Source organism: Rhinolophus ferrumequinum, chromosome 12, assembly GCF_004115265.2.
Source record: "Rhinolophus ferrumequinum isolate MPI-CBG mRhiFer1 chromosome 12, mRhiFer1_v1.p, whole genome shotgun sequence".
NCBI lineage: Eukaryota > Metazoa > Chordata > Mammalia > Chiroptera > Rhinolophidae > Rhinolophus > Rhinolophus ferrumequinum.
The window spans coordinates 41968382-42218043 of NC_046295.1; the positions used below are offsets into that span (position 1 = coordinate 41968382).

Sequence of the window (249662 nt, forward strand, 5' to 3'; positions counted from 1 at the left end):
ATTGCATATCTACAACATGCCAGATGTTGTTCAGTGAAGAAAACTATGCCTAATACAGCTTACAGTTCATATAAACAAATAAATACAGAACACGTCAGGTAGGGATAAATAGTATCAAGAGAAAAAAAGATAAAACAAAGTAAGAAGAAAGGGAAAGCAGATACAGGAGTTTATTTTGTAAGGAAGGTTGGGAGTGATGGTGATCGGGGGCAGAGAAGACCTACAGGAAACGAGAACAGCTACATGGATCTATAGTTAAAGAGATAACCAGGCAGAGAGAAAGAGGAATCAAGGAATCAAGAAGAACTCCAAGAGTTTTGCCCTGAGCAACTTCAAGAATCAGGTTGCCATTTTAATTAGGACCTTATGTGAGCAAAAAGAACCAAGTATTAAAATATTCTGGGCATCATTCTTCTAAATTGAATGTTAAATTCAATTTTAAGCTAATGGGGACAAGAGGAAAATAAAATGGGCTTGTTGTATACAAAAATCTGATAATAAGCAGTCCTCTTTAAAATATATGCCAATTATTTCTTTTTAGAACTAGAGAATAAGGTTTCCTATAAACTATTTTTTACATAACTGATAATTCTTTTAAATACGCAGACTTCTTTTTTAAAAGTTTATCTAATTTTTATACACATATTTCTATAATGTATTACACACATTTTAAAATATTACTATGTATTTATTATACAAGATTTGTTAATGAGTGATAATACTACAACAGGTCAAAATGAAATATATCTATAGATATCAAAAAGTCAAAAAGAAACATCATATCTATGGATTTAGAAAAAGCTTCTTATACAGAGTTAACATACTTTTCCCTATTTCTCCCACGAAGTACAACTAAAAACCCTGGACATTATATATTGAACAAATGTAAGAAGACTTTGAAAGATAGAGAGAAGAAGGCAGATTGTCTAGGGATCTTGGGAACCATGGAATGACATAACGGTGAATTTCCCTTTTTGTCTGTTTTTGTTGTTGTTGTTCGTTTGTTTACCTCATCATCCCAGACTTAGAGCTGAGCATAGTAAACCAGAAACACCAATGGACACAGATGGAAAAAAAAGTGTCATCAAAACTTGCTCTTTCAACCCAAAAGACCAGGAAAGGAGTAGTCTTGAAAGACAAAAACTTTTGGTCAATAACCACCCTACTCCAACCAAGTACCACAGAGAAGACTGTGACCTATCCCTTGCCCCACCAGCAAAGACTTGAGCGGGAAGCATAGATTTCCACACTTGTGAGGCTGTAACAGGCACCCCAGTGCCCTGCCATGGTGGTATCAGAGAAGGCCAAATAGGGAGCTAGGACTTTCATCCCCACTGCTGGTAACAAGGCTTTCCGCACCCCTCTGCTATGTTGGTAGAGACCAAGTGGGGAGCCTGGACTTCTACCCCCCACATGGCAGTAATGAGGAGTTTCTTCTTCCCCAATGCAATGATGTCAGAGGACACTAGTAAAAAGTAGGGACTTTCACCATTGCCAGCAGTAATGAGGCCACCTCCACAGTGATTGCAGTGGAGATCTCATCCCCTCCCAGCAATAAAAGGCATCTTTCCAACTCAGGTATCAGCTGAAGCTAAATGGAACTGGACTGCTACTTTTACCTGGCAATAATGAGACAGTGCATCTCTTGACTCTGACGGAGTACTGTCATGGAAAGCCAGCTAAAAGAGAAAACATAAATGAGGTCAAGAGTCTTATAACATAATATGAAAATGTCCAGGTTTCAATTAAATGTCACTCATAATACCAAGAACCAGGACGACCTCAAACTGTATGAAATGATAATAGATGCCAACAGAGATAAAATTACTTGACAAATATTTTAAATCAGCTGTGATAAAAATGCTTCAACAAGCAATTACAAGTATGCTTTAAACAAATGAAAAAGAGAAAGCTTCAGCAAAGAAATAGAAGATATAAAGAAGAAATAAGTGGAAATTTTAAAAATGAAAATACAATAACTGAAATATAAAGCTCAGTGGATGGGCTCAGTAGCAGAATGGAGGGCTGACAAAGTACCTGAAGAAATAATAGCTGAAAACTTCACAAATTTGGCAAGGGACATAAACCTTCAGATTCAAGAATTTAAGTGAAGGCCAAACAGAATAAATGCAAACTAACCCACACAAAGACACATCATAATTAAACTCTTGAAAACTAAAGACACACACACACACACACACACACACACACACACACACACACACACCTTAAAAGCAACATGAAAAAAATAATACCATTCCTACAGGGAAAAAACAATTAGAATTATAGCATATTTCTCATCAGAAACCATGGAAGCCAGAAGAGCTATAATATTTTTCAGGGTGGAAAGAAAAGAACTATCAATCTAGAAATCTATACTCAAAAAAAAAAAAATTCTGTAAACGAAGGAGAAAAAAAAAGATCAAAGAAGAAACTTTGGAACATCAGTAAGGAAAAAATAAAAATACAGCCTTAGAGTAAAGAAGCAACTTGTGAGGAGTGAAGCCACGTTTTGAACCCAGGCAGGTTGACCCCAGAGAATCTGTTTTTAACCATTTTTTTAACAGTATTTAGTTATTATAAAAGGATTCTGAAACAGCCAGAAGAAAAAAGGAATGTATAAGAGATTTGTTAATTGATATGGATTTTTCCAGATACATTAATTCCCAGATATTCTAAGTGAATGAAAACAAGGAGTTCAAAAATATATTTATTTTACTACATTTTGTGTAAAACTGAAAAGGCAATATATTTTCCTAGTTTTACAAAAAGAAAGAAAAAATATAAAACAGAAACTTACAGGTAATATATGGGACTGGAGCAGAATAAATAGGGATAGGAGAAAGAGTTCTTGTGTATTGCCTTTTTTTACTTTTGACTCATGTAAATAGTTTATGTATTATTTTTAAATCAAATTAAATTGAAAAAGATGAAAAAAAGTGAAGTTACTGACATTGAAAACAGAGCTTGACTGTAAATAAAATTGATAACTAAACAGAAGAAAGAATTAATTCAAGCAACTTTTATACATGGAACTCTGTCTGAAATCTTTAGTGAAATATGTTCTTAGGGCAAAAATAATTACAAAGAAATCTTGCACTTGATTCAGTTGATGTTAGCTGAATTGGTAGGACAATTCTGAAACTTTGTGCATGTATAAGATAGAGAAAATGAGCAAATATTTTGGGAAACCAGGTTTCTTGCTGTGGGAGAGATACAGATACGGAATACGGGAGTATGAGGTACCCTGTGATGCTGGATATGAATTGACGATATCAGTATAAATTGAGGTCTAGTAGCAATAAGAACACCTAGAGCCCACAACTTGGCTTCTAAATAACTTCCTCACAAAAAGTAACCAGAGCTTCTCGGGGAAATGGTCAATTACCGAGCTAGGTAAGTCTGGAACATCTTAAACCAAAAAGGGAGAAAGTACACCAAGATTTAAGGGGATAAGCAAAGAGAATACCAGAGCCTACTGATCAAATTTAGGATGATTTGAGCATCAAAACCAATAATTTTAAAAAGAATCTTTCATATGACCCAGCAATACCCATTTTGGATTTATAAAGCTTTTGGGCATATATCTAAAGGAATCTAAAGGAAACAAAATTATTATCTTGAAGAGGTATATATATGCACTCCCATGTTCACTGCGGCATTATTCACAATAGCCAAGGTGTGGAAACAACCTAAGTGTCCATCAATGAATGATTGGAGAAAAAAAAATGTAGCATATATATACATGATGGAATATTATTCTGACTTAAAAAAGAAAAAACTCCTGTCATTTGCAACAAGATGAATAAAATTGGAGGGCACTATCTAAGTGAAATAAGTCAGATAGAGAAAGACAAATACTGCAGTTATCACTGATATGTGAAATCTAAAAAATTAAAAAATTTAAAAGTCAAACTCATAGAAACAGAGAGTAGAAAAGTGGTGGCCAGGGGTTGGGGGGTGGGGAAAATAGAAAGAGGTTAGTAAAAGAGAACACACTTTCAGTTTTAAGATGAACAAATTCTGAGGATCTAAAGTATAGCTTGATGACTATAACTGATAACACAATTATATAATTTGCTAAATGAATGGAACTTCAATGTTCACACACACACAAAACCCAAAAGGTAAATATGTGAGGTGATGAATATTTTAATTAAATCAATGTGTGGAATCTTTTCACAATGTATATGTATTTTAAAGCATTACATTGTAACTTTAAATATCTTACAATTTTATTTGTTAATTATACCTCAAAAAAGCTAGAAAGAAAAAAAGAAACAAATCTTATAGCCTATTGTTATGAACAAGAAGGAGAGGCAGGAGGCAAAGAACTTTAGAGAAGAATGCCAACTAGCACATGTAGAAAGAAATACAGAACTAGCAAACTACCATTATGGAACCACTTACATAACAATTGAGTCAAGCAAAGTTCATGAATGTATGCTAAAAACAATTTGATGAAACGTTGTTAGTGAACAAGATATCCACACAGTCTCAAAGTATCGCCCTACAAAGTCCTTTTTAATTATAAAGGGAAATATAAAATAATATAATATAATACAATATATAATATAATATAGTACATCACTTTAATTAAACAATCAAACTTGACATTATCATTGATGGGACAAACTGGCATTATGTACCTCCTTTTATGATTTAATAGAAAGTGCCTATCACCCCGTGTTGTACTCTTAACAAAAACGTTTAACCCTTAGATACTTAGTGACTTGCAGCTTCTGATAACATCCATCTACTCTGCACCTACAGGCTTGTTCTGGGGACCAGCTCATTGTCACTCTGGTGTTTTGCCTCTATAGCTTCATCTTAGAAGCTATATCCACATCCAAATTGTCCATCATTTAAAAATTCTCTGAAGCACGTTAAATATCATCATTAATTAAGCCCACCTTTCTCAAGGCAAATGGTTTTAAAGTAGAGAGCTAATTTGAACTTGCAAAATTGAAGGTAGATACCAAATAAGTTACAGAAATTTAAAAAGTGACAATTTTTAACTTACTGCCTTTTTTTGGTGGCAATTTTTTGTTGTTGTTCTGAAGCAGTCTTATTCCAAAAAAACAGAATCTTTTTTTTTTCACTGTAAGAGTTTTTGTTGCTCCCTACACATAATATCAAATAATCAGGTGATCAATTAGTTCATCCTTGATGAGGTTTCTTATGACCTCTTCAGAGATCAGTAAGCCAGTTTTGGGAAGGGCTTGGCTGGATGCTCTATGTGGTATCACCTGGAGTCACTAAATGGAGACTAAATTTCTGTTTTACTCAATGTTCATTCTCAATGTATTTCAAAATTAGAGAAGGACATTCTGCTTGTCTCAGACTTTGAAAATCTGATTTTATGGCAGGCCAACATTTTAACATCTTTTCTGTGGCTACAATGATAGCTATCTTGTAGGCATTTGTATCAGGAGGCTGGCTCTTTCCATTTCTATAAAGTCAAAAATCTTATGAAGTGAGGAAAGTGAAAAGTTACCAAATGCTTTCATTATGAAAACTTTGCTATCACAAGTAAGCAAATCACACTTCTTTTTAGCAGGGTGTCAAGGTGTGCGGGACATTTAGCAAGTAAGAGCTGTTTATTTTCTTTGATAAGTTTATAGATTGAATGAAATTTGCCAAAATATACATTTGCACTGACTGCCAAATATGCAGACAAATGAATGAAGTCTAGCTTCTATTAAGACAAGATATAAGCAATCTTTTACTTAACATTCTCTGTAGTTTTATTAAAATCTTCATAGAAATAAAGAAAGACAATTTGAAACTTTTTAAAATCAAAGTACCTTAAAGCTAGGAGGAATGTATTTTTGTTGTGATTTCACATGTTCATCTAGAATTTATAATGATATTAGAAATTAGACAAGGATTTTGAGTTTTCTTAAATTTCCATTTGCCTGGCCAATTGTCTCAATACTATTTGTTGACTAATACATATTTTACCAAATGTGGTGGCTGTGTACTGTCAACTTAGCCAAGCTAAAACTGTGATTTGTTGCTTACCATTAACTTCTTCCTCAACAAAAGTTACCTTTTCAAGGCTCTCAGTTATTAAACTTTTTAAGATCTAGACTACACAGTATTAAATCAGATTTTTTATAATACCAGAAGTTCATGAAGCATATAAGACTTTGTCATGTTTCCTTACCTTTGATGCTTTAGCCAGTTCAGTACTTGTTAGCTCTTATTACAAAGGACTTGTAGAAGAAATATAGGCATACCTCATTTTTTTACAAATTGAGGCAAGAAATTTCACGCACAAAAAAGATTATGACTCACTGAAGGCTCAGATATGATTAGCATTTTTTAGCAATAAAATATTTTTAATTAAGGTATGTACATTGCATTTTGAGACATAATGCATTGCACACTTAATAGACTATAGTCCAGTGTAAACACAACTTTTATATGCACTGGGAAACCACAAAATTTGTGTGACTTGTTTTATTGCGATATTCACTTTATTGAAGTGGTCTGGAACCAAACCTATAATATCGCCAAGATATAGCTGTAAAAGGATTTGAAAAAAGCAGATCAGTTGTAGCACAGTCTGCCATATAATAGAGGCCCCTTATTTACTAGTTCTGTTCACTTACTTGAATTTAGAGGAAAGATTTGATGCTTAAAAAAGTTGAAAATGATAATGAATGAGAAATTCTGATTTATCTCTGGCTTTGATTTTCTATTTCCACTTTGTTTTGCCTGATTATGGACACACCTAAGTTTGATCTGGCTTGTTCACAAATGACAATCGAAAACCTGAGATTAAACATTAAATTTATTTCTAAAGCAACTAGTTTATTGTCAGTAAAAAGACATAGCTGTTGATGTGTTGGCTCAAGTGATGTAATTGTCACACTCATCAAAGGAACTGCCTCTCATTAGATGTAGCCTCTCATTCTCGAATAAGACATCATCATAAATATGATATAGGATTTACTTCAAAAGATCAGACCTATTAAATCAGTACTGGAGACTGCTAGAAGATATAATTTTTAAGTACATTAATCACTCTTAAACACATGACCCTCCTTCCCCCAGATACCTCTGAGAAAATGTAATTAAAATGTAGTCTGTGTTGTGGTATTTTTTAAGGGAAAACTCATCAGATCTTTACAGCATTAGAATATTGCATACCATGAGTGTTTGACTTTATTCCACCGGATTCAACAGTAAGTGCGGAGTACTCATCTCTGCTTATAATGGAGAACCTGAAATGTGTGAAGACATGCTTCAAATGATGAAGAAAATGTAAATGCATCGAGTTTAAGGGGAAATAGACTATCTGCTAATTGCTTCAAGCATTGAGTGATTTGGAAGACCTCAGGAGAGGGTTCATTTCCCTGATTTGCATACACTTCGCTTATGCTACCTGGCTTACTACAAAAGCTTTGATGATGATGTGTGTGGAGTGGCCCTCATCAACACCAGAGACTAAGGAGGATCCAGTGGCTCTGGGGACCACAGAGCTCTTCCTGCTAAAGAAGCTGCCCCTCAGTGATATCCAGTCCTTCGGAGAGCAGACTTCGTGTTTGATAAATGATCTGTTTTTTTGGGTTTTTTTATAATCCACTGTTACTATTATTATTATTTTTGCCCAAAATTAATTGGCTTAATTTTCGTAGTGAGTCTAGTGAGCTTATTAGTTAACATAACACTTTATATTCTCATAGAGACTCTCTCTTAGTCTAATAAAAAGGGTAGAAAAAGAAGTAATATTATTATTTTTATTTCCTTCCAGAGCTTTTAACACCTGGTAGTGTAAATAATTGAGGACTCTTAAAACCACAAAAATCTAATGCAAAGACAGCCTGCCTTCTATGCAGATGAAGAGTACGAACTTCCTTGAGAGAGATGATTGAGATTAGAAACGGAAGGGTGAGAGAGAAATAGGACAAAGGGGAAATGGGAATGATGAGAAGAATGTATCTGTAGAGAATGGAGATAAAGAACTGTGGAAAAGAAAAGAAAATGCAGATGGAGAAAAAATAAAAGAAGAGGGAATAAAACGGGGACAGAAATTGGGTAAAACAGAAGAAAAGAGAGAAAAATGAGTAGAAGAGAGGAAAGGATATAAAGGAAGAAAAGAATGAACTAAAAAAGAAGAGATATGTTACATAATATATAATATGGGTTGTGCGTTCTATTATACCACTGGGGGGGGGGAACCAACAACAAAAACCTCCAGGTTTGCCACAATTTATATATAGACTACAATGAAAGATCTGACCTTGCATTCTAATACATGATTTTTTTGAACTTCATAAACCTGTGTCTTCTATGTTGTGAACAGTAGCAATACTTGAGAGAATTAAAATAGCTCTTTCCAAAGCAGACAAAAAAAAAAAAAAAGTTGAAAAGATGCCTCAAAGTAGCAGCTTCTAGATATATACAAGGATAATCAAAATGTTAGGATTTTTCATTTATCTTGAGTACACAACCATGATTTGAAACAGTATAAAGGGTTGAAAAGCATGTCAAGGATAAAATGCACTTTAAAAATTAAAAGATTTATAAGGTTAACTTTCAGAGAAATCTGTTAAATATGAATGTAAAAATGAATAAAATATAAGGTCATAGGCAAATGATCCTGTTTTCATGAACCTTGATCATGTAATAGAAGTTACATTTATTACTGAAATGCGAATGAAGGTGGAATTCAAGATAAGATATTAATCATAATTAGAATGGCTATGACAGGTCTGTGGTGACAAATACTTAACAAGTAGTAAGAATGCTTATTCATAACAAACCTCTTAAATCATTAAATTCTTCATTAAAAGGGCAACCTCTTAATAAGTTCAACATAAAGTTGGTATAACATGCTATTTGCATTTTCTCTCTTTTTATTTCTATTTTAGGGGTGTATTGTTAACAAATTGAGATAAATCATTTAAAACATATAATTACTTGGATATAGTCACATAGTAATTCCCTAAGCGACTGCATGGTTATAAGTTGTCAGTGTGCATATTAATGTATCATACCCACCAGCCTCATCTTCATTGATTTGCTACTAGCTGTTAGAAAAACAGATTAAGAAGCACATGCTGCCCTTCTCTGAAAGTTTCATTGAGGCACAAGTAGGGCAAACACTGCTTTCCAATTAGAATCCTGCTGTTTGCCAAGACTTGACAATGACTAATTACAGTCCTAAATGACTTAATATGTTTGAATGCATGATTATTTATAAATACATTTTAAGATCTGCAAAAAATAATCATTTCTGGTTTAAATATGAAAGGCTATTCTTTGTGCAAAGGGCAAAGACCTGTTGAACACCTGAGATCAAAGGAAAAAAGTGTTTTAATGTTAAGATTAGAGTTTGCTTAGGCAACCACTACCTTACAAAGGAAAGAAAACAAAAAGAGTGAGTTGTTTGTGATATTAAAGTTGTAAGAGAATAACTGTTAGGCTTAAATCTCAGCTCTACTGACTATAAAACTTATCACCATAGGATTTATGGAGGGGTTCACCATCCTTAAAATATATAATTACCTTCTTAGTGTTGTGAGAATTAAACAGTAGTTAAAATGTGCACAGCACTTTGACCACTGCCTTGGATAAAATAAGCACTCAATAAATTTTAGTTTTTATTATTATTCTGTACCTGAGTGACAGTAGCAATCATTAACTATATGGCAGGTCCTAACAGCATAGAGCTGGAGTAGACTTTGTGGATATATAATGATTTTTGGATATCTTTTTAACATTTTAAGAAGTTTATGAACATCAGTCACTCACTGATCAGCTTCTATGAGTCAGGCATTGTGCTAAGCACGGGAAATAAGATGAACAGCATGCACAACCATTGAATAGGGTTCCATTGCACTGCCAGTCAAATAGATGATGAAAATAGAGCAAAGTGGGGTTATGAGTTGTTTTGTCAATAAACTACTTTTAAACTTTAAAACATTTGAAATATGTATGAGTAGAGAAACCAGTACGTTAAAAACTGTTTTTAACCAAGGACTAGCAAATGTTAAGTTTTCCTATATTTTTCATACACTTCTGTAGCAGAAAGACATAAGGTGGTCCCCACTGATTTCCAACCTCCTGGTGTCCATGCCTTTGTGTAATCCCCTCCTCTTGGGTGTGGGTAGGACCTGTGACTTGCTTCTAACAAATAGGATGGCAATAGTGGTAGACTATCACTTTTATGATTACACTACATTATATAAGACGCCATCTTGACTGAAGTGAGCGATTTTTCTTCCAGGCTTGATGAAGTAAGCAGTTATATTGAGGAAGGCCACGTGGCAAGGAACTTTAGTCAGCCTCTAGGATCTGAGAGGGACCTCCAGCCAACAGCTAGAAAAATGCTGGCGCCCTCAGTCATACAGCCATAAGAAATAGATTCTGGTAACTCCTGAATGAGCATAGAAACAGCTTCTTCCGCACATGAGCTCCAAATAAGAACACAACCCATCTGACGTCTTGATTGCAATTTTGTGAGACCCTGAACAGAAGACGCAACTAAACTACACTCATATTCCTGACCTGTGGAAATTGTGACTTTAGAAATATGTTCTCTTAAGTCACTAACTTTGTGGTCAATTTGTTATATAACAATAGAAAATGAATACAACTTCTAATGATATTACAAATGCCTCAAAAAGCAATGTGTCTTTTAATGTAGCTACACATTGAATAAAAATTAAAACTGCAAAAGAATCATTTGATACTTTTTAACTTTAAAAGGGGATAGCTTAAAATAAACCTCAGAAAAATTTATCAATATCATGAGAAAAGGCCCAACACCTTCCCAAGGAATCATTCAAGTGTTTAATGTGTTTGCTGGTTTTGATTTTCATGCTACCTAATCTATAAAATTAAAACCTGTTACATTATATTCCAGGATTTTTCAAAAAGCCATTTAAATAGCAATTTTCTAGTCTAGAAATTTCATATTCTGGAATTACTATCAATCATTTTGTCCTCTAAGATGGAGAATTTTGACTATTTTAACATTTTATGATTTTTTTCTTCATGATTTTCCCCATTCTTCTCTGGAACTTTGTGTGCTGGGTATCTTCTCTTTGCTCTTTCAGATGTACTCTTCATCCTTCTCCTTCTCCATTCTACTACTCTGGGTCCCAGGAATTGACTTGTATGGACTCTAGCAGTTGGTGTCCTTTCCCAATGGTAACCATTTTAATTTCTCTAACTCTTTCTTCTAACATTTCAGTCTTTAGTTATTATCTATCGACATCCTATAAATTTTAATTTTCTTATACACCACTGTCACACACACATATATACTTTTATCCCCCATCCAAATTATATGTAACCTTATTTTTATTAGACAAATATTCAGTGTTTACATGATCATTACTATATAAATATTATTCACAATGAAGTACATCAAATATTTCAATTACCTTTCTTGCATGCTTTTCCCCCTAGACTTAATGATTGCATTATTTCTGTCCATATTTTGTTCATTTCTAAGAATCAATCATCACTTTATCCCCAAACTCTCCAAAGGAAGAGTAAAATTTTTTGATGTGTTCAAATATATCAAAGACATATAGTTTATCTTTTTTTTTTTCTTTCCCCCTGGGGATATTTCTCCTCTGGAGGTCACTTTCCTCCTGCTCCATTCTGGACTGCTTTCTAGGCCTGCTGCAGTTGTCATCTTGGGAATCTCACCATCATGCTGGGGATTTCCTTTTATCCTTCTGTGTTTTATATCCTCCATTTTTTGAAACCCATACTTTTTATTTCTTAGTTTGCTTTCTGGTTTTAGTAGAATACATCCTCTAAGCTTTATGAGAAAGGGCATGTGAGAATAAATTTGGGGGACATTAAATATCTGCAACCCTTTTATTTGATGGATAGTTTTTCTGGGTATAGAAATCTAAATTGAAAATCATTTTTCCTCAGAATTTTGAAGATATTCTTCCATTGTCTTCTAGTTTCCAATGTTGCAGTTGTGAAATTCAATGCCATCCTAATTATTGATTTTTATGAGGTTTTTTGGTTTGGTTACCTTCAAAAGCTTTCAGAATCTTCTCTTTCTCCAATGTACTGAAATGTCACAGTCATGTCCTTAAAGTAGAATAGGAGAGTCTTTTATCATTTTGCTGCAGTGGAGCTTCAATAGACTTTTCAATCTGGACTTATGTTTTTCAGTTCTAGGAATTTAGAAAATGTATGTCTTTGATGATTTTATCTCATTTCTTTTCTCTGTTCTTTCAAGAAGTTCTTGAAAATTATTCAAATATTGTATCTGGACTGATGCTCTTTTTTATCCCATTTTTTCTCTTTGTTCTACTATCTAAATTATTTTCTTGGTTTTACCTTCAAACTCTTTTTTGAAATTTTAATCTCTTCTATTGTTTTAATTTAATATTCTCGTTGACAGAATCTTTTCCTTTTATAGCCTCCTGTTCTTATTTTATGGAAGAAATCTCTTTTCTTATTTCTTTGAGGAAAATAACTATGTGTTTATTTGAATGTTCTTTTGATCAAGGCATTTTTTGTACCCTCTAAAATTATTTTATTTTATTTAAATTTTTATTTTGGTCTCTGGTTTTCATATTTGAGACTTTTCTCAAATGTCTGAGGATCCCTTACTGTCCAGAATGAGGCTTTAAACTGTTAACTGCATCACCCAGCTACCTCTAAGGACGACATACCCAAAGGACAGGCTGGGCAGGCAGTAGAGCCCTCTAAAGTGAATCTTGCCCTATAGGGTCAGCCCCTGCATAACAGCTCCTCCTCTATAGTCACCACCAGCCAGTCCTCACAACCAATCAGCTCAAGGGTCAATCCCTCCCATTGACATGCAAACAGCAATCAAGGCTCAACTACAATAGGAGGGCACACAACCCATATAAGAACACTCCTAGAGTCCCCAGTTCAGGTGACCAGGGAGACTGTGCCACTAGGCCCCACAGCACACCTACTACATAAGGCCACTCTACTAAGAGTGGGAGGCATAGCAGTCCTACCTAATACACGGAAACAAACACAGGGAGGCAGCCAACATGGGGAGACAAAGAAACATGTCCCAAATAAAAAAATTGAACAAAGCTCCAAAAAAAGAACTAAACAAAATGGAGACAAGCAATCTACCAGTTGCAGAGTTCCAAACACCAATTATAAGGATGCTCAATGATCTTAGGGAGAATTTCAATAGAGAGATAGGAAACATAAAAATGGAGATTAAAAAAAAAAAAAACACCATAAAAAAAGAACCAGTCAGAAATAAAAATTGCAATAACTGAAATGAAGAATACATTAGAGGGAATCAACAGTAGATCAGATGAAGCAGAGGATCAAATCAATGATCTAGAAAGTAAGGTAGCAGAAAACACCTAATCAGAACAGCAAATATTGCTGGGCCATGGAAAGGAATGGGTTCTTGCCATCTACGGTGGCCTGGATGGATGGATGGACCTGGAGGGCATTGTGCTTGCTGAGTGAAGTGTGTCAGACAGAGGAAAAACAGATGCAATGTGATTTTGCTTATATGTGGAATCTAAAGAACAAAATAAATAAACAGACAAAACAGAAACACACTCATAGATACAGAGAACATTTTGATGGTAGCCAGATGGAAGGTGGGATGGGTGAAAAAGGGGAAGGGATGATGAAGTACAAATTGTTTGTTACACAATAGTCATGGATATGTAGGGTATAACATAAGGAACACAGTCAATAATATTGTGATATTATTGATAGCATTGTACAGTGTCAGATGGTTGCTGGACTTATCATGGTGATCACTTCTTTAGGTATATAAATATTGAATAACTATGGTGTACACATGAAACTAATATAATATTGTGTTAGCTGTCTTTTAATAAAAATCTTTTTTTAAAAAAAGAATGTTCATTTTAAAACAATGGTGCTTTATAATCCCCACAATACTATATATCCCAAAATTTTGTCTTTGTTAGAAAATGGCCCATATTTGGCTGGACATAGATTATACTTCTAAAGTATTACATGATTAAATTTAATTACTTAGGGTTTAAACTTTACTGTCAATTTCTAGCAAATAAGAAAGCCTTCTGTTTAGTATGCTTTCCTTTAGTCTAGGGAGCTATATTTGTGCTATAGTTAACAAATAGACTACATTCTTGGTCCTTTTTTCTTTACACAATTGGTTACATCTCAGTTTCTTTGAAAAAGGGAGTTTTGGGTTTTGTAACTTTGCTATGTGACTTGAAGAAGCTGAGAAAGAAATGATAAGCAAGTTTGGTTTTGGTTGAAGGGGAAGATACCAGAGTTTATAAATGTCTCAGGTATTTCCAATAAATTGGAGGTCACCAGAAAAGATGTTAGGATAATAAATCTAGCTTCTAAGTATATACTCCCTTTACCCAGCAGGGAGCCTCCTGGGATCATTTGTCTGCTGTTCATTATCTTGTCTGCATTATTCAACAGCTCTGTTCTTGCTCAATGGGCTTCAGAGAGCTTTTAACAGCTGCAGCAACCTCCAATTTTTACTTAAGTTCTCTTTCTTTTTGTAATAGCAAGAAAAAGAAGACAAAAGAAAGAAAGTAAAGAAAAGAAACAGAAAAAAAAAAACCAAAACTCTTAAGAAAAGGAAAAGAAGGGAAACCTGTCTTTGATGCCCCACACCTACTTACATGATTGAGCCCATTGCAAAACTGAGGTTGTTTATTTATTTCACACTAACTATATCAGTGTTATAAAGTAATATTTGGGATGCCAAAGAGAAAGTTTACATTTAAATACTAAGAATACAAGGATTTAAAAAAAATCCCAAACCATCTAAATGATATATTGGAAAGGCAAAAGAACGCTAAATTTCTTAGAGATATTAAGTTTAATCTTTATTTTAAGAAAAATTCTGTGTGATAAACCAAGAAAGCTTTTTAAAATCACCAAAAATTCTGTGTGATAAACCAAGAAAGCTTTTTAAAACCACCAAAAAATCTATTACAACACTGAAAGAGACAATAAGCCTTGAAGAAAGGGAGGAGCCAGTTTATTAACTTACCCAGGTAAAAACCTCTACATTTGATTTGTTTCAATTAGGACATACTTAGCTGCTCTCAGGTTAAGTTGGTTTTCAGGAAGGTTGACATTATTCATGATCATGATGTGACTTAATAGAACTCTCTTAAATCTAACTAACCTTAAGCTATTGAAGTAAAATCCAGTATGGTATAGTGTTTATTAACCAGATGATGGATAAATTAAAATACAAGAGTTTTTCCAATGACCAGAAGCAGGAGTCCTACTTGAAAATAAAAATAACCTGATGGCAAGGACTACTAAAAATGGCTAAGGAATGGGCAGAACAAGCATTTAACAAAGAAGTTAATGGTACTTATCAAATGCTGAGTATTTAATCAGTTATGTGAGATTCAGAGGATTCATGAATATTTTGTCATCAAGACTATGAAGACCCACTATGATCAATTTGTATTGATCCCAACATCTAAAGGTAAAGAATATAAAAAGGCTGAGATGAATGGCAAGCTTATAAACAAAGTAGCATTTAAAAATAAATCCACCTCATGTCATTCATAAGGAATTATTTACTTATCCAATGATAATGTGATTTGTAATTAAAACTACATGAATAATCCATTTTACTATGTGGGCTATATGTTAGACTAAAATGTGTTCAGGATGGGAGCGTGAGGAAGGAATATTTATGGACAAAATAAAGAAATTTAAACTTGCTCCCATGGCCCTGAGATTCTCTGATCTTCAACAAGAGAATAAGGTCTGCAGAGGTGACAGTCCATATCCAGAATGGAATGTCTTGATCTATGTATGATAACAAGGGACTGCAATTTCCTAGCATTAGATCATCATATTAAAAACCAAGGGAGCTTTTCAGCACCACCATTTGATCAGATTAAGATCCTTAGTGTACAAAACACAGCTCCTTAGCCACCCAAAGTCTGAAAGCATCTCTAAAGTGGTATAGAAATGCTAAGTAGTCTCAGACACGTGGACAATGCCTGCATCCAAGTAAAAACCAAAGACCTTCTCAATTATCAGGATATTTTTTACTGGGAAAAATCTAGATAGTAAGCTGACTCTGTGATTGGGAAATACACAAATAAATGCCTGAAACTTTTATCCAGATCCATGGTGTAGTTTTATCCAGACCTCCCAAACACATTACATATTATGAAAGCAAATGACTTTTGTTACTTGCTTTCTAAGATGTATGAATAGCAGCACAATAAAACTGTAAAAGCTATATACTGCCTTTCAAAATTATTTTCTGAATTATTAAACATCTCAGATCTAAAGCTGCTTCCTTCAACTATTAAAATTTGGTATGTAAAAGTAGCTCCTAAATATCAGATCCAATTAGGCATTTGCCTTATGTATTAATTCCCTTTCTTAGACAAACTAGACAGTCAATCTTGAGATTCAGTGAATCTGATTCTCATCATTTCCACCCATTGTTATGCAGTCAACACAAAATGAAAGGTTTAAAATGGGACACCATTAAAGCAGCTCCAGTGTCACAAAGTAGGCATGGAGATTGACTTTGTGAAAATAACTCCAATGTTTTGTGTTTGTTTCTGTTTTTAATTTCACCACTGCTAGAGTTAAGTCTCAGGTTTCTACTCTCAGGGAAAAGATAATTAGTCAATATATTTTTTTTATCTGATTTCCATATTGTCTGCCAACCAAGACAATCTAAATAATAAGAAGAAAAAAATAGACTCTCCCAAATGTATCATTTATACCCCAAATGTCTTTTAAAAAGCTTCCAATGTAAGAAAAGCTCTGCGAATCAATTATATATAATTAGAAAGAAAAAAAGGCAATAGGTAAGCTCAACATTTAAGTATAAACAAACCATATGATGTTCAACTAAGTTTTCGGTTTTGCAGATTTACAAAATGCTCTCCAGTCTTCACCATTCACTCTTTTTAAGAGGGTATCCTGGCCTCGGGTAACTGGAAACATCTTTATTTAGTTACCATATTCTTTATATCATAGTGGTTTCTGCTTCACTCTAACTTCAGATCAGTCCAAGAGAACCAAAGAGTTTTTTTGGAAGGGTAGGGAATATGTCCTTGTGACAGTTGTGGGGAATATGTCCTTCCCTTTATCTATTAACTTTGCCCAGATAGTTTTCTGTGTGTGGAGAAATTGTTAATTAAAACAGACATCACTACGGAAAGAACAAAACCCAGAGACTGTGGCATGAAGTGCTGGCTAAAGACCCTGCTAAGTGTAGTTCAATTCCTGTCCATATAGGTGGCTCATACATGAGACATAACTATGGGTTTTTAAGGAACTCAGACACAGATATGGAACATTTACCACATACTACCTGGGATCAGCAAAGTACGGCCTGTGGGCTGAATCTAGCACGCCACCTGTTGTACATCATACGAGCTAAGAATGATTTTTACATTTTTAAATAGTTAAAAAGAATCAATAAAAAAAGAATCAAAAGAAAAATAATATTCATGATACATAAAATTATGTAAAATTCTAATTTTAGTGTGCATAAATAAAGTTTTATTGGGACACATCCATTGTCACTCATTTACATATTGCCTATGTCTGCTTTTGTACAATGCCACAGTTGAATACTTGCTACAGAATATCTGGCTGGCAAATCCTAAAATATTTATTATCTTGCTTTTTATGGAAAGAGGGGCTAGAATCTGGGCTAGGAGTAATGTGTGTATTATTCCATTTAAACAACTATAATTCCAAAACATTTTAGGAATTGGATTCATTCCTCATCATTGTTTAGTCATTTGTATACTTTCATTTTATTTAAGGAAGTTTCTTCCTCTCAAAGAAATATATTGCCAATGTCAAATTTTTTTTTAAATTTGTGATTGCTAGAATAGTAGCACAAAGATAAGTGCCTTTTTTCCCTGTATTTTTTTGTCTTATAAGAATTTCTTTTTTCTTTCTATCTTTTTATAAATTTTATAAAATTGACCTCTATAAAAATAAGAGTTGGAAAATTCCACATCCTTTAGAAATAAAAAACAAAACAAAACAAAAACAAAAACCCTAGCTTCTTCTCAGGCCAAGAGTCTGTAAGTCGGTAATATATATACTTTCCCAAACAAGGCTGGCAAACTTGGCCACTGAAGCAGCTGTAAAAATGGAAATGCAATCACAAAAGGAGTTATCAGCCTTATGAATTGAGGCGTCTTGACACTACTTGACATTCATTCTCAATTACCAAGTTCAGGTTTCTTACCTTCATTGAGGAGCACTACAGAACACCTCACATAAATGAGTGGATTCTGGGCAGCCATGATGGTGTAAGTAGCATGCTTCACTTCTTCAAGGGATGTGGGTCAGCCAACAAAGCACTAAGCATTAAATTATTTCTGACAGCAGCCACAGGCTATTAGAATGTAACCCGCCTTTCTGTTTCAGATGTTTATCTTTGAAGAAACCACTCACATCTTTATTGCAGTCATAAAGTCTGTTGTAATGATAAAAATAAAAAAGACATTTAACGTGTACCTACACACTGGAGCAGAACTCTCAACATATTAATTGCCTTCTCTCACACTTTCTTAACTTTTAAGTTATAAGGTAAGACTTGTGGAGAGTTCAAAATGGAGAAGGGTTGCTGTGGAGTCAACAGGACAGGAGTCTGGGATTTATCAGATAACTTGTCTCCCAAAGAATAGGGATGGAAATGCATAAGGAAAGTTGAGTTTTGTCTAGACATGTATGCTTTTGTTGTAAAGTGTTTATAGTAACCTCAAGAATTATAAGATACAGAAATATCTATAGCATCTTTGGAATGTGACATTTCATAAAATTGTACAATATTAGAACTCAAAGGAATTTATATTTTATATTTCATCTCTTTTATTGAAGTATAATTGACATTTAAAATTGTATTAGTTTCAGGTGTACAAACTAACGATTTGATATTTATATATATTGCAAAATGAGCACCACAATAAGTCTAGTTAACATCTATCACCATACATAGTTACAAAATACTTTTCTTGTAATGAGAAATTTTAAGATCTGCTCTCATATCAGCTTTCAAACAGGCAACATAGTATTATTAACTATAGTTGCTATGCTGTATATTATGTCCCCATTACTTACTTATTTTATAACTGGAAGTTTGTACATTTTTTTTGACTCCCTTCACCAATTTTTCCCACCCCACTGCCCTATATATTCATCTCTTTATTGAGTGTCTAGCATGTTTCTGACACTGTGTTAAACAAATACATATACGAGGTTGGACAATTAAGTTCATGAACTTGTTGCAATGATATTGCTAACCTGTTTTTGATATCAGAGGGATTATTCATTATGAATTTGTTCCAACTGGACAAACAGTTAACAAAGTTTACTATTTGGAAGTGCTGAAAAGGCTGCGTGAAAAAGTTAGACAACCTGAACTTTTCGCCAGCAATTCATGGCTCTTGCATCACAACAATGCACCAGCTCACAGGTCACTGTCTGTGAGGGACATTTTAGCTAGGAAACAAATAACTGTATTGGAACACCCTCCCTACTCACCTGATCTGGCCCCAATGACTTCTTTCTTTACCCGAAGATAAAGGAAATATTGAAAGGAAAACATTTTGATGACATTCAGGACACCAAGGGTAATACGATGACAGCTCTGATGGCCATTCCAGAAAAAGAGTTCCAAAATTGCTTTGAAGGGTAGAGTAGGTCCTGGCTTCAGTGCATAGCCTCCCAGGGAGAGTACTTCGAAAGTGATCGTAGTGATATTCAGCAATAAAATGTGTAGCACTTTTTCTAGGATGAATTCGCGAACTTAATTGTCAGAACTTGTAGGACTGTACAATCATGTTCAATGCTACTAAGGAAAGGAAAAGAGTACTGTGAGAACCTAATGAGAACGATCTACATCAGGTTAGGGGATGAGTAAGTGTTAGGTAAGTTTTCTCTGAGGAAAGGACATTTAAACTGGGATGTGAAGGAAGAGAAGACACTAGGCAGGAAAAATGTTCCATGACCAAATGGCCTATGATGGGAAGAAGTGTGGTCCTTTCAAGTGAGTAAACAGGTCACTAAGGTTTAGAGACATTTTGCACAAATTTTGAGCCCATCACTAAGGTTTAGACATATATTGCACAAATTTTGATCCCATCAACAAGAATAGACAAGATGATTACACTTCCCTGGCATATTTATTGATTGAAATTGAGATTTTAATTTTTAGAAAAGAGATGTGATATGAGCTAAGTTATTTAGTTTGCAATTTTGTACTCACTTTACAAAATCATGTGATTAGTAGAAAAATTAAAGTTTGGGAAAGTGCTTACATGGAATATGTAAATGTGTTCAATATCTGAATTTTCTCAGCTTTTTTTGGTGTTATCCTAGTTGTACCAAGAGATTTTAAGGAATGGGGACAGAAATTTGTTTCCTATGTTCGTGTGCATTACCATGACTAAGATGTTTTGGTTTTAGAAACCATTTGCCCAGGAATGTGCTCAAGAATACCCAAGAGTTTCAGGGCAATGTTGCAACCTTGTCTCCTATAAAACCACACATGACAAGAGATTCATCCCTTTCTTATATATGGTGTTTCCCCGAAAATAAGACCTAGCCAGACAATTAGCTCTAATGCATCGTTTGGAGCAAAAATTAATATAAGGCCTGGCTTTATATTATATTATGTTAGATAAGACCCGGTCTTATATTATAGCAAAATAAGACCAGGTCCTATATTAATTTTTGTTCCAAAAGACGCATTAGAGCTGATTGTCCAGCTAGGTCTTATTTTTGGGGAAACAGGGTATAGAGCTCTGGTAAATAAAACACTAAGGAAAAGGCCAATAATCTAATAGGAAAAAGTGGATAAAGGGTTTAAACAGGCAGTTTACAAGAAATACAAACAGCCTTGAACATGAAAAGATGTTCAACCCCCACTCTCAATGAAAGAAATTCAAGTTAAAACTACATTGAGATATCATTTTCAACAACTTATTAACAAAGATGAAAACATTGATAATGTAGAATCATGGGAAGAGTGTGGGGGATTTTCACATACAGTCTTGATGGGAATGTAAATGGGTACTTTGTTTGTGGAATAATTAGCAATATCTATCCAAATGAAAATTTCCATACCTCTTGACTAAGCACTCAGTCTTCATTCTAAAAATTTATCTATCTCTTGTAAAAGAAAACATAATTATGAATATATTATAGTAGCATTGTTTGTAAAAGAAATTAAAAGTGGAGTAGCCAAATTCTTCAACAATTGGGGTCTGGATAAATAGCATACATACCCTCTCCAGACAATGAAATACTACACAGCCATTAAAAGAATGAGGTAGATGTATCCTGGTTTGCTGATATGAAAAGAACACCAACATATAGTAAATGAAAAAAGCCACAGACAGAGTGCATAGTAAGATTCATTAGTATTTTTCTAAAGGTACACATGTATTGTGGGCTGAATTATATCCCCCCAAATTTGTAAGTTGAAGCCCTAACCTCCAATACATCAGAATGTGACTATATTTGGAGATTGGCCCTTTAAAGGGAAATTAAGTTAAAATGAGGCCATTAGGATGTATCCTAATCTCATCTAACTGGGGTCTTTATAAGAAGAGATTAGGACACACAGAGAGAGACCAGGGATGTACAGGGAAAGACCATGTGAAGACACAGAGAGAAGCTGACCATCCGCAAGCCAAGGAGAGAGGACTCAGGAGAAACCAAACCTGCTAGATTTCCAGTCTCCAGAACTGTGAGAAAATAAATTTCTGTTGTCTAAGCCACCCAGTCTATGGTATGTTGTTACATCAGCTCTAGCAACCTAATTTAACATGTGTATGTATATGTGTACATGGGACGTTTCTGGATGTATACCCAAGAAACAGTAGTATTTATCTTTGGAGAGGGTGATTAGAGGTCTGAGGTGAAAAGGAGCCTTTTAATTTTTACCGTATAAATACATCTGTGTCTAGTTTGAAGATTTCGGGTCTGATCAAGAAAAAGCCAGGTCCACAAGATGGCAGTATTGTGGCCAACAATACAACAAGCTTCATCTGGCAGAGTTGGGACAGACTTGCATATGACAGGAAGTAAATCCCTCACAGCAGGAACCTCTCAGAGACAGTGGTGTCACAACCATAAGAGGAGGAAAGTCAGGATATCCTGGGGAAGAGGGTGCCTAGGCAATGTCGTTCAGCTGCAAGGTGGGGAGTCTCTGGGTCAGAGATCTTTGCAGTGCTTTGAAGCTACAGGGTTTGTCTCCCCTATGGCTAATAGATGTTGGGCACGGGTTCGTGGGGTATGCAAAACAAACAGATTGTAAATGGCTAAAATCTGCTTATTTGGGCTGTAGTTAAAGCAATTAGATATGTAAAAATTTGAGTTTGGCATCAGTAGGCTTTGAGCTAACAGTCCATGCCTGCTATGTAGAAGTAAAACAATAGCGACAAATATACAGGGGCCATCTTTAACGAATTTATGTATCCTCCTCCTCCTCATCATCATCATCATTATCTTCATCAAATATGTAGTAGGGAAAAGAGATTTGTCCGTGTAGAAGTTTCACTCTAAAGAGTAAGATAACAGGCGTTTTCACCGCTACTCTCCTCCATTGGGAGACCTCAGACCCAAGATGCCTGCCACCCGTCCATAAACATACTATCCCCTCCCTGAATCCTCTATACCATGTCCTTCACCTAAAGCTGACAAGCTGGTGTGTTATGAACATCATGGTTTTCATCTCTCCTGGGAACTCATTTTATATTTTCTCAAAATGAGTTGATACACATTCACTGGCAGTATCCTAGAGCCAATAGGTGCAGAGAAGGAAATGATATCTGAGATACTTGGGTTATTCCACAAACAGAATGTCTGTTTTCCCAAGCAGCAGAATTATCCCAAATAAGGCTTGGTGGGACACATGGGAGAGTGGAATCTTGCAAAGTGTAATTTGACTAAATAACCGCTAAAGTTACTTTGTTTTTAAGTTATTCTATAATCTACTGCCAGCTGTGATGCAAGTGGGAACTACAAGAGTCCCAAACGAGAAAAACCAGTGATAGCTTATATAATAAGGATAGGGAATTTTCATAGAATTGTTAGGACTTGAGTTGAGCTTAGAGGGATGACATCATTCGTATAACAAGCAGGAAAATGTGTATGCAAGAGAAACATGGAATCATAATGCCAAGTACCCACTTCTGGAGAGGTGAAGTTAGCAAGGGCATCAGTCCCAAGTGCTTCTGCCAAAAGTGCAAGGTCCAAGACCAGATGAGTGGCCAAGACTAAGTTCTTACCCATAGAAGCCACAGCAAAGGATTAGGCGGGTGAATGATCACTTGGAGGGAGATCAGGAGCAGATAAATGTTTCTGGACTAAGAGCTGAGGCAAAGCCGTAAATAAAATAACTTTGCTAGAACTCAAAGGAATTAGCAAAGAAGTTTGGGAAATGGAATGCAAGTCAGTTCAGGATAAAAAGTTCAAACGGAAGTCATGAAAATCTGAGGGTATAGTAAGTGTTCATTTTTAAGTTGTGCTCCAGGACAGTCTTCCAAGGTAAAGGGGCAATATGAGAGAAAACAGCATTTCACAGTCGGATGAGTCTTTTAGCAAGTGTTTTACAGAAGAAAAGCTGATACCGAGATTTTGGGCTTGCCCACTATCACGTAATTATAGTTAATACATTTGCAGAGCAAAAATAAACAAAACGGAACAATTGGTTTTTGTTTTGTTTTGTTTGTTTTGATCATTAAGGAGGTTGGTTTAGCTACAACCAAGAGGAAATTAAGAGAAAGTAAAGTGGTTCCTGATTTGGGGACCATGAAAGATGGCAGAGAGCGAAGATTTGATGTTATAAGAAATTATCAATTACCTCAAGCCTAGAAGATGAAAGTATCCATTAAAACAGAGAGGAAGATGCAGATATAATGTTGTGTTGTGTGTGTATGTTTATGTGTACATAATTATTTTTGCTGTAGGCAGTGCTGATATATTCACTGCCAGAGTTACACCCCCGAAGAGGGAAGGTATGGAAGGTAGAAACTCACCCCACTTTGTTTATGTAAACATTTCAATCATTTTCATGCAAAGTGTAATCATTTCAGATTATATGTATGATTAAAATTGTTTTATTATGGTATATGTGGATGTGTAGGATGAGTTGGTACTTTTTAAAGAACACGTGAAAATATGAGCTATATGTGTATTTATATTAAGATGGGTGACGTAACTGTATTCTATCTGTAATGTCATATTGCTTCGATGCTAGAAAAATGAAATAATTCTTACGAGAAGAGCCCCTTGAGGATATAAAACTTGTATTTGCCCTAATAAATGAGACTTGTAATTGACAGAAATAATCCTTAAGTTGTGAATTTTCTTAGGACAATATTGTTTTCTTGGTGATAAAATGCTAAGGGCAAGATTTGATTTAATGATTTGGGACAAAAAAACATTGTCTGGGTCATCAGTCTCTATAGGATATTCTAAATTGTCTTTATTACTACCATTACTACTCTGTCCTCAGTAGTATTACTAGAAATATCCAGAGGGTGCCAAAAAAATGTATACACATTTTAAGAAAATAAAAACTGTATTAAAATTGTAATACTCAATTTTTACCAATTACAGAAGATAAATACAAGTCACATTTGACTTCTGCAGTTACAAGAGGTGCTCAGAGTGGTTACCATCAGTGTCCAGACACTTCTGATTACAGCGAATTACTGCTTTAGCATAGATAACATCTGTTAAAATGTTTTTTGGCACCCCGGTATATATGTGTATCGTATAATTTTATCATATAATTTTATCACTCCAGCCAGAGATGACTATCAACTTGTATTTTTAAAATGTAGACACTGATAGTGGCCTATATAGTGAGGTGAGAATTGTATGAGTTTTTGAGCATTTGCTTAAACAAGTTTTCTAAAATTAAGCTCAGAATTTTTATAACATGCAAAGCTTAATAGAGTGGAAAAAATATTTATGAAGACTTTACCTGATCTTGTAACCATTTACATAAACAATATATTTATGGTGATTTTAAAACATTTGTAAAGTAAATCAAAAGTTTAAAAGTTTTTGAAGTATGAACTACTTTATCTGTATATAAAAACCCAGAGAATCTATAATTTACCTGATAATGAAATGTCATAGGTGAGGTCAAACAGACTAGGAGAACCAACCGAAACTCTACTATGACATAGTAGGGCGGAGAACATTGAAGAAAAATGAGTTGGAAATGAGAAAAAAATAGCAAAACTCAATAGGATTAATAAAATATCAACATTATTTTTAAATGTTGAAGAAATTATAATCAACCCTGGAAGAGTTTAATGTAGGAATTATGTGTGTTAACTCTGAGGCTTATGACCGTATGTGGCACATACTTCTCATGTCACTAAACACAAATTTGGCTTTTATAACTAAAAGAGACAACTTCCTATACATTTGGCAGTTTTAATCATTCATAATTCCACAGGGACATATTTTTTATTGAATCAGTGTATATCATCTGAAATCTGCATTACTTAGTCAAAGTTCAGTTACTGGACTCATTAAGCAATATAAGAAGAATGAGATTGCCAGTTATGTCTACAATATACAGGAAAATACATAAAATATGGTAGTATTTCATTAACAACTGTTAAGATCTCTTGGATTTTGTTTAGCTCTAGAATTTGGTGTTTACCCAAATTTATTATCTCATCCTTTCAATAGTATATTTTCACTGATATAAAAAATAAGACTCACAGGGGTTATCTAGCAAAGTTGGATCTATAACCTATGCCTTCTCTCTGTTATTCATCAAACTTTGCTGATGTCCAGAAAAACAGTTCTCCAGGCTTTTTCTAGAAGCACATTGTCACTTCTATGTAATGTGGATATGCAGCCCCTATATGTAAGTATGGCTGTGTCTGTTCTACTTGTTGATTGTCTGTTCTGACTGAATGATTTTTTTAACATTTTAAATATCACCCTTTTTCTATCCAAACCTATTCAGGACTAAGTTTCTAAGATTATTAAGAGTATAGGGAATAAATACATTCTGAAGATTAATTGCACAATGTAAATCTTCGTCAAATTATTGTTACTGATTTTTGTTTAATGAAAAATATAACTGTTGAATTACTGAATAAACATTGGAACTTCACTACCATTTGTATTTATTACACAGGAGTTTTTTTTTTATTGAGAAGATAATATAATAGTAGGATGAAGAAAACTTAATCCCCAAAATAGAAGTAGCTATTTTTATTAGATTCTATATGTAGGCCTGCAATCATATTTTAATATTATGCTTCATTCACTTGACATGGTTATAAATACGTTCTTGCCCCTACATAGTTTTATTAGTCACATTTGAATGACTGCATACCATGTTAATACATATAGTTTAGATATTAACTATGACATTATCACTTTAAGATTAAATATAGTGGTAATAATGTTTTGGCAAACCTCATATATTTGAATTTATATGATACAAGCCACTAAACATATATGCTTTTTATTTCGTTGTTATTTTAATGATTTAGGCTCTTGAAAGCATTTTAATCCTTAAGATGTAAATTAGCTTAATTCAACTTGGAAAATGAATATGTACCTTGAAGGTATAAATTATTTTCACAATAAATACCAAATGATTTTGATTAATTTAACAAAAAAATTAAATCAATATGTTACATTCTTGTGTACAGGATATTTCTATACAGTATTTTTACAGAAGTTGAGAAAAAGATATCAACTTTGGTAAAATTAGAATACAGTCAATTTGAATAAAAAGAATGGAGCCCTATTCAGGACCATTATGTTATCGTAATATGCTATAAGAGTAACATATTTAAAAATGTCATTTGGATATTCATGCTATCCTGGTTGTTTAATGCTTTGATTGCCACTCCTGCTTTAGTTCATACAACAGTGTGATTTCATTTGAGGTCAAATTCCATGCAAGCACAACTTACTGAAGTAAATTTTCATCTCACCAAAGTGTAACATTCTACCAAGCCTGTTCATTCTGCCAAACCAAAGCAGATCACTTAGGGTATAATTGGCTGCTATGGGCACTCGCACAAGCTGTGACATTTCAGTCAGCAACAGGTAGTATCTGGAAAGCCAAAGAAACAATTACATGCTGCAGAAGATAATTTGATTTGGGAAAGAAGAAAATATAAAATAAGCCAACTCATTTCCACTTTAGATAGGTAGTGAGGAAGGTACAATACTGGTCATCCACCCTCTTCTACAAAATGTGAGATGTTGGAGAAAGACGAAACACTGACTTGACTAATACTGATGAAATCATTGGGAGTCTTCTGTTTAGAGAAGCCAAATAAAATAAAAGGGCCTGGAGACCATCTAATATTAAGGGAGGACAGAAAAGGACATTAATTTATAAAATATCTTTCAAATTAAATCTTATTGATTCAAATTAAATCTTATTGATTTCTTACTGATAAATCAATAAGAGAGAGAGAGAGAAAATCAAGAGGTGAATGGAAGAGAAAGAAATGAAAGGAATAAGGTAAGGAAGGGGAAAACACCCGTAAAAAAAGACATAGACCAAGGGAATATGGGAACATAAAAGGCCATCTAAAAAGTTGTGACATAGATTATTTTAAATCTTATTTTCTCTAATAATGAAATAAATGTAAAATAATATAGCAATGATACATCAGTTTTGCCTATCCCATTAGCAAAAATTCAAAAGAATATTAACATCCAATTTGGGCAAGTATGTAGGAAAAATCTCCTACACTATTGGTTGATTTATTGTTCTATTTATTTATAAATATATAAGCTGTGTGAAGCTAATGGGCAAAACTTTATTGAAATACTCAAACTCATTGATTCAGCAATTCCTTTTATTAGAAAGAGACTTATACAAGTATGAAAATATATATGTACAAGGATATTCCCTACAGGATTATTTATGATCTTAAAAAATTTGGGGGGAACTAAATGTGTGTCAGTAGGGCATTGGTTAAGTAAATATTGTATATTCACGTAGTGAAGTAGTATATGTAAATATAAAAGAATTAAGAAAATCTTTTATTAATACAATGTTCAATATATATTAGGTGAAAATGCCTATAGTACTGTGTTTCCCCGAAAATAAGACCTAGCCGGACAATCAGCTCTAACACGTCTTTTGGAGCAAAAATTAATATAAGACCTCACGTTATACTATATTATATTATATTATACCAGCATTGTATTATACCAGTATTATATTATTATTATATTATATTATATTATACCCGGTATTAATTATATTATATTATACCCAGTCTTATAGTAAAATAAGACTGGGTCTTATATTAATTTTTTCTCCAAAAGACACATTAAAGCTGATTGTCCCACTAGGTTTTATTTTTGGGGAAACACGATATTAGCAGCTTTAGTAGTGGCAGTACTAGTAATAATAGTATTATTTAATATTTATCGAGAACTTACTTTGCATGTTGTACTAAGCCCTTTATAAGCATTACCTCATAATTCTTACGAGAACCTTATGATGTAGGTAGTATTTTTAACCAAATTTAATGGATAAGAAAACCTGAGACTCAAAGAGATTAAATAATTTGCCTAAGGATGCGGATGAGGGCCAGAGCTGGGTTCCAAATTTAGGTAAGCCTGGCTCCCAAGTGTAGACTCTTAACCTAGATTCCTAGAAAATAGTATGATCAAATTATTTTTCAGGAAGAACAATTTAGTAAATGCATAGAAAAAAATACAGAATATTCACTATTCACATCCTTTATCTACTGAGGAGGAAGTTATGAGGGTGCTTTACATTCCTTCTTATTTCTACAATGTTTGTAACTTTTTATAACATTTCCTGTTTATAAGAAGAGAAATTGTCAGATTAATAAATTGCTTGTTTTGTGAAAGTTAATTGCAAAATAGCACTCTAAAATCACTGGAAATGTCTTTACACAGTGTTCTCAGAACTTCCTAATCAAGACTTTCCAAATCAAATGCCAGTCTATGAACTGAACACATCACAATCACCTAAGGAATATTTTATTGCACGTACCTATTCCTTGGCCCCAAATGCCCCTTTCTACCCAGTTCAGTACATCTGGGACGGGGCTCTGGAATTTACATTTTCAAAAAGCTCCCCGGGTGATTCTGATACCCAGCCAGGCCTGGGAGTCGCTGTCTAAGAGACTGTGATTTATGTAGATCAGAAGAGAAAAGAGAGAAAGTATACCATATGGTATATTAACTCTAATTTCATTTTGGAGATGGCTTCACAGAGAAAGGGTTGCTAAATGATCAGTATATATATTTCAGCACATACCTATATTACTAAAAATATGCCGACAACTTTGTCCATCTGAAATATGCCAATAATTCATATTTACCTTGGAATAGAAGGAGGGAAGATGTTTGGAAGATTTAATAACTGAGTAATTAAAACGGTGTGGCATTAGTGCAGAGATAGACATCTAAACCAACAGAGCATAACAAGGGCACAGAAACACATGCAAGCGTAGGTGGGGCCTGGGCTTATTGTAGGGTTGTCATAGGTCAATAGACAAGGATGGTTTTGAGCAATGTGCTATCTATATAGGGAAACATAAGATTCACAATTAGCAAAATATCTGGGGCTTGTTGGGCATTCAAGACATTTTTTTTAAAGAGTGATAGCTTTTTTATTTTTAATCCTCTGAGTTCTTCTGCTTCCCTAACTTCCTACTGTCAATTGTCTCCAATAGCTGTTCATCCATTTCCTTCCCCAGCTACTTTTAAATGCTAGTGTTTCCTTGAGTTCTTTCCTTGGTTGCCTTCCGTTTTCTTCACATCCTCCCTGTACTCCTCCTGGGCTATTTCATCCATTCTCATGACTTAGATGACCAAGGACAAAAAGAAATTCCAAATCTCTTATTTGCAGTGGAGGCTTCTATCCCAAATTCCAGACCAGTATTTCCAATGCTTAAGGGATCTGAAAGGCACCTTGTATTTAACATACCAATTCATTATCTTCTCTCGCTATTTCTTCTTTTATAATTACAATGTAAGTTATTGAAATCACCATCCAACCAGTCTCCTAAGGTAGAAATTTGTGAGTCATAATTAACGTTGTCTTCTTCCTGTCAACTGATCACCAAGTCCTATAATTTATACCTCAAAAATATCCCTTGACAACCCTCCGTTCCTATGACCCCTGCCTCAGTTCAAGTCCTCACTATTCTCACCTCTAAATTGCAAGTTTCCTATCTCCTTCGTCTAGTTTATTCATCGTATTCCCATGTAGAGTGGTTTGCCTTAAAATAAAAGTGGTTTAAAAAAATCATGTCTGCTACTCCCCTTCTTAAAGGACTGGTAGCTTTATAGAAGTCTACACAATTAAGTCCATATTTCTTATTTGGCAAATGACAACAATAACTGTAATATCATATATTGAGTGCCTATTTTATATATGAGTAAAATGAGGCTCCAAGGGGTTAGTATCTTTCCTAAGGTTACAGAACTCAAAAGAGGCAAAGCTGGGATCTCTTTGTTTTTTTAATTAATGTTTATTGGGGTGACAATTGTTGGTAAAGTTACATACTTTTCAGGTGTACAATTCTGTATTACATCATCTATAAATCCCATTGTGTGTTCACCACTCAGAGTCAGTTCTCCTTCCATCACCATATATTTGATCGCATTTACCCTCATCTACCACCCCCCTCCCCCCTTACCCTCTAGTAACCACTAAACTATTGTCTGTGTCTATGAGTTTTTCTTTCTTCATTTGTTTGTTTTGTTCCTTTGTTGCTTTCAGTTTTATATCCCACATATCAGTGAAATCATATGGTTCTCGACTTTTTCTGTCTGACTTATTTCGCTTAGCATAATAATCTCAAGATCCATCTATGTTGTCGCAAATGGCATATTTCATCTTTTCTTATGGCAGAGTAGTATTCTATTGGGCATGTACCACATCTTCTTTATCCAATCATCTATCGAAGGACACTTTGGTTGTTTCCATGTCTTGGCCACCGTAAATAAAGCTGCAATGAACATTGGAGCACACGTGTCTTTATGGATAAATGTTTTCAGATTTCTTTGGTATGTACCCAGGAGAGGGATTGCTGAGTTTGGGGTTTCAATCTAGACAGAATTCAACCCTGCAGCACATGCTCATTTCGAATGTTACTTCATCTGTTTATAGATCCATCTCATCACATAAACGGTGAACTTCCCAAGGACAGTAACGGTGTCATAAGCATCTTTGTGTCCTTAGTGTCTAACACTGTGTCTGGCACAGAATAGGTGCTTAACATATGCTTGTTTTAAAAAAAGTGGATGAAAGGACAGAGAGAGGAAGAGGGGATGGAAAGACAGAATTGAAGAAACTGGTGAGGTTATTTTAAGAAGAACATGATGCCATTTTAAAATGTTTAAAGAACTATCATGTGAAAAGGCTTTATCCTCCTAACAGTAGGGATGATTTAACCTGAACTCTATGAATGAGTTTAGGGAATGCATTTTTCTAGGATGAGGGTCCATAACTTTCATAAATCTCACAAAGCTGCCTGTGATCCAGAATAATAATGTTTAGAACTATTTCTCCAGAGGAAAATGAATGAGCAGATGTTACAGGGAGACCAGTTTCAGATGTCTGTAAAGAGGAAATCTATCACAAGGAGAGCTGTTTGAAAATAAAATCTTTACAGCAAAATATCAAAAGCTTGGGATCAGTGGAAACAATCCAGCAGAGGCCAGATAAACATGTCCAAAGACACAGAAAAAGGAATCCATAGGATTTTGGCAGGCTGAAGACTACAATAGAAAAATTTCCACGCTCTTTCAACCTCTGTGACTCTGTAATTCTAAGATGAAATCCATAACAAATTTGTCTTTTCTGTCCTATCTTTTTTTTTTACTTCACAGATTTTGATTCTTTTAGAACTATCATGGCATCTTTCTCTGTTTTCTTTCCATGCACTTACCTTTAACCATCATCTTTAGGTTTCTTTGCATTTCTTAATAAACCCAAATAATTTATATGTAAATTGTGTTGAAATCAGCAAGCATCGATACTTTCTACTTCTCATGTTGGATCTCCTTCTAACTTGTATAGCCTAATTGCTCATTTGTCATAGTTTTGCTTTCTAGGTTATTGAGATATTAGTTTACATTGTACAAAACTTTGAAGCATGAATTGTGGAAATAATAGTTCTCTAGACCTAATCCCCTCTAATACCTGAACTACTTTATTAAGTATGGCTTTCTTTTCTTCTCAAAGACATATATTTACTCCATAATCACTGTTGACAGAACAAAAACTCTCAAAAATATTTACATTGCTGTTGTTCAAAAGGTGATATAATAAGAGTTTAATTTAATGACATGTAGGAGATTTTCCAATTATGTTTCCTAATATATATCTCATTACTTGCATCTCTGGGTGATTAAAAGGATTTAAAACATTTAGAAAGGGATGGATCTGAGCGAATGTGGGAGTTATTCGTAAAATAATAATAGTAAATGTTTAGCATTTGTTCATGTGCTGAAGTCATTGAATTCTATTTAGAAACATAAAAAACACTCGTAGTCTTTTATTAAGAGCAGCCCTCAGAGCTAAAATTAAATAATTAGTCCTTGTTTGGTGATATAAAGTAATGGGTGAGGGCAAATGTCAATGACTTTCATTCTTTTTGTTAACACAACTCAAAGGCATAAAAAAGAACCAAGTCTGCAGGTGTAAATTAGTGCCCAAATCCAGTCAATGTTTGCTGCCATCTTCTGGTCAAAAGAGAAAACTGCAAGAAACGGACAAATGTATAGAGAAAATTTGATCAGGTTTGTGCCAAGGCATTTATGTAGGGCAAAGTGGGGTTAGTTACCCAGAATGGTGCTTATAAAAATACTGTACACCCTGGCTTCAGAGCAAGTCCATTCTGAGTGGCAGGGGGAAGATGAGGTCAGGGTGGCTTATGGGCTGCCTGCTCAGAGGGTGTAGGTATTTGTCCTTTGCGTGCATCTGGTCACCTACACCTTAATTTCAAGCTCCTCCTCCCTCAACTTTGATTGCAAAGCAATAAAGTCCATTTCTTATTGCGTGGCACAAGATTTCCTAAAATGTTGCCCCCAAGGAAAACTGGGTCTTCTTGATCAGAGATTGCAAACAGGAAATTAGATATGGATGACATAATTTAGACACAGAATTTTATAAAAATGTGGGTGTCAATTTTAAAATAGAAAGTTCACATGCAAATCTAGATTTCTGGCTTCTCTTGGAAAATTTGGAACATCAGACCACACTGGACTCTATTGCCACGTGGCTGGGGTGGGCTCTGGCTGTGCCTATTTAAGGTGACCTCTCCTGCTCATCACAGTTCCCACCACTTCCTATGTCCCACCATGAAGCCCAAAGGTCAAATGACATTTATCATTCTTGCTCTATATTTGTTTTTTTGTTTGTATAAGAAGAGACTTTTAACCTATGTGAGGCAGAGACTACTAGCTGCTTACTCTTGCATTCTCCCCCTTTTGTTTGTTAGTAACTGATATCTATATTATCAGGGATGGCATGGACCCAACTAAAAATTATTACCCTTCTCCCATTCTGAAAATAGTCACCAATGAGATATATGTGGAAGTTTATGGGCAGTTACTTCTGGGAATATTTTTTTTAGAACAGCTGACTTGACTACTACAAGGAAAACAGGTGTTTTCTGCCCTTCCATCCGTCCTTTTTCTGCATGCAGACATGATGGCAGGAGCTTTAGCAGCTATCTTGGATCCTGAGCTGGCATAAGGATGGAGGTCTCAGGCTGAACATGGGGAAGAACAAAGATATAACAAACTTAAATCTCTGATAACCATGGAGCTACCATCCCATCTCTGGACTGTCTTCAGTAGACTTCTTTTCCTTGAAAGAAAAATCAGACTTTATCTTGTATAAGCCACTTATTTGGATTTTCTGTTAAAAGCAGTTAAACTTGACATACCATTCCTTTCGCAAAACAGGGACAATAAGGGGTAGGCTGAGAAGGTTGTGTGTTTCAATAAAAACAGGAGATTGTTATCAAATCTGTGGTACTTGGTATCCCAGTTTTCTGATCAGTAGGGTTTACTATACTGTTAACAGAGGAGTATGAAAATCAGCTCAATAAAATTCTCCTCATTGAATGCCTTTTGCTCCCTTTGAAATGGTGTGGTCTTGGGTCATTTCTCCTGGAAAACAGAGTTTGAAGTGGAGATTTGCATGCAGAAAATTCACAGAGAGGCTCTTGGGAACAATCCCTGTAAGGGAGCCGAGCAAACAGAATTGGGCAGAGAGAAGCTAAGCAGCAGAGAAGTTGCAGCAGAGATCTCAGCTGATCCTGTAGAAATGTCTGGAGTTGAGATGGCCTTTCAGAAAACATCCTAAACCAAAACAAGGGGGCTGAGTCTTTGTACTTCTGCGTGAACCAGTCAGTCACTCCTGCCCAGAGCAATGCTGAGGGAGGTTACTCAGCTGTGAACCATCAGCAGTTATCAGAAGTTGAGGGCATGAGTCATCGTTCTCAACAGAACCAGGAAGTTGCTTCCTCTAGCTACCCGATCTGCCAGTTAAGTTCGCGAACTTGTTGCAACGAGACGTTGCTAACCTTTTTTTGATATCAGAGGGATTATTCATTATGAATTTGTACCAACTGGACAGTTAACCAAGTTTACTATTTAGAAGTGCTGAAAAGGCTGCGTGAAAAAGTTAGACGACCTTAACTTTTCGCCAACAATTCATGGCTCTTACATCATGACAATGCACCAGTCCCCATGGCACTGTCTGTGAGGGAGTTTTTAGCCAGGAAACAAAAAGCTGTATTGGAACGCTCTCCCTACTTACCTGATCTGGCTTCCAATGACTTCTTTCTTTACCTGAAGATAAAGGAAATATTGAAAGGAAAACATTTTGATGACACCCAGGACATCAAGAGTAATGCGACAACAGCTCTGATGGCCATTCCAGAAAGAGTTCCAAAATTGCTTTGAAGGGTGGACTAGGCGCTGATGTCGGTGCATAGCTTCCCAAGGGGAGTGCTTCAAAGTTGACTGTAGTGATATTCAGCAATGAGGTATGTGGCACTTTTTCTAGGATGAGTTCACGAACTTAATTATCAGACCTGGTATGTACACATCAGAGTGTAATTCACATATTTTAACTTTTATATAACACTCTTATAATGATTTTCATTTATCAATGAATCAAAACTAAAAATATTCCCGGCCCTTTGTTATGTGCTTTTGGATCGAAGAGCAAGTTTACACCATTACTAAGATTAGCAGCTGTGAACAGCCAAGCTGAGTGATAAGTTCAATGTCTTCTGTTCTTTGAAGTGAAGAGAATGATGACTATCGGAGCGAATAAACAAAGAGCATTCTAGGAACTCTATTTAGAGGGGCAAATGTTCTGGGCAAACAGACCCCAGTAATATGAAACAACCAGAGACAAAGGGGCAGATCTTTCCTCCAGGTAGTTGCCTCCCTGCAGTTTCCGAAAGACCTTCCTAATCCTTGACACCTTCCTTACCTCCTGTCCATGATGACTGGCATGGCGCCCCTTTGGCTTTTCTCGTAATGCTTTCAGCTTCTCTGCCATCCTGCTGCTCTAATGATTCTGGTATCAAGATAAAAATCGCTATTCACTTTCATCGGTTTTGAGGTCAGAGCTAACAGAAGTAGCTTGTGTTTTAATCAAGGTGAGCTTGCCCACCATATGGGTGTTAATCACAGATCCATGTTAATTCACTGGTTTAAAACAAAGGAAATTGAATATATCTATGCTTTCTGCTGATCCCACACAATGCTTTCTTAATTGCTTGCATAAACTCGTTCAATGGCTTCCGTAATGGTGAAAATAAACCTTTAAAGTAGGTCGTCTGGGAAAATAGAAATGTAAAGATTGAGGAGGAAATTGTGGTTGAGTTGATAACGATTACGTACCCAGTTTCTTAAATCATATTGAAAAGGAAATTTTCAAAATTGTTCTTTTTTTATACACATAATTTAATCCCTTACTAAGACTGGGCTCTAGGAAGAGTGGAAAAACTCAGTGTTCCTTACGTCAATCAGGTGCAAACACTTTCTCAGATTCACATGGTATTGAATGAAATTCTTAAAGGAAATATCCAAATTGGTTAAGATGTATTAAAATCATCATAATTCTGACAGTATGTTTTATCTTTATTGGTTTCTTCTGGGTATTGTTAAAATCATATAAAAATGTACAAAAGGTAAATGTACAAGAATTATTGGTTTTATAATCTGTTAGCTGTATGTCTCCTCTAAGTGAAATCAAGATAATACACCTTACAGAATTGAATGAAAATTGTCCTTGAGCAGGGACTTTAATTTGTATACTCATCACCCAGAACAGTTTCTGGCACATCACTATAGATAGCACTAAATATTTGTTGAATGAATAATGGATGGATGGTGAAACCAGCTGCATGGGGACCAAAACACTTTGAAATATCTCATAGGACTTAGCTCATAGGAGTCGCTGTGATAGCTGAAAACAGAATGGCTAATGAGATGGCCAATTAAAAGGCAAAGTACAAGGAACTGAAATGAGCACCAGTTACTTGTGTAAATCTATTAGAAAAATCAGAAACTTCCTCTTTGCTTTTATTTTATTTTGCGGTCTTCTGAAATATTTCAAAATTTTGAAAACTAAATCACGACTATAAAGACTTTATTAAAGAATCTACAATAAAGATATGATGATCATATCTGAAAATGCAGTACTTTATTTTTAAAAGATAAGACTTAGGAAGATGGAAGCATAGCACACTCTCCTGGTTCATGTGTGTATCAAAACAATATGAATATGCTTCACTCGTTTCTTAACGTACAAGATATTCCCACCCAAGTCTCTCTCTCTTTTAGTTTTTTTTTCTGATTACAAAGTAAATACTTGCCCATTGAAACAAATTCAGTCATTTAAAAAAAAAAAAAAAAGACTCAAAAATTATCCCCTAATTCTACCACTTGGAGACAACTACTGTTATATTCTAGTGTAAATCTTTCAAGACTGTTTCTTATGCAAATGCTTACAGAATTGTACAAATGTCTGTGAAGTGCTTAGCACACAGCAAATGTTCAAAAAAGAGGTCAGTTATTATTATGAACAGTTTTTCTACCAATCTTTTAAATTTAACAATATAGTCTAAACACATTTTCTTTAAAAATTTTGTGTGTATTCGAATAAATGCAATTTACATAGTAATTCCCCTATTAATGGATAATGAATGCTATTTCCTACTTTTCCGTATTGTAAACTTTTCTGTAAACATCCTATTCTTGCAGATGTACATATATATATGCCCATTTTTTCCTAAAAATCTTAGTCTCATATGTAAAGTCCTATTCCAGTTGTTTGATCTCTGCATTGTCACTAAAATTTTCTGTGCATTAGTTTCCTCATTTGTAAAAGTTGGTAACATCTGCTTACAAAGTTGTAAGGATTAAATACTTATGTTTATAAAATATCTACTACAGTGCCTGGCTCAGAGATAGAATTCAATAAATGGTATATTTTATTTAGAATAATTTATCAAAAGTGGACTATATATCAGCCCAAATCTAAGTACCAGTTAAAGCCTTTTGATATATATTGTCAACTGGCTATTCAGAAAGATTATACAAATTTCTACTGCCATCACTGGTGTCTGAGATTACCCATTCATCATTTTCTTCAGAACTCAGGATACTATCAATATTTTTTTTTAATCTGTCAATTTTTTAAGTGAGCAATGTTTTCTTATTTTGTTTTTGTTTTTCAATTTGTATTTATTTTGTTTCCTGGAAACTTGAAAATCTCATATATTATAATTAGGCATCCGTATCTCTCCTTTCATGAATTGTGTATTTAAATCACGTGTGCACTTTTCTGTCGGAGAGTTCCTTTAAATTTATAAGAGTATATTGTATTTTAACAACACCCTGACTTGAAAATCTTTTCCTCACTTTAACATTTGCTTTTAAATTTTCTTGAAATATTTGGCTTTAGTGTCATGCTTAGAAAATCCTCCAAAATACCAAGATCATGTTATTCACCTACATGTACAAGTATGTTTGTGTATATACATGGGTTAATCAGTTTCCTCAGTTATGATATAGATCTTCTGAATCTTTATTTCTGAGAGAAGTGTGTAAAAGATTCTTGCCCTACTTGTGGAAATGTCAACTTCTCTTCCATGTCAAATAGTTCATGTGTTATGATACTGTAGGGTTTGGTGCATACAGGTATATAAATTTTCCAACTTTTTTGTAGATTGTAGTTTTTATCAATATAAAATATTTCTCTTTGTCCTATTCATTTTTTTTACTTAAACGCTAGTTTATTCTACATTAATATTAGTATCCTGAATTTCTCTTGCTGAATTTTCTTATTTTAACTTTGCCTGTTCTTTAGTAAAAAAATATTTTGTGGTTTTTTTTTATTTTGGAAGCATATCTTACCTTACTATATATCTATTTTGTTCTTTGACTCGATCTGAATTCAATAAGAGAGGAAATAACCCACTCACATTTATATAATGACTGATATGTTATTTTTCGTTTTGTTATTTTATATTTTGGCTTAGTATGCTTTATTGTTTAAAAAAATCCTCATTTCCTTTAATATATAGGTCATTTGATTTTCCCCTTTTACTTTTCTATGGTGTAATTAATAGATATATTTTTTCCTTATGTATTCGACTATTGGATAGTTTAAGCTTTTTTGAATTGTATTTGGCTCTCTGCTTCTTCATATCCCGTAGCTACTATTCCAACAGAAACTAAAAAATATATTTTATATTCAATGCAATGTTTCTGATATTAAGGGGAAAAACAGAATTCATTTCTTTTCCTTAAAAGCAATATTATAAATAGCAGTTTACTGTAATGATAATAATAACAGCTGTTTTCATCAAGTTTTCTAGGTGTTATGCATTCTGCCAAGTCCTTTATATATTAAGTCATTTAGACCTGAAAAAAACCTTGTGAGACAGGTACCATTATTATCCCCATTTTACAGTTAAGGAGAGAGAGGCATAAACAGTTGGAATTAAAACCATATGTATATGTATCCAGGTACATTATGAGACTAACATGTAAATGTGGCTACTATTTAGATCATTTCCCTTTTGACACTGACATTTTACTGATTTTTTTGCATGCTTGGTAATTGTTGATTGGATTCTGGACATTATGATGTCATATTATTGCATTTTAGGTTTCGTTGTATTCTTTTAAGGAGAATTAGACAAAGAACCCAGAAATAGCAAATCTTTTGACAAAAGTGCAAAAGCAATTCAATGGAGGAAAGATAGACTTTTCAATAAATGGGGTTGGAGCAATTGGATAGCCATTCTGGAAAAGTGTTTGACAGTTTCTTAAAAATACTAAACATGAGACTACCATATCACTGAGCAATTGCATTCCTGGGCATTTACCTCAGAGAAATGAAAATTTATGTTCACACAAAAACTTGTTTATAGCAACTTTATTCATAACAGCCCAAAATGGAAAACAACTGACATACCCTTCAATGTATGCATGGTTAAACAAACTGTCGTGGATCCATATGATGGAATACTACTCACTCAGTAATAAAGAAAAACAAAGTACTCATACACACAACAATTCTAAAGAACTGTGCTGAGTGAGAAAGAAGCCAGCCTCAAAGGGTTACATTCCATTTATACTGACATAGCATACTTAAAATGACAAAAGTAGAGAAATGGAAGACAAATTAGTATTTGATAGTGTTTAAGAAAGTTGTGAAGGAGGGAAAGTAGGTGTGGCTATAAAAGGGCAACATGAATGATCCTTGTGGTGACGGAAATGCTCTGGATCTTGACTGTATCAATGTCAATATCCTGGATGTGATATTGTACTATAGTTTTACAAGACATTACCTTTGGGGGAATTATCTGTGTTATCTCAGGATTTTCTGTGTTATTTTTCTAACTGTATGTAAACTATAATTACCTCAAACTAAAAAGAGTTCAAAAAAATCATTTAAAAAGGAAACATCACTTATGGTAATTATTCCACCAACAATCATTAGCTTAGAAAAATGATTCTCAAATGGGGGTGATTTTGTTCCTCATGAGACATTTAGCAATGTCTTGTGTCATTGGCCAGGGATGCTGCTAAACATTCTGCAATGCACAGGAAATCCCCTATTACTAAGAAGTATCCAGCCTAAAATCTCAATATTAATATTAGGTAAAACCCTGGCTTAGAGTTAATAATTTTGTCACATAAGGCTATACATTTTATTTAACTTGGATTAGGGGGTAACAATTCTTAAAATTGGACATTTAATGGGTATTTTACTATTTTTAAAAACAGCTTGGGTGGCAGTTTGTTAATAACTCTTAATATTTCAGGCTAAAAATATTATAGCCATCCTCTTGGCACAGAACTTTGGTATCTTGCTTACACATTCATCTTTGTTTTAACGTTAGCTCAAAACGATCCCTTAGTCAGAAGGTACACCCAGAGCCCACTTCTATGTGGAGGTGGGAAGGCTTTCTTACATTTCTTTGTTAGGTTGTTCAATGATCATAAAAGGAAGCCAATCGCAACACCATTTCATTAGAGTTGGTTAGTATAGAATTTTACTCTGAACTTGAAATAGTTAAACTGAAAATACTTGGTAAGATATATAATCTTGAACTCATTGTTCCTTAATACTTATCAAAAGCTTGATTGAGAGAAACAATAATTTTGAGAACTGCCTGTTGCATAAGTAACCTACCTAATTCTTTCCATGTTATTGAATCTATCTCTATATAAAACAAAGATAGGCCATCAGAAAGTTATTTCTTAAGCTGTAATATATGGCCTACCTATCCCCACCCCATTAATTTATTCAACAAATAATTTACATGCTAGGTACAGTGCCAGATGCTAGGGATGTGGCAATAAACAAATCATGTAACTTTTCTGCACTAGGGAGTTTGCGTTCTAAGGGACAGTGCACCAATTGTTTACTGCTGTATAATGAACCACCCATACAAGCAATGTCTTAAAAAACATTATTATTACAGTTTTCAAAACACAAGGCTGAGAGGTAGCTTAACTCGGCCAATTGTGGCCACTGAGGCAACTTGGTACTGCTGCATGTATTGCTCATCCTTTAGTAGCCTAGTCCAGGTGTTTTCTCATTTCAATGGCCACGAGGTAGACAGCAAGCCCAATTGTGCAAGTGCTATTCAAGCTCTCCATCTGCTAATACCTCATTGGCCTAGGCAAGTTACACAACTTAACCCATGAGTCAAAGTTTTGGGCTGGTTGCCCCACCCATAATGAGAGAGCCCTACAAAGTTCAGTGACAAGCTACAGAGCCAATATTAAATAATGGATCCAATGTTAAAATTATTGCAGAAGGAGAAAAAATAATATTATGAGAAATAATTGCAAGTACTGTAAGAAAAAAATGAAGAAAGCAGGGTATGAAAATAATGACAAGGGGTGGAGGGATGGTTGGTGCTATTTTCGATAAGATGGTCAAGGAAAGCCTCCTTGATTCAGACATGTTTGAATAGAGAACTCATGTGAGGATGGATCATTTAGGGAATTTGAGTAATAGAGGCTAACAGGAACAAAACAGAAAGATAATGAAATAAGGGAATAAACAAACTAAAGTGAAAACTCAGCTGGAAGCTATAAACTTGTATTCCCATTAGCCCATATGGTTGGTTGCATGGCCACTTTTATGCATTTATTTAATGTGTTTCCAGGACTGAAAAGATACATGAGCTTCATTTGCTGCTCCCATTATTCACAGGACCTCTAGTCTGATGATGAAATCAGTATTTCAAACTGAGGCAGTCATCATGTCTGTCTTTTCATACCAAATGTAATGATGAATTTTATGCAATTAAGGAAAAAGTTAAATAGTTGGTACTGGGCATTGCCACTAAAAGATACATTGCAGTTCTATGTTTAAATCTTTTGAACCTCCTCAAAGACCAGCTCAAATACTTGACATGGCCAGTAAGTAGAGTTAAATCTTTGTTTAGGAACTGATTCATTAACAATAAATGGTGGGGGAAAAAACAAAGCCAAATTTATAGTCAATAACATGAAATTTCAATCCATTAGATCTTTTAAAAAAAACATATGACTCTACATGAAAATAAGAAAATCCTTAGTATAAGACAATCCTTAGTATATATAGCTAATACTCAAATGGGAGAAAAACCAATTCAGTGGTTAAAATATGTGGTTAAAAATGTCATAAATGAATTATTGATTTTGATTTTCTAATCTGAAGTTTAGTTGAAAATATGGTTAGGATGTATTTTAGAAGATATATAAGAATTCATTTATAATCACTATCATTTAAAAATAAAATTTATTTAAAAATTGATTACTTCCATTTAAAGACTAATTTGGAAGGATTTTATGTCAAAAATTCCAGTAGCTGGTGCTCTTATAACTCTTCTGGAAAACTGAAGAAGTTTGAATCAGTAGCTGATGTCTGACTCAGCTAATTTAATGTTAACAAAACCAAATCAGTGCATCTGACTCAGGATTTCCTCAGCTATAATAAGCACAGTGTATAATCTAAGAACACTGAAAATGTGATAACTACTTGATGGAGACTACTTTCATTAGCAGTGAAAAAAATACCATGATTACTTACAAGGAAGAGATTCTGGGAATATCATGTTGTGCTCTTTGTGAAATAAGATCTCATGAAATGTGGACAGTGGAAAATTTTAGACATTACCAGGTTTTACTTAATAAGTTGTTGTTGAATTAAACTAAATATTTTAAATAAAAACACTATTGGTATACATTAGTCTCAAATGTGCCAATAACCTTTTTTTGTTATTAAAAATCTAGACTTCATCTGTAATAGTACATGTGAATTTTATAAATATACTCCTATACATATAATATATCTGAATTATATATACATATAAACTACATAAGCTATACATGACATGGACAAAATGATTAGAATTTTGGAGCATATTACAACTTCTATAGCACATCTGGGTGTGTCTGTGTATATAGATTGGGGAACAGGGGATTTGTTTTCTCATAACCACACATACGTGCTTATGGAGTTAGTAATGGTACATCTTGATAAAATTTATGGAAGTACATAAACTTAGAAAACAGTTTTATATATGGTTTATTAAATAGCTATTTATAGATTAGCATATTTCCAGATAAGTAGTTGTTAAATAAAGAATGCAGAGCGTATATTAGAACAAGAAAAGTTTAAATACTGCAAAAGTACAAAAAAACAATGTGGACATTTATAAACCTAATGAACCCTCATTGACAATGAGTCTCTATTTTAATATCAAAGAAACTGTGTGTATGTAAGTACTTGTTAAGTGTCAACATGAATTTAATTTTCTAAAAAAAAAAAAGCATACTACTGGTAAACATAAGGTTTACCTTTGAAATTAAAATCTGTTTTTTAAGGGGTGGCCGGTTAGCTCAGTTGGTTAGAGTGCGGTGCTAATAACACTCAAGGTTGCCAGTTTGATCCCTGTATGGGCCACTGTGAGCTGTGCCCTCCTTAAAAAAAATAATAATAAAATCTGCTTTTTAAAATGACTTTGGTTAGAAATCTCTTAGTAGGTGAATCAAAAGACTTTGCAAGTACTCGCTAATAGCTAAATTTGGCTGAGTTTTCTAAAAGTTTTTATCTTTCTTGACGTCACTACAGTTTTGATGTTGTTGACTACCCTTTCCTCTTATAAATGCTTTTTGGATCTCGGTGCCATCCCACTCCAAGTACACTGACTCCTGTCCTAGGCCTACTCTCTCATGTCCATTTGGCGCTCCCCTAAATGAGAATGTTTCTTCACTGTTCAATTCTTGTGTTTTTCTTTCTCTACATTCCTTTACTCCTAAGTGTCATCCACACATTGAGTGTAGATAGATAATTGCTCCTGTGTAGGGAGCTCTCAAGTGTCCCTCTCTTGTTCTAGATTCTCACTGGGACCTCAATCTTTAATTTCTAACTATCACTAGACAAATTACATTGGGTCCTGGATATTTTCCCCTAGATTTCATATCTCATGGAACCAACCAAAATCTGGACTACTCTTCATCTCCTATAAAACCAATGCCTTGTTTTCACATTCCAGTTACTATGAATGACACAATCTTGAAATTATTTTATTTACCTAATCAGTTTCCAAGGCTCATAAATTCTATTTTTGTGATGTTCATTTCACGTATGCCTTTCTATTCATTTAAATTGCCATGACCTAGTTGAGATCTATAATTACCTCCTGCCTAAATCTCAACGATGGCCTCCTGGCTGCTCTCTATCTCTGAACTTTTCCACCCCATGCCATCCTGGTGTTTACCTAAAATTTAAAAAGTGAAATGAGTGGCAATAAGCATTTATATAGGATCAAAGAATTGCAACTATGGAAGCACAGATTCAGGCAGAAACCCAAATAGTGTCCCAAGGGTGAAGGTGAGAGTGTTTTATGAGAAAGGGAAAGAAATGATTACATGAATAGAAGAAAGAAATTCCTATTGGTGATAACAAGCTGAGTTACTCTTTAGCTACACGTGGTTGTTTACTGATTCTATCTTCAGATAGAGTCCATAATCATCAGTCCTTGCGGACAGGATGTCTGCTTTCCTGTTGGCTTTACAAACAATTGTTATAAGACAATGTTGGTTTGGACAAGTCCAAAGGTCTGGCCCAGTTCAAACAATCCAAATATTCAAGGAGCAACACATGCAAGACAGTTCCTCTGAAATGGCATCTGGCTCCCATTTAAAATGGTTCCATTTATGGCAACTGTCCCTCTGGTCAGTGTCTCCTATCTGTATGTTTCAGGTTACTTATATTAACAGGTTGGGTAGGGTAGGCAGGCATAGTGACAGGGGCTGGCCTTAGAAGTACATATTGAGGTGGCCCAGGCTCTGGGGAAAGACTTCATAAAAGCAGCCTCATGTTCAGAGTCACACGGCCTCCAGCTCAGTCAATGGTTCACAGAGGGAGGAAAGAGAATAGAAGCAGGAAATTGCGATAGGGGGGTCAATATACGAAAGTTCAGATAGGCAGAGAGCTCATATCTGGGAGGTCTTTCAAACTCTGTCTAAATCAAGATTGGCTCAGAAATGGGAGCTGGACTGAACAAACAAGGTGATCTGCATCAGTGTATTCAGCTTGTAGTGAGCCACCTTACCCCACCGACCCTGTGCTATAGGACAATTAAGCACAGACCCGGAGCACTTCATATGGGTAAGTTATCGCCTGCATCCTTCATCCTGACCCACCTCACACTTCACTGCCTAGCTTGTTCTTCATTATCTCAGCCCTTGATCCTTGGACTCATTACCTATTTATAGACTGCAATTGTTGCCAGTCCTGACACTTAATCTGATCTCTGGCCCTGAGTCTGGCTTCCTGCCTCACCCACAATTTGCATTGACTCTCTGATGCTGTTGCTTCCCTCTCTCAGCCCACCATCACCCCTTGCACATACTCAACTGCAGGGCCTGACTCTGCTCCACATAGCAAGAGATAAACAGAACTGTTAACAAGATATAAAATTGCTAAGTAGTGAAAGAGTAAAGGAGAGAGCTCTCAGGTATCACTCAGGTAATTATTGCAGGGAGAGGATATAACCCCCAGGATTGAATGAACAAAGGGACAGAATTGGAAACTCAGACCTCTAAGGAGAGGGCTGCTTGGCTGGGCATCTCTATAGAAGGGGAGATGATGAGTTGCTTCTGCTGTCTCTGAGATGGTGAGATGATACTAAATCTGCAAGTTGAGGAACATGCAAGTCAGATTCCAGTGCTGCTGAGGAACTGCTGCTGTCTGGGAGAAGGGTTTCTGGGCTGGTGCTCACAAGAAAAGGAAGTAGACAGGAAGCCCCACAGGGAAACCGGAAAGGAGCAAATCCCTTCTTTCTCCTCCAGCCTCTCTGCGGCACCCTCTTGGCAGAGCCAGGTGTGGAAGTTGAATGTGGTTTGCAGTGTGCCCCAGCATCATGGAGCAGGATATAGAAAGGTAGTTTGGGGGCAGATTGGCAATAATTCAATACCTGGCAGGTATACTTTTCCTGCTTTTTACAAATATGTGAGTGCTTACCCTGTTGTAGGGACGAAGAATAGAACCATGAGCAAAACAAGAGTACTAATTTCTCCTTGAGTAGCTTACATTACAGGGGAGAGAGAGATGGACAAAAAATAAATAAGTAAAAATTGTAGTACATTAGGAGGTAAGTACCCTGAGGAAAGATAAAGCAGGGAAAGTGATAGGAGCGCTGAGGGGTGGGGAGAGGGCAGGTATCAATTTTAACCAGCGTGTTCAGGGAAGGGCTGAGAAAACGACTTGAAAACAAAGACAGAGGGAGTGAGTCATGCAAATATTTGAGGAAAGAGCATTCTAGATAAGGGTAGGGTAGAGGGGAAGGCAGATTAGGTACGGCCTTATCTGCCATTGTGAGGGCTGTGGCTGTTACCATGGTGATGTGGGCAGCACATTAACAGCTTTGAAGCACAGAAGTAACATTTGACTTTTATTTCTGAAGGATCTTCATGGGTGCTCTTTAGAAATTAGATTGGCATTCCTGGATTCACCTCAGCCCTGCCAACAGGACCTTAATTCGGGATCTAGAGTCTTTGCCTTCCACATGCATCATTTTTTTCTCTCTCTCTGTACCTGCCTCTTATAGCACTGCAGTGATGGGCCCTAACCAAGGTTGTAATGCCTCTGCTCCCGTGGTTGCAACTTCACTCCCAATCACAACCTGTTTTGTGATACCCTTTGCATAGTCTTTCCCTGAGTTGGTATATTAATCTACTTCTCTGGCATTATGTTCAGTTGTGTGAGAGCTGGGGGTGGCTTTATATCCACAATTGTTCATTCTTTCAACAAATATGTATCGAAAACCTGTTGTGTGTCAAGTGCTCATGTAGGTACTAGGGATATGATAGTGAACTAGACACATTAACTCCCTGTTTTAGAAGTGGCAGTGGTGGGGGAGACAGAAATTTTAAAAACCTATAAGGAAGATGATTTCAGAGAGTGATAAATGACATGAAGATTACAATGACATGGCTACTTGAGACTGAGAGTTCAGGAAAGACCTCTCTGATAAGGTGGTATTTGGATAGAAAACTGACAAGGGATCTGCCATGTGAAAATCTGAAATCAAGAAACACTGAAGGATTATGAAGGGTGAAATGTCTAACTAGTACATTGTTTTGTATACCTGAACCTAATAAAAAAATACAAAGAATGAAAATAAAAGTTCATTCTTTGTAAAGGTCAATAAAATTCATGTTTAGCAAGACTAGCTAAGGTGGGGGGGGGGACCCAGAAGGCCCAAATTACAAAAAAGTAAATAAATAAAATAAAAAGCAAACAAAAAAAAAAAAAAACCACTGATGGATACCAGCATTTGGAACTCCTCTTTGTCAGGGAAGTGGCCAGTCATTTTCAATATTTAGAGCCAGAGGCAGGTGCTTGAAAATCCCTTATTATACATCTCTCTCTCTCTCTCTCTCTCTCTCTCTCGCTAGTATTTTACCAGGGACCACAGAGTAATTGATATTTTAATAGGTTCTGATAAGGTACCAATTTCAGATACTTTTGCTTCTTGAATATTTCACCAGAACCATATGAGCAGCGATAAAGCATCACGTAGAATCTCTTAACTCTCAGGCTCATCTCATGCTCAGTGGACCCCCTATTATACCCTAAATTAACAGAGCCTTTAAAAATTATTTCAAAATAATCATAGATTCATAGAAAATGGCAAAAAAAATAATTTACAGGGAGGTCCCATATACCTTTAACCCAGTTTCCCCCAATGGTAACATCTTGCATAAATATAGTGCAATATCAAAACCAGGAAATAAAGACATGGTTATCATCCATGGAGCTTATTCAGATTTCACCAGTTTTATATACACTCATTTGTTTATGTGTACAGTTTTATGCAATTTTATATAACCAATACCATCATCAAAGTGCAGAAGTGTTCAGTAAACACAAGACTCCTTCCTGCTATCCATTTGTAGCCACACTCATCCCTCCTTTCACACCTAACCTTTGGCAACTGGTGATTTGTTTTCTATTTCTATAAATTTATTTTAAGAATGTTTTATAGATAGAATCACACAGTTTTCCTTCAGCAAAATGCCCTGAGATCCATCCGACTTGTTGTATGTATTGATAGTTCATTCCTTTGTATTGCCGAGTAGTATTCCATGGTATGGCTGTACTATGTAGAGTTTGCTTCACCATTCAATCATCTGTTGAAAAACATTTAGATTGTTTCCAGTTTTTATCTATTGTGAGTAAAACTGCTATGAACGTTCATGTATAAGTTTTGTGTGAATACAGGTTTTCATTTTTCTGGAATTATGACCAGGAATACAATTGCTGGTTCATATGGTAGATGCATGTTTAGGATTTTTTGTTTGTTTTTTAAGAAACTGTTTTTCATAGTGGCTGTATTATTTCACATTCCCCCCACTAATGGATGAATGATCCACTTTCTCTGCATCTTCCCCAGTATTTGGTGGTGTCACTTTTTCTTTTTTCAGCCATTTTTATAGATATGTAGGGATATCTCATTTGTGGTTTTAAGTTTCATTTCCTCAATGGGTGATAATATTGAATATATTTTTGTGTGCTTATATATCGTGTATACTCTTCAGGAAATTCTATTCACGTCTTTTGGCAAACTTTTAAAAGTTCACATGTATCTCTATATCAGATCTCCACTAAATTTGGGACCTTGCTTACAAACTTCAGTTAGCTTTAATTCTAGGGTGGGCAATTTGTCCATCTTCACATATAGTTTTCCCAGAGAGTTATAAAATAATGTACAATATAATAACATTTCTGATATATCCCTTTTCACCAGTTTAGAGGAATAAATCAACTTTACATTGTCTTTTTTAACGCCCCAAGTGTACAGCATATAGTTGAATATAACGAAACTGAATTTTCATGGCTTAAAATCTCCAAAGCTGATTGCTTCAGACTAAAAGCATTTCAATCAGTATAAATGAGATGCTTTATTTTACTTGGTTCATAGTAATCTTGCTTAAATTGCTTGTTTGGGGAAATAGGTACATGTTCACTGTATAAAAACAAACAAAAACCTTGACAGAACAGAGAAAATACACATTACCAAAAGTTATCATCTAGAAATAATTATTAACATACGGTGAGCATAGATCTAGATTTTTGTGTATATATTCTCTCCACACTTAAAACATGTCCGTAAGTTATATAATTAGTATAATACTATTCTGTATCTTGTTTCTCACAAGTGTATATTATTGACTTCCTCCTATATTAGTACAGATCTTCATTATTATTTTTAAAGCCTGCATAGTAACCCATTGTATGTATGTGTTAACCAACTTCTTTATTAATGGATATTTATTTCCAATTTTTTGCATTTATAAACAATGCTTTAATGGATGTTCTTGTGGGGATAGCATTTAAAGTTTTATACTTTTCTTAAAGCACATATTTAGAAGTGGGATTGCTAAGTCAAAAGCCTAATATACAGTGTGTGTGTGTACATATATATATATATATACACATATAGTATATATGATACACATATAGTATATATATATATAATACATATATTAGAAGTTCCGGGTTCTGGCTCTGTTTCTGCAGAACATTAGTTGTGTGACCTTGAACAAATCCCTAACATCTTAGCTTTATTATCTTCATGACCAAGAAGTTGAATTGGTGACCTAATAAAAGTCCTTTAAATATGAAGTTATATGAACATAATTTATATAAACTCATGTAAAATAAGATTTTACATTGTTTTGCTAGGCAATTCTATTTGCAAAAGCAAACCTTAAAGAATTTGGGTGCCTATGCAAAAAAAAAATACTAAAACGATACAGCAATTTACAGTCATCAGACATTATTTTCTGTGCAAAGAGAAAAAGTTCAAAGTACACCCCTACATCTTAAATTCTTAAGAGGGCGATGGTGATTATAGTTCTTCAAACTTCACATCCAATGCGTCTCTGACCTCAGGTCTTTGGCCCTATTTCTGCTTAAGACTAAACTTTGGGTGGGAGCGGGGCTCAAAGGGCTCTAATTTTTATTTATTTGTCAGTCATCTGTGAAGGCTCAAGGGTTGAGTCTAAGTCCCACAGTATTTCTTGGAAGGCGCTCAGCAGTTTTCCTGACTGGCTGACTCCGAAGGAATTCTCTATGGGATGAAAGGCGGGTCCGCGTTTTTGTGTGTGTGTGTTTTTTTTTTTTTTTTGACCAAAAGTAGAGTGCCATTTCAGATGCAGGGAAAGGGGCGTGGAATTCCAACCCTGAGTTTATTCTTCACTCTCGCCCCCCGCCACGATATGCAGCAGAGAAACTTAAGTGACCCACCGCGCATCCTTGCCACGCGCTCACAGAACTGGGGAGGCAATTAACAGGCTTCAGACTTTCAGGCTGGCGGAACCCAGGAAGCCAGCAACGCCGGGGAACCTGCCTCCGAACCTGTAATAATAGGGGAGGGGAGACGTGCTTCCTGGGACACCCCCAGTGACGAATCCAGCCTAAGAGCGAAGGAGCTGGTACCCACCTACACCTTACTTAAGCGCAGGACTCGTGGGCCCCCGTATTTGAGGGTGGAGTGGGGCTGGGGGGTTGTCTCTACGATAAGGGGAGGGCCTTCCCTTGCGGGGCGTAACCGTCACGTCTCGACCCGCCCTAGGCACCGACCTTTACACCAGTCTCCAGGTGGGGGCAGGGTCGGAAAAAATCTGGCAACTCCCGACACTGGCCTGGTTGCCAGTCGATGGGGGAGGACACCAGGCCCACGAGAAAAAAGAACAGAGCTCAGCCCCGAAGGGGAGCGCGTCAGAGAAGCGGCTGCGCAGCCGCCCTAGCTCCCTTTCGGGCCAGCACGCAGGTCAGCGCTGCGCTCCGGGCCCGCCCTCCAGCCCGAGCTGCGCACGCGTTGCGCGAGGGGCTGCCTCCGCCCCTCGCCTGGCTGGAGGCGGGGCTGCGCGTCCCGTACGGGTTGCGTTATAGTCAGAGCTCCCCAGCAGCGGGTGAGCCGGGCGGCCGCGAGGGAGGGGCGCGGGAGGGCAGGCGCAAGAAGAAGGCGCGCTGGGGTCACCCTCCGTATCCACTGCGGCTGAAGAAAATGGTGTTCGAGTCCGTGGTTGTAGATGTGTTGAACCGGTTCTTGGGGGACTATGTGGTGAACCTGGACACGTCCCAGCTCTCTCTGGGCATCTGGGGAGGTAACGAGACCGCCGCCACCCCTCAATCTCGCCTCCCTCTCGGCCCCTCTTTGCTGGAGGAGGGCCCTGCCTTGGGGCCTCGGGCCCTTCGCTTGCTCGTAGTCGCCACCTGTCGCCTCCCTCCTCTGGGTCAAATTACGTAAAGCAGGCATGCAGTTCTGGGGCCTGTCCCGGGGAGATTTTATTTTTTTTGGCAGGAGAGGATGGAGTCGTGGGTGCTGGGTGAAAAGGCCCCCTTTTTCCAAGCCGATCGGCTGAGGGGACCCATAGTAGACTCAAAGGGTCTGGAGTTCAAATTCCGCTAAGGCGTCCTTTATTTGCCCCTTGCGGTCCAGCTTCAGCTGTGCTGGGCGAAAGAAGGCAACGAGACGCACCAGGGCTTGGCCTTATCCCTGTCATTTCCCCCTCTTGGGTTATGACGAAGGCCGCCGGGAGCCCACGGATGTCGCACGTTGCCTAGCACGTGAAGGCAAGACGCTCGGACGGAAGACGCCCTCTTTTTATCCCCAGCCTGGGTCTTGTCTAAACCGTGGTGTTTTCTCGGCTCACACTACCTGGACCCCGGGTTGCTCGCCTGGATTCCGCTGATAACAAAAAGCGAAACTCCTGTGCATAACTCCAACGGTTGGTTGTGTGTATTCAATTCACAACCTGACCCAGGAATGTGTTACATTTGTAAGGCCTCGGGGTTTTGTGGGCCGGAGTGAATTACTGAATTTTTTAAGAAACTAAGTGCAGCCGTGTTAACATCTCAGACCCGCAAAAGACAGGGATGAACGTGCACTTAACGTTGCTTAAATAGTCAAGCTTTATATCCGTTCTCTCTGGTGCTCTACCTTATTTGGAGCCTCATGTTTAGTGCTCCCATCTGTTTTGTGCTATATACCCTTTTTAAAAATTTAAACACCCATTAGAAATTAGATTCCTTTTCTTTATGAAATCCGAAGTTAGGGTTAATTTTTTGTGTGACTAGTCTATTGTTTGCTTTTTAAAATAATTTTACTATTCTTGAATATGCACACACTTTCAGGCTTTTCCTAAAATACTTGTTTATCTTGATTTTTCTCCTTTATGAGATAGTGTAAATAGGTAATCTAGTTTGATAAAGAAGTCTTCTTGTTGCTACTCTTGGTGCCTGGTACCATGATAGGGAACAAGAACTAGGAACAAAAGTGCTAGCTCAGAATCTCTGGTTAGTAGCAGAAACTTGCATATTATTTTGTCTGTGCTGCTTCTCTTTTGCAATGTAGGACTAATGAAACTTGTCTCCACCTACCTCAGAAGGAAGCCTTGAGAACGTTTTGTGGTGTGCTTTGATCTACCCTGTTTCCTGGAAAATAAGACCTAACTAGACAATCGGGTCTACCGCGTCGTTTGGAGCAAAAATTAATCTAAGGCCCAGTATTATATTATATGGTTATATTTATATTATATCCAGTCTTATAGTAAAATAAAGTCTTATAGTAAAATAAGTCTTATAGTAAAATAAGTCTTATAGTAAAATAAGTCTTATAGTAAAATAAGTCTTATAGTAAAATAAGTCTTATAGTAAAATAAGTCTTATAGTAAAATAAGACGGGTCTTATATTAATTTTTGCTCTAAAAGATGCACTAGAGCTGATTGTCCGTCTCGGTCTTATTTTTGGGGAAACTATAGTGGAAAGTTGCTTCTATGTACAAGGTGGAGATTTGTGTGTAGTGTGGTTTATCTAAGGATTTATTTAATATTCACATACAGTAAAATTCACTCTTGTGATGTACAATTCTCTCTTGATGAATGCAAAGAGGCGTGGTATCCATCATCACAGTCATGATCCAGAAAGTTCCAAGCCCTCCAAATTCCCTCTTTTGCAATTTACTCCACCAAACCTTCACCCCTCCTCCTGGGAACCACTGATCTGTTTCCATCCCTACAGTTTTGCTTTTTCTGGAGTGCCATATAAATGGAATTACATGGTATGTAGCTTTTGGGGTTTGGCTTTTTTTTTAATTCACTCCTTTCACTTCTTATATAAAATGTATTTAAGAGTCACCCATGTGTTGCATTTTTATATTTTTTTAGTAGCATTTCATTATAGGGATGTACTATAGAAGTTGATCTGTTCATGGGTTGAAGGACATTTCAGTTTCGGATGATTATGAAGAGCTTCTATAAATATTTATGTTCTGGTTTTGTGTGAACATAAATTTTTTTTCTCTTGGGTAAATACCTAAGAGTGAGATATCAAGGTCATATGGTAAGTGAATATTTAATTTATGTGAAAACTATGGAACTGCTTTTCAAAGTGGTTGTACCATTTTGCGGTCTTACTAGCATTAGCATTGTATGAGTGCTTAATTGCTCTGCACCCTGACTAGCACTAGTATTGTCACTGAAAAAACATTTTATAAGCCCTTCTGATAGGTACAGTGGTACCTCGGTTTTCGAACGTAATCTGTTCCGGAAGACCTTTCGAGTTCTGAAACGTTGGAAAACAGCCAACAGCTAGGCCTCAGGAGCTTGCACTCAGCGGCAGCCAATGTTCGACTTCTGAGGTGTGGTTGAAAACTGAAGCATTTACTTCCGGTTTACAGCGTTCATAAACTGAAATGTTCGTCAACGGAGACATTCGAAAACCCGAGGTACTACTGTATATAGTTATAGAGCATTGTGGTTTTAATTTATATTTCTTAGTGATTAAGGATATTGAGCTTCTTGTTGTTTACTGTTTGTATATTTTCATTGGTGAAGTGTCTGTTCAAATCTTTTGCACATTTAAAATTTTTTTTTCTTTTCCTGTTGAGATTTAATTCATATCATTAAATCCACCCCTTTAAAATGTACAATTCAGTATCTTTTAGTATAATCACAAAATTGTGCAACTATCATCACTACCTAATTCCAGAACATTTTCAACACCCCTCCAAATAAACCTCGTACCTATTAACAGTTACTCCAGATTCTCTCAATAACCCTTCATCCCACCTCTGACAACCACTTTTTGTCCCTCTAGATTCTGTAGTTATGGACATTTCATTTAAATACAATCATACAATATACGTGGCTTTTCGTTCTTGGCTTCTTTCACTTCGCATTATATTTTCAAGGTTCATCCATGTTGTAGCATGTATCAATATTCATTCCTTTTTATGACGAGATAATATTCCACTGTGGATACATCACATTTTGTTTATCCTTTCATCTGTTGATGGGCATTTTAATTCCTACTTTTTGACTTTTATTAGTAATGCTGCTATGAACATTCATGTATAAGTTTTTTGTGGGCATATGTTTTAAATTCTTTTGGGTATATAACTAGAAGTGGAATTGCCTAGTCTTATGGTAACTGACCTTTTAAGGAACTGCCAAACTCTTCCAAAGGGTTCGTTTTATTGTCCAGTATTGAGAATTCTTTAAATATTATGGGTACAAGTCTTTTGTCAGATACGTGATTTGAATATATTTCCTCCCAGTCTTTTTCAAGTTTGTCTTTGCAAAGCAAAAGTTTTAAATTTTGATCAAGTCCAGTTTATCAAAAATTCTTTTTGAGTCATGCTTTTGGTGTTGTAGCTATGAAATCTTAGCCTAATCCGAAGTCACAAAGATCTTTCTCCTACATTTTCTTCTACAAGTCTTATAATTTCATATTTTAGATTTAGATTTCTGATCTAATATGTAGAAGATGTGTTATAAGTTGACGGTTGAAGTTCATTTGTTTGCATGTGGATGCAAATGTCTAATTGTTCTAGCACTATTTACTGAAGAGAATATGCTTTCTCCATTCACTAGCTTAGCACTTTTGTAAAAAATCGGTAAACTTCATATTGTGTGGGTTTATTTTTGGATTGCAATCTGTTTCAGTGATCTGTGCGTCCATCTTTTCACCAGTATCACACTTGTCTTGATAACTAGCTTTAGAGTAAGTCTTGAAACAGTGTATGATTGCCTCTAACTTGGGTGTTTATCACATTTAAAAAATAGCATGTTTTAATGTATAAAAGTTGGTTATATTTTGATAAATGAACCTTTAATAGCTGGAAAATTTTTTTAAAATCCTTTGAGAATTTAAAAAAGTAATTTTTGAAAATTTAAGAGGATTTCAAAAAATTCTTTGAAAATGTCAATAATAGAAACTAGATGCTGCATAGGAAAAATGTTGATTATAGACTTAATATTTTATAGTCTAATATCAGAAGGACCTATTAGTTTTAAATATATGCTTTTGCTAGACTTCTGTGTAATCAGCTAATTTCACTATTAGCATATTGATAGTATTAATTAGTTTCAGGAGTTACATGGATGGTTTCAAACCTATTAATGAATGGGTAGTGCTCTGAAAATTTGTTTCTGAGATGTTTCTTTGGAAATTAGAATCCATGTTTCCTTAGAAATGTTGTCATATATGAAGAGTCTCCAAAAAGCTATTATAATTTAGCAGAACAATGCTACTGTACCGGGTCCTATACAGTAAGTAAATTGAAGTGTGGAAGCATCTATTTTGTGGGAGAGGAAAGAGGAGTTGAGTTTTCTTTCAATTCTTGGAAATTTTGATGTTGGTAAAGTGTACTTTTTATACACTGCCATTTACAAATCTCCACCTTTCCTATATATCAACTACTTAGGGAGGTGGTCGTGCTTCATAGGCTCATCGAAATTCGTCTCCCAACTTTCCAAAGCAATTTAGCATCTCACATTTCCTTCCAGAGCTAGGCCGTACGTACTTGTTATAAACACAGATTTTTGAACCACTTCTCTTCCCAGATTATAATTCATTTATCTGGAGTAGGATACGAAAATAAAGATTAGAAAAAAACAAAACGAAAACAAATGACGTGGGATTGTGATGCACAGCTTTAGGTGCATTTTAAGAGCACTTTAGGGCAAAAGTATTAGAAATTCACTGGCAGGAACAATAGTAAGTGTGGCTTGTGTTATAGAATTATCATTTGTAACACAGGGAGTACCTGTACTTTATAGCCTCTTCATATTACAGTAGTCTCCCCTTAATCTGTGGGGTTTACATTCCAAGACCCCCAGCGGATGCCTGAAACTGAGGATAGTACTGAATCTTATACACACACACAATATAGTTTTTCCTATAGATACACACATACCTCTTCATTTAAAAGAAGCACTTACGGCTTTTCTTTGGCATTCTGAACTGCCAGCAGCGCTACTCTTGTGCTTTGGTGCTGTTATTAAGTAAAATAAGGGTTATTTACACACAACCCCTGAAATCCCAAGATGGTTAAGGGGCTAACGGGTGGATAACATATACAGCGCAGCGGGGATACGCTGGACAAAGGGATGTTGACAGAGCTGGACAGCATGAGATTTCATAATGTTACTCAGAATGATGCACAATTTAAATCCTATGAATGACTTCTGAAATTTTCCAATTAATGGTTTCCAACTGTGGTTGAATGCTGCTAACTGGGACCACAGGTAACTGAGACCAAGGAAAGTGAAACCTGGGATAAGGGGGGACTACTGTATGGTCTTCCTCGTTCTCCCTCTTTCTCTTGTTTTCTCCAAAATTAAAATACTTGGGCAAATTTGCACTATTTTTTTAAAATGCCTGTCGTCTTGATGTAACATTAGAAGCTCAGATTTATTTTTTAACTAACTTCATACTCTGTTTTTTAAATGTTAATTTTTCAGTTTTCTCTTTATAATAGAATCTTATGTTCAGTAGCCACTTACTACATACCCGTAGTATACCAGTGGCTCTGTAGGAAGATGAAGATTCAGTTCCTGATTTTAAGGAGTCATTCTATGATGGGAATGTACTGGGGAACCACACAAATGGTTGTTATATTCTAGTGTTATATTCTAATTACCAATTCTAATTTCTTAAAATATCATTTTTATCTTTATGTTCCAAGATACTTTCATAGAACTTTAGAGTTGAAAGGGAACATTTTATTATGAAGTGTTCAAACATAACATCAATTTTATAAGATTTTACAGCCCATGATTATATACCCACAATCTAGAGACCCTACCATCACAAATAGCTTTATTGACTTAAAATTGACATGTAGTAAATGTACATAAAGTCTACAATTTGATAAATCTTGGCATCACAAATAGCTTTATTGACTTAAAATTGACATGTAGTAAATGTACATAAAGTCTACAATTTGATAAATCTTGAATGCACCTGGGAAATCGTCATCATGATCAAGGTGTGAACACATCCGTCACACCCAAAAGTTTCCTTGCCCTCATCTCCAGAGGCATCCAGTATTCTGATTTTTTTTTTTTACCTACAATACATAACTCTACTCCTGGTTTGTTGTGTTTTTCCTTTTTTTTTTTCCTTTTTAAGATTGATTTTTCTGCATCTGTTGATATGATCATACAATTTTTCTTTTTCAGTCATTGATGTAAAGGATTGCATGAAGTAAGTTTTTCAATGTTGAACGAGCCTTTCTTACCTGGAATAATCCCCCTTGCTCGTTCTCTATCATTATTTTTATATAATGCTAGATTCAATTTGCTGATGTTTTGTCGCGGATTTTGGCATCTGTGTTCATATGAAAGATTGGTCTATTTTTTCCTTTTTTGTAATGTCTTTGTCTGGTTTTGGTATAAAGGCAGTGCTGATCTCATACATGAGGTAGGAAGTGTTCCTTACTTCTCTTTTCTCCAAGAAGTTGTAAGGGATTAGTATCAGGCTTTTTTCCCCTAAGTGTTTGGTAGAACATTATTGAAACCATCTGGGATTTTATCTGGGCATTATGCTTTCAGTTTTTAAAGATTGTTAATTATTGATTCAATTTCATTAATAGATATGGACCTATTTAGATTATCTGTAGTTTTTTTCTTGTGTTAGTTTTGGTAAAATGTATCTTTCAAGGAATTTATACGTTTCATCTAAGTTACAACGTTTGTGGGCATGTTTATATATTCCTTTATTATTCTTGTAATGTCCATGGGACCAATAGTGATGGCCCTTCCTTTCATTTATGATATTAGCAAATTGTATCTTTTTTTTCTTTCTTCCTTGACCTGGTTAGTGACTTACCAGTTTTATTGATCTTTTCAAAGAACCAGCTTTGGGTTTCAAAATTGATTTTTCTCTATTAATTTTATATATTGATGTGATTTCTGCTCTAATTTTTATTATTTCTTTTGTTCTGCTTACTGAGGATTTAATTTTCTTTTTCTCCTAGTATTCTAAGGTGGAGGCTTTGATTATGGATTTTAGATTATCTTTTCTAATATACACACTCAATGATATAAATTTCCCTCTAAGCCCTGCTTTTGCTACATATCACAAATTTTGATAAGTTGTGTTTTTATTTGATTCAAAATATTTTAAATTACTTTTGAGATGTCTTCTTTGACCTATGTGTTATTTAAAACTAGTGTTTATTTAATCTTAAGGTATTTTGGGATTTTGCAGCTTTCTTTCTATAACCGATATCTAGTTTAATTCTGTTGTGATCTAAAAGCAAACTTTGTATCACTTCTATTTCCTTAAATTTGTTAAGGTATGTTTTATGGTGCAGAGTGTGGTCTGTCTTGGTAAAGGTACCATGTGAGCTTGAGAAGAATATGTTTTCTGCCACTGTGGGATGAAATGCTCTATAAGTTTCAGTTAGATCCCTTTATTTTTAATTTGTGTGTTTATATTTAAAATAGGTTTCTTGTAGACACCTTATAGCTGTGTTTTTTTATCCACTTTGTCAAGTCTCTGTCTCTTAATTGGCACATTCAGACTATTAACTCTTAAAGTGATTATTGATGTAGTTGGTTTAATGGATATGTAGCTATTCAAATCTGTAACTCTTTTCTATTTGTTGCATGTCTTTCTTTGCTTTTTAAAATCTTCTTCCCCTCTTTTTCTGCCTTCTCTGGTTTTGAGCATTTTGTATTACTGAATTTTTTTCCTCTCTTAGCATATCAATTATACTTATTTAAAAATTTTTAATGGTTGCTTTAGAATTGCAGTATTCATTTAATCTAAGTCTACTTTCAAATACCACTATACTGCTTCATGTATAGTGGAGGTACTTTATATAACAGAGTATTCCATTACTTCTCTTCTGCCCCTTGTAATGTTGCTATCATTCATTTCACTTATCCATAAACTGTACTCACTGTACTGTTGATATTATTATTTTGAAGTTTTCCACTAGATCATTTACAATAAGGAAAATAAAAGGCTTAATTTTACCTTAATTTATTCCTTCTCTAATGCTTTTGCAGATCTGAGTTTCTGACCTTTATCATTTTCCTTATCTCTGAAAACTTTTAACATTTCTTGTAAGGGAGGTCTATTGGCAACAAATTCATCAGTTTTGGTTTGTCTGAGAAAGTCTTTATTTCTCCTTCACTATCATCTCTCCATTTAAAAAAATTGTGGTAAAATACATAAAACATAAAATTTATCATCTTATTTAACCATTTTAAGTGGTCTTAAGTTCAATTTTAAGTTCAATGGCAGTAAGTATATTGTACAACCATCACCAGCATCTATCTTTAGAACTCTTTTTATTTTGCAAATTGAAATGCTATACCCATTAAGCAATAACTACCCATTTCCTTTCCCCTCAGCCCCTGGCAACCACCATTCTATTTTCTGTCTCTATGAATTTGTCTAGTCTAGGTACCTCATATAAGTAGTATCATACAATATTTGTCTTTTGTGTCTACCTTATTTCACTTAGCATAATGTCTCACAGGTTCATCTGTATTGTAGCATACGTTAGAATTTCATTTTTAAGGCTGAATAATATTTAATTGTATGTATATACCGTATTTCGTTTCTCCATAAGTGGACACGTGGGTCTCTTCCATCTTTTGACTATTATGAATGATGCTGCTATACGTGTGAGTGTACACATATCTCCCTGAGTCCATGCTTTCAGATATTTTGGGAGTATACCTACAAGTGGAAGTGCTGGGTCATATTGTAATTCTGTTTTTATTTTTATTGATAGTAGCCATCTTAGCCTTCCTAATGGGTGTGAGGTTTGTATCTCATCATTTTGATTTGCATTTTCCTAATGATTAGTGATGTCGAACATCTTTTCGTGTGCTTATTGGCCACCTGTATATCTTATTTGGAAAAAAAAAATGTCTATTCAAGACCTTTGGACAGGCTTTAATTTTTTTGTTGTTGTTTTGTTGTAGGAGTTCTTTCTATAGTCTGGATATATGACTTGCAACTATTTCCCCCATTCTATGTGTTGTCTCTTTACTGTTGGTAGTGTCTTATAATGCAGAAAAGCTTTTAGTTTAATAAAATCCAAATCACTCCTTTTGTTGTTGTTTCCTATGCTTTTAGTGTCATATCCAAGAAATCATTGCCAAATCCAGTGCCGTGGACCTTTTCACCTGTGCTTTCTTCTATGAGTTACACAGTTTAAAGGTCTGACATTTAAATCTTTGATCCATTTTGAGTTAATTTTTCAATATGGTGTAAGGTATGGATCCAACTTTGTGTTGCATGTGAATACCCCGTTTTCCAACAACACCTTTTGTTGAAAAGACTGTGCTTTCCAAATTGCATGATCTTGGCAGCCTTTTTGAAAATCATTTGACTGGATATGTGAGGGTTTATTTCTAGGCTCTCTATTCTATTCCAATTGTCTAAGTGTCTGTGCCAGTACCACACTGTTTTGATTACTGTACTTTTGTAGTTGTTTTTAAATCAGGAAATGTGAAACTTCCACCTTTCTTTTTCTTTTTTTCAAGGTGGTTTTGACTATTTTGGAATCCACTGGGATTCTGTATGAGTTTAAGGTGAATTTTTCTTTTTCTGCAAAAAAAATTGGGATTTTAATATGGATTACATTGAATTTGTAGGTTGCCTTAGGTAATATTGGCATCTTAACAGTATTAAGTGTTCCAATCCATGACCATAGAATGGTTTTATTTATTTATTTATTTTCAATGTTTGTCTTCAATTTCTTTCAGCAATGTTTTATATTTCAGGGTACAAGACATTTCACCACCTTGGTTAAGGTTTTTCCTAAGTTTTTTTTTTTTTGGATGCTATTGTAAGTGAGATTGTATTCTTAATTTCCATTTCAGATCGTTCATTGTTATTGTATGGAACTAACTAATTTTGTATCCAGCAACATTCCTCATTTATTTCAAGAGTTCATTTATTCTAACAGGTTTTTTTGGGTGGAATATTTGAGGTTTTCTTCATATAAGATCATGTTGTCTATGACTAGAGATGATTATATAAGGTTACGTTGTCTGTGACCAGAGATAATTTTACTTCTTCCTTTCCAATGTGGATGCCTTTTCTTTTTCTTGCCTAATTGCTTTGGCTAAGACTTTCACTACTGTGTTAAATAAAATTGGCAAAAGTGAGCATCCTTATTTTATTCCTGATATTACTGAAAAAGGTTTGTCTTTAACCATTGAGTACGATGATCATTGTGGACTTTTCATATATGGCCTTTACTATGTTGAGGTAGTTTCCTCTTATTCCTCTTTTGTTGAGTGTTTTTATCATGAAAGGGTGTTGAAATATTTTTAATGCTTTTTCTTCATCAGTTGAGAAGACCATCTGGTTTTCTCTTTCATTATGTTAATGTATTACATTGATTGATTTTTATATAACGAGCAATCCTTGCATTGCAGGAATAGTATTGAGTCATGGTGTCTAATCCTTTTAATGTGCTGTTGAATTTTGTTTGCTAGTATTTGTTGAGGATTTTTGCATCAGTATTCATTGAGGATATTGATCTGTAGTTTTCTTGTGGTGTTTTTGTCTGGCTTTGGTATAAGATTACCATGTTTGCCCAAAAATAAGACCTAGCAGGACAATCAGCTCTGATGTGTCTTTTGGAGCAAAAATTAATATAAGACCTGGTCTTACATTATATTATGTTAGATAAGACCCGGTCTCATTTCACTATAAGTTCACCACGGTGCAGTGGTTGGTGGTAATGAACTAAAGTGGCCTGAAATGGACCGTGTACCATCAGGCAACTGCAAAGTGCTCTACTCTAGAAACGACAAACTCAGAAGAAATGGAGTAGCTTCACTACTGAGGCAAGATGTAGTGCAGGTAGTTAGGGGCTACAATGCAAGGTCTGACCAAATAATCCTGACCAGCTTCATGTCTATGCTCCCAACTACAGAGGCTGAAGAAGATGAAGTTGAAAGCTCTTATGCATGTATCTGAGAAGAAATTGATCACACACACCCAAACAAGACATGCTGATTAATTATAGGTGATTGGAATGCAAAAATAGGAAATTAGGGGTCAGGAGTGAAGCAGGAGATTAGCTCATGGATTTCTGTGACAGCAGCTTGTCCATTGCAGACACATGCTTCAAATAGCCGAACAGATGACTGTATACATGGACATCACCAGAAGGCCAATACAGAAGTCAAATAGACTGTAATTGGGAGAAAGAGATGGAGGAACTGTGTATTCTCTGTGCCAAACAAGAACAGGAGCAAATTGTGGCACTGACCACAAACTATTAATATTAAACATTAGAATAAAGTTGAAGAAGAGCACTAAAAGAATTGTAGTGCCAAAATACAATGTAAATAACATTTCAGATGGATTTGAAGTCCACAAAAAAAAACAGACCATTAAACTTGATTGACTGAAAGCCAGAAGAACTGTGGATTGAAACTAGAAATATTATTAGGGAAGCGTGAGAAAAGACAAAAAGCTGTAAAAAGGAAGGAAAAATTGAGATGGATGACGGAAGAAACACTAAAAATTGTTAAAAAGTCAGGCAAGAGGCAAAAGTAAAAGGTGACAAAAGTGAGGTTAAAATCCTGAACTCAAGTTTTAAATGACTATCATGTAGGCATAAAGAGAACTATTATATTAATATAAGGAGATATAAGAGAGCAACAAAAAAGGAAAAAAGGAAGATCTCTACCAGAAGACTCAAAAACAAAAGGGAAATTCAAACCTAGACTAGGGATGCTGAATGACCAAAAAGGAAGCACATTATCTGACAAGGAGAAAATAAAGGAATGGTGGAAACAGTATACTGAAAGTCTATACAGAAGAGACAAAAGGATCACAGAAACCTTTGAAGAAGATTCCTAGAAGGAAGAACCTATAATTCTAGAAAGTGAAGTGAAAACTGCTGTGAAGTTACTGGGAAGAAGTAAATCCCCAGGGGTAGATAGGATAGTGATAGAACTATTTCTAGCCACAAAAACTGAATCTGTCAAAATCCTAACAAGAGTATGTCAACAAATATGAAAAACAACAATGGCTTACAAACTGGAAATGGTCAATATGCATTCCAATTTTTAAGAAAAGAGAGGCCAAGGCTTGCAGTAACTATAGAACCATTGCTCTGATTTCCCACACAAATAAAGTGATGCTCAAGGTGACACAACAGAGCCTTCTACCTTATATGAAACAAGAAATGCCAGATGTTCAGGCTGGATTCAGAAAAGGAAGAGGTACTTGAAGTATAATTGTGAACATTCATTGGATACTGGAGTGCTCCAAAGAGTTTCAGAAGATTAGTCTTATGTTTTATAGACTACAGTAAAATCTTTTATTGCGTGGATCATGAAAAGCTGTGAGTTTCTCTGAAAGAAATGTGTGTGCCTCAGCACTTGATAGTTCTGATGCATAACCTGTATTGTGGGCAGGAAGCCACTGTGAGGACAGAATATAGAGAGACAGAATGGTTTTCTATAGGTAAAAGTATCAGACAGGTGTCCCTATTTGTTTAATCTGTATGTAGAACATGAAAAACTGGACTAGACTCAGAGGAAGGAGTGAAAATTGTTGGAAGAAATATCAATAATTTAAGATACGCAGATGATATCTTACTTGCTGAAAGTAGCTATGGATTAAATTACTTCTGATAAAGGTGAAAGAAAAACGTGACAAAGTGACTGCATTTGGACATCAAGAAGACGAAAACAACTACAGAAGAAATACACAACTTTAACATAGACTATGAAGATATCAAAAATGTTACAGATTTTGCTTACCTTGGTTCACTCATCAATTCAAATGGAGACGGCAGCCAAGAAATCAAAGGAATGCGGAGACTTGGAAGGTCAGCAATGGAAGAATTAGGAAAAATCACCAAGAGCAAAGATGTGTCATTAGAGATCAGGGCTAAGATCATCCACATCCTCACTTTTAAACTAACTGTGTGGATGCGAAAGCTGGAGAATGTAGAAGGCTGTTAGGGAAAAAAAAATTCATTTGAAATATAGTGTTGGAGGAGAGCTCTATGGATACCCGGAACTGCCAGAAAGATGAACAAGTGGGTCCTAGAGCAAATTAAACCTGAAATATGGTTGGAGGCAAAAATGACAAAACAGAAGCTGTCCTACTTTGGAGACATCATGAAAAGATAGGGTTCTTTGGAAAAGATAATAATGCTGTGAAAAATATAAGGCAACAGAAGAGGAAGACCAGATATGAGATGAATTGACTCCTTAAAAGAAGCCATAGGTGTGAGTCTTCAGGAGCTGAGCCGGGGTGCTGAGGGCAGGACATTGTAGACATCACTCATTTATGGTATCTCCAGGAATTGGAGCTGACTCAATGGAACATAACGCACACACATCTGCCTTCTTATTTGCATGGGAAATCTTTTTCCATCCTTTTTCTTTCAACCTATGTGTGTCCTTTAGAGCTGAAGTGAGTCTCTTGTAGACACCATATAGGGGGATCCTGTTACATTTTATTTTTTAAAATCCATTCTGCCCACCTAGGTCTTTTGATTGGGGAGTTTAAACTATTTCCATTAAAGTAATTACTGATAGGGAGGGACTTTGTATTGTCATTTTGTTAATTTCTCTTTGTCTTTTAACTTTTTGTCTCATTTTTTCCCCTTATTCCCTTTGTGTCTAGTCAATTATTTTGTAGTGACAAGTTTTGATTCCCTTATTTCCTTTTGTATATTTGGGAGATATTTTCTTTGTGGTTCCGCAGGGATGATATACAATATTTTAATGTTATAACTATTTTAAGCTGATAGGAACTTAACTTTAATTTCATACAATAACTCTAGTCCTTTATAGTTCGCCTCCCTAACTTTGTTATTGATGTGACATTTTAATATATTATGTACCTATTATGTACCTATTAACATGACTTATAATTTAAAAACATCTTTTGCCTTTTAAATCCTATAAAAGAATAAACAATGGAATTACAAAGTAAAAGTATAATACTGTTTCTTATATTTTCCCATGTTTTTACGTTTACTCTAGAACTTTATATTTTCAATGGCTTCAAGATACTACCTAGTATTTTTTCAACTTGAAGGACTCCCTTTAAAATTTCTCCTAAGGCAGAGCTGCTGGTAATGAGCTCCCTCAGCTTTTGTTTGTCTGAGAGTATCTTAAATGTTTCCTTATTTTTGAAGTAGATATGTTTTGCTTGATATAATGTTCTCAGTTGACAGATTTTTTTATCTTAGCACTTTAAATATAATATCCCTGTTTTCTGGTTTGCAGATATCCACTGTTTCTGCTGAGAAATCCACTGATAATCTTATTGAGGAACCTGTGTATATGTCAAGTCACTTTTTCCTTACTGCCTTTAATCTTTCTTTGTCTTTGATTGTCATGTTTTTTTTGGTTGAGATTCTTGGATTCATATATCCATGTCTTTCCTCAAATTTGGGAGTTTTTGGCCATTATTTCTCCAAATAAGTTCCCTGACCCTTTCTTTATTTCTCCTCCTTTTGGAATTCTGTAATGCATATACTTGATAATGTCCCATGGGTCTCTTAGACTATGTTCACTTTTCTTCAATTTAAAATTTTTGCTCTTTTTTATTTTCAAATAATTTGTCTTTAAGTTTGCTGATTCATTCTTTGGCCTGCTCAAGTCTGCTTTTGACTTTCTCTAGTGAATTTTTCAATTCAGTTATTTCTTGTACCTCTATTGAGGGTGTGTGTGTGTGTGTGTGTGCGCGCGCGCTCCCATGTGTGTACATGTGTGTGGTGTGTGTGTGTATCCCATCCTTATCCTTCATCTGTTGATGTACACTTAGGTTGTTTCCATATTTTGAGTGTTATGAATAATACAGCAATAAACATAGAAGTGCAGATATATTTCGATACCCTGTTTTCCTTTAGTTGTGTATCCTGAAGTGGGATTTCTAGATCATATTCAAGATTTTCCTTAATCTTTGATTTTCTTTAGTTTATGATATGCCTACATGTTTGCTTGTTGTTTTCTGAGCTTCCTAGATCTGTGATTTGGTGTCTTTACTATTAATTTTGGAAATTTCTCAGCCATTATTACTTTAGTTTCTTGCTTCTCTTTTTTTTTTTTTGGTCTGGTATTCTCATTATGCATATGTTATAGCTTTTACAGTTTTCCTACAGCTCTTGGACATTCTCTTGCATTATTTGTTTCTTTTATTTTTCTGTTTGCATTTCAGTTTGGGAAGTTTATATGTCTTTGAGCTTGCTGATTTTGCATTTAAAAAATTGCTCATATATTATGCTACCTTGCTAGATTCATATTATTTGTATAATTCTGATTAAAATGCATAAACATTGAGCTACAATTGCAAAGGTTGTAACTTACCAATACATAATGTTTTGGTGAAACATACAATCTTAGACTAAGCTGAAGAATGAAGATTATAGTTGCATTCTGTTTTCTGTCTTGTACATGATTTGTAAGTATCCTTCCTTAAGGTGACATTTTAGGAATGAAATTTACCTAACTTTTTAAAATGAAAAATATTTGAATATTTCAGTTTTATTGTTTTTAATAATCTTTTTTAGGAGCTGTGGCCCTCAAGAATCTTGAAATTAAAGAAAATGCCCTGGTAGGTTTGACTATAAGAAATTTGTTAATGCATTTATCTATATGGACTTTTTCCTGATTTACTTTGTCACCATAAATCATTTGAGAACTTTTTTTGAAAATAAATTTTGTAAAATTTGAATTCTGCGAAATGGACTTAAAAGCACAAAGTGACATTATACTTTTCCCCATTTAAAAATATTTCTAGTATATCGTCCTATATGGTGGTATAATTTTTTCAAATTTACTTATTAAAGTATAGTTGACAATGCAGTATTATATTAGTTTCTGTATGGTTTTATTTTAAATGGTTAACTTATTTCCCTAATCATCTTCAAGTTTTTTGTACCATTTTAGCCATTTTTTTTACTATAGAGTTGAGTGGCATTAGTTACATTTACAATGCTGTGCAACCATCACTAGTATTTCCAAAACTTTTTCATTATGCCAAAGGGAACCCCGTAACCATAAAAAATAACTTCTCATTCCCTATTCCTGTAGACCCTGCTAACCTCTAATCTATTTTCTGTCTCTATGAATTTGCGTGTTCCAGGTACCTCATATAAATGAAATCATGCTATTTTGTCATTTTCTGTTTGTCTTGTTCATCGATGTTGTTTAGCCTGTATCAGAACATCTTTCCTTTTTATGGCTGAATAATATTCTCTAGTATATGCCACATTTTGTTTATCTGTTCATCTGTTGATGGACATTTGAATCATTTCTACCTTTTGACTCTTAACAATCAATATTGCTGCTGTGAGCATTGGCATGCACATATCTGTGTAAGTCTCTGCTTTCAATTTATGTGGGTATACCTAGTTTAGTTGCTGGATTTTATGTTTAGCCTTTTCAGGAAGCACCGCACTGTTTTCCATAGCATTTGAACTATTTTATATTCCCACTAGCAGTGCATGAGGGTTTTAGTTTCACCACATCCTTGACAACATTTATTTTGTTTTTTTATAATAGCCTTCCTAATGGGTGTAAAGTTGTATCTCATTTTGGTTTTTATTAGCATTTCTTTAATGACTAGTAAGGTTGAGCATCTTTTCATGTGTTTTTTTTGTTCTTTGGAGGAATGACTATGAAAACCGTTGTTGATATTTCAATTTTTTTTTTTTTGGTCAAGTTGTATAGTTCTTTGTCTATACTGGATATTTTCCCTTATCAGATACATGATTTGCAGTTGTGTTCCCCCATCCCATGGGTTGCTTTATGCCTCTGTTGAGTGTGTTTTGATGCACAAAAGTTTTTAATTTTGATGAGATTGAATTTATCTTTTTTATTTTTTATTTATTTTTTTCATTTGTTGCCTGTGCTTCTGGTGTGATATCCAAGGAGTCATTGCCAAATTTTACCTTATGTTTTTTTCTACGGATTTTATAGTTTCAGTTTTTGTGTTTATATCTTTGGTCCATTTTGAGTTAATTTTTGCATATCTCATAAGGGTCCAACTTCTTTCTTTTGCAGTGGGTATCCAATTTTCCCAGCACCATTTATTAAAAAGGTTACCCCTTCCCCATTGAATAAGGGACATTTTTTTGATGATAGTTTTTGCAAAGTGGAGTTTTAATCTCCCTACAAGCACAAGGTGACAGTGGAATTTCCCACTTTTTTTTTTTAAATGTAAAAGAAGTAGTGATTCTGTTATGGGTAACATATGTGGTCAGTATTACTGTAGAACCTTTCCACTATTTATTTTAAAAAGATCAGTCTCCCTGAATTTTACGTATTTGAGAACAATAATCCAATTATATGTATATTTATAAATTTAAATAAGTATTGAAGGTAAACACAAGGTATAACTTGTACCTTTGAATTCTAGGAAGAAAAAAAGCAGTCATCTATTTTGTTGAACTGTAAATATACTAATATTTTACATTTATATATTTTTTGCAGAGTCAACTGGATGTACCATTTAAAATTAAAGTTGGTCATATAGGTAAGCTATGTTTATTATTTGAATGTTCTCCTTGCTGGACTTGCAACCAGAATAATACTCCTAGTATCTCTGTAATGTGGTATTTTTAATGTTTCTGAGCATTAATTGAAAATGTGTTTTTATCTAGGTAGAGCTTAATTGTGTGACTTAAATATACCATGTGGTCCATATACCCCTTGCCCAATACCTGTGAAATCATACATGTTATTAGGTGTTAAAAACGAATTGAGAGACAGAGTGTTAAATCTAATAGCATAAGCTGCTCCGTTCTTAGGTTTCTGACTAGTTAGTATTGGTGAATTCTGATTGGGCCTGGATATGTGGTATAAGGAAGAGGATCTGGATTATCCAGACGTTTTGGCTCAGGACCTATCTGAAGCCGAATTTTTCCTCTGGAAGTTGTCTAGGCTTCCGGGAAATACTGTACTAGTTGTTGTTCTGTATTATTTTCCCAGTGTTCCTAGTTTACATTTTAAGTGTATTGGTTGAGCAAAAACTGATTGGAATATGACATTTTAACATGTTTAATAGAAACATGTATGTTTGATTTCTTAAATTATGTTGGCTTACTGTTTTAACTTCATTGTTTGAATTACTGTTTAAATTTTATTGCTTTAAATATTGTGCAAAATGATAGTGTTGTTATTTGATACTTGGAAGTATATAGATATATTTTGTTATATAGTTTGTATAGTATGATTTATATAATGTTATTTCAACGTATTGGTGTCACTAAGGGAACAAGATATTCTGAAACTTATATAAGGTACATGATGTCTCCATAATTTTGTGCACTTACCATTGTTATTAGACCATTTGCTTGACAAAGTTTTCATCATCTTATATTGCTACAATTCAAATTCTCTCTTCCCCCCTCTATTTAAAGACAGTTTAGTATAAATAATGGAAAACATATCACCCAATACTTTTCTACCTAACATTTATTTTTGCATATTTCTATATGATGTTTTACATGTGTACATTTTAACTACTTGTAATCCTGGTATATGTATGATTTCATATTTCATATTCTATTTTTTTCAGTTAACATTTAATAAAGATTTCTCGTAATCCATGTTGATTTGACCTCATTTAATTATTGTGGTAGTATAATCCAATGAATACACATTTGGACATTGTAGAGTAATCCTGTGTTTCCATAGGTACAACAATATTACAGTAATATTTTTATGTAGCTTTTAAAATTTTTCTAAACGTTATTGAATTTTATAATTATGGTTATTTTATTTCAGTGTTCATAAATTTAACAATAATTCAAGAAAATTAAATAAATGTAGGAGAGGAGATAGATCTGATTTCATTTCAAGTCTGCTTTCTTCCTTTTTTCTTGCCTAACCATGTTTAAAAATGATAAGGTAATATTCATTGTTAATACAAGATAGTGGAACATACACTGCACTAAATACCTAATATACAAGATAATTTTGAGACTCATTTAAGGTATTGTTGCAACCTGTTAATTCTTTAATATACTTATTTTTATTTCTTCTATATATATGTTTCTAGAGAAGAAGTGGATTTAATCTTTGTTTTATTCACACACTTTGCACAATACCTACAATGTATAGTAGGAACATAATTTGTTGAATAAAAAGAAGTACGTGTTTCCAAATGACTGATACAGTAATAAAACCAGTTTTATAAGAATGTAGTGTCCCCTTGCTATTATTGAGTATTGTTAATATTACTGATCTTTAAAAGTTTTCCTCATTTAGAATGAAGAATTATACATATATATCAAATATAAATACTCATGTGTATTTTAAAAGTAGTTGTCTTTAGGTCGAAGATTCTTGGAATTACCTTCATTTATATTTATCTGAATTTTCCAAATTTTCTGTGAGAAGCCTACATATAATGAGATAAAAAAAGTTTAGTTAAAAACAGATTTAGGGATGAAAATGCTACATTATTAATTTTATAAGTTTCTTTTGATTACTTAAAGCTATTTGGTCACTGTTCTCTGTACTTTTGTTCATTTTTTTTGATTATTAATATATATGTGTATATGTATGCAGTCTGCTTGATAGTATTTATAAGTAAATTATGTCAAACTTGTCACAGTTATTTTTCCATTTCATTCCATTTTGGTTACATTTGGACTGTGCAGAAATTTGAAATGGTCACTATCTTCTCCGATTCCAAAACTTAGAAAGTTATCCCTCTTTTATAAATCAGATTGTTTTTCTCTGGATTGTGTGATGAAATCTTTTTCTCAGTTGGGGTTTTTTAATACATGGATTATGGAATGAGATAGGTCTAAGTAGAGTTTTTCCATTTCCAAATTACTAACCAGTTAATATGGTAATAGTGTATTTAATAATCTTTCCCTTCTCCAATTATAGCATCTATTTTTAAATCGAGACTCATAATTTCTAAAAATTTTTTAAATAGTTTAAAACTATTATGCAAATTTTCTAAATATATAAAACTAGAATCAGTAGTATTATCAGCCCTGTACATAGTAGTATTTTTTCATTCAAGAATTCGCTAATGTTTTTAAAAATACTTTGCTAGTAGATTGTGGTAAAATAGTCTCGTTAGTTTGAATAATTTTCAAATATTGCCCATGATCCTTGACTATTACCAGAAAAATTTGTGTGTACATACACTTATGATGATTATCACACACATGCATATTACCATACATACAGTCATGAGCTGTATAATGACATTTTTGTCAACCTCAGATCACATACACGATGGTAGTTCTGTAACATTATAATGGAGCTGAAAAATTCGTACTGCCTAGTGATGTCATAGCTGTTGTAACTCACGTATTACTCATGTGGTTGTGGTGATGCTGGTGAAAACAAACCTGCTGCCAGTTGTAATAAAAGTATGGTACATAAAATTATGTACAGTACATAATACTTGCTAAAGGTAATAAATGACTATGTTACTGGTTTATTTATTTACAAGACTTTGCCCTCTACTTTTTCTTGTTATTTTGGAGTGTACTCTTTCTACTTACAAAAAATTTTTTTTGCCTTAAATCAGTATGCCAGGTTACACCAGCAGCAGCCTCGTACATCTGCTTCCTATGTCTTTTGATTGCATCATTTTCCCTTGTGCTTGATTTAATTTTGTGTTGTTTTTTTACAGTAATATGCTCTACAAGTTTGTAGCCTAAGAGCAATAGGCTATACCGTACAGCCTAGGTGCATAGTAGGCTATCCCATCTAAGTTTGTATAAGTGTACTCTGTGATTGCACAAGGATGAAATTGTGTAGTGAATTTCTCAGAACATGTCCTCGTCGTTAAGCTGCACATGACTGTATATATTAATATAACCTCTGTATATGAAAAATACACACACATGAAGTATGTAATCTACCTATTTTAAAGTGTAAGGAAAATACTTATAAAGATTTAGAGTAAGAATGGGGAAAGGAAATTCAAAGTTACAATATCAAGGATTGTTGATTAATGGTAGAAGAATAATAGTATGTTTGTGATACAGATTGCCATAAATAGAAACTTGTAAATATTTAGGATATCATTCACTAGATTTTCCAACAGTACTAATACAAAAATTTCAAATTTTCACAACAAAGCTTGTTGTTTTCAGTTGTAAAATAGCTTTCTGTGAAGTGACTGAGCTTGTAATGTTAAAGGCCACTTTATCCCTTTTAATGCCTGACTGAAAATAGGCTGACAGTAAATGTAGGTTAAATGAATAATATTTTTTGTCTTTTTTAAAATGTAGGTAATCTTAATCTTACAATTCCATGGAAACACCTTTATACTCAACCAGTTGTAGCTGTATTAGAAGACATTTATTTACTCATAGTGCCTTCTTCTAGTAAGTCAAATTTTAAACATTGTAATTTAAGTTGCTTTTTTGTGCATGGGAATTCTTTATATTTTATAATTACATTTGTTCAAAATACTTGGATTTTTGGAGAGGTTTTTATATTTAAATTTATATTAGGTAATTCATATTAAATTGGTGTTTAAATTTTTGCAAACTTGGAATTAGTGATTATTTTCAAGAATATTCTTTGGAACTAGTATATTTAAATTTAAGGTAATTAAGAGTCTTCTTTTTTATGATTCCTGTAGTAATAAAATATGATCCTTTAAAAGAAGAGAAGCAACTCTTGGAAGCAAAGCAACAGGAGCTAAAAAGAATAGAAGAAGCAAAACAAAAAGTAGCTGATCAAGGTAAACAAAACAATACATAAGAATGGTAATAAGAAATGGGAAAAAGACCTAAGTATTGATCACATTTGAATATTATTTTTCTCTGGAAGCACTGAGATTACTTGACAAATATGAGAGAATCTTATTACACGGGGCATTTTAATGTAGTATGTGTTTTATCATGTTTTCAGAAATTTTACCTTACAGAAATTTATGTTAGGGCAAATAATACACCTAGCTTATAATGGTAAGGTTTGGTTTTAACTATAGTAATTAATTTAATCACGTATGTTTTCTTAACTTTCTAGCTTTTTTATTTTCCTTATATCAGTTCTTCACCTTTTGGATATACTTAGTCATTTGGTATATTTATATTTTCCCAAATCTGTTTACTTACCCTCTGGCTTCACATCCTTTCCTATTCAACCTAGGCCAAGGTCCATTACTTCAACCCCTTCTTTTGTCTGGTAGAAATGTCCTGCAGAAATTCCTTTTCCCTTTGTGCTGTGTGTAGTGCCACCAGCTACTTTTTGTACTCAGACTCTAACTTCTCCCTCTAGTGAATCTTTCTTCTTAGCATGTAAATATACTGTAGTCTCTCTTATCTTCAAACATAAAATCATTTTCCTAAACTAGTCATGTTTATTTTTTCTCTGTTCTTCATTTAATAGTTAAGCATCTTTAAAACAAAACTAGATGTATACTGATTTCACTATCCTTGCCATGCATTGTTATTTGAAAAATAAAAAATACAACCCAATAACAAATGTTTTACCTGTTGACAAACAGGTAAAAAACATCAAAGGAGGTTAACAAAATTCCTGGCAAAATATCTTGTAATTATGCTTTCTTCTGTCATAGTTCTTTCATATCCTGTGTAGTCATTCATCCCTACCCTCAATCCTTTTTTTCAGTTGACTCTGGGTGGTGAACACACAATTGCAATATATAGATGATGTATTATAGAAATGTATACTTGAAGCCTATATAATTTTACTAATCGTCACCCCAATAAATTTAATAAAAAAAAGAAAAAATATATTTTTTATTGTGGCAAGCACATAACATAAAATTTGTCATATTAACCAATTTTACTTGTACAATACAGTTTTATTAAATATAATATTGTGCATCCATCACCACCATCCATCTGTATTGTCTCTTTCCATCTTATAAAATTGAAACTTTATACCCCTTAAACAATCCTCATTTGCCACCCCCAACACCCCCAGCCCCTGGCAACCACGATTCTACTTTCTGTCTTTATGATTTTTGACTCCTTTAAGTACTTCATGTAAGTGGTATCATACTGTATGTCTTTTTGTGTTTGGCTTAATTGACTTAGCATCATGTTTTCAAGGTTCATTCATGTTGTAGTATACAAGGGCTGACAATTAAGTTCGCGAACTTGTTGCAATGATGTTGCTAATCTTTTTTGATATCAGAGGGATTATTCATTATGAATTTGCATCAACTGGACAAACAGTTACCAAGTTTACTATTTGGAAATGCTGAAAAGGCTGTGTGAAAAAGACGACCTGAACGTTTTGCCAACAATTCATGGCTCTTGCATCACTACAGGGCAACAGCTCACACATCACTGTCTATGAGGGAGTTTTTAGCCAGTAAACAAATAACTGTATTGGAAGACCCTTCCTACTCACCTGATCTGGCTCTTAATGACTTTTTTCTTTACCTGAAGATAAAGTAAATATTGAAAGGAAGACATTTTTATGACATTCAGGACATCAAGGGTAATACGATGACAACTCTGATGGCCATTCCAGAAAAAGAGTTCCAAAATTGCTTTGAAGGGTGGCCTAGGCGCTGGTGTCGGTGCATAGCTTCCCAAGGGGAGTACTTTGAAGGTGGCTCTAGTAATATTCAACAATGAGGTAGGTGGCACTTTTTCTAGGATGAGTTCCTGAACTTAATTGTCAGACCTTTGTATGTCAGAATTTCTTTTTTAAGGTTGAATAATAATCCATTTTATGTATATACCACATTTTCCTTATCCATTTATCCATCAGTGGACACTGGGATTGCTTCTGTGCTTTAGTTATTGTGAATAATGCTGCTTTGAACATGGTGTATAAATATCCATTTGAGACACTGCTTTCAATTCTTTTGCATATATACCCAGAAATGGAATTCATGGATAGTATGTAATTCTATCTTACATTTTTTGTGGAGTCGCTATTCTGTTTTCCACAGGGACTGGTACTGTTTTGCATTCCCACCAACAGTGTACAAGGGTTCCAATTTTTTCACATTCTTGCCAGCATTTATTATTTTCTGGGTGTTTTTGATAGTAGCATCTTAAAGCGGATGAAGTGATACCTCATGTAGTTTTGATTTTCATTTTCCTAAAGATTAGATTTGAGCATCTTTTTATGTGCTTATTGGTCATTACTATATTTTCTTTGGAGACATGTCTAAGTCTTTTGCCCATCTATTAATCGTTTGTGGGTTTTTTGGCAGGGGCGGGGTGAGGAGAGGTACGTCAGAAGTCTTTATGTATTCTGGATGTTAATTTCTTATTAGATACATGATTTGAAAAATTTCTCCTATTCTGTTGGTAGCATCTTTACTCTGTTGATAGTATTCTAGGATCCTAAAATTTTCATGAAGTTCAGTTTGCCTGCTTTTCTTTTGTTGCCTGTGCCTTTGGTGTCATACATGAAAAAAATCATTGCCAAATCCAGTGTCATGCAGCTTTTGCCCTATGTTTTCTTATAGGAGTTTTATAGTTTTAGGTCTTAATTTAAATCTTTGATCCATTTTGATCCATTGTGAGTTAATTTTTATCTTTGTTGTTAGATAAGGGCCCAACTTCATTCTCTTACATGCGACTATCTGGATATTCAGTTTTCCTAGCATCGTTTGTTAAAAATACTGTTCTTTCACATTGAATAGTCCAAGCACCCTTCTTAAAAATCATTTGACTTTATATGTGAGGATTTATTTCTGGGCCCTCTCGTCTTCATTCATCTATGTGTTTGTCTTTAGTTCCGCACCGTTTTGATTACAACTTTGTCCTAAGTTTTGCAGTCAGGAAGTGTGATTTTTCCAGCTTTGTTTTTCTTTTCAAGATTGTTTTGGGATAAATAAATGTTTAACCACTATGCTGTACACCTGAAACTAATATAAAATAATATTGAATGTCAACTGTAACTGAAAAAAATAATTTTTAAAAAGATTGTTTTATTTGGGAGTTCCTTGAGATTCCATATGAATTTTAGGATGAATTTTTCATTTATTTTTGCAAAAAAATATCATTGGTATTTTGATAGGGATTGGTTTGAATCTATAGATTGCTTTGGGCAGTATTGACAGGTTAACTATTAAATCTTCTAATCTATGGACAGGATGTGTTTCCATTTGTCTTTTTAAATTTCAGTAGGGTTTTGCGCTTCTCATTATGTAAGTCTTTTATCTCCTTGTTTATGTTATTTCTTAAGGATTTTATTCTTTTTGATGTAATGGGACTTCTTTTTGTAATTTCCTTTCAGATTTTCCATTGTTTGGAAATAGACACGCCACTAATATTTTGTGTTGACTTTGTATCCTGCTACTTTGCTGAATTAGCTTATTAGTTCTAACAGGTGTTTTGTTTTTGGAATATATAGAGTTTTATTTACATAAGATCATGTTGTTTATGAAGAGGGATAATTTTATTGTTTCCTTCGCAATTTGGATGCCTCTTATTTATTATTTCTTGCCTAATTATTCTGGCTAGAACTTTAGTACTACTATGTTGAGTAAAAGTGACAAAAGTGGACATCCTTATCTTCTTCCTGATCTTAGAGGTAAAGCTTTCAGACTTTCACCATTGAGTATGATGTTTTCTGTGAGTTTATTACATGTGACCTTTATTATTTTAAGGTAGTTTCCTTCTGATTTATTGAGTGTTTTTATTATGACAGGGTATTGAATTCTTTCAAATGCTTTTTCTCCATCAGTTGAGATGATCATGTGTTTTTTCCCCTTTATTATGTTAATGTGGTGTGTTTGATTGATTTTCATATATTGAGCCAATCTTCCCATCTAGGAATAAATTGTATTGAGTCAGTGTGTAATCATTCTAATGGGCTTTTAACCTTTGTTTAACATATTGCTGAGGATTTGCATCAATATTCATTAGAGATATTGATCTGTAGTTTTTCTGTGGTATCTTTGTCTTGCTTTTGTATCAGTTTGGAAATATTCCCTTCTCTTCAATTTTTCTTTTTTTTAATACATTTTATTGGGGTATATTGGGGAACAGTGTGTTGCTCCACGGTCCATCAGCTCCAAGTCGTTGTCCTTCAGTCTAGTTGTGGAGGGCGCAGCTCAGCTGCAAGTCCAGTTACTGTTTTCAATCTTTAGTTGCAGGGGGTGCAGCCCACCATCCCATGCGGGAATTGAACCAGCAACCTTGTTGTTGAGAGCTTGCATTCTAACCAGCTGAGTTATCCGGCTGCCCCTCCAGAAGCTCAGCGACATCTGGTTGTCTTCAATCTAGTTGTGGAGGGGGCAGCTCACTGGCCCAAGTGGGAATCGAACCAGCAATTCTGTTGTTCAGAGCTCGCACTCTAACCAGCTGAACCACCTGGCTGCCCTCCCTTCTCTTCAATTTGTTGGAAGAGTTTGAAGAGGATTGTTGTTCTCTTTTAAGTGTTTTGTAGAATTCACAGTGAAGCCATTAGGTCCATGGCTTCCTTTTGTTGAGAGGTTTTTTATTACTGATTTGATTCTCTTACTACCGTGTTTACCCCAAAATAAGCCTGGGTCTTATATTAAATTTTGCTCCAAAAGACGCATTAGAAGCTTATGTTCAAGGGAGTCCTCTAAAAATCATGCTAGGGCTTATTTTCCGATGACTGGCAACCGACTGCCTCAGCTGGGGGGAGCCCAAGACTCATAACATCAGCATGGGCCAGGGAGCTGTGTTCTACACAACTAGACTGAGAAACAACAGCTTGAACCAGAGTGGGGGGAGGGAGGTAGTAGAAGCAGGGGGAAGATTTTCTCTTTCACTTTTGAACATTTGATTACAATGTGAATTAATGTGGGACTCTTGAGTGCTGCTTACATGGAGTTCTTTGAGCTTCTTGGATGTATATTATGTCTTTTTTCAAATTTGGGAAGTTTTCAGCCATTATTTACTCAAATATCCTTTTTCGCCCCTTTCTCTTTTCACCAACTAGGCCCACAATGCATGTATTAGTTCACTTGTTGGTGTCCCTCAGGTCCTTTAGGCTTTGTTCCCTTTTCAATATTTTTTTCTTTCTGTTCCTCGGCTTGATAATTTGCATTATTTTATCTTCAAGTTCATTGATTCTTCTGCCTGTTGAAGTCTGCCTTTGAATCCCTCTGGTGAATTTTTTTCTTTTTGTTAGAGTAATTTTCTGCTTCAGAATTTGTTTGGTTTCTTTTTAAGTTTTCCGTCTCTTTATAGATACCTGCATTTTATTCATGCATTGTTTTCTTGACTTTCTCCACATCTTCCTTTAGTTTCTTGAGCATTTATATGATATTTGTTTTAAAGTCTGTCTAGTAGTTCTGTTAGCAGGTCTTTTTCTGGAATAGTTTTTGTTGATTTTTTTTCCCCTTTGAATGAGGGTGTTCTGGGAATAAAAAGAATGTATCAGATCCTACTGAGATATCAGGTAAATTAGGATTAGGAAATAATCGCTCATGACATGAAGGTCATTCATTGGTCACCTTAAAAATAGCTATTTTGATTGAGTGATGATTGCAGAGAAGGAGCTTGTATTTCTTCCAAAGTTGGAGGCAGTGTCATTTGCTAATAGTAAAGAGCAGTGGAAGGGTTGCTGGAACTTTGACGAGAATCAGAAAAGTTTGAAATAGTTGTTCTAGAGAGTGTGAATAAATTGACTGAAGAAATGTAGTAAGGTTGCTGGTTGGTGGAAGTTGGTGATGACTAATTTATAGTAATTCTAATCTGTCCTGTTGTGATTTTTCTCCTCCAGTATTCACCTGGCAAGACATAGGCATGTTTATGTAAAAATAAGATAGCTGGTTTTACTCAGGGTTGGAGAAATATTGACGGAAGAAAATGAGAAAAAGGAGCAAAGAGTTTAAAGTGTTGTTGAAATGATATTTTAATGGAATTGGAGTTGGATAAGGAAATCAGGAGGAAACCAATGGATAGTGAAAGAAATATTTAGCATTTAATTGAATGTACAAATTTATAGAGCAAAGGATTTTTTTAGGTAGTGGTGAGATTCAAAGATTTAAAATTTCTGTCTTCAAAGAGCTTATATATACAGTCTCTTATTAATTCTAAAGTCTTTATATATTCAGATATATTTACTTATCTCTCATTCACTTACACTTGACGTTGATGTACATACCTATGATATCTTTATCTACTTTCCTTAACCTACGACTTCCTGGACTAGCTGAATTAGGGAGTAATAAATAGGTAATTAGAGGAAAATCATGTGTATGTGCAGGGGGAACAGGACTAGAAGGAGGAAAGTAGGTATCTCTCATTGGCATTTTCAAGTCACAGTGGGGAAAGGCACAGTAACTAATGGTTATCAAAGGCATATTAAAAAAGAAATTAGGAACCACAATTCTTTATTTTTTCTGGTCCCCTGAAAAATATTGAAACTGGAGGTAGTAAATATAGTTTTCAGAAAAAGAAATGGTGGACTTCCTTGAGCCTTGATTGAAAGGAGAGAGGGAAAGGATATTATATCTTCCTATTTTGTATTCATCTGAGGGAGGGTCATATTCAACTATTTATGCACCTAACCACAGACAACTTACAATGATATCACTGATTTTAAGGGAGATTCCTTTGCTGCTCTGTTTTTTCTCATTTAAGCCTATTAAAATTCTTACCTAATAATCTTCATTGTTTTCTATATCTTTATGTACTTAGCTATAGTTAAAACAGAAAGAAGTTATAAAATTTAATGCCAATAAATTCTACAGTGTTGGCTTTAGTTTCACTGAACAAGAAATTAGTTTTCGAAAACTATTTAGTTCCCTTTGAAAATGTTTTGGTATGGAAGACTTTTGGAAAGCAAATCTACAAATACAGACTTTTTTCTTTAACAAGGTAACATTTATGTTACCTCAATATGTGGGTATTTATAGAGTATATTTTTCATTCAAACTATAAAAGGAATATTTGCAATTGTAGAAAAACAACTGGTGGAGAAACAGGACACTTTTACAGAAAAATTGATTACTCAGATCATAAAAAATCTTCAAGTGAAAATTTCCAGCATCCATATTCGTTATGAAGATAATGTAAGTATTTTATTAGATGGCACTTGTTTTTATATTTATTTATATTTCACTGTTTATTGACACCTGCTTTGTAGTAGCCAACGTGTTAGATGCTGGCGAGTATAGCATACAGAGTTGAAGATGACATGATCTTTCTTTTTTATAATTATAGCTATAATTTCTGGTCCTCACTATCTTGATTACACTTTTCCTAAAATGTTCAAACATCAGATAACGAAGGAAAATGTCTTACTTAAAATCACCTTTGATAAGTGAGAGTTATGAATTTAGCTATGTGTTTTTAAAATACTTTAAATGATACTATATTTATCTCCTGGAGAGAGCACTGGTCTAGGAATCAGTAGAGCTAGACTTAACTAATTAATCTCAAATAAATCATGGATTCTCTCTAAAACACATAATAACTACCTTCTCATAGTACTATTGTGAGGGTCAATCATTTTAAGCTTTTTTTTTTGTAAACTGAAAAATATTATGCAGATGTATTGTACAACACTAATACATTCATACTTAATAGTTTACTTAGTACTGTATTAGGAAAAATATAGGAATAAAAATTCTGCAAAGTATTAAAATGTTTTTGAATGCTTGAAATTATATACTTCCCAAAAAGTGAACTTTTTTATAATGGGAATTTTGTCCAACTACTAAAAATCTGAGTAAAATTTACTGTCTTTCCTCTTTAGATCACAAATCGAGAAAACCCACTGTCATTTGGTATTTCCCTTCAAAATCTCAGCATGCAGGTACTGTGTTTAAAAAGAAATTTAACCATATTTAATTATGCAGAATAGTTCATCAGACTACTAATTACTATTCATTTATGCCAGCATCAGAAATAGGTGTCAATATAGACTGAATTGGAACTGCGGGTAGGTAGTTTCACATTTTCACATTTCCAAAAATGATTGATAATCAATTCCGTTTAAAATATTATTTGCTAATTGTGAGATTTGATACTTTTTAAATTTAAATAATCTATTTCTGAGTTTTAAATGAGTAAATACAAAATAAAAGTAATAAATGTTCATTGCAGAAACTTTGATAAGTTGTAAAAAATGTAAAGAAACAAATCACCATGTCCTCACCAACATTATTAATATTGTGGCACAGTTTCTCCTGTTTAATTTTTTAAATTAAATAATTTTACAAGTATAGGAGCACAGAGAGGATTATGCAGCATTTGCTTTCATCCAGAATGAACCATTGTTAAATTTGTCATTTGGTTTAAGTTTTAAATACTTTTAAAAAATAAGATTGTTATGAATAAAGTTTAAATCCCTTTGTTCTCTACTCTTGTTCTTCCCACAGAGATAAACATCCTAAGTTTTTAAACTTTTATATAATATAGCCATTGAAATTGTATAGTATTTGGTAGGATTTAAAAAGTTCACAGAAATATTTTATTGATTCTTCTATAAGTTTCCTTTTTATCTTCGCAATGTTTTTTGACATTTGTATTGCCACATATAATTCATTCAGTTTAACTGCTGTATAACATTTCACTACATGCTTTTATTTGTTATATCCATTGGGGTTTTGTGTATGACTTCTTTTTAAAACATGGATCCATTACCAGGAAAAGAAAAGAAAAATGAAAAGTTAGTCAATAAAATTGAGTAGGGTAAACGTCAAATGCTGTTAGTTTGAAAAATACGGATGAAGAATTAGCCATTAGATTTGTCATTGTGAAGGTCATTGGTGACTGTGACAGCAGTGGTTTTGACCATCACCTTTGAAAATTCTTGGAAACTTGTCCCCCATCTTAGTCCTATTCAATTAGAATCTTATATTGGGGCCCAGCAATCCATGTTTAAAAAGCCCTCTATGTGAACCTGTTTCATACTAAAGTTTGAGAACCACTGTTCTAATCCATTCAGTTCTCTACAAAAAAATGAAAACCATCTCTTTAAAATGAGCATCTGATCACTTTATTCCCCTAAATGGCTTTTCATTGCCCTTAGAATAAAGTCCATAGTTTTGTCTTCAAATAGTTTATAATCCTTTTGTAATCTGACCCCAGGTAACAAATGTGGTTTCACCTCTTTTCTTTGTTTTGCATTATATTCTCTGGCTGTTCTGTTCTACTTCAGTTTCCTGAATGTGTTGTATATTTGCATATATTCCTAGTCTGAATCATATTCCCTACTGCCTTTAGAATCAATTTCTATTCATATAGCATGTATTAGTTTAGTAATCATTTTTTCTATCACACTGCTGAGTTTGAGGCTCCTACCATGTCCTCCCAGAGTACTGTATATTTAACCTTTATAGTGGCACTTCCCTGTTTGTAATTGCTTGTTTACTTTTTCAACCAAATAGTTAGCTCCTTGGAAGCAGAGACTTTCCTATGGTCAGTTAATATTCTTTGAATGTTATGTTTTCAAAAACATTTTCATAGGAAATTGGTCTAGGGCATGATAGATATGATTTGTCACTCTGCCATTTCACATGTGAATGACAGTTTTACTGCCTTTTTTTTTCTTTTCAGACAACTGATCAAAACTGGGTTCCGTGTTTACATGATGAAACTGAGAAACTATTTCGTAAGGTAAAATAAATATTATATTTTGTTAATCCATAGACTTGACAAGACTTGTAGAAAGGCAAATGGTAATATATTATATGGATTTGTGTGAATTGTGTTTACTTGCTTAACTCTGTTATATGACTCAATTATTTGAGATTCTGAAAATAGCATACTAAAGATCCTTCAGAGAAAAATGAGGCATGTAATAAATCTTATTTATTTTCAGTTAATCCGATTGGATAACCTTTTTGCCTATTGGAATGTGAAGTCTCAGATGTTTTATGTTAATAATTATGATGAATCATTGGTAAGTAAATTTTTAATGTGTATATACACGTTTTTTGGTATCATATTTTGCATAAAGTTTTATTCATTGTCATTTATCTAATATACTGTAGTCAGTGATTTTTTTTAAGGAAAACTCCGTTAGCAGAATTTACAGAAATATATGAATATATGTGACTGTAATACAAACATGTATAAACACATGTACCTTTTTTTTTTATAATTCACATACAACATTATATTAGTTTCAGGTGTACAACATAATGTTTGACATTTGTATATATTGCAAAATGATCATCACAATAATTCTAGTTAACATCTGTCACCGTACATAGTTACAAAATATTTTCCTGAGATGAGAACTTTTAAGATTTATTCCCTTAGCAACTTTCAAATATGCAGTACAGTATTATTAACTGTAGTCACCATACTGTATGTTAAATCCCTGTGACTTACTTATTTTATAACTAGAAGAGCATACATTTTGACTGTGATCACTTGTTTTGCCACCACCGACCATGTGCTTCTGGCAACCACCAACCACTTCTCTGTATTTATGAGGCTGGGGTTTTGTTTTTTGTTTTTTTGTTGTTAGATTCAACATATAAGGGAGAGTAAACAATATTTGTCTTTCTCTGACTTATTTCATTTAATGTACTGCCCTCAGATTCCATCCATGTTGTCTCACATGGCAAGATTTCCTTCTTTTTTATGGCTGAATGATACTCTGTTGCACATATATATCACTTTTTTTTTATCCATTCATCTGTTGATGGACGTTTAGCTTGTTTCCATATCTTGACTATTGTACATAATGATGCAGTGAACATGGGGGTGCATATATCTCTTCGAGTTAGTGTTTTTGTCTTATTTGGGTAAATAACCAAATGTGGAATTGCTGGATCACATGGTAGTTCTATTTGTGAGTTTTTGAAGAATTTTTGTACTGCTTTCCATTGTAGTAGCACAAATTTAAATTCCCTCCGACATTGCACAAGTGTTCCCTTTTCTCTATGTTCTCTCCAAAACTTATTTCTTATCTTTTTGATAATATTCTAACAGTATGAGGTGATATGTTATTGTGGTTTTGATTTGCATTTCCTTGATGATTGGTGATACTGAGCATTTTCATGTATCTGTTGGCCATCTGTATGTCACCTTTAGAAAAATGTTTATTCAGATCCTCTGCCCATTTTTTAAATCAAAGTGAATTTTTGCTATTGATTTATGAGTTCTTTATGTATTTTGGATATTAACCTCTTATCAGATACATGAATAGTATCTGATATTTTCTCCCATTCAGTAGGTTGCCTTTTTTGTTGTTGGTGATGATTTCCTTCGCTGTGCAGAGGCTTTTAAGTTTGATGTGGTCTCATTTTTTTTTTTTTCTTTTGTTGCCTTTACTTTTGGCGCCAGATCCAAAAAATCATCACCAAGACCAATGTCATAGAGCTTACTGCATATGTTTTCTGCTAGGAGTTTTATGGTTTCACTTCTTACAATCAAATCTTTAACCTATTTTGAGTTAATTTTTGTTTATGGTGTAAGATAGTGGTACAGTTTCATTCTTTTGCATGTGTCTGTCCAGTTTTCCCTGAACCATTTATTAAAGAGACTGTCCTTTCCCCATTGCATATTCTTGGTTCCTTTGTCATAAATTGATTGATCATAATTTCATGGGCTTATTTCTGGCGTCTCTTTTCTGTTCCACTGATTGATCTACGTGTCTGTTTTTTTTTGTTTTTTGTTTTTTGTTTTATAGTACCATACTATTTTAATTACCACAGCTTTATAATAGAGTTTGAAATTACGGAGTCTGATGCCTTTTGCTTTGTTCTTCTTGCTCAAGATAACTTTGGTTATTGGGGTCGTTAGTGATTCCATACAAGTTTTAGGATTGTTTGTTCTCTTTATGTGAAAAATATCATTGGAAATTTGATAGGGATTGTATTAAATCTGTAGATTGCTTTGGGTAGTGTGGGTATTTTAATAATATTCTTTCACTTCATGAGTATAGAATTATCATCCCATTTATTTGTGTCTTCAGTTTCTTTCATCAGTGTCTTATAGTTTTAAGTTATAGTTTTAATAAATTTAAAATTTATTCCTAGGAATTTTATTCTTTTTGATGCAGTTATAAATAGGATTGTTTTATTAATTTCTCTTTCTAATAGTTCGTGATTAGTGTACAGAAAATGCAGCAGATTTCTGTATATTGACTTTGTATCCTGCAACTTTACTGAATTTGTTTATTCTGTGTTTGTTTGTTTTTTAATTTGGTGGAGTTGATACTATAATATCATGTCACCTGTAAATAGTGACAGTTTTACTTCTTCCTTTCCAATTTGGATGGCTTTTATTTCTTTTTCTAGCCTAATTTTCTAGGTGGGACTTCCAGTATTATGTTGAATAAAAGTAGTGAGATGAGCATCCTTGTCTTATTCCTGATCTTAGAGGAAAAGCTTTCTACTTTTCTCTGTTGAGTATGATGTTAGCTATGGGTTTGTCATATATGGCTATTACTATATTGAGGCACATTCCCTTTATACTCATTTTGATATAGTTTTAATCATAAATGGATATTGAATTTTGTCAAATTTTATATATGTGCCTGTATATAAACATGTTTAAATACACACATATGTATCTTAATGTTGCCTAAAGTATTCTTTTATAATAGTAGTTTAATGAGACATTGTCTAACCACTTTAATATTTTTTGTATGTAAGACCTCCTAAATTTAAATTATTTTTTAAATTGCTTCTAAACTATTTTCTTTTGAATATAATTGGATTTTGTCCGATACAGGTATATTGGAATTAATATAAATAAAAGCAATTTGTCTTTTAATAGTACAGATTGAAGAGTGGCGTTGTCTTTGAAAATATTGTTCCAGAAGGTTATGATTTTGGTAAGTACATATCAAATGCACTTACCGTGTTTCCCTGAAAATAAGACCAGGTCTTATATTAATTTTTGCTCAAAAAGACGCATTAGGGCTTATGTTCAGGGGATGTCATCCTGAAAAATCATGCTAGGGCTCATTTTCTGATTAGGTCTTATTTTCGGGGAAACATGGTATATATATACACATATTATATATACATATATACTGCTATACATATATATTGCTATATTTCAAAGCTAGGAAAGAAAAATGTCCAATAAGAGAGGTTGTTACTCAATAAATTGTGAAGTCACTAATGACTATTCAATAACAGTTATGATAACTGGAAAGAAAAGTGTCCAAAAGAGACGTTGTTACTAAATTGTGAAGTCACTAATAACTATTCAATAGCAATCATGATAATTTTAAAAGATATTTTGACATGGCAAATACAATTTAATAAGGCTAGCTGCTACAATGTAGTATGATCTTACTATTTTAAAAATGTATATTTAAAATTTTTCTTTATACTTTTTCCTGGTTTCCAATTATCTGAAATTAACACTTAGTACTTTAATAATCAGAAATGCATTACTAAAATATACAGAGAAAAAGAATGGATTTGACTTTCCCTTGGTCTAAAGGAGTGTTGTGTGATTGCTCAGCAATATTAAAGACCTACTTGAGATTTATGACATCAACGTGAGACCATTCTGTGGTTGTATGTTTTTTCCCCCAACATGTTCAGCGGCTCAGGTACAGATGTGGAATAAGTGAAGAGTAGCTTTATCCAGAATTAGGGTTTTGCCTAGTAAGTACCATCAAAATGCTAGGGCGAAGAGTGAATGCAAGGGAATGACTGAAATAACTGATCATGGAATTTCAACAGGATAGGGAGGGAACTGAGAATATGAAGAAGACGTGAAGGACAGAGAAAAGGTAGAAATAGGATCAATGAATGGTAGGTCCCACAGGACTTGAAGTTTTGGTATACTGAATACTACAGAGAGAGGTCGTGGTGGTAGGAGATTTGGATGCTTGAGACCAAGTTTATGGAAGGTCAAGGATATTGGTGTGGTAAGGTCTAGTAGCTGAGGTAAGGGTGGAGGAGTCCAAAGAACTGAGTCCATAGCATGGTTTTGGAAAGATCATTTGTATATTGAAATCACTTAGAAATTAGAGTTGCCAGGAGCTAAGTAAGAGAGATAGGAGAGCATATAGTAGCCCATGGATGGATGGTTGATCGCAACTAAGGAGAATACTGGATAGTGTAGTCTTTTTATGTAACGTAAGAATTAAAGCTGGGGAGAGGGATAATTTTATTTTTCAAATACGGATAGCATTGCTTTATATATGTACTTTTTAAAACTCAGCATATCCTTCCATTTATGTACATATAAATTTTTCTTGTTTATAACTATAGTATTCTATTGTATAAATATATCATAATGAATATGTCATCGATCGCCTATTGATGATTCTTTTCTTGTTCTATTGAAATTAAAAGTATTTTTGGATGCTTAATGTGTAAAAAATTAAGTACTAGGCCTCGGGGATGATTAAAACGAGGGATTTATGTATTTGTGTGTAAATTAGTTTATAATTTAATAGTTAATTTCTATCTAGATTCTGCTATTACTGGTCTCTGTCCACATTATTTTTATTCTTTTTGTCATTGAATACAAATTGTTGAGAGAAATGTCTTAGATTATGAGTTGTGCCAAAAAGGTTATCCTGAGCAAACTCACTCCTCTCTCCTTTTACAAGTTTAAAGGGAGAACCAATGGTCACAGAGAAACTCATCAGAAATTCAGAAATTATAATCAAATAATGGAAGTCAGTGGTTAAATATAATCTCTTTCCCCCTTAGCATTTCTAATGTACAATCACTCCTTAAAGTTATGTACTGTTATTAAAACTATTTTATTGGACTATTTTGCCTTGCAGCGAGTATTCCTGCTCTTAAGGGTTATATTGGTGTCTTGAATAAGGAGTTCAGTTAGCCTTTATTATACTTTCCAAAGACAATATGAATTATAGGTAGGAAAAAGACCAAAGAACCTGCTCCACCAATTAGGTGACAGTTCATCTGATCAAATCATAGCAGTGTGGAAATCTGGGAACTGTAGAAAGGATATATAAGAAATGAAAATCAGTATTTTCAACTTGATCCCCTTAGTAATTCGAGACTCTTGAAATGTAACTCAGTTCAATTTTTATTTAAATTTGTCTTTTCCAGTATTCCGCCCTATATCTGCTAATGCCAAACTTCAGATGAATCGTCGATCTGATTTTGACTTTTCTGCCCCCAAGATAAACCTGGATGTTGAGTTACATGACATAGCAATTGAATTTAATAAACCACAGGTGATTTTTTAAAATGGTATTTTAAGTTGAGGTATAGTTTGATAAAAACAAATTAAAATTTTAAATGTTTTTCAAAAATTTATGTTACATGGTAACATTTCCTTTAAAAAGTCAATAATTTAACTCCAACATTTAGAAAAAAATCTGAAACATTTAAGAGCCTTAATTTTTTCATTCTTCAGTATTTCAGTGTTATGGAGCTTCTTGAATCAGTTGATATGATGACGCAAAATCTGCCATATAGGAAATTCAAACCTGACGTACCTCTTCACTCCCATGCCAGAGAATGGTAAAATGTCTTAAAAATTTTAAATTGACGTATAATTGAAATACAACATGGTATTAGTTTCAGGTGTACAGCATAAATACTCAATATTTGTGTATATTGCAAAATGATCACCACAATTAAGTCTAGTGAACATCCACCACCCATACATAGCTACAAAAATTTCTTGTGATAGGAACTTTTAAGGTCTATTTTAGCAACTTTCAAGTATGCAATTCAGTATCGTTAACTATAGTCACAGTGCTATACATTACATCCGTAAGGCTTTCATATTTTATAACTGAAAGTTTGTACCTTTTGACCCCTTCACCTATTTTGCACCCCCACCCCCACCTCTGGTAACCACCTATCTGTTCTCTTGTATCTAAGAGATCAGTTGTGTTTTTTTTTTAAGATTCCATATATAAGTGAGCTCATACAGTATTTGTCTTTCTCGTCTGACTGACTTCACTTAGCATAATGCCCTCAAGTTCTGTTCATGTTGTTACAAATAGCAAGAATTCATTTTTTTCTAATGGCTGAATAATATTCCATTGTATATATATTACCACATTTACTTTTTTCATTCTTCTGTTGATGAACACTTAGGTTGTTTACCGGTCTTGGCTATTGGTAGATAACATGGCAGTGAACATGGGGGTGCATATATGTTTTTGATTTAGTGTTTTCATTTTCTTCAGATAAATACCCAGAGGTGGGATTACTTGATCTAATTTTTTTTTAAGATTTAAAAAAATGTAGCACAGAAGTGAATTTCTTGACTTTTAAGAAATTTTTAGATACTCTAAGTGCTAATACAAACTATAGTTTGATAAGTGATTAGAAATTTATATAGCTCCTTTTGCTTATTATGCTAATAAACTTGACTTACAGGATTCTTTATAATGGAATTTACAACTGAAGATACTAGAATACCATTCACTTCCTGTATTTTTGAAATCAAACTTCATCCCAGTCTGTTGTCTAGCAATGCTGTTGTTAAAAAATTTTAAATTTCTGTATCAGACACATTAAACCTATATTATTAAACCTGAAAAGGTTCTGGGAGTCTATAAAGACCCCTTTTTGAAATTCAAAAATCTTGTTAATTCAGTTATTAAACTCTTGCCTAGTTTATAGAAGTTATAATTACTCTTTCAATTGACTAATTACTCTTCAGAAGAGTGAAGTGCTGTTTGCCAACTAATACTTTAATAGTTTTTCTGTAGAGCTAATTTTCACTTAAGAAAGAAGTAATATTACAAAAATAAATATGGTTGGGAAAAAGCAAGTTGTCTGATAATATAGTATACCATTTCCATTGTCTCTGTATTATAGTAATGCATGTTGTTAAGAGTAGAAACAATATATCAATTATATTTCATACTGTTGACTTGAGAATGTTAAGTGCAGGGTTTCTGTTTTTGTTTAACTAGGTGGGCTTATGCTATACATGGTGTTCTTGAAGTAAATGTTTGTCCCCACTTACGGATGTGGTCGTGGAAGCATATTAACGAACACAGACAAAAAATGAAGCAATACAAAGAACTATATAAAAAAAAGCTAATAAATAAGAAGCCAGCTGATGAACTTCTCAACTCTTTGGAGGTTAGCATTTTTAAAAACATTTGAATATTTGTATTACATAACTTCTCAGTCTTTAGTGACTAACGCTTCCTAATTATTTGTTCTAATTTTGACTGACCATTTCCTGTCTCTTTTACTTAGATATTTTTATACTCTTGTTCTTAACCTCAGTTCGGTGATATACGAGTATGCTCTGGTGTTATTCTGCTGGGAACTTCTGGAATTTGAGATTATTCTCAATCTGGGGAGATTTGGGTTCATACACCTAATTTGAAGCTGCACATTATTAAGACATTTTTAACCTCAAAAGCCTAAAAAGCGTTTGCTACATTGATTCTAATCTTCTCTGCATTGGTTTCAAATCCTTATATTATGTCACCACTGCATTTCCCCTATGTTACCGTCTAACTGCATTTATTAAAAAAATTTCCTGTCTATATGTATTACACTTATAGTCAAATCTGTGCTCGTGTAGTCCTCTGCCTTTCCTCATCTCTCTGCCTTGCCTATCCGACTTTTACGTATCCTTCAAATTCTGTTTACGACCCATCTCTTGTATGGACTTTCCTGACTTTTCTGCCCAAATAGAGAATTCTTTTTCTCTTAATTCCTGTGGTATTTCTAGTCTTTACCAGTAACTTTACATTCAGTTATCTACCTTGAGAGTTCTCTAAATATTAGTCATCTTATCTTTTAATGTTATAATGGTATACTCTAGAAGGAACTATTTTACAGATCAACGAAGTATAGCTTAGGGTGACTAAGGGAAGTTAGCTTCTTGAAATTAATGTAACCATTCTGAATCCAGGACAGTTTCCAATTAGAAACTCCCTAAAGATTTTTATTTTTAAGGTAGGAGGCTTTCTGAAACCCTAGACTATTGAAATGATTAAGTTTTTAGAGGCCATTTGCGTGGTTGCAGATTTCCATACGAAGTTTTGGATCTTAACTTGAATCCTCCAAGTCTGATGGACAGTAGAACCCTGAGTTTAGTTGTTTTCTATATAATACTAGGTCATGGTTGCTTCTCTTTGGGGAAAAAAAGCTGTTGCAGCCTGAAATTCTCAAAAGTAATCATGGGCATAATGTGTAGAGATGTGATGAAAGGTTTAGCTTATCTCAGTTTCTTTTTTTTTAAAAAATTAAAGTTTATTGGGGTGACAACTGTTAGTAAAGTTACATAGGTTTCAGGTGTACAATTCTGTAATACATCATCTGTATATCACATTGTGTGTTCACCACCCAGAGTCAGTTCTCCTTCCATCACCATGTATTTGATCCCTTTTACCCTCATCTACCACCCCTCGCCCCCCCACCCGCTGGTAACCACTAAGTTATGGCCTGTGTCTGAGTTTTTGTTTCTTCATTTGCTTGTCTTGTTCCTTTGTTGTTTTCAGTTTTATATACCACATGCCAGTGAAAGCATATGGTTCTCGACTTTTTCTGTCTGACTTATTTCGCTTAGCATTATAATCTCAAGATCCATCCATGTTGTTGCAAAAGGCACTATTTCATCTTATGGCAGAACAGTATTCCATTGTGTATATATACCACATCTTCTTTATCCAATCCTCTATCAAAGGATATTTTGGTTGTTTCCATGTCTTGGCCATTGTAAATAAAGCTGCAGTGAACACTGGAGCACACATGTCTTTATGGATAAATGTTTTCAGATTTTTTGGGTAGATACCCAGGAGAGGGATTGCTGGGTTATATGGTAATTCTGTTTTTAATTTTTTGAGGAATCTCCACACAGCTTTCCATAGCAGCAGCACCAAACTGCATTCCCACCAAGAGTGTATGAGCGTTCTTTTGTCTCAGTTTATTTCAATAACCATAACTTTGAAAAGTTTAAAATTTAAAAAAAAGTTTTAAGGGTATTAGGACCTACTTGTAATATTTTAATGATGACATACGGACTGTACACATAATCAGAAAGATTTATGATTTTATTTTCAGTTGAAGGTGACACTAATGAATTTACCCTTCACTGTTGTTAAAACCCAAATAAAATTCATTTTAAACAATGCATGTATGGTGTCTTTTAGTATGTGTCTGTAAATCTTGTAGAGTTGTAACTTTTACATGCATGACATGTGTGATTTCTTTGTTCAAAAAGTTACTTCATCCAAGCTGACATATATGCAAGCATTGCTTCTCAGAATTTAGTAGGAATATTATGTTGGTGAATGATCTGTTTTCTGCTTCCTGTTATATCTTTAGTGCATCAATTTTATGTATTCTAAGGTTTTTTATATGTAGTTATTTATGTAAACACATTTTCCTTTATATTTTTAGGAGTTGGAAAAAACTCTGGATGTATTTAATATAATTATAGTGAGACAACAGGCGGAAGTTGAGGTAATTCAAGATTATCTTTCAATTAGTAAAAATAAACCTAGAATCCATATAGATTTAACAGGTGCTATGATGTTACCAGTATTGTACTGTAATAAACTATTTCCTAAAAGGGGTTCAAGTTTGATTCTTTGTGGTGTAAGAATATTTGGTTTAATGTTTTGCCAATTTAAATCAGACAGGTTCTATGGGAAATACATTCTTTCTACATAATTGGGCTTATCAAGTACGCAGAGTTCATGTGAAGCCGAAAAGCCAGTTTTTGGGGAGCTAGCTACTGATAATCCTAAGTTCTTGTGTTTGGTTAATGTTACAGTTACTGTATTTTTTTTTTCAGTTTGCACATTGATTACATTGATTCACTCAAGTAGATAAATTTTGGAAATATCAGTATTCTGTTTCTTTAGATTGTTACATAAATAAAGGATAATTTATCATTTATTTGAAATTTATTTTAGGTAAAGAAAGCTGGATGCAAGATTTACAGAGAAGGATCAAAAGATTCAGAGGATAATAAAGGATGGTTTAGCTGGTTGTGGACTTGGTCAGAACCAGATGCTAAAGAACAGCAGGCAGATGTGAAACCTGCAAGTATGTCCATTTTATTTTGTAGTAGTGCAGTTAATCATCAGGTCATGGTAGTGTAGCTACTCATCAGGTATGAAAATTAAGTTTTGCAGATAATTCTTTCTCATTAAATAGACATCGTAATTATATATGCATATGATGCACAATTTATCAATAAAATTACTATTAAAACGTTGTACGTACGTCAAGTAAAAATTAAATAAAATAGTTTTTTAAATTTTACCAGTATTTGCAAAAAGAGCTTTATACCCATAGGGTTTAGTAAATACATATAGCACAATAACAGATAAATAAAAATTCTAAAAGGGTATAAACCATTGTAAATTATTGTTGGAATTATTTCTTGGAAAGATTTTTGTTTCCTAACTAAATGTTTAAGATTATAGCTTTAGAATCTTAGGGGCTTAAGTTTATTTTACATCCTGGTTCTATCACTTATTAGCACTGTGACCCTGATAAGTTATTTAGTTCTTTGAGCCTCAATTTTCACATTTGTAAAATGGGGGGAAATTACAATTAATATGACATACTTTGTGTGCTAAGTATGTTGCCTAGTATAGTGTCGTTAAGTACCTAATACAGTTAGCCATTTTGTAAGCTCTTGTTTAACACAAATATTTAGAAATTTATGTTGCTAAGTTTGCATATTTAGCAATTTATATATTTTGAGAATAATCCTTCTAAAACTGCCTATGCCATTCTAACATTCTATAATGATAATTTCTTAAAAATATTATAAAAGTAAAATTTGCATTGAATTTATCAAACACAGCTAAATTATGGGTTAATTTTATCTTGTAACTAGTTAAAAACGCAAAACGCTTCTTGATGATTTGTAGGTCTTGAAGAAATGTTGACACTTGAAGAAAAAACTTTACTGTATGAAGCAATTGGCTATAGTGAAACAGCAGTTGATCCAACCTTGCCAAAAACAGTAAGAGTTTTTCCTGTCTTATACCTCAGAGTTTAATGATAGACATGCCTATTTCTAATCCTTTCATAATTATGTTACTGACTTGTTCTCTGATCTTTTTCTGGGTCTGTAAGTATTCCACTTACTTTAATTTTCAAGATAGGGATAAATATTGTCCTCTACATTTTTAGTGTTATGTGGCAATTCTTTGATATAGAAAAGGTTGCTTTTAAAGTATTTTCTGGTTTTTGGAAAGAATAAACTATATAAATAGGATATGAATAAGAGTATTTATTGTATTTGTATGTGTGTATTTTTTTTTAATTTTATTCTTCTGAATATACTCTAGTTTGAAGCCATGAAGTTTTATGTTCACTTGAAAAGTATGTCTATTGTTTTAAGAGAAAAACAACGAAAACCTCAGCTGTTAGATATTGTAATAGAAGAATTTAGTACTTGGATTGTGCAAAGACCAGGAGCACAAGCAATTAAGTAAGTATTCATTTGTTTTATCTGTAAGAATAAATTTCACTGTAAAATTGGAAGTTAGATTACAATCTTACAGCATTTTCTAAGAGATACTATGATTTAATGTATTCTTTTGTATTTTTAGGAACTTAGATTTTTTTCCAGTAATATATATACTTTGTAAATATTAAAATAATACATGTTCAATAGAAAACTGTATGCTGAGGAGACATAAAAAGACATTATAGGATAATACACAAATCTCAGTAATCACACCATATGAAAAGAAATGGCATTAACAATTTGGTTGTTTATCTGGGAATGTCTTTATTTTACCTTTGTTTTTAAAAATAGCTTTATTGAAGTATAAATTCATATGTTATACACTCATCCATTTAAAGTGTACAATTCATTTGTGACACTGTATTGTATACCAAATTACATTGGTATATTTGTCAAGTTGTACAACAATTAGCACTAATTCTAGACATATATCCTTACATTTATGGTAAACTCATTTTGACAAGGGTGATTTGGTGGGGAAATCATTTGGTGGGAAAAGAAGAGTTTTTGTCAACAAATGGTGCTAGGACAACTGAATAATCTCATGCCAAACAATGAAGCTGGACCCCTATCTCACGCCATACACAAGCATTAACTCAAATGGATCAGAAACCTAAATATAGGAGGTAAAAGTATAAAATTCTAACAAGACTATATAGGGACATATTTTTGTATCCTTGAGTTAGGCAAAGACTTAAGTGTTTAATGCAACAAAATAAAAAATAAATAAATTGGACTTCATCAAAATTAAAAACATTTGTACTTCAAAGGATGCCAGCTGAAAACATCTCATAAGAGACTTGTATCAGTAATATCTAAAAAACTCTTACAACACAATAATGATTAAGACAACTCAATCTAAAAATGTGCAAAAGAACTTAATAGACATTTCTCCATAAAAAACATACAGACACAGCCAATTAGCATGTGAAAAGATGTTCAACAGCATTAGCATTTAGGGAAATACAAATCAAAACCATGGTGAAATACCAGTTTACACCCATTAGGGTGGCTCTAATCAAAAGGACAGATGAGTGTTGCTAAGGATACAGATAAATTGGAAACCTCATACACTACTTGTAGAAATAAAATGGTATAGCTGCTTTGGAAAAATCTTGCAATTCCTGAAAATTTTAAACAGAGTTACCATATGAGTCAACAATTCTGCCCTTAGGTATATACCCAAATAATTTAAAACTTATTGTCCACACAAAATATTGTCTATGAATATTCATAGCAGTATTGTTCATAATAGCCCCAAAGTGAAAACAAACCAATGTCCATCATCTGCTGAACGGCAGACAAAATGCGGTATATATCCATACAGTGGAATATCATCGGGCAATGAAAATGAAGGACACACTAATTCATGCTATTCCATGGATGAACCTTGAAAATATCATGCCAAGTTAAAGAAGCCAGATAGAAATGGCCATACATTAATATGAAATGGTTCCAGGCATATGAAATGCCCGAAACAGGCAACTTCTTAGAAATATAAAGTAAATTAGTTGTTGCCAGACACTGGGGAGAGGGAGGGAATGAGGAGTGACTGATAATGGGTATAGGGTTTCTTTTTTAGAGTGTAAAAATGTTCTAGAATTAGTGCTAATTGTTGCACAACCTGACAAATATACCAGTTCTACCCCCATTGGTCTATATGATTAAACTGCCAACACACACTGTCTTTATTGCTATACTTTTGTGTTAAAATTTGAAATCAGAAAGTGTGACTTTTCCAGTTTTGTTTTTCTGCTTCCAGATTGTTTTAGCTATTCAGAGTCAGTTGAATTTCTGTGTAAATTATAGGAGTGTCTTGTCCATTTCTACAAAAAACTCATCATGGATTTGATAAGGATTGTGTTGAATCTGTGGATCATGCTTTTTAGGTACTGACATCTAAACAATATTAAGTCTTCCAATCCATTAACATTACATCTTTCCATTTATTTAGAGCTTCATTAATTCAACAGTGTTTTATAGTTTTCAGAGTGTAAGTTTTACACCTTTTTTGTTAAATTTTTTTCCCATTTAATTTATTGTTTTTTATGCTATAGGGGAGGAAAAGGTTTCCTAGACCCCCTTAGGGTCCCTGCTTGGGTCTGAAAATTAACTGACAAAGTCACGAGAGAAAAGCATGCAGATTTATTTAAGATAAACTTTATACGAGTATTGACATGGGAGCCTTCAAGAGGAAATGAAGACCCAAAGATTCCTTTTGTGTTTGATTTATTTTTTATTCCTTCCTAATTTCATTTTCTCTCTATATATATTTTAGTCACTTTCTTAGTGGATACCATTGAGATTACAATTAACATTCTAAATTTAAGACAATGTAGTTTAAATTGATATCAACTTAGCTTCAGTAACCTACAAAAACTTAGCTCCCATGAGGGTACATTTGTCCCCTTTATGTTATTTTCACTAATTACATCTTACACATTGCATGCGTGTTACCTGAGATTTATGATCATTTTTGTGCATTTGTCTTTAAACCTAGAGGAAATAGGAAGAGGAATTAGAAATCAAAGATAAAATAATGTTGGTTTATGTATATGTATATACCTTACTAGAGTTATTTCTTCATATAGCTTTCAGTTACTGTCTGTAAGTTGCTGTATCCCTTCATTTTAGTCTGACGTGTTCTCTTTAGCATTTCTTGTAGGGAAAATCTACTGGTGACAAATTCCCTCAGTGTTTGTTCATCTGTAAATGTTAATTTCCCTTTCATTTAAGAGTTTTGCCAAATAAAAAATTCTTGGTTGACATTTTTTTTCTTTTAGCACTTTGAGAGTATCATCTTACTGCCTTTTAACCTCCATGATTTCTGATGAAAAACTAGCTGTTAATCTATTAGTATCCTTTGTGTGTGATAAGTTGATTCTCTTTTCCTGCTTTCAAGATTTTCTCTTGGCTTTTGACAGTTTGATTATGTGTTCTGTATTGGTCTTTTTTGACCTAATCCTAATTAAAGTTTGTTTGGCTTCCTGGATGTTTAGATTAATAGGCCCTTATTTCTTCAAATATTCTTTTTGTCCCTCTCTTTTTATCTTCTTCTGGAACTCCCAGAATACATGTGTTGGTGTGCTTAATGGTCTCCCACTTTAGGTGCTATTCATTGCTCTTTATTCGTTTTTTTTCTGTTCCTCAGACTCGAAGTACTTTTACTTGTCCTATATTCATGTTCACTGGTTCTTTCTTTTGGCTATTCAAATCTGCTGTTGACCAGCTCTAGTTGGTTTTCATTTCAGCTGCTGTACTTTTTACCTTTCTATTTTTTTTAACACTTTATATCTCCTTATTTATATTCTCTTTGTACATTGTTTTCCTGGACTTTCTTAGTTTTTTGTCCAAGATTTTCTTTAGCTCTTTGAGCATATTTAAGACAGCTTGTTTAACATCTTGGTCTAGTGTCAATGAATTTTGTCCAAGAACTATAAGAAATACAAGAGCTTTATTTGGTGGTCTTATAGGAATTGCAATTCAGAAACATAGATTTGCGATGGAAACCTCATATGTGTTCTGAGGGGAAAGAAAAGGGCAGAGTTTATAAAGATAGAAAAAGGGGGCTTTCAAAGGGGTTAAACAAATTGCTTTGAAAAAACTGGTTGTTGCTGGCAAGTAGACTTAAGAGGAGTTTGGAAGTCATAGCTCTGTACTAACAAGTTCTGCTTGCTGGAGGCCTCCTGGCTCTATTTTAAATTGTTCACTTGAGAATATCAACTCAGTTTTGCTGTTTTTCTTTCACACTAGTAAATACAATATCTGGGCTTTCTCTTTTTGCGTATGCTTTGTAATTTTTTTATTTAAAACTTGGAATTTTTTTTTTTTAAAGATTTTATTGGGGAAGGGGAACAGGACTTTATTGGGGAACAGTGTGTACTTCCAGGACTTTTATTTTCCAAGTCAAGTTGTCCTTTCAGTCTTAGTTGTGGAGGGCGCAGCTCAGCTCCAGGTCCAGTTGCCATTGCTAGTTGCAGGGGGCGCTGCCCACCATCCCTTGCGGGACTCGAGGAATCGAACTGGCAACCTTGTGGTAGAGAGGAAGCATTCCAACCAACTGAGCCATTCAGGAGCTCAGCGGCAGCTCAGCTCAAGGTACTGTGTTCAATCTTAGTTGTAGGGGGCGGAGCCCACCATCCCTTGTGGGACTCGAGGAATTGAACTGGCAACCTTGTAGTTGTTTGAGAGCCCACTGGCCCATGTGGGAATCGAACCTGCAGCCTTCTGAGTTAGGAGCATGGAGCTCTAACCGTCTGAGCCACTGGGCTGGCCCAAAACTTGGAATTTTGAATTGCATAATGTAACTATACAAATTAGATTTTTTCTTTCCTCGTCTGGGTGTGTTGCTGTTGATTGTGGAGGACTGTAGTCTGTTATTTGTTCACTGACTGTAGTGGGATAGAATTGTTTCCTCCAAAAAGATATGTCAAGTTTTAATTCCCAGTACTTGTGAACGTCACCTCATTTTGAATAGGGTGTTTCCAATGTAATAGAGTTAATATGAGTTCATACTGGATTAGAGTGGGCCCTAATCCAACGACTGTGTCATTATAAAAAGAAGGAAATTTGAACACAGACACAGAAGAAACAGGGAGACTGGAGAACACAATTTGTAGACACATCTAAAAGAATGCCATAAAAGAACAGGTAGAGTTTGGCATGATATGCATATACTCGTATGTACAAGCCAACTCATATTGAGCATTGCTATCAACCACCAGAATCTTGGAGAAAAGCATGGAACATCTTGTCACTCAAGCCTTCAGAAGAAATCAGTTCTGCTGACACCTTGATTTTAGAATTCTTGCTTCCAGATCTGTGAGAGAATAAATTCTTGCTTTAAGCCACCCAGTTTGTGATTTTTTGTTATGATAGACCTAGCAAACTAACACAGTGAATTTTCAAACTGTTTTTGAAAAGAGTATTTTTTGTCCTGTGTGGGCACTGAAGTCTTTATTCCATTATTTTACTGGTTACCTGGTGTACTGACAGAGATTCTCGTAAATTCCTGGAGCCAAAACAAAGCAAAGAGAATCATACAGTATGTCGCCTTCTCAGTGGCTTCTTTAACTTAGTAACATGCATTTAAGCTTCCTGTGTCTTGTCATGGCTTGATAGCTCATTTGGTTTTAGCACTTACAACATTACATTGTCTGGATGTACCAGTTATTTTACCATTCACCTACTGAAGGACATCTTGTTTGCTTCCAAGTTTTGGCAATTATGATTAAAGCTGCTATAAACATCAGTATGCACGTTTTTGTGTAGACATGTTTTCATCTCCTTGGGGTAAATACCAAGGAGCATGATTGCTGCTGGATCATGTGGTAAAAATATATTTAGTTTTGTTAGAAACCACCATACTGTCTTCCAAAGTAATGATGCTATTTTGCATACCACCAGCAATATATGAGAGTTTCTGTTGCTCCACATTCTTGCTATTATTTAGTGTTGGTCAGTATTCCAGATTTTGGCCATTTTAATTGGTATGCAGTGGTATCTCATTGCTTTAATTTGTATTTGTCTGATGATATATGATGTAAATGTATATGCTTACTTGCCACATTGATATCTTCTTTGGTAAGATATATTAAGGTCTTTGGCCCATTTTAAAATTCTGTTGTTTGTTTTCCTCTTACTGAATTTTAAGAGATTTTGTGTGTGTGTGTGTGTGGAAATTTAGATAACTGTCAGATGTGTCTTTTGCAAATTTTTTCTCCCAGCCTTTGGCTTATCTTCTTTCTCGACTAACATTAAAATCTACCATAATTCTTACTGTTTTTTATTTGATGCCCTTGTTTATAGTTTGTATTTTTGTCTTTCATGCCTTTTTTGCTTTTTGTCATTTTAATTGAGCATTTTATATGATTTCATTTTCTCTCCCTTTAGGCATATCAGTTATAGGGTTTTATTTTTAAATTATTTTATAGTGGTTATCTTAGTGTTTTCAGTATACATTTACTATAACTGATCCAAGTCTACTTTCAAATAACACCATACCACTTCACAGGTATAGTATGAGACCTTATAATAAGAAAAATACCCAATTTGTTCCTCTAGTTCTTCATTGCTATTCATTTCACTTACATATAAGCATACATAAACATATATATATATATGTATATATTAAACTTACACAGAAGCATACATAATAAAAGAAGTAATAATGTTGTTACTATTATTTTAAACCCACTAATCTGTTAGATCAATGAAGAATAAGAAAAATAAGTTTCCATTTTTACTGTCACTTTTTTTCCTTCTTCAGTGGTTTTCTTATTGTAGATCTGAGTTTCTGTCATACATTATTTCATTCTCTCTAAAGAACTTTTAAAAATATGTTTTGAAAGCCAAGTCTAGTGGCAACAATTTACCCAATATTTATTTTCTGAGAAAATATTTCTCCTTCACTTTTGATGGAAAATTTCATAGGGTACAGAATTCTAGGTTGGTGTGCTTTTTTTTTTTTTAATCTTACACTTCAAATTTTTCATTATATTCTACTCTTGCTTATTGGTTTCTGAAAAGACGGATGTAATTCTTATCTTTGCTCCTCTGTAGGTAAGGTGTTTTTCCTCTGGCTTATTTCAGGATTTTTTTTCTTTATATTTGATTTTCTGTAGTTTAAAATTGGCCTAGGTTTATAGTGTTTGTTTGTTTTGCGTTTTTTTCTGCTTTTCTATGAGTTTCCTGGATCTGTGGTTAAATGTCTGACATTAATTTGGGGAAATTCTTAGTCAATATTGTTTAAAGTATTTTATCTTTTCCTTCCTTTCTTCTCTTGTTGGTATTTTCATTACTCATAGATGTACCTCTTTTAGTTATCCTCCTAGTGCTTGTAAATTTTGTCTGTTTTTTTAGTTTTTATTCTCCACTTTCTGTATTTTCTGATTCTACTGATATATTCTCTAGTTCGGAGAGTAATTTTCTTAGCTGTGTTTAGTCTTCTACTAAACCCATTAAAGACGTTCTTGTTATAGTGTTTTTTGTCTTTAGCATTAATTTTTGGCTCGCTCTTAGGATTCCCATCTCTCCACTTATATTGTTCACCTATTTTTGCATGCTGTCTACATTGTCCATTAGAGCCCTTACCATGTTAATTGTAGTTGTTTTAAATTCCTGTTCATTTAATTCCAGCACTCTACCATTTCTAGTTCTGATGTTTGCTCTGTCACTTAAAATTGTGTTTTGTTTTGTTTTTGCCTTTTGGTATGCCTTGTTCTTTTTTCTTGATAGCCAAATGTGATGTATTGGGTAAAAGAAACTGATGTAAATACTTCTTTAGTAATTTGGTTGTAAGATGTGGGGAAAGGGAAAAGTTCTGTAGTGCTACGATTAACTCATTCTTTTAATGAGCCTATGTCTGCACTGTGACCTTCTTAAGAGTTTCTCAGTTTTTTCCTACCCCCTGAGGTGGGTCAGGATGGCTAGAGAGGGCTGGATTAGGTACTTTTCTTCTCCTGTATGGATTGGTAGACCTGATTGGAGCTGCGTTTTTTTCCCTTCTGTAGGTCATTTTGGCTCTGATAATACTCCCATCATGTTAACCTTTGGTTAACTTGGTTCTCTAGAAGGCAGGCCTTGTTAACAAGAACAGAGTACTATGGCATAGTTTTAAGTGGTTTCTTTCTCCCCCCCTTACCTGAAGCTCAATGGGATTTTTCTCCAATATTTACTCTGGGAACCTGGTCAGATTCCTGGAAGTATATCTCAGAATATTGTGGAAGCTTCCCTATTACTGGGTGCCCCTAGAGTTTTTGACTCTCTGAGTTGTCCACACTAGTCTTCAGCAGTTCATGAACTACAGTTCAGGTTTTCCAATCTTGGCACTAGTGTCTGTGGTGGTTCCTTTTTGTGAGTTTCTCCTGGTAAACTGTGACTCCCTGTATTCACCTGTCTGTCTCTCCAGTCTTGGGGGCAGTAGTTTGCCCTGTGTCCTGCTCTCTATTACATATCCAAAAAGAGTTTTTGATTTTTGTTCAGCTTTTCACTTGTTAGTACAGAGTGGTGACTTCCAAGCTCCTTTCATGGGAACTGGAGACCCCCAACCCTTCATAGCTTTTTTATACACCGTATAGAAATTAACACGTGAATTGGGATCTTTGTGAATTAGTCTATTTCAAGTCAGGTGGAATAGTAGTATACTTTCTTTGACATGAGTGGAATGGAGTGGCAGGAAATACAAAGTGAAATTGTTTTCATTAATTTTTATTATTTTCAATTTTAAGATTGTATTGATGGCTAATTTTTGTCCTATCTTTTTTCATGCAGATTTGAAACCAAAATTGATTCATTTCATGTTACTGGTTTACCAGACAATTCAATAAAACCCCGCCTCCTGTCTTCATTGGATGGTGCTACATCACTTTTCCAAATTACTTTTGAGACAAATCCATTAGATGAAACTGTTGCTCAAAGGTGTATCATAGAAGCTGAACCTTTAGAAATGATATATGATGCCGTAAGCATTTTTTAAATTTCTGTTTTCATATATTTCAATTCGGTTTGATTTTGTGCCTAATTTTAATGATACTTACTTTTAACAGAGAACAGTGAATAGTATAGTGGAATTCTTCAGACCTCCAAAAGAGGTAAATCTAGCACAGCTCACTTCAGCGACTTTGACTAAACTTGAAGAATTTCGTGACAAGACAGCAACAGGTAAAAATGCCAGTATTAATTTTGGTGAATTAAATACTGAATCCGATACTAAAGTTTTAGTCACTTTAAACTGGTTTTAGTATTTTAAATTTATATTTCTAGACTAGATACAGTTAAGTGAATAATTTGGTACTTTTATATTTAAATGCAGATATAACAAATATCATTTCGTACACTCTGGTTAAACCTAGAAGTTAATTAAAAATTTTTGTTTGGATTTTTGGAATTCTGTTCATGATAGAAAATAGCCTGTCATTTTTTTTTATAAAATCATACAGCCTCTTGCAATGGCCTTTTTGCTTTAATCACTGCCCTTACCATTCAACTGTCTTGTGACCTTTCCTAACCTATACCTATTCTGAACAAAATGCTCGGTTGAACCTCACGTGCTCTTGACTGCAGTATGAGATTGTACACATTAAGTAAACTACACCACTTAATGTTTTTCAATTTAAGCTATTCAAAATTATACATAACAGGTTATTTTTAGTTTCTCACAATTCATGGTTAAAAAATTTGGTCCTCATGATATAATTCTTGTGTAGGTTTTTTGTTGTTTCCTTTTGTAAACTAAGGTACCTTTCTGTTTGAATATCAGATTCTGTAAACTTTATAAATCAGCATTGTATATTCATTCAAACTGATTCAGTGGTTACTTAGAATTTTGTCTTTAAGGAGTAATTCCCATCTCATAGGGTCATAATAATTTTTTAAAAGCTTTTCTTTATTTTAAGTGTGTTTTTCCAGGACCCATCAACTCCAAGTCAAATAGTTGTTTCCATCTAGTTGTGGAGGGTGCAGCTCACAGTGGCCCATGTGGGGATCAAACCGGCAACCTTGTTAAGAGCACTGTGCTGTAACCAACTGAACTAACCGGCTGCTCCTGTAATAATTTGATAATTGATTTAGATTTGAAAACCAATGCTGGACTTCAGAACATAAAATAGATTAAGTTGGTATACAAATCATATGCAAGTGAATGTATTAAATTTATTACAATAAAACACCTCAAGTGAATGAAATACTTAAGGAATGGGAACTCTGGTTTGTTGCCTTTTTTGGTTTACATATGGTTTTATTGAAGATGATTTAATAATCAGGATTTTTTTCGTTTCTTAATAATATCATAAAGAACAAGTATCATTGTTCAGTATGGCAGGTGTAGCTGTATTAAGTTCACCAATTGGAAAGAATTATATAGATTCTAATATAGCAGTTATGAATAAATGTTTCATACAACTTAACTTTTTCAGATATGTGTAAATAGCCCCTTGCTGCTACAATATGTCATCTCCCGAGTTTTACCCAAACTGAGTTTATGGGTTAAAATCATTTATATGAGGAATTATTCTAATTTTTTACTCAGTTATATTTAATTAGGAATGTATACATTGACTAACAAATATTTTTACTTTATATTGAAAATAATTAAATCAAAGGCATTTTAAAATTAATACTAGTTTCACATTAAGACTGTGCTACCAATTAATATATTTAATAATTCTCTATTTCTTGGGTAATTTGAGAAAAATATTCACTGTGAAGATTTAAATTTTCTGCAGGTCTACTATATATTATTGAAACACAGAAAGTGCTTGATCTCAAAATTAATTTGAAAGCTTCATATGTTATTATCCCACAAGATGGAATTTTTAGCCCTACATCAAATCTGCTTCTTTTGGATCTTGGTCATTTAAAGGTATATACTAATAATACTTGTTTTAGAATATGGCATTTAGGGTATTTTCTTGTTTAAAATATATTTTGTTTTTTTAAACAGTTTGATTGGTGTATTGGTTTTTAGATTTATGGTAAATACTAGGATTTGAGAAAATCGTTTCTGGTGAATACAGTCAAGTTTCATTTAATTTTGGGTAGTTTTCCTATATTTCTAAAACTGAAATGAACACTTGAACTCTGCAGGTCAGAGGTGAACCTAAGAATTATATTTATATATAGAATTTGAGAATAATGCTTGAGTTTATTCCCTTTTAAATTTAAGTTTATTATTTGATTTATTAAAATATATAGAGAGGGAGGAAGTTCTGGAGGTAATCAAATATGTCTTCATCCTTCTGAAATTTTTTGTGTATATAACTTTAGATATTGACATTTTATACTTCTATTAAATAATCCTAAATTGAGAAATGAGCATCTCGCATTTACCTAAGTCATTTCCCTTTCTATCTAATTACGTATATTTTTCTTCCTTAGTTTTGAGTAGAGAATAATGTTTTTGTGTTTTCAGATGTTCAGTGTTCAATATAGTACCCACTGGTCACATGTGGTTGATTAAGTTGATTAAAATTAAATAAGATAAAAATTCAGTTTCTTAGTCACATTAGCCACAGTCTTCAGGTGTTTACTAGTCACAAGTGGTGAGTGGGTACTGTATTAGCACAGATGGAGAACAATTCCATTATTGTAGAAAGTTCGGTTGGACAGCACTGCTCTACATCATTAAATGTAGAGAAATAAATATAATAATTTAAAGACTCAAGAGAGATGGATAATGTTAGAATGTTCTTTCTGGCTAGTTCACAGATACGTTCCTTTCCTTGATAGTGACATTCTCCTTTGTTCTGTATTTTTACTCTTCAGTTGTTAATTATGCACACACCTGCTGGATATACAGTTACAACAGTACTTATACATCTAATTATTCATATTTTAATTGGGCTGTGGAACAGGTTGAAGGCGGTATGGTATGGTGGAAAGAGCATACGGTTAGGAGTAAGGGTGTCGATCTAGTTTTGTGATCTTAGGAAATTTGCTTAACCTTTTGTTTAAAATTTATTATCTTTCAAAGAGAGAATCAATTTTGATTGTGTACACACGAGCTATGTAAAATAGAGGGAAAATGTTAAAAATATATGTACATATACATACATATATACATACATACGTACATATATGTATAAATAGGAACTTTATATCCATAGCGGTATATAAAGTAATATACGTACACATATATATGTATGTATATAACTAATATACATATATATGTGTATGTATATAACTAAGAACTTTATATACTGTTGTAGAGCCGTAGAGTAATCTCTAGGATGTTTATGTGAAAAAAGTAGTGTGCATAGTTCTCTAATAAAGGGGAAGTACAAATATAGCTTGCTTAGAGTTGCATGAATGGCAGAGGTGGGACAAAAATTCAGCTATCCTAATATTTAACCCTGGGCTCTTAGTTTTTATTATAAAGCTATCTAACTAGTTGTCATCATGCCATATAAATGTTTTATAAGCTATATTTGTTTCTTGTTTTTAATAAAAAGGCTTATGAGATTTTAAAATATTAGATGTATTACTCTGCAGACTGTCTTGATTCCCCTGTTTTAATATAAATAATTGGGAAATATAACTTAATAGGTAAAAATTCACTTTATACCTAATCTTCTCATTATATGTGCCATGGGTAATTACATTTCTAATAGCCTTATAATAAATGTCATCTTGTGAGTTTACCCTCTCCTATTAACTTTTTATATTCTGGAAGATAAAAACTTTATCTTTTTGTTTTGATGTAGTTTGCATAGTCTAAACTATTAAAATTAACTTCAAGGTAACAAGTAAAAGTCGTTCGGATTTACCAGATATGAAACAAGGTGTGGCCAAACTTGAAGAAATAATGCAAAGAGCTTATGACTCCTTTGATATTCAGCTTACAAGCATACAGCTGCTTTACAGCAGAGTTGGTAAGTGTACAGGGAATTACTTTTCATTTTGATGAAGTATTATTTAGTTTTTTAGACAGTTTCTCTGAAGACCTTCATCCTAAATATGTTAGAGCTTTTATATTTTTAAATTAGAAGTAGATAGTAGTAGGAGCAATATCTCAACTAGGAGCGGTTTCACCTTGCAAGAGCCATTGTCTGTGTCTGGAGACATTTTTGGTTGTCACAAGTGGACAGTGGGGGCACTGCTAGTATTTAGTGGGTGGAGGTCCGGGATGCTATTAAACATCATACAATGTAGAGGAACGTGATCCCACAAGACTTATTTAGCCCAAATGTCAGTAGTGCTGAGATTGAAAAATCCTGATCTATACCATTATTTTCCAACCTTTGGACAAGGTTGGACAAAGTTTGAAAACATTGGCACATTTTTAAAATATTTGTATTACAGAGTGCGATAACCAGAAGAGACTGTTGAAGGGATGAGTCAACTAGAATAGGGGCTCTGACCACCCCTGCTGTAAATGACCAGTCAAAGACTGAGAAGGGTTACTGTCTTAAGCATACTTTAACCCCATTCACTTTGGTATACTGATCAAGAGGCTGTGATACAGATGAAGTTTTTTAGATGAAGTCAACAGAGCCAGAAATTCACTTGTCAGAAGCCACTAAAGGATAGTGAGAGATCCCTGACTAATTGAGCCTTCTTTCCGCTATGTTATATTGCTTCTGAATCCCTGGAGCGTTAGTGATCATTCAGATAATTCAACAACGGTGGATTGGTGGCTGTTTTAGAGCTCTATATGCATGTGTATGGTCAAATTTTAATTTTCTGAGCTAACTAACGAGAGGAGAAGCAATAGAAAACACAAAGTAATGGTTATTTAAAATGTTAGTTTATATAGGAGTAGAACATTTTTATTTTATTTCTTTAACTATAATTACTTGAGGATAATGAAATTGGTTTATGTTTTTATCATATTCCAGTTGGTGTAGAAGGAACCCAGAAATATAGCGGGTGGGAAATTTATAGAAAATTCATGAACTTTTTCTCAGGGAATACATTATTATATTTTGGTATGTTTGATACATTTTGGTCACTAGTTTTTGAAGTCCATTAACTATACTTAACATTTAAGATAGATGCTTTGTGAAAAATTTTTTTAAACGTATCATTATTGTCTGAAAATTATTAGAATTTCTTGGAATGTTTTTGATAAGCATTAACTATTCTTAATTAAATGTTTTGAGCAAGGTTTTTTGACCTTGGGTTACTTTATGTACTTGTCATAGATTCTCTTGATAAATACTCAAACATAGGCTTCTAAATATCTTATTTTTTTTAACCTGTAAATTGAGAAAGGAAGGAAATATTACCATAATGCTGTTGGAATTTAAAAACTGTACAAAAGTCCATTTTACTACCTATCTCTGAAAGTCTAATCTTTCATTGGCTTGGTTTTCCTTGTCTGAGGATTTTATGACTCATGGGATTATTAGATTCAAATGAGGTAATATATATAATGTATTTCAGTGTCTATCCTCTTGTTGCTTTTTTCAACATATGTGCCTAGAGTATATGGGATATGCTTGTATGGTGTTTATGAATACTTGTAAATGCATTTTTTACATGACTTACATAGTTTTATATCCTGATTTTTTCCTTTCATTTACCAGTAATATTTTGGGCACTTGAATTCATGATTTTTATTGGTTATCTAATGTTCTAAGGCTATGCTGTCAGTTATTTAGCCATTTTCCTTATTAAACATGTAACCCTCACAGGGTTACAAGAGGGTCACATTTGTTGTAAATTTCAGCCTTACTACTCACTAGCCTTAGCAAGTTCTAAATTCTTTTGAGTCTCATTTTCTATAAATGGGATGATTATACATCATTGTGAAAATTAAATACAAGTCTAAACATTGCCTAGAATAGTGCATTTATAAATCTTGAATAAATGGTAGTTTTTATTAGTTAATACTGAAGAACTGCATTCTTCCCTACCTTGCCCATTATTGCCTTAGAGCCATGTTGTTTTTTAGGTAAGATATCTGGTTGGTATAGTGATTATCAGTGGATGCACAGTAGATTTGATTAAAATGTTTTTCAATAAGCATTTTTGTTATTAAAACATAGTCTTGTGAAGCTTCAGAAGGAAAAAGAGAGGGTAAAGTGTTTACCTGTTGATTGTGTGTTCCTGAGAAGGTGATAGTATTATTTAGATGTGGGACGAGTCCCCTGTATCATGCAGTGTGTGACTATGAAGTATTAATAGTAATTTTAGGTTTAGTGTGTTTTTCAAATTATACGTGTGCTAAATATGTACTGTTTTCTTTAATTAGGTGATAATTGGAAAGAAGCACGAAAACTCAATGTATCCGAACAGCATATTTTGGTACCTCTGCACTTCAACTTGGAACTCTCTAAGGCCTTGGTTTTCATGGACATAAGGATGCCCAAGTATGTATTGTCTGTTTTATGTGATTATAGATTTTCTTGGTAATTTTATAACTAAGGAAATACCATATTTGATTGATTCTTTGTGTGTGTGTGTGTGTGTGTGTGTGTGTGTGCGTGTGTGTGTGTGTGGTAAAATATACATAACACTACATTCACATTGTTGTGCAACCATCACCACAACTTTTTCATCTTCCCAAACTGAAACTCTGTACCCATTATAAATATTAATGTTCCCTGTTACCCCAGCTTATGACAGTCACCATTCTATGTTATGTCTCTATGAATTTGACTACTGTAGATACAGTTCATCCTTGAACCCCAGGCATTTGAACTGTTCAGATCTCCTTATATTCAGATTTTTAAAAATAAGTATACAGTTGTTCCTCTGTATCCTCAGGTTTTGCATCTGCGGGTTCAACCACCCATGGATCAAAAACATTATTTTCGTTCTGTGTTAGGAATCCATGGATGTGGAGAGCCGAGTTAAGTTATATGAGGATTTTTGACTGCAAGGGAGGTCAGCACCCCTAGTCCCCTGTGTTGTTCAAGGGTCAGTTGTACTTCATATGAGTGGAATCTTATAATATTTGTCCTTCTCTGTCTGGGTTATTTCACATAACATAATGTCTTCAGGGTTGATTCCCGTTGTAGCATATGTCAGAATTTCATTTGTTTTTAAGGCTGAAAAATAGTCATTGTATGTGTGAGTATATATCACATTTGGTTTATTCATCTGTTGATGGATATTTGGGTTCTTGTAATGTTTGGCTGTTGAAATAGTGCTGCTATGAATATTGGTATGCAAAAATCTGTTTGAATCCCTGCTTTAATTTTTTTTGTTTTTTTTTGTATATACCAGAAAAGGAATTGCTGGATAATATGATGTAATTCTTTTTCTAATTTTATGAAAAACTGCCCTACTGTTCTCCATAGCAGCTACACCATTTTATATTCCTATCAGCAATGCACAAGGGTTCCATTTCTCCCATTTCTTTACCAACATTATGTTATTTTCTGCATTTTTAAAATAATGGCCATCCTAATAAGTGTGAAGTTGTATCTAATTACAGTTTTGAATTGCCGTAATGATTAGTGATGTTAAGTATTTTTTCATGTACTTGTTGACCATTTATATATTTCTTTGGAGAAATGTCTTTTCAAATACTTTGCCCATCTTTTAATTGGATTTTTTTGTTGTTGTAGGAGTTTTTGTTTTGTTTTTTAATATATCCTGTATATTAACTCCTTATCACATATATAATTTGAAACTATTTACTTTTATTTTGTGGATTGCCTTATTTATCACTCTTTTGACAGTGTTCTTTGATACACAAAAGTTTTAAATTTGATGAAGTCTAATCTTTGTTGCCTGGGTGTTTGGTGTCAAATTCAAGAAATTATTATCAAATACTGTGTCCTAAAGCTTTTTCTATATTTTTTTCAAAGAGTTTTATACTTTTAGCTCGTATGTTCATGTTTTCTATCTATTTTGAGTTAAATTGCATATGATGTAAAGATCAAGCTTCATTCCATTGGATTTGGATATCAAGTTTTCCCAGCACCATTTATTGAATAGACCGTCTTGGTACCTTTGTCGAAAATCATTTAACCATATATGTAAGGGTTTACTTCTGGGCTTTCTGTTCTATTCCCTTAGTCTCTGTGTTTGTTTTATGCCGGTACCACCGTCTTTTTATTACTGAAACTTTCTATTAAGTTTTGAAATCAGGAAGTGTAATTCATCCAACTTCATTATTTTTCTAGATTGTTTTGGCTATTTGGGGTCCTTGAGATTCCATATCAATTTTAGGATGGATTTTTCTATTTTCACAAAGTATGTTTTTTTGAGATTTTGCTATGAATTGTATTGAATCTGTAAATGCTTTGAGTTGTGACATCTTAATATTAAGTCTTTAAATCCATGAATACAATATGTCTTTTTGTTTATTTGTTCTTTATTTCTTTCAGCAGCATTTCAATATATGTCTTTTACTTCCTTGTTTAAGTTTATTCTTTTTGATGCTATTGTAAATGGAATTGTATCCTTAATTTCCATTTTGGATTGTTCATGATTAGTGTATAAAACTCATCTGATTTTTCTGGGTTGAGTTTGTATCCTACAACTTTGCTAAATTTATTTATTATAACATTTTTGTGGAATTGTTAGGGTTTCATGCATATAAGATCACTTCATCCTTTAACAGATGTAATCCAAATATGAACAGTCAATTTTACTTCTTCCGTATTGATTTGGATGGCTTTTATATCTTTTTCTTCCCTAATTAGCCTTTCTAGAATTTCTAATACTCTGTTGAATAGAAGGTGATTCAAACCATCATCCTTTATCCTGAGGATAGAGGAAAAGCTTTTAATTTTTCACTATTATGTTAGCTGTGGGTTTTTCATATATGACTTTTGTTATGTTTAGGTGGTTTCCTTCTAATATTAATTCGTTGAGTGTTTTTATCATAGAAGTATGTTGAATTTTTCAAATGCTTTTTCTTCATGAAGTGAGATGATCATGTGTTTTATTTTTCTTTGTTCTACTAAGGTGGTGTATTATATTTACCTATTTTCATACGTTGAGCCATCCTTGCATCCCAGGAATAAGTCTGACTGGGTTTTGTTGTATAATCTTTTTAATGTGGTGTTGAATTTTGTTTGCAGGTACTTTATTGAAGATTTTGCATCAATTTTCATAAGAAACATTGCTCTATAGTTATTTTGTAGTGTTTTTGTCTGGCTTTAGTGTCAAAATGATGCTGATTTCAGAATGAATTAGGAAGTATTCCTTTTTCTTAAATTTTCTGGAAGAGTTTGAGAAGGATTTGTGTTATACTTTTTAAAATGTTTGGTAGAATTCACCAGTGAAGCTATCTGATCGTGGATTTTCTTGGTTGTTGGGAGATTTTTGATTACTGATTCAATCACCATGCTAGTTATAGGTCTCTCCAGATTTTCTGTGTCTTTTTGGTGGTTTTTTTTTTTTTCACAATTTAGTTTTGATAGGTTTGTGTTTCTGGGAATTTCTCTACTTCTAAATTGTTCAATTTGTTGGTGTAAAACTGTCCATAGTACTTTCTTATAGTCTTTCTTATTTCTATAGAATTGGTAGTAATGTCCCCACTTTCATTTCTGATTTCAATTTTTTTTCCTCAGTCTAGAGATAAAGTGCCTTCAATTATGTTGATGTTTTTTGAAGAACCACCTTTGATTTTGTTGATTTTCTCTATTATTTTTTAATCTACTTTGTTTCTTTCTGCTCTAATCTTTATTCCCTTTCATTGACTTTTGAATTGGTTTGCTCTTCTTCTAGTTCCTTAAGGTATAAAGATAAGTTGTTGATTTGCGATATTTCTTCTTGATTAATGTAAGTGTTTACAGCTATAAATTTCCCTCAGCATGGCTTTTGCTGCATCCTGTATATTTTGGTACATTATGTTTTTATTTTCACTTGTCTCAAGATATTTTCTCATTTCTCTGTGATTTCTTCTTTGACCCATTGTTTAACAGTGAGTGTGTTGTTTGATTTGTGAATTTAACATTTTTCTTCTGGTATTGATTTTCTGGTTCCATTCCTTGTTATTGGAAAGGATGCTTTCTATGATTTCAATCTTTTAAAATATTTTGACACTTATTTGTGACCTAACATAATGGCTGATCGTGGAGAATATTCTATGTGCACTTAGGAAAAATGTGTATTCTGGTGTTGGGGTATAGGAGAGTGTCTACATATGTCTCTTTGGTTCAACTTGTCGATAGTGTTGTTCTAGTTCTCTGTTTATTGATGTTTTTTTGGTTGGTCTATCAGTTATTGAAAGTGAAGTATTAAAGTCTCATGTTATTGTAGATACATTTTTCTCAATTCTGTGTTTGACTCACATTTTTCAGCTCTGATATTTGTTGCATGTATGTTTGTAATTGTTATATCTACTTGAAGTGACATTTTTGTCATTGTAAAATGTCCTTTTTTGTCTCTTGTAACAGGTTTTGACTTACGGTCTATTTTGACTGATAATTATTATAGCCATTTTTGCTTTCTTTTGTTTATGTGCATGGAATATCTTCCAGACTATTGTAATAACTTTCAAACTATTTGTGTACTGAGGTCTCAAGTGAGTCTCTTGCTTGTACAGGAACTTTTTTTTTAATCCATTCTGTCAATTTATATTTTTGATTCGGAAGTTTAAACCATTTACACTTAAAGGAACTAGGGAAGGACTTTTGTCATTTTGTTATTTACTTTCTGTATGTCTTAAAGCTTTTTTGTCCTTTATTTCTTCCTTACAGCCTTTGTGTTTAGTTCATTTTTTTGTTGTTCCATAGTTTGGTATCCTTTTCTTTTTCATATGTGCATATTCTATAGAAATTTTCTTATTATTTATCAGGGAAATTGCATACAACATTGTAAAATTATAACAGTATTTAAAATTGATACCAATTTTAATTGCACAGAAAACTCTACCTTTTTACTACTCCATTCCCTTCATTTTATGGTACTGATGTCACAAATTATATATTTATATATTGTGTACCTATTAACAAAGATTTATATTTTTATGCATTTGATTTTAAATTCTACAGAAAATCAAAAGTGGAGTTACAGTCTAAAACTACAATACTTGATTTTATATTTATCATGTATTTATCTTTACCTAGATCTTTTATTGATAGCGGAAGCTTTCAGCCCAGGATCCTAAGTAGAGAAGTCTGTTGAACTGTTTAGATGATTTAGTCCTAAATAGTTTTAGACTGTAGAGAGGCCTTTCACCTCTTTCCACCACTAGTTTTTCTCCCCCTTGCAAACATTCAAACTTCTGTCAGAACTATTTTAAAATTATGCTATGCGAAATAAGTCAGACAGAAAAAGTCAAGAACCATATGACTTCACTCACATGTGGGATATAAAACTGAAAGCAACAAAGGAACAAGACAAAGAAACAAAAACTCAGGCACAGACAGCAGTTTAGTGGTTACCAGAGAGTAAGGGGGAAGGAGAGATTATAGAAGAGTGTAAAGGGGGTCAAATATCGGGTGATGGAAGGAGAACTGACTCTGGGTGGCAATCACAATGTGATATATAGATGATGTATTATAGAAATGTACATTTGAAACCTATGTAGTTTTACTAACCATTGTCACCCCAATACATTTAATTTAAAAAAATGTAACCAAAGACACATCTAACATCTAACAATCAATTTCAAAGAAATTGTTGGTAGAGATGCAACAAAAGAATACTCACATAATAGTAGTGCTGAAAGGTTTGTGCCTCCATTATAGAAAGAAGGATAGAGGTAAGTAGTTACATTCTGGCCTTCCTACATGCTGTGGAATACACCAGGTTCCGACTACTTACTGTTCTTGCCACGTGAAAGGGAGAGACCTAAGAGAAACTTACACCTTACTTTGTGGCCTTTTAAATTATAATGACTCTTTCCACAAGCAAACATTATGCAGCATATTAAGTCTTGTTCTCCTAGACTTTCTTCTTCTAGAAAATCTAACTGCATTAAGGCAGAGGAATGTCAGCAATCTCATTGAGGTAGAAGGAAAGAAAGCCATTCTACACATTTTGTTGTTGTTTTATAATCTAGCATAAGGTATAGTTTGATTTTAAGTGCAAGTCTTAGGTTCTTTGGTTCCTCCTCAAATTTCCTCCTGCCAATTAGCTGTTGTCTGATATTTCTTGTAAAGTTTGTCAGTATGTGATAAGGCCAAAGATGTATGTGATTTTCTGGGGTAAATGTATATGTATGAATTGATTTATTTTTCAGTATTTTTTATTACTTTTTATTTGGTATCTATACTAGAATCTAGGAAATTATGGGATGCCAGACAAAAAGTGATATTACTGAGGGAAGAAAAGGTTAACTTACCTTGCTTTCAATTCTTCTTTTTAGTATATGATTAGGGAGAATTTACGTCCTGTAATGAAGGGAATGTGTGTACTTGTATCAGTAATTAAAATAGCTGATTAAAATGTCTAAATAGATAGATAGATAGAGGAATGCAAGGTCACGTGAAATTAATTCAGTGTAATAGTCAGCAAACTTTTTTTGTAAAGGGCCAGATAATACATACTGTAAGCTTCAAGTCCATCCTGTTTCTGTCACAACTACTCAACTCTGCTGTTTAGCATGAAAGCAGCCATAAACAATACATAATGAATGGCATGGCTGTGTTCCAGTAATACTTTATTTACAAAAATAACCAGCAGACTGGATTAGCTAACCCATGACCATAGTTTGCCAGCTTCTGGTCCAGTCCGTTATAGCCAAACATGACCACTGAAAGGGAAAAGACACCAGGGAAGCCATTTAAACTAGTATTCTATTGATACTAAAATGGCTATAGCTTGGGACCAGAGAAGTGTACCAAAAATAATCACAGGCAGAAACTATAATGATTTAGAAAGATGAAATTTGACTAGTGTTTGATCGCAATTTTGTAAGTTATAAACAGTATAAATATTATATAAAATCTTGGAACTCTATAAATATCAGCCAGTTTTGTGTATTTTTTTGTTTTCTTGTTTTTGTTTGTTTGTTTTTAAATTTGAGCTTAGAAAGTTTAAGGCAAATAAAAGGAAGCACTCTATTTGGGAGGTAGCATTTTGGTGCCTATCATTTTTAGGTTGTACGGGCATATTTAAAGAAATTGAAAAGAAGTTTAGATACATTTATGAGACTAATCCATAATAGGTTCCTAAGTTAAACTAGTATGTATGAGACTAATTACAAATATTTAGGCTGTTGGAAATAAAAGAAAGCTTACAGTTTTTTTCTAGGAATTCAGATATATTTTTAGAATGATAAGCGTAGTATAGTAGCCAGTGTGCATGAATTGAAAAGGTAAGTTTTAGGAAAAGTATAGGGATAAAAATGATGAATGAAAATTTACTCTCTTTTTGATGTGAATCTCTTATTACTTTTTAAAGACTTTATTTATTTTAGAGAAGTTTTAGGGTCACAGAAAACGGATAGGAAGATACAGCGATTTCCCATATACACCCTGCATCTACCCAGGCACAGCCTGCCGCATTAACATGCCCCACCAAAGCGGTGCGTTTGTTACAATTGATGAACTTACAGTAACACATCATCATCACCCAAAATCCATAGTTCACATTGCAATTCATTCTTGGTGTGGTACATTCTGTGGGTTTGGACAAATGTGTAATGACACGTATCCATCTTTATGGTGTCGTATTGAGTATATCACATAAAGTATTTTCAGTGCCCTAAAAATCTTTTGTTATCCACCTATTCATTCCTCTACCACCCTCTGGCAAACACCTTTTTACTGTGTCCATAGTTTTTCCTTTTCAGAATATCATATAGTTGGAATCACACAATATGTAGCCTTTTCTGATTGGTATCTTCCACATAATAATATGCATTTAAGGTTCTTCCATGTCTTTTCATGACTTCATAGCTCATTTCTTCTTCGTGCTGAATAATAATATTCCATTGTCTACCACAGTTTGTTTATTCATTCACCTACTGACAGACATCTTGGTTGCTTCCAGATTTTGGTAATGAAGTTAGAATATAAAGTTTATGTGGATAAGTTTTATTCATATAAAATTATGAGTAAAGATGCTATAAACATTTGTGTGCAGGTTTTTTAGGGGACATAAGTTTCACCTTTTTTGGGTAAAGACCAAAGAGTGCAATTCCTGGATCATATGGTAAGACTATGTTTATTTCGGTGAGAAAGTACTAGACTTCCTCCAGAATGGCTGTACCCTTTTGCATTAACAACAACAATGAATGAGAGTTGTTGCTGTTTGTTCCACATCATTGCCATTATTTGATTTTATCAGCAGTCTCGATTTTGGTCATTCTAATAGGTATGGCGTGGTGTCTCATTGTTGTTTTAATTTGTATTTTCCTGATGATATATGATGTGGAACATTTTCATCTGTATGTCTTCTTTGATGAAGTATCTGTCAAGATCTTTGTTCCATTTTTCAATTGATTGTTTATATTACTGAGTTCTAAGAATTCTTTGTATATTTTTAGATAACATCCTTTATGAGATGTGTGTTTTGCAAATGCTTTCATTCCATTTGTGGCTTGTCTTTTGATTCTCTTGACGTTGTAGAGCAGAAGTTTTAATTTTAATGAAGTCCAACTTAATCAGTTTTTTTTTCGTGACTTGTGCCTTTGCATCTAAAAATCATGGCCATACCTAAGGTCATCTAGGTTTTCTTGAATTTATCTTTTTGGAGTGTTTGTAGTTTCGCATTTTACATTTAGGTCTGTGATCCATTTTGAATTCTTATGAAGGGTATAAGGTCTGTTGTCTAGATTCATTTTTCTTGCCTGTGGATTCCCGTTATTACTGCAGTACCATTTGTTGAAGAGAATGTCTTTGCTTCATTGTATTGCTTTTTCTCCTTTGTCCCACATCAGTTGATTAAGTTTATGGAGTCTATTCCTGGGCTCTCTATTCTGGTCCATTCATCTTTTTGTTTATTCTTTCACCAATATTAGTGTCTTACTTACTGTAGCTGTACAGTTTAAGTCTTGAAGTCAGGGAGTGCCAATCCTCCAATCTTGTTCGTCTCTTTAATGTTATGTTGGTATTCTGGGTCTTTTGCCTCTGCATATAAATTTTAGAATTATTTTGTTAAATCCATTAAATAATTTTCTGGGATTTTGTTTGTGATTGCATTGAATTTGTAGATCAGTTTGAGAAGAACTGACATCTTGTCAATATCGAGTCTTCCTTTTCATGAATATGGAATATCTCTTCGTTTATGTAGTTTGATTTCGTTCATCAGAGTTTCGCAGTTTTCCACATGTAGCTCTTGTATGTATTTTGTTAGATTTATACCTAAGTATTTCTTTTTGGTTGCTAATATAAATAGTATTATGTTTTTAATTGGAAATTCCAGTTCCATTGTTGGTATATTGAAAAGGGATTGACTATTTTGTATTAACTTTGTATCTGTCAGCCTTATAATAATGGCTTAATAGTCCCAGGAGGTTTTTGTTTGTTTTTTTTATTCATTGGGTTTTCTATATAGGTGATCATCAGCAAACAAAGACAGTTTTGTGTTTTCTTTCCCAATCCGTATGCCTTTTATATCCTTTTTTGTCTTATTTCATTCACAAGGACTTGCAGTACAATCTTGAAAAGGGGTAGTGAGAGGGACATCTTTGCTTTGTACCTAATCTTAGTGGGAAAACGTTGAATTTCTTACTGCTGAGTATGGTGTTAGCTGTAGGATTTTTGAACATATTCTTTATCAAATGGAGGAAGTTCTCCTTTATTCTAGTTTACTGAGAGTTTTATATTTTTTATTATGAATGTGTGTTAGATTTTGTCTTATGCATCTATTTATATGATTGTATGATTTTTTCGTTTTTATTTAGATCTGATTTTTCAACATGATTTTAGATGTATAATCTCTTGGACAAGTTATTTGAATTTACTAAGACTTAGTTTCATGATAGGAACCATGTACATACAGGAATTTACACGAAATGGAACAGAAATAGGTTGTCTGCCTTACAGGTGGTGAGGACTTTATGATGATGCATATCAAGTGCTTTTCTTAATACCTACCATGTCATAAACACTTGAGAAATAGTGATTGTCAACTGTTCTTTGTAAATAATAGAGGGATAAATAAATGGAATAACATTAGAAAATAAGCTTCTGAAAAATAATGATGTTAGTTCATCCAATGCGACTGGTCAATAAGGTAAAATGTGAATTTGAGTGGCAATTATGGGATAATTTGTGCATCGACAATGGATAATTTTAGTGCTAAAATCCCATTTTATTAATTTTGGATAATTTACGGGGACAGTCATCTTTTTAATTAATGCACTTAACTCAGAATGAAAGTTGCTTTATAATGATTCCTGTCTTTTTGAAACAGATTCAAGATTTTTGGAAAGTTACCCCTGATTTCTGTACGAATCTCAGATAAAAAACTGCAAGGGATTTTGGAGTTAATTGAAAGCATTCCAAACCCCGCCCCTGCGGCTGACGGACCTGCCCCTATCAAATCGGTTCAGGTGATGTGAGTTACGAAATGAGTACAAACACGCGTCTACAAAATCACAAGTAGTATTTGTAATAACCACAAAAACTGTGGGTAAAGCCACTGAATTCATTTTGAATAGACCTTTAAAAAATTACATTTTAAAAGAGAAAATGATGAAGTAGTAAAAGGTGCACACACTGTGTTTCGCCGAAAATAAGACCTAGCCGGCCAATCAGCTCTAATGCGTCTTTTGGAGCAAAATTATATAAGACCAGGTCTTATTTTACAATAATAATAGGAATTATAATTATATAATATAAGACCAGGTCTTATTTTACAATAATAATAGTAATTGTAATCATATAATATAAAAGAAGACCAGGTCTTATTTTACAATAATAATAGGAATTATAATTATATAACATAAGACCAGGTCTTATTTTACAATAATAATAATAATTATAATTATATAATATAATATAACATAAGACCGGGTCTTATATTAATTTTGGCTCCGAAAGACGCATTAAAGCTCACTGTCCAGCTAGGTCTTATTTTTGGGAGAACAGGGTAGCAAAGAAAGGTAAAAATAAGCTTACCTTTCTTCACTTCTCCATCCTTCAGTTCCTCTCCTTAATGGTAACACTGTTAACCACTGCATCTCTAGTTTTCTGAAAATGTATCTGACATATGCTAGCACACACACATACAAACATATGCACCTCTGTGTGTATGTGAGTGTACGTGTGTGTACACGTATAAGTGTGTGTGTGTGTGTGTATGTATATATATATTCTTAGAATTTACATGAGTGGTATTATATTGTTTTGAATCTCTGTTCTTTTGCCATTATTATCATATGTTAAATGCCTTAGAGATATTTTCATGTTATCACATACAGATCTATCTTATTCTTTTTTAATGATGATATGTATTGAATTGTTTGAGTGTACCATCCTTTACCTAACATAGTCCCCTTTTGATGGGCTTTCATATTGTTATGAGTGTTCATAGTTATAAAAATACTGCTTTGAACTTTCTTGTACATGTATTTGGATATATTACATGTTCCTTTTAAAAATCAGAGGCATATATAAAAAAGGGCAGAGAATAACCATTTATTATATCTTCTTTTACTGACTTTATATAATGTGCCAGGCCACACATTTGGCAAAGGATTACTATATAAGTGTACCTATTATTTATGTTCAACACCTAGCACACCTCTAGATTTTTGCATATTTTATCTTTAAGCCTGATCATAATCCAGCAATTTAGATATTATGGTCATTATTTTGTCCAGGAAATAGTCTTTTACAGAGTTTAAATATTTGCCTACGGTCATATAGCTTGCTAAACCAAATTTTGAATTCAGGTTTCTTTTTCTCCCTTTTTTTGAACACATCTACAGGTGATCTTCTTTCTTCTATTACCATGTTGCTTTCTATATAGATGACTGCCTTATCTGCAGGGATTCTGTTTTCGACTTTTTCCAATTTTCCAGAGAAAGTTCAGTACGAAACATTAGATCTCTACTAAGAGTTTTAATTTATGTTGGAATGGTTTTACAAGGCAGATAAAATATGTGTTTTTTTAAAACAAAGAATCACCACTTTATGAATGCTGTTGTTTTAGAAACAAAGTTTCAGTCACAAGTCTTAAATGTTTTAATACTTAAATATCTCTTGAAGTTGGATGTTTCATTTGTCAGTGTTTACTTTGTGTATTTTAAAGTTTCTTTGTTGAATACATATACATTTAGGATTGTTAACTGTGCTTTGGTATATTCCTTTATCAGTATGTAATATCTCTCATTAACCCTAGTTATATTCCTTTTTCTGAAGTACTTTGTCTGATATTAAAATAGCCACTGTAGCTTTCTTTTTTCTTGTTGCAGAATTTTTTTTTATTGTTTGATTATTTTAAATTGAAGTGAAATTCACATAACATTAAATTCACATAACATTTGAAAGTGTACTGCTCTGTTGACTTTAGTATATTCACAATGTTGTGCAACCTAGGTCTAAAACATTTTTATCATCCTAAAAGAAAACCCTGCTTCTATTAAAACAATCATTACCTATTCACTGTCCATCACACAAACCCCTTGTATCTACCTGTTTGCTTTCTTTTTTTTCATATTTTCTTTTTTAAATTAGTTTTTATTTTGTAATTATAGTTGACATTCAATATTATATTAGTCTCTGGTGTACAGCATAATGGTTGGACATTTATATAATTTACAGAGTGATTCCCCCGTAAGTCTAGTATCCACTTGGCACCACACATAGTTACTATAATATTATTGACTATTCCCTATGCTGTACTTTATATTTTTGTAACTATTTTTTAACTACCAATTTGTATTTCTTAATCCCTTCACCTTTTTCACCCAGGCCTCCAAACCGCCCCCCCCCGCCAATCTGGCAACCATCACTTTGTTCTCTGCATCTATGGGTCTGTTTTCTTTTTCTTTATTTCTTCATTTGTTCTTTAGATTCCACATATAAGTAAAATCATGTGGTATTTGTCTTTCTCTGTCTGACTTATTTCACCTAGCATAATACCCTCCAGGTCCATCCATGTTGTCACAAATGGTAAGATTTCATTCTTTTTTTATGGCCAAGTATTTAATAATATTCCAGTGTATATATGTACTACATCTTCTTTATCCAATCGTCTTTTCTTATATTTATTTTAAAAAAAATTATTAAATGTATTGGGGTGACATTGGTTAGTAAAATTATATAAGTTTCAAGTGTACCATTCTGTAATACATCATCTATATATTGCATTGTGTGTTCACCATCCAGTCAGTTCTCCTTCTATTGCCATATACTTGACCCCCTTTTCCCTCCTCCAACATCCCCAATCCCCTAAATTATTGTCTGTATCTATGAGGATTTGTTTCTGTGTTTGTCTTGTTCATTGGTTGCTATTAGTTTTATATCCCACATATGAGTGAGATCATGTGGTTCTTGACTTTCTGTCTGACTTATTTTGCTTAACATGATAATCTCAAGATCTATTCACATTGTTGCAAGTGGCAGTATTTCATCTTTTCTTATGGGCAAATAATATTCCATTCTGTATATGTACCACATATTTTTTATCCAGTCAACTATCGAAGGATACTTTGGTTGTTCCAGTGTTTTGGCCACCGTGAATAATACTGTAGTGAACATAGGGGTACATATATCTTTACAGATAAATGTTTTTAGATTTTTGGGTAGATATCCAGAACAGGAATTGCTGGGTCATCTGGTAATTCCATACTTAATTTTTTGAGGAACCTCCATACTGTTTTCAGTAGTGGCTGTACCAATTTCCATTCCTGCCAATAGTTCATTTTTCTCCACAATCGTTCCTCCACTTGTTATTACTTGTCTTGTTGATAACAGCCATTCTAACAGATGTGAGCTTGCATCTTATTGTGATTTTGATTTGTATTTCCCTAATAGCTAGTGAAATTGAGCATTTTCTCATACTCGTACAGCTGGTGGAGGTTTGTATGTCCTCTTGGAGGAAGTGTCTGTTCATGTTCTCTGCCCATTTTTTAATTGGATTGTTTGGGGGTTTTTTGGTGTTAAGTTGTATAAATTTTGGATATTAACCCCTTATCCAGATGTTTCATTGGGTAATATCTTCTCCCAATCAGTAGGTAGTCTTTTCATTTTGTTGATAGTTACTGTGATGTTTTACAAGAATTTATTTTTTATGTTGAATCACCCTTGCTTTTCCTAGGGTAGATTCTACTTAGTTATGGTGTATAACCGTTTTAATAGACTATTGGATTTGGTTTCTAGAATTTTGTCTGGCTTTGTTATCAGGCCTAAGCTACTGAGTTAGGAGTGTTTTCTCTGATTTTTTTGAAGAGTTTGAGAAGGAAGGTTTTAATTCTCTTTCAAATGTTGGTAAAATTCACTAATGAAGCCTTCTCACTTGACTTTCTTGGGAGGAATTTGATTACTGATTCAATCTCTTGTTAAGAGTGTTCAGATTTTCTATTTTTTCTTGAGTCAGTTTGGGTAATCTGTATCTTTCTTGGAATTTATCAATTTAATCTAGTTTATCCAATTTGTTAGCGTACAATTGTTCATAGTAGTTTCTATAATTATTTTTATTTTTGTAATGTTTGTGCTAATGACTTCAATTTGATTTCTGATTTTAGTTATTTTTGCTTTTTCTTTTAGTTTAGCTGAAGTTTTGTCAGTTTCGTTGATCTCTTCAAAGAACCAACTTTTGGTTTTGTTAATTCTATTATTTTATGTTCAGATTTCATTTATTTTTGCTATAATCTTTGTATTTCTTTACCTTTGCTAGCTTTTGGTTTCATTTGATCTTAATTTCTAGCTCCTTGAGTATAAAGTGAGGTTATTGATTCGTAATCTTTCCTCTATTTTAATGTATGCTTATTTATAGCAATAAATTTCCCTTTGAGCTCTGTTTTAAAGGTATCCCTTAAGTTTTCATGTCTTTTGATTTTTTTCATCTCAAAGTATTTTGTAATTTCTCTTGTGATTTTTTTTTCTTTGACAGATTGATTTTGTTAAAGTGTTTTGTTCAATTTCTATATGTTTCTAATTTTTACAGTTTTCCTTCTGTTAGTGATGTCTGGCTTGTTTTCATTGTAGTTAGAGAAGATACTTTATATGATTTCACTTTTAAAAATTTTGTACACTTGTTTTGTGACACATGGTCTATACTGTTAAATGTTCTTCATGTACTTGAGAAGAATGTATATTCTGCTATTGTTGGGTAAAATGTTCTATATATGATTATTATTAATATATTTAGGTGGTATATAGTGTTGTTCAATTCATTTTCCTTATTGATCTTCTGTGTAGATGTTCTATCCTTTATTGAAAGTGAGATATTGAAGTCGGGAACTATTTGTAAAACTTTGTTTCTCTTATTTTGTCAATGTTTTCTTTGCATACTTTGGGACTCTATTGTTGGGTGTATAATTATTACATCTTCCTAATGAGTTATTCCTTTTATTATTTATGGTGACATTTTTGTCTTTTGTTAACACTTTGCATGTAAAGTCTTTTGTTTGAAATGAGTATAACCACCTATGTTTTAATTGCGATTTTCATGGAATATCTTTTTTCACCTTTTTACTTTCTATCTGTGTATTTGAGTCTAAAGTGAGTCTGTTATAGACAGCATGTACATAGTTGTATCATATATTTTTTTTAACCCATTTTGTTAGCCTGTGCCTTTTGATTGGATGGTTCAATCCATTGATATTTAAAATAATTACTGATAAAAGAGGACTTTGCACTGCCATTTTGCTTTTTGTTTTCTCTATATCTTACACTCTTTGTCTCTCATTTTCTCTATTACTGCCTGTTTTTATGATTAATTTTTTGTAATGAACTATTTTGATTCCCTTGTAATTTTCTTTGTGTGTACTTTTAGATATTTTTTATGGTTAATTTTTGTCAATTATATTTAACATTCTTAATTTACAAGATTTTGATTTGAATTGTTACCAACTTAACCTCAATAGCATACAAAAACTCTTACATAATACAGTTCTGTCCTCCCACCATTAAGGTGTTGTCACAAATTGCATTTTTATACACTGGATACTCAATAACAGTTATAATTACTTTTATACATTTTTCTTTTAAGTGTATAGGACATAAAAAGTAAAGCTGTGAATTATAAACACAGTAATATTTCCTTAATGCCCACGTATTTATCTTTACTGAAGATCCCTATTTCTTTGTATGGCGTTGAGTTAGAATCTAGTGTTTTTACTTTAACCTAGAGAACTCTCTTTGGCATTTCTTCTTGTGCAAGTCTAGTAGTAACACACCTTTTCAGATGGTGTTTGTTTGGCAGTGTGTTAATTTCTCATTTTTTGTAAAGAACAGTTTTGCGATACACAGAATTCTTGATTTACTTTTTTTCTTCTAGCACTTTAAATGTCATTCCTTGTGTGTTCACCACCCAGAATCAGTTCTCTTTCCATCACCATATATTTGATCCCTTTTACCCTCATCAATGTGATATATAGATGATGTAGTACAGAATTGTACACCTGAAACCTATGTAACTTTACTAACAATTGTCACCCTGATAAACTTTAATTAAATAAATAAATAAAATTAAGTAAATTTAAAAAAAAAAAGAGGAGCGCTGAAAAAAGAAAAAGGTCATTCCTTTACTTTTTGTCCTTCGTGGCTTCTGATCAGAAATTGGCTGCTAATTTATTGAGGATTTCTAGTATGTGGCAACTTGCTTCTCTCTTGTTGCTTTCAAGTTTCTCTCTTTGACTGTCTTTTAACTGTTTATAATATGTTTTGTTGTGGATATGTTTGAGTGTATGTTACTTTAATTTGAGTGAAGTTGTTGGTTTTTTAGGTTCACATTTTTCAATCAGATTTGGGGACATTTGGGGCTGTTATTTTTTGAGGTATTTTTTCTACCCTTTTTTCTTTTTATTCTTCTGCTGGTATTCTCATAATGCTTATATTGATTCATTGATGGTGTCCCATAGTTCCTTTAAAGTGCGTTCATTTTTCTTTATTCTGTTTTCTTGACAATTTCGATTGACTTGTCTTGATGTTCACTGAGTCTTTCTACTGCTAGCTCAGATCTCTTACTTAAATTCTCTAATGAATTTTCCTTTCAATTATTTTACTTTTCAGGTCTAGCATTTCTGTTTGATTTCTTTTTATAATTTCTGTATTGATATTTTTACTTGTGGCCTCAGTTGTCTGTTTCCCTTTAGTTCTTTCTCTATGGGTCTTTCTATCTTTGAGTATTTAAGATAGTTTAGTTTTTTTACAGTTAAGTCTAATGCATGTGCTTTCTCTTGTATTATTTTTTCTGAACATAGGCCATACTTTCTTGTTTCTTTGCATGAATTACTCTATTGTAACCAGACAAAGGAATTGCGAGAAAACTACAGACCAATATGTTCATTAACATAGATGTAAAAATCTTTAAATATTATAACCAAATAGTATGACATTTTAAAAGTATAATATGACCACATGCATTTAATCTTAGGAAAAAAAAGTGGTCTAAAAGAGGAAAAAGCATTGACAAAATACAATAACCATTCATGATAAAAACTCTTAACACACTGGGAATTACAAAGGAACCTCCTCAACCTGGTAAAGGACATTTAGGAAAAATCTATAGCTAATATTCTTAATTTGAAGAAGACTAAATGCTTTCTTTATTAGATAAAGAATAGTGCAAGAGTGCCTTTTCTCACCACTTGTATTCAGATTTGTACTGAAGGTTCTAGCCTCTGCAGCAGTCAAGAAAAATAAAGACAGGATGGAAACAAAAAAGTAAAACTATCTTTATTTTGCAAATTACACGATCATTTATGCAGAAAGTCCTAAGGAATGTAGAAAATACCACTGGTAATAGTAAGCGAGTTTAGCAGCATTACAGGATACATTATCAATGTAGATAATTAGTTTCTAAAGATGAAATTTTAAAAATTCCATTTATAATAGCATTAATAAAGGTAAAATGCTTAGAAAAATTAACAAAAGAAGTATCAGTCCTATATACCTAAAACTACAAAAGAGTTCTGAAAAAAAAATTAAAGACCTAAATGAAGACCTAAATAAGTGGAATGATATATATAGTTTGGGTTGAAAGACTGACTTGATTAAGACGGCAGTTCTCTCCCAACTTTTTAGATTTCTTACAATCCCAATCAAAATTCAAAAATATTTTCTCCTGGAAATTAACAAGCTTATTGTAAAGTACATATGGAAATGTGAAGGATATATATTAGCCAAAACAATTTGTGTTAAGAATAATGTTGGAGAATTTCTAATACTTGATTTCAAGGTTTATTTTATACCTACTTTATTCAAGAAAGTGCTCTAGGGGCATAGAAGTAGACATGTAGGTCAGTAAAGTAAAAAGAGTCCAGAAATAAATCCATAATACATGGTTAATGTGTATTTGATTTGTTACAAAGGTGCCAGTCCAACTAAGTGGGGGAAGGATAGTCCTTACAACAAATAGTTCTGAAATAACTAGATTAGTATGAGGAAAAAAATTATGTAGAAAAAAGTGAACATCAACCCTTATCTTATAGCATACGTGGAATTTAGCTTGAAATGGAACATAGACTTAAATGTAAATGCCCAAGAGAGTAAAGTTTCTTTAACAAAAAACATAAGAGAAAATCTTCTAGTCCTTGTAGTAAGTAAAGATATTTTAGGATTTGGAAAGCACAAATATAGAAGAAAAACTAATCACACTTCATGAAAATTAAAATTGTCTGACTTTTGGAACACACTCTGGGTGGTGAGCATACATGTGATACATATATGATGTATTATAGAATTGTACACTCGAAACCTATGTAAATTTTACTAACCATTGTCACCCCAATGCATTTAATTTAAAAAATAAATAAAAATCCAAAAGACAAGTGATCAATTGGGAAAAATATTTGCAACACACATAACTTACAAAAGACTTATCCAAAATGTATAAGGAAGCCAGCAGCCAAATAAGAAATGAGCAGACAGACATGTGAATAGGTGTTTGATTTTATTATTCGTCAGGAAAATGAAAAATAAAACTATTCTTATATGAATTTATATGTAAAAAATTTTGGTACATTAAAAATTAAAATAAGAGTGGCATAGTCATTACCTTTTTGGGGTATGCCTAATGATTGTGGCGAGCATAACGAAGCTTCTGAATTGCTAATAATGTTCTATTCCTGGATATGGATCTTGGGTACTTTTTGAAAATTTATTGAACTTCATCCTTATAGTTACGTAATCTTATGCAGTAGGTTATATTTCAATCAAAACGTTTTCCCAAAATGAACAGGATTCAGCGAGGGTTCAATACTAATAACCCATGAACCTATAATATTATGTGTAACTATTACACATTTGTGCAATTGTAATTAAAACTTGGGTGAAATCGCCAGTGAGATTGGCAAAATTTTAAATATCTGAAAACGTTAGACATTTGTGAGGACATGGAGCCATATAAGCTATTCTATTGTTGCAAGCACTTGTGAAAACGGATTGATAATACTTAGTAAGGTGAACATGCACAATTTCACTGCTCAATATATATACCAGGGAAAGTCTTTCATTTGAGTACCTACCTGGAGGAAGGTTCAAGGATGGTTATAGTGTCACTGTGAGTAAAAGCAAAAATCTATAAACATTACAAATGTTTATCAACAGTATAGTAGACAAATAAGTAGTGGTTTATTCATCAGTGGAATACAATATAGCAGTAAGAATGAGTAAATTATCACTATAGATAAAATTTAACGATTGTTTTATAGAATAATGTCACAGGAAAATATATGTAATATTGTCTTTTCGACAGTGTGGAAAGATGCAAAGGTAAAATGCATTACTTAGAGAATCATTCATAGGAGGTTAAAAAAAAGTAAATGAAAGCAAGATCATAATTAGTGGTAGGGAATGTGATCAAGGAGGATCCTATAAGGTGCTTCTAGGCAAGAGTATGTTTTGTTTCTGGCCTTTGTGGAAAATTCAGGGGTGTCTTTTATTGTGTTTCTAAACTGTATTATATGTTTTTGTATGCTGTATTTCCAAGAACAGTAAAAAAGTAAATTTACTGAAATATCTTTCAAAAATTCAAAAATAAAACTGCAAGCTCCTCAACTCTAGAGGCTTTATATATTGAGACTTTGGGTTGTTTCTCATGGATGTCCTGAAGATGGCATCCTTATTTTCTAACACATTTGAGTTTAGGTATATCTGAGATCTTTTTTTACTCAAAGCTTGTCATCAAGGAAATTATTAAATTAGTTCTATAATTTATATTTAGCCTTGAAATTGTAAAAATCATTTCATTAAATATATACTTATTATAATTTACTTTTCTAATTCAGCCTGGATTTTTTTTCTCAGTTAATTCAAATTGGGGTTGTGTGTGTATGTTTTTGGTCAAAGTTGTCTTAGAACTTTGAGTAAAAGTCTTTGTGTTAATTAAGAATTACTTTTCTTCCAGACTCAAAGATCTGCTTCTTTGGGAGCATCACATGTTTCACAGAAAATGTTGCCTCTCTTGGAACTTACATGTATTGAAGAAGGTAAAATGAAACTGCTTTAGGAAATTTTCCTTATTACAAAAATACCTTACGGAAATAATTTTCATTTTTAGACCATGTTAAAAATTTCAGGCAATAGCCAGATATTTGTGTATTTTCCAGAAATTTCACCAAAATTCCGTTAAAACAGTATAATTTGCATGTTTCTTAAAGTTGCTTTTGAAGTGGGATTTTTTTTTTTAGTACATAAAAATTGAAATAATCACAAGGAGAACTAGTAATTTAATCTTCCTGTGAGCTAAGAGACCCCATGAAATTTTGCAGATGATTAACTCATAATGTGTTACTTAGCTATTTGGATCATATTTTTTTTTTTATCCTAAGTTGTTTTTTTACATTTTCCTTTTTTATTAAAAGAGTAAAATCAAGCCTTAATTCATACATTTACACATGAAAACTGGTAAATATTTTTACTTCAAATAGGTGCTTTTTTCTGGCCACATTGTAAAGAAGAATATTGTTTTTCCATTTGTAAGACTTTTAATTGGCAAAATGTTAAATGATAGACATTGCCATGTTGATTCTCAGTTTTCCTAGAGAATGTTTTCCTTTGTGTGTGGTGAACAGGGAGTGGAGGGGAGAAAGGACTTGTTGTTTGTGAGATCATCTACCCTAAATTCAGTCTTAAGTTGTTAGAGATATACTTCGGCTGGTTTTAGTTTTCTTTAAACTTTCTTGTAATGGTTTTACAAGTTTTGGGGTTCTTTTTAATAGCAAATTCTAGAAATTGTTATATATATATTTATGTACGTATATGTATGTATGTAGTAGTGCTCCATCCAGTTTCTTCATTCAAAGTTTAGGACTTGCATTTTGCTTTTAATATTTCGCAGTTTGCATTACGAAGTCCTGTTTTGCTTTCTAGGTAGAATGAGCATATTAGTGTGTTCCTTTGAGTATTAGTGATGTGGTAGGCATCGGCATTGTCATTTGCTATAGCATGTGCTTTAACAACTTTTTGATAGACTAATGATTTTCAAAGGTGATATTCATTAAGCTTAAGATTTCATTTGTAATTTTCAGTATTTCTTTTTTTCATCAAAATATTATTTGTTCACACAGCTCTGTATTTTTTTAAATTTATTTTCTTTACATTCAATTTTTGAAAGACTTTAATATTTTAGTGTTCACATTTATTTCAGAAAATTTGTAAAAGTTATAAAAACATTCTTAAGCAAATCATTTTGATTATTGACTTAAATAACGTTCTATGATGTTTAGATTCAGAGGAGGAATTTTATGATGCACCATGTAGTCCGTTGGAAGAAACTTGTCCGACAACGGCTAGCGTTAAATTTAATCAACAAAAAAAGTCTCAAAAGCTGGATTTTTCAAAAAATATTATTCAGTATAAAATAAGATTTGAAGTGCCAGAGGTATGTACCATTGTAAAATTGATATAGTTTATTTAAATTGTTTATTTTCACTATTCACAGTTTATTTACAACGTCTCATTACTTATAGGCACTGTTGCTTTCATCCTGTTTAAGCTGAATCTGGACATTATTGCATGGTTCTCCTTTCCTTTCTTTGAAGATTAATTTCTTTAATCAAGAATTAGGGGTTTAGTTGATATATTGTGATTATTTAATACAATTTATTAAAATAATTATTTGTGTGATGTGTGTATTGTATGTTTATGTGCTTATAAAACTTTTCCTAAACTTTAAAACATATTTATATCCTATGTGTACCTCTTATGTCCATATATAACCATCATCCACATAAGCAATTTTTAATTTAGGTAGTGATAGTTTCTTTTTTCTTTCTTCTCAGGTATTGATTCAATTTTATCACCTTGTTGGAGATTGTGAACTACCTGTGGTAGAAATTGATGTTTTAGGATTGGGCACAGAAATTGAGCTTAGAACATTTGATATGAAAGCCACTGCCTTTTTGAAAGAATTCTGTTTAAAATGCCCAGAATACTTCGGTAAGAATCTATTTTTCACATAAATAATTTTATTCTTTGACTACCGACTATAATGTTTTTAATTCTGTAGGCTTTAAATAAGTACATTTGCTAAAACATTCACAGAAAAATATTATGAGTTGGTCTTTAACTTTTATACTTGGGAATCTAGGTAGACCAGATAAAAAAATGAAGGTGATTTCTTTCTCATTAAGGAAAATAAAGTAGACATGGTTTAATTTTAAGTATACTTAACCGAGTACTAAAACACTGAATTGGTTTCCTATTACTATTGTAACAGTTTACCACAAACTTAGTGTCTTAAAACAATACAAATTTGTTGTCTTAAATTTCCTTAGCTCAAAAGTTAACATAAGTCTCAACAGGCATAAGTCAAGGTATCAAGAGTAGTTCCTTTTTGGAGCCTCTAGGGGAAGATTCTATTTCATTGCTCAGTCAGGTATGGACAGAATTCAGTTTGATGTAGTTTAAGTCTGTTTCCCTGATAACTATTAGTCGAGGGCTATTCTTAGCTCCTGGAGGAATCTGGGTTCTTGCATAGTCCCCTATATCTCAGAACAAGCACAGGGTGTTAGATTCATCTCAATCTATCGTCTCTCTAACCTCTTCTTTTGCTTTTTGCTTCCACTCTTAAAAACTAAGGTGATTAGATTGGGCATATCTGGACAATCCAGGATAATTTCCCCTTAACTATAACTATTATACCTCTGCAAAGTCCATTTTGCCACATGAAATAACGTATTTTCAGGTTTGGGGGAATTAGAGCATGGACATCCATGGGGGAGTGCGAAAGTGGCATTGGTCTGCCTACCACTGATACTTTATGTCCCAGAATCATAACAGATAAATTATATGCTACCTTAGAAAAATACTGCCATTTTCCATGTTAGGCATTTAGGAGGGTATTTTTCATATCCTCCTTTACATTTTTGGGTTTTTCTTTGAAAGAATGGTTGATGGAATGATCAAGACAAACTATTCACTTCCAATTTGGATACCTTTTATTTCTTTACCAATTGCTCTGATGAGGACTTCTAATACTGTGTTCAGTAAAAGTGGTAAGAGTGGGAAATCTTTGTCTTGTTCCTGAACTTAGTGGAAAAACTTTCAGCTTTTCTCTATTGAGTATGATGTTAACTGTGGCCTTGTCATATATGGCAATTATTAAGTTGAGGTATGTTTTCTCTATAATCATTTTGCTGAGAGTTTTTACCATAAAGGGATGTTGAATTTTGTCATATGATTTTTCTGTATATGTTCAGATGTTCATATGGTTTTTATCCTTCATTTTGTTAATGTAGTGGATCGCATTGATTGATTTGCAGATACTGCACCATCTTTACATTCTTGGAATGAATCCTCTTGATCATACTGTATGATCCTTTTAATGTATTGTTGAATTCACTTCACTAATATTTTGGTGAGGATTTTTCATCAGGGATATTAACCTGTAATTTTCTTTTCTTGTTGAGTGCTTGTGTGGTTTTAGAATCAGGGTAATGTTGGCCTTTTAAAATGAGTTTGAAAGTGTTTCCTCTTCTATTTTTTAAAAGTATTGAGTATTAATTCTTCTTTGATGTTTGGTAGATTTTACCAGTGAAGTCATCTGTTCCTGTGATTTTGTTGTTGAGAGGTTTTTGATTACTGATTGAATCTCCTTACTAGTAATTGGTTTCTCAGATTTACTATTTCTTGATGATTCACTCTTGGAAGGCTAGATGTTTCTAGAAATTTATGCATTTCTTCTAGGTGTCCAATTTGGTGGCGTATATTTATTTATAGTAATCTCATGATCCTTTGTATTTATGTGGCTCTGTTATAACATCTCCTCTTTCATTTCTGATTTTATTTGAGTCTTTTTTTTTTCTTGAGACGAGGCTAGGTAAATGCCATTTTTACTTTTTCAAAAACCAGATGTTAGTTTTATTGATCTTTTCTATTGTCTTTTTACTCTCCATTTATTTCTGCTTTGATCTTTGTTATTTCCTTCATTCTACTAAAGTTGGGTTTCATTTGTTCTTCTTTTTCTGGTTCCAAGAGTTGTAAAGTTAGGCTGCATGTTTGAGATTTATTTTGTTCCTTGAGGTAGGTGTTTACCTCAAGGAACAAGATAAATTTAACACTGTGAACTTGCCTTTTAGAACTGCTTTTGCTACATCCCACAAATTTTGATATGTTCTATTTCCATTTTTATTTGTTTCAAGGTGTTTTTTTATTTCTCTTTTGATTTCTTCATTGACCTAGTATAAAAACTGTCACTATTTGCAGTTGACATGATTCTATATATAGAAACTCTTAAAATCTCCACCAAAACTTTTAGAACTAACAAATTCAATAAAGTTGCAGAACTCAAAATCAATATACAAAAATCTGTTGTGTTTCTATGTATTAACAAAGAATACCAGAAAGAGAAATTAAGAAAACAGTCCCATTTACAATTGCATCAAAAGAATAAAATACCTAGGAATAAATGTAACCAAGGAGGTAGGTGAAAGAGTTGTACACTGTTGGTGAGTGGAAATTGAAGAAGACACAAAAAGAAAGATATTCCATGGTTTATCTCATGAATTGGAATACTTAATATTATTAAAATGTCCATACTATCCAGAGCAATCTATAGATTCAGTGTAATACCTATGAAAATTCCAATGTCATTTTTCACAGAACTAGAAAAAACAATCCTAAATGTGTATGGAACTAACAAAGACCCCAAATAGCCAAAGCAATCTTGAGGGAGAAGAACAAAACTAGAAGCATCACGCTCCCTGATTTCAAACTATATTATAAAGCCATAGAATTCACAACAGCATGGAACTGTCATAAAAATAGATACAGATTAATGGAACATAATGGAGAGCTCAGAAATAAACCCAAGCATCTATGGTCAATTATTAGGTTGGTGCAAAAGTAATTGTATTTTAAAAGGTTAAAAATAATTGTGAAAACCTCAATTACTTTTGCATCAACCTAATGGCTTTTGATAAAGGAGTCAAGAATACACATGGGGAAAGTACAGTTTCTTCAGGAAATGGTGTTGGGAAACTGGACACACGTGAAAGAATGAAATCGGACCACTATCTTATACCATACATAAAAATGAACTCAAAATGGACTAAAGACTTGAATTTGAGACCTAAAACCGTAAAACTTCCAGAAGAAAACTTAGGCCATACCTTCTTGACATTGGTCTTGATGATGATTTTTTGAATCTGACTCCAAAAGCAAAAGTAACAACTGAAAATAGCCCAGTGGGACTACATTAAGCTAAAAAGCTTCTGCACAGCAGCAGAAATGAAAAGGCAACCTATTGAATGTGAGAAAATATTTGCTATTCATAATCTAATAAGGGGTTTGTATCCAAAATATATAAAGAGCTTATACAACTCAATAGCAAAAAATAAACAATGTGATTAAAAATGGGCAGAGGATCTGAATAGACATTTTCCCAAAGAAGATATACAGATGGTCAACGGATACAAGAAAAGATGTTCAGGATCACTAATCATCAGCAAAATTGAAATCAAAATCACAGTAAGATTGCCTCACACCTGTTAGCATGGTTTTTATCAAAAAGACAAGAAATAAGAATTGGTGAGGGTGTGGAGAAAAGGGAAGGAACCCTTGTGCACTGTTGGTGGGAATTTAAATGGATGCCATCCACCATTATGGAAAAGAGTATAGAGAGTTCTCAAAAACTTAGAAATAGAACCACCATATGATCTAACAATTCCATTTCAGCGTATTTAGTTTTACGGGCATTATATAAAATACTCTTCTACAGCAGTTTCGCACTCACTTTCTTAGGTTTTGAGCAGAAGCAGTAATAGAAATAGTAATGACTGGTTATTTGGTAATAGGGTTTATTTTAATCTAAATTAATATACAGGAAATGTTTCTCATCACATACGTGATGTCTTCTGAACAATTAGGTTTTTAGGGAGTCTGAATTTCTTTATAGCGATTTCTGTGTCTCGGGGCCAGAATTATCTTCCTGTCTTTTCATTGTTCCTATTAACCATTAACCATTCTGTTTTTTTCTTTAACTGATGGCTACTCCTATCTAGGTTTGGAAGGGTAAGAGTTTTAGTATTTGGCATAAGAGGAGAGAAAGGAATTGTTAGGAGAAATTATGTTTTTACAGCTTAACACAGTATCCACAGCTCAGAACTGATACAGAAAATCCTTTTTAAAGTTTATATTTATTAATATTGCCTGCATTTGTTTTCAGTAAGTTTTCGTATGAAAGAATAATTTTAAAAATTATTTTTAGATGAAAACAGGAAGCCAGTTTATTTGATTACCACGCTGGATAACACAATGGAAGATCTCTTAACACTAGAATATGTGAAGGTAAGCAGTTCCATTTACATTTGCCTGCTATGGTAAGTGTACTGCTGAAGTGTTATAATCAGGTTTTATAAGTAGAGTAATCAGTTTAATCTTGATTCTACTGTGATCTCTATAACTCCTAAAACTTGAAGAATTTTTTGTTTTGTCGTCCTCTTAAATAGAACACTTGATATAGCTAAATAAGAAGCCTATGTTCTAAGCAGAAATGACCCGCACTTTTTCCCCCATCAGGAAATCAAACAGAAACAAACTCTTTATTCTTGAACCTGTTTATTGTGGTATTGTGGTATATGATACAAGAGGAAGCTTTCACTTGATTTCCTTTTTTTTTTTCCCTATGATTGTCTGAAGTTACGTAATTTTCCTGGGTCGTTCCTTTCCTATTGATTTATTGTATCCATTTTATCATTTATTAAGTTTTTATATATACTATGGTATATTTATGATTTATTCCATGTTTTCATTGACCTATTTTTATGTAAGTGCCACATTTTTTAAATAATTACTTTATGGTAAGAATAATGCTGAAATAACATTTTATCACTTTTAAGACCATTTTTACTATTATTAATGTAGCCATTTTAGTTATATTGTTCATGCATTAAATAGCTTTAATACTACACAAGTGTTCTAGATCTAAAGATAACATGGAGTATTTAGCTACTTGGTGGACACTTCTGTCACAAATTTTGTTTTCACATACAGGAGGAATAAGGAAGGACTACAGAGTTGTGGATGATCGAATGATTATTCTCCACTTTAATTTTCCATCCTTGATCATGAAAGATACTACATAACATTTATTGAATACTTGCTATGTGCCACAGAGTCCTATACTTACCAAATTTCTTTGTTCTGTTGAAGCAGTTTGTTTAGGTAAAGCTAGCTAGCTAGCTAGCTAGATAGATAGATGATAGATAGATAGATAGATGATAGATAGATAGATGATAGATAGATAGATAGATAGATAGATAGATAGATAGATAGATAGATAGATAGATAGACAGATAGATAGATAGATTTCTGTAAATGTTTATTAGGACCTTCATATAATTGCATATATGTATGTCTTTTTAAGGTATTCTAACAGACAGACTTGTTTTTTATCTCTTTGGATAGGCTGAAAAGAATGTACCCAACTTGAAAAGTACCTATAACAATGTTGCACAACTGGTTAAGGTATGAGTGAATAATAATTTGATTTTTAATTAGATACTATATTTCTAAGTAAATATATTATGAAAATTATAACTAGAACTCTAAGAACCTTGAGGATAAAAATGGGATATTATATCCTTTGTTCCACAAAGCCTGGTGCCTTATACAGAGTAGGCAAATAAATTTTAATTGACCTATTACTAAAATCAACTTTGTTCTTTAGGTGAATTTTTCCTCTTTGGATATTCATTTGCATACTGAAGCACTTCTGAATACACTAAATTATTTTAATAATATTATTACACAATTGGAGGAAAAGTCAGCCTCAGTGCATGTTATAGAGACTGAAGACAAAGGAGAGGTCATTAAAAAAATAGGTATGTTTCTTTAAAATTCAACCTCAAATATTTTTTAACAAGTAGATCAATAAATTTTGGCTCTGGCTTTATTAACTTATTGTCTTCAGAATTTTATTGCCCAGATTAAAATCTAGAAAGATTCCTTATATACCAGGTTAATTTTAAAAAATAATAGTAAAAAAAAAATGATTATTGATGAAGAAAATGTGGCTTTTATTTGTCATATTCTTTTTAGTTGAAGATTGTAGAAGTATTTGATTTAGGTTAAAATTCATGTATTTAATATCATTACTTTAGAAAAATAGAATGAACAAAATTTGAATAATATTATTTTTTTAATTAAAGTACTTTTTTTCCTTTTTATTTCCTTAACCCTAACCCTAAACCCTAAACCCTATTCCCTAACCCTACCTAACTTAACCCTAACCTAATCTAACCCTAACCCTAATCTTAATTAAAGTACTTTTTAAGCTGTGAAAAGTTGCAAGTTCAATAATGACAAGTATCACTAAGTAATTCTTGACTCAAAAGATTTACGGTTTTTCAAGTTCAGTGTCTTAGTTTCAAATGTTAGCCTTATCTAGTAAACATTTTTTGTTTTGTCTATTGTTTGCTTTTGTTCAGCTTTTTGTTAGATTTGATTGTTTATGGAATTCCTAATTTATTAGGGGGATATCTTGCTTGTTTTCAATTGAATTGCAAATCAGGTTTATCATTATTGGTTGTGATATCTCATTTACTTAGTAAGTGTAGTGAGGTAGCTGCTACAAGTTTTTCCTTGTTTTACAATATGATTTTTTTGTAGCTTCAAAACGATCCAGGAACGAAGATATTATTACCTTGCAGATTTTAGCAGAATTATCATGTTTGCAGATCTTTATTCAAGATCAGACACGTAACATTTCTGAAATTAAAATTGAAGGTAATAAAATTTCAAAAAAAAAGTAAATTCAGAACTCTTAAATTCAGAACTCTTAAATGAAAGACAGGCATTTACCGTTTCTTTTATTCCCTTAGGGCTTGATTCTGAGGTGATTATGAGGCCTTCGGTAACTGAAATAAATGCAAAGCTAAGGAATATAATTGTTTTGGATTCTCATGTAACTGCTATATACAAAAAGGTATGAATTTATTTCTATTAATTAATCATTAAATATGATTGTCTTTCAAGATTAGTCATAGGTATAAATTTGACTGTTGTCGGATTTTAGCAGTATGGCTTTATTATGTCCTTTGGTTTTGGAGTTAGGCATAATTGGATTCTTATTTTAGCTCTGCTCCTTAGTAGTTGTGTGACCTAATCTTGGATTCTGTTTTTTTTTCCATCATTGACTATTCAGCCATCTTTTGGGGCCAAACAGGGAGACATGAGGTGTAAGCACAAAGGTGAAACAAAGTCCCTGAAAGGATCAGTCTCACAGACTCTTCTTTCTTTAGGGATAGGCACGAAGGGACAACCGGGTAGGCTGCTGCCTGACAACAGGTTTAGGTATAACGAAGTATTGTTCCCCTCAGTTTTCTGGGCAGTCGGGTAAAGGACACCTGTCATCCTGGGATTGTTTGACGCTGTCCTGGAGCAGCATCCTCCATTTGCCCTACGTAGTGCCATTGTGCTGGGACTGTTGTTTCTGTGCGCCATAGCTGAAAAACATTCCAGCTGACCTGACGTTCTTAGGAAATAAAATATCATTGTATATTAGTTTCTTATATCTTCTTTATAGAAAAGTGTTTTTAAAAAAATCATTTAGTTATTAGTACTTGTAAATTCTGGGAAGGTAGGTACACAAGTATTTCTAACTATTCTCTAGTTTTTGGCTTTAGTATCAGTCTAATACTGGTTCATAAAATGAGTCTGGAAATGTTTTTCCTCCTGTTTCCCGAAATATTTGTATAGAAACGATATTACATATGTCTTCCTTAAGGGTTTAATGGAATTTACCATTGAAGCTATTTGGCCTTGAGGTTTTCTTTGGGGAAAGGCTTTTAATTACTGTTCTATGTTTTTACTTGATATAGGTCTAATCAGATTTTCTTCAGTCAGTTTTGGTAATCTGTATTTTCTTTGGAATTTGTTGCACATATGCGGTTTTGTTTCTATTATTTTCATTTTTATTAAAAATTGAGATAGTATAATATATAAATTTTATGTCCTTTTTTCCTGCTTGCTCTTTATTATAGTTTTTAACTACATAAATTTGTATCCTTAAAACAATATATTGCCCAATTTTGTGGTGCTTTGAAAACATTTATTTTTAAGCATAGCATATACATACAAGCATGTAATGTAATTTAACTACAATAAAACAAAGACCTTTATACGCAACTGTGAAGCCCAATAATAGAACATAACTTCCGAAGTCAGCAATATGGCCTAACCTGACAGCATTCTACAGTCTCCTCACAGTAAACTATGTCCTGATTTTTGTGTTTTTAATAAATTTTACCAACTACATATGTATGAATCCTTAAATAATACATTGTTTCATTTTGCATTCCACTTTTTTTAAAAGGACATCACATTTTGTGTATTTATTTGAACCTTGCCTTTTTTATTAATTTTTAAGAGTATCCATATTGATGTGTGTAGGTATGTAATTTATTTGTATTACTGTTGTAATACAAATTGTATGAATATACCATTGGTTATTTATTCATTCTATCGATGGATATTTGCATTGTTTCTACTTTTTGCTTTTGTGAACATTGTTGCTATGACTGGTCTTGTACATGTCTCCTGGTGTATTCTTTTACATATCTCACGCAAGCATTTCCAGAGAATCTATTTTTAGTGGCATATGTACTTCCAGGAGCAGTGGAAGAGAGAATTGCTGTTTTGCTTCAATGTTAATGCTTGGAAATTTTAGACCTTAAATATTTTAAAGATCTGAAGTATATTTATATGGTATTTCAATTTGTATTTTTCTTAACTATTGAAATTACACATCTTTTCATATATTTATAGGCTATTTATGCTTACACTTTTATAAAATACCTGTTAGTTTAACTTAGCTGTCAGCACACTTTTTCTGTCAATAGCCAGATTGCAAATATTATAGACATTGTGGGTCTTGCAGTTTTTATTGCAACTGTTCTTCTCTGCTAGTGTAGTGTGAAAGCAGCCAGTCTAGCTAAAGATTTATCAATTATATTAATCTTTTCAAATAACTAGCTTTGGTTCAGTGTGTTTGTTTTCAATTTTATTTGTTTTTACTCTTTTATTTCCTTCATTCTGTTCTCTTTGGATGTAATTCGCTCTTCTTTCCCTAGTTTCTTAATATGGAAGCTTAGATTATTGATTTGAGGTCTTTCTTATTTTTTAATATAAGCATTTATTCCTATTAATTTTCCTTTAGCCACTGCTTCAGTTGCATCCTGCAATTTTTAATATGTTGTTGCTGTTGTTTTTTCACAGTGAAAAAATTTCATATTTAGAATTAGCCAGCTGCACTCAGTTTAGATGATCCTAATTTTGTTGGCAACATCCAAAGCATCATAATCAGGAGCCAGTCGAACACATGCTGCCTTCTCTCCATCAGGCCTGATCAGGGTGTTGACCTTGGCCATGTCAGTATCATAGAGCTTCACAGCCTGTTTGAACTGGTGATTGTGGACCTTGACATCCACAGTGAACACAAGTGTACTGTCTTCTGCCTTCTTGTGGCTGAATTGGTAGTTAGGGGGAATTCGATGATGGCATAGTGATCAAGCTTGTTTCTCCTGGAGGAACTCTTCCCAGGATATTTAGGCTGCCTTCGGTGCTGCAGTGTCTTGGGCCTTCGGAAGGTGGGTGACTTGCGGATCTTCTTTTTATGTGTGACTGTGGATGCCTTTCAGCTCTGCTTTCTTTTCCTTCAAGTCCTCTGCTTTGGCTTCGGCTTTGGGAAGGGCAGGCGCTTTCTTTTTTGGTGTTAGCACCATCTTTGTGAAAAGCTATTATTTTTATTCAGTTCAAAATATTTTCTAATTTCTCTTTTACCCATGGCTTATTCTGAAGTATGTTGTTTAACTTCCAAATATTTTGAGATTTTTCAGGTATCTTTCTGTTACTGATTTTCAGTTTAAATCTATTTTGATCAGAGAAGAAAACCTTTTCAGCTCTTTTAAGTTTGTTGGCGTTTGTTTTATGGCCCAGAGCATGTGTGATCAACCTTGGTGAATGTTCTAAATGTACTTGAAATTAATGTGTATATTTTTGGCTGTTGCTGGGTTGAATGTCCCATAATTTCAGTTAGATTAGTTGATAGAATTGCCCAGGCTACTGATTTTCTGTTTACTGGTTCTGTTGATTACTAAGAAAGGATTGTTAACATTTCTACTGGATTTTCTGTTTCTCTTTTTCTCTCAATTTTTGCTTCATATGTTCTTGAAATCTCATGTTAGGTGCATACATATACAGGATCTTTATGCCTTCTTGGTGAACTGACCCTTTTGTGATTATGTAATGTCCCTCTTTATCCTTGGTAATTGTCCTTATTCTCAAGTCTACTTTGATAGCAGTATTAACTACAGATTCTTTTGATTAGGGTTTGCCAGGTGTGTCTTTTTCTATCCTTTAATTTTTAGTCTATGTCTATATTTAAAGTTTCTTGTAGGCAGCATGTATTTCAATCTTGCTTTTTTATTTTATCCATCTGACATTCTCTGACTTTGTATTTAAGCTATTTAAAAAGCCAATTATTGATACGATTGGATTAAAATCTATCTCTAATTGTTTTCTCTTTTCTGGTTGTTTTGTTCATTCTGTTTCTTGTATAGCTTCCCCCCCATCCGTTTTGTTTTTACCTGATGTTGGATTGTTTATGATTTATTTTGTGATTTCCCTTGGGTTTACAATACATACTTTTAATTATTCTACCTTCCAGTAATATTTTACCACTTTATGTATAGTGTATCTTATAACACTATACTGACAATTTCTATTTCTCATCTTTCATGGTATTATTATAATGTGTTTTAGTTTGTATATGCCGAAAATCTACAATGCTGATTTTGGTTCAGTCAAATTCTTTAAAGCGATTAATTTTTTAAAAAATTTATTTTGTATTTATCTTCATTCTAACCATTACTAGAACTCATTTCTTCATGTAGCTTCAAGTTTCTGTTATTTTTATTTCTGCCTTAAGAACTTGACCATTTCTTATGATGCAATTCTTCTGGGAATGAATTCTCTCACACTTGTGGAGGAAAGAAGGATTGGGAGCTGGGGAAAATAAACTTATTTCACCTTCACTTTACCTTCATTTTCTGAGTGATACTTTGCTAGGTGTAGAATTCTGGGTTCATAGGGCTTTTTTTTTTTTTTTTTCCCACGCTTTCAAACTGTTAAAGATGTGACTCCATTGTTCTTTGTTGTACATGGTTTTATTGAAAAATCTGCTATATATCTTTATTCCTTTGTACATAATTTCTCATACTTCCTGTGTGGGAGAGACTCTTCATCTCTGCCCCAGGAGAAGGTGACCTATGTTGGCCTGGTCCCAGGAGGGTTTCTTCCCCCAGCTATAAAGGGAATTGTCTTTCCTATTTGCCCTTAGTATAATATGTTTACCTGTGCTCTGATGGCAACAAGGTTACTGCCTTTCCCCCAGGTTGTTAAGGCTTTTGTTCTGATAAGAGAATAATCCTGGTGGTACTTTGGGGCTTTCTGCAATGGAGGTTATTCGCCTCTTCCAGGATTGTATCAAGAAAAGCATTCTCTGGTCTGCCACTCTGCCTCCTCTTTCTCATGACCTCACAGCATAGAGCTCCCAGTGAAGTGCTTGCAGTTGAATGTGAACTATTCTTGTGTCTTTGGCTTCCAGGGATTCTATATCTCACATTAGTCTGTAGTTAGCCTTTACCACTTTAGCCGAAATCTTCTGACCTAGCTTGTATGGTACCTGGCATCTCTTTTTTCCTGGTCATTACCACAGGTTAGCCACTGCTCATATTCTGTCCTAAAGGTACTTTTTTCTTTAGAGTTTAGGCTGCGTGGTTGGCTTATGATTTCAGATTTCTAATTGTTTTAAGAAGAGTTACAATTTTATAGTTTATCTGGTTAAGGTTTGGAATGGTCTCTCTCCATCATTCTATGTCCTAGATAGAAGCAGAACTCCTAAAGATTTCTTTTCAGCCTCATCATGCATCTTAGCCTTCAGAGGTCCTTCACATCTTCTGTTCCTGAGGATTGTTTTGCTTGTTGATGGCTCTTCAGCCCTCGCCATGCTTCTAGCATTTAGGAGGGGCAAGAAAGCTGTAAACTAAGTTAATGCTCTGTCCATTTTCCAAATTTTTTTTTTAACATTTCACATCTGCTGTTGGCTCCACCATTTTAAACTGATATTGCAGAACTTTTGATTTTAATCTGCTGTAGGTAATTATTGGTTTGCAATTGATATAACTTTACAACTAGTAAGGAACAGAAATATAGTGATAGAAGACTCCTTTGAAGAGTCTAAAAAAATCTATTCATGTACCTCAGGTCAAGTGAAGTACATTTTATTAAGTTGTAGAGGTACCTTGTATTTCAAAGTTTTGATAGTGACCCAACAGTACATTGATATGGCAATTCTCAGTACACAAGTAAACAATATATGAAAATGTATATTCTGATAAGTTTTCTTCTGTTCTCCCTATTAAAAAAAAAAATGTGGGCCAGACCTACTAAATTGATTTCATGGTCCACAAAGGGAGCTGCCACCACCAATTTGAAAAACCTACAATGTAGGTTTTAATGAGTTAGAAATGTTGCCATATTTGTACTTGGCTTTAATATGTAGGAGATTTTCCAAATACACATGTACTGCTTTGTTTTTCTACTGAAGACACCTCATTTCAAAATGGATTTTGACAATTGAATTTTCTCTCATTAAGGCTGTGTACATCACTGGAAAGGAAGTTTTCAGCTTCAAAATGATTTCTTATGCGGATGCAACTGCTGGTTCTGCATACACAGACATGAATGTGGTTGACCTTCAGGTTAATTTAACTGTTGGTTGCATTGAAGTAGTTTTTGTCACAAAATTTCTACATTCTATATTGGTAAGTATGTTAATCAATTTTTTTAATTCTTTCCTGCTAGTTGGAAATTGCTGTGCATCAAACAATTCCTTGTTGGATATTTTTTTCCGATTTTTCATAATTTGGGGGATACCATTTATTATGACTGAAATGTATAGCACTTTATGTAACATTATTTTCACATGGGACTGTCCAGTTGAAGTATATATTTTATGTTAACATATTAAATGTATATACGTTATATATCATTTATAATATGTTCATATATTAATTGAATTTTTTATTTTATACATCATTGGTTTAAGTTTTTGTTTTACCTGAGTTCCAACTCTAAAAATACTATGTAATACTACATAATTGAAGTTTATTTTTTATCTAAAATTATCATGAAAATTATACTTTTTATTGCTTTTAAATTCTGTAACTATGTCAGGCTTTACGGGCTTTAGGTTTGTTCTCTATGTGATACTGCCTTAAGGTGTTTGAGTTTTTTTCCTGCTTTTCATAGTTTTTATAAATCAGAAGCATTATGTCACTGAACCTAGCTTTATACTAAAAAATTACTGAAAATAAAATGTTTTATTCTAAGTATGAAATTTAAGTATAATTCTAGGTATATTTTATGTCATTGAATTATTTTTTTCAGAATTCATAAATTAGAAAACTAATGTTCTTGAAGAAACATGTATATATTTTAATCTTAAAAACGTAAATAAGCTCTGTGTCCATTGACGCTGTACAGGGAAATGCAGTGTAATTGTTTAGCCATCAGAGAAAGTGAGATAATAAAGGAAATAGATGTCAGTGAAAGATTGCGATAGCCATGTTACTTTGTTCCAGGGTTCGATTTTTATTGTTTCACTGTATTTTTGCATCTGTATCTTTGTGTTTCTCAATTTTTATTGTAGAAAATTAAGATTTAATATAGTCAGATGCTTGGTTGTACTAAAAAAATTTTTTTCTTTCGGAGGTAAAATCTTAAACATAAATAAACATTTAATAAGTCTTATTTATTAGTGGTAACTTTACACATATAACTCTGTTATCTTATAGGCTTTTATAGATAATTTTCAAGCAGTTAAACAAGCCTTGGCTGAGGCAACTGTTCAGGCAGCAGGAATGGCTGCAACTGGTGTAAAAGAACTGGCACAAAGGAGTTCTAGATTGGCATTAGATGTTAACATCAAAGCCCCAGTTGTGGTCATCCCACAGTCTCCAGTTTCTGAAAATGTTTTTGTTGCTGATTTTGGACTAATCACAATGACGAATACATTCCATATGATAAAAGAGAGCCAGAGCAACCCCCCACCCATTATTGATTTGATAACAATAAAGCTGAGTGAAATGCGACTATACAGGTAAGCTTTCCATAAGTGTATTTGTGTAGAATGCAATATTTTTTTAACTTTTTACATTGAAGGTTTTGGTATCTTGAGTCTTCTGTTTACAGTGAGATTTTATTTCATTATAATTATACTTAATTTTGTGATTCTCCCCCAAGTATTTTTTTGCAAGATCAATTATTGTCTTCTAGTTTTTAAAAACCTAGACAGTATTTGAAAATTACTCCGTAGATAATTTGGAACACTGTAAATTTAATTATATGAGGAAGTATATTTGTGCTTATTTGCAGTTCTTTATAAATTATAATGTAATGTGGGAATTCCTAAATAACACATTTTTTCACTTCACAAATACAGCATTATGCAAACTACTCTGTCTGCTTTGTACTGTGGATCTTATGCTCTAGTTAAAAAACAAAACAAAAAAACACACAATGTAGAGTACAACCTTACATAATCATTGGGCATAGCATTATGAGTTAGGGTAGTAAATGAATATCCAGATGGTTCGGGAACTTTTTACTGTTTTTCTGTGCTATTTCTAATCACCTTTTCTAGATTTAGTGCCCTATTCCTTTTCCATCTTTGATGCATCTGTTTATACTTCCTACTTTCTACCTGTTATTTTTCTTTGATCTCATTTTATTCGCATCTTTCCCTTTATTTTTGCTACTTCTCTGGCCTCATGCTGGTCTATCCCCCTCCTGCCCTTCTTTCTATCAGTTGAGTAATTTTAAAACAGCTTTATTGAGATGTAATTGACATATAAGAAATTGCATATCTTTATACAGTTTCATAAGTTTTGACATGTATACACTTGTGACAGTTTGTGTACATTGTATTTCTTCGTCCTTAAATATTTGGTGGAATTTACCAGTGAAGCTATTTGGGCATAGAGTTTACTTGTTGGAGATAAACTACAGTTTCCTTTTCTTTAATAAACTTAGGACTGTTCAAGTTAATAATTTTTTCTTGAGTGATCTTAAGTTTTTTTCAAGAAATTTGTCCGTTTGATCAAGGTTGTAGAATTTTATGGCATAAAATTGTTCATAACATATTCTTGTTATTTATTATCTACAGTGATTTTGCCTTCCTCATTCTTGATATTTATAGTTTATGCATTTTTACTAATCAGGTTGGCTAGAAGTTTACCAGTTTTCTTGATGTTAAAGAACCAGCTTTTGTTTTTCCCTTGTTTTTCTATTTTCTCTTTCATTGATTTCTGCTTTGATATTTATTATTTCCTTCGGTTTACTTTGTGTTTAGTGTTGCTCTTTTTCTAAGTTTTCTTTAGGTGGTAGCTAATATTCTTGATTTGAATATTTTCTTTTTTAATATAGGCATTTAGAGCTAAAATTTTGGAGTTTTTCTCCACAGCTCTCTTTTCTCTGACATGTTACTGTATGAACTGTTAGTTGCCTTGGTCTCTTTGGACTCTCAGCTCTCTTCTCAACTCATGGACTTTGCTTGTCTTTTCCTGGTTGACCCCACCCTATGCCATGGCCTGTAAATTATCTCACAACAATAGAAGTTGGGACAATAATAGGGCTCACCTTGTTTTTTAACCACATCTCTCATGAATCACTTTCCATTAATTGATGTCCTGTGTTTCGAAACCATTTTTAATATATTTTGTGTGTGCGTGTGTATATTTGTGTGTGTGTGTGCGCGTGTGTGCATGTTGGGGGGCAGATGTTTGATTCATGTTATTCTACCATGGATGGAAGGAGAAATTTTTATTAATTGAATATTTGACTATGTATTAAGCACCCAGTATGTCCCAGGCACGGTGCTAGGAACCTGGAGTATAATAATGAGCTATCTTTACAAGGGGTGAATAAATAGTACCTTTCTCATTGGATTGTTGAGGTAGGTATAATTTAATGAATTTAATGAGCTGATGCATAAAAACAGGATCACATATAGATTTTGAAAGGGTTGTAGAAAATAATTCAAAGGAGACAAAACTGGATGTTTTGTCTTGCTAATTATTGGAGTAATTCACATTAGGAATTATATACAGCCTAGGGTAAGGAAGTGATGTAGTAGAGAACTAACCAGTTATGGAAAACTTTTAAACTAGAATTCATAGTAACTGTTAAATGTATGTTAGGGTTAAAGGGGAGAAGTTAAAATTGACTCCAGGTTGCAGACTTGTAAAATTCAGTGTTTTGTAATAATGCAATTGACTGCGATAAGACAGAGCAATGCAGAAAAAAACAGTTGGAGATACTAACGAGTTCTGTAATAGGCATAGTAACTTGCCTATTACAAGTGGAAGTGGCTTCCACTTGCCTATTACAAGTGGAAGTGGCTGCATGACTTTTATGTGGAGATATCTAGAAAGAGATTTGGAAGGGAGTTGGACATACTTGTTTGTGTCTGGATATCAGGAAAGTGGATTTCTAGGTTTGGGAATCTTCAGTAATATTTAAGTATTGAACCCATTGGAATGAGTGAGATCATACAGAGAGTTTGTAGCGTGGGACATGTAGGACAGAATACTTAGGAATGCCAGTGTTTAAGGAATTGGCAAAGGAAGAAACCTCAAAAGAAACTAAAAGGATTAGATCGAAGGGAAACCAGGAATATTGAGGCAGCATTGAGGGTCCCATTGATATTGTTGATTTTTTGTCATGTAGTCTTAATATTTGATATTTGGAGTCCAACAGTCAGTTGGATTGAGATAAAACTGAATTTTTAACAAGCATATGTGACTGAAGTTAGTGGGATAGGATTTTAAGTTTTGAGAGACGTTGATGGATAATGGAGAAGGAAGAAATTAAAGACAAAAGGGTACTCAGAGTAAAAGAATGTAGAGAGAGCTTTATAAACTGGAGATTGAACAATCTCAAAGTCTTCAGAAATAAGCACTGACTAGTTGTTGATTATAGTAAGGATAGACATGGTAAACCTGGATGGCATTATTCAAGGAATAAGAATGAGATTTGAGGGGTGTTGTTGTAAAGAAAGAAAATGATTTCTGTCTCTTAACCCTGAGTTAGGTAGGGTGTTAGGGAAAAGTGGGCCTCTATTTAATAGAATGCCATAGAAAGCCAGGTTTTAATTAAGAAATTAATGATACAGTTAGTGAAGGTTTTGGAAAATATATCTTAAGCTAAATCAGGGATTTCAGAAATCATAGAGAATATTGAGGAGAGCAACTTCTATTTTAGTTGGCTATACCTATAGAGTAATGGTTTTAAGCTTAAAGCTTTAGATGGCTCATTAACTTGGAGTTTAAACGATGTAAAAGCTTGAGTTTATTAAAATTGAATATATATCTATATTTAATCACATCTTGCTAGACGTTAAAAAATGGTAGATGTAAATTAGTTGTGAGCCTATATTACAAATAGATTGTATCTAGAACATTAAATAATATTTTTATGTCCAAAAAAGGATTAATGTTTTGTTGGAGAAGCATATAAAATCGTATTAGGATGAACATAAAAGATTGTTGACAGTACGACCACCCAAAGATAACTGCTATTAATAATTTGGTATATTTCTTCTAGTTAATTATATATGCACATGTATTTCAGTTAAATAAGAATTATATTGTGTATTTTGTATTATAAATTTCTTTTTTCTTAACAATGTGCTGTAAATATTTTTCCATGTTTTGAGTGCTTAATTTTTCTAAATATATTATTTCACAGTTTTTTAAAAATCCATTTGCCTGTTAGAAATTTAAGTTGATCCTATTTTTTCACTGTTATAAAGAACACTATAACGATTGCTATCTTTGTTCAATGATACTTATATGATTTTCTACCCATTTCTTTAGTATAATTCACTTCCTTCAGACGAATTCCTAGAAGTAGAATTATTGTTATAGAGTATAATTAATTTTCCCTGAAATAATTTAAAAATAATTGATACTTGAAAATTTAGTTTAGTTATAGCTTCATAGAAAGCACATAAAGACAAATAAGTACTTCATATTTGTGACCACTTGTATTGAAATGATTTTGTTGCAAAACTGAATTGTAACATAAAATTTTAAAAATATATTTATAATACTTCTGTAAGGAAAGTTGTAAAACTTAACCAAAGACCAGAAATAAATCTTGAATAAATGTAGAGAGAATATTTTCCTAGACCCAATATTGTAAAGATGTGAGTTTCTTATAAATTAATTTATAAGAAATCTCAGTAAAAATCACAACACAAGTTCTTTTTAAAGCCTTTCAAAATTGTTAAGTTTTTTCTGGAAATATAAATAGGGAACAAGATGCATCAAATGTATTTTTTGAAAGAATAAATTAAAATGGAGCATGGGAGAATCATAACAACACTATAGGTACTATTAAAATATATTACATTGCATTAAGTACTACTAAGATATATTATAAAACTAAAATAATTAAAACAGTGAAGCATAGAAAGCTCAGCAATTGACCGTGTCTGTGTGTCCTCATTATTTATGTGTGTGTGTGTATGCGTGTATGTGTGTGTGTGTATACACACATTCAAGTCTCGTTATTTGCAGATTCCATATTTGTGAACTTGCCAACTTGTTAATACTTATTTGTAACCCCCAAATAAAGACTCATTGCACTTTTGTGGGCATATGCAGAGCTGAGAGAAATCGAGTCTCTCAAAGCCTCTATTCCCAGGTCAGGTGTCAAACAAGATGGTGCTCTGCAGTATTATTTCAGCTCTCATGTTGTAAACAAGTGTCCTTTTTGGGTGCCATGTTTTTCACATATTGGGGCTTTTTGTTAGTGATTTTGCTGTCCAAAATTGCTGCCAAACATAGTGCCACATAAAACCATAAAAGATTAAAAGTGGATGAATTGTATGGTATGTGGATTACCTCAATAACACTATTAAAAAAGCTAAGGGCAAATAACATGTAGGTATCAGTAATAGGGTAGAGAAGAACTTTTTAATTTAAGCATTGAAGAAAGAAGAAAAAGTGATAAGGGAAAAATGTCAGTTGGCTTTAGTACAAGAATATACGTTTCTGAATATCAATTACCAAAACAAAATTAAAAGGTAAATAGCATATGAGGTAATTAGCAACATCTTTAACAGAGAATAAAAATCTTTAAATATTTTAAACCAGTAAAAGTAATTTGTAAAATTGGTAAAGATCCTGACTAGGTGATTCTTTAAAGAAACAATGATAGCCAATAAACAACTAATAGAAATGGTTAGCCTCATTAATAATTAAAGGAACGAAAATTAATACAACGAAATAATGTTGTTTGCCTATTCATTTTGAGAAATGGAGCTCTCATATATTGTTGTTTACATTTTGATCCAGTTTCTTGAATACAACTTAGCAAATAATTGTACAGTACATGGTATATTGCAATCATCTGAGCCCGGTACTGGCATTACAGCAAAGAATAAAATAAACAGGCCTTGCCCTTATGAGGCTGTCATTCAAATTGAAACTACAGACAAAAAAGTAAACTATTAAAATACAGCATATTAAATAGAATGATAAAAAAAGTTCAGGGTATTGTGGGAGCACATAGGAAAGGTATCAACCCCAGATATTCGGTAGTACTGATAAGAAATAATTTTCCAGAAGAAATTGTCTTTTGACACAGCAATTAATGTTTCTTGCTGTTCGTCCAAAGGAAGAAATTTACTCAAAGATATTTACAAAGCTAATGATCCAAGTATTTATTACAGTGAAGAATTAGAAACAATATAACTCCTTAATGATAGAAGGTTGATTAAATGACTTATGGTATAGCCATGTAATGTGCACCTATTCAAATTGTGTATGTAATATGCCCTAGGGCTTCTAGATGCCTTATTATCTTTAAATGGATTGCAAGACTGTATGCATAAGTATAGTGTCACTCTATAGTCAGTTCATAAAATGATACCATGTACTAGGTATTCTTTGCGATCCTTGATGCCTCCCATATTTCTCTGCAGTTGAATAAGTGATATCTAAAATTCTACAGTCATAGCTTCATACCATAGTAGAAGGATTTGGGATTTGCTGACAATTAAAATATAAGTATAATCAAGGTGTACCACTTTTAGATTATTATTTGAAGACACAGTGGGAGGCTTCTGTGGTCACATTGTCACTTGAAAGGAGTTCATTAACCTACTATTCTTTTCATCATTTCTTGCTATCACTCCTACTCTTATAAGTACATGGTAAGACAAATATGGTTCAATTTCCATAGTAAATTATTTTTGATCCACAGAAAACGAAACTTCATATGGTGCAACTTTGTTTTTTACAAAGTAAGGGAATATGTGGTATTTTGCTATACATTTACACTAGTGAATTAAAATATTTTTATAAGAGGTCTTATATATGTTTACAGATTATATATAGATATTCTCATTTTATGGATTCATCTATCCAACTTGGATATTTTGAGCACTATTAAAGATTGCAAAATCCTAATTTTAAAATTCGTTTCTTTACAATGTGGAACAATTCAGCTCAGAGAAAGTCACCTACGTTAGTGCAATGAAACATGCCTCATTTTGACATGGAAAGCCTAATGGATTTTGTTTTCTCTTCAGACAAAAAACTATTGATTTCTATTAGTATATAAAACAAATTTTTTGTTACTATTTGAGTATAAAGGAAATAATTCAAAACAATTTTATTTCTACTTACAGGACTCAATTTATTAATGATGCCTACCAGAAAGTACTGGATCTATTACTGCCATTAAATCTTGAGGTGATTGTTGAGCGAAATTTATCCTGGGAGTGGTACCAGGAAGTTCCTTGTTTTAATGTAAATGCTCACCTAAAGCCCATGGAGGTAACTTTTTGGATGCTTACTGATTTTTATTGGTTAAAACATATTTCTTGGAGAAATAAAGACATTTTGAGTGTAGAAATTATATATTCATCACCTTTGTCGGAATTGAAATAGTAGCTATATTAACTTAGAGTTCATTGAATGTTCTCCATTCATTCATTCAACAAATAATTGAGTGCCTACGGTATGTTAGATATACATAAAGTATGTATATTGGAAATATATATGGACTAGCTATTGGAGATACAGTTGCAAAGAAGCTACGCACTCTGGCTTCATGCACTTCTCAGTCTAATGCAGGGGTTGGTGGTGATGGTAGTCGAGAGGCATGTTAGTTAGTAAAAAATACACAGGCACATAATTAAGATAGTTTTCAATTGTGGTAAATTCCATGAAGGAAACAAATATTAGACATGGTGCCATAAATAGTCAGTTGGATATATTAATATAGAACTTAGTGGAGAGGTCTAGGCTGGAAATAGTAATGTGGACGTCATCAGCATATAGATGGTATTTAAAGCCATGGGAATATATGAAATAACCTAGAGAAGGTACTAGAAGAATGGAGATGAAGATGAAAATTGCAAATGGGTCAGGACCTTCAGCATATTGGTTGATATTGCTTCACAGATCTCTAATGTAACTATCCACAAGTACATATTTTTCCCTCTTGACTTGATAGAAGTCAAAACTGTATCACATGCTTTGCTAAAGTGACAGCAACATATGCTGTGTCTGGAAGGTTTCTCTTTCTACCCATACGTCCAGTTTCCCTTTCTATTTCTCCTTATAAAAACTATTCAAATAGAGAAAACAATCATTTTAAACATGTAAGATTTTTAACTTAAAAGTATATTTAGAATTTGAAACATGATGATCTCAACTGAAAATCTTTTTTTTAATTAAAATTTATTGGGGTGACAATGGTTGGTAAAATTTCATAGGTTTCAAGTGTACAATTCTATAATACATCATCTGTATATCACATTGTGTGCTCACCACCCAGAGTCAGTTCTCCTTCCATCACCATATATTTGACCCCATTTACCGTAAACTGAAAATCTGTAAGCTCTTATTGTATAAGATCCTATGGACTCCTTTACTTGTATGCTTTTAAGATAAATAATTGAAGTCTCTTTATATTGGTAAGACAGACAACAGATAGAATCTTACAAAACATAAGTAGCATGCTGAGCAATCCTCCCCGCTCTGGGGATAGACATTAGGCCGATTTATGTGGGGCGGTAGGATGCCGTTCCTTCATTCTTCACTAGGAAGAAGCTTTGCAAAAGGCTCAGGTGATGTTGCAGATCATCTTCAAATGCCTGGCTGCCTTCCCGGGAGGATGAAATTTGTCTTCCCTTACCCTGATCCACATGGTAAGTTAGCAGGTGTAGACTACCCTTTGGTGGACATACTTGACCTCTTCTAGACATCATCTTCTGCATCAGTGAAAAGCTGGAAGCAGTTACTGTAATGCATCCATACTAAATGTTGCAAATTATGGTTTCTGAAATGTCAGATTTTTGGCAATAGCACACGCAGCCTGTCCTGACATGTAAGAGTCACAGATCAGCAGTCCGGGTGGGGATCCTTATGGTTGTTCCAACTTCCTGCACTGAGCTGTCGGCAAGAGTGAAAAGTGATGATTAATATCAGTATTTGGCAGGCATTCAATATGCATGTACTAATTGAAAGGCGGTTAAGAAATTGTAATATTTAATTTCAGTTTATAAATTTATATGAACATAACTTTTTGCAATACCTGCTGGATAATCACAAAATAAATGTCATGAATAAATGAAAATTTTTGAAAAACCTAAGTAGTAGGTATAATAAATAAAACAACGTAAGTAGCATGAATAAGATACACGTGGACTTAATCTTAAAAAACTAAATTAGTATACAGGCCTATCTCATTTTATTGTGCTTTATTGTGCTTCACATATATTGCATTTTTGTACAAATTGAATGTTTATGGCAAACCTGCTTCAAGGAAATCTATTGGTGCCGTTTTCCCAATATTTGCTCACTTAATGTCTCTCTGTCTCATTTTAGTAATTCTCACAATATTTGAACCTTTTATTATTATTATTATTATAGTTTTTATGGTCATCTGATCAATGATCTTTGGTGTTATTGTTGTAATTGTTTTGGGGCGCCATGAACCACACCCACAGAGGATGACAAACTTAATAGATAAATGTGTATGTTCCTACTGCTCCACTGAATGGCCTCTGGTTGGATTGGTTCCCCCATATTTCTCCCTCTCCTTGAGCCTCCCTATTCCGTCATGCACAACAATATTGAAATTAGGCCAATTAATAACCCTACAGTGGCCTCTAAGACTGTTCGAGTGAAAGGAAGAGTTGCACGTCTCTCACTTTAAACCAAAAGCTAGAAATTACGCTTAGTGAGAAAGGTAGGTTGAAACTCGAGACAGGCTGAAAGGGTAGGTAGGCCTCTTGCACCAAACAGCCAAGTTGTGAATGTAAAGGAAAAGTACTTGAAAGAAATTAAAAGTGTACTCCAGTGAACACACGAATAAATAAGAAAGCAAAACAACCTTATTGCTGATATGAAGAAAGTTTCCATTTAAAACTCATAGGTTTTGTTTTTTTATGTAATGACTGTTTATTAGAATTCTCCAGAGAAAAAAAGCCAACATAATGTACACTTGGCCTGGATGCATTAGACTAACTTCTTGAAGACTCGATTTTAGTCTCTCCCTGATCCTGAGGTTGAGGTCTAGAAGGGATCAAATATGTGGTCCTCCGAGGTGGGCTGCAAACTGCTAGGTGGATCATGGTAGGGGAAGATGGCACATATGTAATATATATACTGGGGGCACCAAAAAAGTGTATACACATTTTAAGAGATGTTATCTGTGTATTGCTTTTCAAAGTTGAATGAAATTACAGTAGCAATTTGTAGTATGATATTTGTTCAAAAGATGGTGTTAATCACATGAATGCTAGCATCACCATGCGACAGGCAGAACAAAGAAAATGACAGAAGCACAGTTGAAGTGGTATTTGAAATGCAAGAACGTTGTGGAAGTATAATGAAAATGGAGGCATGAGTATGCAGCAGAACCTCCAATACACCTAACAATCGAATGCCTTTATAAGTTTGAGACACATGGTACCATGTGTGATGTGCACAAGAGAAGATCCGGGAGGCTTCACACAGCAACAAGTCAAGCAGTAGTAGTTCACCGTAATCCCGAAGTGTCTGGACACTGACATTGAGCACCTCTTATCATTGCAGAAGTCAAACATGATTTGTACTCATCTTTTGTTATCGATGTATATCGAGTATTACAATTTTAATACAGTTTTTTCCTTTCTTAAAATGTGTATACATGTTTTGGCATCCTCTGTGTGTCAATATATATATAGTTTACACACACACACACACACACACACACTCACACACACACACACACACACACATTTCCTTAAATATATTTTTGTCCCTGCTGAGATTATTTGCATCTAGTATAATAATATTTGACCAAATATTTTGATACTGTGACCTAGCCAAATTTAGGGAAAATTAATTAACCATCACAGCTTTCATCTTATGCTGGTGCTTTTAGGCTAAATTTGCAACACATGGGGTTTTTAGAGTGTCGAGTTCTTTAAGTGAACTGAAGCGTGATACTTAACCATTTAAACCTCAGCTTCTTAAAAAATCAGGATTATATTCTTTACACCTAGAACTTGTGAGGTTCAAATAAAGTAATTCATGCAAAACACGTTGTGAACTATTTTTCTTTATACAAATGTATTATTTTTGATTATCCTGTATTTGTAAATTGAGCTGCTTACTAACCAAAAAAAGACAAAATACCTAGATGAATACTTAAACATGTAGGTTTGTTTTAAAATTAGTAGGTTACTTGGTACAGTCATAACAAAAGTAGGTCATCATTCATAGCTTCATTGGTATGAATTCAGAAGATACTAAAGATCACATGGTCATTTAAAACTGAATATTTAGTTAGAAATTTTCTATCTCATGATTAAAAACTGGTTTTGTAGAGGATTGAAATGAAACAATCAGTTTTCTTATATGAGCATTTTTAACTACATGCAGTAGTAATACTAAAATAAATAAATCTTTTTTTAACAGTTCATTCTTAGTCAAGAGGATATAACAACTATTTTTAAAACATTATGTGGTAATATATGGTATGAAGAAGGCAGTAGTGCCTCACCAGCAGGAATAAAAGATCAGAGTAGTATTACTAGTGGAGTTACTAACGCGTCACATCATTCAGGAGGTATGTTTTTAACTTTAAATTCATTTTTACCCCCTCCCCTCTCTTCTTTCCTTCTATTCTCTACTTCTAGCTTGGGGTAAACAGATTGATAAATCTTTTCTAATTATCTCATTCCATTCAGGTATCTCAAAATTGTTTATTATTAGTCATTCTGTTCATCTTTTTCTTTGGTTCAAAATTCCTAGTTCTAGTGTGACAAAATTCCTTAGTATTTATTCTTGTAATTCTAACTTCCCTATAGGTCCTTTTTTTGTTTTTCTATTTTTCTCCCCATTCCCCTTCTTCTCCCTTCTTAGTGTAGCATCTATCCCATATGGAATATTTTATATTGATACAGCACTATCAAAATCTTAGAGGTGTCAAGAGAGGGTAATCTTTGTTAATATAGGAGTAAAGATATAATGACCAAAGCTGGAAAAAAGAAGATGGGACAGTTAGAGGAAGTAGCAAGGACTTAGTGAGGAATATAAAGATAATGTCTAAAATGGATGGAATGAAAAATAGATATTTAAATATATTACTTTAATCATTTTCTTCTGGAAATTTTTACACGTTCACCAACATAGAAGGAATAAGGTAATGGACCCACATGTATCTATTGCCCAATTTCAACAATTAATATCATGTGGCTGCTTTTACTGCTGCTATAAATCTCTTCTTTTTCTGTACTCATTTAATTAATAATTCTGTTAAATATATTTCAAGGGTGTTTTAATGAATTCTAACTTTTCTGACTTTTTTCTTTTACCCAATAAATTTAATTTTTTCCAAGGAACAACTATAGTGACAGCTGCTGTGGTTGAAGTACATTCACGTGACTCTCAAGTTAAGACAACACTAAATATGAGTTTCAGAACTGATTATCTCACCATGATACTGTATAGTCCAAATCCAGAACAGGTAAGTTGAGGAAGAAAAGAAAATACATTTTTCACTTGATGAAAATTATATAGTGAATATTTATTAAAATAACAGTTGTTAATATTTCATGTACATTTTGGATATGTGTGTCTGGAGAAAAATTATTGATCTTTTCACTTTAATAATAAAATAATCTTTACCATTTCTTTCTTAAAATGAATTATCTTTCTTATAGCCAGTGATGTGAAAAATAAATTTTTAAATTAAATAATTTATTGGCATTTCATTAGTGAGCTCTTTGGAGATAGAGAATGTGGTAGTTCATATCATAAAATATGCTTTAGATTTATGTTTTTGTGTAAAATTTGTATTGATTTTCTCTTCCACAGACTTCGTTTACAGATGTTCGTGATCCTTCTCTGAAACTTGCTGAATTTAAATTGGAGAATATAATAAGTACTTTAAAAATGTATACAGATGACTCAACATTTTCTGCCTTCTCATTAAAAAACTGTATTTTAGATGATAAAAGGCCTCATGTCAAGAAGGCAACTCCTAGGTAATAGTATTCTGAGTTTTTATTTGAGAAATGGTTGATAAATTTTACAAAACTTATTCCCAAAATTGCATGTTCATTTTCTGGATAAATACTTAAGATCTTCAGAGGTGCAGTTCAATTAAATCATGGTTTCCAGTCAGCATTTAAAATGTGTTGGTTCATATATGTGGTCTTCTTACTGGATGGTTAATAGATTGGTTAAAAGAAATAATCAGTGCAATTATATATATATTTTAATTAATTTATATTATCTAAATTATCAATCCATTCTAATTGTAATGGGAAGTACATGAAAAATTGAGAAGAAAAAAACGATGCTGAGATTCACAATTCTGATAATTTCTTAAAAACATACTTTCTAACTTACGAAACAGTTATGCTTCAAAAGTTTTTACGTCTGTTGTTTGGAGTACTTTGTGGTCTTTTTATGAGAAAGGACTTCAGAATGCTGGTTTGTTGTCAGTGAAAAGGATAAGTTTTATTGGTGTGTTTGCGTATTTGTAAGATACTCAAAGGAATAGTTATTATTGTGTTTTTCAGAATGATAGGACTGACAGTCGGATTTGACAAAAAGGACATGATGGATGTAAAGTATAGAAGAGTCAGAGATGGTTGGGTGGCTGACTTAGTCCTTCAAGAAATATATATTTGTGCAAGTGTGGAATTTCTGCTGACAGTTGCAAATGTCTTTCTTGAGGCCTACACCACAGGCACGGCTGTAGAAACCAGTGTTCAAGCATGGACTGCTAAGGAAGAAGGTTAGTTATTGACAAAAATATTTAATATCTGTGTTATTGAAGTGCTACAATAGCACTTAACCTTGATTAGCTTTCTAGATGATGAGGTTAAGTGAATTAATAAATTTAAATCTTTGTTTTTCAGAGGTAAGGTGAAAGACTTATATGTGTTTTCTGCCTGGATGTGCAGTTTACATATTTTTCAAGGTGTGAATATATATTGGGTTCAAAAATTATGAGACCTGTATTAGAATAAGTAGTTGTACGAAGTCTGACAATTAAGTTCGCGAACTTGTTGCAACTATGTTGCTAACCTTTTTTGATATCAGAGACATTATTCATTTTGAATTTATACCAGCTGGACAAAAAGTTAACCAAGTTTACTATTTGAAAGTGCTGAAAGGTTTCAATGAAAAGTTAGACGACCTGTACTTTTCGCCAATAATTCATGGCTCTTGCATCATGACAATGTACCAACTCACACGGTGTCTGTGAGGGAATTTTTAGACAGTAAACAAATAACTGTATTGGAACACCCTCCCTGCTCATCTGATCTGGCCCCCAGTAACTTCTTTCTTTACCTGAAGATAAAGGAAATATTGAAAGGAAGACATTTTGATGACATTCAGGACATCAAAGGTAATACGATGACAGCTCTGATGGCCATTCCAGATAAAGAGTTCCAAAATTGTTAGGTGCTGGCATTGGTGCATAACTTCGCAAGGGGAGTACTTCGAAAGTGACTGTAGTGATATTCACCAATGAAGTATGTAGCACTTTTTGTAGGATGAGTTTACGAATTTAATTGTCAGACCTTGTACTTCTCAGAAGGCAGTCATATGAAAGAATTTATTGGAAGAACACAAGTGGGGAGAAATAATGAGCTGATCACTTCTTTTCATTATTCAAACTAATATTTTAACTAAAAGTACTCATGTATTTTTGTTATATTTATATTTTTCTATTTTTACATATTTATTGTGTAATGGAAAGAGTGTCAAATTGAGAGTTAGAAACTGGATTAGTTTCCAGCCCTGCCATTAATAGTGGAGATTTTTTCCCCATATTTTTAAATGGACTTTTAGCTATAGCTTCTTCAAATCTTATATTAAGAGAGTTGCTGTACATTCCTTTGAGATCTAAGATTATTTTACTTCTTACTTAGAATGGAAATAACATTTTCCCATAAATAAATATTTCATAAATAGCATGTATAACAAAGATTTATAAATATTTAATTTATTGTGTTTTTTTAATTAAAGTGTATTGGGGTGACAATGGCTAGTAAAGTTATATAGGTTTCAAGTGTACAATTCTGTAATACATCATCTATATATCACATTGTGTGTTCACCACCCAGTCAGTTTTCCTTCCATCCCCATAATACTTTAAATTATTCATTTATTTTTATTTCTATTTTAGTACCTGTACAGGAACGAGTGAAATGGGAAGTTAATATTATTATTAAAAATCCTGAAATTGTGTTTGTGGCTGATATGACAAAAAATGATGCTCCTGCCTTAGTCATTACAACACAATGTGAAATTTGTTGGAATGGTGACTTTGAAAACAGTACAATGACTGCTGCTATTAAAGATCTCCAAATGAGAGCATGCCCATTTCTTCCAGTCAAGAGAAAAGACAAAATCACTACTGTGAGTTTACTGTTTAATTATCTGCTTAATTGTAAACTGTTTTGGATTTAATATACACCACTTTAGGAAACTACCTACATACTTTCAAACCTTTATCTGTAAAGTACCTTTCTTTCTGCTTGGAGAGACTGATCTGGATTATTATCCAGCTTTGAAACTCTTTCATTCTTTTGGTTGCTCCTCATTGTTTTTTGTATTTGAGAATACTCTCACTGAGAAATCACTCTTATCTTGACACTTCTTTTTTTCTTAATTTTAATTAAGTGTATTGGAATGACATTGGTTAGTAAAATTTTGTGTTTCAAGTGTACATTTCTGTAATACTTGTATATCATCTATATATTATAGCCTTGTGTGTTCACCACCAAGAGTCAGTTGTCCTTCCATCACCATATGCATGACCCCCTTTTCTCTCTTCTACCACTGCCTCTCACCCCTTAGCTTTGGGTAACCTCTAAACTGTTCTCTGTGCTCATGAGTTTTTGTCTCTTTATTTGTTTGTCTTGTTTGTTTGTTGCTTTCAGTTTTATATCCCACATATGAGTGAAGTCATATGGTTCTCGACTTTTTCTGTCTGACTTATTTCACTTAGCATGATAATCTCAAGATCCACATGTTGTTGCAAATGGCACTATTTCATCTTTTCTTATGGCTGATTAATGTTTCACGTATACATGTGCCAAATCTACTTTATCTAGTTATCTGTCGAAGAATACTTTGGTTGTTTCCGTGTCTTGGCCACTGTGAATAATGCTGCAGTGAACATAGGGGTACATACATCTTTACGGATAAATGTTGTCCGATATTTGGTTAGATACCCATAAGAGGGATTGCTGGGTTATATGGTAATTGTATTCTTAATTTTTTGAGGAACCCCCATAATGTTTTCCATAGTGGCTATACCAACTTACATGCCCACCAGTGTATGAGGATTCCTTTTTCTCCACAACCTCTCGATCCCTTGTTATTGTCTTGTTGATAATAGCCATCCAACAGGTGTGAAGTGGTAGCTCCTTGTGATTTTGACTGCATTCCCCTAATAGCTAGTGAAATTGAGCATGTTTTTTTTTTTTTTTTTTTTTTTTTTATCTGTTGCCTGTTTTTATGTCTTCTTGGGAGAAGTGTCTGTTCAGGTCTTCTGCCCATTTTTTAATTGGATTGTTTTTTGTTGTTGTTGAGTTAGATGAGTTTGTTACATAATTTGGATATTAGCCCCTTATCAGAAGTATTGTTTGCAAATATCTTCTCCCATTGGGTTGGTTGCCTCTTTGTTTTGTTGATGGTTTCTTTTGCTGTGCAGAAGCCTTTTAATTTGATAGTCCCATTCATTTATTTTTGCTTTAACATCCCTTGCCTTTGAGGTGAAATTCATAAAATCCTCTCTGAACCAAAAGTCCATACATTTAGTACCTATGCTTTCTTCTATGCAATTTATTATTTCAGGTCTTATGTTTTGGTCTTTGATCTATTTTGAATTAGTTTTGATACATGGTGACAGATGGCAGTCTATTTTCATTCTTTTGCACATGGCTTTCCAGTTTTCCCAGCAGCATTTATTGAAGAGGTTATCTTTTCTCCATTGTATGTTTTTGGCTCCTTTGTTGAAAATTTTCTGCCCATATATATGTGGGTTTATTTCTGGGTTCTCGATTCTATTCCATTGGTCTGTGTGTCTGTTTTTCTGAAAATATAATGCTATTTTGATTATTGTTGCTTTGTAGTGTAAATTGATTTCAGGGAGTGTGATACCTCTAGCCATGTTGGTTTTTCTCAGGATAGCTTTGGCTATTTCGGCTCTTTTGTGATTCTATACAAATCCGATGATTTTTTTCTATTTCTTTTAAAAATGCCATTGATATTTTGGTGGGGATTGCATTAAATCTGTATATTGCTCTAGGTAATATGACCATTTTAAATATGTTAATTCTTCCAATCCATCAACACAGAATATCTTTTCATTTTTTTGTGTATTCTAAAATTTCTTTTAATAAGGGGGGAAGGAGGGTGGTAGATGAGGGTAAAGGGGATCAAATATATGGTGATGGAAGGAGAAATGTCTCTGGGTGGTGAACACACAATGGGATTTATAGATATGTAATACAGAATTGTACACCTAAAATCTATGTAACTTTACTAACAATTGTCACCCCAATAAACATTAATTAAAAATAATAATAATGTCTTATTGTTTTCAGTATATAGGTATTTCACATCCTTTGTTAAGTTTATTCCTACGTACAGTGATACCTCAGTTTTCAAACGTAATCTGTTCTGGAAGACTGTTCGAGTTCTGAAACATTCGAAAACTGAGGCACAGTTTCCCCATAGAAAGTAATGCAAAATGGATTAATCCGTTCCAGACCTTTAAAATCAACCCCTACAACTGCAAATTTAGCATGAATTTTACTATCTAATGGTACCATAGATCCATAAAATTTACGGCGTTCTTAAACCGAAATGTTCGTCAACAGAGACATTTGAAAACTGAGGTACTACTGTATTTTATTCTTTCTGTTGCAATTGCAAAAGGAATTTTTTTTTATTTCTTTTTCTGAAAGGTCATTGTTAGTATATAGGAATGCAGTGGACTTTTTTTACATCGGTTTTTGTGTCCTGCAACTTTACTGTATTTGTTTATTGTTTCTAAAAGTTTTTTTGGTGGAGTCTTTAGGATTTTCTATGTAAAGAATCATCTGCAAAAAGGGACAATTTAACATCTTCATTCCCAATTTGGATGCTTTTTATTTCTTTCTCTTGCCTGATTGCTCTGGCTAGGGCTTCCAATACTAAGAAAACTCAGATAGGCCATTTAATTAACTCAAAAATAAAGTCAATGAACAAAATGAATGTTTGAACAAAGAGATTGAAATTAGAGCTGACCAGGTGGAGGAATGAATTCATGATATTGAAGATAGGGATCTGGAAATGATGCAGATGGAAGAGGAGAGAGATTGAGAGTTAAAAGAAATGAAAGAACTCAAAAGAAATGAAAGAACAAGAACTATCTGACTCCATCAGAAATAGCAACATATAAATATTGGGTATACCAGAAGGAGAAGAGAGGGAGAAGGGCACAGATGGTGTATTCAAACAAATAGTTAACGAGAACTTCCCAAACCTATGGAAAGAACTGGATCCTCGAATCCAAGAAGCAAACAGATACCCCTATTACCTCAGTCCTAAAAGGCACATTATATTGAAACTGTCAAAGTTAATGACAAAAAATTCTCAAGGTAGCAGTGGAAAAGAAGACGACAACCTACAAAGAAAGCCCATTAGATTATCATCAGATTTTTCAGCGAAACTCTGTAAGTCAGAAGGGAGTGGAATCAAATATTCAAACTATTGAAAGAGAGAAATTACCAGCTAAGAATAATATGTCCAGCAAAGTTATCATTTAGATTTGAAGGAGGAGTTAAAGACCTTGCCAGATACACAGAAGCTGAGGGAATTTTCCATCACAAGGCTCTTATTATAGGAAACAATGAAGGAGATTATTCTACCTGAAACAAAAAGAGAAAGGGATACAAAACTGAGTAAGATTACTAAGGGACAGAGAGAGACAGGAAATGGCAACCCCTATGCAGAATAGGGCATTATACACATATGTGGGATAAAGGAGATAAAAACAAAAAAAGAAAATGAGAAGAAGACAATGTGTTATTGCAACTCAAAGATGAGCTCACAGCATTAATAAGGATAATTTATTACAACAAAAACAAAAGGGGAGGTAGTGAAGGTCTGAATTTATATATATGGGGAATAGAGATGAGATGCATGCTGAAGAAAAAGATATATATGTGTGTGTGTGTGTGTGTGTGTGTGTGTGTGTGTGTGTGTGTGTGTGTGTGTGTGTGTGTATGTACATGTGTATATATATATGTGTGTGTATATATATGTACATGTGTATATATATAAACTTAATGGTAACCACTCAAAAAAAAAATATCCAGAACTGAGATACATAACATAAAAGAAAGAGGAAACAGAGGATAAAATCATAGAATACCACCAAACTAAAATAACAGAAACAGAAAGGCAAAGAAACAGTGGAGACACTGAGCTACCAGAAAACAAAAGGTAAAATGGGTATAGGAAATCCTCATATATCAATAATCACCATAAATATAAATAGATTGAACTCACCACTAGAAAGGCACAGAGTAGCAGACCGGATCAAAAAACAAAACCCAACCATATGCTTCCTTCAAGAGACACATCCCAGCTACAAGGACGAATATAGACTCAAAGTGAAAGGGTAGAAAACGATACTCCAAGCACATTGCATCCAGAGAAAACCGGGTGTAGCATACTTATATATGACGAAACAGACTTCAGCATAAAAAAAGGTAATGAGACAAAGATGGACATTTCATAATGTTAAAAGGGACAACACAAGAAGATATACTTATCAATATATATGCCCCAATCGGGAGCATTTACTAGCAGAACTATATATATATAAAGCAATTACTAGCAGAACTAAAGGGAGAAACTGACAAAAACACAATTATAGTAGGAGATCTAAATACGCCATTGACAGTGTGTATATATCATCCAAACAGAAAATATCAGCCTTAAATAACACATCAGACCAAATGGACATCATTGACATTTACAGAGCATTTCATCCTAGCGCACCAGTCTATACATTCTTTTCTAGTGCACATGGGAAATTCTCAAGGATAGATGACACATTGGAACACAAAATTACCCTAAACAAATTAAAAATGATTGAAATCATACCAAGTATATTCTCTGACCACAATGCTTGAAATTAGAGATCAACTGGAAAAAGAAAGCGGGAAAAATGACAAATTCATGGAGATTAAACAATGTGTTACTAAAGAATGACTGGGTCAAAGAAAAATAAAAGGAGAGATCCAAAGACACATAGAAACAAATGAGAATGAAAATATATCATATCAAAACTTCTATGATTATAGGGAATTTTGAGAAAGGGTATTTACGGCCAACTAGCACTTTTGGCCACATAACATTTTGATAAGTTGTAATTAGTGCAACTTTAATTGGTACTGTATTCATTTTATATTAGGACTAAGTTTCTTAATTCAGCATTCATCTATGAGTCCATGGATATTTATTAGAGATTTATGGACCTTTTGAAAATGTAAATAAAGTATAACATACAACAGGTCTTTCAATAATGTTTAGTTCAATGACATTTCATTATAATGCTGATGAGATGCCATAGGAACTTAACTCTTGTTTATATCAATTAGCCTATGGTAAAATTGGTTTCATCGTTTTACTTAAAGTTGCAGAACCTATCAAAAACATTAAGTGAGGACTTACTGTATGTGTGTTTTCTTCTATGAGAATTTAATTTTCAAAGGATATATGACCCCAAATTTTTAAAAGTCGTGACAGATGAGATACTCTCATCTGCTTCTTGTAGAGTATACATTTGTCTGAGTTTGTTTCACCCATTAGGATTTTATTATAATTTTTGAGTAAATTTCTAAATTCTAAAAAAGGCTAAATCCTTATCAAGATATTTAACTTATTACGTATCTATTGTAAATGGTTATCAGCTTTTTTCATGAATTTATTGTATAACTTTCCTAAACTTGTGACCTGTACTAATATTTTTATTGATGTTAGATTTTCTAAAATGGCAGTCAAAAGTGGTCCCTGGCTGATGTGAAATACAGTATGGGGAATATAATCATTAAGATTAGGGTGCCAGATGAGTACTGGACTTACCGGGGGATCACTTCATAGATTGTGTAGATGCCTGACCACTGACTGCCCTAGTATCTCTACTTAACAGATTATACCCAGGAATTTCATTAGCATCTGGACCTGATTTAATTTTAGACTTTGAGCTGGTAAGAGATAGGTGACATTTTGGATTTTTGAGTCAATGAGAAATACAGATGAGATACAGATTTGGGTACTGTAATTTTGGATTTTGGATTATAATGGGATGAGACTGTTAGGAACCTTAGGAGGAGATGAATGTATTTTGTGTTTGGGAGGAATATGAGTCCCTGGGTACTACGTGCAAAATCCTGCTTACCAGTTAGAGAAAACTCTGTTAATTTATCATTACATTAAGAATTATTTAGTAAGTATAATGTATTTTTTCATCCCATCTTTTGTAACTTTTCCTGTGTAGATTAATTTATTTCATTGTAATTTTATAATGAAAAAATACCATGCTAAATTTTTATTTTAGTAAAATAAAATACATAATACAAGTTTTATGGGTTTTTCATATATTTATGAAATCCTACTTATTTTGTTTTATTAATATTGTTGCTGATATTAATACTTTCTATTATAAGTAATGAGCAAGTGCTAACGAAGATAATTGTTATTGAGTCACTTATTTTTTCAACAGTTTTGACTAGTTTATTTAGCATATTAATAATTAGCTATTACTAAGTCTTTAAGTAAAACTATTTTAAGAACAATATTAATTTAGTGGTATTGGTTTTTTTTCTCAGGTTTTGCAGCCCTGTGATTTGTTCTATCAAGCTACGCAGCTAGGTACAGATCCACAAGTGATTGATATATCAGTAAAATCTCTGACACTAAAGGTAAGTTCAAATGTAGTCAGTCATTTAGCTCTTTAATTTTAAAAAATTAATAAAATTTAGAGATAGCAATCATTATAGCAAGTCTTTTAATTGTTAAAAAAAAGAAGCTAGCTTTAAAAATCTGTATGACACATTTCTTAAAACTTGTTATTATTTAACATATATTTTTGTAATGAATGTTATATAGTATTCTATTATTGGCATTTGATTGCATCTGTTGTTATGTAACATCCCTATAGTATGTGTAGTTGAAATTACACTTGATTAGCTTAATATCTACAAGATTCATGTAAATATCTTAACAATTGAAATTAGTTATAAAAATCAAACTTGTAGGCAACAAATTGTATCTGCTATTTCAGGGTAATAATGATTACTTCAGTATTATTTGTCCTTCATCAAATATATTTAACTTTTTGTATGTATTTTTAAAAGTGGTATGAGTAGATTTTTTATTAGTTTACATTTTTCTCCTTAGGTTTCACCAGTTATCATAAATACTGTGATTATCATAACTTCAGCACTTTATACAAATAAGGAAACCACCACACAAGAAACTGCTTCTTCTACAGCACATTTATGGGAGAAGAAGGATACAAAGAATTTAAAAATGTGGTTTCTTGAAGAACCAAATGAAGTTGAAAACATAGCTCCCACAACTGAATTGGTACCCAAAGGAGAGAAAATAAAAATGAACATTGATTCTATTTTCATAGTTCTTGAGGCTGGAATTGGTCATAGAACAGTGCCTATGCTTTTGGCAAAATCAAGTTTTTTAGGGGAAGGCAAAAACTGGAGTTCCCTCATAAATCTCCACTGTCAGCTTGAGCTAGAAGTAAGCAATATAGTATTTTTTCCAGATTTTATAACAAATAATGCTACACATGGGATATTTTGGGAATCATATTTAAATATGTAAATTAAGCTTAATGTAAATATGTTGGCTCACAAAACTTTTGGAAGAAAGTTTAGAAATTTATGACTGATATATAAGGTGTGATATAAAAATATTGTGAATGTTTAAATTTAAAAAAATTATTACAGTAAAAGATACATTGCTATCAATCCCCCTCAAAATACTTCCCCTCACTTCAAATATACTTATCCCATCGTTCTTGCCACTTTCTGAAGCAGTTCTGGAAGTCCTCTTTTATGGGTGTCTTTACTTCATCCTTCACCATGACAACACTCCATGTCACACCTCATTTCTGGTCTGGGAATTTCTGTCACATAAAAACATTATGGTGTGTCCTCATCCACCTTATTCCCCAGATCTGGCACCATGCAACATCTGGCTGTTCCCCAAAGTCAAAATGATCATGAAAGGAAAACGTTTTGAATCGATTCAGGACATCAAGACAGCCACAACAGGGCAACTAAAGACACCCATGAAAGAGGACTTCCAGAACTACTTCAGAAAGTGGCAAAAATCATGGGATAAGTGTGTTCAAAGCAAGGGGGGGGGGCGGAGTATTTTGAGGGGAATTAATGGCAATGTGTCTTTTACTATAATAATTTCTTTTAATTTAAATATTCACTGTATATTTTGATCACGCCTTGTAGTTTTTATGTGTACAGTAAGTCTTCACTTAACATCATTGATAGGTTCTGTGACTAAGAAAAACGACATACAACAAAATCAATTTTACCATATGCTGATATGAATAAGAGTTAAATTCCTACAATATCTCATCAATGTTAAAACAATGTTGAATGAAACAATGTTATTTGAGAACCTGCTGTACATTACCTTTAGAGTAATTATCTACATTAAGTTTATATTTCAATTGATTTTATTAACTTAATATATTAATAGACAGTTGTTGATTAGATTCAAAATTTTTATTTTTAAGAATTAAATTGAATACCTTTTTCCTTTAAAAGGATAATAGACATTTCTGAATCTGTTCTAAAAGAGTAATATAAAGAATTAGAAGGATATCTCTTGTACTTTTATATAATGCAGAATCTTTATACTCTAGTGAGAATCCATTAAGTACTTTATATGAAAGCATCTTATGTGAAAGATGTTTGCTTTGAGCCAACATATATTTTGCTTCAGAGTTTATCTATATAGAATCATTCCCAGAGTTACTTTGGTTTGAATTATTTTGTGTCTAGTGGAAACTAATTTAATCTACTTTTTATCAAATATGAATATTTATAAGCTATTATATTTGTGTTGCTACAGTTATATATCAATACAGATAGAAATGACTGACTAGATTCCACATACTCAAATTCTGGTTAGAATTCTGTATATTTTACAGAGGGTTCGATATAGGATACCCACAAAGTTCAGAGAATTCAAATAAATAAATGCTCATTCAATCCTATGTTAACTAGCCTTCAAAGGTTTTTGAAGTCGGTAGAGGTAGGCAGATATGTTAAAAAATGTCAATGATACATGATAAATGATCACAGTTTTCGATGTTTAGTCCAGTCTGGAAACCAAAGATGATTTAAAAGAGAGTTTTTATCTGGATTAAATTCTGAAGACTAAACTACGAAGTTAGCCAAGTGAGGAAAGTGCTGAGGGAGTATGTGTAGGAAACAAATGAATGGCACATAGTACAGTTTTCACATAGAAGAAATAGCACAGCCAAAAGTAATGATAGTAGGAAACTGCATGGAAGATTATTATAGCAAATACCAGAATGCCTTATTAAAAAAAAATTCTAAATTTTCTCTATAGGTTCATTATTATAATGAAATGTTTGGTGTATGGGAGCCTTTGCTTGAACCCTTAGAAATTGATCAGACTGAGGATTTTAGACCATGGAATCTTGGAATCAAGGTATAAAGTCTGAAAATTTTTTCAAAACTTGAAGATATCTATGCCACATGAAATACATTGATTTTAATCACAACAAAGTTTCAAGTTTTCTCATTATGAGTTTTGCTGCATGCTTTCCTGTTTGACCTCTAATTGTAATTTTAAATCCAAGGCCAATGCTTCCTATGCTTTTTCTAAGACAAATAATTATGTAAGATTATATACTAGACACTGTTCTAAATCATGTACTCTTGCTTTAAAACAACAGTCTGAAGAAGATACAGTCTTTCACTATTTTAACATGTGAGAGCATGGAGAATAAATAGGGAGGTTAAGGAACTTCACTAAAGTAATAATACCTTTTAAGTGGAAGGGGTGTGTAGCCTGCAATTCTGGCTGTAGAGTCACCACTTAATATTAAAATGCCACTAGCATCTTGTAAGTTGTTTATCCTAGGTTTCCTTTGTCTGCTGAAGGGTGTGTATATAGAAAAAAAATATTATTTGCTTGTAATATATTGTAATCATAAGAATCAGAACTCTTAGATGGATGAAATTATGCTTCTGAAGCAGGAGACTGCAGAATTACTAGCATATCTCCAACCTAAGGAAGACTCAGTCAACATGCAGACAGATTTTCAGTGGGTTAAAGCCAATTAAAGTAACAACAAAGGTGACTAGCTTGGCATGTCCAGCTTTTTATATTCACTACATTTGATTTTCCACATATTTCAGATAAAGGATTAGATAAAGGAACTTATTTGATGGTTTTTAGGTCAGAATATACGTGGGCAGTGGATCTGTAAATCCTAAAAAGAGATAGATGGTATTGATTCTCATGAGTCCTAGGTTCCAGTGGCACTGTTCTGCAACCATTGTTGGATTTGTTGAGCCTTTGGTTTTCTGGTTTTTATTTATAGCATGACCAGTAGACTGTGACTTTTCTTGCTCTGAATTTCCCTGTGCTGTGAAGTATGTGCTTTTCATTTTCATTCTGATGTAATTTAGGTTTCTTTTCTTCTAAAATGTGTCTTTCATTTTGGTATCACCGAGGATGAGAATAACTTTTCTTCTAATACTGTCCCTGTTCTGTGTGACCTTAGTTGGCTGGTGTTCAAGCAATTCCAGTAAGGCAGTGGAACTGATAAATATTTTTGCTCTCTCTCATGTTGGGATTTGTCTGAAGTTTGTTTTTCCTTTGCAAAATGAGTTATGTGGTGCTCTTAGGAACACATTTTCCTTACATTTCTATAATTTGTATGTCATTTTAGATGAAAAAGAAAGCAAAAAGGGCCATTGTTGAGTCAGATACTGAAGAAGAAGATTACAAAGTGCCAGAATATAAAACTGTTATCAGTTTCTATTCAAAAGACCAACTAAACATTACATTATCCAAATGTGGTCTTGTAATGTTAAATAATTTAGTCAAGGTAAGAAAAGACATTTGAAACTTTAAATGCTGCTGTACTAGTCTGAGTTAATCCTTTTATTGAATAAAGTTTTTTTTTTTTTTTATTAATTGTCATATGCTTGTTAGTGTTCTGCCTGTCATTTCGTTTTCCACATTTCATTGTATTTTATTTATGACAACTCTTCCTTATTAGGCATTTACAGAAGCTGCCACTGGATCTTCAGCTGTCTTCATAAGGGATCTAGCACCATTTATGATTTTAAATTCTCTTGGACTTACTATCTCTGTTTCACCAAGTGATGCTTTCTGTGTACTCAACGTTCCAATGGCAAAATCATATGTATTGAAAAATGAGGAGAGTTTAAATATGGATTATGTTGGAACTAAAGACAATGATCATTTCAGTGCAATGACCAGCTTAAGCAGCAAACTTTTCTTCATTCTCCTTAGTAAGTGATCAATTACCTCCCTAGGCTTTAATTTTTTTTTTCAGTTATATTTTACATCCCACTTTATTCATTTGTGGTATCTTAAATGTGTTGTTGTTGTTGTTTTTTAATCTCATTCCTAACAGGTTGGGAATTTTGTTTCTTCTTTTGCTGGGCTTTGGTTGCTCTTGTTACTATATTTTTGTATGCCAATTTTAACTTTCTTTATTCACTACTTTATTTAGAGCATGACAATTTACTGCTTTATGTTTTTGGGAAGAAAAATATTAGATCTAAGCTTTTACAAACTATTATCTATTGGTTGTTGTTTTAACTACCTTTGATATAACTCAGTAGTATTCTACCAAGGTAGCTGACTAAATTCACAATAAGTTTTGAATTTATGGAAATGGCAGCTTGTAATGTTTTTTGTGTTTATAAATGGTTTTTATGTTCTGCCTATTAAGGTGGATTTTTTTTTTGTCCTTAATGCTTCCCAGAAATTTTTTATTTTCATGAGAGGTGAAAGTAAATCAATTCTTAAATTATCATAGTATCTACTCAATGTGAAGTTAAATAGTACCGATGCCTTACCCACACCACTTTCTGATATTCTGACATTTAAATAGTTATGGAGGAGGACATTTGAAAGGTTAATTAGATAGACATGGGGTAAAAATACCAAAACTAAAAGCTGGTGTTTTCTCCTAGTCAGTCAGGAAAAGATACACAACAATGGCTAGATTTCAGGTGTTGTCCCAGCATTGTCAGTGAATTGTTCTCATCAGTTTTAACTCTTATTGGGGTTTGAACTAATATTTTTATGCAGTGGGCTAGAAGGATTTATGTAAATAAGTAACTCATCCCCCAATACAGTATATGTATGTATATTAGATAAATGTATATGAAATTTTGCTTATCAAATCCTACATATTGCAAAGTGTCAATGAAAAATTAAAAACCAAAAAACTGCAGCTACACTGTTAATTGCTAATGAATGCCTGTGGGTATTAGGCTTTGGTTATTATAACAGCAAATCAAGAGATCAGTGTTTTTGCATGTTATAATAATTCCTCTCATTAGTTATTTTTAAAATGTTTATGAAACCTTTTTGTTCATAAGTAGTGTTGTCTTAGATCAAAGTACTGAATGATACTTTTTTTTTCCAATAAAAATTTTGTTTGGTAAAAAGGTTTGAAGGTTTTAGATGAATGCTGTGGAAATACATTGTGGTTTCTCAAAATATCCCTTTGTATACATTATATCTATACAAAGAAATACATTTTGTATAATCCCTTTGTGTAGTCTTAAATCCAAAGACTTGAGTGACTATTATTCATAATTTTAAGAAATCATGTTTCTGATATTTAACATCTATTTAAAATTAATATATGATAATTTATAAAAATTTCAAACATGTGTGTTCAATTTAGCACCTGCTAATCACTCTACTGCTGATAAAATTCCTTTAACAAAAGTGGGACGACGACTGTACACTGTAAGACACAGAGAGTCTGGAGTTGAAAGATCTATTGTTTGTCAAATTGATACAGTGGAAGGAAGTAAGAAGGTAACAGTTCGCTCCCCAGTGCAGGTAGGAAATATTCCTTTTATATTTACGGGCTAATAAAAAAAGCAAAACTAAACTAAAGCAAATTACTACAGAAGGAATACGAATTATAATAGAAATACAGCTAATATCAAAACGATTCATTACCAGTAATTGTACTGCTCTAATATGAGCAGTGACAGGATTTTGTTAAATATACTTCTCATAATTTTTTATAGGACTATTTTTGTAAAATCATTTTGGAGTATTATTTTGTAAAAAATAAAAATAAATAAATAACCAGCTCATCAATATTTTGTTTTAGGTTTTTGTAGTATGTGTGTGTGTGTGTATATATATATATATATATATATATATATATATATATATATATATATATCCTTTGGTTTTAATTACAGAATATAGTGAGAGAAAATTTTTATAGCGTTTTTGAGGTAAAATTGATATTCAATAAAGTGTATATATGTAAAATGGATGAGTTTTGACATAAAAATACACCTATGAAATCTTCATCATACTCAAGGTAATGAACATATTTATCTCCCCCAAAAGTTTCCTCTCTCCATAACTTCCCCATTTCCAGGCATCCACTGATATGTTCTCATTGTACATTAGTTACACGTGTAGAATTTTATATAAATGGAAGACAGTATAAAATGGAGTCTTCTTTCACTCGGCATGGTTTTGTATGTATCAACTTTTGTGTATTAGTGTTATTACATGTAGTTATGTCTTGTTATTGAGTATTAATGTATTATATGGATATACCACATAACCATTTTGAATGAATCTTTGTCTATGATGTGAGATAACGGTTGAGGTTCATTTTTTTTTCCATATGGCTAATCAGTTCCAACCAAACTTATCCTTTTCCCATTAAATTGACTTGATACTTTTGTCAAAAATAAATTGACCATATTGGTGTGGGTGTATTTCTGAACTGTATTCTGTTCATTGATCTGTTTATCTTCATGCCAGTGCCACACTGTCTTAATTAGACTTTGTCCTGAGTTTTGAAATCAGGTAGTATAAGTTGTTCCACGTTGTTCTTTTTGGAAGTCTTTAGGGCTATTCTCAGTCCTTCCCATTTCTATTAAATTTTAGACTCAGGTTTTCAATTTTTGTTCAAAAATGTGTATAAAATTAACATTTTTACATATTAATTTCTGATTTTTCATTGCTAGTGGAAGTACAGTTGGTTTTTATGTTAACTTATGCAACCTTTCTACATGCACTTTTTAGTTCTAGTAGCTTTTTTATTGATATAGTTACAATGTCTGTAAAGACATTTTTACTTTTTCCTTTCCAACCTGGATTGCATTATTTTGTCTTGCCTATTGCACTAGCTAGAACCTCCAGTACAATTTGAATAGGAATCATAAAATCAGATGTTTTTGCCCAGTTCTCAATCTTTGAAGGAAAGTATTCACTCTTTGACCATTAAAGTATGTTTTGAGTTGTTTTTTTGTAGATGCCCTTTCTCAGGTTGAAAATGCTCCCTTCTCTTCCTAGTTTGCTGAGAGTTTTTAATCAGGAATGGATGTTGGATTTTGTCAAATGATTTTCTGTGTCTATTGAGATAATCTTTTAAACAAAATATTGTTAATATGGTGAACTACATTGATTTTTAATTGTTATATAACATTTGATTGATTTTTAAATGTTAAATCAACCTTGCATTACCAAAATAATCTCATTTTGTCATGAAGCATTATTAACTTTTTAATGCATTTTTGGAATGACTTGCTGAAATCATGTTCAGAATTTTTGCACTTATGTTCATGAGGGATATTGGTCTAGAGATTTCTTGTAATGTTCTCCTTATGGGAAGGTTTTTACCACCGTTTCACTTTATTTCATGGTGGTTAAGGACTATTCCGGTTATCTGTTACCTCTTAAGCGACCTCTTCTAGCAATTTTGTATCTTTTATGAAATTTGTCCATGAATTATTTCCATTTTTATTTCACTTTTATGTTTTAAGTTATTTTCACTGGGTGTAGAAATCTAGATTGATAGCTTATTGTTTTCTATACTTTTAAGATGTTGTTCCACTGTTGATTGGATTACATTGTTTCTGACCAAAGTCTGCATTTCTTATCTTTGCTTTTTAATGAAAATGTTGGTATTTTCTTTCTATGCTTTTAAGATTTTTTCCCCCTTTATCACTGGTTTTAAGCAATTTGGTTTTGATGAATCTTAATGTAGTTTACTTCATGTTTCTTGTACTTGGGTTTATTAAGCTCCTTGAATCTGTGGATTTATAGTTTTCATTAACTTTAGAAAGATTTTTTTGCCACTTTTTTCTTTAAATATTATTTTTTCTGTCTTCTCCCTGTTTTCTCTTTTTCAGGAACTGCTGTTAGGTAAATATATGAGAGTGTTTTTAAACTTGTCCCACAGCTCACTAATGATCTGTTTGTTTTTTCTTTCAGTTTTTTCATCCTTGTATTTCTGTTTTGATAGTTTCTGTTGTCATGTCTTGAAGCTTACTTTTCTTTTTCAATGTTCAATCTTCTCTTAAATTCTATCCCATGTATTTTTATCTCTAGGTATTCAACTTTCATTTTTATTTATATTTTCCATGTCTCTTATTACTATCCTCTGTCCCCTAACTTCTGAACATATTGAATATAGTTATATAAATGTTTTAATGCCCTTGTCTACTGATTCTATCACGTGTATTTATTTCTGATTTGTTTCATTTTACTCATTTTTATTTTATTATGGGTCATTTTTTAATTTTTTGTGTGCCTAATAGTTTTTTATTGGATGTCTAAAATTGTGAATTCTACCTTTTGGATGTTTTATATATCTTATATTCCTTTATGTAGTCTTGATCTTTGTTCTCCAATACAGTTATGTGAATTGGCAAGTGATTCTTTCAGTCCTGATTTTTAAACTTTTCAGGTGGGACTCGAGAAGTCCAGAGCTAATTTTGCCCTACTTGAAAGGTACAACAACCAATACCTTCCGTACTAAACAAGATTTTACCACTTTGGCTGATGAGAAAACGATCTATGTGTCAGCACCAGAGATTGTTCTGCCTGCCCCCTTTAGGTGTATCTTTACCGAGCCTTAAATAGTTTACTCCTGTCCATGTGCTGATCAGTGCTGAACTCAAGTCTTGGGAATAGGGGACACTCTCAAATATCAGGAATTCCATCTCTGCAACTCTCACTTTTCCATGCAGCTCTCGCCTCTCATAAAATGTGCTGAGTTTAAGTCACACGGGCTTCGCTAAATTCTCAGATCTCTCTTCAACTCAGGCAGACTTGGCTTTGTTTGCCTTCTCCTCCCCCATAGAGTCTAGAAACTCTTCAGGCAGTGAGCTGGAGCAACTTAATGCATTTTTTTTTTCATTCCTGTGCTGCCTTTCACCCAGTGCCTGCAAGTAATTGTTTAATGTGTATTTTCCCCCCGTGTTTTAATTGTTTAGGTTGGGAAGGTATATCTGGTCCCTGTTATTGCATCATGGCTGAAAACAGAAGTTCCTTTTCTTTCATTTATGATTTGTAATTAACTGTTTTAAAAGATGACTGTTGGGCAATCCTCCTTGTTGATTTTTAAAATTTCCTTAAATACTTAAACATTAATTTTAAATTTCTCATAGGTATTAGTTGTAGAAATGAAAATGTATGTCTGTTGCTTCAAATAGGTGGAGCAAACAGGATATCTAGAAATAAAATACAGTGTATCTAAGACCATCCAGTTATCAATTCTTAGTTCTTACTCAGCATGTTTTATATTTTGCTATGATGTTTTTAAATAGAAAGATTTTAATAAGATACAGAAAGATAAGGAAATGGTTTTACTAACTAGTCTGTTTTAATCCATCCAATGGTAAATGCGTTTGGAGGTTTATCTGATAATATGTAATAATCAAAATTATGTTACTTTTTATGTCACTGTTGTATGGTACTCATTGGATGAGATACAGTGTATGGAGGGTATCTCATCCAATGAGTAGCATACAATGTGTAAAAAGGTAGGCATTTCCCAGCTGATGGCTTGTTTTTCACTTTGTCATATAGACATTTAACATTTTGAGTAATATTTTTTCCTATGAATTTTTTCTACTATTCTGTTATAAAGAAGAAGTTATTCCTTATCTCAAGGTCAAGAATATATAACCTTATTTTCTTCTAGGATTTTTAAAGTTTTGTTTTTGAGATTCCTGTTCTATAAAACTGTGGAAACTTTTCTTGTATTTTTTAGGATAAATAATTGCATGTTTGTTTCTTTTCTAATTTATATGTGCAAGATAAATATTGTCTGATAGTTGCTTTGCTGAGATATTTAGATGGAATATCTTTTTACTGTCTTTAGATTCCTAGATTAATGATACTAAATATTATTTGTTTTTGTTTTTTTCCCAGATTAAAAATCACTTTTCAATCCCACTTTTTGTTTATGATGGAGATACTTTATTGGGAACGGTTTCACCTGGAAATGAATTTAACGTACCACTAGCATCTTACCGGTGATTTTTTTTTTCTTTATCTTTTTGTTTGCTCTAAGGTCTCTTAGAAAATTCTTAGTTTCTGATTGGTAGGGATATCTGTCTTTAAATTATAAAACTTAAATCAAATCTATCCTGTTAATATTTCACCTCATCTAACTTAAGTTTCAGGTCACTTAGAGGTTTGTTTAGATAAACATTAATTTAATGTATTTAATTCATATTTAGTAGTAAATATAATTATTACATGCTTGCTTATGGCCATAACCATAATCACATATATTCATGATTTTTTTAAAAATAATTGAGCATGATTGGTTGCTTCTGGATTTATAAGCACTATTATGAAGTGATTTTTACTTTTGAAAGGTTTTATAATAGAATTTTTTTTGAAATTCCTTTAGAAAACATAAAATATTTTATCTTTTATTATACATTTATCTGTGAATTGTTTAGTGATAGACTTTTAATCAGTCTTAAATATCTAAAGTAATTTGATTAAACTTGATGTAAAATCTTGTATTTATTAAGAAAGGATTATCAAAATTGTAACAAAATACTAATGATGGGCTAGTCTCATAATTATAGGTTTAATATCATAACAAATAAGTATTATTTTTCAGGATATTTAATTTGGAGTTGAAAATTTGAAACAAGGAGAAAAGTAGAATAAACTCTATTAGAGAGTAAAACCACCTTCCTCAGGATAAGTATCGTAGTTTGGCTAAGGTATCATTCAGAACATGCACTGTGCCTGGACCCTTAGACCTATTGTGCAGAAGGATGGAGGCAACACTACAAGCAGTGTTTAAATATCCCCTGCCTATATTCATTGTGACCCATACCTAGGAGTTCCATACCTAGGAGTTCAAAATTGGATCCCTAGTCTTTAGAAGACTATCTAGCAGTTTTATGCACATACTTTCAGGTATTAATTAGATCTGCTCACCCTAATGAGGTTGTTATTGTTTAGACTTCTAACCCTAGTATTTTATTGCTTAGTTCAAAGTTGCTGAGAGAGAGTTATATTGAGATAACAAAATCATTGTGTACAGTACACGACCTTATTCTTGAAAGGATTTTTGGTGGGTTATAAGACTAAAGATAGCATGTAAGGTATGTTTAAAAATTTTCTCTGAAGAACTTTAACTTCATTTTGTCTTTGGTAATAAATGTGAGGGGCATTCTGCTTTGTTTTAATAAATTACTGCTATATGCTTCGTAACTCTGTTCATAGAACAGTTAGGCCATTAGAGTATTTTTACACTTTTTTGTTCAAGGATAAATATTTGCCACATGGAAGTTAATTTTTATTAGAATTATTAGTGACTAACCAGCTTGGTTTGCACATTCAATGCTCTTCTAATTCAGTTTTTAGATGTAGGTATACTTCATATTCTGGGAGGTTCAATTGACTCCCTTCTGCTGTGGAAAAGCCGGCTCTGCTTTCATTTGCACATTCATTTCAGTATTCCTGATTTATAAATGTGTCTGTTTTAAGGATGTTCTCTTTGATTAGCTGTAACATCTTACCAGTTCCCTCTGTTTAATTGAGTTAAAAGAAAATCTTTAACACTTATTCTTTTTATATCTATATCGAAATCATGATTTTACCCACTTTTGAAATTTATCCTTTAACAACACATATATAGGACAAGAGGGATTGATTGGATGATCTTAACCAAAGTGAAGCACAAACTGTCGAATTACACAAACAGGGATTCAAATCCTGGTACTTGGAAGCACTGAGGGTCACTGCACTATGCACCTCCAGAGGGTCCATTCACACTGCAGCTTTTGTGAATGGTGCCTCCCTGCTTAGTACTTCACACAGGTCTGCACTGCACTCATGGCAGCCACCTCTACTTCAGGAGTAATCCGAGTGTGTGTGGGTGTGTTCACTAGCTGAGAGCCTCTCTCACCCTTTGCTTTGGTGATGATGAAATGATTTAAGAACCAATAATATGTGTATACTCGTACGTGCTTAGCGATCATTAATATAAGCAAAGAGCATGGGGGTAGAAAAAAATTTTTTTGTAAAGCTATGAGGTCTTAAATTAACAAAGAGCTATTTTTACCTACAGAATTTACTGATTCTTAAATTTACTTCATGTGACAAATGTTTATCACGTTTTTGTTGTGTGTAAGTTACTACTGTAGGATACCAGGATGAATTGGCCAGGCTATACCCCGTGGGAGATTGATATATTTATTATGTAAATACAAAACTTAGAAAACAGTAGGTTGTAGAATTACAGAGTTATCGCGGCAAAAAAACTGGAAAACAAAGAAGCGATTAATGATTGACTCCTGGGCAAGTTACATGAATTATAGGTGAAATATAGTAATGTGGAAATTAGCGGGGAAGGGCATTCTTAAGTGCAAGGAATTGCATGAACAAAATGAGGAGGCATGAAAACACAGGGTTTGTATCGGTCTGTAAAGAATAGATGTGATTCGATTGGAGTGTATGTAGTGTCCATATTGGAAGGTGAAATTTGAAAGATAATGTAAGTTCACACTGAGGTTGTTACTCCCTCACTTTTTTGCCCCCTTTTATATAGTTTTTATCTTCATATTTTAATGTCACCTGTTTCTTCCTTTCTCTCAGAACGTTTGGTGTTCTGTTTCAAGACCATTCACTCTATCAGCTCTTCTCATCCAGAACCTCTTGCCATTAATCATCTTTCTTTCCTGTTTTCTCATTAATTTCTTAAATTTTACCTTAACGTTGAATATTTTTCTAATTCAAGTCTTTTCTTTAGAAGAAAGCTTGTTGGGAAAATTGTCACTTCTGCAAAACACTCTGCAGCCAAAGAAAGAGTTAACCGTACTTTCATGCCCTCAGTCTGTTGTGTATATCTGTTTTTTGGCACATATCAGACTGCAGTAGTTATCTTTTAGCATTCCATTACCTACCTGATTGGGAACTTTTGAAGAGTCAAGAATGACTTCCTTGCTTGTTCATTTTCAGTTTGCCCTTTAGTAAATAATGGGTCCAGTAAATATTTTGATAATCTGGGTGAGTGTATCGGCATTAGTTTAATTTAGAGAAAATTAACTTTTTATTTTTAAGTATTAGAAGAATGAAAATTACAGAGAGAATGTAGAATTAGAATGGACTAAATCTTATAACTGATTTGACAGATCACTTTATTTGTGTGTGTGTCAGGAGAGAAGGAAAACTAATATTTCATAGTCCATAGTGCCAGTAACTGGAATTTCCTTGAAAAGGACACACAAAGAAGTGGGTATGAATGGTTCAGAGTTCAATATAGCAAATTTAAGGTACTATCAGACATCGTTACAGAATTATATAGTAGATATTTACGATTTTAGGACTAGAGCTTAGGAAAATAATCAGGGATGGAGATATTATTGACAGTTGTTCATCTGAAAGGGATAGAGTCACAATTATTCTTTAGTTTTACAAGTATAAAAATATTTCTTAAGTGTTTATATAGCTTAGGTTTAAAAAATTATTAAACCTAAAATCTAGTTGAAATGTAAACAAAGAATGTGGTATTTAAATACATGGATTAATTGTATATGATGCCTAGTGATTTTGACACTACATTCTTGCAGCCACTTCTGCAACTGTGCCCAACGTTTCAATAATGTATCTATTGATAGCTTTCATTTCATTAATCTTGAAAAGCTAGTGATTGATTTTTTCAATAGAAATACTAAGTTCATGAACTCGGTTGTGACATGTTCTTCCTATTAGGACCACATATCCAGGAAAGCCAACATTCTTTAGTTAAATGTACAAGTCACAGATAATAGTATATATTTGCTTTGCATATATGACCTACAGCATTATGTATTTAATGTAAGAAACAAATTATCTTGTAAACACACTTTTTTCAATTTATTTTTCAATTACAGTTGACATAGACTATTATATTAGTTTCAGTGTGCAACTTAATGATTAGATATTTATATACTTTATGAAGTGATCATCCCGATAAGTCTGGTACCTATATAACACCATACATAGTTAAATTGTAAATGTACATTTAAAACAGTACGTTTGTAAGAAAAATGTTCTCTTAAGAGCCACATAAATTGATTAGTTTCCAGAATGTTAACATGAAAATATCTATCTTACCTATCTCTAAGAAGAGTGTGAAAATATAAAAATGTATTGTGGTATATATACACAATGGAATACTACTCTGCCATAAGAAAAGATGAAATAGTGCCATTTGCTCATGGATGGATCTTGAGATTATAATGCTAAGCGAAATAAGTCAGACAAAAAGTCGAGAACCATATGATTTCACTGATATGTGGCATATGAACTGAAAACAACAAAAGAACAAGAAAAACCAATGAAGAAACAAAACTCGTAGACACAGACAATAGTTTAGTGGTTACCAGAGGATAAGGGGTGACGGGGGTGGTAGATGAGGGTAAAGGGGATCAAATATATGCTGATGGAAAGAGAACTGACTCTGGGTGGTGAACACACAATGTGATATGTAGATGATGTGTTACAGAATCGTATACCTGAAATCTATGTAACTTTGCTAACAGTTGTTACCACAATAAACTTTAAGTTTTAAAAAATGTATTACAATAGTATGGAGAGAGGTAATCTCATTGTTTTAAGCTGTAACCAAGATTAAGCATATTGTTTAATCTTTTGTGCAGAGGTAATCTCATTGTTTTAAGCTGTAACCAAGATTAAGCATATTGTTTAATCTTTTGTGCAGATCACTCCTTTCTCTGAAGCCAGAAGGCGAGGACTATCAAATGTGTGAAGGAATTGACTTTGAAGAAATTATAAAAAATGACGGCACTTTTCTAAAAAGGAAATGTAGACCTATAAACCCTTCCAAGAAACCATTTATCATTAATGTTGTCCCAGAAAAAGATAACTTGACATCTCTGTCAGTATATTCAGAAGATGGTTGGGACTTACCATACATAATGCATTTGTGGCCACCTATCCTACTCCGAAATCTTCTTCCTTACAAAATTGCTTATTATATAGAGGTATTCTAGATTTTTTTTAATGTTTTTATGTCTTTGGTTTTATAGCTTTAGTTATTTAAAATTATGAACAATAGAAGAAAAGTTCTAATAAACGTTCTAATAAAAAGTACAGTACTAGTGATGGGTAATACTTCAAATAGAAAAGAAATGTTTCAATCACGTTGTATAAAAAGAGGATTTAAAAAAATATTTTCCACTGATTTACCTTATAAATCTGGTTACTGAGTTGAATATAAATTACACACAAATGTGATGTCATTTTAAAAATAATTTATGAAGGTAATATATATTCCTTTTAGAAAATTTAGAAAATAGAGATAACAAGAATTGTCTTTGAAGGTAGTAGCACTACAGATAAAAATATTTCAGTTTTAGAATATATATTTTTCAAACTTTTCTGTGCCTGTATATTTCATGTATCAGATATTAAAAAGATGGATATCAACTTTTGAAATAAGTGTAAGACTTAGTATTAAAATAATATTGAAGTACTAAACTTAAATGGGAAAAAAACCCTGCTACATTATATTATCCTCATGCTAGTTCTCTAAAAGGGTTTCATGTCCTATAAAGATGCTTTTTCTTTTAAATACAGTGTTTTAATAAATTATGTCTGCTTCCTTCCTGTTATAACAGGAATCTCTCTATCTTAAGCTTTTAATATTCCATTTGCCATGCTCGTCAAATATAAGAAAGAGTTCTTCATTTAGTCTGTTATTTTTATGACAGTCTATTAATTATTAGTTATTGGGATTTACTATATGTTTATACTTCTCTGATAGATTTTTTTGGGTGAGTGAAATTAACATATCTTTGATTTAAGAATATCTGTTTTTCCTTACGATTGGCAGATATAGTGGTTAAGAATTTGCACTTTGCTGTCAGATTTGAGATTTAATCCTAGCTCCTTCACCTACTAGCTGTATGTCTTTAGGCAAGTTATATTATCTTTCTAAATCATTTGACCTCATCTGTAAAATGTGAATAGTAATAAAACTTGCATGATTGGGATATGGGGAAAATCAAATTAGATAGTGTTATGTAAAGGACTTAGCACAGTGCGTGACAGGCACATGGATGCCATTTCTTTACCTCTAACACCATCACCACTACTACATTATTTTGTGGAATATTAACATGTCAGGTATCAATAAGTTATTTTTGCTTTAAGTAATTTAAAATCTTAAGATGAAGAGATACCTATGCTATAACAAGAGGAAGGAACCATGTTAGAGATGCTGGAAAACTGGTGAGATACCAGATGTACTATCTATATATGTTCCATTCTCATAGAACTTTTAATTTGATACTTTTAGGGATCACATTCTGTTTGCTAGATTCCAAAGGACATGATCAGTTTTTAGAAAGACAGATTAGCTGTAGTATTGAGAAGAGGTTAGAGAAAATAAGAACAGTTAGGAGACTCTTAAAGTGAGAGGTCACAGTGACATATCAACCAAGACAGGGAAATGTGGGTGGAGAGAAATGAACAGCTTTGAGAGATACAGAGGACGCAGTGCTATAAACGATTATTGGAAATGGGTGATGAGGGATTGTTAAAAATACAGAATGGGAGTTAGTAGGGATTGCTTATTTGGATTACCATCAATTCTCATATATTTTCCATTTTTTTCAAAACTAACATCACTATAAGATTTTTAAAAATATTTTACTAACTGTAGTGTTTTGTAACATTTATTAGTTCCAGCAGAGTTTCGCATTGTTAATTTAGTTTTATCCTCACACTTGTCCTTTGAAGTTGATCATTTAGACCATGTTACAAATACGATAACTCAAATCTCAACTCATTTTAAAAAGTTTGCATAGATGGCAGAGTTAGAACTTGAATATGCTCGTAAGTCTTCTAACTTACTTTAACAAGTATATTGCAAAAGCATTCTGTATAGCATGTGGAATTAAATATAATTTTTTGGCATATTCTGAAACATTAAAAAAATTGCTATTTTTTTTTTATTACAGGGGATTGAACATAGAGTTTTTACTCTAAATGAAGGACATTCAGCTCAGATTTATACTGTACAAGTGGATAAAGCCAAGCTACATTTAAAATTACTTGACTATCTAAATCATGATTGGAAAAGTGAATATCATCTAAAACCTAATCAACAGGATATTAGTTTCATCAATTTCACCTGCGTTACAGAAATAGAAAAGACTGATTTAGATATTGCTATCCATATGACTTACAATCCTGGCCAAGCAGTTATAGCATTTCATAGTCCTTATTGGATGGTCAATAAAACTGGTCGAATGTTACAATATAAAGCAGATGGAATTCATCGAAAGCATCCTCCTGATTATAAAAAGCCAGTTCTCTTTTCTTTTCAGCCAAAGCACTTTTTTAATAACAATAAGGTATGTAGTTTTTTTCAAATTTCATTATTGTTTATCACTCCTTTTTAGATTTTAGAATTTTGAAGAATAAAATATGAAACAAAAATAACATTTGTTAAATGTTTAAGGTTAAAAAGATTAGAGTTTAGTATTGGAAAGGTTTAATGCATTAACAGTCTAATATTAGTTATGCTATAAAGCAAAAAATATATCAAATTGGGTAGGAATTTCTAAAGGTACCTACATTATAATATATTTGAAATATTTTTTTCCTAGGTTCAACTTATGGTAACTGACAGTGAATTGTCAGATCAATTTTCAATTGATACTGTTGGTAGTCATGGAGCTGTTAAATGTAAAGGCCTGACATTGGAATATCAAGTGAGTTCATTCTGTGCCCATCAAAAAACTTTTAAACTATGTTTATTAACCACTGAATTTTTATAAGGATGTTATGATAATGTAAGTTTTTGATATGTTAATATATTTTTCCTTAGGTTGGTGTCACTATTGACCTCAGCAGTTTTAACATTACCAGAATTGTAACATTTACCCCTTTTTATATGATTGAAAACAAAAGCAAATATCGTATATCAGTGGCTGAAGAGAAAAATAATAAATGGCTCTCCCTTGATTTGGAGCAGGTGGGTAGATAAATTTCAATAATGTACCTCTTTGGATTTTCATTTTTCTTGATGTTAGATAACTGAAATCACTAATGTTTTAACTCTTTACCCCCACCCCCACATTTTGTTTCAGTTCCATCAACATTTACTGATTATTTGTACTAAGCTCTAGATACTTAATTATTAAAAACCGAACCTTGCCATCTAGGAGTACATTGCTCGATGAGGGGTGTAGACATTTAACAATTACTAGCCAAATGTAGTCACCTATAACAGTAGAAGACTAGATAGGGAATAAATGCAGGAAAGAGAAGGAAATGATTTATTCTCTCCGGGAAACTGTCAGGAATGCCTTAATATGTACATTTAGCCAGTTATTTTAAGTAGGCAGTAGTGACTTAAGAGTGAGATGCTTGTTCTACTCCATCTTTAGCTGTTAGACTTCTGGATAAGAGCTTTTTGAAGGACTGCCTAAGGTTGACACAATATTTTACTTTTGAAGAAATTTTATTCTACATATGTTAGATTATAAGAGAAGTGTTTGTTATTTTTATTCATTATTCCTTCTTGCTTTTAAGCCATCCTTCTGGGATCATTATTCTTGATGTATTAATACATCCTTTAGAATTTCCTTTAGATCTGGCTTTGGAGGAAAATGCTATCAGTCTGTGTTTATCCATAAAAGTTTTTATTGTTATCTTTTATGATAATTTTTCTTGGTAATAAATTCTTTTTTTCTCAACACATTATAGATTTTACTTCCGATTTTAGTTGAAAATTCTGTTGTGATTCTGTTATTTCTTTGGAGGCATGCTTTCTTTTCTTAGCTGCCTTCACAGTCTTCTCATTTTCCTTGATGTTCTGTAGTCATACTATTTATGTACATGTGGGTTCCTTTTTTATAATCAAGCTTGATATGCCTTACTGCTAGATCTGTGGATTAATATATTCACACTTTCTGTAAAATTTGCAGCTATAAATCTCTTTAATATTGTCTCTCCAGTCTTCCATTTTCTCCCTCTGGGCCTTCAGTCAGACATATTGTAGATTTTTATATTCTATCTTCCATGTCTCCTAATACCTATTTTACATTTTCCATCTTTATAACTGCTACATTCTGCATAAATTCTACACATATATTTTTGATAAATTTTTACTATGTCTAAACTGCTATTTAGCTTCAACTGAGTTTGAGTAATTATATTTCTGTTTCCAGAAGTTCCCCCCTTTTCAAGTCTGCCTGTTAATTCATTTTTTTCAGCAAATATTTTTTGTGTACTTCTTATATGCCTTGCGATACATCTGTTAACAAGACCACCAAGTCCCTGGCCTCATGTAGTTTATATTTCAGTGGAATGGAAGAGAAACATTAAATTAATAACACCATAATCAATTAGGAAAATATATAGTGTTTAAAGGTGACATGTCTAATGGGGAAAAGGGAATAAGGCAAAGAGATTCTAAGATTTCTAACAAGCAAAGGGTGAGCTATAATTTTACGGAAGGTAGTCATGGATAGGACTCATTGAGGTTATATTTGAACACAGTTGGAGGAAATGTGAGCCGTAGCAATTGTGAGGAGCTCAGCTGAGCTGGAGCTGAGCTGCCAGGTGTTGGAGTAGCTAAATAGGACAACAAGCCAAAATGAATGTAACAGTAAAACCTTTAATCCCTTACTGGGAAAGTATAAGCAAGAAGCTAAACTGGAGAAAGCACCTACTCCCCCGTTCCATTATTCCTATGGAACAGCACTGATCAGGGATCAGGTGGATCAGTACAGACATGGGGGTTATGTCACTGTCGGGAGCCCTGAACAAAAGGCTCTTACAGTTTTATGGACCTGGAGGATGGGGCAGAATAAAGGGGAGGGCTAGAATGGAAAAGTACTGAGCAGTGAGTCAGAGTAGAGAATAAGTATATTCAAGATACCCCCCTCTCTCCTTGATTAAGAAGTTTTGCAGAGGTTCCTCAGGAAAGCCTCTGCCAAGGGCCCTGATAAGGAGGCCTCTGAATGAAGGTGCATGAGGTAGGAATGCTGATGATATGTGTAAAAGCACAGCTGGAGGTGGGAGCCGAGTCCTTGAGACTGCAATGCGCTGGCTGTGCACCTAGTCTGGGATGGGGAGGAAAGCTTTTCCCTGTGAGGCCTGCCAGGTAAAATCGCTGGTCTGATCTGAAAAATTACACATGGCTTTTTAGACAGGAGTTGTACTCAGCAGAGCAGATATATGGAAATATACTTAGAAACAGAAGGATCAACCAGGCAGGTGCCCTAAAGTGGGAGAATATTTGGCATGTTTGAGGGATAGCAAAAGAGGCCAATATTAGTGAAAGAGGGAAAAGTAGTGGAGAACAAGGTGTAACTGATGAAGGGTAATCACGCGAAACATTCTGAGTCATTGCAAGGATTTTAGCTTTTGCTCTGAGTGAAATGGAAAGCTGGAGGAGGGTTTTGAATAGTGATTAAACATAGTAGGATCTCAACAAATATTTATTGACTGAATATATGACTTAGTTTTGCAAATGTTCCTTCCATGTGTGCTCATTAAATCTATCTTGGTTTGTTAGATGTAGAGCTCTCTGTATATCTAAATACAAAGATTACAACTCCAGCTTTGTTTTGCTTTATATATTTCCTAGGTATATTTTTTCCATACTTTTATTTACAACAGTTCTATATCTAGGTTTATTTGTCAATTGCAGATAACATTGTTGGATCTTATCTTTTTAAAAAACCTAATCCAGAGCTATCTTTCAACGGTTAGTTTATGTTAATTATAATTACAACTGCATAACAATTTATTTTACTTTCTGTTTCCTTTATTTTCAATTTCAGCTTTTCTTGAGATAACTTTAGCTAGTTTAAATTTTTACATTTTAATTTTTGCTTATAGTGGCCAACTTTAAGATGCCTACTCATGATTATTACCTATATAGATTTGTTAAAATTATCTATGTCTCTGTTTTCCACTACAAAAGACAAGTACGTTCGTACTTTCTCTAGTCTCAAGAGGTGGAGCACATATACTTTAAAAAGATACAGCATATATTACTAAACATAAAAATATACATTTTTAAGGCAAGGCTACTAGCAAACAGCAGGCTTGTGGATATTCAGAGAGCACATCATTTTTAGTCTTCTCAGTTACTCATGAGAAATATAGTTGGATTAGTGCTCTTTTGACTCTTCCAGGTACGTTCCTGAGAGATTGCAAGAAGTCCTGAGTGGGAACCTTCTAAGCCTCTCACAGCCTTAACCATGTCCCATGTCTAGTCCCATTAAATACCTTTTATGGTTGAATAAAACTGACTTGAACAACTAAGGTACTTGACTCTAGGGTCAAATGGTGGTAGGTATCACACATGAACAGTCTCACTGAAATACGCAAAGCCACCAGTCTGATGGGCCCTAGCACACTGAGACACAGTTTACATAATAGCTTCCGGACAAGTTTGCTTCTCCATTCCTTTTCTTTTAGCGCTTTACTTTTTTTTCTAGCTCCTGTTGTCCAGTTTTTTTTCTAGGTATATTGACTGTCTCCTATTCTTTTTGTTTGGTTCCCAGTTTATTGATGTCCAGGTTGTTTCTTAAGATTTTGAGCCTATTTCTTACTCTGAATTTTGGATAATTCTTTTACTTTTACTCTTATTTGACTTCATGACTCTGGATTTAATACATATCCTGACTTGACATTTGTATGTACTTTGCTGCTTAATTACCAGATGATGCCCACAACCTGGTTATGATTTTCAGTAACTGAACATACCCTTGTTTTAAACTGATCACTTGCTTCCTAGCTCTGGGCTCAGCTTACTTGCTAATTTTTTAACCCGTCTCTATATCTGGACCCCATTAAAATCTCTCTAATGTGACAGTTTATATTTGTTTAGATAAGCAACCCAATAACCAGAGCAACGTTGAAAGAGACTTATTTTAAGTTTATTTTCAATCTACTCTGGTGGGTTTATTAAAATGATGAAAGTCTTTATCATACAATCTGTTGTTTATTTAATAAATATATGTAATATATGTTTTAGTGTATTCCATTTTGGCCTGAGGATGCTTCGAATAAACTTCTTATTCAAGTTGAAGGAAGTAAAGGCCCTCCACAAAAGATACATTTTAACAAGCAAGAAAATTGTATGTTATTGCGTCTGGATAATGAGGTAAATAATTTTTTGTGTGTTTAGAGAAGATAGTATTACTTAACTAGAATTTTATTTTATTGTATCAAATAATTATCTCTTATAAGATTTTTTTTTCTTTCACCAAAAATGAGCAAATATTTCTTTGTGTAAAGGGAAATACTAAAAGGAAACAGACATAAAGCAATTTGTTATATAAAAAGTTAGTTGGAGTGCCTACTCTATACCACATCTGGAATTTGACCCACCTGTATACTATAGAGAACATGGTTTCCCAGACATGCAGTATAAAATCCTGAGTTGCATTCTAAATCATCAAAGAATATTATGTTATGAATAATTTCATTATTAAATGTCATTAGTTAATATTCTTTGTAAAATGATCACATTAGAGAATATATTTTTCTTTTCTTTTTTTCTAGCTTGGAGGTATTATAGCAGTAGTTAATTTGGCTGAGCATTCTACAGTTATTACATTTTCAGATTATCATGATGGAGCAGCTACATTCCTGTTAATAAATCATACTAAGAATGACATTGTTGAATACAAGCAAAGGTGAGAAGACTGTAACAAATACAGTATCCCTTGATTTGAGCAAAGTCTAGATGATGAGACATTGACTTTATGGTGATTTTTTAAGGACATAAATACGAATGATGGCATTGTGGCTATGAAAAACAGTGTTCTCATTTTTAAAAATGTATACTGAAGTATGTAGGGATAAAACTGACTTGATATCTATACTCTTTTAATTGCAATATACTTGACATATAACATATTAGTTTCAGATGTACAACACAATTATTTGATATTTGTATATATTGCAAACTGATTGCTATTGTAATTCTAGTTGCCATCCATCACCATACATAATACTTTTTTTTTGTGATGAGAACTTTTAAGATTTACTCTCTTAGCAAAAATCACAACATAGTATTAACTATAATCACCATGCTGTATATTACATCCCCATGACTTATTTATTTTATAACTTCAAACTTGTACCTTTTGACCTACTCCCCACCCCCTGCCTCTGATAACATCAATCTGTTATCTGTATTATATGTTTGGGGTTTTGTTTGTTTTCTTTTTTGGTTTTTAGATTTCACATATAAGTGACATAATATGGTAGTTGTCTTTCTCTGTGTGACTTAGTTCACTTAGCATAATGCCCCTAAGATCCATCCATGTTGTCTTACAAGTTTTCCTTCTTTTTTATGGTCTAATAATATTCCATTGTATATATACATATAGTACATTTTGTATATCCATTCTTCCACTAAGATCCATCCATGTTGTCACAAATTACAAGTTTTCCTTCTTTTTTATGGTCTAATAATATTCCATTGTATATATACATATAGTACATTTTGTATATCGTGGCTATTGTAGATAATGCGGCAATGAGCATGGCGTTGCATATATCTTTTTGAGTTAGTGTTTTTCTTTGTGATAAATATCCAGAAGTGGAATTACGTTTTGGAGGAATCTCCATACAATTTTCCATAGTGGCTGCATCAGTTTATATTCCTACCAGCAGTTCACAAGACTACTCTTTTCTCTACCTCCTCGCCAACACTGTTTCTTTTCTTGTTTTTTTGATAATAGCCCTTCTAACAGGTGTGAGGTGATATCTCATTCTGGTTTTGATTTGCATTTCTCTTATGCTTAGTGATGATGAGCATCTTCTCATATGTCTGTTGGCCATTTGTATGTCTTCTTTTAATTTACTTTTAAGTGCTTCAAAAAAAGAAAAATGGAAGAACTGAAACAAATATGGCAAAAGCTTGATCATTGTGGACTCTTGTGAGGAAGATATCAGTTTTTCATAAGAATTTTGTCTATTTTTGAAAATTTTCATATTTTTAAGGAACATGATATAAATACTGAAATTTCATTTTTTTTTTCAAACAATAGATGCCTTCTTCCTGCTGAGGTGTGTGGGAAAGGACTGCTATATTTTTTAACTTTTCTAAAGGCTGTATTTAAATCTTGATATTTCAGGACCACTATTAACATCATTTGTTTCAATTTGCTGTGATATCCTGTCTTAGTACTACAGTTTATGTAACTTTCTGTTCCTGTGCTTATTGGTCTAGGCTGTCTTGAATTTATTTTGTTTGCTTTTTTTAGTTTGTTTTCGTCTGTCACTTGTCAGTGGGCCCATATTGATGAGTTCACTGAAGCTTTTCTTCTGTTAAATGTACACTTCTGATCATTGATTAAATTAAATAGACATTGAGTAAGACATTGAGGCTGGGCTTAGCAAATTCCTAGAATTCCTCTTTGCCTATCAATTCTCTCATCTGTGGAAGATGTTAAGAAAGAAGAAAGCTTATTTTTTTATGATTTATCTGTATTAAAAAAAAGAGTAGATTGATTAAAACTGACAAAAACAAATAGAAATGATTTTTCATTTGCCCTTCACTCCATGTATCTCAAGTAATCATTTCCAACCAGGTTTCACAGAATTAAGACCTACATAAAATGACTTGAGTGGCTATTTTCTCAGTTCTCTCAAAGGTGATACATAGCTGGTAACATTGCTGATACATAGGAGCTAAGTTTATTCTTTATATACCAGAGCATCATAGCTTAATTCTCTGTCATCTGTTTGAGCGTGACTAAGGGTCAACTTTTCAGTCTTTAGCCTTGAGCTTGCAGGTTTCTTTATACTACAATTCAGATGTAAAGTGTTTAGAAATCTTATCTACTGCATTGTTATAACTAAAAAGTAAGGGATAAGGGAGTAACTAGAATGTGATGCTGTGTTGAAATTCTGAAATGTAAAACAATGACAATGAATGGAAATTTACAAAATTTGCAGTCTTACAATCTGTAAGAAGGAACACTGTGTTTAGGTTTAGAATTATTTGAAGTAGTAGTTATTAAATCAAAAAACTGAAACTTTGGTTTAAAAGAATATTGAATCCAGAGTCCTATGTGCCAGTGATCCCCAAATCTTCACTGTAGATGTCTATTGAGTGTCATTCAGGCTGCTACCTACTCCTAAATATCACACAGCAACCTAAAGTGATTCCAAGCTGACTTCGTGATTTGTGCTGCAAAATCTACTCCTCCCCCATATCTTTCTCTCCACGAATGGCAGTGCTATCTATACCCTAGCATCCTAGATTTTTCCCACCTCACCATACTATCCAATTAGTTAAACTCTTTTTTTTAAAAAAAAATCTTCTCACCCACCAAAATAAATAAAAATAGAAAAAGAAAGAAGCAGGAAAAAAAAAAGAACAAAAAAATCTTCTCCACTTGTCTAATTTCTCCTGTCATTTCAGGCTCCCAGCATGTCTTATCTATTTGAGTAGATTTTTGATCTGTATCTCTAGTCTTTCTTTAGTAAATCCTCCATTTACTGCTAGAGGTAGGTTTCCAAAAATACTAATAATCATATGTCTCTCCTGTTTAAAGTTCTTTAGTGGCTTTCAATTTCTTTTCAAATAAAACGTTTCTATGCTTCCGTAACTTTTAATACTTAAGACCAACTGAAGTCTTTGTTCCCTGAATGCTCCAGGGCCTTCCATGCGTTTTTTACCTTTATAGATGCTCCTTTCTTCTAGAAAAGCTCCACTTCCATGTGATCCCTTCCTCACCACCTTAATCTAGACACCCAGTTTTTGATTGTGCCTTTGAGTATTAAAGCATTTGTCTCATAGTATTGTCTTTTTTTGTGAGTTTAAGACATGTACACACATACACAGTTAACATTCTGAGGACTATGGTTAGTTTTTATTTTATCTGATCAACATATTTGTATTTGATAGTTTTTTAATGAAAAATAAAAGGAATATAGGGTTTTTCTCTCCTCTGCTTTCCCTTCCCTTGGCTTTTTTGTTGTTGTTGATATGGTTGTTAATTATTTCCTGGGTATAAAAACAGTAGTTGTCAATTTTTTAAATTCTATAGAAAAACTGAATAGGACACTAATTCCTGGAATCCCAACGTTGTCAAATTTTGATGCAATTCTTTTTGTACTATTTTCTCATTCTGTCTATCTAGCTAGCTATCTTTCTGAATCTCTTGTTTTTAGTAGCTATTGTGAGCATGTAAATTTGCTTGAAAAACAATTTTTAATGATATTCCATCTTTTAGAATCACTATAATTAAATACTCCTCTATTGTTGAGAATTTTATTGCCAATTTTATAACCTTAGAATCTGTTTATAGTTTACTAAAGATCTTTCACGCATTTGTAATACTTATAATTTATGATTCCTTGCTATATTATTTTTGTAATATGGATTATTTTTTCTAATGATGAGTTGGAAAATAGATGTTCTGTTTCTGTCCTAGATAATTTCTTTTTTGTTCTTGAAGATTTTGATTCATTTCAAATTTTGAGAGTGAAACAGTATTTGCTAACTTACCCATGAAAAATATGGAATACTTGCACATTTTCTTCATCTTCTCTTTCCAAATTCTTGGCTTCTTATGAATACAACTTGGGATTTTTTTTTACTCAGATTAATAGAAAATGGTTAGTTTTTCAAAAATATGTTTAATCGAGTTTTGCATTTGCGTTGATTTATAACATATTAACAAGTTGATCTATTTGGCTGGTATAGTTGCTTAATATTTCTATATCACAGTTCTTAAGTTTTTATTTTGAGTCTTCTCTGGCTTGGTTGGAAAAAACCTTTACATTAGTTTTTCAGTAAGGATTTGTGAATAATATGTTATGCTTGTTATTGCTTGTTTGAAAATATCTTTCTCTTGCAAAGTAATGACACTTTGATATAAAATGTTAAGTCATAACCTTTTTTCCTCAAAATTGTGTAGACATTGTTTTCTAGCATTTATTATTATAGAAAAGTGTAAGACCAGTCTTATTTTTATTCCTTTGTGGGTAACTGATTTTCCTGGGTTTATAGGCCAGTTTCCCCTTATATTCTTAAAATTTAAATATTTTACTAATATTCTATTGTTATTTTGTCTGAAACCCAATAAAGTCATTTAATCTAGAGAGTCAACTTCTTCAACTCCAAAAAGTTATATTTTATTATTTCTTTGTGACTTCTCCAATTTTTTTTTATTCTGGAAATTATTTTGTGAATTGATTGAATTTCTTAGATTTATATCCTATGTCTTATGATTTTTAAAAGTAATTGAACTGTAATGTTTTTGCCAGACCAAAACCAATACTTAGGAAAAGGTTACCAACTAAATTAAATTCTCTCAAATTTAGTATAGAAAGATGAAGTAATTTGAATAATTTTCTTCCATAACTAATTTGTATTAACACAAAAGTTGATAAAGTAGTTTCAAACACCTGAAGACCTTCACTTCCTAAGTAAGACAAATATTTGCCTTGAAATATTCTCATTTTCTTAGAAAACCTCTTTTCCATTGAATAAGGAAAAAATTCAGTTTACTCTTAATCAGAACTATTTCCAATCTCAATTAATGGACTCAGAATTAATGAAGTATTATTTTGCATGCTTTATATATTCATATACTTGCACTTACTGTAATGTGTATTTTTACTATTTATGTCAGTTCTCTTGCTGAAATAGAAGATTCACTCCCTCCTGGAAAAGCAGTATTTTATACATGGGCTGATCCTGTGGGCTCTAGAAAACTGAAGTGGATTTGTGGAAAAAACCACGGTGAAGTAACACAAAAGGATGTATGTACTGGGCTAATTATTTTGGTGTTCTCAGGAGCTTTTTCTTTTTTTAACACGGTATTCTCTTTCAGCCTTGCTGGTTTTCAGTCTACACTTCGAAAAATACTGTCAAAGATTTTAAATGCAGTATTCAAACTTTAACTTAACCAAAAATGTTTAAAATCAGAAGTAATCTTATTTTCTCTACATCATCATTTGCTTCCATTACATCATAAAGGTAAATTGTGCTTAGGAGGTGCTTCCAGCATTCACCTCAAAAACATACACGCTCTTCTTTGACAGTTATCTTACTTAGGTCATTTTCACTTCTGTGAGGAACGTTTAGGGATCTACTAACTAAAGAATATATTTATGGTCGCAAGCCATTTTTGATTTATTTTTTTTGATAAAACTATGCATAAACATTTTCCAGTACCATTTTTAAATGGCTTTCAGAAATTGTTTCATTAAAATTTTCTTATTCTTTCAAAATACATCTTAATTTGACCCCTATTCCACTGTATTTCTTCTTACTACTAGTTGTTATTTCTTCCTATCAATAGGCAAGTGCTTCTGTCCCCTTTTAGAGTAGAAATGAACATTCCATTATTAAATATACCTATACTGTAGGTTTTTTTTTTTTAAGGAAATTCTCTGTAACATTAAGGCAGTTGCCTTCTACTTAGTTTGTAAAAATGTTCTTTGTGTCTATGTATGTATAAATGAGTAAGTATTGAATTTGTATCAATTTTTATGTTTTTTTATTATTTTATCTATTGAGATGATTATATGATATTTGGACTTTATCTTATTGGGAGGATAAATTATGTGGTTGGTTTTTAATATTAGAACAATCTTGTATTTCTGGAATTGGTTTGCTAATGTTTTAAGCTTTTGCTTGTATTCATGAGAGAAGTTGGTCCGAAACATGCCTATATTGAATGTTCTTACCAGATTTTGATATTAAAGTTATGCTGACTTGTAAAATATGTTGGGGAATACTTATGATTTTCCTATTATCTGAAAGAATTTAAGATTGGTATGGTTTCTTCCTTGAATGTTTGCTAGAATTCACCAATGAAGCCATGCTATCTTAGCCTGCAGTTGTATATACACATATGTACATATACATACATATACATATATATACATACATACATATATTGATGTATATATATAGTCCAGCTTTTGTTCTTAGCAAGAGTATTGGTGCAAGACGACCTAGTCATCAACTGCTAGAGCAGAAACTCAAAATATCTTTTTAAAATTAAACTTAGCATACAGGAATGTAATGGTATTTTGTGTATTGACTTTGTATCCAGAAAATTCACTGAATTCTATTACTAATATTGATTATTTGGTTTTTATCTTTCTATATGGACAATCATGATGCATATAAATGTGATTCTGTTGATGGTGAAATTTAGTTGTTTTTGTTCGTCCTTAGGAATCATTATTTTGTATACTTTTCTTCACTGAAGGATATTTTTGCTGAATAAGGGATTCTGAATTCAAAGTTACTTTCTCTTAGCATATTGATGGTATTTTCCTATTGTATTCCAGTGTTGCTGTTGTGGAGTCCAGAATAGGTACATTTTAAAAAAATGTATCTGAGAGGGCTGCCTATAATTGGCCTAACTTTGATATTTTTTATTCCTGGTTATTAGATTTAGTCAGGAAAAAATATTTTAACATAAAAATAATCTTGTATTTGATCTGTTTAGTATTTTTGCATATATATGTCATAATGATAGTTGAATTTTATAAAGATAAATCTGAAATCCACTACAAAATATTAGAAAGACTTCCAAAATATTTGAAAATAAGTTTTCTTATTTCTCAAAGTAGTTTTAGTGCTAATATTTTATTTTAGAAAGTATTATAAGTAACATGATTCTTCCTAGGTAATGATTTTATGGTAACAATCCAGTTTTTAATTTCAGTGGATTATAACATCAATCTGTACTATATATTAAAATTTCTTGTTAATCAGAATATTTACTTAACTAGAAATTCATGGCTGGCATTTAATTATTAGAATTTGCTATATTTATCTTGTTATTGAACCTCAAGACCCTGCTATCAGCACAATGATTATATAGAAGGGCTTCCTGCAGAATTATGCACCTATGGTGAATATCCATGTTTTGTAGAGCATGTAGTTGAGGTGTCAGATACTTTTTATCCTTTATTTCATCTCTGTAAGGAAATACGAATTTCTGACTGAACAGCTTAACACCTGGTTAAAGGAGAAAAAATAATACTTTGTGTTACTGATAAGCCTACAAAGGAAGACTGTTTAATTAGATTTTATAAAAATGTTAAACAAACAAACAATTGACATGTCTTACTGATTAATAACTTAATAATGATGGATACTGACATCAAATGATTCTAATTATGTAAATTTCCAAATGTTACACAAATATTAATTCATTTAGTTTGTTTGTCCCTATGAAGAAGATGCCATTACTATTCTCATTTTTTTAAAATGAAATCTAGATTTGTATTGGTTGGGACCAAACTAATTTTTTATGTTTTGATGGTTTTATTTTAGGATATGATGACAGCTATAAATTCGGGAAAAAAAACTATTTATTTAGTTTCATTCTTTGAAGGCTTACAACGCATTATTTTATTCACTGAAGATCCACAGGTATTTAAAGTGACATACGAAAGTGAAAAAGCAGAGTTAGCAGAGCAAGAAATTGTGTTGGCATTACAAGATGTTGGAATTTCTCTCATCAATAATTACACAAAGCAAGAAGTAGCCTATATTGGCATTACAAGGTTAGACAAATTAAAATTTGGATAAATTGAAATGATCCATTCTTAATTATTAAGAATGGTGATTGTAAAATCTAAAATAATTTAGTTTAACGTGTTTTGACTGTTCATTGATACTAAGGTAATGCTAATTTAAAGGTGCTTGTGAGATTTTTTTTTGCCCTTTGAGATGAAAATATATCAAAAATCAAATTTATAAATCCCTCATGATGATGTTTATTTTTCAGCTCTCTGAAATGTTAGAATATAGAATATTCAACTTGAAAAACGTATACTTTAACATGGCATAAGGAAATGTTTATTTGTTTATTGCCACTTACACAGTGCAGATTACATTGTAGATGCTCCATAAATAGTGGTTAAAGGAATAAAGATAATTCTAATTTGATTTTGACACTTTAAGATCTAATTAAGGTGGCACTATAGTTATCATTCCCCATATAAGTCATCACTAGTAAAACTCTTTTCTTCCCTTATAAACTTCCTATTTCTGTTCATAAATGCTTAAAGTAAAATTAATTATATAGATTAGTGCCTAATTTGAGAGTATTTCTGGATTCCAGTCTGTATAACCAGGATAATGTAGTTTTAATCCTCTATTTGACTTGAATTCTTAAATAAATATGTATATATTAAAGGTATACAGTACAGATTTAATTTTGTTTTCTCTGTAAATTCATCTAGAATCCATGCCATTTAAAAGGAAACTATTTTCCTAGAAATATTTATTCTCAAAACATATGTTCATTATTTAAACAAAAAAAGTCAAATACACAACAGATTTTAAGCCTGTTAAGCCTGTTTGTTATATGCTGTGTCCTATGCTATGATGTCCATGATTTGAATGCAAGCAGGAATAATACATGGTTCCTACCTTTCTGTTTATTAAGTGAACATAAATTTTAGAAGAAATAAACAAATGAAATACTTAAATAAAATTAAATAACACATACTTAAACAGAAGAGTGAAGTAATTTTAAAATGTGGATAGATTTTTTTTTTATTCTGTATTTAATTATTTCAGCAATTTTTCAGTGAATTATATTTGTTCTATTCACTCTCCTAGATTATTGTTTCACACTTTGTCTCCTTTTAAACCTCCATTCCCTCTCTCAGCCTTGCATCCCATTTCACTGAGAAAATTGAAGCAGTCAAAAGAGAATTTTCAAAGGCTCTCCCTCAATATTAACTTCCTATTCACCAGCATTTTTTACCTACGTAGTGTGCCAACATACTTCCCCAAAGTTATAATAGCTATATTATATGTGCTCCTATTTAATCATATTTTTCTACTTTTGCATTGTGTTCCATTCCCTTTTGCCTCTTGAGACATTGATTTATCAATTCTTTCTTTCTCCCATGTCAACAGTTTTTGGCTATTTTTTGAATTGTTCCCATCAATGTTATTTCTTTCAACCCAAAAAAAAATCAGCAACTCTTGAGCCTACTTTCCCTTTTACCTCCTGCCTATTTCTTTGCTTCCCTTTATAGCCAAACTGCTCAAAAATTTTGTCCATTACAGAAGAGCTTGATATGTACACTGTCTCCAATTGTTTTTTACCCACTTTTTGTTTAACCACTCCAAACTGGCTTTTGTTTTCAACATATCATGAAACTGCTGTTGTCAAAATCACCAGAGACCTGTGTATTGCCAGGTCTAGTGTACAATTACCAGTCCTCATGTTGCCTAAGCTCCTAACATTTAACACAGATCCCTCTTTGATACGGTTTCTTTGACTTGACTTCCAAGACACACCACCTTGGTTTTTCTTTCTATCCCAACATTCTCAGTTTCATTTGTTGGTTCCTTGTCATCTTCTCAACTGCTTAATACTGGGTTCCCTGATGCTCTATTCTGTTCTCTGTTTCAGTTTTATGATTTCAAAAACCATATATATGCCAAAAATTTCTAGAAATAGTCTGCAGACATATTTTTGTTCTGAACTCCACTGTTGTATATACAGCTGCCTACACAAAATCTCTGCTTAGATGTCTAAGAGACTTCTTAAACTTTATATGCTTAAAACCTAACTCGAGCTCCTCCTACCAAAACCTTCCTCCCCATTGGAGTTAATGACAACTACATCCGTTGAAATCATCTTGATTATCTCACACCCTACATCTGATCATTCTAGAAGTTTTGTGCTGGTTCTACCTTCAGAACAAACATTGAATCTGACCACTTTTCACTACCTCACTTTTACCACCCTAGGCAGAACTCTCACCCTTTCTCTCCTGGCTTGCTACATTAAAGTCCTAACAAGTTTTCCTGCTTCTGGCCATCATCCCCTTTTTTTTTCTCCCCCATTCCGACACAGTGTATTCCTAACAAAGCTTACGTCAGATCACATCACTCATCTTCTCATAATCTTTCAGTGGTTCCTCATCTCAGAATAAAACTCAAAGTCTTTATCCTAGAAAGCTTTCCCATTATTTGGCCTCCCACTATCTGTCTTACTTCATCTTCTACTCTTAACATGTTTTTGGTATGCCAGCCTCCTTGCTCTTCTTCATATACTGCAAGGGTGCTTTGCTTTGGAGTCTTTGCCCTAGCTGGTCCCTCTACTTGAAATGTTCTCCTGTTGTCTGCTGGGTAACTCATCTCCTTGAAGGTTGTTGAAATCTCACCTTCTCTATGACACCACTGCCTGCTGACAACTCTATTTTAACTGCGGCCGGCCACCACTTTGCATATCCCAATACTTTAGATCCACCTTATCCGGTCTATCTTTTCTTTTTTCAAAAGCATTTCACCTCCTAATATGTTAAAATATGCTAATGTACTATATTTACGATATATTGTCTGTCACTTCTCTGCTACAGAATGGCAGAGCTACAGAATGGCAGAGCTGTCCACTGATAATATTCCTAACACCTAGAATAGTGCCTAAATAGAAGTTTAATAAGTATTGATTAAATGAATTCATATTTTAAAACTTGTAAATTTTTCTAAGGTTTTGTAATTCATGTAACAAACCAGTTAAAATGAAAACATGCATTAATTAGTACCAATGATTTTTGCTTTCATATGTAAGTTCTGATGTGGTTTGGGAGATAAAGCCCAAGAAGAAGGCAAGATGGAAGCCAATGAGTGTAAAGCACACTGAGATGTTGGAGAAAGAATTTAAGGAATATACTGAGTCTTCACCTTCAGAAGATAAGGTTATTGAGTTGGACACTAACATTCCGGTAATATTTTTAAGTACTAACATGACGGTGTAATATTTATCTGTTACAATTACATTAATCACTAGTGAATTTTTAAGGAAAGTTGGATTTCCTTACAAAAAAATGAATCCTATCATACATAGTTTGTATAAAATATTTTAAAAGGACAGTTATCTCCATTAAAAACGCAGACTTTCTCTTGAGATGCTAATGATCTGTTCCTTGGCTAACAAGCTAATAAGACGTTTTATTATTTATTTTATTTCAAAAATCATTTTATCTTTTATCACATTTTTGATAAATTTACAAAAAAGTGATTACAACCAAGCTATATGGAATGTGTGAATATTTTTGTGAATTGTATGGATATGGACTATAAGGATCTCAATCTAAACTTAATCAAATATTTAGCCTATTATTTTCATGGATATTTTTTAAGTTTTTTGGTATAGTTTCTAATTTTAATCAATTATGGATAAAGAGAAATACCATGTGTATTTTTTTGGGGGGATGGCATATTTTTCAGGTTCGCTTCACACCTAGTGGGAGTAACATGAAAATTCTGCAACCACATCTAATAGCTATACGAAGAAATTATCTCCCAGCGTTAAAAGTGGAATATAACACATCTGCACATCAATCATCATTTAGAATTCAAATTTACAGAATACAAGTGAGTATGAAAAAGCAGTCTTTTATTCTAAAGGAACAATTATATTCTAAAGGAACATAGCAGTAGGCTTATATATTCCCATGGTCTGTTTTATTTAGCACTTCAGTTTCCATGTGGGACAATAATTTTTGATTCCTTCTACTTCTTAAACCTTGTTATTCCACTCAGGTTCTGTAATTAACATATGAGTATACTGACTTTTTTTTTCCTTTAACGTTCTTAGATCCAAAACCAGATACATGGTGCTATATTTCCATTTGTGTTTTATCCTATTAAACCTCCCAAGTCGGTCGCCTTGGATTCAGGTTTGTTTGTAATTTTAGATTGCCATAAAAGCGGTTATATTAACTATTTGGAATGAAACTGTTCCACTCAACTAACGTCATCAAAACTCTGAGTGAATACTGAAGAAAGGATTTATTAGAAATATATATTTAAATTTTAAGGCATGTTAACTGTAAAAAAAGTACTAATTTGTAAACCCCTTATTTAAAGCTACTGGGACCTTTGAATAAATTGTGAGGAAGTTCAGATTCAGAGTGTTTTCTAACCACAGAAACTGTCCTATATTCACCAGATGAGAATGACTGACAAGTGCTTTCTTCTGTCCTCTTCTTCCCTGTACCTTCTTCTTTCTTTGCTATCCCTCTTCCCCTCACTTTCTTTTCCCTTCTCACTACCCTACTACTTTCCCCTCTCCATTGCCTTTCCACCCCCACCTCTGTACCTTTGACTAGAAACTATCTAAGAGGGTGTTCATAATCTGCTTAGGTTTTTGACCAGTGTACATGCCCAAGCCCTTTCACCCAGCCTAGAAGTCTGGAACAAGACCCTGAAAGCTGTCTTTTCACAAGTTTCCCTAATGCTTCTAATGTCTTGCTCCTAGTTTAAAATAACTGATTTAAAGGATTACTTATCATTAAAGTGAATACAGATAATTTAAAAAAACAATCCTGGAGTCTGAAATTAAGATTGTAACAGATTGTGTAAATATTAATAATTTTAAGTGACATTAAAATTACTATTTTAAATATTAAAATTACTATCATTAATAGTAAAATTACTATCATTACTACAAATATTAAAATTATTATTATTATTTAGTAAATAATTTCTTTGGCTATTGTGATGTATATTAAATTGCAAGAAAATGCTTGTTTTCTTTTGTTTAAAGCATCACAGATTTAATCGTTTTTTTTAATCATTTTTTTTACAGCACCGAAGCCCTTTACAGATGTCAGTATTGTCATGAGATCTGCAGGGCATTCCCAGATATCACGTATTAAGTAAGTTTCTTAATATATTTCTTATTTGTTCCATAATGTTTTAAGTATGTGAATTAATTGTACTCTTTTAAAAAATAAATTTCAGATGAGTCAAATATTTAAGTGTAAAATATTAAGTTATAAAAGTCATAGGGAAAATCTATTAATTATTTCATAATGCTGGAGAATCAGAAGGCTCTGAATGAGAATATGCCTAGGTATTAACAATAGGCATTTCTAAATTATGGGTATTTTATTACATTTTTTTGTCTATTTGTTTTCTTTCTTAAGTTCTCTGTAATTATTGCATATTGTTTTCAAAACAAGAAAGAAGATAGTATTTTCAAATTCAGTCGTCACCCAGTCCAAGAAACATCCACATCTGTATTACTCCCCTATTTCTTGTTTCCTCTATCCTATCACTAAGATAAACAATATCTTTATTCCCTTGCTTTTTAAATTAGTTTTATTGTATGTGTGTCTAAACATTATGCTTCTTCATTTTCCTTTTTTTTCCTAATTAAAAAAATTTTTTTTCAACCTATACACAGACTCCTGACTTGCTTTTTTATTAAACTTTTTACTAAAATGTATTCATTTTGTGGTATGTAGCTACAGTTTATTCATAATGACTAATATATAATATTCTGTTCTATGACTATATACCACAGTTTACTTAATGATTCCTCTCTATAGGCATTTTCATATTTGAGTTTGTTTCTATTATGAATAATGTTGCCATGTCATTTACTAGATTATTATCATTCACTCCTAGAAAGTTCTAAGTTTCAGCATTCTATTTATCGTTTTTCCTAATATTTATCTAATAGTTTTTTCTCATCTAATTTTCTTAATGCAGTTAATTGATGATCTTTAATGTTTTCTACTTTGTAATGTAGATACTTCAAAGTGTTGATACAAGAAATGGATCTCAGGTTAGATCTTGGGTTTGTCTATGCTTTAGCAGAACTTATGACACAAGCTGAAGTAACTGAAAAAACGGAGGTAAGACAATAATAAAACTGATGGGAGGGATTAGGGAAAGAGGAGGACTAAGAAAACTGATATTATAAAATTTTAAAGGTATTAAAATGATTTGCTTCATTTTAAGAGTATGTTTTTTATTATGCTGCTGTGGTGAGTACATTGGTAGAAAGTAAAATAGGAAAAACAGTAATATGAACATGACTGATTATTTTCTTCTCCCTATTACTGGCTTAAAACCTTTCCTCCTATTTGCTAACTCTCTTTAAAAAGACTACCTTAACCTGTGTTGCTTTCATCTTCTAAAATCTGAAAATGTGATTTTATACCTGAGAAAATCATACTTGATCTTGTGTATAATTTTTTTATATATTTTTCTGGATTTGGTTTGCTAGAATTTTGGTGAGGATTTTTGTGTTCATATTCATAAACGAGTCTGGGTCTGTCATAGGCCCAACAATATATGATATCTATTATTTAATTAATTGCTTTTTAAAACAGTTAAGAAAGGGAAAAGATTAAGTATTGATACTGTCTTTTATAATTACATAATTACCTTTACCAGTGCTTTTTGTTTTTTGATTTGGATTCTAATTACCATTTGAGATCACTTGCTTTTCAGTTTGAGGAACTTCTGCTAGTATTTCTTATAAGTTGACCTGCTAGCTACAAATTCTCTCAGTTTTTTCAAATCAGAGAATGTCTTTGTATCCCTTCATTTTGAAAAGTAGCTATGCTGGATATAGGATTCTTGGTTGACAGGGTTTTTTTTCTCTTTGAGCACTTTGAATATGTATTCCTACTACCTTCTTTCTCCCTTGCTTTTGCCAAGAAGTCAAATATTAATCTTATTGGGGACCACTTGTATGTAATAAGTCACTTTTTCAAGACTTTTTTCCTGATCTTTGACTTTCAGCATTATTACTATTATGTATCTGTTTTGTGAACATCTTTGAATTTATTGCACTTGTAGTTCCTTGAGCTTTCTATATATGTAGCTGGCTGATTGCTAGTAGCTGGCTGATTGCTAGTTTTTCAAAAATGCCTCAGGGCACAAATTGCTCTGTAGACTAATGCAATCAAATTTGGACTTCTCTGAAGGAATTGATCTGGAGATCAGAGTTTGATATTCTGAGCCCAGGAGGACTCCTCTATGTTGTCTCTTTCCCCGGTTCTCTCATGAAAACTCACACAGACCTACAGTTTAGCCGGTATCTTCATCTTCATTGAATCAGTGATTTTCCTCCCAGTTGCCTTTCACCATAAGATCCACCATTTCTTAGAACTTTGGCTTGAACTTCTTCACACTGTTGTAAATGAAGTCAGTTTCTTTCAGAAGAGATTAGGAACTGTCTGTTTTAAAACCTGTTTCCCCCCCAGGTAAAATCTGAACCGGAGCTTTGGAGCTGGGAGTGGAGCAAGGGGGATCAGAACCCTAGTATTCTTAGTGGCGTGACACCCAAGTAGAACCTTTGCTCCAGGAGTGGAAGCTGGGCAGAAGAAGAAAGTTTCCCCCTTTCCTATTATTTAGCCTTACTAGGTGGTGGCTGGGATCACCATGAGAAGTGCTGACATCCTGTGCCTCCCAGGAAGAAAGTCCTCCAGTTGGGGTCTGAGCAAAGAGGGAGCTCTATGTTCTTGGATGTATCAGTCTACAGTGGAATTCTGGCTTATTGACCTGGGAGGGGAAATTGAGAGAATGGTCCTTGATTAAAAGCCACTGACTCACTTTTCTTACCAAATTTTTGTAGATTTTCTTAAATAGGTGTTTCATTTGTTTATACCCTTAGTACCATTTATAGAGTCCTTAAATGTTTGGCTTGTTTTAATTTTCACCAGTTTCACTGGGGAGATGTTCCAAAGAGCTCCTCACACTGTCATCCCAGAAGTCAGTTTCTATATATACTTTCAATAAGTCTGTCATTTTGATGTTTTTATCAACAGGTTAAAATTTGAATGTTGGGTCATTTCTCAACACAGAAGTAACTTAGATTTGTGAGTGTTTGGAAGAGAAGTAATGTTGATTATCAAGAATTAAAGCACTAATCACTTCATGCAAAATTATTTTCCGTGCTTTCCCCTTTTTTTATTATATTCCTGGCCTCTTAGATGTTGGTAAGGCATTTAGCAAAAAGTTACAAGTGGACAATGATTGTACTTAAATAAAAAAAAACACACACACCAAATCTTCCTTAAAAAGTGTTGACGGATCATATTAGTGGCCTTTTGGAATAAAATCTATACTCACATGAAGAAAAGCTTAGTGTCCTTTAATGGATTGAATAGAAACATATAAGATACACTTATCAGTTTGTGAGTAACAGACAGAACTTTCCTAACAGTAGAGATGTCAGTTTCCTTCGGAGGGAGTAGCTTTCCAATCATGAATAATGTTGGATCTGGATATTATATAGGTAGTATTCTGCAGCGTGTGAGCTATTAGCTCCAATACGTCATGAAGTTAGGTCCCTTAAGTTTTTAATATTTTATGTTCCTTTATAGGTTGAACTTTTTCATAAAGATACAGAAGCTTTCCAAGAAGAATTTAAAACAGTTTCATTAGTAGATTCATCACAAGTCAGTCTCTATGAATACTTTCATATATCTCCTCTCAAGGTAGGGGAAAAATAAGTTATTTTTATTATCCTTGATAATCTAGGTGAATAGCAAATTGACTGAATCTGTTGTGGGGGGGTATAGTATTTACATTATGTGCTTTAATAGTATATAAATTCTGTAACTTCACAATTACAAATATAAATAAATAAAGCAATAATCCTTTTAAATATTTATTTATTCTTATAATAATTTTCACCACATGGCAATAGTGAAGCCACCACAGCATATGTTTATATATTTATGTCTTGACCTTACATTATGTTACCTTAGTTTTCTGTTAAGGTGTTTAATGACAATTTTCAAAATTTTGGGTATGATGTGTGTATAAGTTTTTCTTTTCATTGAGTTATAATTGACACAACATTTATTTGACGTGTACAATGTAATGATTTGATATTTGTATCTACTACGAAATGATCATCACAATAAGTTTAGTTATCATTTGTCACTATACAGTATTACAAAAAAAATTTTTCTTCTGATGAAAACTTTTAATATTTACTTTCTTAGCAACTTTTAAATAATACTGCCATACAGTATTATTTACTATAGTGTGTAAGTTTAAATTAATTTATAAAGTAATCTTGATTTAAAATTTGGAGATAGAATGGAACTGAATATAAGTCTGAACACAAAGTTTCTGAGTTTTTTACATAACACTTGAAGAAAATTATTGTACAACTATCTATATAATATGCATATACATACAAAAGTGCTTTTTAACTGGCTTTATCCTGCTAACTTAATTCTATTTGTTGAAACATTCACTTTTGGAGATATTTAAATTATTTTCAACAACTTCAACTTCTAGATTATTATTAAAAATGTTTAAAAACTAGTATTTTCCTAGGTTTAGCAAAAGAATTGGATTGAACTAAATACCATATCAAAATATCATATCATTTTATGTTGCTAAATTTAAAATTTAAAAAGAATTGTAATAGATTTTAAGTTTCTTTAATTTTCCACTTAGTAATTTTGGCATAATCCTGATAACTTGGATATCTTATTTATGCCATGATGTTTAAAGTAAAATTGAATTTTAAAAATTGAAATTGTCATTATGAAGATAGTGATTTAAGTATTTCTATTTCTTTAGTTGCATTTAAGTGTTTCACTGAGTTCGGGTAAAGAAGAAGCTAAAGATTCAGAACAACATGGAGGATTGGTTGCAATTCGTTCTTTAAATCTTTTACTGAAGAGTATTGGTGCCACTCTGACAGATGTACAAGATGTAGTTTTTAAGTATGTTTAATGTTGATGAAAAGTCCATTTTATATTTACCTAAAAATTTTATGAGTGAAAAAGTGTAAACTACATTACAGATCATAGACAAAATATGCTTTTTGTTATTAAATGGAATATAATTCAAGTAACATATATCTGTTAACCCTTAACTATTAAATAACAGATTAGTTATTAAATAATTTGCTTAAGAAAGAGGGACAGTGACCATGCATGTTTGCACATATCATGTAAGGCCTTTCAGGGTTAGGGAAGGATTCCTAAAAAGCTATGCCCAAAGGTGTGGTGCTCAAAGGATGTGGTGCTTAAAAGATGGGGCTTCAAGGCCTATAGGGTCCTGACTAAGATTCTCGATAGGGGAAATGAAGGGATCAGTTTAAATGTTATAGTCAAGAATTTACACTTTAATATGAGTCATATGGGAGCTATTAGAGTATCTGACCAAAGAGATTCAGAGTCTGAGTGTAGTCTTTAGATGACAATGACCTTTTCAGGTAGCACCTACTGTGTTTCCCTGAAAATAAGACCGGGTCTTATATTAAGTTTTGCTACAAAAGACGCCTCTTAGATGTTGGTAAGGACTTAGGTTCAGGGGATGCCCTCCTGAAAAATCATGCTAGGGCTATTTTCCAGTTAGGTCTTATTTTGGGGGGAACACTGTAGAACTATAATTAAGAACAGTAGTAAGAATCAATGAGTCCAATCAGAGGTAACTCTCAATCTAAAGTTAAGTAAGTCAAAGAACATATGTTTGAGGACATCCAGAATAAAATGAAATTTCTCTAATCTTGCTGCTGTCTTTATCTGCTAGCATAGAGCTTCCCAATTAGTTAATTGGGTATATGCTGTGAATAGGTTAGAAGTAAACTTACCATGATTCATCAGCTGTCTGCATCAGGCAGTACCTGCACTAACTGAACCCTGGCCAATCTTCATCAGTTGCTTCCACTTATCTCAGTGTGTCAGACATCTTCTATGTCGACCATGATAGGTCAGAGTTGACAAATATAAGTTCATGTCCATGTATGGGATCCAGGGGGTCTCTGAATCCCCTAAGTTATCTGGAAAATATGTGTATATCGGTGGCTTTTCTGAGGATAAGATCCATAGCTTTTATCAGATTCTTAGAACTTTCTTTGACCAGAATGTGCAGGGATGTATGTAAAAGAGTAGATTTTCTGATTGGTATGGGAAAATGTACTAAAAGGAAAGATTTGGAGAAAAATTGTAAAGAAAATAAAGCCATTCATTAATATTAAAAACTCTCTCCCCCTTTCTTCCCTGTGCGTGTGCACGCACGTGCATGCACACACACACACACACACACACACACACACATAATTTACACATTTATATGTTGTTTTGCAGGCTTGCATTTTTTGAACTCAACTATCAGTTTCATACAACATCTGAACTGCAGTCTGAAGTAATAAGACACTATTCAAAACAGGTTTGTCTGAGATTATTTTACAAAGTGACAGTGATATAAAATAGTGAAATCATATGTGTCTGTACATGTATATTGCAGATTTGGCAAGGAAGTTAATAGCCATTTTCAAAATTTTAAAACATGTTTTTTATTTTTAGAATTATAGGAATAAATTGGGCCTCATCATTTCAAGTTTTTGTCCTTCTATTTTTCAGCCACTAACATTTGTTTTCTGGATCAGTGTGGACTAAACATAAATCTTGAAATAAAATGTTAACTAATTCACCACACTTACTTGAAAAATAGGTTCAAGGGAAACTATTTATTAGTAGCTAACTGATGAACACCGGATATTTTTAATGTAATTAAGTTGTTGAGTCTGGTAGACATATTATTTTAATTGATTTTTTTCCACCTCTGGAAAGACTCCGATATTTTATGACATAACTTATAGAGCATCTGAGACAGCTGTTATGTAGTGAACAGATCACTGAGGATGACTCAAGAGGTCTGGGTTTGGATTCCAGTTTATCCATTTACCACCATGTGACCCTGGGCATCATTTTACCTGTATGTTTCTCCAGTCTGAAATGGTGGTGGTATTAAGAACTGTCACACAGTTATAAAAGTGAAAGTATTTTGAATATTCTAAAGCTTTATGTATATGTGTCATATTATTTTGTATACTCTAACACCAAATTGCTTTTTAAAAACTAAGACTAGTACTGAATAAGGTGATATATGGTTTAGGTGTTGAGATTGGTGATAAGGGTGTTAAGCCTGAAAAACTGGACTTGTGTACTGAATATAAGAAAAAATATTAAGTCTGATTATCTAAATTGATTAATGTTTATATTTCATTTTTAGGCCATTAAGCAGATGTATGTACTCATTCTTGGACTCGAAGTTTTGGGAAATCCCTTTGGCTTGATCAGAGAATTTTCTGAAGGTGTAGAAGCATTTTTTTATGAACCTTACCAGGTAAAATCATTATCCTTGCATTGTGCAACATGACACACTAATACTTTTGAATAAGTAATGCATTCCAATTGTTAACTTGAGTTGAAGCTGTAACTAGATTTTGGGAGACGCACAAAGGACATTATTTTGCAGCAAACCGTGGTAAGAGGTTTTGAGAAATTTGAGGGGAAATTTTTACTTTTTTCCCCTCACAATTTAAAACTTAAGACTTTACAAAAATATACTGAATTTTAAGTGTTCTCTTGGAGTGTTAAAGGTAGATAAATTTCACATCATAATAGAAGGAATATCACATCATAATAGAAGGAATATTACTATGGACAGGGAGTATTGCTTTGCACAATAGTGTGGGACAGTAAAAATAACCATGTAGGCTGGCACTGTGCAAAGCAATCTTAATGGCAAAAATTATGATTGTTTTATGTCCCTTAAAAATTTCTGTCAAAACACTTAAAACTCTCCTACTTTCATTTATAAGTGTGGATGATAAGGAAAAATAAAGTAAAACTTTTGTACACTGTAATTTAAAGCAGCTATATTAAAAATTAAAACTGTTTTTATTTATTTTTTTTTAATTATCAAGAGTAGATTGTGCCTGCCTTCTCATCATATAATTTACAATACTGAACCAACATTTTTTGTTCACTTTGGTGAATAGACATGCTTTCTAAGTTTGGATTAACTTCCAGCATTTTATCCTTTGCACTTGCAATGTCATGAAATATCTCTGAGACTTCTGTTAATATTAAGTTTTTTGCTGATGTCACTTCCTCTGGGACTTTTTTTTTTTTTTGGTCACTACCATTTCCTCCATGTCAACAAGTTCACCTGTAAAAGTAAACATAATCTTATTTGTTATTATTTTATTTAGTTTTTAATTTTTATTAAATTTATTGGGGTGACATTGGTTAGTAAAATTAAATATGTTTCAATTGTACAGTTTTATAATACATCATCTATCAATTGAATTTTGTGTTCTGTTGTTATTTTTTGACCCTTTAGGGAGCCATCCAGGGTCCTGAAGAGTTTGTTGAGGGAATGGCACTAGGACTGAAGGCATTAGTTAGTGGAGCTGTTGGTAAGAAAGAGAATACCTCCCAAGTATGACTATGCTAGGAAGTAATGATATATTTGCTTTTACTAAATATATTATAATTTCTGCTAGGTGGGTTAGCTGGTGCAGCCTCCAAAATCACCAGTGCTATGGCTAAAGGAGTAGCAGCTATGACTATGGATGAAGACTACCAACAGAAGAGGAGAGAAGCTATGAATAAGCAACCAGCCGGTCTTAGAGAAGGCATCACTCGTGGAGGAAAAGGCTTAGTTTCTGTAAGACATTTCCCAGTGTTGTGAATATTATAGGAAGTATCTTTTAATATTATAGGAAATACCTTTTAAAACCACATTCTGTGAATAAGGAAATAGACATATAACTTTCACTCTTTCAAGTATTATTTGGATGTTGGAAGAGCAGTGGGTTGTGGCCTATATAAAATATGTCAACAGCCTCCAAAAGGATTTTGTTTAAGTAAAATCCAGAGGAAATATGTTAATTCTTATAGTATCTGAAAGCAGAACGCTGTATTTCTTTTGTAAGCCAAACTTGGTTCTTCAAGGCATCATGAGAAAATATTGTAAATTTTCTATTGTGCTTTTTCTAGGGTTTTGTAAGTGGCATAACAGGAATTGTTACAAAACCAATCAAAGGCAAGTATAATAGTTCCTTCCGGTGATACATATTACCAAGTCTTTCACAAATTGATTCTATTTTCATTCTTGATCTAATTGTCTAAAACTGTGTGTGTGTGTGTGTGTGTGTGTGTGTTTTGTTTTGTTTTGTTTTGTTTTTAGGAGCTCAAAAAGAAGGAGCAGCTGGTTTCTTTAAAGGTGTTGGGAAAGGTTTAGTTGGAGCAGTGGCGAGGCCAACTGGAGGCATCATAGACATGGCTAGCAGTACGTTTCAGGGAATAAAAAGGTAACTTCTCCGTGATGTAGGATCTGAGTAAAATGCTTAAACCGTGAAAAAGGAAATAAATCTGTTTTGTTCAAGGCACTTAGGTATGAATCCTGTAATACAGCAAGTTGCATATGATCTTCCTAATTCCTTTGGGTACTTTTTAAAGTTGTTGGCATTACATCATTTCAACTAGATAGAGTTCTCCTTTATTCATCGTTCATTCCCAGCAGCCTTGGAAGGAAAGGTTTGGCAAGTGAACTTTTCTATCATCTCAATCAAAATGTATTACAATAATGTAATGCTATATGTCAGTTATAAAATTAGCAAATATAATATTCTATCTCGTTTTTTGGGAAACAAAGAATGGTATTTTGTATCCCTAGTCAAACTCAGCTGTGTTCACCCTTTTTTATGATCTTATTTTGTTATAAGATTATTACATCCATTTCCTCTGTTTCTCTCCATTTGTACAGTTTTAAAACATGTCCTCTCTTCTTCCAAATTAAATTTAGTTTAAGACTGAAATTTCGTATTTGCATTATTATTACCTCTATTCTAGAAGTTTGCAACACGCACACACAATTGATTAATTTCATGCTAATGAGAACTTATTTAGAAAGTTAGCTGGTTGTTGTCTCCCTAATCTGTTTCCTTTTGTGTTTTCTCTTGCTTCCTGCTCTATATAGATAAGTATTGTCATCATATGAGCTGTTCCTCTTAAGTCAGTATTTCATACATCTTGCCATAATTGGGTGTTTCCAATTTTATAGTTTAGAAGTAAGACTGGAAAAAAGGTTCAGTCTCTTTTACCTGTAATTTTAGTTTCACAAATACAATGTGTTGAGTTACAGCCATCAGAGAAGCTTAAAAGTATGAAACATAGGAATTCAAAATATACAGAGAGCTATGCAGAACTGCTAGAATAATTGTACATTTATTTAAAACCTTGTACTCTGTACCCAGCTACATTACCTTTAAGGATTAAAGACAAAATAAAATACTTTTAGAAAAATAAGACTAAGAACTAATAAAGGATGTACTTGTGAAGAAGGATATTGAAAGCAGAAAGGAGAAATAGGTGACAAGAATCAAATATAAGAATATAAACTGGTGGATAAATATAATTGAACTGTATAAAAACAACATTAGAACCAAAATATTAAAAATAATAAGATACAATTTGAGAAGGAAATGGTTGTCAATAAACATTTTAATATGTTATTTCTGATGAAGATATACTATTTATATGTGTGTGTGTATATATATATATATATATATATGAAGAGGATTACTATATAATATTAGATGACACACATATTAAGGCAAAAAAAGCATTATTTTGAGTAAATAAGATAACTAGCTAATGATAAAAAGAACAGTTAACCAAAAAGATAATAACAATTTTGAACTTGTACACAACTCACAGACTCAATGTTTATAAAACAAAAATTGACAAAATTACAAGAAATTTCCAAATCTTCAATAATGATGGAAGAATCTAACATTTTTCTCAATTCATAGATCAAGGAGACAAAATGAAAGTAAGTAAAATGATTTGAACACATTTAAAAAGCTTGATCTAATACACACATATAAATATTTATCAATTCAGCACATTTTAGGGAGCATCTTATATATCTAGACTGTCATTTCTAGACACTCAGGGAACCAGAAATGAACACTATCGGCCAAGTCCCTGTCCTCATACGGCTTACATTCTAGTGGGAGAGTAATAGACAAAAATAAATAAACTCATAAATACATGATATGCTAAAATGGTGAAAAAGTCTATGAAGAAAAATAAAGCAGAGTAAAAGATAAAGAGATCCAAAACAGTGGGGAGGAAGGTTGCTATTTTATATATAAGATGTGAAGGGAAGCTTCACTGATAAGATTAAATTTGAGGACAGACATGAAGGAATTAAGAGAGTGAGCCCTGTGGGAAGAATGTCCTAGGCAGTAGGAACAGCAAGTAAAGGGCCCTGATGCAGGAGTATGCTTGGCCCATTAAGGAACTTGGAAAAGAAGCTCTCTGAGAGTGAGCAGGGGATCAGATCATATAGGACTTGGTAAACCACTGTAAGGACTTTGACTTTTTTTTTAAGGCAAAAAACTTTCGGAAAGTTTTGGACAAGAGGAATGATGTGAGCTGGCTGCTATATTGAGAATAAATCACGGGGGACCAGGGCAACAATAGGGGAACACTTAGGAGACTTTTGCAATAATCCAGATGAGAGATGATAGTGATTAGATCAGTATAGGCTAAAAGTTGTAAGAAGGGTTCATGTTCTGTGTGTATTTTGAAGGTAGTGGTAACAGGATTAGTTAATAAATTGGATGTGGGGTAGGAAGAAAGAGAATCATCAAGGATGTTTCTAAAGGTTTTGTCTGAACCACTGGAAGGATGGGGTTGTCATCCCTTATAAAGAAAGAGGGAATTAGAAGTTTTGTTTTGAATGTATTAAGCTTAAACTATCAGACATGCAAATGTCTTCAGTTTCCTTGGTGACCTTCTATTTGGTATCCATTATTGAAAGTTGGGTATTAAGGTAACTTATTGAATTGTTTTTTTCTCTTGTTACTTCTGTCAGCTTTTGCTTTATGTATTTGAGGGCTCTGTTGTTAAGTACTTGTATACTTACAGTTTTTATATATTTTTAATGTATCAGCCCTTTTATCAAAATGGTCTTTGTGTCTAATAAGAATTTTTTGTTTAAAGTTTAATTCTTTCTGATCTTAGTATAACTATTTCAGCTCTTTTGGCTACTATTTATGTGGCATATCTTTGTTCATCCTTTACTCTCAACTTATTTGTGTCTTTTACTCTAAAATGAATCTCTTGTGGATAACATATAGGTGGATCATATTTTTATCCATTCTGTCAATGTCTGCTTTTAAGCAGAGAAATTATCCATATGTATGTGTCTATATATGTGGATACGTCATGCTATAAGGTATGTCTATATAATAAATTAATGTTTATTGAATATGTGAATATTTGTTTAATGAATGAACAAATGGACCAATTTCATATAGGTTCATACAGTCAAAAATGTTAAATAAAATATTACAATACCAAATTCATCTATGCATGTATTTGTTTTAAATAATACATATCAAGCTCTAGTAGGAATGTGAGGGTATTTGAACATTAGAAAACCATGTAATGTGATTTAATGCATTAATAGATTGAAGGAGATAAACTTGTGTGATCACATTAATGACAAAGAAAAAAATCATTTTTTAAAATTCATTGCCCATTCAAGATTTTCAAAAACAGTAATAACAACAACAACAAAAAAAAACTATAAGCAAACTAAGAGTAGAAATGAACTTCCTTGGCTTGACAAAAGGTGCCTTTAAAAATATTGCTAATATCTATACTTCATGGAGAACTTTTAAAAGCTTTCCCTTTAAAGTTAAGAATGAAACAGAATGCCTACAATTCTCTCTTGTATTTAGCACTATACTGGAGGAACTAGAATCAGGAAAAGAAAAAGAAGTTAAAGTCTAAAATCAGAAAAGAAAAAGCAATACTCGTATTTGCTGATTCTCTGATTATTGTTTACAAAGAAAGTCCAAGAGACTCTATAAACAAACTTCTTTATAGTTCTACATTTTTCTATAGAGTTTACATTATTTGTGTCATAAAGACAAATTTTAAAATAGAGAAGTGATGTAACAGTTTTATCCAAAAGAAGATCCTTTTTTAAAGTCTATTTATGAATTTTTGAATAATTTGAAAAATCATATATTTTTTCCCTCTAGGGCTACAGAGACTTCAGATGAAGTGGAGAGTCTGCGACCCCCTCGGTTCTTTAATGAAGATGGAGTTATCAGACCTTACAGGTTGAGGGATGGTACTGGAAATCAAATGTTACAGGTGGGTGAAGAAATACTTATAAATTAAGTATTTATAAATATTTGTAATACTTATAAATTACGTATATAAATAAATACTTACAAATACTTATAAATTAAGATTAACTTAGTTAAGATAGCTTTTTTAGAGGTAACTGTATAATATTATATTTATTAAAGTATTTGAGCTTCTTTATTTTTGCTTAATTCCATTTATGTTTCTTATATTTTAACTATAAGATTTTTTTTTTACAGGCATCAAAAAGTTTGATATGAAAACAGTTAATGCGTGACTTTGCAAGTGAAAGCCAACAGTAGATTTTAGTCTTAAATTTACAAACTACATACAGCTGTTTCAGTATTTTGAATACAAAGAAAACTTTTTGTATTGGTAACTTGTTTTGTATAGGATTTTTAGTGAATCTCATGTTTTTATAGGCTATTCTTAGTTCTGTAATGGATATTTTAGATTGGTTGAAAGCCATTGTACCTATGTTCATACCCTCCTAGTTGGTGATACTTTTTAGCCACGTAGACCATTCAGTTTAGGGTACTTCCTTCTCCTTCTCAAACCTCTAGTAGCTATTCAACCAGATATAATTCTCATGTTTAATTAGGCATGGATAAGGAAAGAAGTCAGGACCATTGCTATTGTGAATTCTTGGGTTCTTATTCTTTCCTTTTGAAGATGCTCAAATGGCCATAACCCTCTTCCTACTTTGTGCTTATGTATTCTGTTTAAAAGCTTGTGGAATTTGATAAATAGTTCACGTAAAAGCTAACATCCTTTAGTAAAGAAAATTAGCTCTTGGAACAATAGACAGTTTGCAGGTAGACTATTTTATCTGTTTAGACAACTTCCTTACTTATAAAAATTTGGATTATGGTATAGGTAAGATAATACCATAATAGGTTATACCAATTTAAAGTAGCTTGTATGGTTTAGATGTGGAATACTAAATTAAATTTTTTTTGAAAACAAGCAAGGAGTCATTATGTTGTATAGACTTGAAAATATTCAAGGTAATAATGAACTGGGGGGATATGGTCCTGTATAGTCTTGAAATTTTAAATATTATGTTTAAAGTGATCAGGGTAAAATTTAAAACTTTAATATTTTACTACTACATGCAGAGTATATAATTTTGCATAAAATGTATTTCTATCTAATGTAGTAAAACATAACTATTGAGTTAATGTATGACATTTAGTAAAGTGATTTTACATTATGTTTAAAATATTTTTAAAGCATCAGAATAATTCCATATTGGGATGGAACTGGCAATCTAATGAGAGGCTCTGCTCTCAAGGGCATTTTGTACTGTCTCTACAATGATCGTATATCATTCTTTGATTGAAATGTTGCAGAAGTGACCGATGGTTCATTCAGCTGAAACATATTTTTACTCAGTACCTGCCTTGCGTTTTTAGAACACAACTAACATGTTACTAACATTTTACTTAGACTGATCACCTTTTAAACAACAAAAATTTATTGAGAAACTTGTTTTAATAAACTTAGTAGGAAATAAGGATGAACAGTGAGGAGAATTTAGAAATACATCCTCATTATTAGGGAACAGATTATATTGTGTAAGAAAGACACGAAATACCAAACATTTCTCATGGTTGATGACTTGATTTCACTGACAAGTAAATTTATTCTACACCTTCTTTGTTTTCTGAAGCTTTAAACTTTGGGATTTGAAGGTCATGACTTTTGACTATATTTTAAAAGATGTATGTTATTTTCAGTAGGCCAGTCTTAGCATTATAAATGACTAAAAGAGCTATTTACATGACTAAAAACTCACAGTCTTTGTCAGCAGTTACTTATTTTTCATCAAGAGCACAGAATACAGTATTAGCTGGAATACCTGTGGGAACTCACCTGTTGCCTTAGGATGTTTGTGGTTAGCATTATTCTCTTACAGGTGTAAGAAATAGGTTGTTGCTTTGATAGCAATGGTGCCTTTTTGAATCAGAACCCTACTTTAAAATATATTAATACCAGTACTGTAGAAAACAAGTAGATGACATATAAATAGGATTTAAAATCTCATCTCATCTGCTTAATCTAAGTGATTTAACAATGGTGCCCTTAGAAAATATTTAATACTTACAAATGTTTCTCCTTTTTTCCCTGATTTTCTAAAAATGGTGCTCTGTGTTCACTAAATTATATATGCTCATATATAATAATTAAATATAAAATACACTTTCATTGTGTATCTTTCTATCTAGAAAGCAGCACGTTTTATAGTGCTTCCTACCAGTCAATTAAAGTTGCCTGCTAGAGAAACAGAATCATTCTAATACATTCACAGAATGAATATCTTACTGATATCCCCAAACTATTTTATACATAAGTGTAGCAACTGATAGAGTTTAGTCTTAAGTCTATTAAGTTATTGAATATTATATCCATAATTACTGTCTTACTAAGAGCTGAAAAGTCTGCTTCAAAATTATTCTGAGTCCTTGAACATTTCATAGTTTTACATGTTTTCCAAGCAGTTAACCATACTTAACTAATCTTTGTGCTTCTTTTTTCCTTTACCATGCTTACAGAAAATTCAGGTCTACAGGGAGTGGATTATGACTCACAGTAGCAGTAGAGATGATGATGATGATGATGATGATGATGATGATTAGTCAGATCTCAATGTTAAGATTCATGTTCTTTGTCATTTTATTTGAAATGTTTCATTAACATGTTTTGTATGACTGCCACCGTAACACCCATAATGCCCATTTTTAGGGAGTTAAAGTAATTTTTCTTTTTAAATGTTTTCCTACACATTTTCAAAAAGCAAAATAATTCCATTATTTAAGCACAGAAAACTGTATTTTATTTCCATAATAGGGCATACTATATATTACAGCTTTTTGCTTGTATATATTTTGTATTTTTTTAATACACAGTTTGTCTTTAAGATTTAAAGTTAGACTTCAGTTTTTTGTTAATGTTCACTAGCTTTATCTTATTTTGAATTATCTGCTTATTTGTTAGCAAAGTGCTATTTTTAATGTTCTCTGTAAATTTTCTGGGCTGTAATGTAATGCCATTGTGTTAAACAAAAGAAAGAAAAGAGAAAAATAGTAATAGCCAGTAAATATTTTATATTAGCAGTTTAAAAGTATTTTTGTCAAATTTATTTTAAAAATAATAATAAACATAATTCGAAGCAATATGAATTTGTTGTTCTATTCCAAAATCATACATGTTGATTTAGTATAAGGAATGAACTACTATTATAAGAAACATTTATGATTTGTCATGGAAGTAAAAGAATTTATATTCTGAGAATGAAAAAAAAAAGGTTTCTTTGGTTTAGTTTTTATTTCATCTTACATATATATTTTTGTGAAACAATGAACAAAGTTGGTTTTACAGTCATTGTATTTATTTATAAAGTTACATATCTATGTACTATATCCCTATTATAAAATGTTACAAATTAATTCAGGACATAGAAGAATTTTTATAGTAAGCATAAGTTTTCTTGCAAGATTGGGAATATGTTATATCAGTCTCTGTGAGCTAATCTGCTTTATGTTTTCTGTACTGAAGGTTTTTGTTTTAATTTCAATTTAGTGAAACTGTGTTGTCCTATTTCCCTAGTATATCCGATGAACTATATATTAAAAAAAAATAAATCTAAAAAGTGAATGACTACTAGTAGTATGTTTAATCCCGTATGACTGCTGTGCTTTTGGATCAACAAAGGAACATTTACCTTGATTTATGTTAACCACTTTGTTCATATTGGGCTTACATTAGGTTATAGTAAAGAGTTTTAATTGTTCACCTTTTGGCTTAACTGATTCAGTTCATGATGTCTGAGTCTCTTCTAATTCTTAAGTTTATCAAGATGTTATTTCTATAAATCACTTTTCTATTTCTTAGAAAATGAGTTAAATTTTTAATATTGAGCAGAAAAAGCTAAAAAATTATCAGCACTTTTGAAATAACTACCTGCCTAGCATTCATTCACATTAACTAGAGATCAATATCATATGTACTAAGACTAAGAAATATGTGAATGTCAAAGAATTTAATTATTGTTTTCATCAAAATAATTTATCTTTTTTGAAATAAGTAAATAAATGAAAACTGTGTCCATTAAAATAGTCACTACTGGTATCAGAGACAACTTGTATTTGTCATGTATCCATTGCGCTCTCAACCTTGGCTAAAATGCTTGTTCTACTATAAACTATAAAGAATGCAGCCTATTGTTATGTATTGTGTATGCCTGAGGAAGGAAGCGTCTGGAAATGTCTTCATTGGTTTCTTACGTTCCAACTTTGCTAGGCACACGCCTTTCTAAAAGGGAAAATGCTAAACTGTTTGTAAGACATTTACTGCATTTCCTGTGGTTGGTCTGTGACACTTAATTCTGTGGTACAAGTTTCATAAAGATCCTTAAGAATTTATCTGGAAAAAGTTCTGGATATTTCAGCAGTGACTTACTGTTTTAATGAAAAGAAAATTGGAAGTAGAATTAAATTTATTTAAAATTTCTTGAACAGGAAAAATATTTAAAACAATCTTCAAGTAGTTAACTTTGTTCTTGTGGTCTTAAGTACTCATCATTCTTAAGTTTTCAGCCCTTAGAAGTGAAAAATGTTCCTTGACAGTGTAGTTACCCTTGTTCTTTTTGTTTCTGTTTTCTTACCACAGAGAAATAATATTTTCAAGCTTATTTTTCCAGTTTTTAAATTACTATGTTCCTTTCAGTAGAGAAACATTTAAGACTGAGGATTACTCTATTGTTTTACACCAATGTTTTCTTGATGGAGATATAGGACCTGGACAAAAATGTGTTCTTATTCCTCATCAGATATACAGAAGAGAGTTCAACTGTGGGACTTTAATAAGATGAACAGTTTTTGTTCATTAGTGGCTCTATAATTAATTAGAACTTCAAAAATTGGAACCATCTATCTAATGAGAAAGTCTAGTGAGAAAGCCATGTTTGAAAGATTATGTAATGCAATACCTTTTCATATCCTTTAACTTTATTTATATTCCAAATTTCTACATGGTCACTGCTTGTGTACAGAAAAAGAGTAGGGTTCTTTTCTCTTCCCTAAGGGAGCAAGAGCTCATTCTTTATTTTGCTTTGTATCTACTGGACAGTTGAATAATGTATTGAAAACTGGCAGGAAGAAAAATTTATAGATTTCCATGCATATTTACCATTTATTATAGTATTCCAAAAATATAAAAGGTCCTATGGGGTCTAAATAAGATACACAGATTATTCAGTTAGATCAAGTAATATTTATGAGGGTATATAAAAAGAATGTCAAGTTTATTTATTATTCTATCCCTGCACCTTTGGGATATATGGAGATCAATTTAAAATGTTTAGATCGTTAATCTTTAATTTCAGTGGATAAATGTTCAGATTCATGTAGTACATTGAGTATAAGCAATACTATACAAAACGTTATAGAAAGTCTTGAATCAAGGAAAAATTATACACATGATTTCAAATAGGTCTGTGTTAGAGAGACAATTATATTAATGATTTTCATATTTAGAGGTTTATGGTTTGGTTTTAATGTGGTATTTATGCCCATAATTTTCATGTCCATAATTTCTCAATCAGTGTGATAAATTTATTAAGTAATCATTCCCTATCAACCCATATATATAGCAACAGTTTACCTGCAAAATCAGTTTTAAAATTAATGTTTAGTAATTTTAAGAAAGTTTTGTTTTTTTTAGTTTTAAACTGTACACTTTATTTCATATAGCACTTAATAACTAGATATCATTTACATCTGAAGAAGAGATGGCCCACAAAATTGATCTATGGATAAAACACTAACTCTGAGAAATATAGTACATTTCCTGACATTCTAAGTGTATCACAATGCAGAAATGTGGGTATCACTACTACATTTTACATAAAGTGGAAGTATCAGTAAACTTCAGAAAGTAGTGAATTCACCTACCCTTAAAATATGAGTATGAAATTGTTCCACAGCCATATAAATGTAATTTGATTTTCTGTTACTCTACACTGTTACATAGGGCATTACATATTCACAAGGCCTTTTTGGGGGACTACTGTAAATGATTGGCAACACACAATGGTGGTCCAACTCTCTAAATGACAATCACTAGACCAATTGGATACCCTCTCACATGTGCACAAATCTTCGCGGAAAAGTACTTAAGTTTTAGACTTGGACTTGTATAATTTATTTCCCCTTTCTACTGTATTAAAAAATGACATGTATTTTAATTTGCCAAAAGCAGTACTGGTATTCTGGCAGCAACATGTTATTTCTATTACATAGTAAAGTGAACACCAAAACTATTCAGGAGGTGTAAGTGAATTTTTATTGGGAAGGGAAACAGCAGCAAATGAAGGATGAGTAAGGAAATTCCCTGTTGTCACAGATACACAAGGCCTCCATCATATATGATACAGGAATCATTTCCATTTTGTAAATCCCTCCCCACCCAGCGGAGAAATGTCAAATGCATTTGCATTCAATCGAGTACTTCTGGACTCCTACCAAAAAGCAATACATTAAGGACATGGAAAAGTTGCTTACTGAAAGGAAATCCCTAAAGAAGAGTAAGGGAGGGAATGTAGAAACTAAGAAAATACGTAGAACACTCTTTAAGTTGTAATTATATTTTCATAGCTTCACAGTAATGCAAACCACAGTCACTTGCAGAACTGGTTCAGATTACTTAGATACCAGATACATTTTTAGTCCTCTACATAAGGGTTTGGAAGTTACTTATGTTTATATGAAATGAAGCTATTAATACTTTTCTGCAGCAGTAACTGCACGCCAGGAAGGCCAAGACAAACACAAATCAAGGAATGGAGTTCTCCCAAGCTGCAGTGTGAAAAGACTATAAACAGTTGATTCCATACCCATGAATGGGTTTCTTTGCTATAGGAAATCCAAATGGAATAAGGAATGGAAATGTGTCAAAACGTTTCTTGAGGGGAAGAAGAATGATGCACTGTATGCAGTTAGTTTTCTGTCCCTTCTGCCACATCACATTGTTCTGTACTGTCCAATGTCCATAATGTTAGGTTGTCTCCATGCAACTGCATGATGAGGATGCTGTCTGTAAGTCTTCATTCAGTGTATCAAGTTCTGCAATGGCCTCATCAAAGGCCGTTTTAGCCAGTGTGCAGGCAAGGTCTGGGTTATTAAGAATCTCGTAATAAAATACAGAAAAATTAAGAGCCAGCCCCAGATGAACTGGGTGTGTGGGTTGCATCTCTTTCTTGCTTACTCGTACCATATATCAAAAGCCCCTTGGTAAGTTCCTTGGGAATCATCTCTCGTTTATTTTCGATCATCACAAGGAATTTCAGCAAGGTACCGGAAGTACTCTCCCTTCCTTTCCATATAGAAAACCTTAACTCTGTGGCATCAGTTGCTTTGGCTATTGAGATACGCAACTATTTCAGGACGGTGGTGCAGATGGATCTCAGTTCGGACTCCACTTTCTCCCTGTAGTCCTTAATCAGTTACGACTTCTTGTCCGAGGTGTCGGTTTTCTGCTTTAAGCTGGAGATGACCCTCCAGGTGGACCTGCGGCCCCCGACCACGTTCCTATAGGCTGCTGAGAGCAGGTGCTCCTTGTTGGACAGCTTGGCCCCTTCTCCATCCATCACGGCCTTCATGCAGGTGGCATGTCGTCCTACCGCTCGGCCTGCTCGGCCAGCTTCGCCTTCTGGATCACCTCTAACTTCTCCATGGGGACGGGAAGGAGCTAGGGCACACCCAGACTCAGATTGGCAGGGCGTGTGGAGGGCCTTAGCAGCCACGGCGCGAGTCCTACCACTTTAATCCACTTTGAGCTTTAGCCCAGGACCCTTCTGTCTCAAAACTGTTTTTAATGTAACCTTCTTCATTGCATGTATATGTTCTAAGCAGTGAAATTGTAACAAAGATACGTACTAAACTGTGTTATGCTATTCTTCTGGATCTTAGAGATGCTTAAATAAATATTTGAGCATTCAAAATTTAAACATAAATAATCAGGGTAGTCAGATTTAGCTAAGTATATTCTTAGGCATGCTATGTTTTCCTATAAATTACCATTTGTCAATAACCTATTAACTACTTATGCCTACAAAGTTTTTCTGAATGTAGTCAATAAAACTTGTGGTTTCAATAAACTGAAAAACTTAGAGACCCACACTTCCATGGATAACGCTAAATCCCTCTTATGAACATAGATTAGCTAACAGATTCTCAATCTACAATGTTAATATTTTACAGGAGACATGAAAATTTTTTTTAAATTAAAGTAGATTTTACATCGTTAAAGTAATATACTCGTATGCTCAGTAAAATAGGAAACTAGAAAAGAAAAAAAATCTTCCAATTATTCTGTCTCCCCATCATTAATGGTGTTATTTCCTTTTAAATTTTTTTATTTATGTGATTATGATCCAAATTTCTGTTACTTTTTTTTATTTTACTATAAATTTTTATACACAGAATTATTAACTTATAAAGATTTTTAAGTCACCCACTCATACACTAATCCCTAATATGGAAAACCTGGTTTTTATTTCTGAAATACATAAATAGCCGGCAGAACCTTTTCTTTATTTTTATAGCTTATGTAGAAGAGTTTTCTTTTTGATTGAACATATTTCTTCCATTTCTGCCTCTTAAGTAAATCTCTTAAAGTGTGTGTGTGTGTTGTGTCCTTCATTGTATATAAATCGACAGTTGGGTTGTCCCATGGGGGTACTACATTCTTAACCATTTTGGATATTTTTAAATTTTAGCTATGTTTTCTTTGAATCTCCTACATGGCTTACAAAGATACCCTAGTTGCCATTATGTAAATTGTAGAAGGGAGGCTGTTTGTGTTTGTTGTATATTTCTTTTCTTTCAGAAATTACAGATGTTTATAATTAGTTTCAGACACTGCCCTAATAGCAATTGGAAGATAACTGCCTTCAGCCGACGCGGTCTTTCTCTTTACTCCGGGAGCTGAACTGGAAGAAAGGGCTTACCATAGGCAGTCAGATCACCAGACTAGTGCCGAACGTTCTTCCTGGCTTTGTCTGACAGTTTGAGTAAGTGTACAAGAACTAGGAGACAAAGCCTTGTTGGATTTCACTCTTCATTTTGTAACTCTTCCTCTCCAGAAGCATACTTCTGAATGGGATGAGAAAACTGAAGAGAGCCAAATTCTGTTGCCCAGGCAAATTAGAGTTCTTAGCGTCACGGATAAAGCAGATCCCGTGGAAAAGGAGATTACCTACCCAGCTTGGATACAGTTTTCATACCTCATTTATTAGTTTAGCAGAAATCTACTGGGGAGTCTTTGGCCCATCATTTTCAAAGGGCCGTACTTTTAAACAAGTAGTAGTAAGTCTCGCTAACTTTATTTTGGACGAATAGAGTAATTCACTCCACTTAGAGCCTTCCAGTATTACATTAAAATACTTTTTGAAAACGACTTTGAAATTACGTCTTTTGCTAGAGGTGACAGTTCCACTTAGGAGAGGTTCCAGCTTTTATCTCAAGTGTAAAATGAATTTTTTTAATTCTCTTTTTCAATCCAATAACTTAAATGAGACTAATTTGATTTCTAAATCTTTTTCAAAAGTTTTTCATCATTGCAGTCCTTAAATTCGTAAATATCGTAAGGAAGGCTAAATACTATTAAAATATAAAATCTAGTCCATTTAACTTTAAGAGAAATCCTCAAGTGTTAAGTTCAAGTAGGTTTTCAGCTTGAGCCTTTCTTACTGAGGATGTGCAAACAGAGCTAAAACTCTGCAGTACATATTAGTTTAGAAGGTCGTTAGCCTTTATTTAGCTAAAGATGCTAAATTGTAACCTGGGACTCACACAGGACTTCTCTACGGATGTGTTAGAGCTCTACTTCTAACTTTCCTGATTACTTTGGATAGCACAGAGACTCTCAGCATAGGTTGAGTTTAGTAAAGCTCGTTCAGATTTTTTTGTTGTTGTTTTTAGTGTATGCTCTAACAATAGTGTTATTAGTATAAGTATGAAAAGTCTATTTTTTCACTGGCCAAATGTCCTATGGAAGAAAGGCTGTTCTTTTGCCAAATAAAACAATTCATTTTCATTCAAAATAAGATCAGAGACCTCTTTCATTCATCTAAAAACAAAATTTAATGTCATCTATGAAAGGAAGCACCATGTGTATATACTTTGTCAGTTTAGAGTCTTTAGTTATAAATTCAAATGAAATGAATAGCCTAGTTACTTCTGCTGATGACTCTAATGAACTGTAATGCCACATTTTCAATGAACTTTACCGCTGTAAATAACCCTATAAGAAGCAATGTGGGGAAATGTACATTAAGATCTTTTGTGGTACTTCAGGTTTAGGTATTTGTTTTAGTTGGAGATCTTATGAAGTTACAGTGTTGGAATACAAGTGTGGAATGCTACATATTTCATGCAAAGTTAACATTTCTGGAATAAGGTGCCAGGCTACTTTGAAAGTTAAAAATGCCAAAAGGGTAAATGTATAATTATATATGTATAATTGAATTTTGGGATGATTTGGTAGTGTAGTATATATAAATACAAAGAAAAAAAATTAATGCCATGTATTTGTTTTTATGCCAGTATTTAAACTCCTAGTAGTTATACGTTAGACACTCTTCTAGATCTTAAGGTTACAGCCCTGAAGAGAGTAGTCAAGATTCCTGTTCATCTCATGAGATTATAATTGTAATGAGCTTTATTATTCTGGTGATTGGGGAATAAAACACAACGCCCTGTTACAGAGTCCAACCCTGCAATTTCCAACTGTGGATTAGCTGCTATATGTGAGGGTCTGAGGAACTGGAGGAATCAAGAGACATAAGATATGCCTAATGTTACAAAGAGATACTGATCCTTAGGTATTATGTGAAATTGAAGCATTGCCAGAGACATGGTACAGCTTGTGAGGTACCTGAACCCATATTTCAATGAGCTGTTAAGATGGGATCCCACTGTATCTAGTAAACTATATATATATATATATATATATATATATATATATATATATATATATATATTCATTCTGTGCTCATGTTGACAATAAAAATTACCTGAGATGCAGCAGCACCCTATGGCTCAGGGCCTGGATTCCAGAACCAAGTAAACTTGAGTTCAATTCCAGTCATTTCCTTTTAATAGCTTTATAATCTTTTTTATGCTTGTCTGATCTCAGTTTCCAGACGGCAAAATGGAGCTAATTATAGTACTTAACAGTATCTTGGTGTTGAGATACATAACACGAAGGTAACAATACCTTGGTGGCGTTGTTAGAGTTAAAACAAGTGACGTAGTGTATACGATTATTAATACAATGTCTAATACGAATTCATTCTTCTTATATTTTCATTATTCCAGATAAGTACCACTTGACACTACCTTTTGCTTATCATTATATAATTCTGTATTTCTCATTTGTTTCCTCTTTATGAAGATAAAAGCATCATTAAATCTTATCCTTTGTTTCCTTTCAAGGTTAATAGAATTGTTAAAATACCAGGACTATTTCCACCTAGAAACAATAAAACCTCAGATTTGGGTTGCTCTGAATTATACAGTATTTTAAAGATGTTATTGTTGTTTTCATATATATATATATATATATATATATATATATATATATATATATATAGTATTATGGGTCAATAACTGCTGCTCAGTAGAGGTTCTGCTGGAAATGCATTCAAGAAACTCTTACAACTATCGATGTAAATTATTTCTGACCTACCTCTCTGGCCCTTTCTCTAGAAAATATTACATAGGTTAATTAATGGTCGGCTGTTGTCAATGTACATAATTATGTCATGAACATAATGCTGTCCTTTCTCTAGATTGTTTTAGTTGAACCAGTTGATGTCAATTCACGTTTCTTAAGGTAATAGTTTGATTTGATTTGACTTGATGTCACAGGGTTATGCTCAGCTTTCCTGCTTTGTTTAAGCTGTCAGTAGAGCGTGTACTTGGACAATCGAAATAGCTCAGTAGCATGGGAGGAGACAAAGGTATGGGGGATTAAATAGGGCTAATTCCTCTTCAGATTTGATGACAGTCAGTGAAATTTGATTGTTTTTTAAATTAACTTGCCTCACAGAGTAAGCTAAATATCACTTTTTTAGTGTTCACGTTTATTCTGTTGTACATATGAAATCACTGAGCTTTGAGGAAATGAATTTCTATTATATTTGATCACGAAGCTTGGTTGAATGCCTGTTTCTCCTGGCCGTGGCCCTCATAATCTTTCATATTTGAAGTAAATTTGTAAAACATTTTTTACCCGTAACCTTTAAGCAGATAATTCTAAGGAAGTAACTGACTGCATTTTTCCTCCAAAGATAAAGATTGTTTTGAACAACTTGGCTATTTATTTACTTCTTAACATAATTAAGAAATGGTGGCATTTACCATTTTAATTTACAATTTTCTGCCTGAATTTTGTTGTTTTTAAAAAAGTAAGTTTAAGTTTTTAGTATAATATGTTCATAAACCTTTCCTTTTTCCCCATCATCTCCTGACTACTCAAATTAAGCTGTCTATTTAAAACCATATATTTGTTGTCCAGTACATTTTCTTTTTTATAGCAATCTTGCTCTTAGTTTATCTTTCATCTAGATGAATTTCATTTTCCTTTCATCACCCATGAGCTTTAAAAAAGTTTAAATACTAATCAGATTTAGTTTTTGTTTTGTGCTGAACTCTGTGTTCTAATCCTTTATCTAATTTTCTTAAGTATATTTCCCATGAATATTAGCATTTTACAGTCAGCCCTTTGTATCCACCAATGGTGGATTGAATTGAATATGAGGATATGGAACCCATGGATACAGAGGGCCAACTAAGGGACTTGCGCATCTGCGGATATTGCTATCCAGGGGGTTCCTGGAACCAATCCCCTGTAGATACTGAGGGACAACTGTATATTTGGAATTTAAAGCCTTCCATGTTAGTGATTTGTTCCTAATATCTATCTTTTCATATTTTGCTTTTGGGTTTTTTTGGAAATATTTCTATTATAGAACCCTGCTACTTCACAGTAGTTGTATGATTTGAGAATGTTAGCAATGGTTTCTGTATAGTAGTTTCTACCGTGTTTCCCCGAAAATAAGACTTAGCTGGACCATCAGCTCTCATGTGTCTTTTGGAACAAAAATTAATATAAGACCCGGTCTTCTTTTATTATAATATAAGACTGGGTATAATATAATATAATACCGGATATAATATAATATAATATAATATATTACAATAGCAAGTTTTATTTTAATATAAGACCAGACCTTACATTAATTTTTGCTCCAAAAGATGCATTAGAGCTGATGGTCCAGCTAGGTCTTATTTTGGGGGAAACACGGTATCTTATGTTCTCTTCCTGAAGTATTGGGACTTATCTGATAGGAAATACAGATATTGGTAGAGGGTAACCCTGACCACTGTCTTTCAAAGTTCCTACTGTGTGTGTCTCTAAGATTGTGATCAATTTGGTTTGGATTTATTTATATCCAATAAATTAATGTTTACATACTCATCTTTTATAATAAAAAAGGCATTCTTTTGCCAGTAACCATACATTTTAATTATTATCAGTAGATTCTGACAATTGTATGGAATGAATGCAGTTACCTTTATGTTTCTGTTTATTTCTTTAAGAAAGTTCTCAGACGGTGATAGGTAATTCATATGTACTTTTTATGAATAAAGCAAAAGTTGTTTTTCCTTTAACATTCTAGCGTTTAAATTAGGCTAACAAATCTAAAGTACAGGCTATTGTACTTGATACTTCAGGCAAGTCATTTGATGTTTCAGCCAATCTTGGTCTTTATGCCAAGGCTCTACATAGTGACTCCTAGTCCTGGTTTTGCTAGTTCATTCATTTTAAAGGGTATCACAATTTATTTTTAGTAGAAACATTCATAGCTTACATCTGTTTGGGATAGAGAAAGCCATCTGGACCCTGTTAACCAAAAAAAACCAAAACACAATAACAACAACAACAAACAGCCAGCCTGATCTGCTTTAGCAGTCTGCCTCAGCAACATCCAGTATCCAGGGATATTGAAGATATTTTTGAGGTACCATAGGAAACTTACGACTGGCACCATAAGAGGAGACATCATGGTGTAGTGAAAAGCACTGGGATTACAAGTGAAGAAACCACTTTTCTGAGCCAACTTTTGCAACTGACAATAAGACCCCAAGCGAGTCACTTAACTGTAATCTAACCTAACTGCACAAGGTGGTTGTGAAGATTAGACAGATAAGACACTTACCCTGATCCTCAATTTCTTCAGGTATAAATGGAAGAGATACACAATAACATTTCTTTAGGTCTAAAACTCTGTTGTTATTTTCCCCTAAAATAATATATAATGACATTTTAAAAAGTATAAAGCTTCATATGCAGAGACTTTATAAAGTCAAATAATTAGGCAGGAAATTGTTAACAAAGCATGACATTTGTAGACTCTTAACAGCATGATGAAAGATGATGGCTGATAATCTATAATATCACATTCTCTCAGGCTGCTATGGGATTTAATGCCAAAGTTTTAGCTTCTGCTATAGTCCTGCTCTTACTGTATATTCACATGTTTGCACTGGAGACTGACTAGGAAATTTTGCTGTATAAAGAGTTATCTTTGACATATATCCAAATATTTCCATTCTAATAAAGAATACAGTTCATTACATGTTTCCGAGTGGACGGTTTGGATCATAATGTCCATTCACCTTTCAGGTGTTGTCTTTAAGGTTTTTGATGAACTCCAAAAACATTGCATGACTTTTTTTATTTTTTAGCTTTCATTTATACTGGATGTTATTGTGACTATTGAAAATGGTTTATTTCCTTATATGCACAGGTTAGACTTGAGTTAATTAGGGTCTGAAAAGTGAAAAGTAACGAGAGGCAGGCTCAACTGCAATGCCCAAACTCAACACAATATTGAAATAGAAGCTAGATGCTGAGATTAGAGTTGAACCATAGCCTTTAAGTTATTTGAAGGTTGTGATTTTTTAACAGGATATATATAGACTCTTGACTTCTAGTAGCAGTGATATTCTTGAGGAGATCAACATTTATATTCTTGGTTTTAAAACTTGGCCATATAGAACAAAGGAAAGTAAATACTTTTAAGCTAATTTCTTTTGAAACACCGTAAAACTGAAATGAAAGGATGTAAAGTTAAAAATAAAGCTTCATTTCCACCCTCACTATTACCCTTCCCAAGCCCAGAGATGAGTGCAATAAACAGATTGGTGTGTTACTACCAACTCTTCCTCAATTTTTCTGTGCATATGTAAATATGTACATCTATGTGTCTGCTTCCCCCCTCATTCATTCTCAGTAATTTCACTTAATATGATCTTGCACATCTTTATGAGTACAGAAGTCTACCTTTTTCATGACCACATAATGTCCCATTGTATGGCTATTTGTAATTTATTTAAGCAATCCCTTATTAATAAACATTTACATTTTTTTGCATTTAATGCAATATTACCATGAAGATTTCTATATGTATATATTGGCATACTTTTGTATAAGATAAATCCTAGAAGTGGCAGTGCTGACTCAAAGGGTACATTGAATTGATTTGCATTTTCTTGATTTTGAGTTAAGTTGAACGTTTTCTCATATGTTTATTGGTCAGATTTTGTTTATGTTTTGCTGAACTACCTGTTCATAAACTTCTCACATTTTCCTATTGGTTTACTCATTTTCCTTCCATTGGTTTATTCATATTCGTAGAATTCTGTTATGCATTTAGCTCTATATCTCTGTATTGACAAATATTTTCCCAACTTTTTTTTTTTGTTATTTTATTTCTGTTTATTTGCTTATGGTTTTGCCATTCAGGAGTGTTAATTTTCATGTACTTGGGAATTTTTTTACATTGTTTTCTGGACTTTTTGTTTTATATTTAAGCCTTTCCCACTTTAAGATTATTAAAATGTTTTTTTTTGTTCATCTATAGTTTCGTATACTTATATAATAGTGTCATGTGGATTAATTTGGTATAAAGAGAGAAGTAGGGATCTATCTTTAGCTATCTAGTTGCCTAACATACCATTTATGTGATAATACACACTTTTGCCCAGGAATTTGAAATGCTGTCTTGATTTCATAAATTCCTATATTTGGATATATACAATTTTATAAAGTCCTGTGTGCATTTTGGTCAATTTCTGGAATCTGTATTCTTTCTATTGATGTGTCTGTATATAACTTCTAGTAGCACCAAACTGTTTCACTACTGCAACTTATAAATTATATTAGTATCTGCTAAGGTAGTTCTTCTCATTCTCCTTTCATGATATACTGGCTGTTAATCACTATTTTCCTAGATAAGTTTTAGTATTTTGTCAAGTTACTTCTCCCCTTCCCCATAACAAACACCATCTTGGGTTCAAGTTGAGAGAGTGTGTGTGTGTGTGTGTGTGTGTGTGTGTGTAAAAATGGGGGAAGGAGGTGATAACATCTTTATTGTAATGATTTTTTTCTGTCCAGGAAGAAGACATGGATTTCCATTTTCAAATTTTCTGTTATTCCTCTCAATAGAGTGTTAGAGCTTTTCTCATGTATATTGTGCATGCGGTTGGTTGAACTTGTGTCAATTTCTTTTTTTATTACCCTTGTAAAAAGGACTTTATTCCCTTCCATTTTTCAAGTTGATTATTGTGTTTATAAAACTTATTATTGTGTTTATAAAAATTTGTGTACTTGAGATTTACAGAAATATCTCATCTGCAAATAATTTCTACTCTTCCTCTCCAATATTTGATGCTTCTTTCTCTTAATAATTTATATTAACACATGACCCATTTTGTCTAGTTTTTCAAATTTACTTGCATAATTTGTTACCTAATAATTCTCGCTAATTTCTTCTGTGTTTATGTCCAGTTTTCATTTGTAATTCAAGGAATTTGTGTTTACTTACCCTACTGGCTACAGGAAATAGTAAAGATACTCAATATTATAATCTTTGACGTTAGAAGATTCTTCCATGCAATTAATTTGTGTGCCTCACTCTGCTGTTGTAGTTAGGTCTTTGTTATTGTTGTGGTTGTTATTTTAATTTCTGTCTCCAATCGAAATGAAGACTATTCTATCAAGCTTCTCTACCAAGATTATTATGAAGTCACTTGTTAGTTTTCTTCTAGGCTAAATCATTTTAGTTTATTGATACAGTCTCGTGGAACATAATTTTCTATATTCTCTTTTGGAATTTGTTCAAGACATCGAACATTTTGGCTAAATTCTTAACATACCTCTTCTTGAGGGATCTTAATCACAGTTACATTGCTTGCCTTTAAAAAATATTAGTCTAGCTTACTATATATTTTAAATAGCCAAACTAACTACATCCTTACAGCAAATAATATTTAGAACAGAAACTAAAATGATCAAGTATCTTGTTTATATAGCTATGTTTATATTTCTTGGACAAAGGATTTATTGACAATGTTATGGACAGTATTTCAACAGTCTTGAAAATAAAGGCCATTCCATAGGCTAATTAGGTTCTAGGGTTCCCTGTCCAAAAACACTCTGCTCCTTATTTTTGAATGAGTTGTGAGATTGGCAAAGAAAAACATGTTTGTAAGGCAGATAGGGAAATTCCAGGGAAGAGACAAGGTGGGAGCTAGTAGTAATTTATGTAATAACATAGGTTTAAATATGTGTTTACGTGGGTTTTTCTACAGATGTGATCAAATACTAATATATATTCCAAGGTAAAATGAATGTGATAGTTTAATAGTAAGCTTAGTAAGCTCAATTTAAACTTTGTAAGATCATAACAATATTTTCTAAAAATCCAGCATTAAAGATTGATATAGCTGCAAATGAGGTATCTTGAATAAAGCAGTCTAGATTGGTGCTTTTAAAAAGAAGCAGCAATGATTTTGTGAATATTCAATTTTCTGATGATGTATTTACTATATAAGTATGTTAATGATTTGCCCCGATTGAGAAATGGTTTTTAGAGAATTGTAAGGGATTAGTTGCATTACAATAGGAATATTACTGAGTTTCTCTTTCTCTGTCTCACCTCTTTTTAGGTCATGGAAAATGGAAGATTTGCAAAATACAAATATTTTACCCATGTCATGATCAATAAAACCGATATGTTAATGATAACCAAAAGGTAACTTTCTCTAATGTAACTTGATAAGGGGTTAACTGACAGCACTCATGAAGTGAAGCAGTTGGTAGTCACCTTTTATTCCGGTTGCACTGACTCCTGCTAACTCTGGTGTTCTTGCTCTGTGAGCCTTATACGTAAAGTCTTACATAAATTCATCTTTGGCTTTGTGCATGCATACAGATAAACTGCAATGCCACCCACAAACAAACAATTTAGAACTTATTTCAACCAATTCAGAATGATACAGAAATTGCCATAATACTGTCCTTTGAAGGGTAGACCAATACCATGCCTTCCCCCTCCCTGAAAAAGTATACATTTCAGGTTACCCCAGAAGTCAATAGTCTTCTGGTGGTATCTTTTCATTAGAATACATATTGATTCACTCACATAAGTAGATATACCACTGGGGACAGGTCAAATTTTATGTGGGTATTCCCAGCTACAGCCGAGTCCTTAAGTAGACCTGTAGACAGTGGAAGGGTACATGCAAAAATACACAGTGGCATAGTTTCACAGCGGCAGGTTTTGCAGGAATCATTTTGTTATGAAAAGAATGAGCAAGTGCAGTATTAATATGGAGATTTCTGGATGGCAGAGTGAAAATGGCTGAGGGGGAGAGGTTATGGCTAAATAGAAAGGAGTGATCTATTTGTTCACTATCGAAAAGACGAAGTTATATAAACATCTTGTGAGTTCAAGTTGACTGTTGAACTTAGGCATTTTTAATGTTTATAATCCTAATAATTTCCAAATCTAAAATTTACAGCACTTTCTTAATATTCTTATACAAAAAGTAACACAAGCTAGAAAACACACACGATTAGAAGGCACACGTGTAAAAGTCATTCTTCGTTCCATCCCAGATACCAGTTCCTCTTTTCCCCTTCCTAGCGGCAGCCACTTTTATTTGTTTCTTTTGCATCATTCCTGAAATATTCTTTGCCTATGCAAGCATACATATATGTGTATTTTGATATAAATGGAAATTATTATACATACAATTCTGTACTTTGTTTTAATTCTTAAAATCTTTGTTTTGAAGATTATTCGATGTCAGTATATGAAGATCTTTCTTAAGTTGTAATTGATGGCCTGGTATTTAGTAGTATGTACTGTAATTTACATCTAAATTGTTTCTAAACTTTTATAGTTACAGACAATGCTTCCGCAGTCATTTTTGTTCATAGCAATTGTAGTCATGTTTTTAATAACCCTCTTCCTCATTGACTAAAGGAAGGGTGACTCATCAGAGTTAAGAGTCAGTTGCAAAGTTTATTAGCTTACAAATCTTGAAACATTTAAAAAATTACCTTCTTTTCAACAGTGTAGAACCCTTTAAAGGAGGTTACGTAAACCTCGTCAGAGTAAGGGAAGTAAATGAGTTGTAATTGATTGAAAGGTAGTATTTATTCTTAGGATTTCCTGTCTTTCCAAGTTTCAGATTTGAGGACAAAGGGTCTTTGAATCAGGATAGCATATACTAGGTACCTGCTATGAGATTAGCCTATCTTTGATTTTTCACATGGTTGAAATGTACTAAAGGACCAGTTCCATAGCCATAGGTTTGTTCCATAGCCTCTATGATCCATGATTGGTGAAAGAGGCTATCAGAGACGGAAGACTGAAGTGAGAGATGTAAATCCTAATTAGATTTCTCTTACGTTCCAGCCAGGAGCCAGCTTTTTCTTTAATTCGATTACTTAACTTAAAAGTATATGTTACTTAAAGAAACTTTCTGGTTGTAACTACAATTGATGTTTCAAACAGAAGGAAGAATTGGTGGAAACCAGCTTTTGCAGGAAGGATTAAATAGAAGTATTATAGACAGAATGCATTTTCATTGCTTTATTTTTTTCCCTCAAAATGGGAAAACAATTAATTTAAAAAGCCTCTTTCTGATGTAGTTCAGTAAACATATTACATGGAGCCTTAGTAAAAGCATTTATTCTAAAGTATTAGTTACATGAAAGTTCCCCAAAATATTGGTTGATCATTTATTCTGCAAATTTTTTCTATTTCTTATAAAGTACCTTATATATTTGACTTCATAACTACTTCATTTTTTCTAATATCAGTATGTTGTGCTATAAATTCCCCACTTAACATTGCTTAAACCACATCCCACAAATTTGGTTTGTATTGTATTTTTATTCTCATTCAGTTCAAAATATTTTCTAATTTCCTTTGAGATTTTTTTGATCCATGGATTATTTAGAAATGCTTGAAAATGCTAATTTCAGTATAATTTCAGTTTTTTTAAGTTCATTGAGGTTTTCTATGACTCAGAATATAGTCCCTCTTGGTGAATGTTCTGTGTGTACTTGCAAAGAATGTGTACATCCTGGTATTGTTATATGATTGGATATAAGTGCCTAGGTTTTTAAAGTGGATTTTATTTTGCAGTGGTGTATTGTTCGTAACAAAAGGAACATTTGGACAGCTTACATGTGAGTGGCAGTACAGTTTTGATGAGTTTACCAAAGAGCCATTCATTGTTCATGGGAGAAGATTGCGCATTGAGGCAAAGGTATGTTGAATAGATATCTTTTGAAAATTTAGAACTGAAAATAACGCATTGAAGTAGTCCTCTTCTTTTGTAATGTTTCCATCTCTTTTATAGATGTTGCTTTGTCTTCGTATGGTTTTCCTTTACACATGCTGTCTTACTCAGGCTTAAAGAAAAGAAAGCTAGACAAAAAAAAAATTGTAAAAATGCTCCTTTCCGTGCTATTCCATTGACAACAGCATCCCCAGGCCCTAATTATATGCAGTAATAGAACCCTACCTCCCCACTGCTGTCCAAGGCACTCAAATGAGAAATGGCACTCAAATGGTATATCCCAGAATCCGTAGCATTTCCTTCCAGGATGTTTTTCCCTGCAAATCTCACAAAAGGACACTTGAAAAATTATCTAACAGCTGATTGTTGACAGTTCTTTCTCTCTTTATAGATATTATTTTATCATCCCAATTCAATTATAATCGTGAAGGCAGAGACCATTTCTCTCTCTGCTTTGATTCCCAGCAGCTGGCACAGTGTCTGGTTCTTAAAACAAAATACAGTGAATTGCTAGTCATTTGTTTAATCAGTAGAGACTCAAAATCCATTGTACGCTGTAATGACTGTGGTAGGTATTATAAGATGTAATATATAGGTATAGTAATACAATAGGTATGTATGATATGAGATAATGTATTTTGGCCTCAAAGTATTTGACCAGATACCTATGTGTAGAGCCACTTTGACATTCACTACGTTAGTAGGAAATACAGCCCAAGTTAAGTTTTGTTCTTTGTTGTATTTGTTTGTTTTGATTTTGAGGGATTTAATTAACTCATGTAATTGAAAAATCTATGTCTACATCTTGGAACTTAGATATATGTGCTCAAATGATATCATTAGCAATTATTCTACCTCCCTTTTTCTTCTTCATTGTCCCCTTCTTGGCCACCCTCACCTCTAGCTTCTACTTTGTTCAGTGTGGGCTTCATTCTCAAGCAGGCCATCTTTTGGTGACAGGATGGCCAGCAGAGGTTCGAGGCTTATATCCTAGTAGCTCAGCAGAATGAAAGTTTCTCACTGAGCCCCCTTTGGTCACTTGCTTATTCCTGAATCAATCACTTTGGTCAGGGAGTTGCAGTGGGCCGGATAGCCAGGTGAGGGGTTATGGAATCACCACGGTGTTGCCCAGAAGGAAGGGTGAGCTCCGTCTGAAGTATTTGGAGTGAGAGAAGGGGAGAAATAGTTACCCAAAGGGGATTCAAAAAGTTGTTACTGGAGCAGGGGCCCTGGACACAGGCAGGCAGAAACAAGATTTCTTCTGGGCCAGCCTATTGAGTAGAACTGCCGCTGGGCCTCATGTTTAACCGGTGAAGACCATTTGTCCAATCTTACCACTTATTCCAAAGACATGGGGGCAGCTCTTGAGTAGACGGGAAATTAGTTCTGGAGGATCTTACACCAGCTTTCCCCACTGAGGATTTTTCAGATTCACTCACAAAATGAAAGGCCCTGTGAACACATATGAAATAATGGATAGTGGCTGTTAGCTCCTGATCTAGCCCATATTACTGTCCTGGCTTTTTCATAGTTTTTTTTCTTTCTCCAAGGATAAACTTCTTACCTCCTTGCTTTCTTCCCCTTCTACCTTTTCTTGTGACATTGCATCAGCAGCCATCCTTTTAAAAAAAAAAATAAATTAATTAAAAAATCGGATTTCTTCTGGAGTCTGTATTTGCATGGATATTTGACTTAATTATAGGAATTGTTAGACTAGGAAAACCTGCACATTGCTTCTTCTATGACCCTACCCTGAGTTACCAGAGATGACCATCACTCTCCTCCTCAGTATTCCCATGCTTCCTATTTGTCCCTCTAATGTTTAACATCCACCATTAGACAGTTCTCCCCACAAACACTGAACAGCACACCGAAGGAGTGTAAAAAGTGGAAGACAATCATATGGGATTTGGTTTCTTTGATCCTTAAGCTACATTCTGATTAAATGACTGGTTTAAAATGTCAGAAGTCACATACATACACACATACAGACACACACCCCCATAAACACATGTGTGTATGTATGTATGTACACACACATATGTGTATATTATTTTTGAGCTGAAATCATCATTATTCCATGGCCAGGAATCAAGAACGATGTGAGAAGTTTTTTGAAGGGGAAGAACAGTGATAGTGCTGCCAGCCTTATCTCCTTCCCATCCTCTGTGTAAACCTTTATGGCTTTAGCAATTAAAATCTCACCTAAAGCTTCTTAACTTAGGTTTAGTGATAATAGATGTGTTAGTATTTAGTCTTTTTTTTTTTTTTCAATTTGTGTTCGATTCTTCTTGGTTTCCCATTCTTGGCTTTTTTTAAGGTGTATAATTTGCATAAGATGGAAGCTATAGGCACAGCTTTCTAAAACTGCATACCATTTCTTTATCATATTTTTACAAATGGATTTTCATTTTAATGAAGTTACTTATTCTGTTTATAGGAACGGGTGAAGTCTGTATTCCATGCCAAAGAGTTTGGAAAAATAATTAACTTCAAGACCCCGGAGGATGCTAAGGTAAATATAATGAATCTTTTACGTAAACAAGGTAGCAGCTCCTCATTTTAAAGCCATGAAAATTGGACTATTTTTTAAGGCAGATAGGTTTTGTTCGTTTTTAATTTTGTTTTTGTGTTTTGACAGTTTTGATATATGTAACTAGATAATATTTCCCCAAAACTACTTTTCATTAGATTGAATTCAACACACCTACTTGTTTTTCATATCAAATTGCGCTTATTTTAATTCCTAACTGTAATACTTTGAAAAAAAGTCAGCAAACAAAAGAAGTTGTTTTATTCTAATGCTAATCTACCGGCTCTAGCAGGGAAAGAATTGTTGATTTATCTACTGTACAGCTATAGTGATTTTTTAATAAAAATCACAATGGCACATAGTACCTAGCATGGAACAAAACAAAAGTAGCCAAGTCAGTAGTCCGAAAATCTGGGTGTGAATATTGGTTCTGTTCCTTCTTGACTGTAGGACCTGGGGGAGGTCAGTTAACCTCAGTTTCCTCAAAATGTGAGTGCTGTGAACTGAAAAGCGTACTTTAGAGATATTATGGCAGTTACAAGGATGTGCACCGTCAAGAAAGGAAGGCGGAGCTGAGTACCTCGTAAAGCACAACTAAGACGCTACTGAATTGATACTCATTGTGTCATGAAACTTATAATAAGAACACATGGCTCCTTTACTGAATCCCTGCGCCTCCTTCCCTCATGCTACTCTCTGGGTTGGTCCTGGCTGGGTGTGACTTTTTACCAATTCACTTGTCACATCTGGACCCCAAACCAGGAACTTTGGGCAATTTAGCACGTGCTGTGCAATTTTCTATGTAGACTTTGAAAAAAGTCTATATAGATATAAGGCAACACTGGCATATTAACAGTAGAAAATTGAAAGGGGACAAGTTACAAAGAGAGAGAATGAAGTGGCCAGTGCCTCAATATGCATGTTTCCTGGGACAGGAAGACAGAGTAGAGCATGGTAATGGCATAACTTTCAGGCCAGCTGCTGTCACATCGCTGAAGGACATCACCACCTATTTTAGTTTCTCTGTAACAAGTTTTCCATTTAATCGCTGTCACCATGTTATTTTATCCCAGAAGATTTGTGTCTAATCCTCCTACTCTGCTAGAAACATTCAAAGGAGGCTACTGAGCTCAGTTTTCTTGCTCTCCTAATCCTAGAACTATTCCCCTACTAGGTTCTTCTTAAGTTAAAGAAGCACAAAGATCTCTGCTAAAGCTTTTCCTAATGGGATAACCCCAGTATCACCTATAAGGCTTATATCTGTCGTACACTCCCAGTGATAATAGACATCATTGGTAGAAAGGTTTACATTATATTTGCATTTTGTTTTTGTGATTTCAAAATAGAAAATATGAGAACACCTAAAATGCTCGAGAATCTTACTATGCTGCTACCCACTATAGAATTATATGTAATTATTCCTGTTTAATCAGTAGAATCCTATATGTAGAATCATGAAGGTTTGTGATACAGAATTGGCATAGGTTGGAAGGAATTTTGCATAGACCTTTTTCACATTATACCAGAATTATTCAGTCCAGCTGCCAAATTTCCCTTCTCTCTCAGGATGGTTCATTTGACTTTTCTTATTCTGAAGATGAACATCCAAGTCCAAAGACCTTAGAAAAACTTCCTTATTGTCAAATAAAACCCAATACCATTGTCCCTGAACCATCTGGGCCATTTAAGTGAGTGAATTATCTCTTATGCAGGATGAATTTAATTTCTGGCTTATGAGTATACACCTAACTAAACTGGAAAGCCAACTTCCAGATTGCCATTCATTACATTTTGAGTTGTATTGCAAGTTTACTGAAGTAAGTAAATATTCATTTATTTCCTTACAACAGTGGATCCTCACAAAGCTAGAAGAAGCAAGAGAACCTTCCCCAAGCCTCTGATGGAGAACACTGCTCGAAGACACACAGTAATCATTACAGTTTCCACCTTGTACCTTCCAAAACTATTTTGGGAAGTATAGTACAAAAGAAATTTCAAGTACATACATACATAAATATATATATATGTAAATTTCAGTTAGAATCAGGTAAAACAGTTATGTGATTAAAATATTTTGACTCTTTGGGGATACATCTGGTTTTCTAACTTGAATCATGTATGTGGTTAAAATTCTAATTACTTTGTAAAAGAAGTGTTTCTTTTATGAATCTTAAATATTTGCTCCAGGTGATTCTCTGCAAGGGTAGAGAAATTGACCATACTTAGCCTTCAGACAGAGCTAAGTTTAATGTTCCTAGTTTACATTTTAAACTTCTATCATGCTGAATTCAAACTCCCTGAATAAGCGACGGGAGTGAGCAAATGAATGATCAAATCCAACATTGCCTCAGTGGTATCAAGAGAACGGTGGTGGTGGTTTCTTTAGCAACATGAAGTTCTTTTTACAGATAAATATTTTGGTGTTATTTTCCTTATATTTTTATAAAGGATCGGTCTGAATTATACTTCAAATACACCGCATGACTATAAAAAACAATCTTTTTATATATAATATAATACAGATTGAATAGTAATACCTTTTCAAGCCTCATTTTAAGAAAGGCTTGAAGAAATGAGTGTCATACCCAAATAGGGAAAGCCCTTCTCAAAACTTTGAAGCCTTAGAAATATTTCCTTAAGCCATCTCCTTAGGATCTACTTGGTTTCCCCGGGACATGATTTTAATAGATTGCTGACTTTAAAGGAAAATTCCTGAAGCCTTAATAATACAACTTTCCATTCACTGGTAACATAAAATAAACAAAATTCCCACCATCTTAGATATGAGTTATGCTTCACAACAGACAGCACCTCTCATAAGTAAGTTTATGTATTATAAAGATTAATCCAGTAACCTGTCCTGTTGGTCACAGATTGATAATTTTCAGTTTGCTTATAGTTACTCAAATGAGAAGAAGTCTAGCTCATGTATAGCTCATCAGAACAAAAATCACGGGCTGCCCTTTAGCAAAAATAAGGTCATGGGGTTTTTTTCTTGGTATTTGTTCAAAAACCCTAATATTAGTGGACTTTTTCAAGTGAAAAGGGATGAATATATGACTGTGAACCATGAAGAGAACCATGCAGTGACTTATTAGTTATTAAACAATGCAGAGTATTTGATGCATGTTGTATGTGCCATGAAATGATTATAAACTGTTTTTGGAATTGGAGAATCTGTATAAACTATGGTTGTGAAATGCTCCTTAGGTTCCTCAAACCCTTGCTTTGTTGTAAAAGCTAAAATAAACAGCATGCCAGATTGTAACTGTATTTCTTCCTGACCAAAGCCAGCTACTAAAGACTGTTGATTTTTCCTCTGATTGTGAAAACACATTGTTTATTACCAATAGTTCCTCCCAGAATGCTTTTTTTCTTTGCTGAACATAAATTGAATCAAAAGTGACAAATTTCAAATCACATGATAGTGCATGCTCCCATGATGACCTTTGTTCAAAGTAACATACACATTTTCTCTGTTGCTGAGCTCCTCCAATTTTGCATGCATTCGCATTAAACATAAGAGTACAGGCAGTCAGAAAACTCATTAGATCGTCCTCATCCAAAATGTTGTTTTACTGACGTTCCATTCATGCCATTAGCCAAGTACCTCATTACTTGCTCCAGTGTCATAATTTTGTCCTCAGAAAAAATACAGACCCATAACTCGGGTGTCCCATGGTAAAGCGGGAAAGCCTAAGAGAGTAACATAGAAATCTTTCTAGTATCCTCTGGAGGCTAGCAGGACTGGGCCTTGTAACTATTATACATGGAAAGCCAACATGCCTATCCTTCCTGTTCCCTTACTAATAAGAACCTAGGAATGCTTTGTCTTACGTTTTCTCTACCTGTCATCTACCTATCAGCACCTCACATCACTTCCTCTGTTTCTAAAGTGGAAAGACCCACAATTTCAAGAGCAGTAGTTTTATCAGTTGTCTTAGAAGATTGTCTTCATCTAAACAAAGAACGTCTATAGATCACTAGACAAGTCAGTCTTCTTAGCATAGTATTTTACAATTTATAGTTATGTGTTTGAGTCTGTATTTTTTTCTTGAATTTTACAGAGTCCATCATCTTATTATATTTGAAACAATCAGACCTGAATTACATTTTACTACATTTAATGGCTCTCTGCTTGAGAACTTGAAGCTTGCCTTGGCTGTTTGGTAGTTGCTATGGAATAAGGTCCTGAGTATTGTGTCAGTTCTTTCGTTAAATTATTTGTTAGTTATAACCCCAGGCCCTGGATTCTAGCACAGCATATATTCTGGCCCATGATCATTGTGTGAAACCCAAGGCAGAGTGTCTGTTCCCTGCCAACTTTCCTCCAGAAAACTGTGTTAGAAACAGCAACTTTGATTTCTGGTACAAAAAGAAGCTTGCGATTTCTTCACATTTACAAAACCCTTTCTGAACCAAAGAACATGTGCTCTTCTCCAGTGGCTTCCTTTTCATAGTGTATGCATTGGCTGTTTCATCCCTAGTGTTCTCAGCAAGACTTTGGGATTTTACCCAGGCTCAGTTTAGTTCAACTGAGTTCTTTTCTGATACCGGTAAATAATCATTACCGGCTATAGACTGCCCTTCCCGGGCCTTTCTCCTCCATAGTTCCAATCCTTTCCAAAACTATCCCATGGCCTCCAAATAAATAAGACATTTTTCTTATCTTTTTCTATCATAATTATTTCTGTCATTTTTTTCTGATGGTGGCAGCAGTACTAGTATCCCACTGAATACATATGCACCTATAGATATATCCTATAAATACCACAGTATCCTATCCCTGTCTGATGAAAAGTAAAAACTTTACTCAGTGCTGAATTTTCTATACCTTAGTTATTTAGTCATCAGTTGCCAGTATTAACTGATCCTTCAGGCCAAACCCAAGCCCCTGTATGAAAAAGATTGGATGGGACAAGGTACTGGGTTAGTTTGCCTGAAATAACTGGAGCTGAAAAGTGTGCTGAATACACTGAAAGTGAAAGTAGACATTTGGGACTGGGTGTTTTCATGCCCCAGCCAACACAATTCAGAGAAATCTGCCTGGGTTCCAGGGCTATTGCTTTTTACCTTTTCTCAAGATCAACTAAAATCCTCACGGACAGTGTTTTTCCAACTGTAAGTCTTAACCTAGTCGTGGGCCATGAAACCAATTTAACATCTCAAAGACCAACATATTTTAAAAGTGGAATAGAAAAGGAAAGAAGAGATCATTGCACAGAACAAGGTTAAACATTGTTTCCAGAAATATTGTTTCACTTAAATACTCTAGATACTGTGTGTACTGGGTCACAATATAAAATATTTTTTCATATTATGAATTTTTAAATATTCAGCTTAAAAAAATCTCCCAAAATGTTGAAAGTCACTGCTGTTGGAGGCGTGGGCCAGCCAGTGATTGAACATTCTGGATTGTGTGGAGCTTGTCCTTAGATAAGAAGCTGCAGATCTGCAACTCAGGGAGTCTTCAAATTGTGAGAACTGTCTTTTTCCCTAGAGTAAGGAGATAAGATAGCTCTTGTTTTGGTTTGTAAAGTGTTTTCCTTTCATAGTGTGTATTATTAGGTCCCACTGACAGCGTGACCAGAAAAACCATAGAAAAGTTAGATCCACAAAAAACACCCAAAAAAGGCCACAGGATATCATTTAGCTTACATTTCAACCTCTGTCCCACTAAGCATTTTACTAGGATTGGAGCCAGAAGTTCTTTTTAAGTACGTTGAATTTTCTTCATCTACCTTCTGTCTGATTCATCACACAGGTACCAAAGGCCCTTAAAAATGGGGAGCCTATCTGTGGGTTACATTCTTATAGGGCCAAAATATTCATTGGATGGTGCTTTACAAATGTCAATGCAGTTTAGCTGGAAATAATTGGATTTCCTCATTTCTGCAGGAGTCAAGTAGAAAATGCAGATAACCTGCACTCCTTATGCAAGATTCAATACAAAATTTATTCAATCTGATTTTCTTTGGTGCTACCCAGTATCACGTATAGCTCCTTTACATAGTCTAAAAGGGGACCATTCACCCTCCTACCCAATCCTTTGAAATATATTTTTGAAATGATACCTTACTGCTAATGATAACCTAATCAAGTTAGCATTAGTTTGAATTTTATGATTCTTGTAATCTGTATTCTTGATAATTGGCCAATATAGCTATTAGTGCAGACTTTGTTTATGCCTTTCTTTCTGCTACAATTGGTGTAAAATAGTATTTGTTTCAGGGCTGTCCTAAAAGCCAGCCAGCACATGTACTGAGACGATGGGGGATCCTCTGTGTGTGTTACTTGCCCTTGAGTCAGCTCAATTCCTGGTGACCAGTGAATGCGTGATGTCTACAATGTCCTGTCCTCAGCAGCCCTGCTCAGCTCCTGTAGCCTCGTGCCTGTAGCTTCTCTTGGGGAGTCAATCCATCTCATACCTGCTCTCCTCTTCTCCTGCTGCCTTCTGTTTTTCCCAGCGTTATTGTCTTTTCCAAAGAACCCTGCCTTCTCGTGATGTAACCGAAGAAGGACAGTCTTACTCTATTACAAACCGTCATGCTTCTTTAATTGAAACTTTTTTACTTTATTTTGTAAAATAAATTTGTTCCATATCATTCTTTTTAAAAGTTTTACTTTGGAATTACAGATTAGTTCTTTTTTAAAAGCATTATGGCATATTTTAAAAATTGATAATTTTGGTTACCCAAAGAGCTACATAAGAAGTGTAACTTCAAAATTTTTAGGTTGATATGAGTGTATTTTTAATTATTTTTTAACTTCATACAAGTACAAATTAATTTGTATTACAGTTTAACCTCTGCTATGATAGACATCTGTCAACCTAAAAAAACCCTGTCACTGAACACTATTAATTTAGTATTGCTCATATAACCTTAATAATGTGTTCCTCCTAATGAGGTCCTTGTAACAAGAAACCCTGTGATAGGGGTAGAATAAAAAGTCTGATCATCTGAAGTGTACCTCAAATAAAGCGTGTTGGAAAACCCCAACACTTATTATGCCATCAAACCACCAGTGTTCCATCGGCGACCCAAAAGTTCCCAGTTTGGGGACTGGAAAACATTCAAGTGAAATGTAGATTGCATTGAAATATTCTCAATGTCAATAATTTTATATCCACACTCACAAGCTATTAGAAATTGTATCTGGGGCTTGTTGCAAGGTCAGATAGATGGTTACAAAGCTTTTTAAATGATGATCTCTGTGTGAATATGTGTATTATATACGAAAATGAATTGTTCAGGGAATGTGCACTTTAAAAATACTTCCTCATTGTCGTACTGACCAAATAGCCTGTGCTTTTTTGGAATGCTTATCTTTGGTAAAAATATGGTCGTTGATGATGATAATATGTTTTTTACAGATCTGCTTCGGCATCACTGCAGTATTTCCTTCATTTTGCTGTTCTTATACCTTTTATGTGGTATAAGAACCAGAGATTGCCGGTTGCAATCTCTGCCTTGGTTTTGTGTATTCTGATAAGATAATTTATACACACAAATGTGTACAGTGAAGTTCTTCCTCTTGAAATTGACCTTCATCTTTTCTTTTTTCCTGAAAATTGGTTGGCCATGCTCACTAATGACTAACATTTTTCTAAACAATAATTATTTCTTGCTATCGGTAGAATTAGATTGCTTGGTCAGAGGATTGCCCACTTTAACTATGTATATCTTTTTCAAATAAATTAAGTCAAATATTTCCAATCTGCAGTCTGCCTCTGTTTTTAGTTGACTGGATGGAAGTAGAAATATACCTTCGCTCGCCTATCTAAACTCTATCTACCGTCTTTGGGGCCTAAATGAGTGTGGATAACTAACAGATTGCCCAAGGTCCTGACTTTTCAGTCAAAGCCAGCTGACAGCATCTGAGTCAGCGTCATCCTTGCTGAGTAAGCCTTAGTGGTAATACTTACTACATTCTTAAGCACCAAGACTGCCTCTCAACATCAGAAAACTTCAAGTGGCTCATTTCCACAGTAAGTAATGAGTATATTTTGAAAGAAGGGCTAGGAGAGAATCATCTACTTGCTGAATTAATATTAACAGAGATAATTAATTCACCCCTGATACGAAGAGTTCAGAATTTCCATTACTTAAGAAAATCCTTGGGCCGCCCCGGTGGCTCAGGCGGTTAGAGCTCCATGCTCCTAACTCCGAAGGCTGCCGGTTCGATTCCCACATGGGCCAGTGGGCTCTCAACCACAAGGTTGCCAGCTCAATTCCTCGTGTCCCTCAAGGAATGGTGGGCAGCGCCCCCTGCAATTAAGATTGAGCACGGCACCTTGAGCTGAGCTGCCTCCCGGATGGCTCAGTTGGTTGGAGCGCGTCCTTTTAACAACAAGGTTGCCGGTTCGATTCCTGCAAGGGATGGTGGGCTGTGACCCCTGCAATTAGCAACAGCAACTGGACCTGGAGCTGAGCTGCGCCCTCCACAACTAAGACTGAAAGGACAACAACTTGCAGCTGAACGGCACCCTCCACGACTAAGATTGAAAGGACAACAACTTGACTTAGAAAAAAAGTCCTGGAAGTACACACTCTTCCCCAATAAAGTCCTGTTCTCCTTCCCCAATAAAATCTTTTAAAAAAGAAAAAAAAAGAAAATGCTTCATTACTACCTTTTGTTAATGATCTATTCAACTGCCCTCCTACAACTAGAAGTGATTGAAAGCCACCATCTTCTTGTATGCTTTGTCAGCCAAGAGGAGATTGAAAATAACAATAACTTGATGCCAGAAAGTGCTTAATATTTTTTTTAAATCCCACATTTTCTAATTCCCTGATTACTGATTCTCTTGAGCCCTTTTCATGTTAATTGGATGATCAGAAGCAGCTCATGATGTTTATTATTGTGCACCCCCTTCCCAGGGCTTCTTACTTTTTGTTATGATTCTAGATGTCCTTAGAACTACTTCCCCAACTCTTTGTTCTCTTGTGCAAATTGTCCTGGATATTCCTGAACCTTTACTGTTCCAGATAAATTTTTAACATCAGTTTGTCAGGTTTCACAAAAACTGTTGCTTTTGTATTCATTTCCTGAGTGAAAGTTATTTTATAAAGGTTAATGTTGATGGGGTAGAATCACTAGCTGTAAACATAATTCCTGTCTCTCCCAGCATCAATGCTCTTCTCTTCTTTAATAGCTTTACACTTAGAGGTGTTCCAACAGAATGAGAACCTGCCTGTCCTAACTGGCTGATAGGAAAGCTTAGCGCAGTTACAGGAATGATGACACATTGTTCCATAACATCCAGAACTAATCTGAGTACATTCTGTAGACTGACTGGAGATAAGACGTATCACACCTAAATCCTTAAGTGATGTGCTTGTATGTGTGTTTGTATGTGTGTGCACACCTTCAAATAAAAAGCAGAGATAAAACCATCTTGGGCCTTTAGTTTGAAGCACTCTGCACCTCCCAGAGTGATTTCCCAGGTGATTTCTGTTTCTGCTTTTCTGAGTCAGCTACTAACAGACCTCCAACATAACATGAATGAATACTGACGTGCTGCAAAATGGATGACTAGAAGCAGAATATACCACTCCAAAATATGCCTCTTTGGCGTAAGGATTTTTTGAGCTCATTATTTTTAAGAAACAGCAGACACATGAAAAGTTCTGAAAACCGAGTAGAAATTGTCCTTTCGTAGGGGAAATTTATAAGAGAAATCTCACTTGTAAGAGTGTCTTCCTCTCTGTACCGGGAAGAGAAGAACGAGACTCTTAATTCTCTAGAAACTTATCATTGGAGAAGGTGCCCAACTTAAATCTAAATAACAACCTTACCTTCATTTACTATGCTTGTCCTGGTCACTTCCCATAACTGGCCTTCCCCACTCCCCAGCATTTTTGTATGTCTTTAGCTGAAGAAGGTATTTAAGGTGATGACTTGGGCCATTTTAATTCAGTTTTCTTGGTCA

At 33.3% G+C, this 249662-nt stretch overlaps 1 protein-coding gene and 1 pseudogene across 2 annotated transcripts; one reads left to right on the forward strand and one right to left on the reverse strand.

Moving 5' to 3' along the window:
* The first annotated feature begins 50961 nt into the window (after positions 1-50961).
* On the forward strand, positions 50962-242996 carry VPS13A (vacuolar protein sorting 13 homolog A). Of its 2 annotated transcripts, XM_033122387.1 has the most exons (72): positions 50963-51186; positions 66889-66932; positions 68813-68855; positions 72586-72681; positions 72942-73043; positions 80182-80291; positions 80978-81037; positions 82783-82842; positions 83048-83128; positions 85960-86017; positions 88233-88360; positions 88543-88649; positions 90062-90233; positions 92511-92573; positions 93029-93161; positions 93998-94092; positions 94421-94563; positions 102874-103063; positions 103149-103263; positions 104826-104962; positions 106838-106970; positions 109295-109412; positions 119311-119449; positions 129418-129499; positions 130739-130893; positions 131294-131450; positions 135721-135800; positions 136920-136979; positions 137182-137335; positions 138123-138239; positions 138335-138438; positions 144170-144337; positions 145370-145674; positions 152272-152419; positions 156557-156707; positions 157480-157607; positions 157958-158127; positions 158668-158885; positions 160287-160519; positions 166993-167085; positions 167564-167920; positions 169781-169882; positions 171132-171290; positions 171465-171720; positions 173133-173293; positions 177647-177750; positions 182448-182730; positions 184711-185106; positions 185362-185466; positions 185583-185729; positions 189750-189878; positions 190280-190413; positions 195373-195502; positions 198039-198271; positions 201304-201457; positions 201963-202109; positions 202333-202414; positions 203326-203395; positions 204274-204379; positions 206861-206974; positions 208077-208222; positions 209591-209672; positions 210519-210632; positions 211635-211710; positions 211798-211961; positions 212294-212339; positions 212484-212607; positions 216358-216472; positions 234547-234632; positions 237039-237162; positions 239636-239710; positions 241579-242996. In XM_033122387.1, exons 1-72 carry the CDS (start codon positions 51087-51089, stop codon positions 241627-241629), a joined length of 9522 nt encoding a protein of 3173 aa, XP_032978278.1. In that variant the 5' UTR covers positions 50963-51086; the 3' UTR covers positions 241630-242996. The 2 variants fall into 2 exon arrangements, with proteins under 2 accessions (XP_032978279.1, XP_032978278.1); XM_033122388.1 differs by lacking the exons at positions 234547-234632; positions 237039-237162; positions 239636-239710; positions 241579-242996 and adding an exon at positions 219022-219567 and having other exon boundaries at positions 50962-51186.
* On the reverse strand, positions 222155-224637 carry LOC117031744 (14-3-3 protein theta-like; annotated as a pseudogene).
* Positions 242997-249662: the final 6666 nt, after the last annotated feature.

What these genes read in the sequence shown, in the direction of transcription:
- VPS13A (XM_033122387.1), top strand. Translation starts at nt 51,087, where the DNA reads ATGGTGTTCGAGTCCGTGGTTGTAGATGTGTTGAACCGGTTCTTGGGG. An exon ending in ATGGACTGCTAAGGAAGAAG is followed by an intron (nt 158,886 to 160,286) that starts GTTAGTTATTGA and finishes TTTCTATTTTAG; the next exon opens with TACCTGTACAGGAACGAGTG. An exon ending in AGTTGGACACTAACATTCCG is followed by an intron (nt 201,458 to 201,962) that starts GTAATATTTTTA and finishes CATATTTTTCAG; the next exon opens with GTTCGCTTCACACCTAGTGG.